Source organism: Barbus barbus, assembly GCF_936440315.1.
Source record: "Barbus barbus genome assembly, chromosome: 23".
Lineage (NCBI taxonomy): Eukaryota > Metazoa > Chordata > Actinopteri > Cypriniformes > Cyprinidae > Barbus > Barbus barbus.
Genome location: NC_136751.1, coordinates 22,864,656 through 23,153,013, shown reverse-complemented (window position 1 = coordinate 23,153,013; position 288,358 = coordinate 22,864,656). Strand labels below are relative to the sequence as shown.

Sequence of the window (288,358 nt, the reverse complement as noted above, 5' to 3'; positions counted from 1 at the left end):
TGGTTATTTTATCAGCTAATTCAGTGAAACTCACTTTTTTTATTGTCACTCAAGTTTCACTAAAAAAGTGACACTTTGGGGGGTCACAGTAAATTAAACCAGGTCATTTAAATATAGTGAAATGGTTGTTTGAGCATGCTCAGTGGGTTTCTTGTGGGCAGAGGAGTGGCAGGTGCTGTTATCTGTGCCTCGCAGAGCTGAAATGTGGTCACTCAAGTGTGGCCTCTTACTGGGGTCTCAGCTCTGATACTCATTTCATTAACACCCTGGTGTGTGTCCAATTAAGTCAAATTGTAATTTAATAAGTACTTGCATCCAAGTGATACCATTTGGCCAATGATGTAATTGCATAAGGCAGATTTCAGTTGTATCCCAATATCTGTGTTACATTGTAATCGTGTGTGTGTGTGTGCACACTTCAGCTTTGCAGCAGTGTGGATTGACTCATGTATATGTGAAAAGCCCACCTGGAGCTCCCACTGTGTTGTGAATATTTGACATAATTGTTAGGTGATGGCTTCACACTTCTGCTGTCAGACGGTTACATGAATTATTAAGACTACATGGAATATATCATAGATCCTTGGAAGACTCCCTGAAGGGAGAAAAAAGTAGAAACCCAGGACATTGGCTCTAAAATATTGTAGGTTTTGTTCACAAAAGCAAATGCCAACCCCCCCCCCCCCCCCCCCCCCCCCCCCCAGCTAATTTTTTTGGGATTGAGTATTAAGCATTATAATAATAATAAATCATTATTTCTGATTAGAAACACTCACATATATAACATTCATTAATTTAAAAAATCTAAATAACAATAATAATAATTGATGTAATGTTTATTTATTTATATTTACATACATACACACATACATATATACAGGTGCATCTCAGAAAATTAGAATATGGTGAAAAGTAAAAAAAAAAAATCTTGTAACTCATTTCAAAAAGTGAAACTTTCATACATTTTAGATTCATTACATGTAAAGTAAAACACTTCAAAAGTTTTTTGTTTTAATTTTGATGATTCGAGCTTATGCTGATGAAAGTAAAAAAAATCAGTATCTCAAAATATTAGAATATTTCCTAAGATCAATCAAAAAAAGGATTTGCAAAACAGAAAAGTTCAAGTTCTTTAAAGTATGTTCATTTATGCACTCAATACTTGCTCGGGGCTCCTTTAGCACAAATTCCAGGATCAGTGAGTTCTGGCGTGGAAGCGATCAGCCTGTGGCACTGCTGAGGCACTATTGAGCCTTCAGCTCGTCTGGATTTGTTGGATCGACAGTTTCTCATCTTTCTCTTGAAATTATCCCATAGATTCCATATGGGGTTCAGGTCAGGCATGTTGGCTGGCCAATCAAGCACAGTAATATCATGGTCAGCAAAGCACTTGTAGGCAGGTGCTAAAGTCCTGCTGGAAAAGGAAATCAGCATCTCCATAAAGCTTGTCAGCAGACACAATGGACCAACACCAGCAGACATCACGGCACACCAAATCATCACTGACTTCGTAAACTTCACACTGGACTTGAATTCTGTGCCTCTCCAGTCTTCCTCCAGACTCTGGGACCTTGATTTCCAAATGAAAAGCAAAATGGACTTTTATCTGAAAAGAGGACTTTGGACCACTGAGCACCAGTCCAGTTCTTTTTCTCCTTAGCCAAGGTAAGATGCTTCTGACGATGTTTCTGTTTCAGAAATGGCTTGGTAGCCCTTTTCCTGAAGATGTCTGAGCGTGGTGACTCTTGATGCACTGACTCCAGCTTCAGTTCACTCCTTGTGAAGCTCTCACAAGTGTTTGAATCGGCTTTGCTTGACAGAATTATCAAGTTTGCGGTCATCCCTGTTGCTTGTGCACATTTCCCTACCCAATTTCTTGCTTCCAGTCAACTTTGCATTTAATATGCTTTGATACAGCACTCCTTGAACAGCCACCCCTTTCAGTAATGACCCTCTGTGACTTACCCTCTCTGTGGAGGGTGTCAATTATCGTCTTCTGGACCATTGCCAAGTCAGCATTGTTCCCCATTATTGTGGTTTCAAAGAACAAGAGATACCCAGAATTTATACTGTATGGATGGTCATTTATTGAAACTCAAATGTAAATATTCAAATATTTTGAGATACTGATTTTTGACTTCCATTAACTGTAACCTCTAATCATCAAAATTAAAACAAAAAAACTTTTGAAGTGTTTTTCTTTACATGTAATGAATCTAAAATATATGAAAGTTTCACTAAATAAGTTACAAGAAAAAATGAACTTTTTCACCATATTCTAATTTTCTGAGATGCACCTGTACATATACATATACATATACGTACACGGGCATACACACACACACATTATTTATACAGACTATACATTATATGGATAATTGGTCATTGGTCAAAAAAATTATGTTCTGATTGAATGGAACTGAATAAAAATTATATTGAATATTTAATATTAATATATTTTCTGACCAATTTTATTGGGTTAGCTTGAATAAAAATGTGGTTATTTTATCGGCTTGTATTTTCATTCAATATCATTAAATTAAAAAGTCTCGCAAAATTATTTTATTTTATATAATAAAATAATAATTATTAAAAAGCATTTTCGGTTTTTGGCTAAGTGTTTGGCTTCCAGACTTTTTGCTTGCGGCCCAGAATTTTCATTTCTGTGCATCCCTAATATATATCTCTTTTTTTTTTTTTTTTCTTTCCTTTATGCATTTATAATTAACTTCAAACCGCAGATCTGACGGTCTGACTAAACTGAATTGAGTCTGATAATTGGATTTTTGTTGCCCTAGCAACCAGAAACCCCATAGCAACGCCTTGGCAACCACATCCTTGCACTTTTATATGCATTGCTCCACTCACATTTTCACATTTTTAAAGAGCCATTTCCCCTTTCACTCTGCACATATCCGTCTCACTTTACTTTGAGTCAGGAGTTCATACAGCTCATCCATTAGCGCAGGAAAGCTCTTTAGTTCTTTAGTGTCCGGCTGTGGCAGTGTCTGCTGGTTATTTGTGAGGTGCTTTTATAAATTCATGAGTTCATCTTTGACCCTCGGTTCTGGAGTCTGGTCTCAGCAGGGGCTTCGCTCTCACTGAATCGGCAGTGGATTCTGACAGGCGGGTCCCCTTCCCATCCCTCAATCACTCCATCCTTACTGGGCTCTGACAGAGCAGTCAATGGCACGTAACAAGGTGAAAACTCAGTAAGGAGATGGTCTTATAGAGCTTGAAACAGTGCCGCAGGGTCATCATCTCTAAGCTCTTCTTTTTGGAGAGTTCTTCAGCGAGTCTAAATCTCTTTCTCCTTCTGCACACTTTCATTTTGTTGCTGCCCTTTTGCTGCTCTTTCCCAAACCTGATCTCTATAATACCTTTGGCTCCTTCTCAATCCTTCACCACTCTAGCTGGGTGAATCTCATAAAACCTGTGCTTAAAATTCATGAAAATAATGTTGCAATGGAAAAAAATATTGATGGCCACAAAATAGACCTCATTTTCTTTGAGTTAAATATTTTTTCTTTTGATTTTGGGGTGAAATGTGACCCTGGACATGTTTTAATGAGATTCACCCCTCTAGCTTTTGCTTTAGTAGTGACTTTTTCCACTCATTAATGCTTTTAGGGACTGCTGCCTTGGTTATTTCTGATGCAAGATTTGTAATAAATGTCTGATCCCATCTATTTTAGTTTATGTTTGACTTAAAATACCGTTCAAGATTTGCTGTTTACGTTGCATGATCCACATAAGCTCACATCCACAATCAAGTTCACATTTCAAATGCTTTTTGCCAGCGGACTGGCACCTGTTATGGACAAATGTGACGCAGTCTGATACTTTGTGTACAACAGACAAGTCAGTGACTCCTGAATTCTCCCTCTTTTTCACTGTAGACATGACAGTTCTGGTGACAGTCCAGATGGATGATAGATGAGAGTGCCGGTTAGCCACCGCTTGCTCCCAGGGGCCCTCAATTCCACATGTTGCCTGTCTCATTTATATTATTAATGAGAGTTCACTTAGACCCCACACTGTAAAAAAAAAATCCTGTGAAACTTACGATTAAAAAAAAAAAACTGGCAGATGTGGTTGCCAGTAATTCACTGTAAAAAACTGCTAACCAAGTGGCATTAAAATAATGGAATATACATGAACTAAATAACATAAAATGTAACAAAACATTATATTATATATTTACAGCTTAATCAATGTGATGTATCAGACCAGGCATTTCTAGGAATGTCCTTGTACCGTATTTCAATGTAAATAACACAGTAGTTTATAGTTTCTACTTGTGAAAATCATACATTTGACAGTATTTACAGTACAATTCCATATAGTGTAATGTTTTTCACCTTAACAAATAGCTGTTTTTTACTGTGTTTTTATGTCCCTTTATACAAAAAATACAATTAAAAACTTTTTATTAGAATCCTCATCTTAACTTGGTGTAATGCAGTTTAGATCCTTAGTTAGCAGGAGGTTTCATCTGGGCTTTGTTCTGCCCTGTCCATGCGTATCATGCTGTGCTTTCTGGTTTTCAGTTCCCTCGTTGCCTCATTAAAAATGACCGGCATCAGATACAGCTCTCCGATGCCCACTCGAACCCCGGAGTTGAGTTCTGCCTTACGGTTAGCGCAGCTGCATATTTCTTCTAATGGATCCCCACTATTCTTCACTTCTTCCTTTTGCTTTCTCCAGTGACCTCAGATTCATTCCTTTGATTGCACTCTCTCATTCTGTCTCGCACTCTTGTTCTTTATCTTTATCTCTCTCTCTTGGCTTGTCTGTTTCTCATTTCCTCACTCGCTTTCTCTTTCTTATTTTCTTGCTTTCTCTCTCTCTCAAGGCCCATTAAAACTGGATCTGTATCATCCATCAAACTCGTGCAGACAGATTCCACCTATTTCATTAGGTAGGAGATAAAAGTGCCCACTGTTCTGTGCTACACTGAGCTATGTGAGGAGCAGACAACTTTGTTTGTCTACTAAAAAGTTTTATTTCATTTCTTTTTTTTTTTTTACTTTATACAAAATTGTCATATTTAAGGCAGCTACAAGAGATTTTAAGTTGAAGTAGGTGTACATTTTTTACAGTGCATATTTACATTATTAGACAAAACATTTGTGAGAGTGTAAAAACTGAATTTTAGAAGATTTTTTAAAGCCGACATGGCCAAAAGTGCCCATAGTTTAAGAAAAATACTTTCAACATCATTGCGGGGTCTTTGAGGACGTCATCCACACCCTCCTTTATACACTAAGTCATAAGCATCAAGCTAAAGTGTACATAATGGCCTTTAACCCTCTTGACCTTGTGGTGAGATGAAGATGACAGTAAAGCATCAACATTAAATATGAATGACACGGTTTGCTGAAATGCATTTGCTAACAAGAGTCAACGCCTGTAATGGGATGATGTTAAAAGTGCAAGTGTATTTATGTCTGTGTGTTTGGCATGGCTCTGTAGTTCTGTTCTGTCCATTTCTTTCTGTGTCTAGTGGGACAAATAGCTGACAGTGAGGGGATCGGAACTCCTACTGGCTGCACTGCACCATAATGTATATTCATTCAGAGAGACGCTCAAACTAAATAATTCATTCAAGTCCTGTGGCTATACATCCTGCTTTTTATTACACAGCTCTCTTGAATATTTGAGCCGTGGCATTGAGCGGTCAGATATTTTTGACTAATGGCTGCTAAGATGTATATCGCTGTTGCCCATGGTAACATGCCAGTGCTACTTTCATATCGCTTTTATCACTTTGCAGTCGGTTTCTTTGAAGAGTTACAGCAGCACAAATTAGAATAGGTAATTAGCGTAAATACCAGACTTTGAGGGACCTTGTGGCAAGTCTGTTGATATGCATATTTGGCTGAAAAGAAATATATAGGCCTACATGCAGTACTTTTCAGCAAATTTATTTACAGTGTAGTCTCAAATGATGATGAATTTAGATGAAAGGACAGTGGTGGAAATTTCATAGCTAATATGATCTGTACTATGAATATACAAAATTACACTTTTTGCATAATTTGGTCAGTTTACAGAAAATGTTCTGTTCAAAAGTTTTTTTGTTTGTTTGTTTTCTTTGCGCTTATCTCAAATTATCTCACGCATGCTCTTTACTGACAATGTTGACCCCATGATAAACAAGTACACACATTAATTTTGAAAGATGTACTAAGAGCAGAATTGCTGATCATGAGGAAAATGATTCCACAACTGAGGAACAGCAATTTGTGTCAAAATTGATTATACATAACTTTCACTCAGTAAATCTTGACGTTAATACTGTCTATCACCTTATTACATACAGACTAGTGCCCTCCAAAAGTATTGGAACAGTAAAGACAAAATTGCTCTGTTGGCTGTGGAGTCAAGACGTTTACAGATATGATTAAAAGATGAATATGAGACAAAAATACAGAATGTCACATTTTATTATTGGGTGATTCAACACAGATGTTTTGCCAGCTAAGAAGTTCAGCACTTTTAAAGTTTCATCCTATCTGATGTGAGCATAAGTATTGGAACAGTTGCCTCACAGGTCTTTCTAAGTGATCAGCTGTGTCCTGTTCCATTAATTCTTCAGATATTAAAAGCAGGGAATATGTTGTATCAGTTATATCCATTACTTCTGTATTCTGAATCTTGCATTCGATGATGACACACACAAACCAGGATGAAGATGAGGGAGCTGACTTTGAGAGAAAAGCAAGCAATTTGGATGCTAAAAGAAAGAGGAAGTCAATTAGAGCTATAGCAAAAACAAAGGGCATGGAGAAATCAAGAGTTTGGAAACCACCAGCGACACCAGCAACAAACAACTACCTGATCGGCTGAGAAAACAACAGTAGTTGATGACAGACAAATCATAAAAGCTGTGAAAATGAACCCTAAAAGACGTGTCTGTAAAATCACCAACAACTCCCAGAAAGCTGGGGTGATGCTCTGACAGTCTACTGTCCTCAGGAGACTTTTACACAGAATTACAGATGCTACACAGCAAGATGCAAACCTCTGACCAGCACCAAAAATAGAAAGGCAAGATTAGAGTTTGCAAAAAAGCTCAAAGGTGAGCCAGAAGAGTTTTGGAACTGTGTTTATGGACCGATGAGACCAAGATTAACCTTTATCTAAGTGATGGGAAAGCAAAAGTGTGGATAAAAAAAAGGGAACTGCAAATGATCCCAAGCATACAGCCTCATCTGTAAAGCATGGTGGAGGTGGTGTCATGGCATGGGCATGCATGGCTGTCTCTGGAACAGGCTCTCTCAACTTTACTGATTACTTAATGTATGATGACATTAGCAGAATGAATTTGGAAGGGTACAAAACCATCTTGCCTTCCAATATTCAAGAAAATGCCACCAGATTCATTGGGAAGTGCTTCATATTGCATCAGGACAATGACCCAAAACACCCTGCCAGTTCAGTCAAGGAATTTATAAGGGCAAAGAAATGGAAAGTCTTAGATTGCCCAAGTCAATCTCCAGATTTAAATCTGATTGAACATGAATTTCACCAGCTGAAGAGGAGAGTAAAGGCAGAAACTCCCCAAAACAAGCAACAATTGGGATTGGCTGCATTAAAGGCTGGGAAAAGTATTTCAAAGGATGAGACCAAGAGTCTGGTGATGTCTATCGGCCACAGACTCACTGCTGTGATTGTGTGCAAGGGATCTGCAAATAAATAATAGCTTTTAATCTTTTATATCTGCCTTATGTTCAACTGTCCCAATACTTATGCATCAATGAGTGTGATGAACTCTAAAAGTGCTGTTCTTTATATTTGGTAAAACATGTATTTTAACATGTTAAAACGACTAATAATAAAATGTGACATTCCGTAGTTTTGTCTCATATTCATCTTTTAATCATATTTGCAAATGTCTTGACTCCACAGCCAACAGAGCAATTTTGACTTTACTGTTCCAATACTTATGGAGAGCACTGTAGTTGACTAAAACTGAAACTAAAATTAAAGGCAATTTTTACTTGAAATAAAACAAACATTAATATAAAATGAATACTAAAAAAAAAAAATGTATTTCAGCTAGCTGTCAAGGCAAAATTTCTTGTTACTAAATAAGAAAATCATTCATTTATTTATTAAGAAATTATCATTTCTTAAACCTAAAACTGAAAAAAAAAAATACAAAATGACAAACAACAAAATTACTGAAACTTTAACTAAATGAAGTGAAAACAGAAAATGGAAAAATTAAAAATGAAAACGGATTCAAAATATTAACAATCTATAATAGTCACTGATCTATCGATAACAATGTATAGGAATTAATTACATGATTTCATCTGCTGTATTTAATGACAGAAGCACAGAGAATTATCAAGATAAATGCTAAAGGTTGTGTTAAAGTTTCCAAGACAGTTTTAATGTGACCAGAAATAATTTTATTTTTTTTATTAAAATCAACTCATTGAAGGCAAAGACAAAGTATATTTGAAGAACCGCACATTGATGAAGTGACAGATTCACCTTGCGGCATTATAATCCCACATGCTGCTTTAGTTGTTGATGAATTGTTCTGTTCTGACTTTGAAATGAGTTTCTAATCTCTCTCTCTCTCTCTCTCTCTCTCTCTCCCTTCACACCCACTCTCTCACCTCCATCTGTACATTGTCCGTTTTTGTCCTGATGGCACTGTTTTCCCCTTTCTCATTAACATTAACAGTTTCACACCCTTCCCTTTCACTGTGAATTATGTCATTGACTGAATTGTGCAGCACATCCCAGATCTCTGCAGTCTTTATGCAGTCATGGAGCGGCACAAACGGTTGCATTTTAATGGCAGGTAAATCTTGCATTGGCTCAGCCTCGTTGTTTGGGGAATCCCTCCTGCAGCGTCTGTTAGTGTGTGTGTGTGTGTGTGTGTGTGTGTGTTCTTTATGCTGTGTCCTTGACTCACCGTCAGTGTCTTGCGTAGTCTTATGTAACCTGTATCAGAGTTGCTTTTAGTGCTCTCCTCTCTCTCTCTCTCTCTCTCTCTCTCTCTCTCTCTCTCTCTCTCTCTCTCATCTAGCCTTTCTCTTCTTCCCCTGCATGCCTAATGCTGCCTCATAACTCTAGAATCCCTGATGAAATACTGGCCAGTGCTGACAAGCTGTCCGGTGTTTTTTTGCCCGGGTAATCACTGACAGTCCAAGAGGAAAGCAGTGAGGGTAAGATTTCATCATATACTGTAGCAGAGAGTCCATCACTTGACATTGATGTGGTAGTGGGGACGCTTGAGTTTAGAGTTACTTAATTACTTTTCAATGATCTTACACATTTCTTGCAGTGGACTGTGACCCACTTATTGGTTGACTTATTGAGTTCTATGTACCCTACTAATTAGAGCAAAACTACATATTAGACTAGTTCATCTAACCTGTTCAGATGCCTTTAAGTTGCGTTCACATGCACTGTTTCAAATTCAATCCTACATCTTTTTTCCAGTTCAATCAGAAATTGCTAATAAATTTCATAAAGTAAATAATTAAAGAGACTACAAATACTGAATTAAACCATTGTTTAAGTAAAAATACTGAAATAGAATTTCTTGTAAAACACTCCAATATACTTTATTTACTAAAACTAATTATTTTTTAAATGATTAGTTAACTTTGAAAATTATAATTGGTTGGGTCACAATCAGTAAAAATAGGGATGCATGGTTTTAAAATCCTGGCCTTATGCAACTAAACCTATAATTATTTCTGTGTTATGGCAGACAACCTAATAAAAATTCTATATTATCTTTCTAAAAAAAATAACTAAAATTACTTCTTTGTAAATGTAATCTACCATAACCATTTAACCATTAGCTGTGTTATTGTAATTAACTAAAACTAAGACCATAAATTAAAATATTTTCATTACTTGAAATTAAATAAATGTCAACTGAAATAAAATAATTTTAAAAATTCAGCATTTATCATTTTAAGCGAGTTTAAAAAGAAAAAATTACAAAAACACAACTAAATTTCTAAAACTTTAAGATGAAGACAGAAAATGTATTTAAAAATTTATTCAAAATATTAATACAAAATATAATTGTATTTTGCGGTATGAAACGGTACTAAAGTGGTACTAAAATAACACTGATCATTAGTATTTTAATGTTTATTAAATAATTAAAATATTGCATTTTATGTCTATGCAATGTCATGAAATTATTAGAAATGATTATTTAGGCAAGCATATCACACATAACCAATAGGGTACTTTGCTGTGCCTCACTAATTCACAGCCGAAGTCCTGAAGGTTATGATTGGTTAAACTCTTTGCTTTATAAACATCTGGGGGTTTGTTGTAAGCTCAGGGGTCGTGACTGTAGCTGTGCTGAGTAAAGTGATGGAGCTTCTGCATGAGCCCTCCTTCCTCGGCCACCTGCCCTCACCGCGTTTAGCAGGAAGATGACTGAATGCACAGGTAGACATGAAGAATTGCTTTGGCAAAGCGATCTCGATGCCTTTGCCTGAGGTTAGAGAATGGTCGAGAATGAACTCAAACAGAATAGTCAGTCTGAGAGAATGCTTTTACCCTTAAACACCTAATCTCTCCTTTCCCCTCTCATTTTATGGCCACTTAGATTTATCACCGAGAACGATTAAGATTTTGTAGGATAATCCAGACACCTGCACGTGCACACACACACACCAGCGTGAAGGTGATCTGGATGTCCATCAGTGGCAAAACACCTGGACAGAGGAGAAGTGTGATAAGGAGAGATAGACCAAAAAAAAATCAGTCCTCTGTTCAATAATGGCTTTAAATATTGACCAGTACACACCATCAACAAGGGAGCTGAGAGGAAGATAAGATGCTTTAAATTACTGATAATCCCTAGTGTACATGCTCTCTGATGAGGTAGTGAGGCCTTCTGATATACGGTTAGTTTACAACCAACAAAGCCTGAAATCTGGTGGATCATTCTATCTATTGTTCTATTGTTTGTTCGTTCTATCCCTCTATCTATTCATGTATGTATGTTATGTGTGTGTATCTATCCGTCCGTCCGTCCATAAGGATCGGTGAAAACCGGTGTAAGGATCCCCATCCGTCCATCCGTCCGTCCGTCCATCCGTCCCTCCATCCATCCATCCATCCCCTCTATATACAGTGTATATATGTATATACACACATTCAAACATACATAAATTAACTTTGATTTCTAATTTTGTTTTTATTTTCTCTGGTGGTTTAATTTGTGGAGGACCTGATTTGAAAAAGACCTTCAAGGCCTCTGTCCTAATTAATATTCATGAGTTATAACACTACCATTGAATGAGGTCTCAATCAGCTCAAACAACTCTTTTATTTCAAAACGAGTGCAGTATATTCTAGTTTTGTTCTGGGTGTTGCGATAGAGTTCCCTTGCTGAAGGTTATAGATCATATGGATCACAGAAGGTCACTCTGCAGTGCCGTGAATGACTAAGGTTAAATTAATCATTCGACTTTGTATTGTCAGGCATTCAAACCCCTAGTGACATCTCTCCAGCATCACCACACAGATGTTCGACCTCTAGATGCTGAAGTGTATTCCCAGCAAATGCTGTTCTAGTCACTCCCCTTGGGGTCAACTGCTTAATTACCCCTCCTGATCCCTTTCATAATTATCTGTTTTCATCTAATTTTAAGTAACTATTTAAGTAGAGTCTCAATCGATTACCTGTCTCCAACACAAAGTGTTAACTAGCCAAGGGCAAATCTTGAGGCGGCCCATCACACCATCATAGTTTTCTCAACCACCTTCTAACTATCTCTCAATGATGTATTGCTGTAAAGTTGCATCAGGGCTGTCAGAGCACCAAGGTTACCTGTAGGTTGTGGAGACGTTCAGGTCGAGGCGCTCCGAGTGGGACTTGTTCGGTGCCTGTTCCAGATGTTTCCTCAAATTCCCATCAAAACATTTGACAAATACAACACATGCATGTAAAAAAGCACTTTTTCTTGATAAACTGGTTCACTAATTAACCCACAAGGTTGCTAATTAATATTCAGTGAGCTCCAAATGGAGACTGGTCACACTTGGCAGGAAGTAAGCGCATGCTATGGGTACGCATGCATGAAATCCATTGCAAAGTGGTGTGCGTATCACTTTATTGCATGAATATTCATTGAGTGGATCAGCTCAGAGTAGTTTTGTCAGTCAAAAAGACACAGAATGAGAAGGTTCATTAGGACTCTCATACTGCTTATCATGGATAAACTGTGTGTGTGAGAGAGAGAGAAAGAACTGCGTAATGCAAATAGAACCGTCACACTTGACAGAAAATATGTTGAACGCATGCATACTAAGTAAGCATCAATGCAAAGTAGTATCACCGAATTGTATAAATATTCATGAAGTGCATCAGATTTTGGTAGTTGTGATTATGTCGGTCAAAAAGAAAATAGAACTGTACTGAATATTCGAAGCAAGAGGCGGAGTTAAGACTTCTGTAGGTTATAGATAGCTATATTTGAACATCAGCTTTATGAATTATTCAGCAGTTCTGGACATCTGTTCTTCAGCATGCCTTTAAGTTTAGTGTTCTCAAAACCCAGAAACCTACTGCAGCCACCATAGATAGTGTCCACACATGAGCAGAGAGATCGGAAAAATCCTTCCCAGCACATTAAAAATCTGTATACATAAAAATATTTTAAAAATATTTCTCTTATATTGCATTGACTGTTTATGGCAACACATAATTAAGCATTCCTGTCATACCAGAGGCATGTGCATCTGCAAATAAATATGCATGATCATGCATGAAAAATGAATTTGTGTATAAATAAACACTCATGGGATTCTGCAAAACTTCAACATGGCCTTGAATGGCTTTGAGGGTGCAGCTGATGGGCAGAGCCCTGAAAAATTACAGAGCCCATACAAGCATCTGCCATAGGGCCCTTGGCCTTCATCCAGGCATGAACACAACATGAGAAAGGGCTCATCACGTTGCAGACCTTGGGAACACAGCCACTGTGAGAGAAGCGGAAGAAATGGCTTATTTGGATGGGCCTCCTTATTAGTTGTCAGTCTCTTCAAAGGTTGTTCTGGCCTGATTTTTTTGGGGGGGGGGGATCTGAGATTGAAGTTGCAGTAGGAAGCTAAAACCTGTTATTGGCCTGACATCCTGATGTAGGTCAAGACTACAGATAGTGCTACAAGACACACAAAGGTTAAGGCACTCTTCCAACTTTGAGGTGCTATTGAGGTTAGTAATTGAAGTGTTTGATCTGTAGACATCTGAGAAGAAAAGGTTGTTCTCTATATCTTTCGTTTTGAAGTGTGACCGTTTCATTCTGAATGGCACTAGTGGAGAACAAGACGTTCTGGAGCATGATGGATTATAGCTCGCACATCAGCCTGGATGAAGGATGATGGCATTTTGTAAACTATTTCTAGGGTGTTCTGGGTGTTTGCTGGTCAAAAAAGCCCACTCCCTAGAATCGATGATACATGGTGCATTTTAATACTTAGCAATTTGTTCTGAAGGTGTGGGATTTATGAACTATGAATATATTTTTATGCATTTTGCTCCCAGATGAATAATGAAATTGTTAGAGCATTTTATTTAATGCTGCTTATTACAAATTAAGTGTCAGTGTTTGTCTTGGGCACCAAATGAATGTGCTGTGCATTTGTGTTTCGTTTGTAGCTGAATTTGCATAGTGTGTTTAGTGTCTAAATTTCAGAAACTGTTTCCAGAAAGCAACTGGTTTTATCCCTGTAAGGAGCTTTCAGTGATCTATCACCGATGTGCCTTGCAGCCTTAGAGTAAGACATTTAACCTCGGGTTGTTCTAGGATTAAATGCAGGGTCCCCAATTAATTAGTCAGCAGTTCTGCGTGTCACTTTCTGAATGGTTACATAATTACACCACCATTAAAATTTTAAAAGTTTGAAAGAAGTGTCTTTTGTTCACCAAGGCTGCATTTATTTGATCAAAAATACAGTAAAAACTAATATTGTGAAATATTGTAACAATTTAAAATCTTTTTTCTGTTTTAATATATTTTAAAATGTAATTTATTTCTGTGATGGCAAAGCTGAATATTCTGCAGCCAGTCTTTAGTGTCACATTATCCTTCAGAAATCATTCTAATATGCTGCTTTAGTGCACAAGAAATATTTCTTACTATGAATGTTGTAGAAACTGTATATGTATGTGTGTGTATATATATATATATATATATATATATATATATATATATATATATATATATATATATATATATATATATATATATATATATATATATATATATATACACGCACACATATTCAAACATACATAAATTAACTGATTTCTAATTTTGTTTTTATTTTCTCTGGTGGTTTAATTTGTGGAGGGCCTCTGTCCTAATTATTATTCATAATATTCATGAGTTATAACACTACCATTGAATGATGTCTCAATCAGCTAAAACAACTCTTTTATTTCAAAACGTTTTCCAGCATTGCTGATGGCTACCAGGAGTCATTTTTTTCTCTGCTGTGAGTGCAGCATATTCTAGTTTTGTTCTGGGTGTTGCGATCGAGTTCATATGCTGAAGGTTATAGATCACATGGATCACAGAAGGTCACTCTGCAGTGCCGTGAATGACTAAGGTTAAATTAATCATTCGACTTTGTATTGTCAGGCATTCAAACCCCTAGTGACATCTCTCCAGCATCACCACACAGATGTTCGACCTCTAGATGCTGAAGTGTATTCCCAGCAAATGCTGTTCTAGTCACTCCCCTTGGGGTCAACTGCTTAATTACCCCTCCTGATCCCTTACATAATTATCTGTTTTCATCTAATTTTAAGTAACTATTTAAGTAGAGTCTCAATCGATTGAGTTTCCAACACAAAGTGTTAACTAGCCAAGGGCAAATCTTGAGGCGGCCCATCACACCATCATAGTTTTCTCAACCACCTTCTAACTATCTCTCAATGATGTATTGCTGTAAAGTTGCATCAGGGCTGTCAGAGCACCAAGGTTACCTGTAGGTTGTGGAGACGTTCAGGTCGAGGCGTTCCGAGTGGGACTTGTTCGGTGCCTGTTCCAGATGTTTCCTCAAATTCCCATCAAAACATTTGACAAATACAACACATGCATGTAAAAAAGCACTTTTTCTTGATAAACTGCTTCACTAATTAACCCACAAGGGTTAAAATTAAAATTAAAAAACACAATTAAAATTTTTAAAGTTTGAAAGAAGTGTCTTTTGTTCACCAAGGCTGCATTTATTTGATCAAAAATACAGTAAAAACTAATATTGTGAAATACTGTAACAATTTAAAATCTGTTTTCTGTTTTAATATATTTTAAAATGTAATTTATTTCTGTGATGGCAAAGCTGTCACTAGTCTTTAGTGTCACATTATCTTTCAGAAATCATTCTAATATGCTGCTTTAGTGCACAAGAAATATTTCTTACTATGAATGTTGTAGAAACTGTGATGTTGTGTGTATGTTCTTGAATGAATAGAAAGTAAAAAAGCATTTATTTGAAATATATATTTTGTAACAATGTAAAACTATTTACATGTTTTTTTCTCCATTTAATGCAATTTATAATTTATCAATACTTAATAAAAGTATTGATTTATTTCCATAAAACATCATAACCCTAAACATTTGAACAGTAATATGTTAAATTGTAACAATTGTAATCTGACCTTAGCTGATGTGATTTCAATACCATTTCATCTTCTAATGAAAAAAAATATATATATTTTTTTTAATCATATTTGTACATATACCGAAATCTACTTTTATTACCACATATAGTGGTACCACAGTTAAGTTTGGACCAATATCACATGAATTCATGGAAACTATACTTTCATATTGACAAAAAAAATCTGTTCACGATTTTTCTTGTCCTTCCTAGTTTAGCACTTACCGTTTATGTGATTTCTGAGGCTTTTTCATTCCTGATCCTATCTGTTCTCCAAATTCAAGCCATGAGTTTTCTGATAATACGGTGCATTAATCACACAAACACACATCGAGACGTCTCGCCCATTGCTTTACCACACAGTCATGCAAATGTTTCCTGACAGCAGATGGCACGGCGGCCACACTACAGTGCCGGTGCCTGTCAGGTAGACGCATGCAAAAAATCAGAACACAAAACCTACTAAATGACAGCATGTGGTCTGCGGGCTCGCTGCCGCTGAACGCGACACTCCAGTCAGAGCTGTAACAAATAGGGCTATTATTTAGCTATCAATTCTTTGGAGCTGATGTCAGCTCATTTCAGGATCCTGTGCCATCAGTTTGGGCGAGAGACAGGTACTCGTTGATCATGTCAGGATGGTTCACATGGTTCGTGATCACTAATGTAGAGATGACCAATGTGACAAAGAAGCTGTCTTCCCTATCCTGTGTCTTATTTGTTTGTCTCTTCACTGATTCTTAAGAGACCGGACAAAACATGTACCACATTTGCCATTAATTTTCATTTTGCCATTTATTCTTTAAACATAATAGCTCTTTATACTGTATAAATGTACTAATTTATCTTATCAACATTTATTTGATCAAAATATTAGCCCTTTTTAAATTCATTCAGAAATAAAATGTAGGTTGCACTTTACTTGATGCCCTTTTATATAGCACATATTTAATGCATTAATTATGGTTTGTAATGCACCTTCCTTGTATGATTTCATGAATAATTGTAAGTTATAATACAATATAGTACTTACCTATTCGTTGTTTCACATTTAGAGAGTAAAAACACATTCCAAACAACTAATTTCAGATGTAACGAGGAATCTGATAATATTACAATGCTTTTTAACTTTAGTTACAAATATTTATGAAAAGATTCTACATTAAATACCCTTATAATGCATTATACATAAAGGCTTCAAAATATTTTAATGATTTCCATTTTTCTTAAGTTTATTATTTTGTGCTACAATCGGTGTACAGTACAGATTTTATACAAAGAAATATTTTTGTTTGTTTTTGAAAGAATATTATTGTGCTCACCAAGGCTGCACTTATTTGAGCAAAAATGCATTCAAAAACAGTGCAATTTTTATTACAATTTAATATATTTTATTTATTGATTTTATTTTATGGCAAATCTACATTGTCAGCAATCTTAAATGTTTCTTTTCCAAGAAAAACCCCAAAACTTACCCCAAACTTTTTATATATATCCATATGTGTATGGTTTCTTTTCTGCTGACTTGAGTACAGTTATTATTTTATACAAGTGCTTAATCCTCACTGCTGAATGTTTGGCTGTGTTCCCCTGGAGAGCCTGGTCATTTATTTCACAGCTCTCAGGAAAATTGTAAATGAAATGTTGAGTTGTCGTAAATGGGTTTCTTTATATAATGGAGATTTGCAGAAAGAGGCACACAGGTTTCAAAGCTCATTTAACTTTTCATATAGCGTGAGAGGCTTTGTGACATGCATACTAATGATAAAATGCTTCAAAGTTTCCATTTATTATTTTCTTGGGTAGTGTTATAGAGAATTGCTTAGAGATAACGCATTGTCTGTATATGAAATACTTTTATGATCCTTTTTTATCTGTCTTTGTCTCTCCTGCAGACTTGGACCTTCGGTATTTCTGGAGCTGGAGTTCTTTTGAGGACTATCTGATGTTCTGCTTTGCCTTCACGCTGCTGTGTGCTTTCATAACGTTCCTCTTTCTGGACTGGGTCCTATTTGTGGAGGCCCTGGGCTCTTTGGCTGTAATGTTTGAAGCCATGTTGGGACTGCCTCAGCTGCTGCAGAACTACAACAACCGCTCCACCCGAGGCATGAGGTAAACAAGACCCAAACTGTTATTGATCTTTTAATAAAATGTTTAATTTGGGCATTACATTACATCAAAATGTTACATTCAAAAACTTACCAAGCAGAAAATGCAATCCCAAAATTCATTGTAACAGGTTTAGTGTAAAATTCTGTTTGACTCTAAGGATGCAGAATATATGAGTACCATATAATTTATCAGCTGATATTAGAGGTAATTTATCACTATTGGTTATTTAATTGTTCATGCTCATTTCCCCTGTTTTTACATTTACATGTATATTAAGTGAGCATTAGATTACAGCAAACGTGAAGTTGTTCTTTAAAAACACTTTTCTTTAAAACAGCTCTGTCCCAAATGAATCTGAAAATAAATTAAATGATAAACATTTTTTGTAACGTGCATTAAAATGTTATGATGCTTAAAGAAATATTTCATCCAAAATTGAACATCAGGCCATAGAATAGATGAGTTTGTTTCTTCATCAGAACATATTTGGAGAAATTTATCAATACATCACTTTCTCACCAATGGATCCTCTGCAGTGAATGGGTGCCGTCAGAATGTCCAAAGTCCATAATCCATAAGTAAGCCACACAACCCTATTTTTGGGTGAATTATTCCTTTAACTGTAGCAACTGTAGCATTTAAAACAGCTGATTTTAGTTTTCAGTGTTTTATATTTAGTTTAATTAGACAAAAAATAGTATGTCCATATAGCATTCAAAATAAACAGCTTATGCCTAACAACCTCTAGTTTTTGCTCATTGCTGCCATAATGTGTGTTGCCTGTGCTATGACAGGTAGATGGTGAGAAGGTTAAATTCACACACGGTAATTGTTTGCAGGACATGCTTCACCCGAGACATCACTCATTAAAGGCACGTAATGATGATAATTAATTTTTGACAGCTAATGAGCTTGTTAATTGATGTTATAGCCCACTCTGCTCAAATCCGAAGACTCCTTGGTGAAACTAAGTTGACCTGACTGGTACTTTTTTTTTTTTTTTTAATTAAAAAAAGCCCAGAATGAGCACCAGAGAGAATTTAGAGTAAAGCTAATATCTTTAGCCTCAGGCTTCAGTCAGCATAATAATCACAGCTCAATATCAGCTCCACTTCAGCTGAAGCCAGCTCTTTTCCCCTCTTTTTATTTAAAAAAGAAAAAAAAGAAAAAGCTTCGTCTCATGGTGTGCTCCACAGAACTCGGTGTGACGCACGCTCCTGGCTCCCCTTTATGAGCCAAATTAAACATTGTGAGCACAGATTAGGCTGAGAGAGGGAAAATGGAAGCTAATGTAAATGGCATTTCTCCGGAAATCCATCTTTTTATGAACACAATGAATGTGTCACTGCCATAGCGTGTAGTGTGTAATGCCTTTGCCCTTGATGTGATTTCAGAGTGTCTGCAGGCATCGACGGCCCTCGATCGATCACTGCACTGACATCTGTGTTTCTTTGCACATGCGAGTGAATTTATTATTATTGCGAAGTCTTTGGAGACATGCTACAGAGTGTGTATTTAAAGCCATCCTTCAACATCTTAAGAGTGGAAAATATCTGTCACCAAGACAGCACTGCAGTGTTTGTGTGTATACAGTATATTGTGTTCATATATCTGCGTATAAATATGTAATGAACTTTTAAACCTGACAAGGCTCCACACAAACTTTTTGGGATTTTGTCTAAAATGATTAAATGTGCAGAAACTACTACAAACAATATAAAAAATATATATCTAATTCATTAATTCAGGTTCTGCATATTGCATTTGTGATCTGTCTGTGATTGAAGTTTCAGCATACAGACGTGTGAATGAGATTTGAGAGCTTCTTCATACTTCATACAAAGTTATTGTTTGAATACAGAAGTTTAATAAGTATTAGTATAATAAACAGATTTTAGAGACTACTTTATGGCATTTTGGGGAACTTGACAGCCCCTACCTAGTATGTTAATTATATGTAGGCCTAAATATAATTAATTTAGTACCATTCTGTTTTAATTGCTCCGTACCAAAAAGTATTGATTATAAAAGTTGAAATTATGTAAATATAATTCACAGACTAACTATTTTATCCAACATTTATATGTGCTAGGTAATTTTATGCTTATTGAAGCTTAGAATTAGCAACATGCTAATAGCTAACTGTTGAAATCAAATGTGGGTTAAGTGTTCACATGAGAAATGTTATTGTCAATGTAGAGCGTTACAAATTGCTTACTATGCTTTGGGAAATTAGCCTATCCATCTTTTTCTTGCCGTAAAAATGGGTGCGGCGGCCCTTTGTAAATTCTATGGGTTTAGCTTCCGGTCTAATATGCATCCAGCTATTTTTAGCTGTACAAAACAGTTTGTTTTGCTGCTTGATATTGAAAATTTGTGCGTCTTACGATATTATTTTAATGTATTATCTTGATTATGAAGACACTGGTTTCTAGTGCAAACAGTTTTACAGTTTACTGCACGTTGTTGTTATTCTCGTTATTTATCTATAATGACTAATGAACCGGAAGTCTCAACCATAGGCTTACTTCCACGTTGAAGAAAAAGGTGTATATGCTTTCACTGAATAGAAAAGACCAGTGGCAACATTTTTCAAACATCTGTATCAGTGAAGAAAAAGGCATACAGGTTTAGAATGAAATGATGGTGTGGACATGGTGAAAGAATTGTCATTTTAGGTTAATTACTTCTTCAATGCATGTTAAAATTTTAACAATATTGTCTTAAAATTCCAACTCAGCTTTTTGGAAAAATGTGCCTGTGGCCACATTTCTGCAATATTATATTTGCTCTAATAGTCCAGTAGGTGTTTCCAAAAGAGACAAAAGTTAAATATGTTTTATGTTGACTTAAAGGATTCTATCTCGTTTGAAAATAATGTACCATGTACACTAAACCTAACTTAGATAAAAACACATTTTCCAGAACAACCATACCATTTTAGCTTGCTTCTACAAGTCTTTTATCTTGACTCTTGTTTCACAGTACCCTTATCTGAGTATAGTGCTCTACCGGGTGTGCTACCGAGCAAGTTTGCTATGTCAGAAAAGCCATATATATGGATCTGGTTATGTTATACAAATGTCATTTTCAAACCATGCACTATGGTAAAAGTGTTTCAGGTCATTACATAGTATTGAGCAAGGAACCACTTAATTCTTTGTTAAAATTTTATCTGCTTCTCTAAACACTTTTGTGTGAAAAGTTTTTTTTGTATTTTACTGTTCATTCGATATGGAAACTGCAGTAAATTATATGTGCAGTAACATTTTTTAAATTTTGCAAAAATGTCAGTATAGGCACTTTTTTTTTGGTTGTAAAATGCCCTCTAGCTTTGCAGCTCACTAGGTTGTGGAGCAGAGCTTGTGTTTGTGTTGCTGTGCCCTTGTAGAGAGAGCTTTATGAGGTATTGTGATAGACTCTACATCAGTACCTCTACCAATGACACATGCAGTACTGTCTTTAACAAGAGCAACCATCCATACCCTCCTGCTGTCCTTAATACGGGCCAGTGAAGCTGGGAGGGTCCAACGCTGTGCCCTTGAGCCAGACATTTATTGAACCTGAAGGATTTAAATGGCCCATCTCCCCTTGCTATTCTCTGAAAGCTCCTATCTCTTTTTGACCTTCTTTCTCCTCGTTTGAACTTCTCGTTGATTCTGTGTCCACCTCTGCTGCTGTTTAAATTCATGTTGCTCTGGTGGAAACACAGATATAAGAACAGGATGAAGTGAGGAACAGCAGGGCTATGTGTGTCTTAGACTGTGACTGACATTAATGGACTGGGTATCCAGCAAAACGCTGACTCCTTTCTCCCATGAGACTTCACCCCATTTTTCAAGTTCTGAAAGGCCCTCAGAACTGAGACACACAAAGTGCTTTTTTTTAGTGTGTTCACATTTGTATTTTTACAGAAATTGATTCCTGATCTTTTTCATTTCAGATTTTTTACCCTGGGGGCTCTGTTGACACATGTGAGCAAAAGGAGCTCAACCTATTTTAGGTTTTTTGTCTTTTTTCTCACTCTGTCGTGTGTGTATCTGACAGCCACATTCAGTGTGAAATTATATTTCAAATGGCTATCGTCTTTCGCCTTGGTGTGGACTCTGATGGTTGTAATTATAGAGACTTAACGAACCAGCATACATGGAGTCTCACCCTGTGAACCCCTTTTTCTCCTACAGCATAGTCTCCAACACAGACTCGCACTCGTCCTCATTTTAAAACATCTTGTCTGATGCAAGCAAAGACCTTAGATGCAGGTTGTTGTAGTAAAGGGCCATTCACACCAAAACTGATGCTGATAACTATAACTATAAAGTTTTAATAATCATTCTAATAATTAGAATGTAATTCAATGACAATAAAGTAGTCCACACCACAATTAGAACAATAACAGAGGAATGTGATAGTTGAACTATTTATCATTGATAATGTAAATTGAACTTTTCTGATTTTCCAATACTCGCTTAGCTGCTCCAGTAATGTTAAAGATATGGTTTTAGACGTTGATTCGTCATAATGTGCTGTTTTAGCAAAATTGAATATGCAGATAAAGGTAAAACAGAAGAGCGTCCATAATTCAATACACAATTGTTTCAATAATGGCATCAGTGTTGGTTCAAGTCAATGGCAATATGAGTCTAAGGTAGATTATCAACAAAATGGTGTTGAAGTTTTAGGTAAACTGAGATTTTAGACTTTGATTTTACTTAAATTAAATGTTGCATCACAGTTGCACTTGTTACATGTCATTGCAACTTCTGCATTAGATCCAACAAATAACCTGCAGCATCTTTGTACTGTAAGATTGAAAAAGAAACATGAAGAGGCTTTTCCATGCATTTCTTTAATTCAGAATCACTAGATATAGTTTAGGTCTAATTGAATAAGTCCCAAATACTCAGATTGAACAGCAAGGATCACTGTGCTGTTGTTGTCTTTCACCTACTGTCTCCCACTTCTCCCAGTCCAGGCGCCTCTACAGGAGCTCTAAAATGTTAAAAAGTTAACAAAAAAAGTTGGAGCCACTCAGCTCTAATGTCGGCTGAATCCAGTTTCTGGGGTTTAGGCTCCATGCTAAGTCAAGAGCGTAGTTAGCATCAGGACCCTGCTGTGTTGATGAAGCTGAGTGCGCTGTAATCTGTCTCCCTAACAAGCAGAGACACGCAGTCAGATTGTCCCACGAGACCGAGCTTCGCCATGGGCCTCGCTGCTCACACAGAGCCCTGATCGGCCCTGATTACCCCTGGGAGTTTCACGCCCATACGAAACGTTTCCCGTATTTAGAAAAATAAGGAAGCAGCAGATATAACTTGGCTATACAGGGTATCTGGGGAAAGGAAAGTGTCCTTGCTAGCATAGATGCGGTTCTGATTTGTTGTGGCTGCTGTTATGACAACTGGTGGGAGCTATTTGTCTTTCTGTGGTCTGTTTGTGCATGCGAGCTACCTTATATTCGCTTCAAATGGTGCTCAGTGATACACCCAGGTGGCAAAAACTCATTTATCATAGCTAGCGAAGCAAAATCCATGAAAATGGACACAAGCAGAGTAAAAGAAATGCTTTATTAACCTAAAACAAGTCAACAAAACTGAGGGATGCCATTTCTTTTTCTTATTTGCCAACAAGCTATATTTTTAGAATGGAATACTAGAAAGTATACATTGTATTCTACATACTGTTGTTTTAAAAATTGAAATGTGAAACATTATGCAATGATAATCTTTATTTAAACTTTAAGCATTACATTGTTGTCTTAGACATCGTCTTTGAATAATAAATTTGGCAGTTACTTCGCATTTTTAATTTCAATATTGTATGTTTAATCCTGTTTTGTGCAAAGTGTTATAACTTAGTCCAATAAAATAATCAAGAAGGACATGTTTAAAAATCATTGTACTGTATACTGGTTGTATATTGTACATTTAATACTTGTTTTCTTGTATATATTTTAAATTCATTTATTACATTTCTTATCCTATTGGGATAATTTTCTCACCCCCTTTTTTCTTATTTTAAGCATTAAATATATATCTAAAAACAAGTCTTCTTATCTTTGCTTCGCAAGTAAATCTGTCTAGTTTTAGGATTTTTATTAGATAATTTTACTGCAAACCAAGTGTAAATACTGATTATGTAAATATGTTTTGCAGTGTACAAGTTTGGGGTCAGTAAAATGTTTTTGAAAGAAGTCTCTTAAGCTCACTAAGTCTATTATTTTTTTATTAAAAATATAGTAAAATTGTGGCATATTATTACAATTTAAAATAACTATTTTCTATTTTAATGTTTAAAAAAATTATTCCTGTGATGGCAAATCTTTATTTACCATATTTGCAATTTTTTCTTTTTATTTTATGTCTTTACATTTACTTTTGATCAATTTAATGCAACCTTGCAAAATAAAATTAATTAAAATAAAAAAATAAATTTCTTTAAAAAAAAAATCTTACTGACCCCAAGTTTTTGAATGGTAGTGTAGCTCAGTTATTCCCTGCATATATAAAATAAACATATTGTGTAGGGATGCACAATACTGAATAAAAGCCAATAACTGCAATCTGACGAGCTGAAATGAATTATTTCCATGTTATGGCCGATAACCGATAAAACGTGGATATTGCTAATCTAAACTAATTTTATTCACAAATGCACATAGTTCTGCTGTTGTTACTGTACATTCACACCGCATACCAATGACAATATGCACTCTTAAAAGAAAAATGCACTTTTTTGTGTTGCTGTCCCTTTAAATGAGCCTTTCATAATGGCAAGCGTTATCTAAATCTTATAAACAGACAAAAAAAATTTAAATAAATAACCAATATGGGCCGCTATATTGATAAATCAAAGAATTTTTCCATCGTGGCTGATAACTGATATGTTGTGAATATTTGAATTCTTCCCTAATTTGGTATTGAGAGTTCATGAAATAGTAGTATTCTGTTCTAACCATAGCCATTGACTTTCTGATACCTGAAAGTGATGTTTCACCTCAGCACATATTAACAAGGTATGTCTGGACACATTTCGATCTTTGAGTTGCTATCGCTTAGAGGCAGGCAAACATACAGAACTTTATCAGTAGTTGTTGCCGTCACAGTTGTTGGCTGTCATGTCTGGGTTAATTAGAGAAGAAAAAGCCATTGGAGTGGATCCCCACATGACCCAATGTGAGCTGAGGTGCGCCAGCATCCTGCACAGTCCCCATTGATCAGACTGAGTCGTGTGATTGAATTAGAGGAGCCGCTAGCAGCCACGGCTTGCCAGGACCAGTACCGCAACAGAATTATTCACATTCCCTCCAGGGCAAAGCACAGCGGAGGAGGGGGGTGAGGAACAAGAAAAATACAAGAGAGCAGAGTGTCGGCTTTCTGGAGGGAACGAAAGAGAAAGCAATCATTTTTTCTTGTTGACATGCCAGTTTGTATGACATTAGCATCGCTCTTAATGGGTTTTTGTATACAGAAGTAGAAATATATCACGGGGGATTTTATAATGTCCAAACGTACTGATTTAAAGGCCACTTGAACACTCTACTTCCATCCAAAGCACGTCGCAGCTGTGCTGAATGTATTTTCTGACTGTTTTGATTGGCTAAGCTTTGTTTGTGAGACAGTGATCTGTGTGAGCTTGTTTGGTTGCCATATGGTGGAGAAACGTAATTTGATTTGAGGCCTTTCTCCATCACTTATTCCTCTCTGAGGTTTTTCTGTGGTTTTTCTTTTTTTGTGCGTGTATGGTGGAGACTGATCTGTTTCAGGAAGTGTGTAAACTCTGTTTGTTTGAGCCGGATGGATCGATCTACATGCATATTTCATATTCTTTTTGTTGAGGATGGCCTGTCTTTTCTCTCACCGACCATTTGAATTCACCCGTCTTCAAATGTGCCAAAGTTTTGAAGAGCTTACTTTACCTTCAGCCCTTCAGTGGTTCATACAGTTGCTTTCCCTGACGGATTCTCAAGATTTTGTTTTCGCTTGTCTTTGTCTTTCCATAGATGAAGAGCGACTAGAAGCAGGACGAATTTCTGTTTCTTGTCAGTCCCTTTGTGGACATTTGTAGTGAGTGAGGGTCTTTATGAGAGAGTTCTGATGCCTCTTTCAGAGGCTACTTGCTGGTCACGGTTTATCGCTCCATTGATGTGAATTCAGTAGAAAGAAACCAGAGAGACTGTGAAGGAAGATGCCGGTGTGTCGATACATCTGTCTGGAGCAGATCTTCAGAATGTTGCCCCTTCTTAGATGTCTGTGCCAAATGTCAAAACTGAAATCCCATCAGAAGCCTGGTAGGCTTGTCTTGCGTCTTATATGTCTGGTGTCTCTAGCCTCGAGTAGACAGACCTTTTAACTATCGACATGAAGTCTGCTTCACCAGACCAACAGACCAGTTATACAAGAAGGGATTGTATCATTCTATCTATTGTTCTAACTACCATTCTGTTTGTCTGCTGGTCTATCTTTCGTTCTTTCTGTCATTCTATATATCATTGCAGCTATCATTCTATATGTCATCTGTCTATCTATCTGTCTGTCTGTCGTTCTATTTATCATTCTATCAATCTATCTAGATTTATCATTCATCAATCAATCAATCATTCTATTGTTTTATCACTCCCTTTATATCATTCCATCTATCTGTCTATTGTCTATTATTACATTTTTTGTTTTATTTTTCTATAACATTTCAGCTGTCTGTCTGTCTGTCTGTCTGTCTGTATATCTCTCTATATTGTGTGTAGTTGTTTATATATAACCATTTTAAAGTTCCTAAAAGTTTAATGTTTTGTTTCTGGCATTCTATGTTTTCTATTTTTCTGTTGTTCCATCATTCTATTATTCTGTCTATTGTTCTATCTCTATCTCTATCTCTATCTCTCTCTCTCTCTCTATCTCTATCTATCTCTCTATCTATCATTCTATAAATTCTATCTAATCTTTCATTCTGGCTGTTCTTTTATCTGGCATTATATAATTCCATGTATTGTTCTTTCTAGAGTTTTATCACTCAGCTGTTCTTTCTATCATTCTTCCTATTGTTCTATCATTCTGTCTATCAATTTTTGTTCTGTCAGCAGTTCTAATGTTTTTTTTCACAATTCTTTCATTTTCATTTTATCTATGTTCTATTGATCATTCAGTTTATCCTCCAGTCCTTCTTTGTGTTCTAACACTCTTTTCCTCATTCTATGTCTGTTCTTAACTTTTTATCTATTTATGATGGTAACATTCTACCACTCTATCATTCGTTTTGTTTATTGACCTGTCTGTCTGTCTTTTTTTTCATTTTGGCTACTATTAATCTTTCTTTCTGTCTGTGTGTCTGGAATCTCTTCTTTCTTTCTTTCTTTCTTTCTTTCTTTCTTTCTTTCTTTCTTTCTTTCTCTCTTTCTTTCTCTCTTTCTTCACTAGCTGCCTCTCTCTTTCCTCTCAGTGTAGAGATGAGTGTCAGGTTGAAGAGGATCAATTGAAGGCTTGTCAGGGTTGAGTGCAGGCTGTTCAGTGTGGACTGGGAGTGCTGTAACCGTGGCCTCAGTTCTGCTAATCAATGCAATAATCACTTCTACCTCTCTCACAGGCCCTGAAGCGCTGCTCGCTGTTTGCTGAGCATTTCTTTCATCTGCTGTCAATCCGCATAGGGCTCGGAGGGGAAAGGGAGCGAGAAAGGGCGTGTTTGTTTGAATTAATATTTGGGAACAATTGAAAGGGTTTGCGATCACTGGGCAGAAGATGGAGAACTATTAAGTGGTTTTCATTGTGGAGTCACTGTTACCATCGCTCTTGTACAGATGACCCACCCCCCTTTAATTACCTCATTAATGTTTCATCCCCATTAATGATGTTTGAATATGGTCTCTAGAGTAAACGAATGCAAAAGACGAATGAAGGAGGAGAGGAATGAGAGGCGTAACTTTGAGATCAGACATAGAGGACACATTTCCACTCAAAGCACATTAAGCAGGATGTTTTAATGGAGATTTCCACCCATGAAATGTTCCATTTTATGAAAAGTTTTTCAAATGGAAAGTATAACTTTCAGGAACCCCTATTGGCCTTTTCCAGTTCACTGTTACACCTCGTTCACCTCCATGACACTTTTTAGTTTGCTTGAAGCACCAACTATCAGCATTTTGTGGACAAAGCAAGGACTATGAAAATAAAGTGCCTTATCTATTTGATTTAGTAGGGCAGTGTCCATAACACGATATTTTACCACTGTAAAGTATCTGAGAGCCAGATAAATGATGATATTTCACACTTCTGTTAAAGAACATCGAATCTCCTGCCAGCAGATGTTCCTACAATCTTATTCGCAATCTTCCTGTGACACCAGAACAGTGCACAGACAGTGATAAGAAAGAACGTAATGCACAATAATCAATGTCATGTTGAAATAGGTGGGTTTGCAAGACAGCTAGCAAGAATGGACCATTTCATTACTGTAGATGTCTGCTTCTGCTGCCCCACGTTGTGTGAAAGACTCATTTCTCTTGTCGGGGCAATTGCCATGAGCACGAAAAGTCCAATGCTCATTCCTCTCTGTCTGTGACAGCGGATGTATAGACTGATCTCATCTTTAGACCTCCTTTTCCCTCTTTACAATTGAAAGAAATAAATGAACTCATTCAGCATAAATACCGCTGAGAATGCAGTGTCTCTCCTTGGCTGCTTCTTGGAAGTTTTTACAGCTAAACTTTTTAAAAAGGAACAAGGATTGACATTTACAAAAAAAATTTTTTTTTCTTTGATGATCCCCCAAGCATGCTGAAGATGGCTTGGTCCGTGTCCCAGGATGCACTGTTCCTCCCGTCTCTTAACCTCACAAGGTCAAATTGACATTTAAATGTAAATTTTCTGCATATAATGCATAAATGGATCTATTTGAGGAGTTCAGATGCAAAAGCCTCTAAGTGCCGTCTGAAATGTACTTCTAAAATGAGCATTTTTATCAGGCTCCTATATTTATGTTCAGTTATTTCACTTTAATTGCATAGAAAGGAACCTATACAATGCCATTAGAGTAAAATTACTGAACCTAAACATAGGAGCCTGATAAAAATGCTAATTTTAGATTAAAATTTCAGACGGCACTTACACTGTAAAAAAAAAAAAGTTTCAACTTAAAATAATTTGTTACCCCTCTGACTTAAATTGTTTTTGTTTAGTCAACTTGAAATTTTAAGATACTAAATTTTAAGAATGTTAATGTAAGGGACAACTGGAATATTTTAGTTGACTAAACTAAAAAAATTTAAATCCGCGGGGTAACAAATTATTTTAAGTTATTTTAAGTAACAAATTATTTTTTAAATTTTTTTACAGTGATTACAGAAGTTAGCTACAGCCCCCAAATTCGGCATTCAAGGAGTGCAGATATTTGCCCCAAACACAATGAAATATTTTACTTTTGTGAAACTTTGCTTGTTTTACTCTGGTTGAGTCTGCGTGCTGCTTGGTGACACACAATGTTTCATAAATAGGCTTCTTATCACTGTAAAAAGTGATAAGTTGACTTAACTTAAAAAAAATTGAGGAAACACGTTACCTTAAAATTATTAAGTAATTAATAATAAAAAAAAGTATAAGTTAAGTAAATTGTCAACTGTCACTTAACTTTTTTTTTTTTTCAATTATTACTTAAAAAAAATTGAGGAAACCCGTTGCCTTAAAATTATTAAGTCAGCATCACTTTTTACAGTGTACAGATTTTTGCATCTGAACTCTTCATTTATAGCTTCTATGAGCCATAATATACCTTAAGGATAGTTCACCCGAAAATTTAAATTACCCCATGATTTACTCACACTCAAGCCATCCTTGATGTATATTTTTTTTCTTTCAGACGAATACAATCAGAGATATATTAAAAATGTCCTGGCTCCTCCAAGCTTTATAATGGCAGTGAATGGGGGTCAAGATTTTGAAGCCCAAAAAATTGCATCCATCCATCATTAAACGAAGAGAGAGTGCCGTTCCAGCGGATGCTGTAGGACGTTGGCCTAAGCGTAAGTAACAAACGCGGAAGCGCAGAGGAGAGAGCAAAACAAAACACCAGTCTCAAACTAGAAGTACAAAACGAGGATTTGTAAAGAGAAATGTTGGAGGATTTCGATATACAGTGGTGGCCAAAATTATTCAAACATTTGACATACTTAAGAGGTTTCAGTTGTTTTTGTTGAATTGACGATTACGTTACACATAAAACAAACTATTGCCAGAACTACTTGCGATGGAAGGAATCTGCCGAAACTGAAAATGATTGACTGGCCCCTGAAAGTCCGGACCTCAACCCCATCAAGCAAATTTGGGGCGAGTTGGAAAATAAACTGGACAGATCTATCGTACATTCAAAGGAAAGCCTTTGGCTTGAATTGCAGAAGGCATGGAATAACATTAGTGTTGAAGTTCTCAGGAAATAGGCCCTATATTGACACTATGCCAGAGAGATGCGCAGCTGTAATTGCTGCAAAAGGTGGCCATACCAAATTTTAAAGCTAAAAGTTTAAAATACGACTCACTTCATCTGACATTTTTTTTTGTGCTCAGAGAAACCATCTGCATGGTTTTTTTTTTTTTTTTTAGATTTAAATATTGATGTTTTTCGTACACAAACGATTTCCATCGTTAACCCCCTGGAGCTGTGTGGAGTTTTTATAATGGATGGATGCACTTTTTTGGGCTTCAAAATCTTGACCCCCATTCACTGCCATTATAAAGCTTGGAAGAGTCAGGACATTTTTTAATATAACTCCGATTGTATTCGTCTGAAGGAAGAAAGTCATATACACCTAGGATTGCTTGAGGTGATTAAATCATGGGGTAATTTTCATTTTTGGGTGAATTATCCCTTTAAGTTTGATAATTGGAGTCTACCTGTTTCCTCACTCCTTCACAATTTTATAGAAATTTTATATAAATAATTGTGTCCTCTAAATTCAATTAAGTGTAGCTGAAAGCTGCACTCAATTGCACAAGACTTCAGAGACTTGTAAATGTGAGAGATATACAGATGTATGACATTGTACGATACATCAGTCTGATGTATTGGTGACGCCTTTAAAAGGTTTCAAATGAGGTTAATTTATCAGAGCTTTATAGCCGAGTGGGCTCTTTCCAATTGCTGAGAGACTATTCATATATATTTCTGAATGTTTCAATAAAATGTTCTATTTCTCTGTCTCTCTCCCTTTTTTTCAGCGTAAAGATGGTGCTTTTATGGACGGCTGGTGACATCTTTAAGACCACGTATTTCGTGATCAATGAAAGCCCCACCCAGTTCGTGATCTGTGGTGCGGTACAGATCTTAATTGACATTGCCATTCTGCTCCAGGTGGGCTACTACGGCCAGGACACCAGAATCAAACTGGGCTGAGATCACTACAATAATGATGGTGATCAACTCTCCTAAATAAGGACATTCTACGTGCTACTTACCTGCAAAACTACATGCTTTTACTTTTTATTTTTTTATACACATCAGGGTTTAAAAGTCTGAAACTGCTAGTGAAAATAGTTCTATTTTGTTTTTCTCTCATTTAATATAACTTTAATTTAATGTTTGTATTTAATCATATATTTATTTTTATTTTATCTAATGTTTTTATTAGAAAGTACATTATTAGCCTTACAATTTGAGTGAAAAGTTCTATTGAAAATGTTTCATTTGGTAAAGCAAAAAAAATTGTATATAGTTCACATGCTCCATGTCACAAATGAGTGGCTTAGAAGTTATCTAATATTTTGTATTTGATTGGTTGTAATGCTTCTTGGTTTTAATTCTATTTAAAATTCTAAAACTTAGATTTTGGATCCCAGATTTTCAGTGTGGTTTCCGATCTGTTGAACCCTGCTGAATATTAATTTATTTTTTTAAATTATTTTATTTATTTTTTCTTCTGCCCTTAAGTTATTTACGTTACACAAAAGCGTCAGCTAAATGAATAAATGTAAATTTATGTCTTACCAAACAGCAAGTTTTTCAAAGAAGAGTGAACTGGCCTTATATGCAATGGCTGGACATCCTTATACCTCTTGTACAGATTCACTACAACAGGACAAATGAATGCCCCTTCACTTTATTTTTACATTATTAGTATTTTTGCTATCTTTTGTGAGAGCCAATATGCTCTTAGTGCAATTGAAGTGCTGAGAAATGCATGTGCTAAATGCATCTGCCACAACCTGTATTCAAACTGCTAGCTCATTTGTTAACAATTTGTGGTCCTTTTTTTCATCTTAGAGCACTTAAATAATTGTTACTTGCATAATTGCACACAAAAATAATTTTTTTAAGTAGCAGATTAATGTTAGATTTTTAAACCTGAGACTGAGTCAAAACCAGTTGCTGATGAATGACTTTATTACCAAACTTTAATTACCAAACCATATCAGTGGAAATGCATGAGGGTATGCCATAAATATATAATGCACAACTGATTTATCATGTATTATTGCATTGCAAATGAGAAAAAAGACAGATTTGTTATCAAAGATCAATAGTCCCTTTTCAGCAAAGTAATTTCACTTTATACTATTACTGCCAGTGTTTTGTAAAATACATATTTTTTTCCAGAGTTTTTGATTTGGAAAAGTGGAATAATAATGTGTAATATTCCAATGAAAAAGCAGTGGAAGTTCATAGTAACCGCACAAAGCCAATGATGGACAGCTTTGAGCCACCTTGGGTTCATATTCTGCTATGTCCTTTAAGGATGACAATGAATAGCTCAACCAGTCATATATCGTCCATGTTTACCCATGCATGTCACACCAAGATGAAGGCCAGCCTGCCCACAAATATTGACATTTGGACTGTTTTTATGTCTAAGTTGATGGGACTGGTGAGAAAAAAGTGCAGTCACCTCAACTCAGATGCTTCTGCGGTTGATCAGATATGAGGAGACCTCATCATAAAATAGTTCCACTCTATTAAGTTACCATTCACACCAGCACTGAGTTATGTGCTGTTTATCACTGCAAAGAAAAGGTAACTATAACTTTAAATCCCACTATAGCACCAGGCTGCTCAGGGAGGACTACAGATGTGGCCTTAAAAAAAGTACTTTCAGATTCCATCTCAGTTTTGTCTCTCTTTCTACCTCCCTGCCCATGTTTAAACGTAGGGATTTCAACATGCCCATGGACTGTTTAAGCCTGTTGGCTCCCTTAGCATTAGTTGAGTGTCAAAGTTTAGCCGTTGGTTATTATAGATGGTCACAAAGCCTCAGCTGTTTACTCCCTGCATGGGCAGCTTTATTGGCTTTAGCTCTCATTGTGCTAAGACTTTGTGTGTGGTAAATATTTGTTCTGTTGTGCTGTTAACCGACATATCAACGTATCTGACCCCAGCAAAGGTCAAAACCACCAACAAATTTAGTCACAGGATGACTTTGTGTGAGCCCACTCTCTACCAAAAAAAAGAATACATTGTATTAATGATGTTCTATGCAATACATATGTTTGAATGTGGAAATAATTATGTACTTTTGTACATTTTAAGTTAATATTGATTGATCACGTACACTACTATTCAAAAGTTTGGGGTCCTTTTTGTTAGCTAATAATAAGCAATTGAGCACCAAATCAGCATACTGGAATGATTTCTGATCATGTGACACTGAAGACTAGAATAATGGCTGCTGAAAATTCATAATATTATTTATCCTACTATCCTCAAACTTTTGAATGGTTGTGTCCATGATTTTTTTTGTCCTGTCTCACACCAATAGACTCCCTAAGAGGAAAGATTTATTGATCAGAGGTTGTGCTTTCATAACTCAGGAGACTTAAACAGTAAAAACAGTAGGAACAGTAAAAATAGACACAAAGTAGACACTTGAAGTATATTTTTGAACAATGAAATGAATGTGGATATTTAGTTTTGTGAGATTTTCAGTTTATATTATTATTTCTCAGTTTCTCAGCACATTTGGAGTACAGTTGTTTTATGAAACTCTAGAGGAGACACTCGCAAAATTTTTAGAATCTAATATAATCATGGATGTGTTTCTGTTGTGTCTGTTTATGTTTCCAATTGTCAGTGTTTTGTTAGTTGCACATGACTGCTACAGTAAATAGCTTTGCCAAGCTTTGTAATTCTCTCATCATCAGTGAGGAAATCGCACTGATGAGCAAGATAACGCTCTATTATGTGTTTAATGTTGTGTGATAATGATCGTTTAATGTTGCCTTAATGGTCTGAACATTTTTGTCATTCAGGTCAAAAAGGTGCCTTGACAAACAAGTGACATGACAAACGATCTTAATTTGTCATAATTAATACAGCATTATGGACATAATTATTCATTTTTAGGATATTAGTGAGTATGGCATTATGTACTGTATGTGTGTGTGTGTGTATATATATATATATATATATATATATATATATATATATATATATATATATATATATATATATATAATATACTCACACACATTGTATGAAATATCCAAACAATACTCCAAACAATACTTTTGCCCTTATTTTTTTATTTTTGTGTCATTTTCATCCTCCTAGCCTGTTGTGTGAATACCAGATGAACCACTATGTCACCATGTTATGTAGAAATATCTGTATTGCTTGTTGAATGTTTTTTATTTTATTTGCTCAATTGTTTGTATTTGCAAAGCTTCAGCGACATACTTGATTTAATAACATCTGATGCATGATTGCACATTTGAAATTACATGTAAACTGCTTGTGTGACTGGTGTAGTGGGGTGTAAAATTGAAAAAACAAATTCCATCCTTTCCTGATTCTGTACTGAGCGTGTGTGACAGAAGACAGTGAATGACCATTACTGATAATAAAGACAGCTTCAGATGATCAGAAAGTCTTAAGCTTTTCTGTACTGCACGCTGACCAATCCTGAATTTGACAGTTTTGCATTTTACAGGGCTGCATGATCATTTGGTGTTCGCAGTGAAAGACTCTGTATGAAATATTCAAGGTTGTGGGGAAGACTGGATTATAGATGAGAGACTAAGACTGCAGAATACCTGTATCCCTCCTTTAATCGAAATCCCATACATTAATGATATGGTACAGGATGTCACATTGATGACTGCGGGAATCCTGGGTGTTCTTGGTCAGTCCTAGGAATGGGGGTGTTCAGGTGGGTGGTAGAGGAGCCTGATGCAGGGACAGGGAATGATGGATTGAGTTAGCCTACCGCATTTGCTTGTTTTTACAGTATCTCCTTCTGTAGACACAGTCCATTAAGACAATGAAAGCAAACGTGTCATGTCTCAAGGGCTTCAGCAGCACAATATAAAGCAATACTGACAGTCAACTATAAGTCAATTAGGTCAGATTTAACCCCAAAATCATCATTCATATGCATATATATACAGTATATATATTAGTGCTGTCAACTGATTAATCACAACAAATATAAAAGTTGTTGTTTACATAATGTGTATACTGTGTATATTTATTATGTATATATAAATACAAATACATGCATGTATATATTTAAGAAAACTTTTATGTTTATATATATTTATATATAATATACAAAATAAGAATATAAATATAAAAATGTATAAACGTGTAAATATTTAAAAAATATATACTGTATGTGTGTATTTATAAAAACATAATAAATATACACAGTACACAAGCATATATAATGTAAACAAAAACTTTTATTTTGGATGCGAGTAATCTTGATTAATCGTTTGACAGCACTAATGTATGTGTATATACATACATACATGCATATATATATATATATATATATATATATATATTGTGTGTATGTGTGTGTAGTATATAGATTCATTTTGTTTTATTATTATCAGTGTTTATACTGTTGATTTTTTATCAATTTAATGTGTCTTTAATTAAAACAAAATTTACTGCACCCTAAAACTTTCAATGGTTGTCACACTCTCTCAGGAGCAGGGAAATGCGGAGGCGAGGAACTTCATAAACTTAGAATTTTATTGATCAGAAACTCAGGGATCGCAGGAGACACAGATGAAGACGATCAGACCGGACACAGAGGCAGGGAAACACAGGGCTTAGGAACACAGGAGAAAACTAGATAATGACACACGGCTGGGGACTAATAAACTAATGAGAACAAACGAGGACAGGAACAGGAACTAACCAAATATGGGCACGAGAGGAGGGGGAAACAAGACACAGGACTGACAATGGTATTATATATTTATTATTATTACCATTAGGGGTGGTGATGGCGCAGTGGATAAGACACATGCCTTTGGTGTGAGAGACCCGGGTTCGAATCCACTGTGAGACACCAATGTGTCCTTGAGCAAGACACTTAACCCCTAGTTGCTCCAGAGGCGTGCGACCTCTGACATATATAGCAATTGTAAGTCGCTTTGGATAAAAGCGTCAGATAAATGTAAATGTATTATTGTATTATTATTTGTTTATTTTAATAATATTTATATAGGAAAATTATGCATGATTTTTTTTTAATTGGTACTGTATAATATTTCATATAATTAGAATAATTATTTTACTCAGATAATGCAATGCATATATCATGGTAATGAGCAACTGAGCTTAAACTGTCCTTAAAATAATTGTATTATTAAAAAAAAAAACAGTGGTCTTAAAAATGATTTTCTTTTATGCAAATATATAAATCATATAATTCAGTTTCTTTTTTTTTTCTTTTTTTTTTAATTTTGGGGTGAAATGTGACCTGTGCATTTTTTCATCAAGAGATTTACCACTTTCACCGGTGTTATGTCAAATGTGTGGTTGATTTCTCTGATATCTAATGACAAATGATTCTTGCTCAACCCTCTCGATGGACCATCTTATGTCATGCGGAACATCTTTGCCACGCTTTAAAGCTGTTCTTGAGATGTCCTGATAATTGCTTGTGTAGCGGTGGGTTGACCTGACGTAATATGACCTGACCTGAGTTATGGTACATTTCTCCTTTGCCTTCATATCGGTTTTCCCATTTATATACAGTTACGTGAGAGAAAAGACATTTGTGTCATCTGTGACACGATTGATGTTTGTATTAACTTCCTTATATAGACACAAAAACACGTGAAATGTTGCCAAGGGAGCAGTGCTTCAGCACTATATGTGTTACCTAACTATAGTGCAGGTGTCATATTTCACAGGACATAAGCTACTTTGATAAGGTCAACGTGCTGTACAATAATGCAATGCTTTTTAAGGTTCTTAAAGCATGCAGTATGTGTCTAGATTGAGCTGGTGGTGGTGATGTATTGTAGATGCTTTATGAAGTATGTGGGCAGGGGATATTTTGTTCCTAATTGCCCACCATCAGCTAATGGGGTTAAGGGGTCATGCTGTACTTTAGCTCTTCACTTGAGATACCATTACAGATATCATTACACATGTATGCACGTGACACGCGCCATAGCTCTGTAGGATGTTGCCTCAGACTGTCAGCTAATCGATAATCAATTGTCAGGGAATTCAAACACAGTTTGAAGATGAGGAATGCTTTTGAGTGTAGTCAGCCGTGATGAGCTAAACAAATGTGTAGCACTTTCACAAAATCAATGATGATTTGAATGATTTTATATTAGACTAAGATACAGAATGTATATACATTACTGGTCACAAATTTGGAAAAAAAAAAAATTATGTTTTGGAAAGAAGTCTCTTATTTGATCAAAATTATAGTAAACTGTGGCTTTTTACTAAGGGTTACAAAACATACATTACATTCTACATGCATGCATACATTTTTTCTTGTTTTGATATTTCCCAGTCTGTATTCTAGCATCACTCCCTGTTTTTTCATCAGTCTAACATGTAAATAACGTAAGGACCATCATTAGTACAATGACTTGAGCAGACTCTGGGGATGCTGCTTCGCTGTATGATGGAGTGGCTCTGTGATCCTGTTTGTTTTAAACGGTCATAAACACCTCTTTCAGTCTACCCGGGCTAAATTATTCAATCTGTTAGAGTAATGAGAAGGTCTCACGCACCAGAAGAGGTTGAAATATCTCCCTTGTCACTACGCTACACCTGACTGACTACTGCACAGTTCATCTCAACTGCAGGGAAAGGCTTTTATTTTATTTATTTATTTTTATTTTTGTTACCACAGCATCACACCTTTGTTCACATGATTTGAAAAGGTGTACCTTTTATATTTAGGAACAAAAAAAAAAAAAAAAAGCTAGCAGCTGTTTTTGCCATAAATTCAATGTAAAAAAAATATATAGTTGCAGCATTTCAGGTATTATGGGATGGCATTTTCATGTCTGCATTTATTTATTTTATTTGTTTATTTGTTTATTTATTTATTTTGACATTTTTGAATGAATTTCATAGCCACATATTTCATTAGGTTATTTTTTATTTTAAAATTAAGATGAAATTATAATAATATTTATAATAATAATATTTAAATATTATTTATTTTTCAATACTACTTCAAAGTTTGGATTCATAAGGAAAATATTTTTGACAGAGGTGCTAAAAAGTGTAAAAACGTTGATCAATAAATAATATCTCTCATTATGATCAATGTTGAAAACTTTTTTTTTTTTGTTGAAAAATATTTATTTGAAATATAAATATTTTTAAACATTATTAATCCCTGTCACTTGTGATCAATTTAATGCATCCTTTCTGAATGTGTATATATAAATATAATTTCATTGAAAGTGAAATTTGCCATAGCCATGTACTTCATTGTTATATTTTTTATTTTAAAATTAAAATGAAATTGTAATAATATAATTATAATAAATATAAAAAATAAAATATTATTTATTTTACACTACTAGTCAAAAGTATGGAATCCTTAAGATAAATGTTTTTGACAGAAATGCTAAAAACTGTAAAAACAGTGCTCAATAAATAATATTACTTATCAATGTTGAAAAGAACATCATTTATTTGAAATTTGCTTTCTGAATGTGTATATATAAATATAATTTATATATACACAATAAAAAATTTTAATTGTATTTTTCCTTATAATATTACTACTTTTTAACTGTAGAAAATGTAATTGTATTGTCCTATTAAATTAAATATAGCCTTATATAATATAAGGTATATAAAATATAATACAATATATTTGACCCTGTATTCTACAAAAACAGTTGAACAGTCCTGAAGCATTTTTTCTTTCTGTTTCTTTTAAAATTGCTAACATTTTTTATAGTGCTTTAGCCATGCTATTTATAATTTTTGCTTCCCTCTGGATTTTCCTTTCGTTCATTCTTTCTTTTTCTGTGTAAGGTCAGGCTGTCAGCTCACACAGCCTTGCAGACAAACTGCAGCACCGATGGTAGTCAACCAACGGACTCAGTCACTGCGGCTGATACTGAGCACTGCTATTGCATCCAAATGATTAGCAGAGTGGCTGTACTCGCGGACTTCCCTGAATGACTTCCACTGAATGCCCCCGGGCTCCTTTACCCGAGCAATTAGCCCTCAATCTGATTGAGGGCAGTCTCCATCTCAGCCGGAATCACTGTGCTACACCATATTTAAATCAATATCAGTTTCTCTCCCACCAATGCCAACTTTTTTCTCATTACTGGGGATTCAAATGAAACAATCACTAATCGGGCCATTTGGCAGTGGAACTATTTTCTGTTCAGGTTATTATGAGCCGTGTTAAATTATTACAGTAAGTTTATGGTGCGCACAACCTTTCCCTTACATTCCTCCATTTAATAACGGGGAATATCGATTTAGGGTTTTAGCATAATGATGGGGCATATATTACTATGACTGATATAGATCTTAACTGTCATTGTCTTCTCATCCATGCTATAGGCATACCGGACAAAATGTTTAACTGGGGAATTACAAAAAGTCATGCAAAAGCTTTGAAAATGGAGCGTAACTATGGTAGGAAGGCATCTGTGAGAGATTATGACTTATCACTTTTGTTTATGGCCACACCACTCCTCTTGCTTTTAAAGGGATAGTTCACTCTAAATGGAAGGTTCTGTCATCATTCATCTTCAAGATAGATATTTTGAAGATTTTCTTTGCTGCTCTTTGTGTGCTATAAGCTAAACTGAATGATCAACCATAATATATTTATTTTCTTTATGTATTTTTTACCAGCATCTATTTTTATAGATGTTGGTAATACTTTTAGCTTACATCTTTTCTGGGTAAGCGCGACCTCTCTTAACCTGCCATGAAGAGTGTTCAGAGAGCAGAGGAGACATTAGGAGTCACACTGACATGGTGTTTCCCAGCTCAGAAATGGCCCGTGTGTCTCTGTGTCCTTCCTCACATCACAGAAAATGAGATTTCAGGAACAGAACCAAGCACTCTATTACCAAACGGCTTCCAGGCAGGCTTATATAAAGACACAAACGAGTGCAGGGATTTTATTAAACCAATGATATTTCAGTCCAATCAGAGAAGTTGCCAGTGATTACAGCTTCTTGCACCGCTTCATTAAATAGAGCGTGAAATTAAGATTCAAGCATTTGAATAATGACTAACCTGTCTGCTATCTATCCATCCAACCTTGTTCTATCATTCTGTCTATCTATCTATCTATCTATCTATCTATCTATCTATCTATCTATCTATCTATCTATCTATCTATCTATCTATCTATCTATCTATCTATCTATCTATCTATCTATCTATCTATCTATCTATCTATCTATCTATCTATCTATCTATCGTTCTATCGTTCTATCTATCGTACTATCTATCTATCGTACTATCTATCTGTCTATCCATCCGTTCATTCTTCCATATCACTCTATCATTCTATCATGCTTTATCTTCTTTATCTTCTTCTATCATTCTTTATCTTCTTTATCATTCTATTATTCTTTATCTATCTATCTGTCTGTCTGTCCATCCGTCCATTTTTTTTTTAGATACAAATTTCAATTATATGAATTTCTTTTCATTTCAGTTCATTTTAGTTCTATTTCCTTACATTTATTAGAACTGAACCGCAGCCACACATTTATTGTTCTGATGTTGTGCGTATCCTCTCCATCTGAATGTTACAGCATTAATACAGTGTCCTTGAAGCCCCCTGCATTTGCCTGCATTGACACTGTGCTCATGTTATAGCCACAGCCTCTGGGAAATGCAAATATACGGAGTTCTGAGGCTAATCATTATTTCTATCCACATTTGCTGAGCTGTATCTCCTTATATCAACCACCTCTCTCACCTCTACCATGCCTGTTCCTTATGCCCCCTCAATTCAGATCCATCTCTTAGGTGAATAGCTGCCTGAATGTGTCCTTGCCACGCATTGCTATACATGGTGTCCCCCGGGCTGGACCCCTTTTGTTAGGCATGACTCTCATTCCATGGCAAGGTCCATCTCGTGGCCTGCTCCAACCACCTCCTCCCTGGCGATTATTCTTGCCCATTCCCTGGGCAGTAATCCCACACGGACTAATTAAACAGGGTCAAAACCATTACAGAACATAGTATGGGACCCTCCTTGTCACTGCTGAAGGTGACCATGAGCACCTCATGACGCAGGTAGCTTTGTTTAATTCCTTTGATGCTAGTGTACATTTCAGCAAGAAGATATAAAGTTACCAAATGTATAATCTTTTATATAGCACTTTTGTTCCTGTATATTTATTTATTTATATATATCTTATGAGGTGCTTTATCTTTCATTCTCTCCATAGCATTGATATTCACTGCTTCTCATGTTGCCGTCTCAGATAAAAATGGATTCACATTACATGGTATAGAATTCATCACTTTTGTTTCAGCAGGGCTCTTGTGCGACCTCAGACCTAAGGCCAGTGTTGGTGGTCTCTAAAACAAAATATATGCATCATTTAGCAGAAATAGATTAAAAGAAGCATGTAAAATGCTCAGAATATTCAGAACCCTTAAACAGGCCCTCAGTCGAAGCACTTTTCTCATTCAATGTAGTAATGAAAAGAAATGCAATCATGAGAAACCAAGACCGTTTCTACAAAATTAGGTTTCAATTAATTCCAACAAATCCAACTCTGGCAGGCATAGCAGAATTACTAGCTGGAAATGTGCATTTGAGGATTTGTCTGTTTCAAAACGATGGCTATTGCAGTGGTCTTCACTTCATTTAGACAGAAAGAAAAAAAACTATGAGCATAATTTCTTCATTTTATATATTTTTGCCCTTCTTATACTCTTCTCAGCTGACGTGTTCACCAGTCCAGGTAGGGTTTTATGCAAGCTAAAAGCCTGTTTTCCATTGACAGCCTTTCAGATGTAGCTGTACATGTCGACTGGTGCTGACTGCAAACTCCCATTGAGATGAATAGGAATGCTGCTAACAGATAGTTTTCGTCAGTTATTGTAGACCTCCTTGGGCCAGACAGGAGGGGAGAGTTCTTCGAAGAAGGTGAAAACCTTGCCAAGATTAAATGGATATTTAACCCCTTTTGCCCTACAGACATTGGAGCAGATCCCAACAGTTTTCAGAGGACTTACATTTGCTCATTTTCTATTCCATCAACAGGACACCTTATGAAAAATTCACTGAGTGGTTGATGCTAACTAGTTCACTCAGTGGACCTGACTTGTAGATTGTTCTTTAGGTCCAGACTTCTGCTTCTGCTGACATTGGATGAAATCTTTAGTGGTTTGTTCCCTCTTCCTCCTCTGTCTTTCTCCCTCCCTTTTTTATCTTAAATAATGAATGTCCTGTGTAAGAGAATCTGAGCTTGGGAAAGACTGAGATCATTGAAAAGGATCCTGAGCATTGTGGGTTAAGTTTCCGTGCAGTTTTAAGCACTGGTCAGGTCGGCAGACGAAAAATAACAATCTTTGGAGAGAGAAAGCGTGTTAAAGACGTCATCCTGCTCTGTAATATTGTGCTGAAATATTCAGAGCCTCATGTACGATGTAAGGGTTTTTGAAAGGTCTCTATATATGCTCACCAAAGCTGCATTTATTTGATAAAAAATACAGTAAAAACAGTTGTGAAAAATTATTACAATTTTAAAAAATCTATTTGAATATATTGTAATGTATTCCTATGATGAAAAGATTAATTTTCAGCAGCTGTTACTCGGCGTCTTTTTTAATGCATCATTGCGCAATAAAAGTATTATTTCTTTTTTAAATCTTACTGATCCCAAACTTTTAAACAGTAGTATGCATTATATTATATACTGTATGTACCTATGTCTATCTGTCATTTCTCTCTTCCTCCCTCACAGACAGTGTGATGGCACCACAGTGGGTTTTATTGCCCTGTTTAAAAACTGTTCTGTCAGGAAGTTACAGAGTTATTTACTACTTTGTAATTATGGACAGAGCAGTGGGACTTCAGTAATAGCAAAATTTTTTTATAAATGCCCAGAGATGATCATAAAAACCAGGAGCACTCTCCTCACTTCCTGAAATTGATCACGGGATGGGCGGCTTCTGTGTCTTCCACTTCCTCTCACCTGTCCCTGACCCTCTTCACAGTGCAGCGTCAACACTGAAAACGGATCAAACAAACCCAGTGATTTATCACAGGCTGACCTATGGTGACACTCAGGCTCTCCCACACCTAAGGGGAGATTGATGGGACCACCAACATAAAGCCTTTGAAGTTGTGACCTTTCAAAGTCCTATCTATGATTTGTCCTCTTTCTTTGGTTTTTATTAGCAGTGGGATGTGAGAAAGCGTTCGGACCCTCCGTTCTATACCTGAACAGTGCTGCGGTCGCTGTTGGTAACTGCTGAAAGATCACAAGTGAGTCCAATAGGTGGTCACTTATAACCAACCAAAGTAAGAAGTAACTGTATGCTAAATACTCCTATGGTATAATCTTCAGTCATTATCACAAAATAAACTCCAACAGGGTCTGGTATCGTCCCGAAGGGATCTATTTTGTTGTCTGAGTGTACATTATATGGATTATTCCATGGCCACTAATCAAATAATAAATGCAAGTGAATTATTGATTTAAACTGAAATCATGCTATTGTTTGAGAGGAAAGAGGCTGAGGATTAATATAAAGTCAGAAGATTATACAAATACATACATTTAATACAGAGGTCAATATACAATAATGTCTGACTGCTGAAACCAATCAGAGTCATGTATTTCTGAGAGCTGTGTAATAAAATTGTAATAGGTTCTTGGTATTTAAATTTAAGATTTGTATAGTTAACTATCAGTAAAAAAAAATCAAGATAAATTAGTTATTTTTTATTCATATAACACTACATAGAAGAGTAAAAGAATATAGAGTATAACCAACTGTTTTCATAAACCTTGTTTCTTTATATTTGTTGGTTATGTTGCTTTGTTTTGTGAATACCAATGAAGGGATTAATATGAGACCAGAAGGAAGAAAAGAAGAAAATTAGCTTTTGAAATGAAAGATCTCATTAAAAGGCCCCCATTTTTCTCTCTCTCTCTCTCTGTTTACTATTTTTTTCTCCATTTTCTCTCACACCTCCAAGATTTTCCATTTTTCGGATAGCCTCATGACAACAGCTGGATATTATGTGGTTTCTGACCATCCATATGTGTCTTTGTTTACACCCTTCAATATCCGTAGGCGAATCTACTCTTCTCACCATATGTGTTGCTCTCATTTCTGTCCACTATACATTGTCTCCCTGCTGTGACATTAAAATGGGCCAGCTTTACATTTGATATTGGTAATTATATTGAGAGTGGAGGTGAATGCACCATAACCATATCAGCAATGGATTAGGAAAAGCTCTCCAGTTCTGCCCTTTGAGACCCAGAGCGGTGGATTCAAGTTATTTTCCATTTACAGAGTTTACTTCATGAAACACTACCAGAACAGTTTCCATCCATAGAAACACAAAGACTGCTGTAAACGAGCCAATCAGAACAAAAAGGACTGCCTTCAGTGTCTTTGATTGTGATGTACAGCACAGTAACACATTTGAAGTAACTATTGGGTAATGATACTGCAGCATCCCACCTGATGGGAAAGCAGCATTTATTTGCTCAGACAGAATTTAATTCAATCATACAGTAGTGCTTTATCATTTACTTGTGTAGTGTGACTAGTGAAATGGGAGATCAAATGGTACTTTCTCTTTTCCTAATCTGCTGCATGGACAAAAAAAAATATTCTTTATGTTTTTAACTTACTATATATATATATACTATATATATAAAATTAAATAAAATAAAGAGCAGTAAATAGGTCTTTTGAGTTACTTTTCCATATTTAAATGGAATGGTAGCAGACTTTTGCTCTTTTTTATGAGCAAAGATATAACTGCTAGATTTGCATTTTGTAGGAAGTGCTAAATTTAACCTATATAATATTAATGAACCTAACTGTGGCCAAAAGGTGACACAAAATTAAAATACAATCCATCCTGAGAGATTTACTGACTTTAATGCGTTTAAATTCATCTTCTAATTTGGAATGTATGTCTGGAGCTTTAAAGGGATAGTTCACCTTTAAAAAGTGTACAATTGTGCCATCATTTTCTCATCATATTATCACTTGGTTACTGTTAGATCTGATTTCAGAGCAATATAGATTAGAATGAAAAGAGCAGAACTGGTTTCATTGAACAATGTTATCAACCAGCAATCAGAGTGAAAGAAATGTGGGTCTCTGTTCAATCAACAATCTGTACAATCAAGAATTAGTCATTTAGTTTGAAATTAATATATATATATATTTTGTAAATGTATTGTGTTTGTAATGTGATTTTTTTTTTTTTTAAATTCAAAGTGCATATTTTAATACACATATTATTAATGCGCATATTTCTCGGTGCATATATTTTATGACAGCATGTCCTCATCCACTTTCATTATATCAAATGACCAAGATATTGTTCAGAAAGTCACACTATGGATTCTACTTAGGAAATAAGTTGTGTGGAGCTTGTTTTGGCATGAGGGTAAGTAAATAATGGCAATTTTCTTTTCTGGATGAACTGTTCCTTTAACAAGTGTGTATGTGGGTGATTGTGTGAGATTAAAAGTAAAGGAGGCAAGAACGGCCCATGATGAAAGGAGAATAGGGAGGCTGACCTGTATTTGATTAGGAAGAATGCTGCTGAGTTCTGTTCCCTAGAGGTGTGTGTGTCTTTCTGTGTCTGTATCATCATTTCAATCTGCCCGCTACGCTCCAGAGTGAACCTCAAATACAAGACATTATCATTTACTGTCATCCTAAACACGTTTCACAACACAGCTATATTACATCAGCTAATCATAGATGAGATGTTTCGAAATGTTTACCAAGGATCGCTTTATGCTCACATAAGAGGCTTTATTTTAATTCGACACTAGTAGCATTTTAATCAGCTAGTTTTTTCCCCCCCGAATAAATATTTTTGCTTAATAAGAGAATCACCCAATTAGCAATTCTGGAATTGGTACCAATCTCTGAACCTTTCGAAGCTTTCAAAGATATAATGACTTGATAACATGCTTCATCTGTGTTCATTTTCAAGTTTTTTAATGTTTATTTCTACTTCTGATTTTTTTTTTTTACCCAAAAGAGAACAATGTTACTAGAATGGATAGCAGTCACAGTTCTAAAAAGTGCTTGCTTTTTAAGTGGTAAAATAGAGGAAAAACTTCAGAAATGTCTTTCTTCTTGGTTTTGATTAGGTATCTACCTCAAACTTACAAAAAAAAAGCTATGCCAGAGCATGAGGGTTAAAGACCTTGGTTTATGTTCATATTTTCTGTCGTAGGTGTATCTTGAAATATTTATCACAGGATTCATTTCAGCAGAGTCCATTACATTTCTAGTCAGAGCCAGCTGCTCCATATTCAGCAGGCAGGACTGGAGGCACTAATCCTTTCTCTCTTTATGATTAGACCTGCCATTCCTCTTCCATCCTATTTGATCACCAATGGTTGTACTGTACACTGCTGTCACAAGAGAACATGACTCAGGCCCAGCCAACGGCACATGTTTTTTAAATGAGGTCTGAAGCTTTGTCATGTACTTTAGAGGTCATTCATTAACCTTGCTCTGTTTGTCTTGAACTTGTCTCCCTTAGGCTATGGCAGTCCTGTGGCATTAAATGGATTGTATGTACCGGTGACAAAGGAACACAAAGGCGAACATTTTGTGAACTTATATGTGTGTTCACCATTTCCTCATTAAACCTTGTGTTCCAAACCTACTTCTTCCATGAAAAGCTTCTTCTCCTATGAAAAAAATATCCAAAGCACTCGTTTTTTATAATAGGTCTGAGGCAGTTTAGCGAATTAATTCATTTATTAATTAAGCACATGTACTGAAAGGTACTATATACAGACATTTTTGCAATGTTATTTTAGCTTTTTTTATATAATTGTATTTATATTCTGTTGTATTATTACAACTTTTCATTTTTAGTTTACTTTTAGTATTTTTTAAATGTTTTGTCATTTTTATTAGATTTTCTTTTAAATTTGATTTAGCTCAATTAATTTTATTTCAGTTAGACGCCAAGGCAAAATTTCTCATTGTCATTTAAGTTGTATTTATATTAAAATAAAAATACTAATATTGTATTTTATTTTACTTCACTTAATAACAATTTAAAATTGTATTTTTATTTAGCAATAACGACTCTGTGCTTAAAGCAGACACTTAAGCTTTTATTAACTGAAAATAGCAGAACTTGTTTTTATTTCTGTCATTTGTATATTATATTTTCCATGCAATGAAAACTTTTTTGAAGCTCGATAGATTTACTGTTTACATCAAATATTCTGGTAAACTTTTTTTGTTCCATGGAAGTAGAAATCATTCAGGTTTGAAATGGCATGAGAATGAGTCAACCATGACAAAATTAGATTTTTGGATGAAGAAACACTTTAAATATCATGGCTTTTTAATCAAAATGATCATAAAAAAACATCATAAAGCTAAAACATAAATCAGCTTATACTTACTCTGGCAGAACCAGCATTGCTCCTCGTGTTTGATGCTGTGGTGTGCTAACATACTGTCAATATTCCCACCGTATGCAGTGTATCGGAAAAGAAATGAGAAAGAGCTCTATTAACTCAGCTAGCTAGCAAATACTTCCTGACAAGAATATTGAATTCTGTTGCAGTGTAATGATTAATTGGACCAGGCAATGTAACAGCCCAGCATGTGTTTGCTTATCAGAGTTAGTTCTCCCCTGAAATTAAAATAGATCATTCCTGCCGGGTTTTAATTATTGAAAACTTATTTTTTCCCCCTTTTACTTGCCCTTAGGCATGGAGAGGTGTGGAGGAGAGAGGCTGACTGATTCAGTCTATTGGGGGTTTTGTTATGATGCATCAGTGGCTGCCTGGGGTGTAGAGGAACTTAATTTTAAAACTGGGATACATTGTAATGAGTTAATGATTCTTTGCAGGAATGGAGAGTCAATTTGGATGGCTGTCTGTGTGCTGTAGGGAGGCCAGATATAGCTGACTTATCTGTCCCAGGATTGCGTGGTCCCTAAATCCACAGGCACCAATATAGCCGCTGGGTGAGTGAGTTGCAAGGCAAAAATATGAGATTTCATGTACTGTGTATTTTGCTGGAAGTGGTTGTCTCCATGACTGCGCTCACATCCTGCTTGGTCTATTCTTCAACCTTTGCTATCATATCGACAGGTCAGGAAAAGTTAAGAGGCTCTGATTGGTATCCTCCTATCTTCAATGTCAACATGAAATCAATATTTACACTACTTTTCTTAACACATTTTCTTGGCTCATCGTGCACAATTCACAAGGAAAAGGTTGGTATTTGTAACTTTTTTTATTCAAAACAGATGAACATGAATCTGTCAATGTTTTATTCCGCTGATTGTTGTATGTATTGGGGCAGTTCGGAAAATGATATTTCCAGTGAGTTGGGCTTAAATGTTAATACTCTATTGCATTTGAAAATTATGTACCACCTAAACTCTACCTTAAACCTAACCAATAGAGATCACAAAAGCAAAAGTGACCCTGGACCACAAAACCAGTCTTAAGTCGCTGGGGTATATTTGTAGCAATAGCCAAAAATACATTGTATGGGTCAAAATTATACATTTTTCTTTTATGCCAAAAATCATTAGGATATTAAGTAAAGATCATGTTCCATGAAGATATTTTGTACATTTCCTACCGTAAATATATCAAAACTTAATTTTTGATTAGTAATATGCATTGCTAAGAACTTCATTTGGACAACTTTAAAGGCGATTTTCTCAATATTTTGATTTTTTTGCACCCTCAGATTCCAGATTTTCAAATAGTTGTATCTCAGCCAAATATGGTCCTATCCTAACAAACCATAAATTAATAGAAAGCCTATTTATCCAGCTTTCAGATGATGTGTAAATCTCAATTTCGGAAAATTGACACTTAAGACTGGTTTTGTGGTCCAGGGTTACAAATGTGAGATAAAAATCCATTTTCTGAAGCAACCGTGCCATTTTTGCTTTCTTACAAGCTTTTGTGCACTTTTTCCGTGATTTGTGTTTCACAGGATACACTTTATCATAATTCCAATGCTGTACCAGGTGAGCTACTGAGCAAGTTTGCTATATCAGAGAAGCCATACATATGGATCTGATTATGTAGCAACCACCAAAATGTATTAGTTTACAAATCATATGGTAAGAATGTTTTATGATCATAACATAGTATTGCACAAGGTACTACACACACAAAAATGTATTAACTGTTCAGTAACTGTTAATCTGCCCTTGAAATAATAATTAGTTTGAAAAGGAATAAAAGTTGTTGGTGTTTTACTTCCATTAGTGTTCATTTCAGCTGGACATCGCAGTGAAATATTTGTAATAGGAAAGTTTTTGCAATTTTGTGAAACTAAAGGCACATTTTTTCAGGTGGTCTGGTCTTTTGGTTAATGTTAACCAATATCTAAATATTTAGCCATTGTGGTTTTGTAGGAATTTTTGTAATAGAGGTCACTGCTGAAGATTTTAAGGGTGAACCTGACCTTCAAGCTCTGGGTTCTGGTGTTTTTTTAAGAGAGGAGAATTCCTCAGCGCCCAATTTTCATTCAATTTCTGATGGATAAAATCAAACCGCACTCCATATTTGTTCTTCACCCTGTTTCACTTGTAAATGTATCACATTACAAATGTTTAATGGGTTGGAAAAGCAGTTTTATGTTGACTTTAACAGGAGATGAGACATTGAAATCTTTCATTCTATAGAAAGAATGAAACACAGACAGAAAGAAAAGTTTTTTTTCCAGTGTTCTGATTTTATTCATGATGGACCGGGAAATGGAGCCGCGGTGTCTGTAAACTGATCAGAGATCAGGGAAGTGAGATGATCGGGTTGAGCTCTCAAGTTCTTATCCAGGTGTGTCATTACAGGTAACTTGAGCAGCAGGGTAAGGGGTGCTGATGTAAATAGACTCAATTAATGTGGAAATAAAACACTGCACGCACAGCAGAGACCACAGAAAGTCCCTCACTGTGAGACAGACGGTCCTGGCTGCAGTTATGGCAATGTCATGTGTCCTTGTCAACTATATCATTTGATGTTATTAACAAGAAGTGGACGCATCTAGAGTTGCATGTGAGAGTTAATTGATAGGCAGATGGATTGATTCTATAGAACATGAGGTTTGTTTGAAATGCTGATGGGGCACTTTTGGTACAGGAAAGGCTCATGCTTCACCCTGCGCAGATGATGAAGACCACGCTATTTTTGGCCCTCCTGTATGGGGATATCCGGTCTGTAGTTTGCTCTCTCACAAGCACACACACATGCACTAGACACACAGAGAGGTGGTGTGACTGAGGGAGTTCTACGTTCCTGGCTGTTCCCAAATTCCAATTTAAGCTCAAAGGGAGGTTTGATGTCTGCATAAAGGGATAGGTCCACTCATCCCGTCCTCCAGCATTAATGTTTAATACGGAACACCATGGAAGGCTTCAGACTGCATATCTCTCTCTTCAAAAATCTCCAGCGCTACTACTACCCCAAATTCCATATGACTGACATCTGCCGTCCTCCGGGAGAAATCTCATTTAACCTGCTTCCCTTGACTGCCTTCAGGATTTGATTACAAATTTTATGTAATGTTATGTAAATCATTCTAGATTAGGATTGCCATCCGAATGACAAAACAAAGCCTGGTTATGTCCAAACCAGCATTTCCTGCTCCATCATACCTAGTCAAAATCATGTCTTTGGTTGTATTGACTCAATTGGTTGGGAAGGGAATTAATCAAACACCTGTTATTGGGATTGAGAAAGTCTCACAGCTCTATAGCTCATTCTTCACCATGTTCTCTCTTTTCTTGGCAGGCCACCGATCTGCAGTAATCTAACTATTCACACATCTGCTTGAGGAGCAATTAGGTTGATCTCAACATTCACTGGATCAAACGGATGTCAGTGGGACACACCACTGCCCATCAGTTGCTGAAGCTGTTCCCCGTCCCGTCTCCCAGCACGATTCTCTCATCAATCTGACCCCATCTCGCTGTCCCTGGGGATTACAGTTTAATCCTCCAATTTATTCCTGTCCTTTTTCGCCTCAGTCTCACTTTCAAACAGTCTCTTTCTTCTCAAAAATGTTGTAGGTCCATTGCTTCAACCACTGTATCCTTAATGAGGCCACATGCTTGTGTGTATAAAGAGGGACAACACCACAAAAGGGTTTCATCTGGGAGACATCCAGGAATGTTATCCTGTGTCCTTTAACAAGGGGAGTCCACTAAGATATGACTGTCTTCAGGACTGTGAATTCAAGAAATGGCCTTGAAACCACATATAGAGTAGGGGTGGCACCAGTAATCAATTAAATCAATAACATCTGTAATGAAAATAATCAAAGACGAATTTCTATTTTGATTAGACTTTTGATAGGCAGATGAATCTGTCTGCCTATTAAAGTATTTAAAAAAGATTACGCATAAAAGAACACATTTACTTAAAATTGTGTTATATATCCATGCTTTTACATTTTGGACAAAAAAAAATCCAGAAAGCAAGTGATTAAAATTTAAATGTTGCTCTCATTGTTCATCTAAATTCATAAATTAACTATAAATCATACTTCGATGGAAGAAACATTTAACATTAATTTATAATCAAATCACACTTGTGTAAGTAAGTGTAAAGTTGTAAATAAAACAGTTATGTTTCACAAAAAATTTTATTTCAAAACTTCATACAGTATAAGCGTTCTACTTCAAAACTGTATGCGCAATTCAATGTGCTACTTGCAATTTCTTTGTAATTATATATGAATTTTATTAGCAACTGTGAAAATTGTGAAAATCCTATTATTTTTGTACAGTGTACAGAGTAATAAAAATGCACTGAAACTCAGTACAGCTTAATTATGTGGGCAAATAGGTAAATGTGTATAATTGAAGGGATACAAATAAAATGAGACAGTGAGGAGGGGGTGGCAGTGCATACTTGTGCAATCATTCATGGGTTTTATGTCTGTGGACCCTTGGCATCCAGTGATGGAGAGTGTGAGTGCACAATGCCAGCTGTCTCACTTTCTATTCATATGCCACCAGGACCAGTGCAAACTGCTTAGTTATTTTAGCATTTCCCTAGGCATGTGCAACCTAATGAGTACAGTATGCACACTTTGTACGCGTCTGTTTGTAAGCTTGGACTCCATAATAGTGCTGCCAGGTGAACAGCGTGTATGCAAATACTAAATCAAACTAATTTGGCTGTCCCCAGGTGTCTGCATTGTGTGCAGTGCATAAATATGGCAGTATGCATTTTACAGTTTGTGCAGGAAACACAGATATAGATGCACTTACCTGTAGATTTATGACTTGTCTTAATGGAACTATTGCAGTTGAAACAACCTCACGAGACAAATTTCCTGTTGGGAATGCAAACTGTTTTGCTTTATACTCTTCATATTCAGTTAATAAATTCTTGAAACCGCCATTGTGACCACAAAATGGGTTCAAATGGAAATTCAAGTGTCCATTGCGAGTGAAATAAATCATCACGCTTCAGTTGCGTTGACGCACAATGACGTGTACATCTCAAACTCGTTTAAAATAGGAGCAGGTAATAAAATAATCTGCTGTTTATAAGGTGTATTGTCGGGGTGCGAGCGCTACGTGACCAGTGTTTGCATGCAGAACATCCCTACGATGATTTAGACTTCGCTTTAAACTCAAGGCGCGAGAGGGGCGCGCAACCGACCGGCGTTCACTCACACATTCGCTCGGATCTATGCAGTGATAGTGACTCTAAGCGCGCGGGACAGCGATCATGTGTCAGCGGAGAATATTCGCCTTCTGATCATTTTACCGTTCCTGACGCAGGCATCGTGGAGAGAAAATGTCTCTGCTGAAGAAAGTGAGGACCGGAGTCGTGTCGAGGGGTGAGTTGGGAGTTTCTACTTTGATGCTCTTGTAGATTTCATTTAATAACTTATAAAATCATTAACGTATGTGTTGTTATATTTATTGCGTGTTTATCAACTTTTTGATAGACTGTCAGTTTCGCTTAGTTTTATTTGATGTCTGTTCTTTCGTGGATTGACTGAACACAGTCTAATAAATGTATTCAGAATGTTATTTGAACAGTTTTGTTCAGCCTATTGTAGCCTATTATTTAAACCCCATTAGTTAAATTCAGCAATATTTGAGCCTATTCTTATTATATTTTACCGTTTTATATTATATATAGCTATTTTAATAAATGTTTAAGTACATATTGGTGATACATGGCAGTGATGGGATAGAGATAAAGAATGTAATGATTCATTTAGTCGATTCTGATTCTTCTTAAACGATTCCGATTCCTTAACGGATCCACGAACGATTCTTTTGGTACTTTTGAGGAAGAAATATTTGGCTATAAAAAATGTAGTTTTGTGCTGGCTTAGGGACTGTGTTGACAAATGATCAGATCATTTCAGATTTCAACAGAACATGTGCATAGAGCAAGTCAGAGATAAATTGCATTCAGTTTTTGCAAAATGTTAGACTTTTTAGCAGCGGCATGAATACAATCCTATAAAATTGTTCCTAAATGTAGGCTATTGAATAAAAATACTTGCATGACTAATTGATATTCAGTAAGGGAGATAGATAAATTCAGTAACTGCCCTAACTGATTCAAAAGGGTTTCTGACTCTCCAAAATGAACTGGCGCTTTGTTTAGGAATAATATACTGTATAATATACTGAAATATTTGTGATTTAAAAGTTGCTTGCAAAAAGTTTGTCGGAATAAACATTTTTAAATGGTTGTCAATGCTCTAAGCAATCAGATGACAGACATTAACAATATGGAAATGTGTGTGTGTGTGTGTGTGTGTGTGTGTGTTTGGAACCCCCTCTGAGTTAAAGTTGCAGTACAATGATCTTTTAAATTTACTAATGTCGATAAATCACTCAGACATGCAGTGGATTTTAAATAAGCTTTTTAAAGGCAATAGGAGTGGCCCCTGACACTTCTTGCATATTGTCTGTTGTTGTAAAAGTATGCCCATTATTTCACCATTGTTTAGACACATTTGCAATTATTATGCATTGTCTGTTTGGTTCACATCCCTCCTAATTTACACCCTATTTTAACACCTGCTTATGTGTGATTATGAAGAATCTTGCTCCCCTCACTTTCTGCTCATCAGCCTGTACTGGAGAGAATGTTCTTGATAGAGTCACTGCCACTGGGCTGTTCAACACACTTCCCTCAATTAACTTTCCACACAGTAAAGCAAGCCTCGCTCCCGACGGGAATGCGCTTCTATTAATAAATAGTTTATCACTCTAGCTCCCACCTTAGCATAATGGAACACCTTGACAACAGTAAATTATTCAATCTCTATTAGAAGTTGTGGCATCTCTGGAGGTCTCTGCTAATACACCCAGCCACCAGAGAATGTGCCAAACGACAATGTCCTTCTACATTGAAATACTAAGAGCATATTATACAAGTTCCATGTCATTTTAACAAAGTTATAGTACTACACTGTAAAAAAAAAATTTTTTTTTTTTTTAAGGCAACCAGCTTCAGCAGATTTTTGCGTTTTCTCAACTTGTTGTTTTAAGTTTATACAACAAAAAGTTGAGAATCTCCTACAAAAATAAGTTGAGAGAACTCTGCTGAAGCTGGTTGCCTTAAAATTCTAAGTTGGCTCAACTTTTTTTTTTTTTTTTTTTTTTTTACACTGTATTGCAAATTTCATGGTTTTATAAAAACAACTGTTTAACCTATTTATATTTTGTTGTCTTTTTGTCTCCAACAGTGTTCAAATGATGTGGGATGTTTGGGTTTTCACTGAACTGTGCATGAGATCCTATGGGATCTACCTTCGATTAAACACCTCAATGCCCTAAACCCAAGTTATCAGGCTAACGCTAAGACAACCTGAGCTTCGCCCAACCATTTTGATTAACTTTCCTGTTCAGTGCCATCATGCCAATCATCAGCAACGCCAATCATGACTTCAGCAACCTCTCGGTCAGTGATGACAGCAGCTTGGACCACATTTTTACCGAGATCCCGGAGACTGAGACCATCAAGGGAGTGTATTATCAGCGCGCTCAGTTCATTCGCCGACCGGAAGATCTGCTTTCGGTGGACCACGGCCTGCAGGCCCTCATAAATGTGGGGGGAAACCGTTACACCTTCCCTTGGAGTACGTTGGAGCAGTTCCCCCTAACGCGTTTAGGACGTCTCAAACCCTGCAGCAGTCCCGAGGAGATCGCTTGTGTTTGTGACGATTACGATGAGACATGCCGTGAATTTTTCTTTGACCGTAGCCCCAGTGCGTTCCGTGTAATCCTCAACTTCCTGGCAGCAGGAAAACTACGTTTGTTACGTGAGATGTGTGCGCTCTCGCTGCATGAGGAGCTCAACTATTGGGGCGTAGAGATGGCCTACATGGAACGTTGCTGCAAGCGCAAGATGTACACTCGCATTGAGGAGGTCGCCGAGCTCGAGCGGTGGGAGGAGGAACGCCGTCAACACAGAATGCAGCTGCGCCCTCCTGCCGAGGAGACACGTTACCGAAAGTTCATGAACCGTTTGAGGGACATGGTGGAAAACCCTCAGTCGGGTTTGCCGGGAAAGGTGTTCGCCTGTTTGTCTGTGTTGATGGTGGCGGTGACAGTGATCAGCCTGTGCATCAGCACCATGCCGGACCTCAGAGAGGAAGAAAATAGGGTAAGTGCGTACAAAATGTCTCAACCTAATCAATCGGATGGTTCACCCAAAAAATGAAAAGCCATTGTGTCATTCCAAACCAGTATGACTTTTTTATTCCATCAAAGAAAGAAAGTCATACAGCTTTAGAACGACATGAGGGTGAGTAAATGGATTTTAAAGGGATAGTTCACCCAAAAAATTTAAATTCTGACATAATTTACTCGCCCTCATGTCATTCCAAACCCATAAGACTTTGGTTAAGCTTCGAAACTAAGATATTTTAATGAAGCTTGAGTGGTTTCAGTCTCCCCATTTCAGTCTCCCCATTAACCAAGACTTGGAAGATCAAGATCAAAGAACCAAAACTTAGAAGATTATGCCATAAAGGCGTTATAAAATGAATCCTTATGAAACGTGGGGTTTAAATTTTGTGAAGAGATACAATGGCTTTATATCCCTGTTGAAAAAAACAGCATATGCTGTTTAGGTATGTTTTGAAGCATGGCTGCTGGTTTGAGCTGGTTTAAGCTGGTTCTTAGCTGGTCATCATGAGCTAGTTTAAGCTGGTCATACGCTGGTCCTAAGCTGGTCCTGAGCAGGAGCTAGTTGCTTAGGACCAGCACATTACCAGCTTAAAGCAGCTCATGACCAGCTAAGAACCAGCTTAAACCAGTTCAAACCAGCAGTCATGCTTCAAAACATACCTAAACAGCATATGATGTTCAATAATGACAGAATTTTCTTTTTTGGCCGATCTAACCCTTTCTATATGATCTTAAAGATTTCTATGCTCTCAAATGCATTGATCCTCTCACATTGAGCCAACACACTGAAAATCGAGTGATTTATATGTAAATTCAGGTGTAACAATTCTCTCTTTGGTATTTCTGTTCATATTTACCTTTGAGTTCATTCCAGATGTAAGCTGAAAAAGCCCAACACATGTTCAACTGTTAAAGTAGACCCCCTTCTCCTCAGGTAGAATGTGAGCATGTCACAGGAGGTGTGTTTCCGGTCTTCAAGCAGACCTGTGCGTACTGTTCCTAGTGAGAAATAATGAATGCACCTCAGCAGGGCTCCCCAATGTCGGTAAATACCCAGAGAGTAATGAACTGGACCAGCAATGCCTCCACAATGTCAGCTAACACACACAGAGAATAATGAACCAGCTCCATAGAGACCTCTGGAATGTCAGCAGGCACACAGGGACGTCCGCTTGAGAAGGCTAGACCTTTTTGCTATTAAATGACTGCATTTTAATCGCACTTAGGCAGGCACCTCACACCACCCAAAGTGGAAGTGGTAGACCGCTGGCTGTAGCTTCATTTGCCTGAAGTTTCACTCCTCATATTTGTATCGGAATACTGTGTGTGCACGATTGGATGTGCTTGTGTTTATGTCAAGGTAAGACTCTGGCGGTGTCTAGGCAGTTATGCCAGCATGTAGCATCCAACAGGCAGAGTCCCGCTGGAAGCAGCAGGACTGTCATATTTAATTCGCACTGCCGGGCTGTTTGTCAATGTCAGCCGCACGGTAGAAAAGGAATGGCCTGAGCATGGAGTCATTCATCTCTGCTCATAAATGCGTGTGTGTGCACAGATAAGTGTGTGTGCATGTGTACATTGAGTGATAACAAGATGACCTCCTCTATCTCTCACAGCACTTTCAATTCTTTGTGTGTAGTCAAATGTGAAGATTTTTACAGATTGATGTTCCACAGTTTTGTATGTTTACAAGCATAAAACTTTTCTGTGAAGTTTTATGCCTCTATAAATTATATACAACACGATTTTAGCTCAGAGCTCAATATCAGATGCGGAAAGACAAGGCAGCAGATCTTGAATAAACAGGAAACACAAACAGAAGTGAGAAAGACGCTGTGAGAAAACTTGCAATGAGCTGATATAAAAATCAACAACCCATGGGCTTATCTCAACGCTTGATATCAGTGTGACCTAAACAGACCCTTATGCAGCAAGCATTTTAGCTCTAAATGAATCTATATGAAAGTACAGAGGCCTCAAAAAGTGTCTTGGCACTTGAGCAACCCGATAAATATGTATGAATGGTATTGCATTAGATGACAGCATATCAAACCAAGAAAATTTTTTGAAAAGTACACTTTTCTGAATGTTTCTTAAAACAAATTTTGTTATACTGTTTTGTAAAATAAAGACAAAAGGTATTTGAACACTTTCTAATAGACAAATGTTAGTGGAAAATGTCCATATTTAATGTGATGAACTACACCTGTGTGAACATGAGGGTAACTGACTTCATCCATACACTAAAATCACATTGAGGCTGAAATCGATCCAGAGAGGTTAACTATCTTGTGTTTGAGAGCAGGCTGTATTCTCTTAATCCCAAGCAGCATCTTTTTATTTATTGTGTAGATAACAATAAATACATTCTCGTCGGGTGATAAGATGACTTTTATCTGGATTCATATGCCCTAATGCCCGTTATCTTTGCGGAAGCTAGATAAGTCGGAAGCAGTGCTACTAGAAAGATATTATGGTTTCGCATGGGTGTACCTTCTGCAGTTTTGTAACAATTAATTATATATTATATCTAAAAAAAAATTAACTAACCTTTATTCTACTGGTTCTATGGATAAAGCATAAGCCAGTCAAGAAAATCTGAGCATCCATGGGATCTGTTCTATGGATCTGTGCTTCACTCTTTCCTATGGATCTTTACCTTTTTCCCCCTCTTGTCCTACAGTAGATTCACTCCAGCCCTGCTTTCTTAAATATGAATTTTTTAAATATGAAACTTTGCTTTTCTTATTTTGGTTTCCATTTCTGTCTGCTCTCTTATCTTTTCTCTGCTTTTTCTCACCTTTACTCTTGTTTACCACTCTCTGCCCCTTCCATCCCCCATGCTGTCTTCTGCTCTCTCTCCTTTTCTCCTCCCCTGGGCTGCAGGTGTAAATTTTGCTTTGTTTGAACTACAGCAGCAAGGACTCAGAGTTGAAGGTGTTTGTATGCCATGAGCATCCTGCAAACTCTCACTCAATTGCTGGTGACGCAAACACTTATTCACAATATCCTGTAAAAGTGAAGCTGTATCACTGATCATATTAAGCATAACAATTTACGTAAATGAAAATTTTGGGGTAAATTCATATATATTCACTTATATAGCTTATTCATAAAATAAGCTATATAAGTCAAGTTGGGCATTTACAACAGATTTGTTTTTGCGCTCAAAAATAACTCGATGGAGTAAAATAGGGAGGAACGGGAATTGTCTAACAAGCAAAATACAGCACACATGCTATTTAAATCACTGGCGCTAAAATTATTAATGTTAAAATAAATACATAATGAACTTCTTGTAGTTGTAGGATTGGCTATTGAGATGACTAGTCCATATGAACCAAAATTCCAGATTGATCTGCAGATAGCTGGTATTAGACTCCAGAAAAGGAATGGGCCTGTTCTGCCAAGACAATTATATTGCATGTTTGAATAGGCCTGAATTTAAAAATGTAGAGGAGAATAAGCGATTTAGTATGATGTCGTGAACTCAGTTTTTTTAATTTGGCTAAAAGTCTCCAGCCAATCCATCAAGCAAAGAGTAGATTTGTGTTTGCTACAAAAAGACAACACAATCAGTTTGATTTGATGGAAACCTTCTGAAAGAATTCGCTTGACCTGGCATTGTGCTTATCTCTACAGCAATCAAAATCTTTTATATTGCAGGTGTATTCACTTGATTACATGCATTAAGAGATAATGAACCGCCTTGCTTCTGAGCCACAAAGTTGAGCACATTATCTACATATGCTAGATGAAAGTGCTGAAAAAATGAACAGGTAAATTAATCATCCTGACTGCTGAAGCACATAGAGTGAGAGAATATTTAAAGAGCATTTTACAGCTCTGCATCACTTTCACATCTGTGACATTCATGAAACATGAAGCTGGTCTTTGAACATTTAGCCAGTGCTGCAGTTCAAACCAAAGCTGGTTTAATTTTCCTCTTGACCGATCATAGTCTCCACACACCCATCACTGACAGACTAGCTAACGCTCTACATGTTCTGTTCATGCTATGTTGGACAGAGTATTACAGAGGGCCAGATGGTGTCGGTACAGGTGCAGGACATGAGTGGTTTTGGTGTTGTGTTGCAGTTTTGCATTTTGGCTCTATGATTTGCCAGAAGGGGAGTTCCTGGAACAGGTGCTGATGCAGGGTTAGCAATGATCTCAGCTACTGTTCCTTGGCCTGGGTTCTTACAATAAGGCAGGAGAAGGTGAACAATCCACGGCGCAATCTGGACAATGTGCCGCAGGTTTCCTCTTGAGTGGGATGATAGCTACCAAAACCAGCATGATGAGGCCAAAGTGACAAAGTGAGAAAACGGAAAGGAAACACTAGATGAAGATTGGGTGCATTTGCACTGTGCACTTTCCATTAAAGCCATATTTTTTAACTGATTTAAATTAAGTAATAAAGTTTACAACAAAGCAGTTCCATGAACTACTTGGAACATGTAGGATTTTTTATTGTTGTTTTATCAACTTAGCATTTATTTGAAAGTTCTAAAACAGACCTGCATTATTAACATTGGTTTCCAAATATGCAGTGATAAGACAGTTTAAGACAGTGATGATTTATTTCAGTCTCTCAATGTTTTGCCTTCATGGCCCCCACCCCATTGTTCACAATGATATTCAAAGGCCCAATGACTTTTCCAGTTGTGATTTTACTGGATTATTATTAATATTTTTTTACTCAAACATTTAACCCAATAAAATATTATAGAGCTTGACTTTACAAGAAAAAAATATTCTTTATTAGGGCTGCCCTCTAATAGTCAACTAATCGTTAGACATCCAAACGCTCTCCTATCATTCATCGACCTCAAATATGGCTCATCATCTGAAATATGTAAGTATTCGCAACTTTATGTGGCTGCTCAATCTAATATTAAATTTGAGGAATGTGTGCTATTCAGTGTCTGTGCAGAGTGTGGAGTTGAACAATAGCACGCTCACTGAAGGACAGATGGGGACGCCGGTGTGGTCATTTGCTCTTAACATACTCCCTCATTTTTGGTCATACAGATAAGAGTAATACATCTTTCGAATCCGTAAAGACTCTACGTTTATTTGTGTGCACTCACAATACCGCGCTTTTGTAAAATAATGAAAGCAAACTTGATGCGCTTTCTGCCGTCTCGGTCTCTGTAAACTTGAGCACGAAACTCTGTGTATATATTTGCCTTACAGACATTAAAAATATATCTATATCGAGTGAAATGTCTACTTTCAAATGAAAACCAAATGTTCTCAGATTAAGTAATCCGTATGAAACTGTAGTAATTTTAGAACTATTAATTTAATTTTAGTTTCTGGAAATCGAGTCGTATCGATTTCATATTCGTATGATTAATGGATATTAATCAAAACGTCCAACTTATACCTTATTAACGATACCTCGTTAACGACTTGTCCAGCAAGCCTTAAAACCAGTATGTTTTAATAATTCAGATTATTCCCATGGCCACAGTAATACCGAATTGATTAGGTAATTTTAGCAATTAATACCGAATTGATTAGGTAATTTTCGGTGGTTGGTTGGCTTCTTTGTGACGTAATGACGCTCAAAGTTCTTCCTTGAGTTCCTTTCGCGTAGCTTCAGACTTTCAAGGGTTTCTTCAGAAGTTTGACTAAGTATTGATAGTTGTTCAATGCTCGGCCAGATGTTAATGGCTGGGAGTGCTTAACAGCGCGATCAGATGAGGAGCCGAAGTTTCAAACAACGCACGAGCAAACAGCAAGCAAAGCTGGGCGTCTGTCTTTAACGGGCTGATTTCAGTCCGCGCCTTTTGCTGTTTGATCCAATCACAAGTGTTTCTGTAGGGCGGAGCCCCGCCCCGCACGGCTCAGTTTTCCGTGCGTAAATGAAGAATATGTCCTAGCAGATCCCTAGAAGTGTTTTAATCATACATTATGATGAGAAAAGTCAACTTTCATCCACACCAAATTATTGCTGACGCAACTAGCTTTCATTCAAAATCAAACAACAGGTATTTAGCACACACAAAGTACATACCTTAATTCTATATACTACATGGGTTAATGCATCAATTAACATGCTACCTTCTAAATAATCACAACAAGTATATGAAAGACATAAGATACAACGTTAGTATGTATTGTCTATTGAGTATATTGTTTTAATAGAAATAGGAATAAAGGAATATCTGTTGGCAGAGAGTCAATAAAAGTTTGGGTATTCTTTGCACAAGAAAAAAAAAAACGCATTCCTTTGGAATGCAGGGAGGATGAAAGGGGGAGCTGTCCGGGGGTCATGAGTGTCCCGTTGGGCATGTATCTGTGAGACTTCAACGCCCAGTCTCATCATAAAAACGTCTTTCCTGGTTGATACAATCATTGAATTACATGTTAAGCAGTCAGGAGGTCGTGTCCAGATCCAGAGGTCTTTGTCTTGTTTCTGGTTGAATTATGTTTAAGTGATAAGAAAGCCACAGTAAAGTCCTGTTCTGCAATACGTCCAGATGCTCCCTCAAATTTATCCTGGTTTTTAGAGGTCTCCTGAGATAAGGAGATTTAGGGCAGGAAATCGGCCAGCCAGTCAAAGGCAGATGCTGGAAGTGGAAGTCTTGACTCCTGCTAAGGAATGTGCTGTCTTGAAATTATTTTGTGTGTGTGTGTGTGTTTCCTGCTCTACAAGGCATTACAAAACATTCATACAGGTGCATCCACTACTGCGGAGATGATGAGTCAGTGTCGCCGACTTCATCTCTGAAGCTGAAAACAAATAAAGCACTAGTTTATCAAATTATTAAAATGTTAATGCAGCCTCCTTACTGTTTTTCTCTGACACATTCATAATTATTACTTCTGCCGGTGTGCTGTGGCAAGCTGTATGCGTGTGCTTGAGCGCTTATAGGCTATGTAGGCAATTAAGGGGAAAGGGAACCATTCCCATACTCGGAATTTGTGTTCTGCATTTAACCCATCCAAGTGTACACACAGTAGTGAACATACACCCAGAGCAGTGGACAGCCAATGCTGCGGCGCCCGGGGAGCAGTTGGGGGTTCGGTGCCTTGCTCAAGGGTCTCACCTCAGTCGTGGTATTGAGGGTGGAAAGAGTGTTGGTTATTCACTCCCCCACCTACAATCCCTGCCGAGACTCGAAGCCACGACCTTCGGGTTACAAGTCCAACTCTCTATCCATTAGGCCACAACTGCCCCTAAAGGCTCATTATAACGATTTAAATGGTTTATTAATAAACATGCAATTAGTCGACTAATGCTTCAAATGAACGACTACTAGTTGACCAGAAAAATCTTTAGTCGAGGGCAGCCCTATTCTTTATAAAAAATGCCTGTGGACTTTTAAGATTTCATTAATTGACATGACTTTTCCAGGTTTAATAACCACACTTTTAAAATTAGTTTATTAAGATCACGGGAGTCCTTATTCTTCAATTAAAAAAAAAAAAAAAAAGTCATCTTTAGGCTCCCTGGAAGTTTTCTGAGGCCCCTTAATGGGCACCGGGCCCCCATCTGAGGACCACTGATTTGTTCTAAACCACATATGACTGACAGAAATTGGAAAGAGTTCAGTAAGTTATTGATAGAAAATATTTATACCCTCTTAACTATTTAAAAATTCATGACTTTGTGTCAGACCATGAATTAATTTGACTGTTTCATTAACAGAGGAGAGCCTTTCATAAGGTGCTTCACAAGAGCTCATTTGTTTGTAAATTAGAAAATGATTATGCTGTATGTATATATGCAACTAGTGAGAAAAACATAGTACTTTTTTAAATAATTAAATATGTATTGTCTATATATTATTTCAGGACCTATTCTTTCTGTTGCATTGCAATCAGTTCACACTGCAAGCTTACTTCTCAGCTAAAATCTAAATGTGTTTTGCCGTTGGGCAGGAAATTCAGCAGTGGAATAATGGTTAAGTGGGTTGGGGGTCGATTACTAATTCCATAGCTTTGATTGAGTTGAGTTTTAGTTGTTCCATTTTACAAGAATGCAGACTGCCTTTCTATTGTCAGATGTTGTCAAATGGACTGACGTTTTTTTGTAGATCTACATACTTTCATTTTGGTACATTTCATTTTGGTGTTCCAATATTGATGCAGGAGAAATTGGGAGGTGATTGCCCTCACATGCAGGTTACAGAATAGGTTTTTATATAACACACAACAGCAGGAGTTTCCAAGCCACAAAGTGCCAGTGTAGGTCAAAAGTGTTATTGCACCAGAATCACCTTTGTTAAAACTGGAACTGAGGTCCTGAACGAATTGACTTGCTTGAACTCCTTAAATGAGCAGCATGGCTTGAAAGAAAATATTACAAATGGGAGCTGTTCTTACGCCTGCCTACTGTTTAAAATTCTGAGCACCAACATCTTTTCAGTTCCAAGGTTACAGGGTTCAAAAAAGATACTCTGGAGTGTCTCACAGGTGTCCGTATAAACAAACACACACGTGGCTGCTCGTATACAGTAGTGCTTGTCTTTGTTGGTGATATAGTGAAGTGTTTACAAGCTCAGAGTAACCAGAAGGTTCCTGGTTTTAATCACCTGAGTCAGATTGGCAAGTCATTCAAACCCAGGTTGCTACAAGAGACCCAGACTGCATCATAATACAAAAAATTACCATTCAGAAAATGTAGTGTTTCGTTTTGCTTTTCTTTTAAATAATTTAATGGGCTTCTTGCTTTAAATTTAATACAATAGAAGAGAAGCCACAGGAAATGACAGTGAGAAGATGCATGGGATGCAGGGTGTGGTGCTGTAAGGCCATTAATGTATGTGGGCACGTCTGATCATTTTTCCTCTTGTGCTGCATACTCATTTTTGATTCAGCAGATGCAAGAGAAGTAAATGGAGAATGGTGTAAATAGTGCCATCCATCAGAAAATTTGTTCCACAAGTAGCTCCATCCCAGAGTTGAAGATGCATTTTTAATGCCCGCCTGCTTGTTATCTTCCCCTATAAGTTTCTTGAATTAAATTTGCAAGATGTACACAACTCATCTTGTGCGAGTCACACTTTGTGGGTACTTTTTCTCTCTCTCTCTTACTACATTCTTGTGCATAGAAATGCAAATACAAACAATACAAACACCTTTTTTTTGTTTTTTACGAAAACAGCCACAGTTTTTAATGAGTCTGATTAAACTGATGTCTCAACTTCATTAAGTTAAGCAGGAACTGTAAACTGTGGTGTTTAAGTCATTTCACCTATGCTTAATTGAACTGACTGGATCTCTCCAGGACATCACAGTTTTAAGTGTGTATTTTGCTGTATGCTTCAGGTATCTGTCCTGTTTGAAGATGAATCACCCTTGAAGTCTCAGTGCTGTGGAGGACTGTAACATGTTTTCTCCTAGGACTTACTTGTTTTAGCTTTATCCATTGTTCTTTGTGTCTCTCTGAGTTTTCTCCCCTGCTGTGGAGAAGCATGACATAATGCAACCAACTCAAAGGCCTGAATCATAGCCTATGCAAGTCCATGAATGCAGACTCTTCTAGCTATGTATGCTCAATTTTGTGTTGTTGTATGAAAATACATTCACAAAGTTGCCACAAAAAGCAGTATAGCAACATTAGCATGTAACATTTTTCATTTACTATCAGTTTTCTCTTTCTCATAATGTAAATTTAAATGGCATGAGGAGGTGAAATCCACTGATTTCTATTTCTGGAAAGTAGCGTTTAAACTACTTGGCTGCTATAATGCTTCAGTGAAAGAATTAGTACTTGGATTTGCCATTGTTCATTAAGGTCAAAGCATTTGATTTTTTAGAGGCATTCAAGAGTTTTTAGGGTCTAATATTGTGGGAGCATTGGTTTCAGATTTGCATGTCCATAATCGTCATGTGGGGCTGGTAAATCTGATGGTGGTTGGTAATTTTACATGTCAAATGTCCTCTTTGAATAGGTTAACTACAATAAATCACAGTGTGCACCAGGTGAATGATTTAATATTCAGTTAATTCAGCTTTTTATTTCAGATTAATTCATTTAAATGTCTTGACATTTTCTCACCTAGACATGATAAAATTATTTTTCTCTAGTTCGAGCTAATTCTCAGTTATGTACTCCATGTAACTTAATGAAATAAGAATACAAATGAAGATATGTTGACGAATATTAGTAATAAAACATTTTGGTGCCCATTGACTGATAATGTATTGACAACAACACTGACATTTCTCAAAATATCATCTTTTGTGTTCCACAGAAGATAGAAAGGTCAGTAGGCAAGAAAATATAGTCAAAACTTTCATTTTTGGGTGAAATATCCATTTAAGCATTGTATGTTTCTAACAAGCACCCATTTCCTTCCTGCTTTCTCCTTACAGACTAGCAGGATGAATAAATCTATCCGTTGACCTCTTGGTTATTTTTCCACTGAGATGTTTATGGGTTGGCTGTTAGGTATCCATGTCTGTTCAATGTCTCCTGGGTCCTGACTAAAAGCTAGAAATGCTTCTCTGAAAGGGAAGGAGAAGATGTTACAGTGCCATTTATACTTACGCCAGAAACATACTTGAATGCGTGGCCAACAGTGGAAGCAGACTGTCCCGTTGTACATACTTTCCATGCATTATGTTACTTTAATGGTAACAAGTAGATACCTCCAACAGGTAGCTAGCAATAAACATGTCACTTTGGTGTGAAAGTGAATGTTTTAAATGTGGCCAGCTGCATTTTTTTTTCTTTCAGCTGCAGCCGAGCAAAATTAACTGAGTGAGGGAACAAGACATTTATGAAAGTTAGAATGGTTGCTACAACTCTGATTTCTGTAGTCTGATGCAGAGAAGCTCTGGCAGATGGAGACCACAAAACTGCTGGTGCAGGATTACGGTAGTAAACCTTACTTGACAGGATTTGCAGTAACCTGCCATAAAGGACAGATCAAATTGACCGAGTGCAGCGTCCGTCTCTGGGGACGGGGGAAGGAGGACACTGAAGAGACTGAAAAGAATGAGAGCAATGCAGCTAGATGAAAGGTATGGGTGGGTGACCAATGCCTCCAAAGGTCATGTGGGTGCAGTCACAGGTATTTGCAAGCAGATCTGTTTTTGTGTCTGATATATGTGGGTGAGTCGATGTCTGATCTCTTTCAGCAGACAACTCTTTGCAGCCTTTCTCGACACACAAAGCTAATCACACTGAAGTTCAGTGGGAACTGAGACACACATTGAGTGTGAAAGGCACTCAAAATCTTCCCAATGCAGGGCACAGAATCGCAGACTCCAATCATAAAAATGGAATTTAGAGTGTGGAACGTAACGAGATTTGATACATTTGGATGAATAAATTTACACCATTTACTTTTTATAACAAATTATGATTTGGACTAGTGACTGAATATCAAATTGCAAAAAAAAAAAATTTTATTTACATACAAAATATCTACCACTAGTCTCATGGTGTTTTCACTACACATGACCTTTATCTCCAACATGACACAAGCATGTCACCATTACATTTGATAAAAACTTTAACCAGATACACAGAAACTGAAAGGTCTTCACTGCTACCCGCCAAAATAAAAGTTTGTTTGTATTTGAAGAAATGATGATGCATATAATATATGTTGTATATTAGAATGTACTTCTCAAAGAAATAATAATAATATTTATACAGTTTGAGTTTATTAGAGCATCGTTTTTAATGAATATCACAGTATGCATTGTGAAGCAATTTGTTTTCCGAAAATTATGTTAAAATTTCATAGTATTACATTGTAAAAGATTAATTAACTTATTTTTAATGACAAATTATAATTTGTTTGCTAATCATTCATTTGATTACTAACATTTTTTATAATAAATTTGTATTAAAGTATAACACAGAATCCAGAAAAAAATGGAAACAGGCAAAAAAATAAATAAAATAAAACCCTTCATATGACACTATTATTTTAAAATTGTTATTATTATTATTATTAAATTGTTAGTTTTATTAAAGTAATTGATTAGACATCCTTTTCCTTATTAAAGTTTAGTTAAGCTATTAAAACGGAATCCAGGAAAAATGCAGAATTTGGGAAAAATAAAACCGATTTCATAGTGCCTACCAACTCACACTCTCTTCTTCCATCCCTTCATTACTCTCCATTATAGGAGCATAAGGTGAGGAGAAGAGAACGGGTGGTTCTAGGTTAAAAATACAGAGTGCTTAGCAAGCGGGAGATGGAGAGGCAGGTGTTTAAGATTCTGAGATTGTCTCACTGTGTACTTTAACTAGTGCAGAGCTGAGCCGTACCATTCCACTCTGCGCTTTATACTTCAGGTCTCTGGGCTGGGATGGATAGAGACAGAGAAAGAGGGAGAAATGTCTTGCTGTTTGACAAATTATTATGCAGGAGGAAAAATTGAGTGGAGTGCATTTTGGAGGATTACACAGATTAAAGCATCAGGCTAAAACTGGATGTGTGTGTGTTGTTAGAAAGACTTAATGAGATAAAGAAAGACTTAAAAATAAGAAGTTAATGTAAATCTTGAAAGCAAAGTCATTTCAGACACAGAGCAAGCTTTGCGTTTTGATTAAAGATTATGAGGACAAATATTTTTCTTTGAAATAACATGTACTGATGCACAATAATATGATCGGTGATATGTATTAAGAAAATAGGTTTAGTAACTTCATAATGACTTCATTATCTCAGCTGTTTCTCCCAGACAGCAGTCTGATTAAATGAAGAACAAAAAATTATTTATGCTACTGTTAGACCTGCTGGACCTGAAAACTTAAAGCACTGTTTATTTCATTTATATCCTTTTTATATTTTTAATAGTCTTTTATTGTTTGTTTTTTGCATCTTTGTTCTCATTTTTAATAATAACAAAGATCAAATAAAATATATATAACTATAATGAAATGTATTGAAAAATTGTGTGTAATAATATTTTGGTCATATAACTCTTTTCAGGGCTCCTTCTGTCCTGGAAAACCTAGAAATAACAAAAAAATTCAAAAAGCATGAAATCTTGAAAGGTCACTGAAAAGTCATAGACATTTCTCTACTGAATATATCTTTTCCTAGTTATGAACTCACAAAAGACTGGGCTAGGAAAGTGTTTTCAAAAGAGAAATCTCACACTTCACCCTTAAGTCTCCTGACCTATAATTGTATTTTCTCTAGGAGTGTATATGAGTGTGTGTTTGTGTGTATGTATGTGTGTTTGTATTTTCCAGGGAGTAAAATGGAGGTTGGTTGCCTGAAAGACCAATACACGATTATATCTGATCATCTGTCATGTTCCTGTCTGTCTCTGCTCTGTGACTGTATTAGTGCACAGCAGACGGGTGAGGGTTTCTGGGTTACCACGATGTAGCACAGAGATCTTTCAATGTCCCAATCACTCCATCTCTGTCTCTGCATCTCTCTCAATCCCTGGCAATGACCTCAAGGTCATTTTGACATAAGCCTTCATCAGCACACACAACCTGGTAAATACCCAATATGACAGATTGAGCACGCTGTTACAGATTTTTTACTTACTTTATCCTTTATGTCTTTGAAACAACATTCAATCAGAATATTGAATAGAGAGCAGCCGGGGGAGGTGAGAGTACAGCGATTTAAATAAAAGCAATATGCTGACCTCGACAGTTTCCTGCCTGTGGTCTTTTTCTAGAAGCTCAGAATGACGTTGCATTTTTGACTCTGCGCCAGGAAATGTTCCACAACATTTATTTTGGCAAGAGAAAGTGAAAACGAGTGAGACAGGATGAATAATGGACTTATATTATGGAAGAGAGGTATGGAAAGAGAGACTGGTTAAGTCTGGGCTCATGTCTGATGTGTTAGAGCAAGAAGACACGATGAGCAGCAGTGGTGCGGTGGACAAGGCTTAATCACATTACATCACACTATACAGCTACTGCCCAACAGCATATTACACATCCATTTACCCCTGTTTTGTTGATTTTATGTTTTTTTGGCATCAGTCATTTCTCTTGCCTGTAAAAAAAAAGAGTTCTGAGAGAGTCCTCAGCATCATATTTTATCACTTGTTTGACAAAGTCACAAGCTCGAAAGCATCAAAGACAGGACATCAGTCTTAGAGCTTTCTGTAAGCTGTGTGATATCTGCTTTCCTCCAGCCTCACTTCAGTCTCTCTCTCTCTCTCTCTCTCTCTCTGTCTCTGTGCTTAAGTGCTTAAAATGATCTTGAATTTCCATGTGCAGATGTATACATATGTTACACACGCATGCTGTATATATACTGTTTAATAGTTTGGGGTAGGTAAGTTTGTTTACATGTTTTTAAAGGGGTTATGAACTGCCTTTGTTTTGTACTGTTCTCCGAGGTCGACTTGTAATGTTATTTTTTCACTTGTAATGTAAGATTTTTACATCAAAAAAACATAATTTAGAAGTAATAAGCTATTTTCTGTCCTGTTTTTAACCCCCCTCATCAGAACGCTCTGTTTGAATAGGCGTAGCAGATTGTAGACTGAAGTAAATGGTCACTGCTATGATTGGCTAATATTTGTATATATTTGACAGCATACATTTCTCATAGATAAACACTGCTATAATTTAGGTCAAAAATGCATAAATAACTCATACATATCAAACAATCTGTACGAAGAGACAAAGCAATAGTGACCATATAATAAAAACAGTTACTCACAGTTGTGTTGCGACATTACTGCCGGATCTAATATAGTCAGCACAGCATCATCTTTTAGTTTCAATCTTTTTGAAAATCCTGTGTCGAATTGTGTCTACGTGGTAATGTGAAGTGAACAAAGGATCAAATTCCCCCTGACGATGTCTGGATCTTCATTAAAAATAAAGTTAATTCACTCTTTCCTAACATTGGGATCTTAAGGAAATGCAAACACTGTTTTTCCACAACACTGCACAGCATCTTGTTGTCTTCAGAGCGATCTTTATTTTTTGGTTTCTGCGTAGACCTGCACGTTTGCCTCTCTCATAATCACTACATGCACAAATTGGTGGGCCTTGAATATAAGCTGTTTTTAGACAAAGGTTTGAGTTTTTAAACTTACAGGATGTTTCTCAGTTCATGACCCCTATAAGACGTTTTTGAAAGGTGTCTATATATATATATATATATATATACAGTGCCCTCTATGAGTATTGGAACAGTAAAGACAAAATTGCTCTGTTGGCTGTGGATTCAAGACATTTGGAAATATGATTAAAAGAGGAATATGAGACAAAACTACAGAATGTCACATTTTATTATTAGCCGTTTCAACACATACATGTTTTACCAAATAAAAAGAACAGCACTTTTAGAGTTCATCCCACTCATTGATGTGAGCATAAGTATTGGGACAGTTGAACATAAGGCAGATATAAAAGATTAAAAGCTATTATTTAGTTTCAGATCCCTTGCGCACAATCACAGCAGTGAGTCTGTGACCGATAGACATCACCAGACTCTTGGTCTCATCCTTTGAAAGACTTTTCCCAGCCTTTAATGCAGCCAATCCCAATTGTTGCTTGTTTTGGGGAGTTTCTGCCTTTACTCTCCTCTTCAGCTGGTGAAATTCATGTTCAATTGGATTTAAATCTGGAGATTGACTTGGGCAATCTAAGACTTTCCATTTCTTTGCCCTTATAAATTCCTTGACTGAACTGGCAGGGTGTTTTGGGTCATTGTCCTGATGCAATATGAAGCACTTCCCAATGTTTTCTTGAATATTGGTAGGCAAGATGGTTTTGTACCCTTCCAAATTCATTCTGCTACTGTCATCATACATTAAGTCATCAGTAAAGTTGAGAGGGCCTGTTCCAGGGGCAGACATGCATGTCCATGCCATGACACCACCTCCACCATGCTTTACAGATGAGGCTGTATGCTTGGGATCATTTACAGTTCCCTTTTTTCTCCACACTTTTGCTTTCCCATCACTTAGATAAAGGTTCATCTTTGTCTCATCGGTCCATAAACACAGTTCCAAAACTCTTCTGGCTCACCTTTGTGCTTTTTTGACAACTCTATTCTTGCCTTTCTATTTTTGGTGCTGGTCAGAGGTTTGCATCTTGCTGTGTAGCATCTGTAATTCTGTGTCAAAGTCTCCTGAGGACAGTAGATTGTCAGAGCATCACCCCAGCTTTCTGGAAGTTGTTGGTGATTTTATAGACATTGTCTTTTAGGGTTCATTTTCACAGCTTTTATGATTTGTCTGTCATCAACTACTGTTGTTTTCTCAGCCGATCAGGTAGTTGTTGGTTGCTGGTGTCGCTGGTGGTTTCCAAACTCTTGATTTCTCCATGCCCTTTATTTTTGCTATAGCTCTAATTGACTTCCTCTTTTCTTTTAGCATCCAAATTGCTTGCTTTTCTCTCAAAGTCAGCTCCCTCATCTTCATCCTGGTTTGTGTGTGTCTTCATCGAATGCAAGATTCAGAATACAGAAGTAATGGATATAACTGATACAACACATTCCCTGCTTTTAATATCTGAAGAATTAATGCAACAGGCCACAGCTGATCACTTAGAAAGACCTGTGAGGCAACTGTTCCAATACTTATGCTCACATCAGATAGAGGGATGAAACTCTAAAAGTGCTGAACGTCTTAGCTGGTAAAACATCTGTGTGTTAAATCACCCAATAATAAAATGTGATGTTCTGTAGTTTTGTCTCATATTCCTCTTTTAATCTTTTTTGTAAATGTCTTGACTCCACAGCCAACAGAGCAATTTTGTCTTTACTGTTCCAATACTTTTGGAGGGCACTGTATATATATATATATATATATATATATATATATATATATATATATATATACCCTTAGTGAACTTTTGCTAACAAGTTGCTCAGTTGGTGCAGTTTAATGAATCAGTTGTTGAAATGGTCTCATTGAATCAGTCTATGCTCTGTGCCACCTACCGGAAAATATTCTGTAGAAAACTGGGTTGTGCCCATATATCAATTTCTTTACAAAATTACATTGTAGGATTTTGTTTTACTTTTATTTATTTATTTTACTTTTTGTTTTGTTAGAATAAAAAGTGGACAAATACTATAAAGACATTTGGAAAAGAATCCTAGAATGTACCTGAAATTTGACAAATTTGATAAATGTGAAAGATGAGATTTGATTTATTTGATTTAAAAAACTTAACACATTCTGACAATTCGTCTTCAGTTCCTTCTCTATACCATTTAATATTCAATTATTCAGTTGCCCTGAGTATCACAAGACTTTGCCCAAGGCCCAACAGGGCTCTAAAATCTGAAATTGTAGAAACTTAGTTGCAAGTGTTTTCCACAACTTAATTTGAGTCTTTCTATAAAAGCTTGAATATTAGATGTTGAAAGTAATATACTTTTTGGTTTTACAGTATGCCTTCTGCTATATGTGCCATATTTATACATCTAGGGCTAGATTCCTGCTGCGGTTTCATTCCTCATGAATAATATTTTTTGATGAATATCTGATGCATTTCCATGAAAATATAAAAAGTAAAAATGTTTGGAGAACCGAGTTCAAATTGGAATTTTAAAAAACAGCTGACCCCAGGGGTTTGTTTCCTGTGTGTTTACATGTATAAAGCAGGATGCGCACTATAACAAGCTTTGAGTTCTGTACATGTATTTGGTGTTGTTTATCAGATCCTCTAGTAGTATACCGTCAGATGAAAGAATCTGTGTGTGTGTGTGTGTGTGTGTGTGTGTAGCACTCTTTCAATTATTCAACTCTCTGTCCAACCCCTCATCTCTTCCTGACATCCCCATTCCCGGGTCCCCATATCTCATTCACTAAGCAGCTCAGAGATCAGATTATCCCGACTGCATTTCGTTTTCAATACATCCATTTATGCATTCTCAGACCCTCCCTCTAGATTCAAACAGCCAGCAAGGCCGCCTAACATTCAATCAGAGACTCGTACCGGAAAGATGACTGTCAGTTCGTATAACCTGTTTAGTGCTAACAAAGACTGCGATGTCCTGGCAAGACTAGGATAGTAGTTCTGTGTTAGGTTGTTTATGTCTCAGTTATGCTCTGGGACTGTGGCAGTTGAGTTGAGCCAAACCTATTCCAACCATCCTATTGATTTTAATTTGTCATTATACTCTGCTATTCACCCAGAATGCATCTGAATCCCATATGCAAGTGCTGCTATTCAAGGCTGAATGGTTTGGTCACAAAATCATGCTCTGATTGTGCATTGAATTGCTAAGGCAAGTCACTTTAGTTGAATACTATAAAAAGTTTCAGATATCACAATACATTTCCCTAAATATGTAACTTCTCATCCTTCTGTTGCTTAGATATTAAGGCTGAAAAAAGCACACACAATTTTCAATTCTATTTTGATTGTTTGTGCAGCCCTATTGCCTATGTATGCTGATCTCAGAAGCCCTGATATCTTCATGGTAAACTGCTCATCAGCTCTGTAGGTGATTTCTAAAATGCATACAGGCTGTATAGATGCTGGGGCTTTGGTTGATTGGTTTTGGGCACAAAGGAGGGGGGGATGTCATTGACATTTCTAGTGGCAGCGCAGAGATAAGGTCACCCTAAGTGCATTAGCACTGAGAAATTGACAATCAGCCTGACGAGTTGCAAATTGTTATCCTTCTTTAACATGCATAATGTCTGCAACTGCAGTCACAACCACTTCACCCTGCCGCAGGGAGATGAGGAGCAAAAGTCAGAGAAATGAGATGAAAAGAAGGTGTTGGAGTAGAAGTAGGGAATGAGAATGACTGAGAACTGGGGAGAGTGACAGAAAGGGAGTGAGAAGGAAAGGGGACAGTGTACGAGGGGTAAATTGTGTGCTGAGCATTTAAAATGGCTGAATTTACAGCAGTGAATCACCTCAGAGCTGCTGCAGTTTGATAATACGTTCTCTCTAACTGCGAGTCTGTCGCTCCTGTGAAAGCTTGAGAATTTACAAAGGCTTTTCAGACTTTTCAGGCAAGAAAAAGCATGAATGAGTTTTGAAAGTTTTTTGAAAGATGTAAGTGTGGTAGAGTGAGGTTCTTACTGGAAGGCAGGGTGTTTGTAGAGTGAGGAGACCTGTCTGCACTATTTTAGTTTAATTCTTGATTCTGATTTTTTTCAAGGTCATGAGTTTCTACTGCATTGCAGTGTAGTAGTTCACAGTTTGTACTTGCAACTACATATTTATGGGTTGTTTTGTTTACAATAAAAAAGCAATACTAAAAAAAAATATTTAAGTGTCCTATAACCAAAATGCAGATTTTGAATTGTTTTATTTCTGTTCATCATTAGAGTACAACAATATAAAAAACATGCATTAGATAAATTGTATTATCCTATTTTATATTGCTACTTTTTTGGCTTTTAAATACTATGCTTAAAATGCTTTTGGCATTTATTACTTTTCCACAGGAAGCTAAAAAAAATGTCAAATTCAGTAAAAAAAAAAAAAAATAGTCAAACTAAGTATTGATCTCTACTAAAACAATGTCTTGAGGTAAACACATTATAAAGGCATGTACATGTGCTACACACGAAGTCCATCATCAATTATTCCTTACATTTCTTCTCTGAGGCTGTTTCATTGATCTTACCATACTGTTCTGAACATTTGCTGAGATGTAATCTTTTTTCTTTGACTGTTCACATTTGTGTTTATAAATGACACATACCTGTCAGCTGACCTTAAAGTACCTGTGAGTGAGCATGTACAGAAACAATAACGTCACACGTTTTACCAGTGTATATGCACATAACAACAAAACCGCTACATCTGCAAGGACCTTCAAGTAGCTGCAAATTGAACAGCTAATTTGCTAACATGGCATGACTGTGATACATTCCCTCGCGTTTTGCTTGAACTAATGCATCTCACCAAATATTAATTAAATCTGCTATCTCAGCATCTTTCCACTGATTCTGCTTGCTCCTCCTTCGGTTTTCAAGATCTTAGCAAGGCGCTTACTGGCACTGAATGATAACGACATTACAAAATGGTGTGACGATACTGTATGTATGCATGTGTTAACAGAAAGGGTGATTCAGATCTGGCTGCATCAGATATGTGTACTTTCAAGGATCACATTTACAGGCATGTCACATGAAGAGAAAATCAAATTTGGGTCACTTCCAGCATGTTGCTTGTATAGGGGAGTTTAATTCAGACATTTCAAGGTCAAAGTGGTCTGGTTTGTCTTTTCTGTTAGTCCTCCTTCCACCACCGCCTCAATTTGACCTCTGACTCTGGCTAATTAACTGATACAGCTTGACTTATTGGTTAGTGTGACTTGAATACTAAAGTAAACACTGAATTTTTCTGGAAAATGTAGTGGCTATCTGCCCTCTCCTTATCTTTGTAGTAATTTTAGATCTATTAATTTAATTTTAGTTTCTGGAAATCGAGTCGTATCGATTTCATATTCGTATGATTAATGGATATTAATCAAAACGTCCAATTTACACCTTATTAACGATACCTCATTAACGACTTGTCCAGCAAGCATTAAAACCAGTATGTTTTAACCATTCAGATTATTCCCGTGGCCACAGTAATACCGAATTGATTAGGTAATTTTTAGCATAAGTGTAAAGGATTAGCCCTTATTTTAATTTAGCTTTTAGGGAATCTATTCTTAAGATTCGATATTGATATTTACGTGATTAATCGATATTAATCAAAACGTCCAATACCTTGTTAATGATACCTCATTAACGACTTGTCCAGCAAGCGTTAACATCAGTACGTTATCTCTTAACAATTCAGTTTTATTCACGTGGCCACGATAATAACACAGAATTCATTAGGTAATTTTGAGCATAGGTAACGCAATCTTTGCCAAATAGTTTAAGTCTTGAAAATCACACAGCACCAGACAAAGATTCCTTTATAAAATCAAAGTTTATTTGCTACTCTACAACATTGCTAAGCTACAATAACACAAAACAGAATACGTACACACACAAACACACATACACGCTGCAGGCAATGAATTGTTTTGATTTGAAGAGAGTTTAAGGTTCTAATGCTCGTTTCCAAGAATGCTCTAACTTTAACCCAAGGGAAGTCACAAGCAAGGAACTTTACTATCTTTGCTCTTAAATTACTTCAACCAGTTTCCAGCAGAATTAAGGAGCTTTGTTTGATATTACTTGCTTTAAATTGAGTTTCCGTTGCTTTCCTGGTTGAGGGAACCCTGGGTGCGGATTGGCTGCTGATGTCGTCGTCGCGTGATGTCACGGGGAATGCCCTTTTGCAATTGGTTGGTTTCTCTATGGAGTGATGATGCTCTTAGGAAGTTTGTTTCAGTTCTTACGGCTTCAGATGTTAAAGTTTCTTTAGAAGTTTGACTAAGTCTTGATAGTTGTTCAATGCCTGGCCAGATGATAATGGCTGGGAGCGCTTAACAGCGCGATCAGAGCAGGAGCCGAAATTTCACCAGGTCAGCGCGCGAGCAAGCAAAAAGAGACACGCTCCAAAGTTGGGTGTCTGTCTTTATTGGCCTGATTTCAGTCTGCCCCTTTTGCTGTTTGATCCAATCACAAGTGTTTCTGTAGGGCCGAGCCCCGCCCCGCACGGCTCAGATTTCCGTGCGTAAATCCTTTGCTGAATTATTCCATAACATGAAGAGCATATCCTAGCAGATTCCTATAAGTGTTTTAATCATACATTATGATGAGAAAGGTCAATTTTCATCCACACCAAATTATTGCTGACGCAACTAGCTTTCATTCGAAATCAAACACCAAGTATTTTGCATACCCAAAGTACATATATCAATTTTATCTATTACGCGGTTAAGGCATAGATTAAACGATCCTAAATTCTAAATAATCACACCACGCATGTGAAACTAAACAATAGTGATCGGGAAAAATTAGACATCAAAAGATTACAACAATACCATAGGTTCCAATAACACAGCAAGCTTAATTTAATTTCATGAAATACAACCCGAATATATATTGTAAATAGATTGTATATATTGCTTTTGAGTATATTGCTTTAATAGCAGCAACAATTTGTTCTTTTTTGACATATTTAAGCAAAGATTTGAGTCTCTTGGGAATGTCACTTTCGTGGAGATCTGGTGTTTTGCTTAGCTCGGACGTCGGTTGTAAAACCGTCTCTCCTGGTTGATACAATCATTGAATTACATGTTAAGCAGTCAGGAGGTTGTGTCCAGATCCAGAGGTCTTTGTCCTGTTTCTGGTTGAATTATGCTTAAGTGATAAGAAACAACCGTGAAGTCCTGCTTTAAATACATTCCAGATTTTTCCACACATATATCCTTTGTTTTAGGGGTCTCGTGAGACGTTAAGGAGAGCAGAGCAGGATGCTTGGGCGCGGTGCTGATCGTTAATTAATTTTACGGCCACAGATAGTGAAAAGAGTCGTTGCTGAAGTCGTTGTTGCGTGATGTCACTGGGGATGCCCTCTTGCAATTGGTTGGTTTCTCTGTGACGTGATGACGCTCTTAGGAAGTCTGTTTAGAGTTCTTTCGGCTTCAGGTGTTAAAGTTTCTTTGGTCAGAACTTTGAAGGCATGTGTGGATCCTCGCCAGATGGTATATGGCTGAGAGCGCTTAACAGCGCGATCAGATGAGCAAGCACGCGAGCAAGCAGCAAGCAACCACACCGAAGTTGGGTGTCTGTCTTTATTGGGCTGATTTCAGTCTGCCCCTTTTTCTGTTTGATCCAATCACAAGTTTTTCTGTAGGGTGGATCCCCGCCCCGCACGGCTCAGTTTTCCGTGCGTAAATGAAGAATATATCCTAGCAGATCCCTATAAGTGTTTTAATCATACATTATGATGAGAAAAGTCAACTTTCATCCACACCAAATTATTGCTGACGCAACTAGCTTTCATTCAAAATCAAACAACAGGTATTTTGCATACACAAAGTACATACCTTAATTTTATATACTACATGGGTTAATGCATCAATTAACATGCTACCTTTTAAATAATCACACTAAGCGTATGAAAGTTATTATTTGTGAAAAGGCGCGTTTCTCTGCTGGGGAGAAACGGGAGGTCATGGGAATGTCACTCCGAATGGAGATCTGGTGATTTTCTTAGCTCGGACGTCTGTTGTAAAACCATCATCTTTGTTGATACCATCATTGAATTACTGCATTAAACGGTCAGGGGATATCATGGAGCTGGAGCCTTTCCAGATGCTACATGCTTTGTACTGTTGATTATGCGACTTTTATTTATGGTAAACCGGTCAGGAACAACATTGAAGGTTCTCTTCTAAATCCATTTCAGATGTTTCCTCAAATTTATCCTGGGTTTTAGAGGTCTCCTGAGATAAGGAGATTTAGGGCAGGAAATCGGCCAGCCAGTCAAATGCAGATGCTGGGAGTGGAAGTCTTAACTCCTGCTAAGGAATGTACTGTCTTGAAATTATTTTGTGTGTGTCCTGGTCTACTAGGCACTACATCTTATTTATTTACCTTCCCCTTTCTTGTATTACTAACCAACGTTTTACTCTCTGACATATTTTAAACCTCCCTTTCGCAGACATTTTTCTACTTTAACTTCTAATATGCTTAGCCTAATACATTGATTTTTAATTTAGATGCAAAGCGTTTTACTGAAAATAATTGAATTGAGAATTAAATTAGTTTCTCACTCTCTCTCCCTCCGCAGGGTGTGTGTTCCCAGAAATGCTACCACATGTTCATCGTCGAGACGATTTGTGTGGCCTGGTTCTCCCTAGAGTTTCTGCTACGGTTCATGCAGGCACACAGCAAGCTGGAGTTCCTCCGAGGACCCTTGAACATAATCGACGCCATGGCCATCCTTCCCTACTATGTGTCTCTGGTAGTGGATGAGAGCCCCGCCAATGAACATGAGCGACCCTCTGGAGGTAAGGGCTACCTGGACAAGCTTGGGTTGGTACTGCGTATCCTGCGTGCCCTTCGGATCCTGTATGTGATGCGGCTGGCCCGCCACTCTCTGGGCTTGCAGACGCTGGGGATGACGGTGCGGCGCAGCACGCGCGAGTTCGGCCTGCTGCTGCTCTTTCTCTGCGTAGCCGTGACGCTCTTTTCACCTCTGGTGCACCTGGCGGAAAGCGAGCTGACAGGAGTGCAGGATTTCAGCAGCATTCCCGCCTCTTACTGGTGGGCGATCATCTCCATGACTACAGTGGGTTATGGGGATATGGTACCTAGAAGCATACCTGGTCAGGTGGTGGCACTCAGCAGCATCCTGAGTGGGATCCTAATCATGGCCTTCCCAGCCACTTCCATCTTCCACATGTTTTCCCGCTCCTACCAAGAGCTGAAACAGGAGCACGACAGGCTCTTTAAAGAGGAGTGTGCGGCAGCCGCAGCGGCTACCGCAGGACCCGATGACGAGCAGGATGGAGGATGGGTGGCCTTTCCTCCTCCCAGACTAGTTCTTACTCCAGACACAGAGATGCCTGGCTCCCTTGAAGACCTTTCTCTTCTCGGGAATGGTGGAGAGACTTCCGGGAATAACAAGCACCCGTTACCAGCTGGAGCCTTTTAAGAGATGCACGCGCATTGTACTCTTCTCTAGATCAAATCTGTTCTTCCATGCCCTCATAATGAACCCTCTTGCAGTGTACAGGGTGAAGTTAAAGGGCCTTGAAGCTATTTTGTCTTCCATCAGCCACAAGCTGATCATGTCTCATTAAAGTACTAATTCCTTCATATTCACACTGTGGACTTGTAAGATTTAGCACTCCATGAAAAGCCATGCAATAGAAGTAAAAAATAAAGCTAGATAGTTTAACTTTAAAGCCTTGTTCCACACAGTTAGACATACAGCAGAGAAATGTAGGTTCCTCAAATTAACTGTCTACATTTTTTTTTAACAAATCCAAAGATATGCTTTTTTGTTGACTGTTTCAGGTTCAAGAATTGCTCTTCCAGATAATGTGCACTTGAAATGTCCTGCACCGGTTTGGGACAGACATGCTCTTGTACAGCTCCAAATAAAAACAGCAGTAAGCTCAATGTCCTGTCCTGTTTTTTTTAGGGTTCATAGAAGGATTTCCTAATCCTCTTCTTTGAAACGCTCAATCATTAGACAGTCACCCTGTACTCTTCTCTTCATTTTACGAAACAGCACTTATGTGCCCCTACCATCTGCCAGCTCTGACATGCAGCAGTTACAGAGTGATGAATCTGTGATTGTTTTAGTTTTATGTTTTAGCTAGAGTTGAGATTCAGCCATGCTGTGACCTCAACAAGGTCAACTTAGTTTTCGTCATCTTCTTCTTCCCCATAGGAGATTCTGTTGCCCCCAGGTGAAGAGCTTCTCTGTATAAGGTCAAAAAATTGTCCCACTGCCCAATGCTTGCAGGGTCCAGCTGGTGGGGGGAGAATCTTGATTAGGCTGGGGATTAAACATGCAATAAATTCATAGAGATAAAAAGTCCTTTCGGAGTCAGACTCTGTGACGGACTTTGCTTTGTCAACAAATCACAAATTTGCACCTTTATTCCAATTATTCAGTCATGTTGCATCGGAAGTTCCATAAATGGCCTTGATGCCACGCTGAAAGTCCCAGAAGACTGAGTCATGGATTGGAAAAAGGTACAGAGGAAACCAAGAGGCTTTGATGGACCAATCAAATTACATGCGTAGCTTTTCGCAAGATTAACCAGCTGGTTGAATCATTAAATGGACATCAGCTTGTTCTTGATGTAAAGGTTAAACCTATTTATCACTTTTTCTTTCATGATAGACACAAGCAGAGCCAGGTTCAGGTCTCAGATGGTCCAGGGGTGTCTCAGTCCACTAGTAAGTAACCTTATAGTCAACAATTTCTGTCAGAATCACTATATTATACTAGAAATGTCATCATACTCGTCAAAAAAAGGTGGATAAGAGTATACTTCATAAAGCCAACAAATGACACCATGCTATTCTCTACAGCAATGTTGTTGATAAATGCCAGCTATATTTAATGCACAACTGAAATTGTGTTGCAGTTCATTGAGTCATTGGCATCTCAATGTTTAATGCTTATATTCATGTTCACATTACACTGATTCTAAACTGTTATGTAACATAACCAGGAAGAGAAACCCACATTCTTATCCATTTTGATAGAACGTATTCTATTGCGGTAACAATTCATATGAACCTAATGACCATCTGCACCATTTAACAGCATTAAATGGTGGGAAGCTTCGTGAGATATGCCATCAGCTCAGCTATAAAAATCTTGTTGAAGGATGGCTTGAATGATGTATCATATGCCATTATTTATCAAGAAAAGCCATACCTATATGGCAAGTGTTTTCTGCTGGCATCAGTTATTGATGTAGAAAGAAGGGTTTAAGAGGCAATCTATCAGATCTTCTTGATGGAGAGATTGGTTCCTATTCGGTAGGTAAGTTGCTTTTTAGATTTCAAAGTATAGAAAACCTAATATTTAGTTCTCTCTTCAAGTCAACCTCTTTAGGTTGCAACCTAAGCAATAGGTCAATGTGTGTGTGTGTGTACCTACTTAACCATATTTTGGGGACAAATTTGTACCCAAAAGTGAGGTAAACCTGACAAAATCTCCAAAAACCTCCCTTTGGGGATGTCCTCATTTGTAAAACAGGTTTAAAAATAAACTAAACAAAGTTGTTTTTTTTTAATTGTAAAAATGCAGAAAGTCTCCTCTGAAGGCTAAGTTTAGGTGTAGGGTAGGTGTAGGGCAATAGCACATACAGTTTGTACAGTATAAAAACCATTATGCCTATGGAATGTCCCCATTTAGATAAAACGTGTGTGTGTGTTTTAATATTTCAGAGTTTATAGTGGTTGTTGAATGTTATGTGTTTGTGCCGAGTACAAAGCAGTCCATGGATGGATGGATGGATGGATGGCCATTGCAGTCTCTCTCATTCACCCATGACTTTTAAAGCTGATCATGGTCTTCATTTATCATCCAGGACTCAGAAGGCAAACATTCACATTTTGCACCAAAAAAAGAGTCACAATAGTTTTTCAGTACCATTTCTCAATCTTTTTCTGACCCCTAGAATTAAACAGGCTTATTTTTTGTTGCTGTCCCTTTAAGATGTCCATGTGCCCTTTTCACACGTGAAATCAGTAAAAGCACTTTTTATATACTTATACCCATCTTTCAATAGCAGCCACTTGGCAAATCCTGCTTTACATTGTGACATTTTACAAAACACTGAAATATAATGCATAAACTGTGAAGGTCAGGCTAGAATGATCAAAAACTGTACTTGTTTTTAATGGAAGGATATGCAAAAGCGGCAGCCTAGAACAGCACAATATTTGTCTAACTTTCCTTTTACCGATACCATTAGTTCTTATGGTGTTTAGAATGTTATCTTTTATGTTTCTTACTTTCTCCTCATTACTTGATCGTGACTGAGCAGCCCAGTTTATGAACGCTGAATTGACGTTATTGATGTGTAAATGTAGGTGGTGTCAGACATCAAGATGTTTTTGCAGCATAGTTTCATTAAATGCTGCTTTCCGCTTCTTAAAAGATCAAGGAACACTGTATTTCCTATTACATTATTCTTTAAACTGTTCATGATTGGCATGAGTTCTGCAGTGCTGTCTAGATGCTGCATTGTGATGTTGTCATCATATTATATTTCAGGCTCAAATGTGACTTTTTATCACTGCATTTATCTTTCTCTTGGCAGAGATACTAGAAGTGAACAGATGTTTGAGTTCTCAATATTCAGTTCAGTTTTGATGTGATATGTCAGTCACAATTGGGTACTGGCTTGTCAGTCGTTCTGTCTGGCTTGTTTTGTTTGTAAATGGATTTGATCTTGTGAACTTTGGCTGACTTTATAGTGACCTAGATATATAGCATACATTGAATTACCCAGAAACCACTGCCTAATCTCATCTCATGTTTTTAACATGAGCATTGCTTTTTTCAAATACACAGTCGGTAGTATAGATTAAAGAAAGAGTCTCTTGTGATGTAACAGTCCTAACCAGGCACGGTGAGATTAAGTGAAATCTTGCTCAAAGTGGTATAAAATCCTGCTGTATATCATCGTATTAAATATGTTTTGTTTGACTTGTCACATCCTGCAGCTTTCTGCTTTCACTGTGGACAGACAAATAGTTTGACGTTGTAAATGAATTGCATTGCTCCTAGCTACGACACAGTGTCATTCTTTCTCTCTTCTCTCTGTCATGATGGTAAGAGCCTCAATGGGCAGTAAGCTTCCCATTAATCTTAGCTGACAGCTTGACCATAGATGTACGGCAGCGTGGCGATGAAATTCTGGAAAGGGTCTCGTTTGGAAAGTTAAAGCTTTCCTCTTCTCTGTATCACATGAGCATCATCACTGCAGTAGTTCTAGTCTAGGTGGAGGTTTTATTGAACATTAGAGACCTTAGTGTCTTTGACAGACAGCTGTGATTGGAGCCATTCCTAGTATTTCTTTAAAGGCAAAGTTTTAAAAATGAATCAAAGGCTTTACGAGGAGGCATTTTCAGCATTTTTTTTTCCAGGCTTACTTCACAGTGAGTTTCCATGTATTATTTATACACCACACAAAGCTGAGCGAAAGAGTAGGAGGGACAGTTCAAGCACTCATTCATATGCAGAATTATTCGGGTTCATTTAAAGAGTGCCATGTTACGTGCTATCAGCTAATAAACTCGGATTAGATATTTCATCTGTTCCTTCTGGCTCATAAACATATCTCTTTCCTAGAATAAGTCTCATTCTCTGTTCAAAAAGAAAAAAGAACTGTAAACGTGTTTTGTTGGAACATTGTTCATCATCCTGAGAACCTAGAAGGTGGTGGAGTAAAACAATAAATATTAAGTGAGTTTCGATTACTATAGAATATAAATTCTGCTCATCTATCAGTTTTTAAAAACAAATGTCATGTTTACAATAATGCAATTACAGTGGAAGCCTATGGGCCTTCAACTTTATACTGTACACAAATAAAAAGGCTACCTGCAATGTGCTGTTTATATACTATTTATATAGAGGCTGAAGATGCTTTTTACATTTTCTTTCTTAGTCAGGTTTCTCAGGCTCTTAAGCAGGTGTTTGTGCATGATGGCTTTTATTCCTGCCGTCAAATGAGCCACTTGTGTAGCGGGTGTTCTGCTGATGTCTGCTTGATGTTCTGCTCAGGTACAAAGTGTCTTTTTGTGTCCCTCAGAAACCAACAACAAACTGTGTCGGATTCGGAACTGTAACAAGCCTTCCATCTTACAGACAAATTAATATAATGCAGTTGATGTTTTTAGTATTTTGTGGTAAAAAATTAGGCTTTGTCTCTTAAACTGTCATGAAAACGACTGCTTATACTGTGATATGTCTGCTATTAGGTGATGGCAACCAACATCTGTTTTTTCTACATTACTCCAAAGTGGTGTAGTTTGACATTTCAGTAAGAAACTTTGATTGAGATAGTCGATGAATAATGCTAAATACTAATTTGATAAGGTAAATGAAACAGAGAATAGTGACTTTATAATTACTGCAAAGTCATTTAACTGCATTGCAACATCATTAGCAAGATTTATATTTCATCTCCGGTGCTTGAAATGCCTAAAATGGGTGTTTTATGATATTGAATTTCTGTATATCATCCCATAAACAGATCGGATGTCAAAGGCTATATTCAGAGTGAAATAATAGATACTGCATACTGTGCAATACATACTCAAAGCTTTTTTGTAAATATGTGAAATGCATTATAAAATGTTAAACTAGTAGTACACTAGTTTCAAAATGTTTAATTCAGGATACCGGACTAGTACTGATCTAGTTATTTTATGGTTCTTAACCCAACTTTTGTGTAAAAATATTATAACTTTCTGACATCCAATCAAATAATGAGAAAGACGTTAAAAATCATACAGGTCGTTTGTTATTCTGGAAATGGAAGGTTAGGTGGAGTCCATTGCATTGTGTTCCATACATATATTCCTTGCAGTGTGCTCTGTTGTAAACTGCACATTTTAGTAAAAGTAGTTGGTCATGCATTTATTCATTTCATGCAGGTGTATTCTATATGCATACTGCAGAAATGTTAAGAGTCATACATTATGCCATTAGTAGCTGTTCTGGTTGTTGGAAGTGCTGTAATTGCTGTAATAATATAAACTTGTTCTGATGTTCTACAGAAGCTGATGATGCTGAAATCATACATGAACAAGAGAGATCAGAGAAACAGGTGGAGGGCCGAGATGAAGCAGGTATCTAGAGATAAGAAGGCTGTCTTTAAGGGCAGATAAAAGGGCAGGGTTAATCATCTCATCACCATGGGTAATTAGTTCCAACTTCTAACATCCTAGAACCAATCGATCAAAGCTCACTCTAAATAGCCCACAGACAGGGACGAGCTATTCTAGAGGCCATAGAGACCTGAATGATGTCATGTCAGGGAATGTAGAAATGTCCCTGAATCAGTTATGCGACTGTAATGTATTAATGGGCTTCATCAGACCTCACAAAGGATGGTGGTGAATCCATAAAATGTCCACAGACAAATGATTTCATTTATGATTTATGATCACCTTTCCCCAGGTCTGGGTTCTTAGACTCTGCACAAATTCTCAAACTACTTTTTATTTTCAGCAGGTACATTGGAGCAGAAGAACAGACAATCACACATAAAAGAAAGAATGGGAAAACCCAATGCTATCTCACAACCAGTTCGTACATATTTTACAAGGTGGCTAATTCCTACGAAATCATATGAATTTGTACGAGTGAGGTTATACGAATTTGTACGAATTATCCACATCATAGAATATGTACGAATTGGTGTGAAATTGGGCTGGAAAAACCCAAAAATTCTATATGGTCTCGCTATCTATCTGTCCTCATAATGTGTAGATGCATTCTGTACAATACAGATATACAGTATATAAAAAAATGTTTTACAGTTATCTTGTTAATCCATAAAATTTTAGTCACTAGTCTGATATCATAGTTGTAGAACTGGGTTTCATTTCCTTTCTCTCATCTCTCCTGTACAGCTCCAGCACAGATATCATCACTATATCATCAGTCTCACTCTGGATCACTGCCAGATGTTCGCTTGGCTAAAATCAAGAAATTGAATGCCACAAAAACATTCAAAAAAACTTGTCCACAGGGATCTCCATATGCCACAGAATCAGTCGAGGCACCAATTTGACTGCCCCATTTATCTTCAAACATAACGATGGTTGGAGAAAACAAAGTAGTCCAGTTGGATTGAAATTGTACCCCCTCCTCCCTCCTTCCTATATTAGATATACAGTGTAATTTGTGATCAATCCCAAGACAGGGAAAAACGGTAGAAGAAGACTTTGTGTCCTCTCAGCTGTGGCAGGACTAGATTGAGCCTTAATCATTCAAACTATCAGCACAGACTGTGAATAAGCCCCTGATGGGCCCTTCATTTCGTTTGATTGGAAATGCACAGAAAAACCATCATCTTGCGTTAGTTTCCCAGTGCATGCATATGTGCATGTGTGTGTGCACACGTCTACACTCTGACATTTTGATTGGCCGTATAGTAAAACATTTTTTTGACTAAATCTCTCTGTGCTCGTGTAAATTAGAATGCCTTGGGCTTTGAGTGCTATTCGTGACTCTGGGCAGATGGTGAGGTTGAACTCCTGAGTGATGAATCAAGGGTTCGAAATATAGATCAGTGCAACTCTCTGCAGGAGCTGTGGTAAAAAGATCACCCCTAAAATAACCTGTAGATTGGTGCTTGAACAAATATAAAACTTAAATTTAAAATATCAAACGTTTATGATCTACACTGTAAAAAATTAATAAATAACAAAAAATGTAATGGTAATTTTCTGTTAGGACATTAACCCTAAATCACAACCCAATGCAGTGCAAAATTCACAATTCAGGTAAAAATCTGTTAAAAAAATCAATATGAAAAATTCCTCCTTCTTAATACTGTACATGTTCACATCTGCGCAGTATTAAACTGTCTGTTTAAAGACACCTAAATGCCACTTTACATTTACATTTACATTTAGTCATTTAGCAGATGCTTTTATCCAAAGTGACTGACAAATTAGGACAACAGAAGCAATCAAAAACAACAAAAGAGTGCTGTGACAAGGCTCGCTTAACCGGTTAATCTAGTGTTAGGGATTTTTTTAAATAAAAACAAAACAAGTCAAAAGAATAGAAAAAGAATAGCGCATGCTAGTGGTAGAGGCTCGTTTTTTTATAATAAATAAAAAGAAAACTATAGATAGAATAGAAAAAGAATAGAGCATGCTAGTGGTAGAGGCTCGTTTTTTTATAATAAATAAAAAGAAAACTATAGATAGAATAGAAAAAGAATAGAGCATGCTAGTGGTAGAGGCTCGTTTTTTATAATAAATAAAAAGAAAACTATAGATAGAATAGATAAATAATAGAGAATACTAGTGGTAGAGGCTCGTTTTTTGTAAGAAAACAAGTTACAATAGAAAGTTCAATTGGATATTTTTTTTTTATCATATTAGTAATGCATTATTTTTTCCTACTTAATTTATTTTATTTCAGTTTCTACTTTTATCTTTTTTATTATTATTATTATACTTGCAGGTTTTGTCCTCCATAATTCATACAGAATAGCCTTGTCAAGCTTATTGTTTTACTGTATAATGTTTTGTGCATGTATGTTTTATACACTTCATAACTTTCTTCTATTAAACCTCTGAGATGTGCAGAAACCTTCTAGTTGTTGTTTATACTGTACAATGAAAATGTACCAGGCAAATTCAAGCCTGGAATTACACATTTTCAGACAAAACGTAAGCAACACACATGCAAATTAAACTCTTACATCACTCAACATACAGCCATAGTAAACCTCAGATATAATAACCCTTCTGTCTTCTGTCTCATTTACATAAACTCCACCTTTTCCTCATCATCTCGCTTAACCTGTGGAGTTTTGACATCATCACAGCAGACCAGAGGCTTAGTGCTACAACACACCTGATGGCTACAGGTAAAACTTCTTGCTTCCTCTACTGAATATATCACATTAGCACAGAGCTTTGTTCTGTCTTTAACTCTGTTATTTTTCCATCAGTGTGTAAGGATAAGGGGGGAAGGGATGTTTTTGGTGCTGTGACACCAAATCCTCTTGAGGTGCACAGATGGTCACTATGGACACCAAAACATAACCATGACTATAACAGGGGGCACTTGTGGTGTCACACCTTATACAGATGAAAACAACAGAATAGAATCAGTGTTAGTGGCGTAAACACATATGCAATACATAGTTGTTGTTTTTTTACCAAATACTCAACTGTCTTCAGATCTAGCTTCAGCCATTTTTATTATTATTATTGTTGTTGTTGTTGTTTTAGAAGATGTGAAGAGTATACCTTCTAAAGACTTTAAATTTAAGAACTGGGAATTGGGAACATGCTCAACAGAGATATATAAATGCATGTGAAAGTTCATTTACAGTAGATACAATTAAAATTCTCCTTTAAATTTAGCTTTCTTTTTGTTACTTCTATTTACATTCAATTCTAATTAGGAACTGAATTTAATTAGTTCATTTTGAAAGTGCACAAACCTGACATACTAATAATACTGAAATTATTTTGAAGATGCCAATATAGGCAAGGCAAGGCAAGGCAAGTTTATTTATATAGCACATTTCATACACAGTGGTAATTCAAAGTGCTTTACATAAAAGAAAGTGAAATAGACATTAAAATCAATAAAAACATGGAAATAAGAATAATAAAAACAAGGAATTTTAAAATGATATAGAAAATGATTTAAAATAAATTTAAAGAAAATGATTATACATAAAATGTATTGCAGTCAGTTCGGACATATAGCACAGTGCTCATTCAAATGCACAGTTAAACAGGTGAGTTTTGAGTCTTGATTTAAATGTAGCTAATGTTTTAGCACATCTGATCTCTTCTGGAAGCTGGTTCCAGCTGCGGGCCGCATAATAGCTAAAAGCAGACTCCCCTTGTTTTGTGTGAACCCTTGGTATTTCTAACTGACTCGATCCTAATGATCTGAGTGGTCTGTTTGGTTTATATTCAGTGAGCATATCAGCAATATATTTAGGTCCTAGGCCATTGAGTGACTTATAAACGAGTAAAAGTACTTTAAAATCAATCCTAAATGTAACTGGAAGCCAGTGTAAGGACCTGAGGACTGGTGTGATATGCTCAGATTTTCTGGTTCTAGTCAGAATCCTGGCAGCAGCGTTCTGGATGAGCTGCAGTTGTCTAATGGTCTTCTTGGGAAGGCCGGTGAGGAGACCATTACAGTAATCCACCCTGCTGGTGATAAAGGCATGAACAAGTTTCTCCAAGTCTTGATTGGAGACAAAACATCTAATTCTTGCAATATTTTTGAGATGATAGTATGCTGATTTAGTTATTGCTTTGACATGACTACTGAAACTAAGGTCTGTCTCCAGAATCATCCCAAGATTTCTGACTTGATTTTTCGTTGTTTGACCCCTAGAGTCAAGGTATGCATTCACCTTGAGAACTTCATCTTTGTTTCCAAATGCAATGACTTCAGTTTTCTCCTTGTTTAACTGAAGAAAGTTCTGGCACATCCAACTGTTAATTTCATCAATGCATTGGCAGAGGGAGTCAATGGGGCTGTAGTCATTTGGAGATAAGGCTAGGTAAATCTGAGTATCATCAGCATAGCTGTGATAGGCAATTTGGTTCTTCCTCATTATCTGACTTAGTGGGAGCATATACAGGTTAAACAAGAGCGGTGCAAGAATTGAGCCTTGTGGGACTCCACATGTCATGGCCGTCCACTTAGACTTATGCTCTCCTATACTCACATAATAACCTCTCCCTTCTAAGTATGACCTGAACCATTTGAGTGCCATCCCAGAAAGCCCGACCCAGTTTTCCAGTCTCTCTAAAAGTATGTTATGATCGACAGTGTCAAACGCAGCACTAAGATCTAGTAGTACCAGCACTGATATTTTGCCAGAATCAGAATTTACGCGAATATCATTTATTATCTTAATGAGTGCTGTCTCTGTGCTGTGATGCGCTCGGAAACCAGATTGAAAATTGTCCAGGTATCCATTTGAGTTTAAGTAGTAGTTCAGCTGATTAAAAACTACCTTTTCAATAATCTTACCTATGAAAGGAAGATTTGATATGGGTCTATAGTTGCTCAACATGGTGTTATCAAGATTGCGCTTTTTCAGAAGGGGCTTAACAACTGCAGTTTTGAGGGAGTTTGGAAAAGTCCCAGAAAGAAGTGAGGCATTCACCACTTCTAAGAGATCAGCTTCTAAACAGTTTAGCACATTTTTGAAAAAGGATGTGGGAAGTGTGTCAAGATAGCAGGTTGAAGATTTAAGGTGCTGTACTATTTCTTCCAAAATTTTGTTATCAATTTCTTTAAAAACACACATAGTCACTTCTTTTTGAAATTGCGGTCGAATCTGTGTGACCTCTGCATAACTTGAGGATGTGCCAATCGCCTTTCTGATATTATTGATCTTCTCAGAAAAGAAGGAAGCAAACTCATTGCATTTGCTGTCGGAGAGCATTTCACTGGGAATCTGACTTGGGGGGTTTGTCAGTCTCTCAACAGTCGCAAAAAGAGTGCGAGTGTTGTTTAAGTTACTGTTTATAAGGTTTGAAAAGAAAGTCTGTCTAGCTGTGGCTAGTTCCACATTGAAAGCATGAAGGCTGTCTTTATAGATGCTATAGTGAATTTCGAGTTTCGTCTTCCGCCACATCCGCTCAGCTTTTCTGCATTGTCTTTTCATGCTCTGAACTGCTGTTGATTTTCTCCAAATTGATTTCTGTTTCCCCGTCTTCTTGCTGACCTTTATCGGGGCAATATCATCAATAACATTCTTAATTTTTGAGTTAAATGACTCCAGGAGAAGATCAACAGAGTCTGCAGAAATGCTTTGTGTTAATGATATTGCCTCCATAAATAGCGCACTAGTGTTCTCGTTAATGCATCTCTTTCTGATAGAGACAGATCTAGATTCAGTGGTGACCGAGATCAATATATCAAAGAAAATACAGAAGTGATCAGATAGTGCTACATCCTTGATTACGATGTTTAGACCTCTACTGATGAGTAAATCTAGGGTGTGTCCACGATTGTGTGTGGGTCCGTGCACATGCTGACTCAGGTCAAAAGTGTTTAAAACAGTTATAATTTCTTTTGTAGTTTTGATTTCTGCATTATCTATGTGAATATTAAAATCCCCTGCAATAGCAAAACAGTCAAACTCTGAGGAAATCATTGATAACAGTTCAGTGAAATCATCAACAAAGGCTGGAGAATATTTTGGAGGCCTGTAAATAATGATAAACAGGGTGCGTGGAGCACCTTTCAGCACAATACCTAGGTATTCAAAAGATGAATACTGACCAAATGACATTTGCTTGCACTGATAAACATCTTTAAACAGAGCAGCTACACCTCCACCTCTCCTAACAGTCCTGCAGACACTTATAAAATTAAAGTTAGGAGGGGCTGTTTCATGAAGGACTGTTGCACTGCAGCTGTCTTCTAACCATGTTTCATTTAAAAACATAAAATCCAGGTTGTTTGTGGTTATTAAATCGTTGATCAGAAATGATTTATTTTTAAGTGAGCGAATGTTTAAAAATGCTAACTTGATGGAATTACATTTTGTCTCTACAGCAATCTTAGATTGATGCATTATAGGCCGCAGGTTAGATGGGATAGCCGTACGGCTTGAGAAGGTCTTAGACTTTCTATTGCTTAATAAAACAGAGATAGAGGAGGCTACAGGCACACTGGGTTCCCGCTTGTTCTGTAAACATTTGTGAATGTTGCTGTTATATATAGTATTATATATATAGTTTAAATTCACACAAAAAATAAAAATAAATAATAATAATAATAATAATAATAGAGTCTGTCTATCTAAACCAATTTTGCACTATTCTAAATCAGTAGTCTTAGCTGGAATAGACTTTTAAAGGGATAGTTCACCCAAAATAATAAATAAAAAATTGTCATCATTTACTCACCCTCATGTCATTCCAAAGAAGTATGAGTTTCTTGCTTATGGTGAACATAAAATAAGATATTTTGAAGAATGCTGGTAATCAAACAGTTGTTGGTCCCCATTGACTTCCATTTCTTTCCCTAGTCTGGAATAGAGCCATGCGCTGTTTTCTTCATCCCGCTCCCGCCCGCGCCCGCCGAATTTCTGACCATTACCGCCCGCTCCCGCAACGTGTGTGTTACACTCCCACCCGCTCCCGCAATATGTATGTCCACTCCCGCCCGCACCCGCAAAACTCTGAGAATTTATTCCCGCACGATAATAGAGATGCATTGATTTTGTGTCTTCTCCCGTCCCGCACGAAAAAAAAACGTATTGTATTGCTATTATTAAAGAGATTCATGTTTGTTGCTTTCCCTGACCTGCATGTATTCTGACGCACGGGTAGGGAAGATGAATATAGCCTGGGCTATCGGGGACATCTAAAACGCTTAGGCTACCGCGCGTTTCTTTAGACTTCAAGTACTTTGATTTTGTTGACAATGACATCATGTCGCTAGGCTACCTCCCGATCCCGCAGTGTTTTTTTTTTAGCCGCCCATTCCCGCCCGCAGCAAAGTTCAAACCGCCCGCTCCCGCGAGATTTGCGTTGGGTCCCGCGGGACCCGGCGGGTCCCAATCCCAATGCAGCCCTCTAGTCTGGAAGTCAATGGGGACCAACAACTGTTTGGTTCTTCAAAATTCTTAAAAATATCTTCTTTTGTGTTCTACATAAGAAAGAAAATTTAAATTTTTGGGTGAACTGTTCCTTTAAGTCTCAATTCACATTTTATAATAAGCTAATCCAAAAACAAAGAGAAATGTATTACTTGAAACAACCACACCACATTTTGATTTGCTTTGAAAAAAAACTGCATTCTGTCTTCATTCTGGAAGAATATGCTTTGTAACAGAAGCTTCAGAGATAGTAATCTAACAGCAATTTCGGTGGAATTGGGATTTAGATGATCTTCATGTTCCAATGAGATCCTGCGTGGATGGCTTCTCATCTTTTTGTGATACCCAGATTTTGTAATCAACAGCAAAGCCATCTGGGTAAATGCAGAGACACCTGTTCTTTTTGGGTGAAAGCCACTGAAGTGGAAGCACTGCCAGAAGAGAATGCCCTTCTAGCAATGACAATGTAAAAACATACAGTTCAACGTCATAACATGTTATTCCAACCCCACACTATGCATTTTATATTGCTCTGAACCATTTGGAGGCTTAATTCTTAACTTATCTTGTCCATGTTATCTAATTAGTGTCTTTTCACATTTTCATCATATCAGAGGGGTCCTGAACATAAAGACCTTATTATGATTAATGATCCACGGCTCAGCTAATGCTAACCTTCTGTTTAACACCTTGCAGGTCAGAGCACCCAAACAAAGATTAATCTAAAAGTTATTTAATCCCTGCTGTGATATCCAGTAACATGAAAATCAGTCTGATTAAGCTACTGTCAGTTTTTACTTTATGAGATGTGTCGAAATTCATGCCTGGAATGTGAAATCATTAAACAAGATGCCAAGGTCTGTTGGCCAAGGGTAGTCTGATGCATGTCCAGAAAGTAAAAGATCACAGATAATCAGGCACTGCACAATATTTGATAACTAACTAGCTGACAGTTGGTTGGGTATTAAAGTTCTTTTTAATTGGATTTCATCCAAGACTGGACCGGCAATTAGTCAGAGAACATTCAGCCTATGAAGCTTTAAACAGGACATGCAACATTTAACTTTACAGCTGATCATGTGAGCATAATGTATGTTATTTTAACCTTTAAGTGCTGTTTAACGAAAAAGATCAGTTTCTCTTGTTAGTTAGCTATGCTTCTGCCTCTATATTAAAGAAATACCATTCAAAAGTTTGGAACCAGTTAAAAATAATAATAATAATACCTCTTTTTGAGAAAGAGTGCATTAAATTGGTGTTACAAAAGTTTTATGTTTTTAAAAAATGCTGTTTTATGAACTTTCAGTGTATCAAATAGTCATTATGGTTTTCATAGAAATATTAAGCTGTTTTTAACATAAAAACAATAAATGTTTCTTAAGTATCAAATCAGCATATTAGAATGATTTCTGAAGGATCATGTGAGGACTGAAGTAACTGCTGCTATTTTACATAAGAATGATATTTTTAATCATCCTTATTTTTACCCAAATAAATGCAGCTTTGGTGAATAAAAATACTACTAATAACTGAATAGTATATATTTCTTGAAAGTGACTGCTTATGACATATTACTATGTCGTGCTTCTCATGAGTTGATGATTAAGTTGGTCTTTATCGCTCAAACAGAAGACAGTTGGACAGACGTATTGCAGTTTATTATGACCTTTCGGTTTCAGTAATATATCTGAGAATGTCTACATATATTTTATGACTTTCAATGCTGAAATCAGGTTTAGCTATGGCAGATGAAGACATTGTAAAGTAAAGAGAGGTAAACCGATAGTTATTTTATCTATGCATGATAAAACTTACATATATTCATAACTATTAATAACTATATTAATAGTGTCATACTAACTGACTTCTCATCTTTTTGTCCAATGTACTGCCACTCCAGGATTTTATATAAATGTATTATAATGTATGTGTCACATTAACATATTATTTAACATGCATGTTGTGAAACCAGTGTTCTTTTGGTTCTTCTGTTTGGGACCTGAACACGTCTGGTGTAGTTTTTACTATCCACTTCTTTTTTTAATGCAAACTTCATTTTAACATCTCTGTAATATTACTCACCATCTATTTCATAATGAATTGTGTATAAGTGCCTGTCCAGAAGCCAAAAATTACAGCTGAATGAATCTGAAGCAATTTTCATGCACGTTTGACAGTTTAACTTTCCTTTTAGGAAACACTTGCATAAAAAGGGAGAGGGAGAACATCAATTAAACAAGTTTTTTATTGGCCCCCGAGCTTATTTAATTTTCATTCCTTTTAATTTGTTTTTCAAAACACTTTGGTTTTTTTGCTCTAAGCAGTGAAGATCAAACATCAGAGGAAGCTTAAATGACCTCCACTAATCAATGAACTCTGAAAGCAGTGGCTGAGAGATGAGATTCAGGCTATTACTGAACTTCTTTTGCTTCTCAGGGTAAAGTACTGTTTATGCATCAATTTTAGTTGAAATAGAGTGTCAGTAGTTCAAGATTCCAGGTTTGCACCTTGATAGAAAAAAAAAATTCTGAATGTTTTTTCAAACTATTTTCGATGACCTTGGACGATGCTAATTTGAAACACAATTAGGCAGGATAACATGAGTATTGAACTTACAAACAGCATATAAAATTCTTTGGAGGTCAAAGGTTTACCCATAAACCCTCCATCTCATCTTCAAAATCCTACTATTATATACTAGGCACTTTGTGAGCTACTGGGTGAATGAAAAGGAATTATGTACCATACTGGAGTCTATCCAAAAGCCGGTGTCATTTCTTTTTCTTGGTCAGTTATAGTGCAGTTTTTACCCATTTCTTTTATATCTGATCCTTTGAAATTATTTTCATTGGTGTTGGCTAATGTATTCCGTTATAAATTACATGTTTGACTTGAATAAAAGCAGTTAATTTAGCTGCATCGTGCTATCACACGATGCACATTTCTAGCTTATCTAACAAAACATGTTTTAAGTGCTGAATGCACCAGAAGTCTCATCAATTTTATCATAAAGAAAGTTTAAAATGATATAAAGAAACTGTGTTTCTCTGTTCATTTGCTTGGTGAAATGTATTATAAGATATATTCAACCTAGCTGGGTTATAAAAGTGATTTTGCTGATAAAGTGATAAAATTCATTTCGCCACATCTTGTTATTATGCTCTAGAGAATGATGTGCTGTGCACATTACTGTGCAGAGTAATTCATTTACAAAACAGCTTATTTATGCTCAGGTCCAGAGATCATTCGAGCGATGGACCAGTGAGGCTCGGCCAGAGTAGTTGTGCAACTCCTGCAGTATAACAAGAGAACCCCTCTTACATGCTGTAATATAGAGGACTATCAGGAAATGCACCACCATTTTATTGGAAGTAAGAATTTTAATATTATATAATATAAAGTAATATTTGTTGATGAAAATACAGTAAAAAAAAATGTTTTATATTTTTGTAATACTATAATTTCTCCTTTCTTTTCCCAAATCTCTCCCTCTTATATGTGACCCTGGAGCACAAAATCAGTCATAAGTCGCTGGGGTATATTTGTAGCAATAGCCAACAATACATTGTATTGGGTCAAAATTATCGATTTTTCTTTTATGCCAAAAATCATTAGGATATTAAGTAAAGATCATATTCCATGAAGATATTTTGTAAGTTTCCTACCATAAATATATCAAAACTTCATTTTTTTATTAGTAATATGCATTGCTAAGAACTTCATTTGGACAACTTTAAAGGAGATTTTCTCAATATTTAGATTTGTTTGCACCCTCAGATTCCAGATTTTCAAATAGTTGTATCTCAGCTAAATATTGTTTCGAAAAATTTACCCTTATGACTGGTTTTGTGGTCCAGGGTCACATATGAAATAGCAGGTTACCTCCCACTTCCTACTTGTTCCCTGTGTTGACCTTTGTATGTCTGTTTACAGTAGCATGGATATGCAGCGTCACTGAAGATGAGCCAGGCAGGACATGGAAGTGGGAATGAGGAGTCTTTTCAGCCGGCAGACACCATGAGAGGTAAGATCATGTTTGTTTTGCAAATGTAATGACCCTGCAACCCTTTCATCTGTGATTAAATTCAGAATATAGATGCTTATTGTATTTTAAATGATTGGTTCATGACAAAATATATTATATGAAATAGCAAGGTGTTCCACTTGATTTTTTTGTTTTATATAATGTTTTTTTTTTTTTCACATTGAAAATATGTATTGATTAAATAGTTGTACTGTATTTTACACACAAAAGCATCCTAAAATTATCATGAATGGCTGTCCCCCTCTATCTATGGCAGTTAATATAGAAAATGTGCAAAATAACATATAAAAAAAATAATATGGCAAAATAAAACATATATATGATGGTTATTGAAATGGGTTTCTGTGTTGTCCTGCATGGCATTCCTAAGTTGCATGTTATGCGTGGGGGTGATATACAGGTCATCGTGTGTTTACCTGTCCTAATTGATAACTTGATGCTGTTAGCTCTTCACACCTATACATAAACACATGGGACATAAAACAGAACAGAGAAACATGTCAGCAGCTCTATGTGGATAATGAAAGAGACCACCATCAACTCCAGCTACGTGCAACTGACTGATTCAGCACTGACTGTTAACATTTGCTTCTGGCAGTAAAAATAACTAGTTTTCTCACTGTTTATCTGTGCTGGCCTTATACAGATGGCCAAGTGAAAACAAGTTTACAAGGTGTCCTAAATTCTTGTAGGGGTCTTGACATAGGTTATGCATTCATTCCCTCATAGATAAACACATGTGCAGACAGCATAAGTTCAGTGTTGTATAATATCTGATTACAGCTTGTAGTAGTTAATCATTCTTCAGCTGTTTTGACACTTAGAGATAATAATTGATGAATTATATCACTTTCGTCTCATGTGTTACTGAGCTCAGAGAACATCAGTGCTGACTAGGCAGTGTGGATTTATGCATTCCATTAATATAAAAATAGTCTGATGTATGCTGTATCTTGTTTTTAGATTGCAGATGATGCTTTGAATTTCTCTCCTGAGCTTCCAATGGAACTACAAAGGAAGAGCCGATCAGTTCAGCCTGCTGGTCCCCTGGATGGAGGCTATGGCTGGTTCATAGTGCTTTCCACCTTCCTTGTCTTTGGGCTGACATTCGGTGTAATCAAGTCCTTCGGTGTGTTCTTCATAGAAATCTGCCACCACTTCGCAACCACAGCGACTGCAAGCTCATGGATCACATCTATCTCTGTGGCAACTGTTCATTTTGGGGGTATGTGGCAATTTAAAGTTTCAACCAGCAGGGGGCTCCACTTACACACATTTGCCTTTTAAAGGAACACTCCACTTTTTTTGGAAATAGGCTCATTTTACAAGTCCCCTAGAGGGCTCATACCCTAAAAGTGGCAATTTTAACAAGCTATAAAAAAATGATCTTTCAGGTATTTTGAACTAAAACTTCACATACACACTCTAGGGATATCAGAGACTTATTTTACATCTTGTAAAAAGGAGCATAATAGGTCCCCTTTAAAGGAACAGTCCACTTTTTTTGGAAATAGGCTCATTTTACAAGTCCCCTAGAGTTAAACAGTTGAGTTTTACCATTTTGAATCCATTCAGCCGATCTCCGGGTCTGGCGGTAGCACTTTTAGCTTAGCTTAGCATAGATCATTGAATTGGATTAGACCATTAGCTTCTCGCTCAAAAATGATCAAAGAGATCAAAGAGCTATATCATAACTAGTTACCGAGCTGGGGACTACTTTCAGGCGCTGCGTAATATCATTGCGCCTGCTGCACCCATGATACGGCAACAAATTTCCTTGATTATTACACCGGAATTAGAGTATAGTTCCTAGCATATCGGCCTAGAAATTCGCAACTTTTCATTTTCTGTCGGTCTTAGTACACAATGTAACTGCAGGGGAGTCAAACTTTAAATAGGAAAATGATCGAAACTATTTGGTCAACTCTAACGGTCTAATCCGATTCACTGAGCTAAGCTAAGATAAAAGCACATTAGCTAAGCTAAGATAAAAGTGCTACCGCCAGACCCGGAGATCGCTGAATGGATTCAAAAATGGTAAAACTCAACTGTTTAACTCTAGGGGACTTGTAAAATGAGCCTATTTCCAAAAAAAGTGGAGTGTTCCTTTAAAGGGGACCCATTATGCTCCTTTTTACAAGATGTAAAATAAGTCTCTGATATCCCTAGAGTGTGTATGCGAAGTTTTAGCTCAAAATACCTGAAAGATCATTTTTTATAGCTTGTTAAAATTGCCACTTTTAGGGTATGAGCCCAAACACGATGTATTTGAGTATGTTGCTTTAATGCAAATGAGCTGGTGCTCCCGGAGAAGAGGGTGGAGCTTCAAGATCTTAAGCTCAGGCATTAACAGTGCTAGCCTTTGCAAATAACCATTCTGTTATCTTTACAGAAAACATACTCTGTTTAAAAGTCAGTCATCTGATTGTACTGTGCATAATAAATTTGCGTTTATGAATTACACAGACAGGGAGCACGCAGGATAAAAATAACAACATAGCTGGTATCATGGTGCATGGCATGCTATCACAAACTTTATAAGTCCCACTCATGATTATGAGCTCAACAAACTCAAGCGATCGACCCACATTACTATCAAATGCAACTTTTAACTACTACATTCCTATTCACGATCATTCATGAAGACAGCACCAATGAAAACAGACAGAGACAATGGTAGCTTTAGCATCATTAGCCTTAGAGAGTGCCAAGAAGCTCTTTCAGAAGGGCAATTTGAAAAACAAACAGGTGATACTTACTTTGTCTGGAGCTGACGTTTACGCACAAAGTGTTGGTATTGATCACTACACTTATTGGGGACTGTACCGATTTTTTTCCGGGACATTTCCTTAGACAATGAAACTTAACCACAGTGTCCTCAGCGGCTCAGATGGAGGGAGTCTATGGAGACTCCTATGTTCATTAGTGCATCCCAAAACACAACACTTGAAAAGCCTCTTTGGCGCTGACATTCTATATCTCCAGCAGCTACAGCAAGTAATCAGTAATGGCAGAGGCGGACCGCAGCTTCTCACTCAGGGCTGTGTCTATGCTTATAGGGCAGCTTCACAAATGGGCGGGACTTTTCCCCTCTGTGACGTGAACAGAGGGATAATCTGAAACTGCTCATTCTGAGAGACTGTTTATGATTTTTTTTAGATTATAAAAAAAATAGTGGGTGGATTTTTACCATTATAGGCTGGTTGTTTTCACACACTGCAGCCACACAACTGTATTCAAACATCTCATAAAAGTGATTTTAGCATAATAAGTCCCCTTTAATGTCATACATGGACATAACACTGACTGAGACTAAAATGATTATGAAAATATGATAGCGCTCGGTTGTCATACTTGATCATACAAGCTTGTTGTAATCTTTTAATATGTTCTCTTGTAAAATTCATTTTCTTATTTCTGAATTTAACAAATATTATATTAATATTATAATTTATTTAATCAAATAAAATATTAATATTATAATTCATTTAATATCATTAGAATATTTTAAAATGCATTATGTGCACTATAAGAATTATTTGCGCTAATGATATTTTGCGCAATGTTTGCACAAAATCTAAGCTGCAAAGACTTAATAAAATGAAGATGTAATTTGCTAAAAATGCTTGATTGTCATCGTAGCCTGTTCTTATTCATTATTAAGACTCATACTGACACAAGATCATTAATCTTTTAATATTTGTTAGAGACATACTCATGTTCTAGTATATTTATTTTCTTATTTATTAATCAGTTTATATATAGTATTATAGCATAATATATAAGTATTATTTGTTAATATACCCTATTTAATCTATTTGCACGAATTATATTTTTCACAATTTAATTTTAATACAAAATCAAAGCTGCAAACACTTTGGCTATAAATGAAACATTAGTAAAAATGCATGTAACACGTGATTTTCATCATTATCTGATCTTATTCATGATTAAGATGCACACAACCTCATTGTAATATTTTAATATTTGTTAGACGTTTATGTTCTCTCATCTTTTTTTTTTTTTTAACATGTATGAATAATTTCTATTACTAATATTGTTTGTTATTCAAATATTATTAGTTAATATTCATTGTTTAACCTAATGTTATTTTACACAGTTTTCACACAAAATCTAATCTGCAAACTACGAAGATGTGATTTGCTAGAAACACTTGAAAACTCTGTTGTCTGATTTTATTTGTGATTAAGATGCATGCCAACACACAAGCTCACTTTAATCTTGTAATATTTGTTAGAGACACGCTCATGTTCTCTGGCACCATCAGACTTTAAAACATTGTGTGGCTGAAGTAAATCTAACAGAGCAGGGGACTAGAAATATGAGTTTGTGTTTTACCCTCCATTTCTCTATCTTCCAGTATAATAGCATTACTGAGCTGATGGAGCACTTGGTTCCTGGTGGTACAGTATGTCATGACTATGTGCTTCGTATTTGTCTGTGATTCAGCCCCCGTAGGCTCCGCGCTGAGTGTGTACTTCGGCCATCGGCCAGTGGTCATGGTGGGGGGTCTGCTGAGCAGCATTGGGATGGTGGCTGGGTCATATGCCCAGGATCTGCTACAGCTGTACATCACTGTGGGGTTCCTTACAGGTAAGAGCGCAGCCAGCAGTGGAGCATATGGCTGTACTCACTTGCTACTGAACACACACACATTCATGTTTCCAGTGGTTCAATGAGGATTCACAACTTGAAAAGGTCATTAGCCATTTATAGTAGCTGTATGGGATCTTATTCATGAACCTCTCAGATTCAGGAACACAGCAGAGAATATGATGAAATGGTAGGGGCAAAGGAAAGAAAGAAAGAAAGAAAGAAAGAAAGAAAGAAAGAAAGAAAGAAAGAAAGAAAGAAAGAAAGAAAGAAAGAAAAAGAAAGAAAGAAAAAAATATATATATCATGCATCACAACATTAAAAATAATAAGAAATGTTTCTTGAAGGGTTAGTTCACCCAAAAATAAAAATTAGCCCGTGTTTTACTCACCCTCAAAGCACCCTTGGTGTATAAGACTTTCCTCTTTCTTCAAATCCATTTGGAGTTATATTAAAAATGATCCTGGCTCTTCCAAGCTTTAGAATGGGAGTAGGCGGCGTTTTTGTTCAATAGTCCAAAAGTTGTCAAATAAAGCACGAGTATCCGTAATAAAACGTGCCTCACACGACTCCGGGAGGGGGGGCTGAATAAAGGCCTCCTGTAGCAAATCGATGCATTTTATAAGAAAAATATCCATATTTAAAATGTTATAAATACTTTTTTCTCACTTCCGCTATCTGTAATAGGCCTTTATTCACCCCCCGGAGCCGTATGAGGCAGTTTTTGTTATAGATGCGCATGTTTTATTTGTCCTCTTTTGGACTGTTGAACAAAAACACCCACCTACTCCCATTCACACTGAATGACCTACGGCCTGTGGCTCTTACCTCTCTGGTGATGAAAGCTATGGAGAGGATCCCAAAACATCATATTATCAGAGCAACGGACATCCTGATAGATCCACTTAAGTTCGCATATCGTGCAGGAAGAGGTGTTGATGACGCAAAAACATTTATCATAGATGGTATTCACAAACATCTGGAGCACCCTAACACTTCAGTCAGACTTCTGTTTGCTGACTTTTCTTCAGCATTCAATACCTTGCAGCCTCACATTTTGGCCACTAAACTTTCCTCTCGCTTTCACCTGGATGACCAGCTAATTATGTGGATACTGGACTTTTTGACCAACAGGTCACAGAGAGTTCTGGTCAATAATACTTTTTCTGATGTTAGTTACACCTCAAATGGCTCCCCACAGGGCTGTGTGCTTTCACCCCTGCTTTTCATCCTGTACACCGACGATTGCAGATCCACTCTGCCTAACTGTTATGTGGTCAAATACATTCTTCTGTCTATGTTGTCGGGTCCACGGAATCACGGACCAGCTTTGCAGGAGTTTGTGGAGTGGTGTGACAGCTCACACCTGGAACTGAATGGATCTGGCTTCAGCAGTCACCACCTTTATTCACGGGAAGCCAGTGGAGTATAAATATTTGGGTACTCTCTTTGACCATCTGCTGAAATATCTCCTTAGGAAACTTAGTTCTTTTGGTGTCTGTAAATACATTCTGTTGGCTTTGTATTACTCTTTCATAGAGTATTGTCACATTCTCCATAACTTGTTGGTTTCAGTCTATTAGTCTCCAGAACAGGAACCGGCTTCAGAGTGTTGTCACAGTGTGCTCTAAGATTATTGGTTTGTCTGTTAGACCTCTTACACACATATATGATCAACAGACACTTAGGTTAGCAAGTAAGATTATTAAAGACCCTTCACATGTTCTTCACTCTGCATTTGAGTGGCTCCCCTCTTGAAGACGGCTGTGCTTCCCTGCCTGTAGAACTCAGAGAAGGAGGGCCACCTTTGTTCTTAAAGCCATTCTGCTCTTAAATTCTCAAATTAATATTCATTTTTCATTTTTTACAGACTCCCAACGAAATACTTTTTCTTCTTAATTTTTTAATATGTAGGACTTCTTTTTACTGTATAGAAACAAATTATCCTTGCTGCTATTTATTGTTATTTATTGTCATTATTATTGTTTACTATTATCATTGCAATAATATTGTGTATTTGTTTGAAATAGTGTTGTTTTTTCTTGAAGTGCTGCTCAATATGCTTTTGAATTGCCCCTTGGGGACAAATAAAGGTTTTTGAATTTAATTGAATTAAAGGTTGGAAGAGCTAGGATAATTTTTAATATAACTCCGACTGGATTCGAATGAAACAAAACAGTCATATACACCTAGGATGCCTTGAGGGTGTGTAAAACATGGGCTAATTTTCATTTTTAGGTGAACTAACCCTTTAAGCACAGAATCAACATATTAGAATGATTCACGTGACACTGAAGACTGGAGTAATAATGCTGAAAATTTTGTATTGCATCGCAGCAATAAATTACATATTAAAATATTTTCAAATAGATAAGTTATTTTAGATTGTAATATTTCACAATTTTATTTTACCATATTTTTAATCAAATAAATGCAGCCTTGGTGAGCATTAGAGACGTCTTTTTAAGAACAGTGAAATCATACCAACCCCAAACTTTTGAATCGGACATTAGTGTTACTATGTGGTCATAATGCATAATCTTGCAATACTGTTGTCCATTTAACTAGTGGCATTTCAGCAATGTTTTACCCTTGAAAAATTAATGACATGTCAGAGGAATAAATGCTTGCTCAGGTATATCCACCTGCTTTGCTCTCTGAATGTCCTTTTTGTTTCGTCCTCTGCAGGATTTGGCTATGCTCTGACCTGGACCCCTACTGTGACCATGCTGGGCTGGTACTTTGACAAGCGACGGCCAGTGGCCAACGCTCTGGCCAGCACAGGAGAGTGCATCCTCACCTTCATCCTCACCCCATCCTTCCAGTTCATGGTGGATCAGTATTCCTGGAGGGGAGCGATGCTGATCCTGGGAGCTCTGCAGCTCAACTTGTGTTTGTGCGGAGCTCTTCTGAGACCCCTCAACAGACACGTTCCTCCTAAAGAGCTTGTAGAGGAGAAAGAGCACGAGCTGGAGCTGTTATCTCAACCTCACATAGACTCTAGAATTTCAAATAATAGGTCAGACTCAAAAAAATCGGATCCACTGAAGGTCAAAATCATTCGTTATGTGGACTACACTCTTATCACTAACGCTCGTTTCATGGTCTACTCAATGTTTGGTGTCTTCGCTGCTCTTGGCTTCTTCGCTCCATCTCTCTTTCTGGTTCCGTATGCCCGCAGTCAAGGAGTGGAGGAGTACCAGGCAGCCGCTCTCATGTCCATTTCTGCGGTGCTGGACCTGTTAGGCCGGTTGTTATTCGGGTGGGTGGCTAATCTGCGGCTGGTCAAGACAGTCCATCAGCTGATCGTTACTGTGATTCTGTTGGGCATTGTTCTGCTTTTCTGCCCACTTGCAACCACATTCACCCAGCTAGCGCTGTTCAGTGCGGGTTATGGACTGGTGTTCGGAGCGACTGTGGCCATTCACATCACGGTACTCGCGGAAGTGGTGGGGGTGGAGAGGCTGGGAAGTGCTCTGGGCTTCTTCATGCTCATCCGCAGCAGCGGTGGCCTCCTTGGACCACCTTTAGCAGGTGAGATGTTTAAAATAAATTTGGTCATATATATATATATATATATATATATATATATATATATATATATATATATATATATATATGTATGTATGTATGTATGTATGTATATAATATATACATTTTAATCATTATTATATTATACACTAGTCAACATTTGAAGAAGATATAAACCTTTCATTAAAGTTGTCCTAAAAACCAAAATGCATTCTTGTCTTAGGAAAACTTTGATGAACTTTTTTGATCCACTTCAAATGTTGGCTACTGTATTGTATTATATTATATTATCCACAGATATAATAATTTTGATGTCGCTGCTTATTGTGTAATTACACACTTCACGAATTTGTGTGATTTATTTGTTCCTTTGTTTATTTGTTTGTGTGTAATTATGAAATCTACCACCAGGGGCTACATAGTTCAACATGCAATATTGTTACAAATAGCTTGCTGAGGTTACTCTATAGTCTGACATTGTACAGTAACAAGATGTAAAGCCCTTTATCAGTCATCCTAATGCATACCCTTTCCTCATCATATTTCTTTGATGAGGTTTCTCATTAATGCCTGACAGGATTCAATTCACAGAAATACTATGTTATCTTCCCATAAAGCATTGCCTATCAGAGAAATGCACTGGATTATTGTGTTCATTGCATGGATTATTGGTCACTGCATAAATGGCTTTTCCTGTTTCTATAGCAGGCCACGCTTTGACTGCCCTCACCAAATTTAAGCCATTTATTTGGTTTCATTGGCTGTAATTTTTCTGTACCCGCTGCTCAGTATGTAGAACACATCACAAACGGTAGTGTGGTAATGCATCAGCGGAGCTCTGCAAAAGTAGCCAATAAATCAACAAACAAACAACCAGCCAAGAACAACAATGTATATAGCTGTAATTGATTGCTAGACAATAAGCTCTGATAGGGAAACTTCAAATAGATAGTTCTGTAATGTTGAAATAATTACATTTTGCTCTTACCTAACACTTTTTCTCTCGAAAACATCTGCCAAAACATGGCACAAGTTGGAAGAATTTTCATCCCAAGCAGCCAAAAACCTCTCCCACACCAGAGGCAATTCAACACTAAATCATCCAGGAAAAACCTCATCTGTCCATTTAAAGGCATTGACTGACAAAACTGTATTCTGAAAGACTAATGTACTTAATATGAATCTCTTGGGGTTTTAGTCCATTAAATAGAGCACAGATTGATGTTTGGAAGGAGAGGAGAGCCTTTATTTTAGGCACCTCAGGTTAAGAGTGTAGTCTGCTGGACTTCATAACCGGAGGTGTAATTACACCATAAATTAGCTCTGCAGCAGTTTTTCTCACTGAGTTTTAATCGGGTTGGGAAACTCCTTTACTGTGGCATTATAAAAGTCATCTCAAATAATCACTGCGTCACTGACCTCACAGGTGCTTTAATTGATTGATCATTTAAAATAAATGTACAGGGAAATGTGCATTCAGATAGCAGCTTGGCCCGAAAACGTGAGGTGGGAAGATGCAAGAACAACTGCGGGCTAATTTGTGGTGCTTGGGTAAGCGTCACTGTTATGCACACGCAACCATCCAGAACATCCTATTGCAACTGCATACAAATGCCCTTGCAACCACCTACAACACCCTACAATTGTTGCAGCAAGTTTTGCATGCAAGCAGCACACTCTCATTTTTCTCAGATAATGTAATTATTTTAAGCTAATAACATTGTCATAATATTAAATATTACTTACCATATTTTATAACTGTTTAGAATATCTGACCACATAAGAGATTTGTGGTTTGTGGTTTTATTTTATAGATTTGTCAATTAGTAGTTTACCTAAAAAGGAAATTTTGCTGACACTTTACTCACCCTCAGGCCATCCAAGATGTAGATGAGTTTTGGAGAAATTCAGCATTATATCAGTTGCTCACCAATGGATCCTCTGCAGTGAATGGGTGCCGTCAGAATGAAAGTTCAAACAGCTGATAAAAACATCACAATGATCCACAAGTAATCCACATGCCACCTCTCCATCTATTAATATCTTGTGCAGTGAAAATATGTATGCTTGTAAGAAACAAATCCATCATTAAGGCATTTGAACTTTAATCCGTAAAATCTGACCAAAACTGAGTCCATAATGCTTCCTCCAGTGAAAAAGTCTTTCCCTTGTTGTCACCCCACATCAAAATATACTTGTTTAATACTGTCTTGGACTGTTTTTGCTTGTAAACGGTGCTTGATCTGTGCATATTTCTCTCCTGATTCAGACACAATGTCTTTTTCACTGGAGAAGCAATGTTAGGAATAGAGCAACATTTTAAAGTTAAAAACATCTTAATGATGGAAACACTCAGCTTTTCACTTCACAAGACATTAACTGATGGATTGGAGTTGGGTGGATTACTTGTGGATTATTGTGATGTTTTTATCAGCTGTTTCAGGTCTCATTCTGACGGCACCCATTCACTGCAGAGGATCCATTGGTAAGCAACTGATGTAATGCTGATTTTCTCCAAAACTCATCTACATCTTAGATAGCCTGAAGGTCAGTAAATATTCAGCAAATGTTTAACTATATTGTTTTAAGAGAAAATTCAATTTCAAGCTTAATTGGCTGTTATTAAATATGTTCTACTGTTTCTACAGGAATCTTCATAGACAAAATGAGTGACTATGGCGCTGGCTTTCTGATGGCGGGCGTGGCTCTTCTAGTCTCCGCCCTCTTTCTGCTTGTGTTACAGCAGATGAACAAAAAAGGGACAGAAAAGGGAAAAGACATCAACTTGGAGGACGGGAAAGGACATGAGAATCTGAAACACAGAAATTTCAATTTCAGAAAAAGTTAGTAAGAGGAGGCTCTAACATAATATTTAATGTGTCACCACATTAAATATTATGTGGTGACACATTATATATAAGCAGAGATTATAATTAGAGATGACTGTCATGAGTGAAAGGTGTAAACTGACAACATGCTGCTGACATGCACTGTCTGTCCATTCCTGAAGGAAACTCTCACTCTTGATCATGCTGAGTGAACAGACATTTCCCACCTAAATGAAGCATTTGATGGATTCTGGGAACTCTTCTTAGTGTAGTCCTACAGTGATGCCATTACAAGCAATATTTCATCAGATCTATTGCTCTGGAAAATGGGCAGTGACTTAATGGACTAATGGAAGCTGACTCAGTTTAGCTACAGCCAAAGATGATCACATGCAGTCAAGAACAATATCTGCTGCAATTTCTTGTATGACATTAAGAATGTATTTTAGTCAGTCTGTCCAAAATTACACAAATTTGGGTTTGAAACCCTTTTTTTTTTTTTTCAAAGTGCCATCCCCAGGTCTGGATGTCATCTAAATCCCACAGTTCTGAAAACATTCTCATTTATCGCCCTCCTAAGGTGAGAAAAGGGAAATGCAGGATGGATGGCTACAGTGAAACTGTTCTAAATTCACTTTTTTATACATACTTTCTGAAGGCACAGACTAAAAACACAGGCACATCCTGCTGAAGAAAACCACACGATAGATAGTAGTGTCTAGATCTTTCCTGTTTACACTGTGTGATGAAACGGTAACCGTCCAAAGCCAAACCATCTTTATAAGATATCAAAGCATATTTCTCATCTCTCGTCTCTTCACAATAATCTGTTCCCGACATCTGTACTTTGATGTGTTTTATGCATGCTGGTCTGTGTGTATAACAGATACATTGCTTTTCAAACAGGAAAAAATGAAAATAACAGAAATAAAATTCAATATTCTTGTTACTTCCCATGAATTTGAGAAAGCAAACATTATGCTAAACAATAAGAGCCTTCAATGGCATACAAATGAAAAATTCTTCATATTTTAGTCTGTTCACAAGCACAGTTTTGACTTTCCCTTATATTATCTTTTAACTTGTTGTCCTTTATTTTAAAATGCAAGTATTAAACTAAACACAAACACATGCACACAAGGAAACAGGCCATCACTGTATTGAGTTTTTAGTGTTATTTATATACTAGTATTTATTCATATTTGAGTCATTTTATAATGCGTTTTTTCCCTATTTTAAGTTTTCATATTTTTACTTAGCTTCAATTTATTTTTATTTCAGTTTTAGGAATTTTAGTATTTCAAATTCAACTTATATATATGTGTGTGTGTGTGTGTGTGTGTGTGTGTGTGAGAGAGAGTGTGAGTGTGTGTGTGTGTGTGTGTATATATATTTCCGCAGTTTTAGTTCTTATAATTTTATCTTTTATTATTATTTTATATTTGTTTTATGTCATTTTATTATAATTGACATTTTACTGTAAAATAAGTTATCGTTTCAAGCAGAAACTTAACATAGGCCATTACATATAGTTTTAGACACTTGATCCCATCAGTAAATCCCAAAGAGAAAATAAATAATGCTGTAATGAGAGAAAATAGGACTCACACTGGTTTCTTCTGACCTGAGCCATCCTTTCTTCTAAACACGGTTGAGGCGATGAGTCCTTTGAAGTCTGTAATTGGAAACAGTTGATGGAGTTAAGTGGATTAACAGATCCCAGATCCGTTTCTCCAGCTATATCTCCCTCCACCCGTAAAACCGTGCCTCTTAACTTTGACCTCGGTGTAGTCCAGGTTAGGCAGTAAGCCCAGAAACAGACGGTCAGAGTGATGCATGATGGCAACATTCAGTGAAGCCTCAAGATGAAAACTAAATTAGACTCAATCTAATAATAAAGACAAAAGGAAAACTACCTAAGAAATTGAACAGAAATGACAACAAACTGGAAATGTTTTTCCCTGAACAGAAAATACAAAGTGGCAGAACACCTGATTAATGTCACCAGCTCTTTTGAAAACTAGAAAACTACAATAGGAACAGACTATGTACAGACTCAGCAAACATAACCTTTCAATAGTGACAGGCAAACACAGACAGACCTAAGCTGCATTTCCCAAAAGCATCGTAACCAATTGTTTCTACAATCTACTTACAATACATTTAGGAAATGTAGCCTTGGATATTTTTGCACCAGAAAGGACAGGCTGTACTCTTTCTATGCAGACAATGGGGTAAAAACGTGTAAACCTAATCAAATCAACAAAATATCGAACCAAATGGTACCTCAACCAATAAAACCACACTTTATCTGGTTCCAAGGTTTTTAGCAGATTTAGAAATTTGGTATTCATTTTTGGGCAAATTATTCCTATAAGTGTAGCTTTCTGTTATTCATCCTTATAACCATTTAACCGTTTGATGTTTCATAAAAAGTTATATCAGTGCAATATGTATTATGAATGAAAAAGATGCACTATGCAGTGAGGCCAGACAAAGGAGACATGCTGCTTACGGAGAGAGTAAACTTCAAAGCAGCGAGGAATCAAACTTGGAGAAGAAAAATCTGGAAAGCTGGAGGGATTATACTGGATAAAACCCAAGAGGTGTAGTTCTTCTCCTTCACCTCTCTCTCACTCTCGCTTTCCCTCATTTTCTGCCCTGTTTTGGGTGGGCCTAATGGGGTCAAATGAGAAGGGTTGTCCTGAACAGGATTGATAGGAACAGCTGTGGAGAGGTTGGTATGAACCTATGAGAACTGTTACAGACTGCTGTGGCCCTAATATGGAAATTAAATTTTTGGTGTATTTATTTATTATTTATTTGGTGTATAAAATTTATTGTCTTTCTTTCCGGAGCACAGTAAGGTCAGCCCCCTATATTCTTTTGTCCACACATGAATCAAGAAAGCTTATTTCCACAATACACCAATTTTTATCAAGTTGTACAGATAATAAAAAGCAACAACCTTTCAAACATTGGCAATTTTCAGGATGAGCGTTTTTCTTACACATCAGACTGAATTTTACGGTCACATGGTTCACGCTTACTCAACAGATGCAGAGAAAGGTCTATATGACCATTATAAGAGGCTGTGTTCCTGGTCTGATCTTTGCAGATCATAGCTTCAGCAGGTTGGAGACTCATATCAGAGCTCCACAAAAATCTTAAAAATGATAGATCAAAGGAATCGGAGCAGCTGTGCATCAGATGACACGTGCATTCACTACATTTATTGCATTCCTGCCATACAGGTGTTTTTTATGCAGATTTTTTCACTAGCCATTCTTTCTTATATTTGTTATTAATTTGTCTTGGTAGTTTTATGAGTTAGTTTTATTATTGAGTGAAAAAAACAGAGCTGTGTAGGCCTACTCTAGTGAGTAATTACAAATTTAATATTTCAAAACACTTCTATCAATAGCCAACACTTCTATCAATAACAAAATTTTGGCATGCTGTTTACTGTTTAGCTTTTAGTGTTTATGTAGACTATTTCATTGTTACATTATATGAAATCATTTAAAATGGAAGTTAAAATTAAGTAATTCAGTAGCATTATAGCTTAAAGGTATAGTTCACCCAAAAATGAAAATTCTGTCATTAACTGTCATTTTATCATCCTCATGCCGTTTCAAACCCGTAAGACCCATAAAAACCATGTTGAATTGTTGAATGAAGTCGTTATTTTTGTTTTCTTTGCACACAAAATGTATTCTCGTAGCTTCATAAAATTACGGTTGAACCACTTACTACCTTTCTGGACCTTGAACATGTCTGTTGTGTTGCTGTCTATGCAGGGTCAGAAAGCTCTCGGATTTCATCAAAACTATCTTAATTTGTATTGTAAATGAATGAAAGTCATACAGGTTTGGAATGACATGAGGGTAAATAATGACAGAATTTTAATTTTTTGGGGTTATCTATCCTTAACTAACAAAAATAGTTTGAAAGAATTCATAAAAATAGGGCAAAAAAAAAATACACTTGAAACCCAGTTAACTCATTCTAAACTGTGCCAGTGATTGGACGAATGCAGCACATGTGTCCATAATGGCTGTAGCCTTGTACATCAAAACTGTACTATCAAGTTTTTCCTGAATGGACTTTTCAGTGGACTATAAAGGTAAGTCCACTCCCATATACGTGTTTTATGTCACCATTTGACTTTTTTCCCCTCAAACCCTGAAAAGACTGTTCATACAAAGAGCGGTGTTTCCGTGACTTAAAGCACATGAATATGAGACTCGCGAATGTCTGTATGTTAGCAGCAACAATCTAACACTGCAAACTATAGTCAGAATTGTTAGAGATTAAAGGGGTTCTATTATGCTCTTAGAAAGTTTTGATTTTGTTTTGGGGGTGCACTAGAACATACGCTCCTGCTTGGTGGTTCAAAAATTGCATTATTTTTCACATAATTTAAATGAATTACAATACCTTTCTCCCATAACTGCATTACAGATAAGTGCAATGGTAATATGTATTATGTTTATTGTTCTTTAATTCTAACATTATTGCAGTGAAACAGTTATACAGTTGAATTTATTTATACAATAGTCCCACAGACTTGCACTATTTGTGGCGGCATATATATGCAAATTAATTCTCTGTTGGAGCAGAGATATCCAGGTTTCCCAGGTAAGCATCGCTCCACTCCCAAACGCAGCTTTATCAGGGATTACATGCAAGATGAAATAAAAATTACACAAAATTTTCTGAAGATATGAAAACACCTGCACCGGATTTTGATTTTGAAACGTGCAGTGCTCAACCAAGCGTTCTCCCCACCAGCCAACCATTCGAATTTCCGTAGGCGGGATTTATTTTAATGATATTCTAATGGGCCGCTTTGTGATATCACAAACACCGGAAAACAATGGTGTAGTCCAAACAAGCCTTTCGTTGTAGTTCTTGAAATGGGATTTTTTTTAAACTAAATATCTCCCTTCAGAGAGGACTTTGAGATTTGTAACTTTGTAGATCTTTTTATGCCCAAACATACACACTACACACTGACTAAAATTCAAAAAGTGAAAAAAACATAATAGGACCCCTTTAAAGGATGCAATTACCTCTTTTAACAAGCTTCTAGTAACTTACTTTTACCCGGGGTTAAATTTAGAACGACTATAACCTAGGCTTTAGCACAGTGTGAAAAGCCCTATTTCTCCTGTTAAACCTTCCATAACACATTGCCTCATAAACTAAATCTACACACCATTTTGGATGTTTTAGTCAAATTACTGCTTTGTAACAAATGTAAATTTTGTAAATTGCATAAATACCTTACTATAATATCACTTAACTTGTAACTGTTTCATTCATTTTAATAGAAAACATATGAGATAAACAGACACATATTGTGATGCTATTACTTTTTTAATAAACAGATATATTTACCTATGGGATATAATGAAATTTCCTGAGTAATTTTTTTTCCAGTAAATATATAGCCTATTTCGTCTAAACCCTGAAATCTTCACAGGTGTCTTTGTCCAGTAAAAGTAGTGGTGTTAAAGGTTAAAATGGACTTGGCATTCCTTCGTTTTTTTCAGCCCCTGCAGCAGGGGTGCAGAAGGGTACAGAGTGTGGGGCTGGAGGCGGGATGTCCTACTTTAGGAGGGAACGTGAATTTTCAAAGACTAGTGGCCCCTTCCTCAGAATTCACCACATGCTTTCATTCTTTCTGCTTGTTCACCCGGTCTGTTTTATCCCATGCAAATGAGCACACACACTCACAGATTGCAGGGAAACCTCAGGATAATTGTGCTAGGAATAACTTTTTTCTTAAGGCACAAGCAAATATGTGAAATATGAGATTTTCTGGTTTTTTTTTTTTTTTTTTGCATTAGGCCTACTTCACATATGTATTTTTCCAGATGAAGACACAAGTTTGTCATAAAATTACTTGATAAAGATGCCTGGCCAAAGAAAGTGTAAGAAAATCTCATTCCGCTAACTTTGTCTTTCCGTCCTCCTCTTTCCCTCCCTCTCTTCTCATTCCCTCCCTCCCTCTCTCAGAGTAACCATGTGCTTTTCGTGTCAGTAGACACATTTAACCCTCTCCTCAGAATAACCGATGCATAGACAGCTGTCTCTTTTTCTATTTCTTTTTCTTTGACTTCTCCTCTCACTTTTTGTAGTGTTCTTGTATGTGTTTTTTCTGCAGCTTTTGTCCTCTTTATGGCTCTGGAAACTCTCCTGTAGAGGAATTTATGCAACAGCAACAGGATAGAGACACCTTAAGCACATACATGATGGAGGAAGCCACAACATAGGCACCTCCAACGGAACAACTTCAAAAGTCTGAGGATTGCTGGGAAAAAAGAAGAAGGACAGTCAGGCTGAAAAAGCGGGACCATGCCGGGCTGTCAGATCCGGACTGGGTTTGTGCCAGTTCTGCTGGTCTGTTTCTTTCTGCTGTTGGCATCTGGTTCAGGGAATGCACGCCTGATCAGGAAGAGGGGGCTCAACCATAAGGTAAGGATTCTGTGTGTGTGTGTGTGTGTGTGTGTGTGTGTGTGTGTGTGTGTGTGTGTGTGTGTGTGTGCGTTTGCGTGTGCGTGTGCACACAGAGGCCTCTTAGACTCAGCAAGGTTGCATTTATTTGATAAGCGGTCACTTTTTTAAATTAAAAACTATTTCTTTGAGTGGAAGAAATGTACACTACTGTTCAAAAGTGTGGAGTTGGTACCATTTTTAAATATTTTGGAAAGCAGCCTTTTATGCTCACCTAGGCTGCATGTATTTGATCGAAAATAAAGTATAATGGTAATATTGTGAAATCTTTTGTAATATTATACAAAATGTTTTTGCTGTCACTTTTGATCAATTTAATGAATGTTTGTTGAATATAAGTATTAATAAAAAAAATAACTAAAAAAAAAAACATTGAATTGTACCATCTTCTGCTATATTCATGTACTATAATATTTTGATCCTGGTACTACAGAGAATACCATTGCATTACCATGGTGCCATTTCACTTTTCTTTTTTTTTTTACATTTTCAAGATTTTATTTTCAGATTACTTACCATATACAGCAAATATGCTATAAAAAGAATTTAGCATGCACATATGCACTCTAATTTTATAACTGATGTACACTTGAGTAGGAAAAAAAACGTAATGAATACACTGTGTCTCTGTGACTCCAGTGGAGTTGCTGTGGTTACAGCTGAATACTCAGATGTATGTAGTGTGTGTGAGTGTGTGTGTGTGTGCGCAACAGAGGCAGAGGGATTTCAGGCGGGAAGTTTCTGGGCCTCTGCTCATTAGTCCTGATAAGCGTAGGTTTGATTGATAACAACAATTAACAAGGGATGGCAAGATGGAATTTGCACCGGATGGATATCCCTTCTCAACTGACTGAGTGTCATTCTGATTACAGCTCTACTGCAGAATTGGAGATTGATAAGATTTACAAACAAATCCATTCACACGGCACAGGAAATGGACCGTACCCAAAGTAACCTCTCTGATACATTATCATACGTACATCTATTTGGTTTTGTCTTTAAAAGTCCTTTCATACTCATTTTCAATTGATTAGTTTTTCTTTCAGTTTGACATTATGACAAGTAGCATCTGCTTCCTTCCCTAGCTGTCCTCTCTTTCTCACGCTCTCTTCTGAGTCATTGGTGTGAACTGATGATGCATGGATAGACACACAGTATAGTGCTGTTATAGCAATACATCATAATTAGGTTCACATTGAGGGTAATTGAGATCATTCCACTGATGTGACCTCTCTAAGAAAAATAGCAATAACAGGGGTCAGAGAAGTAGGTGAGCTGTGCCTCACTTTCAGCGTTTTGTAACAGTATTGTTGTGGGAGAGAGAAAGTGGGTTTGAGCCAGCATTCTGCTGAGCTGGATTTTCTGGGCGGGCCTGAAGCGGTCCAAAAGCCATCCTGGTCCAACTGGCTCCCAGCTCACTCGTGACTGCGAACCACGGACTGTTCATCCTTTCAAAGCATTTGTGTTTGGTAAAAATACTTGTGGCTGAGCATTTCAGGCTTTCATAAATACCTCAGAATCACAGTGCAATCAATCCATGAGGGTTTGCGTTGCTAAAGTATAAAGGTATGGTTATAAAGCTAAATATTTCTCATTGATCTTTGTATGGATAGTCGTCACAAAAAGCTTTTTTTCTGCAAAACATGTAAAGGCATGTGAGGGGTCATCTCAGCTCGGCTGTACCCACACAACCCCATCAATCTCTGAGCACAGTGATGACTAACAGGCCAAGGGAGAACGCTTTAAAAGCTGACAGTGATGATGACAGATGTGTTAGAGCTACTTGTCAACAACCTCCTGAAGTGATGTGAAGTGTCTGTCATCCTCTTTCAGGTTGTATTTGCTGATAGACTCTAAATTGAGACTGCAGAATCTGCTTTCATGGCAAGTTATTTCAATCTGGATAGTGTTAATGTTTTGAACCGTAAAGAACTTTAAGATATTAAACATTAATTTGCAGCTTGAAATGATTCAATTAACACCCTGAAACTTATCAGAAACTTCATCCAGTGTTAAAGAACCTAATTTAAAACTGTAGTTTACCAAGCTACAAGCTACTTACAAAAATGTACTACTTGGAAGCCATTTAGGGAGTCAATATCTTTATATATGTATTAGTATCTTATGAAATTAAATATTTTATATTCAGAGAAATATTTATGTGGCAGAAGAACGATCTAAATTTTTGTGACAGAAAACAAAAATGCATGAAATGTCTACATAAATAGTATAGATAAGTATTTATCCAATACTGTTCAAAACTTGGGGTCAGTATGTTTTTAAAAATATATCAAAATAGAAAGCAGTTATTTTAAATTGTAATTATACTTCATAATATAACAGTTGTCACTGTATTTTAAAAAAAAAAGAATAAATAAATGCTGTCTTGGTGAACATAAGTGAGTTCTTTCAAAAACATAAAATGATTTCCAATGTTAGGATCGGACAATATTTGGCCGAGATGCAACTATTTGAGGGTGCAAAAAAATCTAAATACTGAGAAAATCGCTATTAAAGATGTCCAAATGAAGTTCTTAGCAATGCAAATTACTAATCAAAAATTAAGTTTAGATATGTTTACAATAGGAAATGTACAAAATATCTTCATGGAATATGATCTTTACTTAATTTCCTAATGATTTTTGGCATAAAAGAAAAATCAATAATTTTGACCCATACAATGTATTTTTGGCTAAATGCTACAAATATACCCCAGCGACTTAAGACTGGTTTTGTGGTCCAAGGTCACATTTTCTTACAAAAAGAGATTTCAAATGAATCTGTGAATCATTTATTTGATCAAAAAATTGTTTATTTAAATTAACTGTACAAACAAACTGATTTACAAAAAATATTAAAACTTTCTAACATTACCTGTGAGACAGAGCGGATGGGGAGAGTTCTGTAAAACTTCGGGTGTGATAAAATATGACTAAAAGTACGAATTTTTATCAAAAGTTACAGTATAAGTTCTTAGGGAAGCATTTGACTATTGTGGCGTTTCAACTTTAGCTAATATCCAACATGAGATCAGGATAAAGCAGTTGAACAGCAGTCATGTGTTCTGTTGCAGAGAGAGTTCAACAGTAATCCTAGTCAGCTGAGGAGACCATGTTTAACAACACATAAAAATAGCACATTTATTTTGTAATGTTTAGATAAAATATGTGAATGTTTCATTAAAGACGTATTTCTAAAGATTGAATTTGTGTCTGATTGACACTACATGATGCACATTACCATTAATTTAAGGGGAAGGAAAATAATGTTTCTAACAAATATAGTTTGCTAAAACCTCATGGCATGTCAATATTGAGGTAGCTCGAAACAAAGGGGCTGCTACATTTCAAAGGGGCTGCTACATTTCACATTAGGGGTTACCGTAATTTATCAATGGTTTATCAGGAAAACAGGTGAAACACTGAAACGAGTGACCTTCACCCTGCCCCTCATCAAGCTTTCTGTTCCCATCTTTAGATCTGTCAATCATCTACAAGTCTCGTCCTACTCGCTGCAATCATTTAAGACTGAGCCAAGCCACCGAAGCACCTAAGAAGCTGTAAAATACCCAGAACTCAACAGGAAATGAACATGCAGACGTCTAGACTTAAATCACAGCTCACTGGTGGAACTTGGAGAGAGAGAGAGAGAGGAAAGGGGGCTATTTAGTTTTCCTCTCATAATTATCTTAATGATTGCTTGGAAGACCACACTACAGAGTGCTAAGTATGTCAACATGTATTTAGTTGAAATCTTATTATCCATACTAATAGGGGCCTCAAGTCAGTGAACCTGAAGGATGTAGAGCAGTAACAGGGTGGAGCATTAAATGGGAAATGAAGGATATTTTGGGACTCCTTGGAGGGTGATGGAGTGTAATTTTACAGTTCTTATCGTCTTAGTTAACTGTGCAGCCATTTTTCACCAAACATGAAAGAAAATCTAGTATATTTTGGGTCCACACTCTGTATAGATCTCTTTTACAGCATGTTGTTTACATGTGTGTGAAAACACAGTAAAAACAGTTCCTGTGCTGTTAATAGAAGTATCAGTATTGTTGCCTGATCAACAATCAGAGGACTGGAACAAACTTTTACATAAGCTACCGATATCTTCTATGAAGAAAGAGAGGATCTAGGAGACATAAGCAGAACGTCATATACAGCGCAGCATCAGGGGACTTATTCCAGACAGGAAAAGCACACTACCACTTCTTCTCTGCCTCATCCAGAGACACTTGGGAAAATATAATCTGTATGTTAGATAAGTAAAGGCAGACTGATCTTAACAGTCACTGATATTTTATGGTCAGCACTGGTAAAACAGTATGCTGAATTACTGTCATGATGATGGCAGTCATAAATAATAAAATATTGATCTAAACTTCATGAGTTACAGACCATAGTCTGACAGACCATTGTTGTTATGCAACAGATACTTTCATGAAGGTATCAAAGAAAGACAGGTTTATATATATGACCTTGGACCACAAAACCAGTAATAAGGGTCAGTTTATTGAAATTGAGATGTATGCATGAACTGAATAAATAAGCTTTCCGTTGATGTATGGTTTGTTAGAATAGACACTTGGCCGAGATGCAACTATTTGAATATCTGGAATCTGAGGGTGCAAATAAATCAAAATATTGAGAAAATCACCTTTAAAGTTGTCCAAATGAAGTCCTTAGCAATGCATATTACTAATCAAAAATTAAGTTTATATATATATATTAGTAGGAAATCTACAAAATATCTTCATACATCAAATCAGCATATTACAATGATTTCTGAAGGACCATGTGACATTATAGACTGGAGTAATGAAGCTTTTCCATCACAGGAATAAATTACATTTTAAAATATATTAAAATAGAAAACAATTATTTTGAATTGTAATAATATTTCACAATATCACTGTTCTTTTCTGTATTTTTGATCAAATAAATGCAGCCTTTGTGTGAGCAAAAGAGACTTATTTCAAAAATCTTTCTAACTTCACTTTTGGTAAGATTTTAGTAACTTTTAAGTGGTAGTGTATATATTAAATGATAACTGTATTTAATTTGTCTTGTACATTGTAAAAAGACACTAAAATTGAATCTATCCTAACTGCAAAAACAACCACAATGGGCTTATGCCAGATATTTGCTTTTATTTTAACAGTTTGTTCGAAAGCAAAGCTCCAGACTTGCCAAGTGAACATGCTGAGTTTTTAAGATACATGCAGTTCACAAACCCATATTTTAATTAGTAAACAAAATCACAGCCACATTTCGACTTGGGCCCTAATAAAAGGCTCTGTGGAGAAGAATGAAGTGCTGAATACCAGCTGATGTGTGTCTGCATTCTAAACAGCTCTGGTCTGGAGTTTCTGCAGCAGTTTCGTATACACTTGGCCAGGGTAGCAAGAGAACTGATGAGCTTAAGCAGTGTTGAAATGCAAAAAGAAAAGCAAGGCCGAGAGAATGGAGGAGGTCTCTCAGAACAAAATGCACCCCTAAACAGTACCTCTGGTGCAAACTGAAACCTGGCTCAGGCAGATCTATGAGCCCATTGAAGAACCCATGGGAGGAAGAAAACTCGAGTAGAAAGGCCCAGACTTGGATGAAAAGCCTTTTTTTTCTAACCCAGCATCTTTGTGAGAGGTATTATGTTCCTGAACGGTGTACTCATTATATTAACAGTGCAAAATCAGAAAAAACGGTGTCACAGGCTATTATGGACACAAAATATCATCCATGGGAACTGTATGTCAGACAGACCTTCCAACTTGAAACCAATGCTACGTAATTGATTAGGCTGATCGTTTTGTACAGGTTTTTTTGTTTGTTTTTGTTTTCTTAGTGGAAGCTTTAAAATAATATATATAACACACAAACCAGTGGACAAATGTTTTCTCTTATGCTTACCAAATCAGCATCATAGAATGATTTCTGAAGAATCATGTGACACTGAAGACTGCAGTAATAATGCTGAAAATTCAGTTTTGCATCACAGGAATAATTAACATTTTAAATATGTTCAGAGAGGAAAATTGTAATCATTTGTCACAATATTATTATTCTTCTTTCAAAAACATAAAAAAAATTGTGATAATATACCGTTACATATGTTATCTATCAATCTCTCAGGACTATGAGTACCCCAACCATCCTCAGACCGCTCAGCACCAGAAGAACGACCGCTGTCCTCCGCCACCGCAGATGCTGCCCGAGCGAGCCTGTGAGGTGCCGGGCTGCCGGTCCGATTCTGAGTGTGAGAGACACAAACGGTGCTGTTACAACGGCTGCATCTACGCCTGCCTGGAGTCAGTGCAACCTCCACCCGGTGAGAAAACACACCATGATCTGCTCTGAAATCAATATAAGCAACAGACACACATATCCGTTTTAGCAATACTACAAGGCACAGTGCTAATGGATTTTAAAATGAATTGATCCTCTCGTGAGGTGTGAGTTACTCAGCTGGATGTGTATACAGTGAATCATGAGTACATTTAGCCATACTGATATTGTGTATTGATTTCTTATTGCTCAGTGCTGGACTGGTTGGTGCAGCCCAAGCCGCGGTGGTTAGGAGGGAACGGTTGGCTTTTAGATGGACCAGAAGAAGTTCTGCAGGGTAGGTATCGATTAATCAATGACTGAATACTGACTCACCATTAAATGTTGTTTGGAGCAATAATATAAACCCTTAATAGACCTTAGTCATGGTAGACGCCATATTGACTTTTCCACAAATGAAAACAAGGCTTTGAGGGATAGACTTACAGCAGGGGTGCCCAACCCTGTTCCTGGATGATTGACTATCCTGAAAAGTTTAGCTCCAACTCTAGTCAAACACACCTGAAGCAACTAATTAAGGTCTTCAGGGTCGGGTGAAAATTAAAGGCAGGTGTGTTTGATAAGAGTTGGAGCTAAACTTTGCAGGACAGTCGATTGCCAGGAACAGGGTTGGGCACCCCTGACTTACAGTTTCACAATGGCATGTGCTGTGTAAAGGTCCTAGATCACATGGAACAGCTTTCAAAGCTGTTTTCTGGAGTTTTGTGTAATGAAAGTCTTCAATACAGTTAATAGAATTGGTATGTTCAATCCATTGAACAGACTGTACTTCTATACCTCAGTGTTGTTGTCATTCCCATCAAAAATTCAACTTGGAGCTACCCCAACTACCCTGAGGCTTGTTCATATCCAAAAATCTATCAAAAATAAGCAATTATCTTGAAATTATTATGCATTTAATCTCTGCAGTCAGCAGTCTAAATTAGCACTGAGGATGTTTATAATAGGTAGCATTGGCACGCTGACACTTCATGACAATGCTGATTGGCTGATGGCACCACAAGAACGTGCACAGTCACAGGCTCTTTATTAGTAACTATCCTGCAAGGTTTGCCTGGGCTGCGTTCAGCCCCTGAAAAAACGGTGCAAAACGTTTATTAAACGGAAACGGTGATGCGTTGAACATCCTGTTCTGATGACGCAAGTGTTGCAACTATGGCAGCTGAGAAGGCCATTCTGTTTGTTCTTTTTGAAGAATTTTCAGAGCCTGATAAAATCGGTATAAATACATTTTTAACACTGCAAAATACGCTCGATGTTACGCCTTGCTGTCCAGAATAAAAGAGAACATCCCAATCGAGTGAAGGGATTTGTGGAAACGGTGTTTCCTAATTATTGTGATCCAACATTTGCCTCGCATTTCAGGTGAAGGATAATCCACTTCTTACCTCCGAGACTGTGTTATGATCTATATGACCTTATTATTTTTATTGTGAGTATTAGGCTATCATTATTGCTGATCACTGTTGTTGTGCTATGATATTGTAATATTTACCATTATATAATCAGAGGAGCATAGAAAAGTTTATGAAAGTGTCACTCCACAATACAATAGCAAAATATATGCATAGTATTTTTGTTACATGAATCAGTGTCTAGCACACCTTCCTGAGGAAAGGATATGGACCAGAAGACATTGCAATTCCTACATATTTAGACATATTAAGTTCCAGCTCTATACTTGTGCTCTTATTTCAGTTATTTTGCCTTTAATGAAAATAAACATGTGCAAACAATATACTTGCTCTTGTGAATTTATTTAGATGTTAATTACATTTACTTACAAATTCATCATCATTATGTTGATATGCTATGTTACTATAAAACTCTTACGACAAACTTGTCTTCTAATATCTTCAATTGTTGCACACCGAGCTGCAGCGGACACATATTAAATGACTTCACTTGGACCTATAGTGTGATCTGTCTCTTTAATACTGCGTGGTTTATATACACGTTGCTGCTGATTGGGCTGACATTTTTGACACACCCACCAAACAAGAGAAAACGTATCTCAAACACCGTTGCACACCGTTTCCAGGAAACATGTCGTTCAACCCGGAAACCGGAGCAAAACGTTTGAACGTGAGAAGTTGGAACGACATCCCACATCTGGCAGCAAAACGTATCTTTCTTCATAGACAGTAGGTTAAAAGTAGCCACATATCCTGACAAATCACAAATATTTCATTATATTAATGTACAAAAGTTTGCCAAACTGGGGTTTGTGCAATCCTGGGGATTGTGAGGGAACTGCAGGAGGTTTCATGAAAAGCAAATCATTACTTAAATCATAAAAATATAATGTTTCATCAAAGGAAATAGAAACAATCAAAATAAAACTATATATATATAAGTAAAGTATTTTATAATATATATTTTATTTGATTATCTGCATGTTGTGACCATTAGCCTCCAACAGAGAAATCTGAACAGCTCTTCAGAAACTGACTGTTAATTATTTAAATGTTGTTAAATTATTTAAATATTAACATTTCAAATCTGAGGGGTCAAGGGGGTTCAGCTGAATAATTGTTCATATATATATATATATATATATATATATATATATATATATATATATATATATTTTTTTTTTTTTTTTTTTTTTTTAATAGTGGGTGCAGGGCACTATAATTAATTTATGCAAATGAGGATAGCAAGATAAAGTAAACATATTATACACAAAAATATTCTAATATTTTTTATATTAAATATTATACACTAAATAAATTCTTCTTTAATTTCTAATGCGACCTTTTTACACACCAGACTGAACAAAATTAAGCATTGCTTGGTAATTGGTTGACCTAAATTGGTATTATCTAATAGTGTAGTTAAATTTAACAACTGACAGCTATTCAGCCTAATTCATTACATACCTTTCTATCAAAGCTATCTGACATTATCAAGATGAAATTGTTCCAACACAGTTTATCTCTGAGTTCTTGTCATATTTTATTACCGTTTTCTAAACTACAGTGAATAAACTGTGATAATGTGAGAAATGTTGCAGGTGTCTGAATAAATTTTGGTTTGATTGTATAGCACCTGGAGAAAACTATCCAGAATGGTCTAACTGGCCTGTGCTGACCAGCACAACCTTGACCCCTCACTATTGTTACTTAAAGGGATAGTTTACCCAAAAATGAAAATTCTGTCATTAATTACTCACCCTCTTGTCATTCCAAACACGTAAGGCCTTCATTCATCTTTGAAACACAAGTTAAGATATTTTTGATGACATCTGAGAGCTTTGTGACCCTGCATAGACAGCAAACACAACTGCCGCATTCAAGGCCCAGAAAGGTAGTAAGGACGTCGTTAAATTAGTCCACCACTGCCATCTGTAGTTGGTTTAGCTTACTATTATTACTAAATCAAGTATGGAAAAACAAGGATTACATGAACACTTTCCCTGCATTAAAACATTCTGGTGCTCAAACCAATAAATTATATTGTATATCAGAACACACTGGTAGCTTGCTTGAACATAGATGCACATAGTGGAACAAACCAGTAACTTACTTGCTGTCTTTATGTGTAGCTGAGGCCTGCAGCACCACAGAGGATGGAGATGAGCCTTTGCTCTGCCCAACTGGTTACGAGTGCCACATCATCAACCCGGGAAACCCCTCAGCTGGTATCCCAAACCGAGGCCAGTGCATCAAACAGCGTGGAAACTCAGGTCTGAAGGGGCTCCTTCATCCAAACTTTCATTCATACATCCATCATGCCATCCACTCACACGTTATGCATTGTGTAGGTTATATAGTATGGTGGTTATAAACATTGTTTCAGAAAACATCTAAGCAAGATTACATTCACACATTCAACAGTACATTGCATAATTAATATTTGAATAAAAATATTCAACACATTTAACTGTTCTCCCTCTAGATGGACGTAGCCTGAGACACAAGTCCTTCAAAGATTACAAGGATTATTTAGGTTAGTACGACCACCAATTTATTTTGTGTTTCAGCTGTAGGAAAGGGAAGAATAAAAGCAGCCGTTATTAATAGAATGACAATGAATTTAATCTTTATTCTTCAGCAGGTAACTCCAACAATGCTGTGAGCTATGAGAAACATCAGCACAAGCATTTGGGCTGAGACAGGTGAGTTGAGTTTCATCGCTGAATCCCAACTTTTTGGTGATTTAATGTATTAAAAGAGGCACCTTTTTCTCATTTAGGTTTGATTTTGGAGGACTGAAGTAACCAGTAACCGCTGACCCTTATACCTGAACCCCAACCATCAAATCCAACAGAACTGCACAAGCCTTTCTCTTCAGCTTAAATCAGAGATCGGTTCAAATCTGGTGCTTTTTTTCTTAGGTGCTTAAAGTGGAGTGACAGAAATGCAAAGCTAAAATTTCCTACCTCTTATAAAAGCCAAAAACAGACCACAGAAAGTATCAAAGAACTGTGTCTTCTACATATGCTTACTTTGGGTAAAAAGCAGAATTAAATATATGTGAGTTGTGTAAAAGGAAGATATTTTGTGTGTTTTTTTCTGCTGCTAAGTCTGAACTTTTTTTTCACTTTATACACCAAAAATAGATAGTAAATGTATGCTAACTGCTCTCAGTTACTATGTGGATTTAAGAAATGCCCCATAAAGACTTAAATTCCATGCCACACAATTATGCTTCTCTGAAACCTTGTGTTTTATGTCATGTGTTTAGGTGCTTGCCTCAACTAGCTCACCATAACCAGGCAACAGTTAAATTCCAGCTGTGCTCTATCACCTAAAGCAATTTGTTTTTCATATGGTGCTCCAATCAATAACTGTGGTGGTTGTTGTTGTTTAATCATTGTGCCGGTTTTACTCTACCGCTCTCTGATAAGCTATACGAGTCTGATGAGTGAGACAAACCACAATACAGCTTTCAGTAAAACAAAACATTTGAAACTGGTGCTGCATATACAGCCGAGCCTTGTAATTCCAAATAAAACATTTGATAAAATATATCTGTGTCATGTTCATGTGTATATCCATGGTACTGCTATGTTTGATCTTAGAAACCTTAAAGAAATCTCCTTTAAATTTATTAACAGATTTCAATTATCAAGCAAATCATTATTTATAGAAATGTATAAATAGGATCTTCTCTCATAAAATCACTTTTATTCAGTTATTTTGTTGTCATACATTTATTAATTAAAATATTTAGCATTCAAGGCCTTTCTCTCTTTTATGGGAAGTACCTTTAAACTTCACTGGTTCATGAAGAAGATTTAGGCTACTTTTATTTTTGACAAAAGTTCACATTCATAAATTTGTTAAAGAATTTAAGGTTTTGTTGACTTAAGCCAAAATCCCTTTGAAAAGTTTTTGCTCTGTACATGGACAGTTTGGGAGCTATAGAGATATAAAGACCTTTAATGCTGAGTATTTGCGTACTAATATTTTGACTTTTATATTATACCTCCCAGGCACGTTTTGTTGATCTATTTTATTAATTTATTTATTTTATTGTAGTTATTTTTTTTACCCTTATTTTCACTGTAAGTTAAGTGGTTTAAATACGTTATACATACGGATTGTTAAAACATATATTGTTATACATTACACAATTTAACAAGAAGTGAATAAAGTTAACGATTCTATATCTTTACACTCACACACTTTGATTCTAATTCTAAACCCTATTTATGTAATTAAATTAATGAACTAATATAATATCGAAACAATATCTATTATAATGTTTCCCTGAGTCCCAATGTGCATACTATCCACCCTATTTGCCCTAAATTGTATTGAAAAATGACTAATATCACATAGAATTTAGGATGGATAGTATGCACACTGGGACGCAGGCTAAGTTTTATGTGTAAGACCTTTATTTTGAAATTCGGTTTTGTAAATAGAAGCTTCCGTTCCGGGTCAAGGGTAACCAACGTGGTGTGTCTTGGAGCTCAGCGTGTGCGCTACTTCTGAGTGGTAAAACATCTGAAAGAGAACAATAAATAGGAAAAGAAGGTAAGGAAAGAGATTGTCGTTTTAAGTATGAGCCACCTAAATCAGTAACGTTAGTTAACCTTAAGTTAAATACTTAAGAAAGACATTTTCAGAGACAAGCCAAAACATGAGGCGCTTAGTCAAACCGTATTCAATTTAAATAAAAATAAGCAAATTATGATGTATACACCGTTACATTTGCAGTTTTTACATTTAGGCTCCTCGTGTCGTTCAGGATGTCTGTAGTGGCCAGTAACGTTACGCACTGATTGAACTATTTGATCAAAATAGCAGACTCTTCTTTGATTAAAACAATGTTCGCATGATTCTAGAGATCTCAGATCAGCGATGGGGGAGTTTAAAGTTCACCGGGTTCGGTTCTTTGGCTACATGCCGTCGGGAATAAGAGCCTTGGCTTTCAATCGAGATACTGAAAGGATGGCAGTGGCGAGGATGGACGGATCAGTGGAGGTTTTCCACTGTTCAGACAGATTTTTCCAAGAAAAGGTACGTTCAGTCATATTTATCAAATTGATGCTCATAAAACAGCTCTGTCTTAGTATTGAGGACCAGAGCTACATTGATCAACTGTTTTTTTTAACCAGCAGACAGTTTGTTAAAGATGCTTAATTGCATTCCCTGTGTCCACAGATCATCCCTGGCAGAGAGCAGTGTGGGATTGAAGGTCTGTCCTGGGTTGGGGAGCGTCTGTTCAGTGCAGGACTAAACGGTGGAATAACTGAGTATGACCTGACAAACCAGAAAGTGAAATACACCATAGATGCATATGGAGGGCCAATCTGGGCTATTACAGGCAATCAGCAGGGAACACACTTAGCGGTATGTTTACTATGTGTACAGTAACAAAAATCAGCCACAGTTAATGTATGAATGTCATTGCATTAGATAGTAAAAACAAATTTTTATTTTAAGGTAAGATAATGCAAACAAACACTTGTGAAAAAGACGTATGCATAATTGTATTGAATGTGCACTTGTAGTGTACTTCAAATCTAAAAATTATATGTAAAAAAGCTTTACTTATTATTATTATTATTATTATTATTATTATTTACTTGATTATTTTATAGCATTATAATTAAAGTAATATAAATAAAATGCCACTTAATGGTGTTTAAAGAGTACATTTTTGTACTTTGTTTCTCTTATTAATCACTCTTATTTATCACTCTTCAAGTTCAACTGTTGCATTTAAAATCTATTTAAATTACATTTTCATTTAATTGTAAATAAATATTTTTGATCCCCTGCTGATTTTGTACGTTTGCCCACTGACAAAGAAATGAACAGTCTGTAATTTTAATGGTAGGTTTATTTGAACTGTGAGAGACAGAATAACAACAACAAAAATCCACTCCAGGACCTTAATGTGCTTCTTCTTGAGCCACTCCTTTGTTGCCTTGCCCGTGTGTTTTGGGTCGTTGTCATGCTGGAATACCCATCCACGACCCATTTTCAATACCCTGGTTGGCTTCAAGACTGATCATTTCTTTGTCAGTGGGCAAACGTACAAAATCAGCAGGGGATCAAATAATGTTTTCTCCCACTGTAAGTACATTCTTGTTAATTATATTCCAGTCCAGACTGTTTAAATGTGTGCTTAAGAAAAAGAAGCTTGCTCAGTTTTTGTGTTTTTACCATTTGTAGGTTGGTTGTGAAGATGGAACTGTGAAACTGTTTGAGGTGAATGAAGACCAAATACAGTTTGAGAGGAATCTGGATAGGCAAAAAAGTAAGATTGCGGTCATATTTGAAGCTTTAAGATGAATGTCATGATTTGTTATTGTATTTAAAAAAAAAACTTTAAAAAAAAAATGAACATCTGATTACCTGTTCCATAGGCCGCATCATCTCTCTGTCCTGGCACCCATCAGGCTCCAAAATAGCAGCTGGAATGATGGATATGATCCAGATATTTAATGTAGAGACAGGTAAACGGCGTCATTCCTCCAGAATGTATTACTGTAGTCAGTTAAGTAGAGTTAGTAGTAGAACTGGAAAATATTTATGTAATCAAGTGTTTAATATGTTTTCTAGGCCACTCTATACACAGGATGCTGGCTGACAGAGGGGTCGGGATATCCCGCAGTAAGGAGTGTGTGGTGTGGAGTGTGGTCTACCTCTCGAATGGTACAATCATCAGTGGAGACTCTGTGGGAATGGTCAAATTGTGGGATGATAAAACTGGTACACTAATCATAAGCCATGATGTCACAAAATGCGATGTGCTGGCATTATCAGTCTCTCAGGTGAGAAAAATGCTGCGGGTTTGCGAGCAAATGTTACCGTTTCATGTTTATGACTTTATTCACTACTGCTCAACTTTGGGGTCAAGATATTTTTTAAGGTTTTTGAAAGAAAGGCTGAATTTATTTGATCAAAAATACTCTTAAAAAATGTGAAATATTATTACAGTTTATACAATTTTCTTTTTTTAATATACTTTAAATGTAATGTATTTTCTGTGATGGCAAAGCTGAATTCTCAGCAGACATTACTTCAGTTTTCAGTGTCACGTGATCCTTCAGAAATCATTTTAAAATGCTGATTTAGTACTCTAGAAACATTTCTTAAAATTGTCAATGTTAAAATAGTTGTGCTGCTAAATAGTTTTGTGGAAACCGTTACTTTTTTTTTTTTTTTTTTTTTAAGGAATCTTTGATCAATAACATGTTTAAAAACAGAAATAGGAATGCTTTTTAATATTAAAAACATTTACTGCCAACGATTAATGTGTCCTTGTTGAATAAAATGAATTCCCCAAACTTTTGAATGGTAGTGTATGTGCGTTTTCCAAACCTGAATTCTTTCTCTTAATAGAATACAAGACATACTTTAAGAATACGAACAGGATAACATCTTATCTTATTGTACGTCTTGAATGACAGAATGAGGACAGCCTTGTTGCCGGGACATCAGAAGGATCTGTGGTACAGTTCCAGTTCATCTCTATGGTTTTGGGAAAGGATGACAAAGAATGGGTCAGAACCAGAACATTTAAGAACCACACGCATGACATCAGAGCTGTGGCGGAGATCACAACGGCTGTGGTTTCAGGAGGTGAGTTTATTCTTAGACGATTCAAACAGCTGCCTCCATCACACACATCATATGACTGAAGTATTTTTATTCAAAATAGTTTAAAAGAGCATTCTCGTCTCAGGTATGGATGCACAGCTGGTCGTGAAACCTTTATTTGACAAGATCGAAGTGAGGTCAGTGGCCTCGGCTTTGAGGAAAATTCACTTTCCACATGTGAGTATTGTGAAATTGTGACTTTCACACAGACAGCATGTTTGTAATTGATTCTTAATGGGAGGGACTTTTTGTGCTCTGTTGCATTGCAGAGGAGGCTGGTGTCCTGTGCGAGGAAGTCAGGCCTGATGCTTTTCCAGTACCCTGGTCATCTGGAGCTCTGGAGACTGGGAGAGAGTGAAGGAAAAGGTGAGGATGATATTCAGTGTGATCCTTGATCTAGAATACCGGTTAAATGTTTGGAAACTCCTAATAATTTTTTTACAATTAGTATTTTAGAAAAATAGTAAAGTAATTAAAAGCTATGAAATGGCATAAGTGGAAATAAAGAAATTAAACTGCTATTTAAACCAGGGCTGTCCAAACTTGGTCCTGAAGGGCCGGTGTCCAGTTTAACTCAAACCCTAACTAAACACACCTGAAGCAGCTAATCAAGCTCTTACTAGGCACACTAGAAACTTCCATGCAGGTGTGTTGAGGCAAGTTGGAGCTAAACTCTGCAGGACACTGGCCCTCCAGGACCGAGTTTGGACAGCCCTGATTTAAACCTTTTGGGTTATTAAGGTTTTCTTTTTTTCTGAGAGAAGTAATACTTTTATTCAGCAAATGCGCAATAAATTTATCAAAACGGACAGTTATTTATTATTATTACAAGACAATTATAATGATGCAAAAGATTTATTTCAAATAAATGCTGTTCTTTTGAAAAGAATCCTGAAAAATGTGTATTATAAAAAAATAAAATAACTGTTTTCGACAATTCTCATCATAATAAATGTTTCTTAAACACCAAATCAGCATATTAGAATGATTTCTGAAGGGTCATATGATACTGAAGATTGGAGTTATTCAGCTTTGCCATCAGAGGAACAAATGGCTTTTTATAATATATTAAAATAGAACATTTTATTTTAATAATATTTCACATTATTACTGTTTTTGCTGTAATTTTATCAAATAAAAGCAGCCTTTGTTCATTTTTAGCTTTGTCTTCATGACATTCATTCTGGAATGCTTTTATACAACATTCCCATACTGCACATTTTTATTTTTATTATGTTTATTAAAACATTCATGTTGGAATGTTTTATAAAACTAATATCAAGCAGAAAAACATAAGCCTTTGAGAAAATATTTAAAATAATGAGAAACAAGTTTAGTCAAGTGTCTTGTCTTAGATTCTTAGACTTTTGACTGAAAACGCATAATTTCTCGTGTTGACTTTTGTATGAAATGTCAATTTCTTTTGTGTTGTTAACTGTTGGTCTTGTGTTGTCAGGCATACCAGGAAACAGTCTATTTGTAAAAAGAAATCCAGAGAAGCTGCTTCATTTGAAAGTGAAGGTACAGTGCTTGTTTTGAAAATTGTCATTTTAAACATAAAAATCGATTAAAATAATTTCACAAAATACCTATATCGTCATCTGTAAAACTTAATGCCGACTGTGGTGAGAGTTGTGACATCCATAGTGCTGCTGAAATGAATGAAGTGATTGAGCTGTGATGTTTATCTGTAGGGTGAGGATCATATTCGCTGCAGTGCCGTGTCTCCCTGTGGAGAATGGATTGTGTACTCCACAGCCAGCAGTCTACGGCTCTACAGGCTACACTGCAACAATAACAACGTTAGCATCACCAAGGTACTGTAGATTTCCACAGAGCTGCATGAAAACACATTACATGCTTTTGAAGCATGCTAAAGAAATGCATAGATTTTCATTGAATTTTGAGGAACCTGATGACCTCAGATAAAGGCTCCACGAAAACTGATTAAATAGTAGACCAACATTGTTTTTTTTTTTTCTCTTGTTTCAGATATCCAAACTTCCAAAGGTACTCAGCTCAGCCAATCAGCTTTGCTTCTCCTCAGACTCCTCCCATTTGTTTTCTGCCTCCACACAGTCATCAGTGTACTTAGTTTCTCTCAGCCAAGCAGGATGCAAGTTTGTGGGCACCCTTAAACCTAAGTCAGGTGAGAGGACTGTAGGGTTTTGGTGTGAAAATGTTAGTTTTATGATTAATACTTTTTCCAAGGATGCATTAAGTTAATTAAAAATGCCAGTAAAGGCCTTTCAGTGTTTCCCACAGCCTTACACTCTATTTGTGGCGGCAATCCCCTGCCCCTATATATATATATATATATATATATATATATATATATATATATATATATTATGCAAATTAATTCTCTGCCAGCAGGAGGTGCTTTTAGAGGGCAAGAAATAGAGGTTTCCCCAGTAACACAAAGCAGAACTTCTCTCACAAACGCTGCTTTATCAGGCATTACATGCAATAAAATCGAAAATTTTCTGAAGACAGTCACCTTTTTTCTGCAGTGATATAAACACCCGCGCCAGATTTTGATTTTTAAACGTGCAGTGCTCATGTTTATTCAACAAAATCAAAACCTTTTGGAAAATCTACTTGTGGCTGTCATTTTTGATATTGTGGCGGTCTGCCACAAATAAGTCAATATATGGGTAACACTGCATTTACATGTAATGTTGCAAAAGATTTATATTTCAAATAAATGCTGTTTGTTTTACTTTTCATGAACCTGAAAAATAAAAAAAGAATCACAGTTTCCAAAAATATTAAGCAACATGACTTTTCATAAACTGGAGTAATGATATTAAAATAGAAAACTGTTATTTTAAATTGCAGTAGCATTTCACTTTATTACTATTTTACTGTATTTTGATCAAATAAATACAAAAGTATAAGAGAGTTCTTCCAAAAATCGTTTGTCGTCCTCCAGGTTCCCATCAGGCCATTCACTTATTAGCTGCCAGTGAGGATGGCAAATGGTTGGCCTCTGCAAACAGTGACCACGAGGTTCACGTCTACAACCTGCAGACACAGAAGGTGTGTTATATGACCACAGTGTTTGTATAACCTTATAGAAACATTTGAAAGAAGATGGATGGTTAACAATGACCTCATACGTTTCAGGCTCATTGCACAGTTCCTGTATACAGTTCTGCTGTCACCGCCATGGGCATTCACCCAACAACAAACTGTCTGTTCATGATGTATGCAGATCAACAGGTAATCACTGAGCTTTCAGGACAATCTCCATTGAATAGCGTAAGGGTGACGAAGTAGGTTTGATTGTATTTCTTAGTCTCATGTGTTCTTGTTCACCACAGATGTGCGAGTATTCCATAGAGCAGAAACAGTACACGGATTGGTGCAGAATGGTGCAGAGGAAGGGCCTTCATCGCCTCTGGGTGGAAAGAGACACCCCGTGTCTCAATGTGATGTTCAATCCACAGAATCCGTCTCATGTTATCCTGCATGATACGTACATGCTCTGCATCATTGACCAAAGCCTGGTGAGACAGATGCTGGTTTACATGCTTAAGAGCCTAATATTTCTAATGTTGGTAGCTAATTATTTTTTTTTTAATGCATTTAATTTAATTAATTTATTTTATGTTTGTTCGTTTTCTAGCCACTGCCTGATGACAGAACTCAGTTCTACAATCAGCTGACTCTCAAGAGCCTCCCAGAGGAGCAGAGGAAATCTCACAGCCATGCTTTTAAAATCTGCAAGACCTTCAAGGTGCGTGTGAGCCACATACACTTATTTATTTCTAAAATTCTGGATGAAATGTTTATTATACTACTCCTCTTTTTTTAGGATATCCTGTGTATTGAGCTGATGTCGGATCAGTCTCTGGTGGTGGTTGAGCGCCCTCTAGCAGAGATCGCCACTCAGCTACCTGCACCCATCAAACTAAAGAAATTTGCCACATAAGGATAAACCTTTCTATCTGTATGTGTGTGTGGCCTCAGTGAGGAAGTGTTTTTATTAAGAGACTGCAAATTGTTCCCTGTTTCCGCTAATGTAAAAACTGCTGTGACCGTATTAAAAATAAGTATTTACTGTACCTGCTGTGTTGGTCTTTTGTCTAGATAAGTTTGATATCTTGAGGTATGTTTTTCTGATGTTGTTCTTAACAAGAAAGTTAATAAAACAAGAAGATTTAGTAATTAAAATAAAGCTGAAATGAAAAGAGAAAAACTTACTGACACTGAAAAGTTTAATTACTTAAAACAAATCTAATAAACATTAAAGTTAGATGAAGATAAATATTTAAAAATTCAAAATGACAAAAGCACATAAAAAAAAAAGATTTGCTTTGAAAAAGATGGCAATATGACGGTACTAAATTGTTAACATTTATATAACGTATTTATTGCGTTATAACGATACATAATATGGTATTTCAAAGATTCAATAACGGGAAAAATAGCAAAGACGGATATAAGCAATTCAATCATTCTTTTATATTTCTGTTGCAATTATTTAATGTTTCTGAATATTTCCCTTATTGTTACGTTTATTATATTATCAATATGAAGGTCTTTTTTTTTTTTTTTTTGCTCACAGCAAATACCTCAAGCGTCAGTTCAAAGCAAGGACTATGAAATGTCAAACAACGCTATAAAATAGGTTGTATTTTCTTTGTTTATTTAAACGGAGGATTTCATCTTTTATTTTGAAAGCGCAGTAATTACGTCACTAGCGGTTGTTGCGGATGGGATTGTTTTGGCAGGATGGCCGCTCCCGTCAGGGACAGCAGTCAGAGACCGCTGCAGAATGCCATGAGACTTGTAAAAGAGGCCATTCAGCTGGAGACCGGCAACAGACACAAGGTACTGATGTTTGAATCTTTACACCTGCCCTGTTTAGTCCTGATAAGGTCATATTTAGCACCCCAATGATTCCCCCACAAAACTGCGACTCTGGTCGAAATGTGAATTTATTCAATAAAAGTCCTGATAAAATCATATCGACGGTCATGTGGAGTGTTTACCCTTTGGTGTAATTTCCCTAATCGAGTGTGTTTAAAGATTCATCAGGGCTAGTTTGAGTTTATGTTGTGAAAACTTCAACATACCTCTAAATAAAAATCTTCCTGCCACCCGCTATGATTATTTATTTCCTTTTATAGGAGGCGTACTGTGAATATTTGAGAAGTATCAACTACATCTCTCATGCTCTGCTTGAAGATGTCACATCTAAACGTAAGTTAATCATACTTAAGAAATTATTTCAACCTTTCTATTCAAATGTGATGTGTGCTTTCAGGGTTATTTCACAATGCTGTTTATTTCCTCTGCCTGAGTCATTGTCATGTGATGTAAACTGGCTTCCTTTTTTAAGAGAGAACTTTTAGGGAAGAGGTTGTATGTGGTAATGTGTCACGAATTTGTGTGCTTCATCATGACATCAAAGTTAAGACACAGGGTATCAAATGTATCTTATCTTCTGTAGATTGCATGAAATGATTATTAAAGCCCTATTAAGATAAGGCAAAATCTCACCTTTGTTCATGATTAACTTTTCAGGCTTATGTACAGACTGGTTGATTAGGCAGGAGTAACTCCACTGTCAGATTGTACCTTTCTGTTTTTATGCATTTCTTCCTGCAGAGGAGGGAGCGATGGAGTCAGTGGAATTGGAGAAGATGGTGAAACTAGTTGAGCAATGTTTAGAAAGGGTTAAATCGTGCATCATAAGAAAGCACGAGTCCACAACACCTGTCATTTCCTCCACTCCTCTGTCCGCTTCCCAACAGACCAACTTTCCAGCTATTAATGTGACAAATCATCCCAAAATGACTGGTGAGCCTTTATTTTCTTTATTCATGTTTTTCAATAAGGGTGTCTATGAAGTTGCTACTTGTATGTATTATACATATAGACATTTCTTTAAAAATATTCTGCCATTCAAAAGTTTGGAATAATGAAGGATTTTTTTTAATGGTTTGAATAAAGTCACTTATCCTCACCAAGAAAAACCGTAATATTGTGAAAGATTATTTAAATTTAAAATAATAGTTTTTTTAGTTTAATTTTGAAATGTAGTTTAGTCTTGTGATGACAAAGCTGAATTTTCAGCAGTCGTCAGTGTCACAAGATCATTCAGAAATCATTCTAATTAATTATTAATAATTGGAGCTTATTTATAATGGTTCTTCTTATTATCAGTGTTGGAAACAATTTTTATTGCTTAATATTTTTATGGAAACCATGATGCATTTTTTTCAGGATTCTCTGATAAACGGCATTTATTTGAAGTAGAAATCATTTGTAACATTGTAAATGTTTTACTTTCAGTTTTTAACTATTATTAATGTATTAAATTATGAATATATTATTAATTGATTATTTAATTATTAATAAGTAGTGCTGTCAAACGATGAATCGCGATTTATCGCATCCAAAATAAAAGTTTTTGTTTACATAATATATATGTGTGTACTGTGTATATTTATTATGTATATATAAATACACATACAGTATATAGTTTGGAAATATTTACATGCATATACATTTATATTCTTATATTTTATATAAATATATTTAATATATAAAGACAACATAATTTATTAAATATATACTGTATGTGTGAGTATTTATATATACATAATAAATAAACAGTACACACAGATATATGTAAACAAAAACTTTTATTTTGGATGTGATTAATCGCGATTAATCGTTTGACAGCATTATTAATTAGTTAATTTAATTATATTATAAATTAAATTATTAATTATTAACTTTTTTTTTTTTTTTTCACATCTTAAACTTTTTAATGGTAGTGTATCTCAGTTTACACAAAACTCCTCTTTCTGTAGAAACACCTAATGCAGCTGCATTGCTTTCTGAGACCCAAAGTAAAGAGCAGCTCACCAGACATCGCAGAGTCCTCTCTGAGGGAGGGAGGACTGGCTCCCCCTTCCTGCCACCTGAAGTCTTCCAGAAGCTTCAGTCAGTGGAATCACAAGACAACAGAAAGTAAGGCTGTGAGATATTGAGGGTTTCATAACCGCTGTGTATACATAACAGCGGAATGTGGGGGAACCTACATAATTATGAGTACAGAGTCCAAATATCTATCGATCTGGTTCCAAAAGATATAGTATGACATGCAAAGTTGTTGTTGTTACAAAGACATACAAGATAACAAACAAAAACAAGATAACTATAAATATTACTATTATATAGTTCTATAAATAATGTATAATATAAATAATATATAAATATGTCTCACCGTCTCAGAGCTAACAAGATAGGAATAGCCTCTGTTAAATACTTGAAAACTGAAGGTTTCATTTTTAATGGATATTATTCAAATAAAGTTAAGAAAGCAAAAAGCAATAATGTCAACAAGTTTGTTTTTATTTGGATGATGCCTCCGTAAGAAAAAGAGACCATAAAATAAATAAAAAACTGCAAGCTTTTGCTTTAAAATTTAAATAACTGTTGTAAATCATTTATTATAAAAAAAAATTGAGAGATCTAGTCCAGAACCTTTAATATTTGGTTGTTCATCACTGTATTTTTTTTTTTTCTAAATAATGGTTCACATGTCACCCCACGTTTCACACAATTACTTACTTGCACTTCCACTGAACACTGACCCCAAAAATTGATCTTTCAAGGCTATCAGTTTTGTGATAGAGATCTACTCTGCATCCATATGAAGGAAGTTAATAGGACATCGTGTTCTTCTAGTCTCACTGTCCCTAATGCACTCTATGTACATAATAAGAAGTTTTGTATGTGTATAACAGGGAATTAACGCCTATTGAAGAAGCATCACGTCTCAATCAGAAGCTTAAGGCTAATTATGAGGCTCGGCTGGCAAGACTTACCCCTGGTCAGGCCACACAAAAAACCTCATTGGTAAGTCTGGAAAAAAAATAGTGTGCTTATCTATGCTTACTTTAGGAAATTAATAAACAAGTACACACATGCATGCATATAGAAAATGGAAGCCCTAAAAAAACTTAAGGTTCTTTAGTCTGTTTCATTAGCATTCTGCTGTACTCTTCTGTACTCAAATTATGAAGAAAAAAGTATTTGCAAGAGGAAACAAAAGCCAATAAAAATATTTCACTTTGTGGTTATTTCCACCTTGTGTTTCAGAGCTTTCATAATATGTATAAAATTGTATGTGTGTGGAAAATCCGTTAACAAACTTTTTTCAAACGCACGTGATCTGTTACCTTATTGCGCGCATGCGTAGAACACATCTTTCGCCACACCACCTGTTTTAAATGGCTTTGCGCGCTTCACTAAACTCACATGTCCATGTGGTGCGACCGCTGCGACGCATGCTGTGGTTTGGGGAGCCAGTCAGGGATCAGAGCGATAGATTGACGAAGACGATCCATGTTTAATAATTTGAGGTCGCTAGCGCAACTTCTATAGTAGTTTTAATGAGCAATATCGCATTGACTTGTACGGTAAGCTCTTTCGTTTAAGTTTTGGTGGCGGGTCAAACTTAATGTTGCTCGGCGGGACACAAACAGTGTGTGCTGTCCAGTTTTCAAGAATGAACCGGAGACGCAGAGAAATGCCAATGGATATCCGTTTATACTGGAAAAAAATCAAGACATTCTGGAAGGTTCGTTTTGACTATATATTAAAATCGGTTTTATCGGCATACTTGGTATGCTGAAAATGTTTCCATTAATTACAATTAATCTTTGCCATCTGAAAATCCTTTGCTTAATATGATGCAGTGTATTAAAGTATTTGAAGTTTGTAAGTGATAATGTCATGCTGTGATATGGCCCATCTAATTTGCTTTAACTAGTTCTGCAGTATGCATGCTGCTTTTTAACTTCATATTAATTCATACACGACTTCTTGAATGTTTGACTTTTAGGTCATTTGACACTATTTGATTATTTTAAATTGGTTAGGCAAAAAGTGAGATTTACATTCAGAGAAGAACTGGTTAGTTTAAGTAATTTAGTTTGGGTGGATGTTTTCTGAATATTTAGTGTGGTGTCAGTTTATTAACGTTATGTGTTTAAAAATATATGTGCTATATCATGTAACTTTCTTCAGTCTTTTTTTTTTTTTTCTTTTTTTTTTCTTCCAATGAGTAAATGGTAATAAAGTTGAAACTGAAATATTTGTATAACACTGGTCTTTTTTTTTTATTATTATTATAGACCCTCTCTCTCCAGAGGCAGATGATGGAGAATCTGATTATAGCCAAAGCCAGGCAAGATGCAGTATCCTTACTAGACCCTTGAGCTGTTTCTTTTGTTAAGATCTGGTTTCAGATTTTACACCTAAGTGCATTGCATTAAGATTCTGTTTCAGAATCAGCCTGGAATTGGACAGGTGTTAAAATGTTGTTGTTTGTGAATCTGGTAGCCATCAATAATTTCTGTCAATTACTTGTGCCGTTGTTGAGGTTATTACATAAGCTTATCAAATGGCTTTTGATGTCTGTTTTAAGTTCATCGATGTTTGACCTTTGAGATGCTTTCGTCACGAGTGCCTGGGGGGGGGGGGGAGTTTAGGGTTGGAAGGTCAATGCCTCTGTGACCTGTTTCTGTGATCTCTTTCTCTGCAAATCAGAGGCGTCTATTGTTCAAACTCTTGATGCTCCTTTTAAGTTTTATTTTCAAGTTTCATTAAATCATCTTATTTGCATTTTTTTTAAGTGTTTAATGTAGCTTAATTGAAATCTGATTAATTCTTTTCAAAATCTCCAATTTCAACAATTTATTAAAAGCTTTAAATTTTAAGCGTGTTGGATGAATATTTTATCAATGTGCTGTGAACAAGGTTTGTCTTCTGCTCATAGCTTTTTCTGAGTGTGGTAATTTTTCAAAAGTTTGTGAGTTTTCCTGAGCTCATGCAGCTTCAAAGAAAAATGGAGGAAAGGAGACTCAGGCTGCAGGAAGAAGCCAACAGGTCAGACTTTTTGACCCATAGGCCATATAAAGCTGCTTTGCTAATGTTGTATTATATGAGTGTTGCCTGTTTCATATTTGTGTTGTGCATGACGTAATACCTTGTACTATCAAAGGAATTATGCAAATACATTTAAGCTGCATAATGCTTGCCTTTTTTTTTTTTATATTATTGTTAAATTTGGACTCATGTAATTGTGTGTTTTTGCAGGAGGTTTGCGAGCTGTGGGACCGTGACAAACGAGGAACAAGAGCAGCGGGCTCTGTACGCAAATGTGCTTGAATATGAGCAAGATCATGTAAGTTTATGTATAGTGTAGCTTTTTAAACTATATCTTTGTATATTTCTGCAACTGCGAATGTAACAGGTAAACCTACACTATTGTTCAAAAGTTTAGGTTTGGTAATTTTTTTTTTTGTTTGTACAGTAATAAAATGTTATTTTTACAGTTTAAAATGACTTCTCTATTTTACTATTTTTGAAAACTTATATATTTTAATTTCCCCCTGTGATGGCAAAGCTGAATTTTCTTCAGTTTCACATGATCCTTCCCAAATCATTCTAAAATGCTGATTTGGTGTTTAAGAAATATTTATCATAATCATCATAGTAAACTTTTTTTTTTTTTCTCTCCAAGATTTTGATGAACAGCATTTATTTAAAACAGAAATCATTTGTAACCCTATGAATGTCTTTACTGATGGTTTTGATCAGTGTAATGCATCCTTGCTGAATAAGCCTTAATTTCTTCCTTTTTTTTTTTTTTTTTTTTTTTTTTTTTTTTTTTTTTTTAAGTCATACTGATTGAACATTAGTGTATGTGCACAAATATATAAATAATGATTTCATTGGTTTAATCATAGGAATGGCCAAAAATATGGAAAGATAATCTGAAAAAGAATCCAAATGATCCAGCCCTGGTTTCAGGTCTCATGTCATGTCTTCTCAGGTAAGTTAATGCTGTCAGATCATCTGTAAGCATAAAAGCGTTTCTTCTGTATCTTATGTCATCTGGTTCTTTTCTTTTCCAATCCCAGCTACCCAGACCATCCAGTCATGAAGTTGCTGAAGAGGCTGCAGTATCGGGTGTATAACAGACTGTATCCTATAGTGAGCCAGTGTGTTCCTCTGAGCACAACGCCTGGTCGCTCACTGCCCTTAAAGCCCTCCCGCAGCGCCCAAAGCCTGCTCCTGTCCGACAGTTTTATCTCTCCGCAGCAGAGCCCGCTCAAATCTGCCATGACACACAGCTTATCTGATGCCTCCATCTCCCTTTCCCTATCCCACGACCTCAACGCCAATGACACAAAGTCTGAGATTAACCTGGACGAGTCCTCAACTCTGGTCTCCACAGATAGGGAGAACTCTTTTGAGGATCTAGAGAAGTTTCTTACTCAGCTGGACTGGGTTCCTTCTCACAGTGGTGATGATACAGATGCTGATGTGACCTTTGACACAACACACATAGACCTCAAATATCATGTTAATCATCTTGAGGAGCGTGCTTTGAAGGAACACTTGAAGGCCATCGTCAAAGACATCCACAATTCTATCGGTAAATAAGTGTTTGTTCTTGTGTGAATGAGATCTTAGTTGTGACTCTAGATATGTGAAACATGTGAGTTCAGCATTTTTAGAAATCCCCTGTTATAGCCAGTGGGATCTGTATGGTTGTATCATGTGTTCGCACTGCATTAGGGTGTAAACAACGCCTGAGCATCATAATCCACCATAAACATGTTTGTAAAAAGGTCCTTTTATGAAATGGACTAGTTGGCTGATTGTCTGTGGTAAATGGATTTATCTTTGTGTGAAACAGATCGCCTGCTGTCTCTGTGTCTTCTCTCTTTTGAATGTCTCAACACTGCGAATTCTAAGGACCAATGTGTGGCGAGTATAGAGGAAGTCTTCTTCACCCCTATTTGGCGCCCTCTCTTGGCACTTTTTAGGTAAGCCACAAAATAATAGTGGGAGGGTTGAGGTTCACATGTGTGTTTATGTATGATTTTGAAAAGTCTCACCAAATCTGATTTACTTGATTAAATACAGTAATATTGTGAAGTCCTATAACAATTTAAAATAACTTTTTTTTTAAATATATATATTTTAGAATGTAATTAATTCCTGTGATGGCAAAGCTGAATTTTCAGCAGCCATTACTCCAGTGTCACATTATCCTTTAGAAACCATTCTAATATGGTGATTTGGTGCTCAGGAAACATTGCTTTTAAATAAATCAATAAACAGTTGTGCTGCTTAATGGTTTTTGTGGAAATGAATAGCTAAATAGCATTTATTTGAAAAAGAATCTGATGTAACATTATAAATGCCTTTACAGTAACTTTTGATCAGTTTAATGCAAGAATTAGGTTAATCCCCAGTTGCACATTTGTATTTAATAGATTTTAACTTGTGAAGTAAATACAATATTTTGATTGAATAATACAAAGAAATGTACATTTGTTCCTTATTCAAAAAATAGAATATTCACGTTAATTCTTTGAATGGCAGAGTTCATGTTGAATCATATGAATTGTCTAGACACTGAGCAGTAGATGGCACTATTAATCTACAATTCAGTAGTCTCAACTCAACTAGTCAATTTGTAACATATGCACTATTTTTTAGTTAGAGCATGGCTGAAAATAACCACTGTCCCTTACAACTGCTCACAAAAAGCTCTTAGTCATCAAAGCACTTTCATAGATGCTGTATGGTTTAGCAAATTGCATATAAATGTCTTGGGGGTTTTTTTGTGATGCTTTAGGAAGGTGCATCAAGAACGGGAGCTGGCTGTTGAGAGCAGCATGCATCTTCATCGTAATATTTCACCTCGCGATGTTGGTGTTCCTTCTAAATTGTTCCCAAGAGACCCAGCTGTGCTGCATGGTTCCTATCCATATGAGTCAGCGGTGCAGGAGCTGAAGCTTCTGTGTAGTGGCTATTGTCCTCAGAAGAAACTGGATTGTATTGGTAAGATCATAATTTAAAACCACAAACCCAATGTGTTCAATGTGTCACTTTAGGGCCTGTTTACACCTTGTCACTTCAAGCGTTTTCTCTGATCGGATGGCTATGCCCTCCAAAATGTTTTCGAGACTGCTGCAAATGAAACTGAAAGTAAGTTGTAGATGCTCAACACAATCATTTTCATTAAAATTAGTGAGACTAAATTATCTTACGAGTGCTGATGTTCTCCCCTGTTGTGGTCTTTGATCTTGAATGATCTGATGACGAATACAATGCAGCCCGTGTTTTCGTTAACATGAACTGTTAACTTTGCAGTTCGGATTTTTGCAGAGACATGTGGCCAAGTGTAAATGGAACAGTTTTAACAAATCCGATGGAGAGTCGATCACTAAAAACGCATTAAGGTGTAAACGGTACCTTGGTGTCCAAACGGAATTGCAAAAATAAAATGTTTTCAAAAGGGTTTACCAAACACGCTTTTTTTTTTTTTTTTTTTTTTTTTTTTAAGTGAAATCAGCCTACAAATCGCTCACTTATAGCTGTCTCTATATATTAAGCTTGGATAAGAGAAAGAATTGTAAGATTTTAGAAAATAATTTCTGCCACCTACAAATCATGCTTTGATAATCATAATTATGAATTTAGAATTTATTCATAATTGACTAAGTTTTATAAGAAAAAAATGGAAAATAAAATATTATAGTCAAATTGACATACTAAGTCATATTTATTAGATGTACAGGTGAAAGTGCTATCATTTGACCCATCTCATCATTGAAATTGTGACAGTGAAAATTTAGATTTTTAATAATTGATAAATGCAAAGTTAAGATGAAGATAAAGCATAGTTTTGACAGTTGAAATTTAAGATGTCATAATTATGACCTCACATTTTGAACTTGGTTATAATAATGACTTGTGTCATAGTTCAACTTATAATTATGAGAAAGCTGGAACTGATATACTTAGTCATACTTATGAGAAAGTTATGACTAATTATGACTTGATCTTATATTTTTTAATTGTGTCATGATTTATTACTTCATAAAATAATGCTCTGGTATTTTTTTGTGTGTGTGAAAGAAATGTGGTTCCAACCTTTTGGATGTTGTTTGAAAATGTATTCCTTTTCTACCCCTAAGGGTGCATATTGGTCTTTGTTGCATATTAATCTTAAAGGGGTAGTTCGCCCAAAACTGACAATTCTGTCATCAATTACTCGCCCTCATGTCGTTCCAAATTTATAAGACCTTCGTTCATCTTCGGAACACAAATGAAGGTATTTTGGATTAAATCCGAGAGCTTCCAGACCCTCCCTAGACAGCAATGAGTTGAGTAAGTAATGACAGAATTTTCATTTTTGCATGAACTATCCCTTTAAGAGTGCTTATCAATGCTAATATGTACCCTTACGTTTTGAACATACACCTATGTCCTGTCACACACTTTTTAAAAAAATTGTATTGTTTTTTGATTGCCGTTGTTTTTTCATTGCAGTGAGAACTCTACGGATCATCTGTGGCTGTGCTGAAGAGTACCGCCTCCTGCAAGAAAATGATCCTCCACCCAAATCAGCAGCAATGTGAGTATGCACAAGTCTAAACATAAAAACGATTGTTCCTGTGAAGCTCCATCCTTTTTGCGGTCCTTTCAGAAGTACAACGAGTCATAAAGGAACTTTATGTTGCAGTTCCGAGTCCTTCTAGAACAATCTCCTGCTTGTCCGCTAGCCTTGTGTCAGACTTCATCAGACCTCACAGAGGCCAAAGCTCAGCAGGGGTTCCATCTTGACCCTATGGCCCCTGCGGGGTGCTCGGAGCGGACTTCCTCTATAAGTGGGTCACCCTGTCTGGAGCAGACTTTGGCCTTGATGCACTTTGAGAGAGTCTGAGAGTGTAGAACTGCTTAGCTCAAGTCAAATTGATCCAGTAATGTTAACCAAAAGTGAGACTTATCTATTGAAGATAGAGACTTGCTGCTCCGCTTATGTTCTAGTTCATTAAATGTTCACACTGCTTCTGGCTAGCTCTTCTAATTTGTAAAACTCCTGAATTCTGGATTTACAGCATGAACGGCTGTGTTCCACCACAGTAAAATCCCGATGACATGCATTTTCTTAAATATGTGGGTTCACTCAGGTTTATCGGAGTGAATGTACTTGGCTAAGATTCCCTGTGGTAATTCTCCCACAGACCTCAGCGCCTGCTCCACTCTTTTGGAAAACATCTTAAATTTCCTCCCATCTCAGCAGTGATCTTGACGGTTAAAGTGCGAGCTCACGCTAGCGTTCTGCACTTGGAGATTATGTGGGCCGTTCTGATCTCTGTATCCTTTTGGCCCTGCCACACCTATCAAAACAAGCTGCTTGTTCAATTTTCTCTTGATTTTGTGCTTCATTCTAGGAAGCAAGAGTAGAATGAACACTTGCGTCATATCTACATGTCTCTTTGCATCAGTTGGCAGAGCGGTGGCTCACTGGTGACGCACATGCTCAGCAGTTTGGTGCCCCATGACTGATGAAAGAACATTTAGCTGAGGTGAAATGTGTAGAAATGTATCAACTGGTGCAGATTGTTATACTATTCAGTATATGGGTGGTGACTTGATTTTAAAAATCAGGGGCAAAGCAGGCTGTGTTGCAGACAGAAACTTCCAGTGCAGACAGTCTTGTCGCTAGTGTCGCGTTTGAATCAATCATATTTGTATATAGGACTGCTCAACTATGGCAAAAATCACATTTACATTTAATCATTTACATTACATTTAGTCATTTAACAGACTCTTTTATCCAAAGTGACTTACAAATGAGGACAAAAGCAGTCAAAACCAACAAAAGAGCAATAAAATATAAATGCTCGGTTAGTCTAATGAAGTACACATTTTTTTTTTTATATAATAAATAGAGAACGCTAGGATTAGAGGGTGTTTTTTTTTTTTTATTTTTTTTTTTTTTTTTTTTTTTTAACTAGAATATTAAAACCATCGAGAGTGCCAATGTTAGAGGGTCTTTTTATAATAGAAGAGTAGTAGAATAAAATTCAAATAGAGAATGCAATTGTTAGAAGGTCAAGGTTTTTTTGGGGGTTTTTTTATAAAACAAAAAGTAGAAATTATTTTGGTCAGTATTGAAATCATTATTTAACACACTTTGTGTCTGGTGGTATGATCAATCTTTTTTTGTAATGAGTCATAGGTTTCAGTGAAATTTCATAGTTACTGGTACCAGTTTTTATACTTCAGCAAAACAAATTGGTTAATGCAAGTAAAAAAAATTATTGAATACAATAAGGCTACATTTCTACAACGATTACTGATTGGCTGATTTTGACATTAAGTTTGGATTTAAGGAGTAACAAAAGTGCACTGCTGTGAAGGAAGGTGTGTAAGCATGAATGAGGCGCAATTGTTTACCTCAATGATCTTGTTTTAATTGTTGGAAGCCAAAATTGAAATCGAAAAGAAAAATCTATGAATCGCAAATCCTAAAATTTGTTTAATTAATTTAATAATAGTAATTGTTGTTGTTTAAAATGACTGATTTTTTTTTTAAATATTTATTAATTTGTTCTTAATTTAAATATGTGACTCTGGACCACAGAACCAGTCTTAAGGCGCTGGGGTATATTTGTTATTACATTAGCAATAGCCAAAAATACATATGGGTCAAAATTATTGATTTATCTTTTATGTCAAAAATCATTAGGACATTAAGTAAAGATCATGTTCCATGAAGATTTTTTGTAAATTTCCTACGGTAAATGTATCAACTTAATTTTTGATTAGTAATATGTGTTGCTAGGAAGTTCATTTGGACAACTTTAAAGGCTTTTTTTTTTTTTTTTTTATACACCCTCAGATTCCAGATTTTCAAATATTTTTATTATGACTTTGCAATTAGATGATTTGGTCATACTGGCCATCCCTAATTTTCGTGTGTATTCTTACCAGAACAATGTACAGTTGCTTTCCAAATCCAACGGTTTTGGTTCGTTAGGGTTATTTGGGTGTTTTCAGTCCTGTGCTTGAACTTTGGTTTAAAAATGATTGTGCTATAAAGGCATCAGCGATCCGAAAGGAAATGTGTCATTGTGAGACTTGTCCTGATTTTGCCCTGGTAGCACAGCCAAGGCGCATTCTGCCTTTGTTTTGCTTTTAAGTTTGTGTTTGGTTGTGAGGGAGAATGAATGTCCTCATGCATGCATGAACATGAACAATTTAGCTATTCTCACCCTTTTTCTCGGTTGTTCTGTTCCATTCTCTCCTCTCTCACTCGCTCACTTTCTTCTCCTCCTTTCTGGGTTACATTCACGTGCACTTAAATTTATATTGATGTTTCCTTCTGCACAGCAGTCATTTCCTCTGTCTGTCCAACTTTGTATTATTCCTTTGTCTTTTCTCTAGAGGGGGCATATTGGTCTATAATACATCGTTTTTTTTTTCTTTTCTTACAAAGCTCATGCATTTGCAAATTTTTTTTTTTTTGCTGCAACATTTCATTACCGTCATCATCCCTTCAAGTTCACATTGTTAAACTCAGTCAAATTTGGACTTTCCCTTGCTGGAAAAAAAGCTTTTCCTCATATGCTCAGATTTTGCCATAATTTGACAAACAGGCTTGAACACGCTAACTGCCGCGTCATCCCAGCACGCCATGTGTGAGCGTTATTTTGATAGCAGCAGAAACTGTGTTGGAACAGAGATGATGATGGTATGCAGAGCTATTCTCACCTGTATGAAACAAATCAGGTGTCTTGCAGGAAAGGGGACACCCAGCTATTTTCTCATGCAAACGTCCCTCCAACGCACGAATCATGGGGTTTATCTGTTCTTCCTGAGGATAGCTTATCATACCAATTAATTGGATTTGTTTGTTCATTTTTTAAAAGTTTTCCCATTTTGTCTTTCTCAGAGGTGCCGATGACCTGTTGCCCATCCTGGCGTTCGTGGTTTTACGCAGTGAAACTCCTCAGCTGGTGTCTGAATGTGCCGCATTGGAAGAGTTCATTCACGAGGGGTACGTCTTCAATATAAAGTGCTTTGTAATTTCTATTCTCTACTAGTATGAACTGAAAATGAGCCGTTGGAAATTGTGTAGAATTGTGTGAGAAGGCCCACACTTTTCTGTATTCTACTGTGCATATGCCTCCCACCAGGCCATGTCTTGTGACATTCTTTGGTAAAGTCATTCTCTTTTTACATTTAGACGTTATAAAGAATGAAGTGACCATTAGCATGTGATATCAGTGGCAAATAACCTCAGAAGGGTCAGTGGCAAAATATATATATATTTTTTAATGCTTTTAAAAGAAGTCTCTTATGCTCATGAAGACTACATTTATTTGATGCAGCCATTACTTTAGAGTTACATGATCTTTCAGAAATAATTCTAACATGCTGATTTGGAATTTAAGAAACGTTACTTATAAATGTTGTGCCGCTTATGATACTTTTGTATAGTAGTTTGTGTACCCAGTTCTTAGCTTTAGACTTGGCATGAAACTATCAAATAAACAAGCAAACACAAAAATTGTAAAAGGTTGTCCAATAGATACCAATATGGCTGAGAGTTAAATGTTATTGTTATAATGGGTTAAAGATCTGCAATTCAGCCTGACTAAATATTATGCAATAGAAAATGGCTCATCTCAGACAGCCTCTAAAACCCATTGACAGTCTGTCAAATTTTTGGCATCAGTTGTTGAAAATGTTGGGGTAGAAGATGCTGGAAATTTGGCTTGTCATATTTTAAGTGCCAGGCTCACTGTCATTTGGGCATGTGTCAAGTATCGACAGAACACGACCTCACTTGTTTCCAATAATCGAAATGTCATCTATTGCCTCGGATTTTGTGCATAAATATGTCAGCTTGAAAAATACCCTCCAGTCTAAACATGTTGGAATAAACCCATAAGCAAATATTACAGTTCTTATTGGTGATCCAAGTTCAACCTTGATGCCATCTTTCATGTTTGTTTTTTTTGAGCAGAGGATGTCACAACAGCAAGATCTCAGTTAATTTAGGTGACCGCTTGACCTGTTTCCTGAGCGGCGTTATGGGTATTCATGTCACCCCTCCTGTGCTGTACTCTTGCGTGCCTACTCAGACCACAGCCCTGAGCTCTGTTTATCAGTATAAAACTAGACATTTTTACAGGCTGGTTAGATTGGCACTTAACAAGGAATGTTGGGGATATTCTAGTTTGGGTTTTTCTCTCCCTATAAAAATACAAATAAAATCTCTTTAGATGTTTATGCTGCTCGGTGGCTTGGAACTGTGGGTGGAAATCTCTGCAGCGTGTGAGGAAAGTTGTGATAGGAAGTGTACTCATTCTCAGGCACAGTTAACAGCTTTCCTTTCATTTGGACTATATACATATGACTTAGGCTGATTTAAAGGGGTAGTTTTTGTCATTATTCATTTAGTTCTAGACTTGCTGTTATTTGACACTGAACACAAATATGGTGTTGAACTATTATTTTTTTTCCACCAACTGTTCATAGTGGCAGGATTCAAAAGCTACTTAAAAGAATGGTCCGTCTCTTAGTCCATCTGAGATCTAAAAGTTTCTTCATCTCAAACAGAAATTTAGCATTGCTCACCAGTCCTCTGCAGTGAATGGGTGCTGTCAGATTGAGAGTTCAAACCACTGATAAAAACATCACAATAAATCCACAAGTGAACCACATGTCTGCAGTCCATCAATTAATGTCTTGTGAAGTGAAAAGCTGCGTATCCAAGACATTTTCAACTTCAAACCATTGCTGCTGACTAAAATATGACTGATGAAATTATGGATAATCTCATCTAAATCTGGAGAGAGATCTGATCAGGCATGCAGCAGAAGCAACAGTTTAAAGTTAAAACACCTTAATGTATATGTTTCTTTCAAGTGAACAGCTTTTCACTTCAAGATGTTAACTGATGGAGTCTTGTGGGTTATTGTAATGTTTTCATTCTGACGGCACCCATTCACTGCACTGGTGAGCAAGTGATATAATGCTGAATTTCTCCAAATCTGATCTGATAAGCAAACAAACTCATCTACATTTTGCATGTCCTGAGCACATGCAAAATTTTTTTTTTTTTTTTTTTTTTTTTTTTTTTTAGGTGAACTTGCTTTGTCATATGAGAGATTTTTGTTCTTTATACAAACCTGAGCCTTTTATTGATAATCTGCACCTCAAGCAGGTCTCAAATCAGATATGACTTTATGGCACGGGTTTAAAACGACTTGAGGGTGCAAAATGATGATTTATATATTTGAGCGAACTTTAATGAATGGAAAGATTTGTTTTTGGTTTCTCCCTTACTTTCTCTTCTCTCATCACATTCCCTAACATGTTACACACTGGCTCTTGGCTTCAGCTTGATCTCGTGTCTTAGTCTCATTAGCAGATGGGTTCACTTGAAGTTGACCCTCAGTGGAAGAGATCTTGTTTTCCCTTGTGAGCAGGAGCACTAATGAAGTGTTTATGTCTACAGGTATCTGATTGGAGAAGAAGGGTATTGCCTGACGTCATTGCAGAGCACGCTGACCTACGTTGAGTCATTGCTTTTGGGTGGGGCTCCACCCCCAGCTGCCAAACCCACCTGACGTAGGTAAAGCCAATCATATTCCAAGTTTATCCTCTCTGATACACACCAACTCAAAACCAAGTCGGCTACCTACATGCAGGTTACATAGATTAACATCCCAATTCATAATTATGAAATCTATCTTTCTTTCTCTCTTTTTCTCTCTTCCATTTATTCAAAGGCTGTTCTTTTCAACTTCCTATTTATCTGACAATAACAACACAACTGTTTTTGTAAAAATATTTAGCAGCATTTTTTTGGTGATTGTGAAATGTTTCTTGAGCACCAAACTAGCATATTATATTTTTCTGAATTAATGTTAATATCTGAAGGACCATGTGACACTGAAGAGTGGAGTAATGGCTGCTAAAAATTCAGTTTTGCTTTAACAGGATTAATTTGCATTAATCTATTGAAATAGTTATTTTAAACTGTAATATTTTACAATATGGTTTTAGCTATTTGTGATCAAATAAATGCAGACTTGGTGAGCATAAGACTTTTTTTCAAAAAACATTTTACTCTTACTGACCTCAAATTTTTGAATGTTGTTGTTATTATTAATGATCATTTATTGCCTTAATGCATTTGTGCCCTTCAAATGTTCTCTTTCATTTGAGTAAGGACTTGGTCATATGGTGGGTCAGGAAAAGATCTAACTAAAGCACTAACTCTATCAGACAATGTTATTCCGCCTCATCAGAACTCCCTGTGGCAGTTATCCCATTTTATCCAAACGTTTAACTTTGCAGAGCGCAGTGTCTGTACAGCTGTCACTTGCGCTACGGCGTTCCATGTTGAAATCCATTCCTTAAATGAAACAAAATAGAATGGGAGGAGCTGGGCAGTATCCCTGGATCATAGCCAGATGTGTTGCTCGTACCTTGATGGATAAATTTCACTGACCTTGCTGAACTTTGAACTTCACTTCTTGAAGTTAAATGTTGCGGTTTGTTTTTGCCCACAGGGTGAAGTTTCTATTTATGGTCGCGTTACTAAACTAATGATAGTCTACGGTGGCTTAAGTTCTAATTAGATTACCCAATGGAGACCATTAAACATGGCAAAATGTCAAACAAACTTCCAGCCTCTGCCTGAGTGATGGAGAACACTTTCTTTTGCTTCTGCTTCTCTAACAGTCTCTCCTCTTAAAGTAGCTGGCTACCTTACACAGTTCTTGTTCATCCAGTTTAATTAGAGCCGTTTGTGTTTTGGTTCTAGGTGCCTAGGCCGACGGAAAGATCTCATTGTGTTTGACAGTCCTCAGGAGTTGGTGTATCTCGTCTGCTCAGCCTGCTCAAGTCCCAAATCAGGCCAGACTTCAGTTCTATTCAGATCTTCCTCACCTACTGCTTTTGAAGGGACTGGAGAAGGTTATTCGCTGTGTTTGGGCGCTACAGGGCAGGTTCATCTGAATAGAAGTAAGCTCAGTATTGTAGCCAAAGCAAAAAATATATATTTATGAGACCGAATTGGATGAAATGAGCCAGAATGTTAGGAAAGGTTAGTTAAAATGTTTAAATTAATGCAAATGTGAATATATTCTAATCCCATTTACTTTTTTTTTTGGTCAATCTATTTCTCAGAGAATTTTATTAATGGAAATGAAAGATTAAAGCACTACTAGCATTTGTCATCATGTAACACCCTATTTATTAAACAATATAGAAAGAGACACTAATTGAGTTTTTGTATTTTAGCTCAGAATTTTAGCCAATTTGAGCTTAACTGGGTAGGAACTAATGGAGAAAAATTGTCAAGTTCTGTTATACATTTATACTCTGAGCTGTGCATTTCTCTTGCAAGTAAATATACCACTTAGCAGACAGGCATCGTGTTGTTAAGCAGTATAGGTTTTATCTCTTTCTTTTTTAAATATCTTAATTTGTTAATGAATTGCTTTTCACTCTAACAGTCAAATTAGTGAAATCAATGTGAAAAAAAAAAAAAAAGTTTGGATGCGCAAGAAACTTTAATGCTGCTGAACCATCTATCTTCAGTTACTGAGGCATAATAAAATAATTTGTATGAGCAAATGCATTGTATATATTTGTTTTGTCTGAGCAGAATGTGAGTGTTTTGCTAGAGATCTGTAATGTGAATGTAGCCTGAATCTCTTCATACCCGATCGTTAAGATTGGGTCATGGGCATGGTTTGAAAGTGCATGGCATGTGAATTTTCTAACAATAAAGACATATGTAACCCTTTGTGGTGTTTTTCTTTTATTTTCTGAATTCCATGCTGGGTCAAAACCTTTTAATCGATTGGTTAAAATTCAAAGGGCGAGGAAATTGCAGGGAGAAGCGATTGCTCAGAGGGAGGCAGAGTTCCCTGATGGGCAGATGGCTGGATTGTTCCGAAAGTTTGCGGGCCGAAGGAGAAAACATGCCACTCTGAATCAGGAGGCTTAACCTCTGTCCTAGAAAACCCTCTGTGTGGATGACGATTACTCTAATGGCTTCACTGTGTGACTTTGTCTATGGGCAGCCTTTTAAATATCTTCCAGTCCACTTGTCTTGTCCCTCTACATAAATGCCCCAATTCCTGTCTGCGCTTTGGAGCTGGCACCCTAAATAACCTGTTACAAGCCTTGGGGTTAAACATCAAAATACAGCAAGAGTGGTTACGGAAAGTTTGCAAACCCTGATCTGTATGCATTAATTTGATCCATAGAAATGGATGATGATAGAACTGTGCAAAATTGCATATAAAAGCCAGTTGGTTGCTCATCATAACCTATTCACTCTCACTTCTTGTGAGGTTTTGCATCCCTGATAGTTTCTTAGTTTCTCTTTTTAACTGTTCATAAAATTGAAAAGAATTCACCCAAAAATGAAAATATTCATTAACTCAACCTCATGTTGTTCAAAATATCTGTTTTGTGTTCCACTGAAGAAAAACAAATGCTGTTTGGCATGACATGAGAGTGAATAAATGATGATAGTTTTAATTTTGCGGTGAACTATCCCTTTAAGTATGAGTTCGGAGTTTGAAAATATTGATGAGAAACTGTCTTTTTGGCACTCAAAGTGTACCGTCTCACGAAAAGGGACATCATTGTTTGCTTAAGTGGGTTTTGTTTTCCATTTTTCAATTCCCAAACTATTTTTGAAATAAGAAATCCAAGCCAGATTTTAATGAAATCCAGGCGACTGAAGTCATATCACACCCTAGGCTTTGTGGCTCAGGTCACGTTGGTTACTTCAAAGAAACTAGGAGTCTGGGAGATTTTCTTTTTTATTATTATTTTAATTTCCTCAGACACACAATATAAATGCGCCCATGAATTGTTTTCACTCAGACAAGTACTAAACCGAGTAACAGAGACAGCATTTGGTGATGTGAACAGAATTTTTGGTCTGTACTTCAGATTTAAAGGGATAGTTTACCCACCTTTACGTCATTCCCAACCTATAAGGTTTTCCTTCAAGAATAATGTAAATCATACATGTTTGGAATGACATGAAGCAAACTATCTCTTTTATAAGCTGATGCAAAGCAAAACCACAGCCTTCTCACCTCCTTTCCTTTCTTCACTGAATCCAGATTCTTAATAGCAAATTTAAGTTCATATCGCTAAAGCGTTTATGCAAATATCATGATAACGGCAAACAAACACAAAAATGTCCTACCGTTTGAAGGCCAGCCCTTTCTAAACCCCTTGCCCCCTTCACACGCTTATTATGGGCCACACGGCTGGGAATAATTGGAGCCGCGAAAGCAACAGCCAGATAAATTTTGAGTGAACGAGGGCAAGGAGTCACGCTACGGGGATGCAAGTGTGCCAACAACCTGCCATGTTTTTTCATTTCTCTAACCGCGGAAAAAAACAAGTTTGTTCTTACATCCGTTCTCACACGTGTCTCTCTTCTTCAATGTCAAGCTTACATATCTGGGGCTGCGTTTACGCTCAGCTGCATTCCAAGGCATCTGTGCCATTCCACTGCTTATTATATTGATTTGTTTTGAGCACAATGAGTATTTCAAGGCTATGACTGTACTATGACAAAGCTGGGGATTTTCAATACAGAAATGTTTTGTTGACATGCAATAAAACAATACACGCAAACTAATAGGATAAAGTGAATACAGAGGAAAATCCTATGGGCCTTGCTTACAGATTGCCCTCCAAGATAACAGTTTTTAGATCGGCAGGACAGCTCACGGGGAAGACTGTGTGGGACGTGTTGCGGCGCTCTATCAGCGTAGCCACGGCTTCCCCTAAATCCAAGTGGTTCAGGTACCCGGGGGCCATTCGGTCTGGGGCCGCCACACCCGTATTGATTTTCACCTGATGGGAGATTATTAAGACAGGCATCATATGGGGAAATATTTTAATGACAATTAAGCACATCTACAGTAAGTGAGCTTGTCATGGCCGGAATATAACCTCATGAGCTTGTGGTTGTGTTGAGGAGAGTTTGATGAGACACACCTGGTTGAGTTTACATGGCACCTCTAGGTACTCCTCACGCAGAACCTGACAGAATGCCAGAGAGCTGGCTGCCCCTATGGTCAGGAATCCTGTGCCCGGCATGAGCAACTTCTCTCCAGCTCCTCCTGAATAACACAGAACGCATCTGGATAAGCAGGGGGAATCATTTACTTTTTATTGCCACGTCAGCCTGCATAATGGTTTGTGGATTGAGAAAATTTTTCATTTTAAACGTTTTTGCAATCTAAATCTGGTTCTTACAGAAATTGCTCTCAGAAAATATATGTATATGTATATGTGACCCTGGACCACAAAACCAGTTTTAAGTCGCTGGGGTATATTTGTAGCAATAGCCAACAATACATTGTATGGGTCAAAATTATTAGAACATTAAATAAAGATCGTATTCCATGAAGATATTTTCTAAATTTCCTACCTTAAATATATCAAAACTTAATTTTTGATTTGTAATATGCATTGCTAAGAACTTTATTTGGACAAATATAAAGGTGATTTTCTCAATATTTAGATTTTCTATTTTTTTTGCACCCTCAGATTCCAAATTTTCAAATAGTTGTATCTCTATAAAAAATATAAAAAAAAGTCCATTGGAAAGGCTCCATCATGGAGGATAAACATTCTTCAGGTTTCAAAAGTTTTTATTCCTTATTTCTTTAATTTTATTTATTTTTTTATTTTTTTTGCAGTGATGGCAAACAGCTGTCAAAAGAACCTTAGTGTAAAGACAATTGTAATAACCTGACTAAACTTTTTCCACTATAACAAACCTGTTGTGCAATAGAAGGTTTCCATGGATGGTAAATCTCCTTCACTGAACCATAAAGAACCTTTATTTTTAAGATTATATGCATTGTTGTTTTGAATTTGCTGAGTGATGAATGCGGACTCAAGTAGATTTGTTAATGCTCATTTATATGCACATATAACTACATAACTTTAACTAAATATATGTTTTGGTAGGCAAATAGTGATGTACCTGTGATGAACGTGTAGGTGCAGTTAGGATCATCTCTCACCAGGGGAAAGAACGCTTTCCAAGACACAAAGGTGCTGAAAAGCAGAGTCTCAATAACCTGTTGATCAGAGACGAAGAGTTTTGAGCAATCAAATGATGACGGATCATTTGGAGAAGCAGACCCAAGGATGAAAGCGGACTTAGAAAGCAAAATGGGGATGGTGAAATGTTGTGCGTCATATAAGCAAGTATAAAGAATCGCTGAAAGGGATCAATATTGGGGTTAATATTGTAGAGGGGTTTCAAGGATAAAAGCAGCTCTCTCACCCAGTGCAGTTCTTTGAGGGGTTGGGTGTGAGGTGGACCACCCTGCCACCAGCTGAACCCCAGAGAGGACACCACATCTGTGATCTTACCCACAGACTTGAGCAAGGCCTGTTTCACCTCCTCTACACCTTCTTCTGAGCCTGATAGATTAGGAGAGTATTGCATCAATACAAAATCAATAAGACCCCAAAATGTCTAGAGTTGCAAAGATAAAAGATAAAAAAAATTACAAAAGATACTTACCAGCATTCCCTACTAAAGTGGTCAGGTTACTTTTTGTGCTAGGTGAAACAAACCCCTTGAGTTTCTCCAACTTGCTGCTGTCTCTAGAGATCACTGCAACCTTGAAACCTAAAAATGTGTTTGCATGAACACATGCAATGCAGAACTTTCAAAATACGTTTATGCAAAGACATCTATTTTTATCATTTAAAGTACAAAAAAGAAAAGGTTTAATCTATTTAGAATTAAATTACGGAATCAAACTTGAGATCTGAATTTAAATCATCTAATAGTGGTGAATAAATAATTGTTTTCCTAATCATAACTGCACTGAATCTAATTTTAAACAAAGCAATATATTCAGAAAATCAGAGCTGGGCACTTGAGGGCGTTTTCTCATTTTCTTAATAATAATAATAATAATAAATACTTACTGTTGCTATAAATAATTATAAACAATATTTCAGATGATTATATAAAAATAATGCTTGCTATTATATATTAAGTGTAAATACTTAGTATTCTCTTACCTCTGTCCAGGAGAGCTTTCACTATCCCGGAGCCGACAGTTCCTGCTCCACCGAGCGCTAAAACCACCCTGTCCCCGTTTGACATCGCGCACACAACCGCTGCAGCAGTGCAGACGTCTGAGATTGATTATGTTTTATGGACTTCATGTCTCCTGCTGCTCAAGCTCTTTAAATCGAACCGCAGAAAGAAGACCACGCCCCCTTTCGAATGACACGCCCGCCTAATTATGCATTCGTTTATCCTTTATCATAAATTACAGTTTCAAAAAAACAATTTTTCAGGAAAATAAATGTTGCAACTGAAAAAAAAATAATCTTATAATGTAGTGAATAACAATAATATAATCTTGTCAATAGGAATAGTTCTAATAATAAAGTTTGATACAAGGGTCAGAAATGATATTACCAACAGTTTATATCATATATTATAGCGCCCTCTTGTGAATTATTACTGGTACATACACTAAATTGAACAATCATTGCAAGTTGTATAAACTGCGAAAACGTGTAAATAATTTTAGCTATATTAATTAATTATTTTTAATATTTTATATAATTATCACTTTTTATGAAAAATGCAAATTTACACCGTTTTATGTATTTATATACACATATATTTACTCGTTTAATTGTTATTTATTTATTTAGTTTCTAAAGTTTGACGACACTGAAACCCTAAACATCTTCACGTGAGCCGAATACGGAAGTGATGTCAAAAAAGTTTCTCCACAGGGAAACAGCGACGTTCTTTGTGTTGGACGTTGATCGTTGATCAGGTAACAAAATTGAGTTTATTTAGTTAATTCGTTACAGTTTAAAGTGAACGACGTTATCATGTACGTTATCGTACGATGTCAAGAGCTTTGTTGAATTAAATTTAATGAGTCAGTTGGGAAAAATATCAGTGCGGTACAAGATTCACAATCTTTAAACATTTAGCGTAGTTTATGCTATTTATTGTTCCACAATGTGCTATACATTAACTATAATCTAAAAATCTATATTTAATAACTACCGAATTTTGTAAAACGGTAGTTTTAGATAATCTGACTGAACTGTGACTCAGACTCTTATATTTATTATAACAGCATTCTAGATGGCTTTTGATAGTCTAAATTTCCACATATAATCAATTACTACTCAGATTGAATTGAATTTGATATGGATATATCATCTCTAGATGACATTTTTATATAGTTTTTAGTTCTCTTCACTCGACTATCCACGTTAATGACGTAACGCAAAATATAAACTTTCTTGTTTTTGTATATCGCTTGTGATTATTGTCATGTTTAATGATTATAATTTGGTTGTCAATTAATAAACTTACAATATTGTTTCTTCTAGGATGAATTCTGCTCATAGAAAGACAACGGATGGCCTCATCAATAGGTACCAGACTAACTTGGAGAGACGAATTGAGAAGAAGGATCGAAGTATGGTATGCAGGGATGAGGATTTTTGTAAGGAAGTCGAGAGGCTCCTTCACAATGCCAGTGCCCAGAAGATACACAATCTACATGGATTAGATTCACTGGCTGTGATGGAAAAATCTCTCCATGCATTTCCCTCTAAAACTGGCCAAATGGGGCTTGAGAAACTTTCCAAGGCCTTTGAAGTGTTGGAGCTCGCAGCATTAAACCTCTACATCTACCCCTGGAGAAGAGAGTACAGATTGGTGAAGGTATGTGCAAATACTGGTGCTCCACCTACAGAGCTAGATTTTTAACAGCCTCAATGACATTTTATTTGTATTTGCTACCTTAAAATAATCTCTTTCTCCTCACCAGATGTTTTCAGGTATGTTCACTCATTTGATCAAACCTGCACTAACACTTCAGCAGGCTAAAGACCTGTTTGGTTTGCTTGGATACCGAGCTTTAAGTCCTAATGAAGAAGAGTTGGCACTGAACTCCAAACTAGTTCCTGCTGAGTTTTTACTCAGTCTTGCATGTGGTTTCTTCACTGCACGGATGGAGTGCCAGCTGCTACTTTCGGCCTTGAGCTCTGTGGACAGAGGTGTGGAGTGGGTTCTACAGCTAATCAAGGAGAGGCAGGCAGGCCACAGTCTTCAGGTAGCATTAGAGAACACCAAGAGAAAGTCAGATGTTGCCAGTGTTTCAGATGCCATCCTGACACGCGGCATGGACGCTGAGCTGGATCTGTACACAGAGAAGGCAGATGTTTCTCACGTGACGTCCATTTCTGAATCTCCTCCTGATTCTTCTTATATGCAACCAACAGAGAAGCCTTTAAGCAAGACTTTACAGAGCGAGCCCTCGCAGTCAAACACGGGGAATGAGTATGCAAGGCAGGGAAAATCACTCATCGATCCAGGTGCAATGGAAAGCATTGCTGAAGATCAAATTGAAGGTGATTCCCAGAGACAAGCAGCAGCAAAATTGTTATGCAAGTGTATCACTCCAGATCAGTTATATATTTACGAGTGTGAGAATTGCAAAGATCTGCACAGTTCAGTGTGTTCTCATTATAGAGAGTGCACAACTAAAGGACATACTTTAGCACTATGCTCAAACAAAGCTGAAGAGCTTTATTCAACACACAACCAGATTAGATTGGCCAAGGAAAAATCAAAAGATTCCTTGAAAACACATTGTTGTGTGGATGGTTCTACTTCTGATTCATTTTTGGTGTGCTATAAGTGCCAGTTTATCCATGACCACAACTGTAATATTATTAAAATGTGCAATTTAACACAACACAACGTGCAACCAACAGGAAAATTACAGCCCCCTCAAGGAGAAAAAGCAAATGCCCAAAAGAGCCACGAATGTCTTCCTGCTGCACATCATTGGCAGTACTCGCAGGAAACGGGAGATTCAGAAACACCAATACCGTATCATGATTGCTGGAAGGGTGACCAAACTTTGCCTGAAACTGTATGCCTCACTTGTAAAGTCTTTCATTTCTCTGGGTGTCCTGATCGATGGCTGTGCTTTCAAAAACACGACGCACAAAATGTTGAAACATACTGCGTCACTTGTTTAAGTTTTGACCTTAGAACCTTGCAGGTATGCAGGTATTGTGGTGTCGTGTATTGCACACTTTGTTGCTATAAATATACCATGATGTGTAGGTGTGGAAAGTCTTTCCTCAGACCTTCCCCTGTTTAAAAACAACTGTCAGTGTTGACCATGTCTGGTTGATGACACTGCTTTTAATCTCCAAATTAAGCCTGTTATTATTTTGCTAATTGCACAATAAGTCTGAAATACTGGGTAATAGAAACATGACAATCCTTTACACTTTTGATATTAGCAATGTCTTTATATGATATTAAGAGCCAAATATGACAAGAAAGTAACAAAGTTCACTGTAGAGTTGACTATCTCTTACTAATCTATACATCATACAGTAACATGGCTCGTGACTGTTTGTTATTGGTGTGATGTGTTCTGGAAAATTATGGCTTTGGGTCTTAGCAACAACTAGAGTGATATACTGCCATATAATTATTAATGTACACATTTGTTATTATGATTGTTTAATGGAATTAATATAAAAATAAAGGATCTAAAGGAGAACTTTGCTTGTAATTAATTCAAATTAAATTCTAAATATTACTATTACAAATAGTGACCATATGTACTCTCATATTTATTATATATGTCCTTCTAAACTGCCTAAAATGTCCAGGTTTTGGCTTTCTTCTCCTTTTAATGTGCTCTCTACAGGAACATATGTACATATATTTGCATTGCTTTGTTCTCTGTAGATCCCACCTTCTCACGTGCCATGATTGGTCAGTTATGTACAATGCCTGCACACTAATGGTCAGAATACTTTTCAGTCATTACCATCAGAAAGTGTGAAAACAATAGGAAAACAAAGCCAAATCCTGAACAGTTTAAACAATTTAGAAAGAGTTTAGGAAAAAAGCCTATATTACAAAAAATGTTCTACTATTGCAGATGAAGTTGTTGTTGTTATTTCCATATGCTATCTGCAAAGGCAAAGGCAAAGTCTAATCTAGCTTGCTTGTAAATGCCCAATGTGAGAAATCATTCCTGGGTGTGAAATGTGATTAAATGCTTGTTGCTTAGATAACACAAGAGTAAAAAGAACATCCATTTTCTCTGAATTCCAAAGGTAAGGTTGCAATGAAGTTCCCAAAGCTTTATTCATTATACTCTTCCCATTTTACATTGATGAAGGTTTTACTGTCCATGAGATCAATGTATAACACTCCATTAAGATGATCCATTTCATGCTGCAATATTCTGGCCGGCCATCCACTCGCTTGCCAGCTGACAGGCTCCGCTTTCTCATTAAGACCTTTAGAAAGAAGAAAAACATCTGTTTAGATTTAATACTTTAAGAACATCAGAGAGTAAATCCACAACGGTCTTAAGTCAAGGTGTGAGTACATGTTGAGTCTTTTTTTTTTTTTTTGACATTTTATTGCACTTTTACCTGAGACTTCTACAGACACATAGCGTGGAACAGATGCTGAAAACCCACAGATGCTTTCACAGGCCTCTTGGAAGATGACAGTGCGTCCATCTAGTACACGTAACTGTGGGTTTACAAAAATCATAAGAGGCACTGCCACCAGACCCCGAGCTTCAATAGAAGCTATTGAGCTGTCCTCCAGCATTTTCTTTGGATACTCCAAGGCTAATATTTGTAGAGGAACACCAATCTGGGGTGCGCTCAGGCCAACACACTCAAGCTTCCTCATCACCTTGACCAGGGTCTTTATGACCTTCTGCACTTCTGGGCCCTGAATGGCTCCGGGTTCCACCGCCGCTGCCCGTGAACGTAACACAGGATCTCCAACCTGACACACATGATTGTATGGAGGCGCTGGTGCACCTTTGACTTTCCTTGTCATGTACTGTAAGTAGGAGCGCATCTTGATGTTGGTAGAATGAGTACGTGGGGATGCGGTACATGTGAATGGTGACCAGGGCAAAAGAATCCTACCTGGTTTTGAAAGTGCATAATTTGTCTGACTTTTTAAGATACAATGTGAAAATGTCCTGCAGTGATTGAACATGACTGACTGAAAAGCTTCTCTCTTGTCACCTGGGGGTGAGAAAAAAAAGTCACGTCAACAAATACAAAAGAATTATCAATGCAATAAACCTGCATGCGGTTTTATTTTGGCATGTTAAGCTGAATGCACATTTAAATTTACAAACATATAAATAAGCAGTGCATTATTAAAAAGTAGCTATTAAACAGAAGGAGTGAAATAAATGATCAAATGTGAGCTCTACATATTTATTGACATTAACATTTTTCCAATTACATGATAAAACAATGATTTTAACAAACAAACAGCACTCTAATAATTCCTTATGCTAATAAATAATTAGAATTTCACCTGCAAATGTCAAAAAGCAGTTAGAAGCATTGAGGACAGACTATTCCGGAAAACGTTACTGACACCGACGACGTTGTATTTTCTTTAAAATAAAAGTCTCTGGGTGAAAATAAAATTGTGGAATTATTTAATTATAATGTGATTTATTATAAAGCAGCTGAGACACCTAGATTCATATCTGGAAACGGTTTAAGCTGAAACAACACTGACAAAAAAAATGTAATCGAAGTCTTTTATTTTAGTTAGATTTTTCTTTAATGTTTACAACTTCCTGTTTCGTTCAGTTTCAAAAGTCACGTGATATCGTCAGCGTGAGGATTGTTAAAAGGACACTCCTCCGGTCATATAAAGGCATTAATCAGCGATCTACGTTTTCAATCAAACAAATCTTACCCTTAACAGAACCTTTTATGGAGAGAAAAAAAAAAATATATATATATATAAATATATATATATACGTTTTTTCCTCATAAGTAATTACTCATGTTGCATGATGGTAGAAGTATAATTTAACAGTATAGGCGTCGTCTTATTTATGCAATTCTATGCTGACAGTTATTTTTAGTTTATGTATGGTTCAGGAAATGTATTTCATCTTAACGTTTGTATTTGTTATTCATAAATGAAAGTGAAATTAAATGGGAGCAGTAGGCGATCACGTGTTTGCATTGTTGGAGTAGGAAGAGCGATATCCAGAGTAACGTTACGTGCTACATCCGTGATTAGATGAACATGGCGCAGGGGAAACAGGCCATCGGTGGACTGTAAACAAAGGGGAATTTTGGGATAACATCGACATCGTACCATGCACGTGTGAAATGGTCTCAATCTCGATATACTGGACCACTTGTTCTGCTTCATTGATGACTACGAGGCGACAGATTGAGTGCAACACATCCAATTGCATTCATAAACATTTCTATAGGACTTCAAACCCCTGAGCATTCAGTGTTTGGATATTTAAACAAAAAAGCCTTGTTTTATTGTGGATGGCATCCTTGTACGACCAAATGGCTGCAACTGGAAAAGTCAAACAGACTAAAGATCTGCCCAAAGGCGTTGAGAGGTTAAAAGAGGAGCACAGAAAGGTCAAGAGTAACGTTTAATTTATATACCACCAATGCATTCCTGCAGATATCAAAGCGTAATGTCCATGCACGTGATTAATCATCAGCATCGATTAATTTGTCGTATGTTTATGTTTTTGCAGAATAGTCGCAGTATTACGCGTTTCGTTCTCTGGAAAGCTAGTTAGCTAGCTGATTGCAAACAGTTATTTTGCTTTGGTGTATGTGTATTTCTGACACGTTGCAATAAATTGCATGTACATATTTATAAGCAATGTATCTAAGTAATGTTAACAGTAAATTATTCATGCATAGTAGCCAGAAATCGATCTATGTTCCAGCACGTGTCGTCCACGCTGCCAAAATGCACACAGCAAGCAAAAGCTTCCAGTACTGTTACAGTAGGTAGTTTAAATGAAGTGAAATGACTCTGTGAAGGTAAGGGTTAAATGACCTATTTATATTTCCATGGTATTTTAAGTGATGTGAATAGGTGAAATGCAAACAAACAGCGTATTTTACCTATGTGTTGACATTGGAGGATAAACCTCAGCTGGCCACATATGAAAGATACATTTGTACTGCTTTATTTAAAGTCAATAAGACTGTAAGAGTTTTGTTTAGAAGATCTGGAAAGTTCTGTTTTGCACTGCCCCCAGCAACACGTCTTTAAGAAGAGAGAAAATTAGAAAAACAAAATGCATGTCTGTGCATGCTGTTAGACATGCTTTGCTGTTTTATTGGTGGGTGAATCTCTTAAAGAACATATATGGCTCCTATTGCATCTCAATATATAATTTTGGCCACCACTACATACACACACACACACACACACATATATATATATATATATATATATATATATATATATGTATGTATGTGTGTGTGAAAGGGAGTTTGAAAAAACAATACAGGGTATGCAATGTATAATAGAGGGTAATTATTATAAAATGAAGTGCAAATAAGACTAATGTACCTAAAAAGGGTTTAATTTTGTGCAATAGTACTTATTATCTGAGCCTACTACAGACACTTTTTGACATTGCCATAAATATGTGTTACAGGGTACCTTGTCTCAATATCTCATGAGAAACTTTCTGGACTATTGTTCACTCTCTCTATAATGGCCAATTCACATTACCAGAATAATACAGATAGTTTAGCAGTGGTTTTCACTGGTTGTCTGTGGCATTTTGGGAATCTCAGTGGTTATGAAATGACAAATTGTGTCTGTTTCCACAACAGGTGGTGAAAGATTGCAGAAGTCAAATTGAGCACTGGTGGGTGTCCTCGTGCAATTTAACAAGTCTCGTCTCAGACATGCATAACGTTATCAATGTATCATGTCAGTGTTTCTCAGGCTGTGACTATTCATTGATGCATGTTAGCTTGTCATTGGTTGTTGAAGGTTTAAATTTGGAATGGAAATGCTATTTATACTGTGAATCACTGTATAGATGTTGATGGCTATGACAAGATTTGACAGGCTTTTGTTATATTCCTTCTCAGTATTTTAAAAAGATTGTCAGTAGGTAGAACAAAAATAGAACTTGTATGTCAACAAACCAACAATTTCCTTTTAAGTGAATTATTTTTCTCTTGACTGTCAGGAAAAAAGTGGAAAATGACTATGAATCTCTTCAAGATCGCCTCAAGACTTTGCCTGACAAGTTGTCTTATGATATTACGGTATGGTGACGCTTTTCAATTACTGACACACCTAAATCTCCACATCTAGATACACTAACATTTTCTATGCCTGAGCAACAAAATATTTAATTATCATCAGAGTATTATTCACACTGTTTTAGGCCGTTGTAAAACCTGTTTACATCAAGGATGATAACTATAATCATAAAGTTTTAATAATCATTGTTATCCTATGAGAATAGGAAAGTTCACACTGCAACTAGAATGATAGTGACAGAGGAACAGTATAGTTGGATTTAATTAAGCAATTGTTTCTAGCTGATGAACAATAAAAACTTTAACAGCCAATCAGAGCTCAAGCATTTAAAGTGACAGGCAACATAATTGCAGTGTTAATATGGTGTGAACAGGCCTTTACTTGTCAGATTTGAAAATGGTGAAAGTGACGCTATTACTTTAAGCCCTGATTATTTGGATGTTTTTTTTTACATGATAGGTACCACTTGGTCCCTTGGCTTTCATGCCGGGAAAGCTAGTTCACACTAATGAGTTAACAGTGCTCCTCGGGGATAACTGGTTTGTAAATTGTTCTGCAAAACAAGCTGATGCTCTTGTGGAACACAGAAAGAAACGTGAGTTAATTTGTTTCTACTAATATTTTCCATTGGCCAATTTTGAATAATCCATACAGCTTGACCTGATTTTCCAGATGTCAAAAATACGCTAGATGACTTACAGAAAGCGATGAAGAACTTTCAGAACAAAGCCGACTTTACAGATGATCTTGAAAAATTGACTGGTGTAAGTGTCCTAACCATTACCTCATTACTGTGTGACATTATATGGAAACCTTATACTGACGTTTTCTTCTCTGAAAGAAACAATCATATCCACTTTTTTTAAACAGGATACTGGAGATTTTGTTGACATTAGAGAAGAGGTTATAAATGAGAAAGTAGTTACCAAAGGTAATTCTAGTTTTTCAGTTTAGCTTTCATGTTATCAGGTTGTTTTGTCTTCTCTTGATCATTTACCTCCTATTGTGCTTACACAGGAAAATGTCGTTTGGCCCACAAACCCCACTCTAATCCTAAACAGGAGTATTTGTTGGAGCTGGAAGAAGACAATGAGAAGAAAGAAGGCGATGAAGAGAGAACAACAGGGGTGCTGTCAGAGGAGGAGCTGTGGGCTAAACTTGATGAACTAGAACATGAGGAGGAACTTCAGGACGAGAGATACCGGTAAAATATTTAATTTCCACAAAAATATTAAGCAGCACAACTGTTTTTAACATTGATAATCCTAAGAAATATATTTTGAGCACTAAATCAGCATGATTTGTGAAGGATCGTGTGACACTGAAGATTGAAGTAATGGCTGATGATAATTCAAACTGTTTTAATGTAATTTATTCATGTCATGGTAAAGATGATAATTCATCTTTACCATGACAGGAATAAATTACATTAAAACAGTTATTTTAAATTGTAATAATATTTCACACTTTTCACTGCATTTTTAAATCAAGTAAATGCAGCCTGGGTGAGCATAAGAGACTTCTTTCAAAAACAGTAAAAATTAAACTGGAAATCAACCCCAGATAACCCAATTATAGAATTTTTTCTATAATTAAAGAAATTCGGTAATCTTTTCAATCAGTAATCTTTTTTTATCTAATCTAATTTTATCCGGTAATCACAAATCTCAAAGTAAGGTCATGGGAATTTATTGATCTAAAAGTGTAGAAACCCTGTTTGTCATACCACATATGCATACATTTCTAGGTAAATTGAAAATGCAGTTAAACATACAGAAAAAGTAGCTGTTGCACAAACGTTTTAATAGTATGCTTATAGATTTGGTCTACCCCCCCCCCCCCCTCCCCCTCCCCCCTGTTAAACTAGATTGGACAGCACAGACACTAATGGAGAAGACACCACTTCCTCCTCAGAGGAAGAGAAGGAAGCAGATGGTGGCAGCAGTGACCAGGTTTATGGCCATCAGAAGGAAAATGGCTGGGTACCGTCATCTATCACAATTCAGATGAACGGCACTAATGGCTTGCACCCTGAGGATGAGGAGGAGGAGGAAGATTGTGATGAGGAAGCAGGCAATGGTCTTCCAACTATCTACTTTTTTCATACTGCGGAATTCAAAAAGGTTAGTCAAGTGCTACATAACCCTTTTAGCTAAAAGATTTCGATTTCAAATAAATGCTTATATATAATTATAAATATTTAAGAATCTTAAAAAAATGTATTGTTTTACACAAAAATATTAAGCAGCACAACTGTTTTCAACATTAATAGTAAGAAATGTTTCTTGGGCTGCAAATCAGTATAGAATGATTTCTGATGGAGCATGTGACACTGAAGACTGGAGTAATGACTGCTCAAAATTCAGTGTTATTACAGCGATAAATTGCATTTTTAAAAATAAGAAAGGAGAAAATAATTTTAATAATTTTAATAATAATTTTAATTTAAATATTTTAAATTGTAACGATATTTCACAGTATTACCTGAATTTTTTATGAAAAAAAAAACCTAAGAGGCACACACAAAAAAAATACTGATCCCAGACTTTTGAACAGTAGTATATATTAACTTTCTATTTTTTTGCATTGAATTACTTTGTCCTGTCTGTCTTTCTTTCCATCTTCCCTTTTCCCTGTGAAGGTCAGGATAAATACAGGCAAGAACACCACTCTAAAATTCAGCGAAAAAAATGAACAAAAGGCGCAAGCCAAGCAAAAAAAGAAAAGTGGCAAAAGCAACGGCCATTCTCCTCATGAAAGTTACAAGATCACAAGCCCAACAGACATTTATAGGTAATAGCCTAATGGGAAACATCATTCATCTACTTTTATTGATGTATTACACTGTTTGTTTTTATCGGTTCAGTTTCAACGGTGTTTGTTTGTAGGGTGTTTGTGGACTTGGTGAATGGAGAGCCAATACCACGCAAGTCCATTTTGAAGTCCCGCAGCCGCGAGAACAGCGTGTGCAGTGACACCAGCGAGAGCAGCACAGCTGACTTCGAAGAGCGCCGTGGTGCTTTTGGACGCTCGTGGAGCCATGATGACGCCACACACAGTGATACCAGCGATGGCATTACAGAGGAGGAAAGCCCCACTGGAACGAGCCCCCGCACTAACGGACGCTTTGAGGTACAGACGTCTAGTTGATGTTTGTTAAAGTCAACATGAAATGGAAATTCACCCAAATCTATTTTCTAATTGTATGTTAATAGGGCTGAACCAGAAATTCGATTATTCGAATATTCGTTGGGTGGGTTGGCATTCGATCTTCAATTTTGAGATTCGAATATCCTTTTTTTTTTTTTTTTACACCTGGCATCCCCCGCGAAACGGTTCTCAACTTGTCCGCCTGGCTGAACATCTGCACCAGCCAATGAAAGACGTTCGTGCTGACCTATAGCATATATGAGCCCGCTTATATTATGAGCGCGCTTGCTGCACATCTACATTTGAAATAATGAACTTAAGCGCGCAAAAGACGCGACATGTGAACGGACCCTCTGCTATCACAAAACCGAATGCGATGCATGCGTTTTCTTTCTGTCAACTGTCCCGAGATGCGAGCGAAAGTCTTGGGTCAGCGTGCTGTAGCTCTTGTAGTGCAGACGAGATGCGCCGATATGAAGCCGCTTTGAGACCACAACGAGAGTGAAAGAGAGAAGACGCGGTCCAGCTGAATCACTCACGCTGTTTTCAAATGACTGATTTAATCTGATATTTTGTGTGGATTTATTTATTCATCTAACCTACATGCTATATTTAATAAATGTTTGCAAGATTTTCCCTCATTATAAACTCGAAAGCTGCGGGAATGAGTAAAACTATGCGATATGCCTACACACAAATTCAGGACCTGATTAAATATATATTCTATTATACAGAGATTAAAAATATATATGTAAAATAAAATTCCATGACTTTTACTAAACTTTTCCAGGTCTAGAAATGGCTGTTCGCTTCCGGCTCGCTCTGTTAGTTTATTAAAAGATTATTAATTATGAACGTGTCGCATGTCCATATTGCACCAAAATGCAACACTGCACTCCCTTGGGTCCGCAGCAACACACCTGCCGCGTGTGAAGTCATTGGATGAACGTTTCTCGACACAATAAAAATGCAAACAGGCAGACAGACGCACAGAGATTCCTGCCTTTATTAGAGAGAAGAATATGTTCAGCCCCTCCCTCCGAAGCTTCGAATATTCGGTGTTGATTCCTATGGAAGCTTCGAAGCTCAAAAAATGGTATTCGGACCAGCCCTATATGTTAATGATCTTATTGTGAATGATATTTTCAATCTGTAGTGCAATGTGATTTTAAAAAACACATTTTCTTCAAAAACTGTAAACTTTGTTTATATCTTGTGACAAAGTATGGTCCCACTTGACTTAATATTAAGTGGCCTTAACTACTATGTACTTGCATTTAAATTAATCATTTGATACAATATACTTGTTGTGTATGCACGTTTTTACAATGTACTTATATTTAAAAATACCTGCATGTAATTGCATCTGTAATTAATTTCTGTAATTACATATATTATAATTGCACTTTTGACCCATCCCTTACACCTTAACCGATATGAACACAATAAGTACATTGCACTTATTTTTTGATGCAAGTACATAGTTAAGGCCACCTAATTAAACATTTAGTGGGACTGAAAGTATTTTTATTTCCTTCTCAGTCCAGAAATTATATGAAATGTAATATTTTTTAATATCTTTCTCAGATAACAATATTCTCATTAAATACTTAAATGTCTTTTGTGTTTTAGGCTTTTACAGGCACAGTGATTGAAAAGGATCCCCTGCCTTGCTCCATCCCACACCTGACCATCGCTCCTCCTGCCTTACCCACGATTCCTGAGAGGAAGCTGGAGGAGGTGGGCCCCGAAGCTCCTCAAGAGCCACCCAAGAGGATGTCCAAGTTTAAAGCTACACGGTTACATCAGAAATGAGAGTTCATCTCATCAGCACACAACTTCTGAATTAACAGTAACACTTATTGACTGACTTTCTCACTAGCTGTCCTCTGTCCTCTATACTATACTGTCATCTATCTGTCTGTTTTTTTTTTGTTTGTTTTGTGACATGCCATGTACCCTCGACATTTTATTTCCTCTTTAAGTAATTAATAGAGATTATAAATGATTTCCCTAAAGTAGGCTTTTTTTAAAAAAAAAAGCCAGATGGTTTGTTTAAAAGGATAGTTCACCAGAAAATGAAAACTGTCATTTATTCACCTCACCTCTTTTCGTGTCTTTTCTTTTTTTGGAACACAAAGGAAGCTATTTTGACGGATGTTGGAAATTGTTGTTCCACAGAAGAAAGACATACAGGTTTGAATTGTCATGAGGTTGATTAGATGATGACAGGATTTTCTTTTTTGTGAGAGCTATACCTTTAAATTATGAAGAAGTTGCACATGTTGGTATCTTTTGTGTGTATTAGTTTAGATAAATAATAGTTAAAAATAGAATGGGAAAATTAAAATGCTAAAAAATGTTTTCAAAACAAGCAAAATAGTAGTGACATCATGACTACTGTCATTGTTGTGATTTCTTTTGGAAAATGCTGTTTATTCATGATATTTTTGTGCAACTTTGACCTATGTTGGTCATGAAATAGCTGCCAATTTCTGTCAGCTTAAAAAAAAAAAAAAAAAAAATATTTTTTTTCCTTCTGAGCTTGGTCTCTGACTCTCCCTTATCTCGTTTTGTATCTTGTTTTGTATTGTTTACAGAGTTTTGGCTTTGTACATCAGCTTTTTTGTGAAATCTGGGAAAAGGAAAAACACAAATAAATGATTTTGACTGTACAAGTGTTTTAACTGGTTATTGTTACCTTTTTCGTTTGGGTTCAGTTCTACACGGGATGTAAATTTGTGCATTCATTTCTGGGCGATGAAGCAATTCCTTTGTCATCGTGGTGTTGTTCAATCAGAACCATTAGAGGGCGCTAAAGCCTTTTACTTTTTTATCTTAAATAAACCAAAGCAAAAACCAGCTGCTGTCTATTAAAAAAAAAAAAGAGCTGAATCTAGGCCTCCAACTGTTAAGTAAATGTTACCAAAACTAATTTTAGGCTCGTCAGATTTGGTGTTTCTACATGAGCATTTTTTTTAAATGTTATAAAATAGGTTTATAAAATATTTAGAATTATTAAATTATTTTCAATATAGATTGTGGTCCAACATACATATTGCAGGCTGTCTTTGAGTTGTTAACTTAATTGAAGGCCATGTTAGATTATATAGATGTGTTGAATGATGCGATATGTCACAAATTAATCGCGGGCACATATCTACAGTTATGTACAATGTTCGCAATGTGACATTCAGTAAAAGCAGTTCAGCCTTCTTGGAAACAAGTGTGTAAGAATAATCCAAAAACAAGATGACTCGGAGTGCTCCATTATTACTTCTGGCATTTAAAGGCAAGAATTGAGTACTTCTGAGGAGGACTGCCTCCATCAATGCCTTTGTTTGCACCGGTATCAGTCACTTGTGTTTGACTGCAGACTTATCCATCAGCACATTGACATTTGGATGTGGACAGGTTCTGAGTCAGCAGCTGGGCTGAACGCAGCTTAGTGCATTCAATTCATTTCTGTCTAGAAGGACTGAATGATCAACTCGAATCAAATTTTTTCAAGCATGATCTTCATGCTTCAAATGGCTAGGAGTTGATTTCTGATGTTATTTACTGATATTTTACTGATTTCTGATATTTATTTATGATGTTAGGGCTGCTGTGAAAGTCATGAGATATTTCACACAGAAACAGCGGGTGTTAAAGGGATAGTTCACCCTAAAATGAAAACTCTGTCATCAATTACTCACCCTCATGTCATTCCAAACCCGTAAGACCTTCGAAACACAAATTAAGATATATTTGATGAAATCCGAGAGCTTTCTGACCCTGCATAGATAGCAATGTAATTGAAATGTTCCCAGGTCCAGAAAGTAAGTTTTACAAAGCCACGAGAATACTTTTTGTGCTCAAAGAAAACAAAAATAATGACTTTATTCAACAATTCTTCTCCTCAAAATCACGTATTCCGCCATTATCATAAGCATAAATAAATAAAACACAAGCAATTGAGGGTAAGACATTTAACCATCAATTACAGTATGAAAATTAAATTAATTGCAAATTGAAATCGTTCTACTTGCTTTCTTATTTGTTTACAATAAAATGTGACTCTGGACCACAAAACCAGTCTTAAGTCGCTGGGGTATATTTGTAGCAATAGCCAACAATACATTGTATGGGTCAAAATCATTAGGATATTAGGTAAAGATCATGTTCCATGAAGATATTTTGTAAATTTCCTACCGTAAATATATAAAACTTAAATTTTGATTAGTAATATGCATTGCTAAAGACTTCATTTGGACAACTTTAAAGGCGATTCTCTTAATATTTTGATTTTTTTGCAAAAATTTACAAAGAAAATTAAGTTTATAATGAAACAAGCATTGTTTTTAGTGGAGTCAGATTCATAATGTCCTAAAATAATGTTTGAAAGTTATGTATACGTCTTGATGGATATTATCATTAATAAATGAGCCAATATTTTTCCAGAGTTGTTCAGTATAATGAAAAGTCCAGAATAAATGAAAGACTGTTTCTGTGTGAAATTGGCCAAATGGACATCTTATATCAATATTAGTCTTAAATGAGAAGCAGAATTGTTGAATGAAGTCATTATTTTTGTTTTCTTTGCGCACAAAAAGTATTCTTGCAGTTTTGTAAAATTCAGGTTGAACCAGTTGTGTTGCTGTCTATGCAGGGTCAGAAAACTCTCGGATTTCACCAAAAAATAGCTTAATTTGCATTCCGAAGATGAACGTAGGTCTTACAGATTTGGAACAACATGAGGGTGAGTAAATAATGACAGAATTTTCGGTTCACCATTCACATCCATTTTACTGAAAGGAGAAGCATGAACATTCGACTAGGCTACTCGTCTCATTTTGTGTTGCACAGAGGATATGCAGTCAAACAAGTCTGGCTCAACATTAGGGTGAGTAATGATGATGACAAAATGTTCATTTAGGAAATTCTCATTCATGAGTCAGTGTTTTCAGATTATTTTGTGTGTCAGTAAATAATAAAATGTAGAGCCACTGTGGTGCCTTCTATTTTATGCCACTGTCTCAAGGGCTTGGGGCATCTGTGTTACTGAAACTGTCACCGATAAGGATCGCACTAATAATCGCTTCTGGGCCCATAGGCTCTATAATGTCCAGCTTGTCTCTCATGCTGATCCACCGTTTTAGGGGTCAGAGTCTCTCCGAAGCCATTTAGTTCAGTCTGGATGTGTCATCGTTAGACTCCGCTATACCAAACCATAATGCCTCAGAGTGGCCATTTCACCCCATAATTGAAACATCTGATACTCATCTCAAAGCAACAGTTATTAAAGGCAATTACACACCAATTAGTTGTATAGTTAACACATCTAATGGTGCCAGATGGGGAGTATCAATTTTAACTCGAATGACAAACCTGCCCTGGATTTTGCTCGGGTGCAATTAGCAGCAGTATGCATGAAGCTGAAAAGAGGGAGATGTTTTTTTATTTCATGCTTGCGATGGATCCTTGTTCCTTATATTACTATGCATGTTTTCCATCTTGGTCTAATTGTATAGCCTATTTCAAATCTCTGTGAGGAAATTGTTAAGCAATTACATTCATTTTGGAGATATGCAATGAAAGTGTTCCACTATGCATGTGTTTGACTGGTAAAACAATAGATCACCACAGGCAGCTGTGTTACCTCCCTTGTTTCCATGGCAATGTTGCTGATTGACAGTTGCCCTGACAACTCCATTCAGCCACCACCTGCTAGCTGTCAATCAGACCTGCCATCCTGGGGCTATTGACAGAGCTGTCAGCCTGTGTGAGACGTGCCTGTCAAAGCTTCCAAACACTTGTGGTGGCAGGGAAACATCTTTTTCCTCCATTCACATTGTCTTCTCTTGCCGCCTTCTTAAAAGTCAGATTTGGGCAGAGCCATATCCTCTTAAATTTACATTCACATTTATATGCCTGGCACACAGGTGGGTGTTTTTATTTTATTTATTTTTTTGTCAAAGTGAGAAATAATATTTAATAATGGAGGACATTCAAACTTGTTATTGCTACTTGTATTTGCGTTTCAGTTTTGTTTGAATGCTCATTTTCAGTAATGTTAGAATGGAGATGCTTGGGTTAATAGTTGACTCAAATATGTAGTTTTCAATGTATTCCTGTAACAACAGTTATTTTAGGCTACATAGATTATACTACATGTAATGGTCATAAGCTAGGACTGTAGAAAAATCTTTACTGCTGTTCTCATTAAAGTAGTAACAGTCAAAATTACTGGCAAACTCTTCTCTCCTAGCAATGAATTTGAACCACTTCACCAAAAAACAAAAACAAAAAATGCTACATCTGAAAGATTCCTTTACGAATTGCACTGAACTAGCCCGAGCGGTTTTGGAACAGAAAACCCTTGTACACACAATATTAAAATATGTATAAACTATAAAGTGCATAATATAGTCTTTGAGTAAAGGACGAGTCCCAACTCCACCACAGATTTATCAGCCAATCAATTTTTTTAATTGTTACCTGGTGGGCGTTTTCCTGTCGAGACCTTCACACAATCACACATTCAATAATGTGCATAATTAGAGAGAAGATTGCGAGGGAATTTATAAGAACTTGTTGAACAGGAAAGAAGTCATTTCTATTTATTTTTACTTCAAATAATAACTAGTAAGTGATTTCTTGCACTTGAATAATTTGTTGGTTGCTTACTGTGGGTTTACTGATGTTTATAGGCTGTGTTAGTTTCCTAGACGTTTTTGAAATCGCAGTACCGTCTTTGGTGTAGAAACTAAAACATCTTTTGGCTGAAACTAAAATGTAGGATGTCCATACAGGACCAACAGTTCAGGCATTATCTAGGTGTTTTAAAACATTCCCTCTTTCTTCCGTCCATGTTTGTAAGTGTCATCAGCCCAGCAGAGCTTTGCTCACACCTGACAGATGACAAGCCCCAGCTCGGAGGCTGACGCTGCAATCAAAGTTCTGTCACACCTGTCAATATCCCGCTGTCATAGCAACACTTCCTGTAAATGATGATGTGAGAGGTGGTGGGTTGGGGGCTAGCTTTGCATAAACAGTCACCCCCACCTCCAGATGAAACGTGGGGTTTGTTCCCCAGGTTTAATAACTTCATAGCTAACAACGTATATTTTCTTCAGACTTTTCTTCATTCAGAACAATGATAGATGTTGTATGTACTCTGTTTTCATAATGCAGAGGATATTGATCTTTTTGCAAAACCTTAAAGGTCCCATGGCATGCAAATTTCACTTTATGAGGTTTTTTTTAGCATTAATATGAGTTCCCCTAGCCTGACTATGGTCCCCCAGTGGCTAGAAATGGCGATAGGTGTAAACCGAGCCCTGGATATCCTGCTTCGCCTTTGAGAAAATGAAAGCTCAGATGGCCCGATCTGGAATCTTCCCCTTATGTCGTCATACGGTGAAAGGTTACGTCCCCTTTCTCTGCTTTGCCCGCCCATGAGAAAATGAGCTACGACCGTGCGAGGAGAGCAAGACATCATGGCTTGCAAACGAGGGGGGGGGGGGGGGTTAGTTTGTTTGGTTTGCTTGGTTTGTTAGTATGTACCCGTTATGGGAAAAAAGCCGCCTAAAGGGTCTGAAAGTTACTAAATATTGTGCTAAAGTCGCGCTCGTGTGTGTGAGACGCGGGGGCTGATGGCAGCGGGGGTGGATATTATTGCGGCCCGCCCAGGTAAAGTCTATGTGTGGGAAACACTGACCGTATCCAGACACAATATTTTAAACTAACCATTCGGAGACGTCCTGCTGTAGCCGCTGAGTTGCAACTTCTTAATCTGGTGCTTCTCCATCCGGATCAGATTCTGGGTCAAACTGAAAAGCTTGAAGGACTGCGTGTCTACGAGCCATTGCAATACATGCACTGTCAACATTAGCGCATGGTACAGTGGCCGCAAGCTGCAGGCCACACCCACCCTCCACCTTGCCCCGCCTCTCTCCTCATCACTAGCATTTAAAGCTACAGACACAGAAATGGCTTGTCCTAAGGAAAGCTAATTTTGGGACTGGCTCATAGTGGCTGAAATTCTGCACCAAGGTTGAATTTCGGGAACGAGACTTCAGATACAGTACTAGGGACCACTTAGGCCTATATAAAAGCATCCACAAAACAGCATGTCATGGGACCTTTAAACTTTAAGTGCTTATTGGGTCCACACAGCATACTACTTATGCTTTTGTTTGGGGTTTTTAATAGCTCAAAATATAGGCTAGTCAGCCTCAAAATTTCAGCATGTTCCAGATCTTTTGACAAAACTAAAAAAATGTTAAGTAAAGTTTGCGTTCTCAGAGAACCCAGATACTATGTAAATAAATGGAATGACCTTTCACATGCTAAAATTTTCAAACCTATATAGGCTAGTGGTTCTCATCCATTTTGACTCCAGGGACCCCCACTGCCTACAGTGCTAAAGTGCTAAAGCAAGACTTTGAGAGAAAAGCAAGCAATTTGGATGCTAAAAGAAAAGAGGAAGTCAATTAGAGCTATAGCAAAAACAAAGGGCATGGAGAAATCAAGAGTTTGGAAACCACCAGCAACCAACAATTACCTGATCGGCTGAGAAAACAACAGTAGTTGATGACAGAATGTCACAGAACAACCCTGTGATCATGAATGAACTGTATGCACCATATCTGGCGCACACACATACACTGCATGCAGCATTAACATAGTCTGTTTGCCGGCACTGATATCATGTATACACGGACCTGTATAATGTCTGTGAGTGTTTGTATGTATTATGTGTTTAAGATATGTGAGGGTACGATGTGTATTTTGTTCATTAGGTGTAGTGGATATATGCACAACGTGTTGGGTAACATTAGCCGCTACATTGTTCATTAATTTTCATTATAACTAACTACAATACATGTTTGATTTAAAGTAATTTATTTAAGGTTAGGTTACACAGTATAACAAATATAACTTACCTGCTTGTAATACACCAGGGGCCAAACCTGAATTGTTGTAAACCCAAAGCATTTAAGCATGGTGGACGCACCATCTGCATGGGAGAAACCATTTTGGGTATGATGTCACTGGGGGGGGGTCCAATGTACCTAAAACAAGGTTAACATTTGTTCATCCATAGGTTGTATTTTTATATTGTGATTTGTGAAACGTATACTTGAATAGATGCTGTTTTATGTGCATAATGTGATCAGAAGTGCATATGTAAGGAAGTAAACGTACCTGTAGATTGGTACATCCCGGGGTGTGGCCTAGACTATAAAATGGCTGCCGGAGTTGTACATGTGGGTCACCACTCGTCGTGGTCGAGGGTCAGGTCGGTTTGTGTGGAGGGAGTAAGCAATAGAAGCTTGTGCGTAGAAGTTTGTTAATCGAACTACGCAACTGTTGTTGTGGTGGCTAAAGTCCAACAAAGAGACTTGTAAATACTGTTTTTGTTTTGCTGTGAGATCTACACTATCTGTAGAATAAATTCACCTCCACTGGAATTTCCTGTCGCCGTGGTCTTATTATGCCTCCGACCGCAAGTGCAATCTTTAACACAGACAAATCATAAAAGCTGTGAAAATGAATCCTAAAAGACGTGTCTGTAAAATCACCAACTACTTCCAGAAAGCTGGGGTGATGCTCTGACAATCTACTGTCCTCATGCAGGAGACTTTGACACAGAATTACAGATGCTACACAGCAAGATGCAAACCTCTGACCAGCACCAAAAATAGAAAGGCAAGATTAGAGTTTGCAAAAAAGCACAAAGGTGAGCAAAGAGTTTTGGAACTGTGCTTATGGACCGATGAGACAAAGATGAACCTTTATCTAAGTGATGGGAAAGCAAAAGTGTGGAGAAAAAAAGGGAACTGCAAATAATCCTAAGCATACAGCCTCATCTGTAAAGCATGGTGGAGGTGGTGTCATGGCATGGGCATGCATGGCTGTCTCTGGAACAGGCTCTCTCAACTTTACTGATGACTTAATGTATGATTATAGTAGCAGAATGAATTTGGAAGGGTACAAAACCATCTTGCCTACCAATATTCAAGAAAATTCCACCAGATTCATTGGGAAGTGCTTCATATTACATCTGGACAATGACCCAAAACACCCTGCCAGTTCAGTCAAGGAATTTATAAGGGCAAATAAATGGAAAGTCTTAGATTGCCCAAGTCAATCTCCAGATTTAAATCTGATTGAACATGAATTTCACCAGCTGAAGAGGAGAGTAAAGGCTGAAACTCCCCAAAACAAGCAACAATTGGAATTGGCTGCATTAACAGCTGGGAAAAGTCTTTCAAAGGATGAGACCAAGAGTCTGGTGATGTCTATGGGTCACAGACTCACTGCTGTGATTGTGTGCAAGGGATCTGCAACTAAATAATAGCTTTTAATCTTTTATATCTGCCTTATGTTCAACTGTCCCAATACTTATGCTCACATCAATGAGTGGGATGAATTCTAAAAGTGCTGTTCTTTATATTTGGTGAAACATGTATGTGTTGAAACGGCTAATAATAAAATGTGACATTCTGTAGTTTTGTCTCATATTCATCTTGACTCCATAGCCAACAGAGCAATTTTGTCTTTACTGTTTCAATACTTATGGAGGGTACTGCATATATATATATATATATACATATACATATACATATATATATATATATAGGTATCGCTTTTTATTTTAATTTTTTTAAAAAATTTTTCCTTTATATGTTTACTATTGAAATGTTGTATGCATTTGTCAATTTTATTTAATTTCTGTATTTTCTTAAATGGGTGTGTATAGAGTATTTACAGTGTTAACTTTTAGCTTTAGTTACTTTTTTCTTATTTATAAGTCGCTTTGGATAAAAGCATCTGCTAAATGACTAAAAGTAAAGTAAGTAAAGTATATATATCTATATCTATATCTATATATATATATATATATATATATATATATATATATAAAATTTAGTTTCGACCTGATAAAATACTTGACATAGTTTGACATAATTAGAAAAAGTATATTCATTATAGAAATTCCTATGGAAAGTTTTAGCAATTTACATTAGTCTTATTTACATAAATTTACTTTCCAGGTCTAGAAATCACTAGATTGGACTTCCTTATATATCCATGATTTTCAAGAAAACAGTTGATAAAAGTTTTGAATTAAAAAAAATATATATCTTGTTTTGTCTTATTTTAAACATTTTAAGTCATCTTAAGGCCCTCTTGGAAGAGTGTTGAGGCCCTCTAATGGGCCCTGGCCCCTTGGTTGAGAACTGGTTTACTTTTGAGATTTCTTTATTATTATTATTATTATTAATATTAATTTATTCATTTTTTTAAGTGTGATTATGCACCCAGTCAAATTTCTCTTAAACAGAAGCATAGTTACTTTAATGGATGCCAATCCCATTTCTAAAAAGTGCATGTCTATTCATTAAGAAGCTTCAATAATGTGACCTATAATGGCTTTTGCAGAACTTGACAGGAAAATAAGATGTTATATAAAATTTTGTTATTATTGTTTTTACTCTTTTACTCTAAACATGACAACAATAAAGTTCATCTCAACAGAACATGAGGATGAAATCAAACAGCCTATTAAAGTATGCTCAGAAAATTGACATATGCAATTTAATGACTGTCTTCCGTTTTGTTATCACATTTGAAATCCCATGATTGGGTCAGTGGAGGGGAGGAAGGTTCTATTAAATCTGTCTGGATGAGGCATTTGCAGTTTTAAAGCGTTTACAATATCCTGGCCATATTTCAAAGCCTATCATCGCCTTCAGATTAAAGCTGACGCTGATGTCTGCCAGCTCACATTAATCAGAAGAGTGTCACAATGGGTTTTGCAACAGTTAGAGTCAATGTTAATGATGTCTGCATTTCATGTTTCCTCTGCAGTGGATTATTAATCATGATCTATGATATTTGCTGTCGAACTGTTGTCTAATCATCCAAAGAGTTTACGTTCCCCCCCCCCCCCCCCCCCAAATCTTTAGACAAGTTTGATTCCTGCCACGCAACAGTCCAGTGAATAGAAATGTCTCCTGTGCATTTACATGACGTGAAATCAGAAGGGACAGGCTCGTCATTGTCACAGGGTCAAGTCAGATCACATTGGCAGAGTCAAGCATGTTGCGCTTGCTGCTTGTGTTTGTTTATTTCAGGATACATTTGTTGTAGTAACTATAGCTGGCTTGTGAAGCAACAACAAATGAGATAAAATGCATTTTCAGATAGTTACACTATACCATATACATTATAATAAACAAAAAATGTAAAGTGATGAGAAGAATTTTACTATGTTCATTTGCATAGCAACATTTAATCTTACCTTCTATAAGTATACATGATAATTTACACTAGCAACTACAGTAGACAAAAATTTCTGCCCTATATTTCTCTATATTTTTGTATTTTTATCAGATTACAAATTATTACATTTATAAATATTGGAATGTTGTACTAAATAGGTTGTTTTTGAGTTTGTGTTTTTGAAATAGGTAAGTGAATACATCAAAGTATTACACAGCTGTATGAATTCTGTGGAAAATAGACAATAATAGGAAATGGTAAGACTATTCTTATTGATTATTTCTATGAGTCATATCATTATAGAAATGATTTTTTTCCAATAGTTTTAAATAAGATTTTACTGTATTTTAAGGCAAGTTTAAGTTGAAATAAGCTGGTTTTTATGATAGGTAATACATTTCATGCATTTTCCACATTTATGTTATATCCATGCACAAATCTGAGAAGGTATTTTATTCAGATTTGCAATACTGTTTTATTCATATGGACATAAATGCTATTTAATCAAACTAATGTGTTCTGGTCATTTTGACCCATACATGGTTTTCTTTTTCTTGAAAATGCTAGTTAATGTTAGGCTATCACTCAGAATTCATTCAGAATGAATCTCAGATTTGGTGATAATGACCGGGAACACCAAATAAAGGATTTTCAGCACAGTAAGTGGTTAATTTGTATAGCATTCTAGCCATTTGTAAATGCACAATTAGTTATTATCTATAACTACAGATGTTTTCCTTTGTGAATTCTTTCTTAGGTAAAACATAATATCCTGAAACCAATTTGATGGACAGACTTGACACCTCTTTCTTACAGCTCATGTTATTATTGGGGCATTTCTTCATGAGGGAAGGACTCACCCTGCCAAGCACACAGGCTGATGTTCACAGCTTTGACAAGATTCTGCACCTCTTTGATGTCTGTATGCGAAGATGTACATGCGTGTGTGTTCTCCAACACGTTATCACATCTCTGTCATTCTTCTGTGTTCGACTGACATGTTGAAGGTATGGGACAGCAGCTTGAGGGACTGGGGGTGGGTTTGTGTTCATGTTTATGCTGTCTGAATCATATTAGAAGGCTACAATGAAAATATAACTTATATGATTGATTGGATGAAGTAATTATCAGGCACACCCAGAGCTGGGTAGATTATTTACAAATTGTAATCCTTTACCGACTCCAAATTACATGACAAAAACTGTAGTCAGTAACGTAATCCATTACATTACACATTTTAGGTCATATAATCAGATTACTTTTAAATTACTTTTGACCTAACTCGTTTATCACATTGATTTAAACAGGATAATCCTGTACCGTAATGATGTAAACGTAAAGTTAAAATAAATCATTTTAAAATAACAATCAAAATAATTCACTCAAACAAGAGATATATTTTTTGTTTACCTGCATGCCATATGACCATTAACCAATGTCAGAGAACTGTGAACATGCAAATGTGATATTTAATTATTATTATTAATGATATTTCGTCATTTGAACAATCAGTAAGTTGTTAAAAAGAGTAGGCTATAATGTGAATGCATTCACCGTAGCTACCACGCCTGTCCCTCACACAGCCTTGTGTTCGTTCTTGTCAAAAAATTAAATGTGGCATCCTGACAAAGGTGTGACCAGAGCTGGGTAGTAACTGATTACATGCAATCTGGATTACGTAATCAGATTCCAAAAATTAAGCACTTGTAATTATTCATATTTTATTGATTCTCTCTAATTCCTCTTTTATCTTTTAAATTTTCCTTTGTGAAATAGTCTACCGCTTCAGAAAGTCTTCCAGTTTTGTGGACATTCACACATAGACTATAGTCATTAGTCAGGTGGAGATACAGCATTTGACCAGTGGATTTACAAAAATCATTTCAGGTTTAAGAAGTGTTTCAACATTGCATCAACTACTGAAGAACACATTCAATTTTATTTGAATTATCACTGTAGCACTAACCATGTATTATTATGTATTATTGAAAGGTTTTTGTCTTTCAAACTCATTAAAATGCTCAAAATCTCATTATTTCTTATTTGCAGGCATTCAAAACTTTTTGTCATCTGAACCTCTTTCACCTAATATATTTACTTTAAAGGGGTGGTATCATTCTGAAAATTGAGATCTAGGATGTTTATATAGTTAAATAGTTTATATAGTCCGTTTACATAGAACATTTTCCCATTCCATTTCGCCACTTTTCCATTGTTTTCATCAAGGCATTCTAAAAATGCGGTGCTCAACTTTTAACCAATAAATTCAATTTTGGGAGAAAAAAAATTACACAACACGTTTTTGGGTTGAAAAGGACGTGAAATGAGGAAAAACGCCTCAACATCGCCTGTGGAATTGAAAAACATTCTCTGTGAACGGCCCTAAAGTCCATCCCTCAATATGGCGTCTAACCTGACTCAGGGCACACTGTTCATTCTTGTGCAGACAGATTTAAATAGCACTAATAGGCTAGTGTGAAGCTAGACTATATAGTATTAAATAATTATTTTACTAGATTAGACCTTGATGTTACATCCGATTTTCTGAGATAAATCAACAATCCTTGACTCTGGGAAATGAACTTAATGTGTTTATTTGTTCTTTTAATTTTATTTTTATCCATTACTTTCTTAATTAGGATAGAAAATGGCTGAGTTGGCCATTAAATGCAGTAGCACATGGCTGGTATCTGCTGCTCTGCAATGCAGATCAGAGCTGGCATTGACGTTGAATGAGAGGTGGCCAACCAAACATGATCATGACAGTCAAACAGAAAGGCCAGACAAGCAGACAGATGTCTGATCAGTGATTTTCAAAACACTGTATTTCAACTCCCTCAATGTGTGAATAAAGAGGACAGGAAGTGGCAGTTTGGCAGCTCCAACCAGGAGTGTCACACTGAATCGTGTCCCCTGCCATCTCCGGACGGCTAGCGCGGCCCAGGAGGTCGCGTGAAGCGCTCAGCTCATGCATTTCTGGAACATGGCATCTAAACGGCACCTATGCATACGGCTGAGACATGCAGAGAGGGACGATGGACAGGGACGAGACCATTACCACTTTTCGAATGAGCCTTGACAGAACATGAGTGGATGCCTTGTCAGATCATTCTGAATACACAATGTCAGAAGTCATGCCACCATGTCAGACAACTCTGGCGGTGGTAGAGAGCTAGCATGCTACAATGTTCGGCTTCTTTCTGAAATCTTGACATGTCTGAGATTTCTGCTCAAAATGAGGTCATTTCAAGTGTAACAAGATAGACAAAAAAGCATTTGTTTGAGACTACTAGTGCATATGCTTCCATTTTATATTATTTTTACATTTAAACAATGTATTTTTTAAAAAACAAATCCATACATAAATGGAGAATGAAAAAGAAAGTAAATTTAACCAAAATCTGATATGCTGAAAGATAATAAAAATATTGTAAGATCCAAAAAGTCTACTAGTGAAAATGCTTATATTTTCGGTTATTTTAAATAATGCAAATAAGAATCCTAAATATTTCTTGTGTTATTATTTTCATTTTCATTTATTTTTTAATCTTTATTTATTTATTTTAATTCCACATTTTTATTTTGTCTCCATTGTATATACTGACTACTGCAGAAGTAATTTTGACTAGAAATACTGGATGCAGGACACATAAGGAATTTTAGATGTTCTGGGAATTTTTAATTCATAATATTTGATATTGTTTTTGTTTTTTTGGCATATTTCAGTAAGGTTCAGTAGGGTGGCACATCCAAGGGTCACATATTAATAGAAAGATTCTTGTTTCTAAATTCTGTCAAGAGAGGTAGGGAATAAAAAAAGAAACTGAAAACTAAAACTAGTTCTCAGTGAGATATCCAGCTCAGTTCTCTTGGGGGTTGTTTGGTACACTCTAGTGTATAAAAATGAAATATATGCTCTTATTTATACCCCCAACAGATCTTGTTTTAGACCTTCCTTTTCTTGCAAATGTAGCTAGATCAGCCAGCGTGTTCCTCTCAAGCGTTTTACTTGGTCAGCACTTCTCTCCTAGTCAGAAATGTTGCTTAAGGTATCACTTAAGGTGTTGGAAAACAGGATCAAACGGATTGATACACAGCTGTTGACATGCTATTTGAGCATGTAGCTCACTATAATTGGTCGTGTCATCATGCATTAAATTAACAATGTATGGTGTAATGCCCTGAAACGAGTGTCTTTTGCAAATCTGTCAGATATCATGGCAAAATGGTCTTGACAGCTGTCTGGGGAAATGCTAGTGAATAGCAATTTAGCTGCTCGAAATATTCCCTGTCCAGCTGTTAAATATTTTGGACATGCAACAACTTCCTTCAGTTAGTTTATTGGGCCGATGTAAGTGGATGTAATGCACCATAGTTCTTCATACTGCTTAGTTTTTAACTCACAACTAAATCAGCATCACATTTAAATAATTTTTAAAACATTTAAGCATAAACATTGTCCAACTTGATTTAAACTGACTGTACTTCAGCAGTATGACAATTTTCTCATTCTTTAAGAAAAGGAAAATGACCTTAACCCGTACCCTTGTGCTGAGAATAATTCAGTATGTGTGGACTCTGTGGGCAGCTGCCTCGATTCTGTCCCATGAGTGCTCTGGAGCTGTCATAAACTGTCATGTCAACTCAGGTCTGGTCACAATATGAACTGACACACAAGTAGCGGGTGAACATGATTTCCAAGAGGCCATGATGAGATGAAGATTGTGCTAGCTCAGCGATCAATTTATTTTGAGGTTAAGCATGAATATGTTCTTAGCAACACTGCAAATTACACCAGAACAGAGATTTGCTTTACAAGTTGCATGTTGAGATGTTTATGAAAATGTATGTTTGATATATCAGTTTTTTCAGGTACTGGCCTATATGCTATAGTTTTTAGAACAGCTGACTTCAGACAAGATGTCAGAGAAGAAATAAGGATGACGCCAGTACAGTCTGTACAGCGTTTCACATCAAAATCAAGCTACCGTTTTCACGTCAACTTTTTTTGGATTGGCACATGTGTCAGAATTCCTGTTCAAACTTGTCTGATCAGGTTGAAGCTTATTGCACTGTCAAACGTAGCTCTCTTCTCATTAGTCTGGGCCTCTTCCCATCAGTGCATGCGCTCAAATTAGATTGACATCCAAACTGTTCAGATATACAAAGCAATTTAGATGATATTCATTAGAGCGGTGACATAGGCTGATGTGACTCTGACAGGGAGCACTTCTCTCTTTCTCTCTTTCTTATTTTATTACCACTGAGGCGTGACTACCCCCACTGAAGCCGCCATACCAAAGGAACAAAACAAAAAGACACTACAATGTCAATTTAATTCTGCCAATACTTGTTGGGAAACAAGCTAAGATGGCAAAGACTGCAGATATTGCACTTGGCATGGCAAGAGTTAAAAGATATGTACTAAAGAGGAAGTAACTGCAGCGCAATGGGGAGATTTATTTATTTAAAAAATATATACAATTTTTACATTTAAAGAAAGCCTTCATCCAACTATGACCAGTCAGGCATAAGGATGCAGTATTGGGGGAAAAAAAGAGTTTTGAATGACTAATAAAAACAATGGTTTTGAATGTCTTATTAGAAATCTGATATGAGGTTCAAATTATGCAGTTTAAAAACATTAAACGTGAAGTCAAGGATTTGAAAAAAAAAAAGACAAATAGGCTGTTTTTTTCTAATTGCATTTTTCTTTAAAAGGATTACTGATTTTTTTTTTTTTACATTTACATATATAGATGACATGCCTCATTCAATGTATTAACATTCAACAAAAATTATGTAAATAAAAACAGTCAAAAATGTCTGGTTAAATAGTCTGATTAACAAATCTGGCAAGAATAAAAATGAACAGGTGATACAAATATTTGGAGAAAACAAAAACATCTGTAAAAAAGCCAATTTATATCAACAAAAATGTTAAAGACTTAAGTATTATATACAGTTCTTTAGTTATACATGTATAAATAAATCAGATTCCTTATGCACAAACAAACTAAGTATTAGGATCGGCAAAAATTCAAGAAAAAAAAAAAAAAAAAAAAAAGCGAGCCATATTTTGCATAACGAAACATCTATGTACAAATGTACATTCTTCTCCCATCAGAACAGAAACTTCCCCCAAAAAGCTGTTCATCATGAGCATTCAAAAATGTTCATAACTTTTAAGACATTTTTTTTATACAATAGATTTCTTATACTGTTTATCTACTTGGTAAAACTGGTGGTAGCCAATTTTACCATTACAGTTAATTACCATTACAATATTCATGATCACAAAAGCTTAGCCTACAAGGCCAACTGTTAATGCAACAATATATGAGTAACTGTGTATGAATCTTTACATTAGGATCCTACTGTCTGTTCTCAAATTAAGAGTACAATAAATATCCTGGCATACCGTGTTAACTGTATTGTTTTATAAGATATTTGTATATTACAGCGCTGGCACCGGTGGCAATTGCTCCTGACATCCTCTAGCTGGCAGTACAGCAGGAATCACAGGTTTTATGGGGGGACTCTTAGAATGCTTTGTATTCCTCCGGTTCAGATCCTTAGAAGTACGTTTTGCCAAGTCTTTCATTTTAAACCCAAGGTGTGACTCAAGGTGACAGATGTATGTAGAACGAACTTGGAACTGTGTTGCACATTCACTACAGTTGAAAACCGGGTGTCCTGAGTCAACGTTCTTTATGAACTTTGTTCTGCCTGTTCGTCTAAGCTGATATTTCACATTGGCCAGCCAGTGGCTGATGGTTGTCATAGATAAACCTGTTATATGTGATATGGCCATCCTTTCCTGGGAACTCAAGTCTGATATCACATACTTTCCATCAGCTGTCTGCCTGAGGCAGGATGCAAACTGAGCCTGCAAAATCAGCAACTGCTGGGGTTTCCAGTGCGATTGCCTACCTTTACGTTTATGCACCATGGATGTATCCTCTGCCTCATCTGAAGTATGAGAACCCTCGATTTCTGACTGCTCTGGTTTACATAAAAGCGTTGGGGACTTCAAAACTAGAGAGTCTGAGAGATTGCGCAGCATGTCTGATATGTCAGAGAGGGCATTTTCACACAAAGGACTCGCTGGCGTTAAGATTTTGGAACTAGTTGATTCACTCACAGATACACCAGACACAGAGGAACACAAAGCTTTGCCTGGTAGAGCAGCAGCTCTGAGACACTGTTCACTTTTGCCTTTGGACAAGTCTATTGGTTGGTCTCCGCAAATTTCATGGCAGTCAGAATGCAACTGGCTAAGTTTCGCCGAGTGTCCAGATGGACCGGCAAGAGCGGCCCTTTCAGCCATGCTGTTGCTCATCTTGAGAAGCATGCTCATAGGGTCCTGGACAGGCCTTACCGGTTTGGCAGCTTTACCCAGATGAAGGTTCATAACAGACTGAAGGGCACTTAGAGGACTGACAGAGGGTTGTTTTGGCTCAGGGTGGGCAGAGAGTAGACCAGCATCCTCATACAGATCTGAAGTGGGGCGAGTTCTGTAACCTTGTGTGTACTTCTGAATTTCCCTTTCGTTTGTGTTACCCTCAGAGACATTGCTCATAGGTGTAAACGTGCTCTCATGACTTGGAGATTTTGACATTAGCGGTTTCCCTTTAGAATTCAGCAGTTGCCGATGTGGGGATCCTTGCCCATTCAAGTCATTAAATTGTCTGTCTACTTCAGCAGCATTTTCTGTTACTTTCTTTTCCAGTTTGTCCACCTCCTGGACATTAACTGTGGTAGAGGAAGGTCTTGGTGGAGTGCTTGGAGGGATCAAATGACTTTTGTCTATGGACTGGCCTTCCTGACTACTGGTTGATTGTTTTAAAGAAGAAATATAGCTTGAGTTGTTTATACCAGGTTTCAGTTGGTTTCGTAACTGATAAGCTGCATGAATGCTCTGGTAACCGCCCCAACTCGGGGCACCCCTCTGTGCTTTGTTAATAGCCGATGTAACTGTATTCTCCAGTGATTTTAGAATATCAAAATCCATTTTTGGACTCTCTTTTAGATCATCTTCAGTTAGGTAATCAGACTTAGATGATGTGCAGAATTTCTGCTTAGAATCATTTATATTTGCAGACTCCTTGCAATCACTGTCTTTCTGAGAAGTCATTTCTTGTGTCTTGTTTTTGTCCCCAGTTGCTACAGATGGGAGGTACGGTGACTCCAAGATTCCTGTGGCTAAGAGAGGGGAAGAACATGGTGTACCTGACTGAGACTTCTCAGACTTACTTTTGGGATGAGGAGGCTTGTCTGTCTTTTTCAATGTTTGGGTGACTTTGACAAAGTGGCCGGTCAACATCATATGAGCACTCAACTGCTGCAGAGTGTCATGTGAAATCCCACACTCCATACATTTGAGGTTCTGAGACTTGAACTGCACACCACGGCTTGTCTTCTGATCAATCAAGTCATCTTTGTTGGTTTGTTCAGAATACATCTGAAAGATATCACTGGCCTGCCCTCTGTTGGGACTTCTTGTCTGTTCTGTGGTGTGCAAAGATTTTGCAACATCCAGCTCCACTGGAACCCTCTTCCTGAACGAAGACACAACTTTAGCAGCAATTGCTGTTCTTGGCTCTCTCAGAGGAACCTTCTGGTAATGCTTAGTCTTTATCATGTGCACGCTGAGGTCTTGCAAGGATTCAAAAGAGTGCCCACAGTACATACAGCGTAGGACTTTCTGGGCATCTTCCTTTCCCTCCATCTCCAAAAGAGATCGCTTACGGGGCTTGGACCATGACTTGGCACCCTTACTTGCGCTTTCAAGGTTGTCATCACGGTAGTGGTCCGTTTCGTTCATGTGAACTGTGAGATCAAGCAGCGTGTCATATGATGCACTGCAGCTTTTGCAGTGGAACTTGCTAGCACCAGTAAAGATGGATCCATAGAGTTTAGTATTTTGGCGGTAGAGCTGGACAGTGGAGAAAATACTTGGTTCAAGTGCAGCAGGTTGTTTCTGAGAGACCTGTTGGAGTGTCTTTGCGATAGCAGACTGATGCCAGTCATAGCTGTTGCGTCCAGGACTGCTGTTGCTACTACTGCTACCACTGCTACTGGCAGGTTGTTCATCTGCATGCGGCTGAGAGGAATTCAAGCTCAAAAAGGACCAGTAGGGGTTATTAAGGAAGCTTTTGTAAATAGCCTTCATCTGTTCTAGACTGTCTGTAATACATTCGGAGTCCTCAGAATGGTCTTTTAGAAAGTCTGTTGTGACCTCCTCATTTTTGATCGGGGTGCTGTCAGCATCTGACGTGGGATCACTAGATTCGCTTATGTGAGATTCACTGTCAACATCATGACCTGACAGCTCAGCAGTAGGGGAATCTTGTTCATCCTCTGGGTTATTGAAGTCTTCTCCCAAATCACTTTCACCCTGTTGTTTCTTCTTGGTCACTGAGCAATCGCTTCCAGTGCCTTCGGTCTGTATGGTGTTCTCCTTAACATTCTCTGAATCATAGGCTAGTGGGAGAAAAAGAGAAAAAAAATATATTAAATTAATGCCACATAAGTTGAAATGAATGAAGTAAACACACAAAACAATCATTTAACCCAATGATATTCTTCTAGAAATTAAAATGAATGGGCAACATCCCACAAGATGTTGAACTGCAACACAGGCAAATCATCCTGGGAAAAGTATTCCTCCACCCTGGCCAACAAAAGTCAAAGTGCAAATTTGAATTGCAATTCTGTATCCTGTTGTCTCCCTCAGTTCAAATGCAAATCAAATTCAAGAATTGAATTAGTATCTAAAAAGGTATTAATTCAATTCTGAATGGCACATAAGCGCTGGAGCATCCACAAACAAATAACAGAGGACCAAGAAATAACCTTTATTTCTTCTAGAACTGAGATTTTAAACTAGTGTGGTATAGTGTAGTCAAGTGAACATCCAAATATTTTTATATAATTGTTTGCTGTTGAGCACATAATCAGGTTATTCAAATGTGTGACATGTCAAATATTTAGGAATAATAATTGACCAACACCTGTCTTTTAAAAAACAAGTAAGAAGGGTTATAAATAATGTGAAATTCAATTTAAATAATTTTAAAAACATCAGGCATCAACTGTCTCAATCAGCTGCACTACTTTTTCTTTTGATTCGTCCTCATTTGTCATATTGTATAACAACCTGGTCACAGGCAGGTGCGACCACACTTAAGCCTGTGTACTCTCTTTATAAACAAATTTGGAAAGTGCTAGACCAAAAAAACCAAGGGATTACCATTATTGTACTATTTTGAAAAAGTTTAATTTTTAAAATTTTGATAATTTTGTATTTTACAGTGATGTATGCCTGATGTACAAAATTATCCATAATCTTGCCCCCCCTCTTCTTAGGGGATGCCTGGCCCATAACGGCAGTGCCGGTAGGACAAGAGCATCTGCTAGGGGAGATTTAGTACCGCAGTATAGAAAAACCGCCTTTGGTCAAACAGCGTTCTCGGTTAGAGTAGTGAGGTTATGGAATTCTTTACCTACAAACATTCAAAGCATTGACAGATACACAGTTTTTAAAACTAATCTTAAGCATTGGATACTATCAGAACAAATTTGCAACCACTAATGACTGTGTTGTAAGTCTTGTGTTTTTTTTTTTTTTATATGTATATTGTTTTTCACTTTTGTGGATATATGTATTTTGATGTTCTATGTGGTGCATATGTAATATTATATGTTATTTAATTTGTTTACCTGCCCAATGACAGCAGATGTAAATTAGCTATTAGCTAACTCTGGTGCAATTACTTTTAATTGTGCATTGTCTCTGTAAAAATAAACAAAGTAAAGAGGTTGCACCTGCTGCCATTCAGCCCACCTCTCCACATGTCCACATTTCGACCCACCTGTGCACATATGAAGAGACAAATAGATAGAGGGAAAAGGTGGACAGATAGATTGAGAGGTTAAGGGGAATGACATAAGATGGCAGCACATAAGCCACCTGTCACTTTGAATCCCACCTGACGACTGTTCACCTTGGACAGGTGACGTGTTGTGAGAAAGGTGTCTGCTCGAGCACCTCCAGATGACAGATCCAAGGGGACACGGTCGCCCTTCTCTCTGCCAGCTGCCCTCACACCCTCAAAAGAGCCCATCCACCACCATCCTCTGGGACTGACGATCCTGTCTCCTGACAGCCTGTCCCCTGCTAGTTTGACACTGTCACTCTGACTCCGTAAGTGGAACAAATGCCCCCTTGAAAGCCATACCAACCCCCCGTCTCTGTTCCACTCTATTCACTCTTGTTTGTGTGCGCATTTGTGATTATGTTGCTCATGTCAAAAGAAAAACGCTTGACATGTTAGATGTTTGGAAATACAGCAGGCCTTGAATTACAAGCTAACATGGTGTGCCGCCACGTGTGATTCAAGTGCACTGTGGCACGCTAATGGTCTCTCTTCCTTTCGCACTCTTACAAGATCCACCACAGTCCTGACAAGAGTGTTAAAGCACAAATAGCTCTCATTTCAAATGATAATACACAATCTCACAAACCTGCGCTTCTCTCATTTAGCCTCTGACTGGCTGTCAGCCAAGCGGCCCGCAGGATGGGGGCTCTAAAGGATAACTGGCAGGTGAAGGCCAGTCTTATCCCCTCTGTAGATTTGGATTGTCACTAGGTATCCATTACTTGCCAATCTCCTCTGATCGTGCCCGACAGCCTTGATCAAAAGATGTCATTTGAACGGCCTGATTTGGCATGAACTCCAAAGCAGCTCGAAAAGAGGGTGAACCAGGTGTAACTACAATGACATGATCATTTTCCTGCACTCTCATATCCCTGAGACAATTACGGTGACACACTGAGGGTCCACAATGGCAAATTGCGCATTTCTTGCACAAATGCCAAGGACTACAAGACTGTAACTTTTTTTGGTAAAAAAAACAGATATCATAACCCTGAGGTGAATCAGAATAAGTCCGCTTTAACCCACTGACTTTGTTAGTGTACACAAGCCTGCCCTCATACAAAACTTAGAGGCTGGAAAAGTTCAGAATATACTCTTAACATAACCTAAGAAACCATATACTCTCACAAATGTGTGTGTGTGTGTGTATCAAGACCCACGCCCACTAAATTTGAACACAATCTTTAACCTTGAATGATTTATAATCCATCTCAGGAGGCACCTACCATAACCAATTATTCTCAAAAGGCTTGATTGACAGCCTGGTGATTTATTAAGCTAATAAAATGTGATGTGTGCAATGAGTTCTAGCAGATCAAAAATCCAGGAGACTTTAGTGGCACTCGCCTTGTTTGATTTATGTAACCATTACATTTGTCTCCATATGATCAGTCATTATTCCCCTCCACCTTACAGACAAAAACAGCACCAATGACATTTGAACTGGAACATCCAAGTTCTATATGCAATAACCTTTGGTTAATGTGAGTGCATAATTGCTTACTCTAAGACTGTACATGATTACTGTTAAAAGTAGGCATATTTTGTTAATTCCATCTAATGTGATCCCCTAAACTGTCTAGATCATCTAATTTTTACATCAGAGGTTGATCTTGACGTCATTGTATTTAATGCCATACACAGGTCTTGTTAGGCAACTCTGCAATAACACCCAATAAGATGATCTCAATTTAAACAAATATTTCTGTCCGTAAATACTGTAGCTTTTCATCCTCAGAGCTCACGACTCACTCAAAACCTCATAGTGAGATACAGATTGAGGCTAACTGTGAGAATTGTTCTTGCTTGAGGCCATGCTAATGTGCAACACATTACACTTTGATCAAAATAAAGCAGCATTCAGGCAACATGTTGAGATGCCCTCCATGCCAAAAATAGCGTGTTCTGTGCTGCAAATGAAGCAAAGAAATGTGTAAATTTTTTAGTTAATCAAAGTGGGCAGTCAAATCAAGACAGAACAAGAACTGTGGGCACATAATGTTGTCCTGGGTCTTGCCCTTTCTGTAGTGTTTCTCTTTCTCTGCTGGAGAAACTTAAAACTGACCATTTACAGTAAATGTGGGAAGGCAAACAGTCTCTGCTGACTGGAATTCCACCGACCACAAACGTTCTTTCAGGGGAGATATCTCTCTAATTATCACTCTGTGTGCCTTTGATTCCTTTTCCCCCTTGACAACAGTGTGTCTGATGTGCCTCAGCTGCCAAGAGTGATTGGCAACAATTCTATGTGTATCTAAGCCAGCAGCTGCTGAGATGATGGCCCAGCATCAAAGAACTCAGTGAGACTCATAATTCTACTCTGCAGGGACAAGGTGGGGGAGGTTGGGGGCAAAAAACAACATAAAAAAAATCCCCCAGACTGTCACCCACCCACCCCCAACCTTTCAAGCAAGGCTTTGTCCCCGAGTTACCCTCCTTTAATAAGCTTCCGATAACTAGGAATTGAGTTGACTGAGAATACTGGAAAGGTTCGTTGGGAATGCAATACCGAACTCTTACCAATCTTATCCGGCAATGACCACCCGGTGGACAGCTGGTGTCTCGTAACAAACACAGTGAGAAAGCAAAGCTATCCATCATAGAGAGGACATCTAAGACCCTGTGCTCTGTCTATGCCTCTCTAACTCTCAGGTTACAGGCTTACACAGCCGTCCAAATAATATTCACTGTGATAAATGGTCCTCTAAGCCGCCTACCTCTCATTAATCTCTTTCTTTAAAGGAGCATCCATCATGCAGCAGGGCTAGAGCTGTGGGAGAGAACGCTAGAGTTCATTTACAGGCCAGCTGAGCTTGAGTGATGCATGTCATTTTAAGCTCGGACGGGAATGCGCAGACGTGAACACGTACAAATGTCCAGATACGAGAATACCCGCACATGAAGGCGGATGCACGCATAGACGTGCATTCTTGACAAAGTCAATGATTGGCAGACTGATTTAAAATGTGGTTTGGTAAAAGAAAATATTTGAAATGCGTAATGCAAGACTTTCCCACCTTTCGTTAAAGTAGAAATTATCATGCATTAAGCTGAATTAGAACTCATTTGTTGTTTCACTTGCTGAACATGTAATATATCTCAGTCTGTCATCAGCTGAGGTCTCTACCCAAACAGGGCTTTCAATGACTTAATGACTTAACAGCTTAACTCAGCAGTGCGACAATTTATAAAAATTTTCTCGCCTGTGTCACTTTCTTTTAGTCTAACGACAAACCCTATACAGCACCGCCTCGTTTCTCTTTTAAACATTTGACCTGTTTCTCTGGCTTCCCAACTTTCTCCCCAGCCTTTTCTGTCTAATTCTCAAAAATATTTCTTCTTTCTTCCCTCCCTCGGCGTCTCGGAAAGCCTGCGTGATAGATGACATGTGTCAGGATGCCAGAAGTAAAGGGTGGCAGCGTGATTAACGGCTCTGTTGAAAGGGTAATTGACGGTTTGGCATTGTGCTGATCTTCTCCACCAGGGTTTGGTTTCTGGACCGCTGAGGACCAGACTGACTCATTTTTCTAAAATGGACCGCAAGCTAAAAGCCACCTCCCATGAGAAAAGAGATGGATTCTTGTCTTCTTAACAGAAGATTGATGTCTTCATTGTCACAGCAAAGTAACATTCATATAAGTTTACAACCACAATAGAGTGCTAGTTCAAATGAGAGTTCGGACAGTAGGTCAATGTGATGTTTTTGTGGGGGGCATATAGTGAAATAATGAGCGATACAACTGTCATGATCACAATTATGAAAAAAATAAATCTCATTAAAAACAATTGTGGTGTATCTTACTATTATTTCTTAGAAAAATACAAAATGACTATTTCAAAAAACATTTATCTGTGAGACCTTTGCCGTTTTAAAATTATGATGCAAGACTTTCACAACTTTGTGTCAAGGTCAATAAGTCTCAGGAAAATCACAATTGCATATATTTTAATGACAAACCATGGATGCTCTTAAACCACTGACTAGTAAAATAAATCTAAATCCACTAGTTAGCTATGACTTCCAAAGTGTGCCATGGTGATGATCCATTTAAACTGAAAAATGTAAACTGTCCATCACAACTAAAGCATCAATACCAGTTATGAACACATTCAAGTTATGAACACACCATCTGTGTGCATATGTGAAATGTGTACGCAGCAATGTGTAAGATTACTTTAATCTTTTGTCTCAGCCGCTGCATAAATCAATGGGGTTCTAGCAGTTTTGAAGCTGTTGGCAGTGATTACAGGCATGCCTGGCTGGAGAGGTATGTTGATACTGGTTGGGATTAGGGAATGGTGGGCCTCTATGGTTTCCTGCCCTTTCATCACCGCCACCATCAAGCCCAGCTCCTGCGTCACATCCACGCATGACTGATAGCCGCTTGTCCGGATGACCTGCCTCGCACCTTAGATCTGACAGCGACTGATTTTACCCTTAGAAAGAGGGAAAAGGCAGGACCTGGAGTCGCGCCCAAAAGAGCCTGAGAACCGAGAAGCTTTTTGGACAGGGTGGCCCATGGGATTTGCGGAGGCGTGTCCGATTAACTCACATTATCAACCCACACACAGACGGAGAGAGATCTAACTAACAGAGTTGAAGGAAGCAAAGTACAACTCTCAAAATAGATTTGATGTCTAATCTGTCATTCCAAATATGGCTCAAAGAGAGATGAAAACATTCATTTCAGAAGGACTGTAGGTGTTTCCACATGTTTGTCTTCTCATAACAGTTCGGAATCATCTAGATTCCAGACTGGCACCAAAAAGCTCATTTGTCACATAAAGGTGCTAAATTGGGTTATGGCAATAGGAAAGGCCAGCAGGAGTGGCTAATATCAACTTGATTACATCAAGGGAGCACAAACCTAATATGACTTGGTGACAGACGCATAGCTTGTCAACTCCACTCACTGCACCTGTCAGGAATCAATCAAGTTTACAGCTAATTAGGTGTGCTCAAATTAAGCAAAGCAAAATGTTTATTTTTACAGAGCTGTGCAAACCTTCAGGGCAAGAGGGAGAGAGTGATTGGGAAAGAGTACATAACTCTAATTAAGATTTCACCAACAAGACTGCTATTGAGTGTTAAGTCACCTACAGAGAAAACAATGCATCAGAATCAATAAGATAAAAGTAACAGTCCTGCTTCCAGTGGCTCAGTATGTGACTAAATGTGTTCATACCTGTAAACCGTAAACTCACACTTGTAAACCACACGGTCACCACTCTGCACAGCGCCTATGAGTGAAGTTTGGAGGAGCATACTGATGAAATAAAAGCCCAGGCAAGCTTATGGGAAAAAGAAGTAGAGCACTCACATGGCCTTGCTCTGATTGACCATTAAAGCCTTTGATGGATGAGGCTGTCACAAGGATAACAATTAAATCCAACATGAGACAAAGCTGTTCTGACAGGCCAGTCTAACAGAGCAAGCCATACCCCTCCATTAAACTCCACATCATCTCTGCCTCAAACACACACACACACACACAAACAGTGAAGGCTATATAATAATGGCTTTGTATCTCTGTTTCAAAGAGCTCTGCTATAAATATAAAAATGCCCAAGAACTCCTCCTTTTTTTAAATAATAGGATAGGATCTATTCTATTAAGCAGACAGATAATGTTTTAGTTTACATTAAGGCAGTTTCAGTGGTTCCCACCTCTTCAGAGAAGTTAAAATAGACTGAAATGGTTTCTTGTATCCCATGTATGTGTTGATGTTTCATAAGGACATAAGGTCTGAGCTGATAAAAACACACATTTAACAAAAAAAACATAAAAATCTGGTTCAAAATGGTTTCACACAGTTTTTTTTTTTTTAATAATTCATTATTTTATATTTGTTATATTTTTAGCCTAATTTTATATCATGCATTTTGAGTTACAAATGTCAAGTTTCATGAGGGTTGGTCTATTTGTTGGTCTGTTGTACAAACAACAAGCCTTTTCATAAAAAAAAAATAACTTAATGACCTTGATATACAGATGAGGGTCTAAATGGGTTCTTTCTAGTTTATGGTTTTCTTGTCACATGACAACAAAATGGCTTCCTGACTATTTGTTATGCCACAAAGTTTTTCAAATATTAATACTTAAAAGCTGCTTCGCCCTTAAAGAAAAGAAGAAAGAAAGAATAGTAATCAAAAACATGATTGTCAAATTACTTATAACAAGACCACTCTCTTAATGGATTTCTGCCTTAAGGATATTTTTTCTTTCCTTTCTTTTTTTTTTTACAATATTCAGACAGTTACACCACTTAGACCATTTTGAATTGTCTTGAAGCCACAAAAATGCCATCAAAATGACTTTTAATTAAATATTAAATGCATGGTCGTTGTTCAAAAGCTATTCAAGTATCTTTGTACGAATCGAATTGGACTGACAAAAAGTATCCAGTAACATGACAAAACCTATGACTTAAACTAGAATCGAGAAAATGAGTTATACGCGAAAATAAAATCCATACAGTTAAACACGATTATACATAGATATTGTTCTTTATGGTAGTTTGTAAATGCAAGGCAGTAAACCAAATGTAGCCTATAACGGTTTCAACAGACAAAAAAAAAAAAAAACTCAAGAGGACAGATGTACAAGATGAAATCAGTTCAAATAAACTTACCTGCCGCTCGTTTGGGCGCCTGCTGTTTTCTCCTCGGCATACTTGCGCGACGATTGAGTGACTATTAACGCAACCTGAAACGATATTCAACAATATATGCTCCCAACCAGACGTGTCACCATTTAACAACAGCACGGCGCAGTCACAAAAGCTACGACACTTCGCATTAGGCATAGGAGAAGCCAGGCGCTCCGTGTTCAGCGGTAGTCTTTGTTTAAAGCCAGTCTGCCGGAGTGATGAGGAACACTGCGCGGCAGGACAGGAACACCTAGCCGCTCGCTTCGAGTTCGTCAAGTCACTCAAAAGTCCGCGGCAACTGATTCTTCAGAGCGCAGAAAGTAAGGGGCGTTCACACGTCTGGCGGTGTTCAAAACAGCAAGACGCAACGCAACGGAATGGCACGGAACGCGAGGGTTTTAAATCGAAATTAGAGAAGTTAATAGAATTTACGCGCTAAAGCTGATGGCGCAAGACAGTGAAATAAAAGAGAGACGCGATCGACGCAGCGATTAAAGTGTGGATTGACAAAAAAATACAACAATAGCTGACAAAACGCGTGCTATGCTCCTATCGGTGACTCCCACGCACATATAATGCCCAAAATCCAGTCTAGATAGGCTGCTCGTAAGGTTTTGAGACACTACCAATATGTCCCTTAAGAGCGCATTAACAACACCGCTTACACTGAGGAAGGATGTAGCTTAACCCTTTAATGGACACACCCAGAAAAAACAATGGAGTTTTTTGGGAACAGTAATAACAACCTTTTAGCATATATCAAATGGTTGATATGTCAATTAATGGTTCATTTTTTTATTATTATGCATTGACTAAAGTAATTTTCATCAAAATAAGACTTTTTATCATCATTACACTATGAATAAAAACTACTCTCGATTTGAAACCCAAAAAAAAAGTAGGCTAAGAGATTGATTGGTGTGTAAAAAATAAATAAAATATATATATCACTGTTACAGATTTGAAAGTGCACTTTTGCCATGATTGGATATCTGAAATGTTTAGATAAGCAGAGGTTTGCTAAAATCATAAAACAGAAGAAAACATCATGCTTTTGCTATGTATAAGGAAACCCCTGAAAGTAAATTATATCAAAATGATTTCCTTTTTGTAAAAAATCTAAAAAAATAAAATTATTCCACATGTTACCGGAGTATGTTAACATACAAAAAAGTATATTCTTCAAAGCTGCACTGATAACTAGTCAGTCTGTGCTTTACATAGCCTGTTGCACCAGATGATGCACCATTATTCAACTGGATTTCATAACTCTTTATAAAAGTGTTTAAAGGGTTAATTATCCTTTCCTAGTTATAATTTCAGATGTAAATTAACTAATATTCTCCCCTTGTCAATTCCTAAAAGATCTTGTAAAAAATAATTTATTCAATAATAAATGCAAACAGTAATGTATCTGTGATATTTATCTCAGATATTTATAAATGTCAAAAAAATGATTTATTATTTATTGGTGTTCTGACCTATAATAGTCCTACATTTAGGACTTGAAAGGTATTATAAAGTGTCTAAGACAATTGTGATTGAGATTTTGTGTATAAGGTTAAATACTACTATACTCATACTTACCTAAGAGTGACACATAATTATCTGTATTACTTCATATGTAATAGTGTTTATCACACATTTCTTTCAATGTTTTTTTAGGGGAAAAAAATGAAAAGACAAATCTGAATCATTAACGTCTTTTGAATATTTTAATGTGACAGACTTGTTTGCAAAAATCAAACAATGAGCAATGAAATTATGCAATGAAGCTACAGGAATTAATTTTTTTGTTTCTCAATGTTTTGCTATTCTAAGCCACTTAAGGACAAATTCTACTGAAAACTAATATAGTATATATTAAGAATGTTGTGCATGTATTTCCTGTAAACAGTCTCTTGAGTAATCAAAACTGCATGGTCAAAACAAGCTTCTTTTACAAATTAGCACTGTCTGAGGATGTCTTTTTAAGTACTGTAAAGTCATTCAGATGTGGGGTCAGAGTTCTGACCATGCCATTAAAACGCAGGCAGAGACATAGTGCTCTCATTTAACTGCTCGGCTGCATCATATATCATCCCACTGCCACAGAGCTGCATTAGAGAGGATCTTTGATTTTTACTTTTAGAGCAACATAAATCAAATGCAAGGCAAGGTCTGCCAGTGACATCCTTGTATTGGTCCTCACTGAATGGGATGGAGAGGGTTTGTTGATTGAGGAACAAACGGATATGTTGTACAAAACACAACACAGTTGCAAACAAGCAAAAGAAAATAGTGTATAATCAATCGAAATCGGTTTGTTATTATGAAATGTAATGGTTGTTGTAAATGCAGCAAATGTTATTTCATTGCTCATTGTTTGATTTCTGGAAATACGTCTGTTACTTGAAGTTTATTCTGTTTAGCACTTTAAAATACTCAAAAGGACGTAACTAAATATGTCTTCTCATTTTTGTGCTTGTGCAACGATGTCAGGGCAAACATTAAGGAGGCAACTGTCTCATTACCCAGACCGCTTTGGTCTTCCCACCTCAGAGCAATCTTGTCAAGCAGCATCTGAAACTAGAAGGGACATCTGCCAGCAGGACACCCACCCTCCCTACAGCTCACAGGAGGGTGTATTTGAGCCACATGTCCATCAGTCCTGTTGTGAAGATTTCATTTTATCTCATCCTGCCCGCTTTCCGCCACTGTTTTGAGAGGTGCTGTCCTCCACTTTGATCTATGATGAACAGATGACCTTTTTCCCAAGTCAGGTGTCTGACTCTGTAACATCATGTTCTAACAGTGTGTCAAAACAGCATGGCTCACCTTCTCCAACTCCGGTTATTTGTCTCGGATAGACTCACAAATCTGTTTTGAAGAGATCTATGGTGAGGTGAATGCGTTGGGGATGGCAGCACCTGGGTGTATTATAAATGTTAAAAAACAGAGAGAAAGCGATGATGTTGATTAAAACAAACTGGTGAAAGTATCTGCAAATACTGCTTTTAACAATTCATTCTGACTCAGTATTGATCAGGCAGAGAGATTACAAGCCTTTCCTCTAGGAAGTGTTGATCACTCCTTAATCAATGACACAATCAGGTCGTTTATTCTTAACCCTGCAATAATTCAGTGTAATTGAAGTAGGCTGTAAAATGAAACAAGAATTGCCTCCAATACAACAACCTGCATTTCATTGGGAACATAATTGTGTGGCCAATTTATGCAACAGGGAAGACTGCATGGTCTAGTTGTCACAAAGATTCTATATTAGTTGGTTTCATAACACCTAGTTCATAAATTCCTTCCCTGCATTTGAATAATATTTGGGTAATTCTATACTAAAATATAATATTTTTGCTATAGTTGATGCCTAAAAATAAACATGATAAAATCACACTACCCCACATTAAAAAAAAAAAAAACAGATAAATGATTTTATCCAACAGGTCATATTGCACATATATTAGGGCAAGTTGTCACATGTGTTCAATTGTTTTGTACGTTATATGTTGTTTTGGCCTTTTATATTATTTTAGTGTTTATATTTTGCTGAAAACTCATTAAATGCCCAACAATTAGATAATTGGCCAGTTCTCTTTGTGACAACTTACCCCATAATGAGACAACCAAGTGCTTTTATCTTCACTGCAGAACACAAGATTTAAAGGGCGAGGTTGGATCCAGATCCAACTCCTCCCACCTTACATATACCTAAATCTACCCGTCTCCACCCCCTGATCCCTAAACCCACCCATCTCCACCCCTAAACCTACTATCTCCACCCCTAGATGTGGATCCAACCCCGCCCCCTGGATCTTTGTTTTGCAGTGAGGGGCTACTGACCATCTGGGCGAATGATTCTGAACGCGGTAAAAGAACACTTATAAAACGGATAGTTCCGGTCCTTGATTCTGATTGGTTGAGCCACTTTCGAAGCTGTTGTAAATTATTCTATAAACATACACCTCTTTGCATCTGTGTGTCGCTCGGCAACCACTTTGTTGTAACCACAACCATTTCTGAGGAACTACATTGTTTGGTGGATAATATTTTTAGAATAATATAGAAACATATTTTTATTAATAGCGTTACATTTTCTTTGCTTTGTTTTATTTTGTGAAACCTTGCTACATATATGGAATAACCGTTTTATAAAAGCAATAAGCCCCGTGAAGCCGTGGTTTACAGTGAATTTATATTAACTAAGGGGGTTTTAGGCACTCCGCGGACAACGCGTTATAGCTGTTATAAATTCACTGTAAACCTTGGCTTCTTGTGGCTTATTGCGGCTTATTGGCTTATATAACATGGTTGGAACAGTACGGTTACAAAGAATTCTTGGCCTGTATTTCTTGACATGGTTAGCTACAGTAAACCGTGCTAGTGGATAAATAAATGTAAATTAAAATAGTTTGCAGCTAGTTGGGGAACTTCTACCTTTTTCTATGATGTTATTTTCCAACATAGCGTGCCATCCTCCCTCCAATATTTACCTACAGTATCATGCCGTCGCAAACTCGTGCGTCACTGAGTTTACGTACATTCTCAACCTAGCAACACATTGGGAAAAGACCACTGACCTGGATCGACACGGAACGGCATGGTTTCCCCATGGGAACTGTTCGACCAAATATTGGAACTTTTTTGTCTTTTGCAGGCAATAACTCTTTTGGACCTTTTTGGAAGCCAATGATTTAAGGTCCGTTCACAACAATAACCATTAGCATTAACACAATAACATTCTGTGTATTATAAGCAGTGTTGGGGGTAACGCATAGTAACGCGAGTTACGTAATAATATTACTTTTTTCAAGTAACTAGTAAAGTAACGCATTACTTTTTAATTTACAAGAAAATATCTGAGTTACTTTTTCAAAAAAGTAACGCCAGTTACTTTTGTCCCATTTATTGACTGACGTACAGTGCGCTGTGTCATGCTGTTACTGTAGTTCTAGACTAAATGTGAATGTGCATTAATTCATTTCACTCGCAAAAAAAGATTTAGTATTCATCAAAATGAATTAAAACAAATGCAGAGATTAATATAGAATATGATCCAGTTCAACCATACTAAGCAGCAAAAATGACTTTAGATAAACTAACAATTGTGCTTCGTTGTTTTTTTTTATTGCTGAAGAGTGTTGAACCTTCTTCTCCTGCATTCTACTGCACAGACGTGAATTCACTCTTCCTTCAGCAAAAGTGTAATGAGGTCTATTCATTACACTTTTTAGTGTGAAAGGGCTTTTACATTTGCTATGATTAGAACTTCTTGTATTAAAAACAAGCCCTGCTCATATTTAAAAAGTAACGCAAAAGTAACGTAACGCATTACTTTCCATAAAAAGTAACTAAGTAACGTAATTAGTTACTTTTTTAGGGAGTAACACAATATTATAACGCATTACTTTTAAAAGTAACTTTCCCCAACACTGATTATAAGCGGTGTTTCAGTTTTGTCTGTCACTTTAAAAGCTGGATGCTGACAGATTGTCAATGTTTTGTAATGTTGACTGTGCTATAAATTCGTAAGATTTTAAAAACTATATCGTTTTCGTCCATGGTCAAGAAAATAAACCTAGCCTGAGAAATATTCACTAAATATTCAGCATGAAATATTCTATATAACGGTGACAACTTGCCCCAGTCTCCACTATTAAAAGACATTTCATTTTCACTGAGAAATGTTTCCTTAATATGACCAGACCACATTCACATTTCCACTAATCCAACTTCCTCTCCAGGATGACAGCAGAGGCACGGTCATAGGCCGCTCTGAATAGATAATTAAGTCTTGATCTTAAAATATAAATGTACAGATGGGGCTTATGGTAAAAATGGAAATTTTTCACCTTTAACCACCATTAGTTTGACAGTGATGCAGTTTCCCCTCAGCGCGAGAATACAGTGGGCCCAGTTCAGTCAGGTGAGAGGTGACAGGGCCGTATGGTGGATCTCCTGCCAGTGACAGGCTGTCATTTGGAGATCTGTGCCATGTGGCTGTCTCTCAGCCTGTCTTTGAGCTGAAGGATGACCCCTCCTGCTCACTGGGGCTTCACCGGCCATGCCATTCCTGTCTCTCAGCTTACACGTCTGACAGGAGACATGACGTCCGAGACACATCGACTCCATCTTCAGGTAGGCCTGTCCTGCGTTTTCTGTGATAGTTCAGAGAGGGAGAGAAAATGAGAGAAAGTGTATGTGTGTCTCATTCTTCCAGTAACTACAAAAGAGCTATGGCATTATGCTTTAGAAATTTGCATACTGAAAGGTATTGTGTGTCTTTCAAACCAGTCTGAAGATTGAGTGAAGGCTCAAGGTTGAGTGTTTTGATTGAGGTGAAAGGTGTACTTATTAAGATTTGCAGGATATTTTTTACCAAAAATCCATCATTGGTGACATAAATGCATTTTTGCAATTAAGTATCCTTGCTGATGGAGTAATTAAAGTTGATTTGTGGCTATTGGACAGGCCAACATATGTATCAATTCTTCAACAACAAATACATCACAAACATAATTTTCCTCACACACTGTTTAGTAAATCCTAAAAAAACATATTCAAGGACATGCATGCACCTCATTATATGATTATGTGTAATGTACACAAGCATACATTAGATAATCGTGTATTGGGTCTGTCAGTATAATGTAACATAATAAAGGACAGGAAAGATTCAAGTTACCGTTTACTGCACATCTTCAAATAATACCCATCTCAAACTCAATCTACCCACCCAGCTCTTGAGAACTTCCCGAGAGCTTTCTGACCTGCTGCATCACAGTCTGCTATGACAGCTGCGCATCCTCAGACCGGAAAGCCCTTCAGCGGGTAGTCAAAACTGCCCAGCGCGTCACTGAACTCGGCTACTGGCCATTGAAGACCTGAACAACCATCGCTGCCGGCAAAGAGCTCTCCAGATCATCAGGGATTCCATTCACTGCAGCTACAGTCTGTTTTCTTCCCTGCCATCTGGAAGCCACATAGACGCATACAAACACGGACCATCAGGCTAAAGAACATTTTCATCCCTTAAGGTGTTGCATAAACTAAACTCTGATCTCTCTTTCACCGTCATCTAACTTAGTCTAACAAATCCTCAAACCCAATACCAAACCACAAAACACTGATGCTTAATTTTACTATTAACACACACACACACACACACACACACATAATACTGCACATAGATAAATCTTCATCCCACATTTTAACTCTAGTTGAAAGTTACAAGTAAAGGAATAACAATAAGTTGTTTGTTGCAAAAAAAAATATTGCTAAATGCTTCTGAAATTGAATTAATCATTTTAGAGACAAACGTGGATCCGTTTTGCTTTGCATATGGCCCTAGAGCAACAGCAATGAAAAAACATAGAGGAAGTGCTCTTCGTTATCTGTCTCTCAAATGAAGTGCTTTTTAAACTATGTTCTAGACTATATTCATTGACGAATGACACAAAAGCAAATGGGTTAAGAAGGATAACAAGAAACAGGAAAATAATATATATATATATACACACACACATACACACACACACACATGATGAATTAAAAATTAATGAGACAAATTTTTAATCATCATGAACAAAATTAATGCAGAGTGAGACAGTCAAACAGGGTGTCTTTTTTTTTAAGATGTAAGCACATTGTCCTCCCCTGCTGCAATATCAGAGTAGCTGGACATATTTGCATGCTCAGCGCTGTGTGTCTGCAGTAATTCATCATTGGTCTCTGAGGTATTGAAAGCATCAGCATCCGTCAGCAAGCTTATGTCAATGGCTGTTTTTAAAAGAACAAAAGAATTATTTCTCATTAGTAGAGCACTTATTTTTAAATAGCCTGTGTTATGTGTCTCCAAAAATATCCCCAACTGCAATGGAGAAAAAAAGCCATACCTAATGGCCTGTAAGATCACAATATTGACAAAATAATTAGAAAAATAATCAATAGCCAAACTGCAGCGAAACCGTGGAATGAGATTATAGTCTATGTCCAGTGTAGCATAAAAACGCTACAACAGATGTGCTCTAAACCCCTATTAATAATCAAAGATTTATAGAAATAAATACACTGATGCCAATGTCCAGCTGGTGTATTACACACTTCTAACTTACACTACCATATATGATCTAAAACCTTAATAATCAATTATAAATATTAGAAAATTAGTGTAATAATATGTTTATATCTAAAATGCATGTTCTAATAGGATTTTATATATATATATATATATATATATATATATATATATGACAAATATATCTGCTCTAAAATCTTTCTAAAAATCACAGAATTTATATAGGCTACTAGCACAATGACACTGATTTTATTGGTAAAAGACTGTTCAAATACTACAGTAAAAACCTATTAATTGGTTAACGGTAAGTTCCTGTTCTATATATGGTGAAAAACTGTATTGGACATTACATGTAGTTTTATGTTATATACAGATTTTGGAAGTGAGAAAGAACATAATTTACAGTGAATAATTGTAAATTGATATTCCCAGAATTGCCTGCACTACATTTCACATTTGATGTTTTTTTTTTTAATTGAAATAACTGTTTCTTTTTAGTTTTCTCATCAGTTGTGTACATTAGGGTTGTATGTTACATCTAATGTCTTTATATGAATGTTTATTGCATTATTTTAGTTTCATGTGTGTTACCATGATGGTGTTTAGTGTTTGTGTGAATGACACTGTGCACCTACTGTTAGTATTTAAATGTTGCTTGTGATGAGCCTTGGTTTGTCATGTGACTCTCATCACATCTGCTTTTGGTGGTTATCAGTAAATTACAATGGTACAAAACAGATTTCAGTACTTCAATAGGTTGTTATATTAACACTATATCAGTTGATGAAATCAAGGTTTTTACATGTAAATTTAAGTTATATATCCATTAAACCTAAAATGTTGCTACCGTATTTTTAATGGTAAAATTTTGGCAACCACAGCTGCTAATTTTTTACCGTAATTTTACAGATTACTTTTACAATGTAATTCCAGTTATTCCAGCTCTAAAACTGTAAAACCAAATGTTCACAAACGTTCTTGAGGTACGCCTAGGTCGTCGCAGCTGCCTTTTTTGGTGCCAAAGGAGCAGTTAGCTAACTTTCAACTTTTGTTTTCGGCAAAAGACTATTTATTTGCTGTACATTTGTAATGTACAAATCAATACTTCTGTTTTGCTGATGAAGAATAATTTTCCTGATAGACAGCGAGCCAGCAATTTTCACTATAGTCAAACGATTTTGTTTGCGCGTTTAGCTATTGATTTTAGCGACTCTAACTTAATCTAACTTTAGTTACTGAAATGTTGTGGGGCGGTTGAAAAGTACATTTACTTAAAAAAAACTAAACATAATTGGCATCCTGGATAATCACAGCACTTTTCTAAAACCCTAATTTTCCCATTTAGTTAATCATATAGGCTAGCTAAAGATAAAATCTCATCCCAAAAGTCCAGTATTGCAGATAAAGGGGAAAAAACAAAGCTGTTACCCAAGTGTCCCTGTGCGTAAGTGCTCTCTGTCCCTCTCTGAACACCTCCCTATCCTCCAGATCAGATCGCATTGCTCAAGATGTGTTTATTTCTGCTGCGCTGTCTTGTTTGCAACGTGGCTCCATCAGTATACAGTCATGTCTCGCATTTGCAGCGGAGGAGCGTGGATAGGCAGACGAGCGCGTCTGTCAGTGAAAATGACACGCGTGCCACTTTGCTGCGCGACTGACAGCGGGATGCGCACCAGTGTCACATCCCTGTATGTGTAGCCCGGAGCGGAGTGTGGGGGTCCCGTCCATCAGAAAGGGGGGGATGACGGAGACGGGGATGTGATGAGTGAGTGAGTGAATGAGTGACTGGAGCCGAGGCTTTTGCCTCTCCTCATTCTCACGATCTCCAGCTGCCACATCAAACGCCTCCTTCAGCCCACGTCCGGCTCTTTATCCCATCAATTAGATTTAATCGCAAGGATGGGTCACATAAACCCCACACGCGGGTAATCTCGGGCCCTGCTGAACAAAAGATCAAAAGAGCCATCAGGAGCTGTAAAAGAGTAAATGAGAACACACACCTACCATACTTGGGCCAGTTCTGAGCATAAAAAGTGCATTACTAGTAAATATAGGCAACTACCCTGACAACAAAATACTGTAGTATCATAGTAAAGTATGTATCAGATAGTAGGCTATTTAATTCATATGTGCCATATACAGCATTGACACTTTATTTTACAGTGTCTTTGTTACAAGTTACATGTTCTTCCTGTAGTAATAACAGAATAATATACATAATTAGATGCAGTAACCCAAAACCAAACCCTAATCCTAATAAAACCCTAATTTCCTAATATATATACTATGGTACTGTATGTATAATTTTATGATATATTCAATACCCCTTATTAAAACTTAATCGTGGTTTTTACTACAAAAAACAAAACAAAACATGGTTATGGTAAGCACAAATTAGCCGTGGTTTTCCTACACCAATTATAATTTAACCATTGTATTTGTAGTAAAACTGTGGTTATAAAATTGGTAATCAATACGCCAAAAACCATGGTTACTACACTTTTACTACAGTAAAACAATGGTTAATTTTTGTATGCGACTATGGTATTATAGCGTTTATAGATTGTGTCAAGGCAGCTTCATAGTAATAAACAGAAAATAATGTTAATGTACATAAATTATGAAACAAATTCAATTTCAGCTGTAAAACAGCTCTACAGAAGATAATCTGATTGTCATAGTGATATTCAGTTGTATTTACATTGTATTCCATAACATGATGCTCCATGAAAGGAAACCATAGTATTACCATGATACTGTATATAAGAAACATGGTAATAGTATGTTACTTTGAAATATACCATAGTATTGTATGACTGACATATTCATATGCAACATAAATAAAGCAACTTATACCACCTGCTGGACATTTCTAAAATAGAACGGTAAATATACTCTTATGACACCTCTAAATTCATCCACAAGTATTCATTCAGCAAGAACAAATCAATTCTCTGGTCTAGTACAACTGATGTGCTTTATTTGGCAGTTTACAGCATGTGCGGTGATTCGATTGTGTGGTCCATCTGAGACTGAGCTGCGGTATAAGCAGTTTTCTGCAGCTTTTCAGTTGCGAACAAGACTTTGGCTTTTTACAATAGTTACACGTGGGAAAAGAAATGTCTCAAAAACATCACAGTTACATAAAAGTAACATGAAGAACATAGTCATTACAAACAGCAACTCCAAAAAGGAACAACCGGTATGTTAATACACATTTTAAAATTACATTCTCATCCTTCAGGCCACAATTTGTCCATCATAATATGCCTGTCAAAGAGATTCTGGCGAATATAACTACAACAATAAAAGAGTCCATATGCACTCAACATTTAACATTGACACTGGCTTTCTAGTTGTTCGATGCCAGATTTTAACACTGAATTAAAAAAAAAATCACCATTTTATATTTTCACATAATATATTGTTCCTCTTCATTTGGAGAGTCTGTAGCAATAGACTTGGCAGGAGAAGCGGTACTAAACTATCGCAAAATCCTTGGTGCTGATCTGTCATTGCAGGCCGCTTTTCTAAGACGCACTCCTCTACGGATGGTCTTCAATATGTCGTCTCCGTCCTGCTCATGCCCTTGATCTTGCTGGTGGCCCTGGCTAGCCTGCGGGTCCATGGGAAATGGGAACTGACCTTCACCGAGAGCGTGAGCATTCGCGACCAGCTCTCCAATCTTCTCCACCAGACTATGGCGATTGGCGGCAAGCATCTGCTCTTCTTCTGAAGTGAATCCCGCAGCTCCAGTTTGCTGGGCATAGACACTTCCGCCACCAGCTCCCCACGTTGGCAGACTCATTCGCTTGGGAGAAGCTTTGTAGTCCAGAATTTCCAACGATTCGTCATTGTACAGGTTTTCCTCACTTCCATTGTGCTCAGGAGGAGGGCTGGGGAATCCAGGTGAGTCTGGGACGGTCGGGGTCTTTACAGGAACAATAGGTGGTCGTATAGGGATCGGACCCACACTGGATGGAGTGCGTCTCACGTTTGTTTTAGATGAAGGGGTTCTACGAATGGTGGCTGTTCCTGAGGCTATGACACTACTTCCTCCTCCTTTTCCATTGGTTGTTGGGGCTCCCTGGGCAGCCAGTGCTCCATGCAGCCCTGCGGTGCTGGCGGGCCGCTTGGTCTGGATCATACGGCGGTAGTTCTGAGCCAGATTGCTATGGCGAGGGACGGTGCAGGACTTGTCGAAGTCTGTCTGTGCGTCGTTATCATCATCGCCATACATGGAATAACAATCGTATTCAGATCCTGCAAAGAAAAAAATTAGAAGAGAAGAGATTACTCAACTCTATCGGCCTTCATGCAGTGGATTGTATTTGTGTGTGTTTTAGGTCTCTTATTAAAATGGTAACAGTTTTAATAAATGTGGTTGTATTTAAAAACAGTGAGATTCCTATTTAGGCAGCATTTTAAGGCATCACAATCACACTCCCAACCCAACAACTGTTCCAGAAGATAAGATACCTTGTTTTGGTGAGATTCTAAGGCAGCAGTTCATCTATCTATTCCATAATGCATTAAGATAATCTTAGCAAATTAAGCAACAGAAAATTCAGAAATATTTTTATAATTAAAAAAAAAATTGCTTCCAATTTATTATTTGAAAATGTAATTTATTTCAATGTTGGTAAAGCTGAATATTAAGCAGCAATTACTCCAGTCTTCAATATCACATGATTCTTCAGAAATCATTCTAATATTCTAATAATATTTTCTTCAAAATTTAGCTCAAAATAACAGCATTTATAATGTTATGGAAATCTTTTGTAACATTATATATTTTTTTGCTGTTACTTTTGATCCATTTAATGCATCCTTGCTGAATAAAAGTATTAATTTCTTTCAAATAATAATAATACATATTCTTACTAATCCCAAACTTTCAAAAAGTAGTGTACTTATAGTTAATTCCTACTGAAACTGTTAAATGTACTGTTTTTAAATAGTTATTTTATCTTTAATGATAACATTATTTGTGTATTATGCATTTTATGTTTATTATAGCATCATTTCATGTTGAGTCCACCATTTGTATCCAGTGAGGGGTATTATTTGTAAGCTGTATGGAGTTTGTATAGCAATCCAATCACTTCTGTTGTTTAGTTTTTGAAAAAGAGCCTGCTGGCAATCTTTGTGTGTGTGAATATGTATTTTTCTCTGAATGAAATAGACAAGTGTTGAAAATGTTGTACGTAATGTACACCTGTATTTAAAGTGTTTATGTTTGTGTGTGTATATTACCCTGTGAAGGGATAGTGTCCTCTGAACATGATGGCGTCGTGTTCTGTGTGCTGTATCCACTGGAGTACTGTAGAGAGTCACAGCTGCTCTTCTGCTGCTGTTCTGTACTAAGCCCACGAGTCAGAACCATAGCCAGCTCACTAGCAGCGGATAACATCGGCTTACCATGCTAAGAGAAAAAGAGAGAAATAATAGATATGTACACTACCAGTCAAAAATCTGGTTTAATTAAGTTTTTTTCCTTATGATCTGCAAAAATACAGTAAAAACAGTAATACTGTACAATTGAACTGTTTTCTTTTTTAATACATTTTAAGATGTCATTTATTCCTGTGATGGTAATACAAATTTTTCAGAATCATTACTCCAGTCTACATTGAAATATTGAAAACGATTGCTTAATATTTTTAACAATATTTCTAATATGTAAAATAAGTATTTTTTTTTTATTATTTTTAATAACTGATCATAACTAAGCACCAAATCAGCAAACTTGTATGATTTCCGAAGGATCATGTGACACTGAAGACTGGAGTAATGACTGCTGAAAATTCAGCTTTAACATCACGGGAATAAATTATATTAAAATTGCATTCAATTAAATTGTAATAATATTTTACAATATTACATTTTTTTCTGTATTTTTAATTAAATGAGTGTTGCCCTGGTTTTAAAACCATTTTTAAAAAATCTGAATTATTCCAAACCTTTGACTGGTAGTGTTTATAATCTTAATTATTAAAAACAAATAAAATGATTAAATGCTAAAATGTTATGTTAAAAATCAATTCTCAATACCTTTGCAGTAAGGTCTTTAGAATTCATCCTAGCTAGCCTATAAGGATCCTCAGGGTGAATTATTCCACTAGAGGGCTCTGCAGCCTCAGTCCTGCGCTGCCCGGTTACAGCCATCTGCTCATAGTGACCTGCCTTTGACCAGTCCTGCTGCAAGAGGAAATAGTTTTTTTTTAAGGTATGGAAATTTAGCTAGAATAGGACAGGACCTGCTTATTTAGTAGATGTTTATTTTAATAAATAAAAAAACAAAACAAAAACAGCAAACTTGAGGATGTTGGTTAATAGTGAAAAGCGGATGATAAAGAAATTAAATGGGATGAGATAAAAACAAACAAATTATAACTAATAATGTTTTATAACAGAAGATAATAAAGCAAATAAAGGCTGACCGAATGGTCAAAATGAAAAACAAACCTTCCAGTAAGAAATCTTTGATGTGGGTGAAGGGGAGTTTGATCCTGGGGATTGATTATAGGAAGGGTACGCAGGAAGTATGTAAGAGTGAGGCCTGATGGAGTCATTAAAACAGTGAGCAGGGCGAAAGGTAGCAAAGGATGAGCCGAACTGTGGAAACGGAATGACAGGATGGCCCAATCAAATACAGAAAACATCACACAAGCTTCAGTGAATACCCCACACCAAATAACAGTATAATAATATACAAAAACCATTTAAATCAACCCATAAATTAACATATATATACTATATATAAGATTACCCTCGGAATTCTACTTAGCAATGGGACAAAACTATCCACTAAATGTAATTTTATTTAAATCAAAGAAATATGATAACTTAAGTGCAAATTATGAGAAAGAAAGAAATGATGACAACAGAATTCTGTCGATTTAACAAAAAAATGTAACAGAGCTCAATCATGAAAGATTAAGATGTTGGGGTGAAGAGATTAATTATTCAAATAATTTATTAATGACATTTCCTGACTGAAATTAATACTCACTATTGTGGGAGAGCCGCACTCACTGACTGACTGACAGGTTTCTGAAGCCTCTGAGGATGCAGAACTGGATGACTTCTGTTTACCAAAGATAGTTAAAGATAGGTCAGTGAAATGGATGTGGAAATAAGCATTAAATGAACCAGACAGAAACAAAACAGCAGATGAACTGGTAAAGACCTGGCTAGTAATGTCAGATGGCATGGGGGAGGGAGGTTTGGAGTGTACATTGGCATCTTGAGAGACAAATCCAGAATCATGAGAGGACACGCTGCTCAGGCGATGGGCACCACCTGGTGGCAGATGCACCAAACTGAGAGGAACACAAGGAAATCAATCATTAGTGTTACTCTCAAAACTAACAAATAACCAAATGAGGATATCCAAACTCAACCCAGAATTGTTGAGACTACATATGGCTTAATAATATCATTATAAAATAATAGTAACTTAGAAATGAAGCAAAATCTTGATTTATGAGTCAAGCACCTGCAAAGGCTGCTCTTCCTAGATCCAACACTACTAGGAGAAGAAGGTGGAGTCTGGTAGGACCAGTTATAGTCAGACCCCTTAAGATCCAAAATCACCTAGTGGAATAAAAGACAAAATATATTTTTATTATTACAATTTGTGTGTATGTTTGTTAAATGATTTTCATATAAAGGGAAAGGGGAAAAGGGAAGTGGTGGGTGGCCAAGTATGGTGACCCATACTTGGAATTTGTGCTCTGCATTTAACCCATCCAAGTGTACACACAGTAGTGAACATACACCCAGAGCAGTGCTGCGGCGCCCGGGGAGCAGTTGGGGGTTCGGTGCCTTGCTCAAGGGTCCTGAGACTCGAACCCACGACCTTCGGGTTACAAGTCCAACTCTCTATCCATTAGGCCACGACTGCCCCTCTATATATGTGTTTAAGTACCTGTTCACTGGCCTCTGGCAGTTTATGTGGGTCAGTGGTCAACACGGTGAGGTCTTCAATAATGGCCTGGAGGTGAGTGGCCTCTCCTAGCATGGCAATTTCACCGATCTGAGGAAAGAGGTTAATGCCACTTTATTGTAAATTGCAGCAAGCACTCCTCTCTTTCATTGAAATACATACATAGGGGCATGTTGTCACTGGATGTTTGCTTTTTTTCATAAATACATAAAATGGATATTTTTAATTCAATAAATTTTACAAGTAAATACATTTTTATTATATATTATCTAGAAGAACTTCAAGAACTTCAGAGCCCTTCATTCTCACCACTACAGGCTGCAGGAAGCTGATGAAGGTGCAGTAGCGCCCCCTTTCCTCCAGGAGGGCTCGGCGCACAGCCTGCTTCTCAGTCTCCTCCATCAGAAGGTACATGTCACTCACATCCTGCATGGCACTGTCCAGCTGTGGCTGCAGTCCTCCTCGACCTGAGACGAAGAGAAAGAGATATACCATGAGAGGCAATAAAGCAGTGTGTGGATAAACAATCCACGAAAGGAAAATTACACTACTCTTCAAAATTTGGGGAAAGTAAGATTTTATTCAGCAAGGATACTTTAAATTGATCAAAAGTGACAGTAAAATCCTTTTTTGTTACCAAAAATAAAGGCTGTTCTTTTGAACTTTCTATTCATCATAAAATCCTGAAACAAATTGTACCATGATTTCCATAAAACATTAAACAGCATAACTGTTTTCAGCATCGATAATAATGTTTCTAGAGCACCAAATCTTCATGTTAGAATGATTTATGAAGGATCATGTGACACTGAAGACTGGAGAACGACTGCATCACAGGAATAAATTACATTTTTGATCAAATAAAGCCTTGGTGAGCATTAGATCATTCTTTTAAAAAAATTATTAAATCTTACAGACCCCAAACTTTTGAGCTTTTAGTGTATGCTGAGATGCACTGAAAATGCATATTTTAGCACTTTTAACACATTAAATGTTTGATGTAGATGTGAACACAAATGTCCCATGGGTCAGCACAAGCAAAGACAGATTAGGGTGGATAATGTCAACACAGCAACCAGGCATTGTCTGGCTTCATGCAAGGAAACCTTCATGAAAAATGAAAGAAATAAATGACAAAGAGTTGATGCTATGAAACTAAACACACTGCAAATATTGCATGATTGTGCGCTATGATTTCACAACACAGATGCTTATTATGTCTGATGGAAACAGTGACAATGAGATGAGCACGCTTTGCGAACAATGGAACTTTGTGTTTGAAAAGGACACTAAAACATTCTCATTAAAACACACGCAAAGTGCCTCGGATGAAATGAAATCAATGTTAGTCATGCTAAATGTGATGAACTATGATGGAACTGCCTGAATACATACCTGGTAGTTCTACAGTTTATAAGCAGAAGCCAAGCCAATCACAGTATGAAAGACAGAGAGAAAAACAGCATTGCCATGAAGAAATTGCAAAGGTGTGAGGGAATGCAATCGCAAGCGAATCTGTTGCCTCACAACATTTATGATACATTGCACTAATGTAATTGTACATTTTCCCCCTCAACATTCTTCAAAATACCTTCTTTTATGTTCCACAGAAGAAAATAATTCATACAGGTTTGAAACAACATGAGAGTGAGTAAATAATGACAGAATATTCATTTTTAGATGAACTATCCCTATCAAACGCAATGGAAGCATTCCTCCACTAGATGGGGGTACAGTTTACCGATCACCATCATCTGATTTAATAGGGTTACCGTGACCTTTTGAACCAACTCTTGAACTCTATAATCTGTCTTTGACCGAATTATTCTTGACATCAGAAAAAGTAAGCATGCAAGAGAAGGGGTTGAGTTAGAAAAGATCCCAGCACGGCACAATTTCACAAATAATTTAACATACCAAATGCAGTAATACTCTGGAAATAATGCACAGAGAGGGTGTGAGCGAAGGGGGAAATCATTGGCCTGACAGAGAGAATAAGACCACCAACCTTTTCTGGCTTTCTTCTGCAGCTTTATTGTGTCAGATGATTTCTTCTTGATCTCCTGCCTAGAGCGCTTGTACTCTGGTGAACAGAAGGAAGGTGTAAATTCACAGATGTTATAGTGTACTGAGTATAACCAGGTTTGCTTATCGACAACTGTGATGAGTCAGTCCCACCTTTGGCATGGTCTTTATCAAGCAGGGCAGCTGTTTTCTTCCACTCTTCTATCTTGTCTTGGAGTGGGGCGATCATTTTTTCCATTAGAGCACTGAGTATAAATTAAAAATGGCAAAAAATGAAACAATAGAGATAATACAGTATTTAAAATGGTCATCCAACATCACATTGTAATTTAAAGAAGAACAAAAAAATGAAACAGACAGAACTCTATGATTATATTGGAAATATATATGATTTATGATTATACTAAAGGTCAAATTTTGGAATATTAATTTTTTTTAATGCTCTTATGCTCAAGGATGCATTTATTTGATAAAAAATACAGCAAACAAAAAAATAATATTGTGAAATAATATTACAATTTAGAATGATGGGTTTAATAGTTTAAAATGAAATTTATTTCTGTTATGGCAAAGCATAATTTGGTGCTAAATTATTACTAATGGTTCATATTTATTTTCAGTGCTGAAAATAGTTTTTGCTGCTTAATATTTTTGCAGAAACCATGAAACATTTTTTTCAGGATTCTTGATGAATTGAAAGTTCAAACGAACAGCATTTATTTGAAATAGAATAACTGACCCAACATTTGAATGGTACTGTATCAAGCAAAAGCTGTTGCTAATAAATACATATCTCTTGAGCATCAGCATATTAGAATGATGAATAACACTGAACACTAGAGTAATGCCTGCTGAATTTCAGCTTTGCCATCATAGAAACAAATTATATATTAAAGCATTTTAAAACAGAAAACAGTTTTTTAAAATTGTAATAATATTTTGAAACATTATTGTTTTAGTGTATTTTATTAATAAATAAATGCAGCCTTGATGAGCATAAGATACTTATTTCAAACATAAAATATGTCAGGTACTCAAAAATTTGACCCGTGGTGTGTACACACACATATACAGTATGTACAAAAATATGGAAATGAGCAGTGTGACGATTTTCTTCTTTTGTGTTCCACAGAATAAAGAAAATCATATGAGTAGTTTGGAATGAAATGAGGGTGAGTACGAGATGAGAAAATGTTCATGTTTGGGTAAACTATTCCTTTAAGGTCAGCATTTGAAATCTGTGAGCGGTGAGCTAATTTGGTCTCTCTGAAGACAACACATTAAAGCCTTAGAGCAGGCTGATTGATCCATGAATGTTTGCTTATCACCGCAGTGGAAAATCAATGCCTGGCACAGACATCAAATCCTGTCTGTGCCGTCTGACTGGCGGGGTGCAAGGCATGAAAGTAATCACGCCATGGATGGGTCGATCACTCACTTGGTGAAGTGGCGTAGTTTGGCCTCAATGCTGCGGTGTCGCATGCACATCCGGGTCAAAGCAGAGCCAATATCCCTGGTGGCACCTGACAACAAGACAAATGAATGTTAAATAAAGAAATAAATATGAAATAAGAACATTTTGAGTGCAGATAGTCAATATTTTAGAAAACATTAGACAAATTTGGCCACATATAGATTTTGATCGCACATATAAAAATGGCCACAAGGTGGCAAACTAATCAGAAACACAAAAGCAGGCCCATTAAAGGAAAAGTATGTGCTTACTCGGTGAAAATACTAAATAATTGCACTGTATTCACAGGAGACAGAACTTCAAAGACCACAAATAGAATACTTCCCAAATTGGGAATGGCTCTGATCCATCAAGAAGTGTTTACTCGCTTGATGACCTTGAACACAATTACTTAGTGGTGTTAACTTTCCTCTCCAGCCAAGTGTAATTAAAAAGGGGTCTTAAGCTATAAAGCCTAGCCTGCCTGGCCCTTAACACAGCCAGCTCAGCCAAGATTTTCCCCAATCTCACAGCCAGATCCGATGAGATTGAACTCGGTTGGTATGAGGGCCAGTAGGTTACACAGGCTAGAAGGGCCAAAGTCTCCACTTACAGAGTTCAAGGGGCCAGTGGATTTAAGGGAACATCTGACTGATTATAATAACCAGGATGGGAAATGTAAAGAACTACACAATTCTGGTCATTTGTTAGGGGACTGGACTACAGACTTGTGGTAACTTTGAATAAGCATTGCAGTAAACTCTATCAGAGTATTTTAGTGCAGTATTTCATTCGCAATGGTCAAAGAATGCGAGAACCATCAATGGAACCAAACATCAAATATCTAGAAAAAAACTAAACATGAAAACTGCCTGTCAACAAGCTTTTAAAAGAGATGAATTATGTCATAGGCCTAGTGTTTTTGTACATCAAATATAAATTTGTGTGTGTGCAATAAGAAATAGGAGCAGCCCAGAAGAACAGCACTCCATCTCTCCATCCAGCCAGGTCCAAAGGGAAAAGGAGGGAACCCGGTAAAGGGATATCCCTCCATTCTTCCACTCTGTATCTGCCTTTCCTGTCTGCTCATGTTTCCTAAACCCCATTATTACAGGAGAGAATGGGAGAGGCCGGCAATAACCTGCGCTCCTATAACCACAGAAACACACACAAACACACACGGCTACTGAAGCACCAGACCTGAAAACCTTCAAAACAAGCAGGCTCCTACATGAGAGTTCATTGCAATAAGAGGCACGTCAGTTCATTTGAGACTTCAGATATGAGTAAAATACAAAGATTTGAAGATTTTTGAAGTTCTTCAAACCAGTGTTGTTATTTTAGTATTCCTATTATAGATTTTGTTAATATTTTGAATTAGATGTTATTTTTTTATATTTTAATTTTCATTTCAGTTCATTTTTTTTTTGTATCCCCTCAAAATAACTAAAACCGCTGGCCACAAAATTGAGTACACCCCGAAGTGAAAATGTCACTTAGGGTGAGATTCACAGGTTGCCATTGGACGACATCACGGAGCTGGTGGATGTTAGAGACCTTGTGCTCCTCCACCTTCCGTTTGAGGATGCCCCACAGATGCTCGATAGGGTTTAGGTATGGAGACATGCTTGGCTCTGCTTCAGTATGTCACAGTACATTTTGGCATTTGTGGTTCCCTCAATGAACTGTAGCTCCCCAGTGCTGGCAGAACTCATGCAGCCCCAGACCATGGCACTCCCACAACCATGCTTGACTGTAGGCAAGACACACTTGTCTTTGTACTCCTCACCTAGTTGCCGCCACACACGCTTGACACCATCTAAACCAAATAAGTTTATCTTGGTCTCATCAGACCACAGGACATGGTTCCAGTAATCCATGTCCTTAGTCTGCTTGTCTTCAGCAAACTGTTTGCAGGCTTTCTTTCTTTCTTGTTTTCATCTTTAGAAGAGGCTTCCTTCCGGGACGACAGCCATGCAGACCAATTTGATGCAGCGTGCGGCGTATGATCTGAGCACTGACAGGCTGACCCCCCACCCCTTCAACCTCTGCAGCAATGCTGGCAGCACTCATATGGCTATTTCCCAAACACAACCTCTGGATATGACGCTGAGCACGTGCACTCAACTTCTTTGGTCGACCACGGCGAGGCCTGTTCTGAGTGAAACCTGTCCTGTTAAACCGCTGTATGGTCTTGGCCACCGTGCTGCAGCTCAGTTTCAGGGTCTTGGCAATCTTCTTATGGCCTACGCCATCTTTATGTAGAGCAACAAATCTTTTTTTCAGATCCTCAGCGAGTTCTTTGCCATGAGGTGCCATGTTGAACTTCCAGTGACCAGTATGAGAGAGTGAGAGCGATAACACCAAATTTAACACACCTGCTCCCCATTCACACCTGAGACCTTGTAACACTAATGAGTCACTTGACACCAGGGAGAGAAAATGGCTAATTGGGCCCAATTTGGACATTTTCACTTAGGGGTGTACTCACTTTTGTGGCCAGCGGTTTAGACATTAATGGCTGTGTGTTGAGTTATTTTGAGGGGACAGCAAATGTACACTGTTATACAAGCTGTACACTCACTACTTTACATTGTAGCAAAGTGTCATTTCTTCAGTGTTGTCAAATTAAAAGATATAATAAAATATTTACAAAAATGTGAGGGATGAACTCACTTCTGTGATATACTGTATGTGTATATATATGTATATATACTGTATGCTTTAAATGAAATTCTATTTGATATATGTCACATTTATTTATGCATTTTCAATCAAATCAGCACTATAAAAAGCACAAGTGCCCAAATGACAAGTTGTTTTACTTCTTTCAAAGTGGAGTTTTCACAGTTTGTCCCATTCGGTGGGACACTGACAGATTGAACGGTGGCCAAACCAGGTGACAGTTAGAGGAAAGGAAGGTTAAAGATCAGCCATCTGAATCCTTGGTCTAAAGGGCTGTAGTCAGGAAATGATATTGCAAAAAGAAAAAAGAAAATTCCCTGTGTACCATTTGGCTCAGACCCACAGGTCCATCCCATAGTGTCTGTCTGAGAGAAAGGCCCACTGTCAGTACACAGCGTGCTTGTCCAAAAGCATGCACGACTCACATCCTATTCTCAAAGGTCTTTGGCAAGGCAAATCAAGTTCAACGCTACTGGTGTTGAGACATAACAGAGCTGTTCCTGAGTTGATCTGTGCACTCACACAATCCATTTGCATGGCTCAGTGCAAAGTTCACAGCTGCACTTTCGCTCAAAAGCGAAGGCTTTTTTATCTCAAAAACAGACCTTCTCGACGTCATTGCTACAGTCGAGATGATATGCTACACAAACACACTCACACACCTGCCAGCATCCTCTTCCCTTCCCTTGAGGGATCAGCTGACATCTCCATCCTGAAAGCGTTCACAGACTTCCTGTATCAAGGAGTCCCCTGGCCTACCACCCTGACCAGACACTCGCAACTCCCACAGCCTTCCTTCACATTACATGACGCAGAGGCTTCAGATGCTCCATTCAGCCAAACTCTCACTGCCTCCAACACCTGCCCACGACTGGGAAGCTATTTAGTAGATCTGTGAACCCTTGAGGAACTGCACATGTGCTCAACAGCCGATAAAATGGATAGTGCACCTAAATATGATCATTTTATCATTGCCATTTACTCAACCTCATGTTGTTCCAAACCTGTATGACTTTCTTTCTATAAAGGAACACAAAAGAAGAGATTTTCATCCATACAATGGAAGTAAATCACAACAAAACTTTCACTTTGAACCTGATCTTGGTGACCTCAGTTAAGAATGAAAATTGTTCTAGATGACGTTGAGCAACTAGCATAACTATAATGTTAATTGTTCACAATAACACCAGGAATGTGCATTATGAAAGGGAATAGAGTCAAATTTGAATCCATGTTCACTTTAAAAATAAAAGCTCACTGCATTACTGTAATCGTTTTGTAATTAAAAATGGTGGGAGATGAGAAAAATATTTGGTTCTAGCCACCTTGACAAAGAAACTAAATGTGACCTTAACATTATTTCAATCAAAACATCTGATAAAGGAACAGCCTTCGCATCCATCTGAAGGGAGAAGCAGTTTCCATGGGTCTCTGACTCAGATGTGCACTTTCGCTATCTGAATGCATATGTGTGCAGGTGCAGAAGTAGTTGGCAGACACTCTTAAAAGATCTTGTGAATGGCCGACACTGCAACAGTTTGATTTTTCTCTGAAAAGACTTTTATTTCCCACTAATGTCACTTGAGCAATGCTATAATGCTATTTACTCTGGAAATTTTTTTTTTGACTTTGAACCAACTTAAAAAAAATACTGTAATTTGTTACAGCCAATTTTATTTGTTTTTCTTTGGTTGAAACCTTACATTTTGATTTACTATGAATTGAAAATATTTATTTTCCCAAAGACAAAAACATGCACACAAAAATAAAAAGATTTATTATAAAGACCATACTTATCTTCTTTAGATATAAGCCAAAATATTACTTATTGTAAGTCAGTGTCATTTCTTATAACTTAATTTCACCATAAAAAACGATTAGCTATAATATGAAAGTAGATTTTTTTTTTACTTAAAATGACACCAAAACATTTGTTAGTCTGTTTAGTGTTTAATTAATTTAGCTTACTTACTTAAAGTGTGAAAGTCATTAATGTTTATTCTGTTGTCTTTTTAATTTAAAATATTTATCATATTTTCTGCAAGTACTATAGAATCACCAATAATTAATAAAACCCACAATAATTTCTGCAGTCAGTAAAGCTAGCCCATAAATATTCTACACATCATCTACAACTAAAAAATACTATTTAAACAAAATTTGTATTATTTTCTGTTGGCAAAAAAGTGTAATTTGCTTTTAGACAACCAGTTTAAACCAGAAGCCATGATTTTCTATTAGACCAATATAAAAACACACTTTGAATAACAAGTTTGTTCTTTTTCAGTTTTAGCAAACTCACATTTGGTCCGGCTCCATTCTGACTCTCCAATCAAGTCTTGATGGATAAAAAGTCTTGCCCTCTGAATATCTTTCACTTGGAAATGCACCAAATTAGAAAAGTACAGTGGGTTACAAATGAGGATACACTTTATATTTAATAAATGTGACCCTGGAGCACAAAACCAGTCTTAAGACGCTGGGTATAGTTGTAGCAATAGCCAAAAATACATTGTATGGGTCAAAATGATCGATTTTTCTTTTATGCCAAAAATCATTCAAGTAAAGATCATGTTCCATGAAGATATTTTGTCAATTTCCTACCCTAAATATATTAAAACTTAATTTTTGACTAGTAATATGCATTGCTAAGAACTTAATTTGGACAACTTTAAAGGCAATTCTCTCAGTATTTTGATTTTATTGCACCCTCAGATTCCAGATATTCAAATAGTAGCATCTCGGCCAAATATTGTCCTATCCTAACAATGGAAAGCATATTTACTCAGCTTTCAGATGATGTATAAATCTCAATTTTGAAAAATTGACCCTTATGACTTGTTTTGTGGTCCAGGCCAGGGTCACAAATATCTCTTTGGGGCAACTATAGTGTGGGATCGAAGAAAACATGAAGCGCTGAGATACTCGATTCTTCATGTAAACACTTCCACGCAACCTCAAACATAAATGCATATGAGTAAAAACAAAAACATCCACTGCTCTTTCCCTCTTCTCACGTTTGTAGCTACAAACAACGTTTTTGCTGAAGAAAGCCTCCCTGAAGAACATTTCTGAGGGTTACATAATGATCTAATCAACCAGCAGACTAATAAACAGAAGGACTCAATGTCAAAGACGCTCTCACATATTCAGTGTCTAGCACGAGTTACATGAAACAACAGACAGAGACAGAGACAGGAAGACCAGCGACAGCAAAACTGAGTTTGACCCCCTGCCTTCCCTCTATCTGTTCTCAATTACTCCAGACTTCCCAGGACTCTCTCTGGCATGAGGAGGGGACATTAAGGACGCCCATGTGTGTACGGCTTAGTGTGAGTGTGTACATATGTGTTTACAGCCTCTAAGACTTCCTGTATGGGGGACAGAGCATTACTGCTAAAAATACTCTGCAGTCCTCCTCACCAGATGAGCTTCAAATTATAGCTTCAGCAAAAACACACTCACATATTTGACTAAAACAGACATAATAGTGACCCCTCTTCTCTGTTCATCTGTCTCTCTATTAAGGGTGACAGTATTTCAGTCAGGCGTGAGTTCAAGATAACATCACCACTTTTCCCTGTCTGCTGTTCGTCATCATCTTTTCCTTTACACCATTGATTCCCAGCCAGAGTTGTGTTCCTGAGGTACTTCGGAGGGTACTGGAACACAATTTGATTTTGAACCTAATGGTAATGAGCATCAGAAAACATTCTAATATGCTGATTTGGTGCTCAGGAAACACTTATTATTATTATTGTGGAAAACTGTTTAATTATTTTGTGGAAAGGGATTTTTTATGTATTTGATATTTTTTTTTTTTTATGTCAATTCTCTTTTCATTAGGATGTAGAACATAGTGCTCTGTGCTTTTAATACTTTATACTGTTTTAAAGCATCTGCTCTTGGCTTCAACAGCTGAACTTAACTGATTCCACACTAAATGATGATTCTGGAAGATTCTAAATGCACTCCAGGTTTCCTCTCTATTGTGAATAATATTTGTGGTAAAGACTGTTATAAGAGGCACTCAAGGATATAAAATGTGTGCTTGCTTTTACTAAAGACAAATAATGAAAGACAGAGGTTAGCTTAACAGCTGTTGGTTCTTCAATTTGTATAAATTTAATGGAATAATTCGCCCATGACACCATGTTGCAAAACCTTGGTACTGGCACGTTACATGTCCAAAAACAAAATCCATGGTAAGCCATTGATAAATATCCAAAAAAACTGATGTTGCCATGGTACATGTTCAAAAACATGTCAGTTTCATGCGACCATGTCCAAAATCCACAGTTCGTATTGTTACCGAATTATGCAAACCTGAGGTTCAGAATCCATTTTTATGCTCTCTAGTAATATGTACACAGTATTATTTTATTATATACTATATAGGCCTATATAGCCATAGAATAAATCTACAGTATACAACATAAATGTAGCAACTCTAATGTAAGCAAAGGTAATGGCCACATATATATAACCTTCCTAAATGCTTAATAAATCAGTTGGGAGTTGTTTGGTGACCCACAGACCTGATAAAAAGGTAAGTTAACAGAAAAGGGTGAAATGTAGCAAGTGTGAATCTGACGGTATAATCTCTAGTGCCAAGTTAGGCAAATTCTTGCCCATGCCCCACACTCCAGATGGCTGGCACGGATACATGCCATCTGCCAGTCCAGAGCTGCAGGGAAGATTAGCAGCCCACTGCGTCCCACTGACACACACTCGCACTAACATGCACAAACTCATTCTGTGTGTCAGAACAAGGTAAAGAGGATTACACATCTCTGCCTCGCCACTGCAAGCCAGGCGAAATCGCTTCCAAGCTCCTTCCATGTATAGACATAAGCACTCATACAGTATACATACGCTGAGAAGAGCCTGTCATCAGTGTGGATGGAAAACACGCACATACAGACCCAAGAGCCATCATTAAAACACACCTCACCCCGATCCCATGACAGAGAGGTTTGTGACCATCTCCCATGGCACATCTCTCACAACATAAGAAATTACCCGCGGGACTAACTATACACTTACACAACTAAATCACTATGGGGTGGTGCAATGCATAGTGCAAGGCTGACATCATATAAACACGTTGACTTAGATGTGTTAATAAAGATATAGATGAACAAAGCATGTATCATTACATTTGACTTGTGTTCCAGTAAACATCCCTCCTCTAACATTCATAACTGGAAGTGAATGTAAGCAAATGCTGCTATTTTTAGAGGCCAGACGTCCAAATGCAAGTCAAACACAGACATCAAACACTTCCACGCCTGTCTAACACGTGCACTAATAGACTGCCCACATCTGCGCTATAAAAACGCTGACCATGACGCCATGACTATAAAGATCACAAACAAGTCAGACTGCTGGAATCATCATTTGCAATCAATTGCTATCAAAGGAAGGGAGTCATAATAGAAGGGAAAGGTATAAGAAAGAGGGAGAGAGAGAAAGAGAGAGAGAGAGAGAGAGAGAGAGAGAGAGAGAGAAGCTATGAAATTTCCTTTCATATTAACGTTCCCTGTATTGATATTCTCAAGCCTACTAACACTTAACTTAAACTGAACTTTCCTTGACAAATACTTCAATCCTTTGAAAGTAGTGAAAAATAAGTTTCTCCACTGAGATGAAACTCGATGAAACCTTAATAGTGATCAAAACATTCAGGCAATTCATTCAAGATGAATCATGAACTGGTTTACCTTCATAATGTTCAATCAAAGCATTGATTAATCTTAATTAATGGTCATTTCTATAGTGATACATACACTGTCACTTAAAGGTGTATAAATATTATTATTAATATTAATATTATTAATATTAATATAACTAATATATTATGAACAATGAAAAATATTTTATTTCTAATTATTCTAATTTAATGTATTATTATTATTGTTATAACATTTATATAATCTATTAAAATATAATATAATATATACTAAAATAACATTACTATAGATTTTAAAATGCTGTAATTATTATATTATATTATAATTGATTTTAAAATGCTATAATTTTTTATGAACATGAAAAAATTCTTCGTATTTATTAGTTCAGGATTCCTAATGCATTTATTGTATAAATTTACTGTAAAGTGTTAACTTTTCACTTATATTTTAAATGGTATAAATTAACATAAACACTAAAGTATTATGAAAAACATGAATTAGCAATGAACAACAGTATATTCATATTTCTATTATAATTTAATCTAACATGATTTATATTATTAAATTAACTATAAAATTATCAATTTGATTTGTTTTATATTATATTATATAATATAGAAATTAATATTTTTTTATTAACATGAACCCATTGTTGTTGATTGTTTTTTTCAGGACACCTGAAGATTTACAAACAAAGTCAATCTTATTGTAAAGTGATAGCAATTCACTTATATTCAAATACTTTAAATGCTTTAAAGGCCACTGAAAGGCTGTGTTTGTTAGTTGATGTGACTGTCCGGACTGTGTGCGATTATGGGCCTGCTGACTGGGGTGATGGGGGGAAGAATGTGTGTCACTGGAAGCTGAATCCATCTGATGTCAGTGTTTTAGTGAGATCTCCAGCTGTGTCAGTGCCCCCGGCCTGTCCCTAATTCAAAGACAACGCATGCCTACTGTTGCTGACACTTAATACCAGGGATTATATGCTGCCCTCTCATTGGTGTAGAGTAGATATCATTTCAGTGTGGTGCTACTGGAAACCAAAAAACAAGGGCATCACAAAAAAAAAAAATGTATAAAAGTAAGAATCTGGTAATGAATTCTGTTCTCATTACCCAAAGTTCGGTGTGTATTGTAATTACTTGAAACTTTTATATCGAGGTAAAGTCATAAACAACAGCCAGACAAGGTCAGAGGTGAAAATGCTCCAGTGACAGCCATCCACTAAAAGTATTGACAGTTCACTGAACTAATTTATGGCAGTGCTGTATGTTTGGAGTCCGGAGCAGAACAAAGCGCTCCCGCAGGACAAATGGAATCAGTCTGGTTCACTGGCATCTGGTAATGATCCTGAACCAGGCAGAAGGGTGACGGTGGATAGGTGGCTGTGTTTTTCGGTTAATGACTTTGCATTAGCCTTTACTAGACTCATACAAAACGAAACGTGATATACAGTAATCTGTCTCTATAGACTCTACTCCATATCTCTAAATTTCTTATCACTGCAAGTGTGCTGATATTAGTGTTGGGGGTAATGCATTATAAGTAATGCAAGGTACGTAATCAGATTACGAAGTAAACAGTAAAGCAATGCATTACTTTTACAATTACAATGAAATATCTGAGATACTTTTTCAAATAAGTAACTCAAGTTACTTTTTTTCCCCTTTATTCACTGACATCTCTCCTGTCCCCATGTTGAGAGAAACTGGGAGTGAGGTGCAGAGGCAGAGGCACTTTCTTCAGAACGAGGCTTATTTATTTCACTTTTGATGTGAAAGGGCCTTTATAATTTCCAAGAATATAACTTTTGGGATTTTTGGTATTAAATAAACAAATAAGCAAGCCAAGCCCAACCCAGGTTATGCAAGATAAAAAATTTATTCTGGCCAAAATGTTTTTTTTTTTTTAAAAAAGGTAAATATGTGTGGCTTAAGGAAATTAAGTTAAAATTGTTAAACACTTTTGAATGCCAAATTTGTACTTTAAAAGGGTAAGAAAATACATTATTGTATTTTTATAAAATATATTTTAGGCAACATATTTTAGTTGTGGCAGCAAACATTCTGGCAATATATATATATATATATATATATATATATATATATATATAAAGAACGGGGTAGGTGGCATAACTTTTTTATTCAACTATTTAAATATATATTAAATATATATATATATAAATGCATTCATCACAGCCCTGATTAAGCCTGTCTAACAAGCACAAACCAGTATCAAAGTTCATAAACTGATGGGTCAAATAAACTATTCCATCATAATTTCTCCCCCACACTAAGCAGATATTTAAAACTAGAGCTTTTTATGTCTGTCTGGTCTCTATGAGTTATATGTAGTTCCTGTGCAAGTGCTGTAACCTTGCAGATTTTGGTAGCCAATAGCAACCGGTCCCTTTGTCTACTGTGGCTGGTCGCCGCTTATACATACAAACCCACGCACACTACATGGGATATAAAGATCCAGTGCATTCAGCACTTGTGTACATATGGTGCAATTTACAAGATAGATACAAATGAGTAATTCAGCTCTAGGCCGACAGCTATGCCTGACCCACATCCTTTAACCGTGTTGATGAAGACTAGATTTGTTCGGCCTTGTCTGGTCCCTGCAGGCAGTAACTAGAGGATTTTAATGGCACAGGAAGGTTTCGGTTTCAGAGATTCAATAGCAGTCAGCTAGAAGCAGAAACTCAAAGTGACCTTTCTGATGTATTCATATGAAAGAATTGAATTGAATTTAACAAAATTTAAATCGCAAAACGGCTTAGTCCACAGAGGCTGTGATTTAATTAAATAAATATATGTGCTTTGTGTTTTAGAGTAAAGCGCAACACTGTGTGTCTTCACGTGAGCAACTCATGATCTGTCGGTGTTTGAAGCATCCCAGAGCGTCTCAGTTTGCAGTAAATGCTGCTCCACACAAACTCCATCTCAAGTTTGGGTCGATTTAACATTGGTGTTTGGAAATGCAACGTATGCCAACCATCTTTCTATACTTGTAATAAGAAGCACTTATCAAAAGAGAAGCCGGGCTTCCTGCGGTTTTAAAAATGAAATGTTTGAAAATGAAAAAAATAAGATAAGTATAAATTTTTCTATTATATGTGTAATCATTTTATATTTGTAATTTTGCATAAATATTTATATTATAATTTTACAGTTGAAATTATTATTATATTATTTTTCTGAAATACTCATTTTTGTATTTAACATTTTAATATTTTGTATTTTTAGTTAGTAGTAGTAATAATAATAATTATTATTATTTTTATTCTTTTTTATGACGTTATAGCCATATTGATTTATAATCACAACAATTTGGCCAAAACATGCAGCCCTTCAAACAAGCAGCAAACCTGGAATTTTATTATCGCATTTTAAATCGCAATTAGAATTTAGCAGAAAAATCACATTTTCTTCCCCAAATCATGCAGCCTCAACTTCCTTCCGATGTTATATATAGGGATTAAACTGTGAAATTTGACTAAATGCAAAAGTTTATTATAGTCACCCAAAACAGTCAACAACCTGCAACTCAACAACTGTTGATCATCGTGATCTCAACATTTTAAATGTACCTCTCGTGTTGGTTGCCATGTCTGCCACCTTCTGAAAAGCATCAAGAAACGCTGAGACCGCCAACACTGTGGTTCTGTGAGGGAGTAAACAGCAAAACATTTATAGTCATCAGCGCCAGTGCTGATTAGGAACAGAGACAGAACTGCTGAAAATCAATCTGATTGACATCTTGAGAATGCAGATTAAGGCCCTGTCCCGAATGAAGCGCTTGATAGGAACTTGAAGTGAATTTAATGCTGTAAAGTCCATAAGACCTGAGGGTGTCTCATTTGTCATTTTATGATTCAGAAGAGTGCTTATTGTCCATTTTGTCAATCCCACACTAGAGCAGACTATTACCCAACAGCCCATGCTGCAAAATGTAGACTGCACAGGTGGATCGCATGGGTTGAGGGTCCATTTGGAACAGGGCCTAAGGTGAGTATCAATATCTCTGAAAAGATGAAAGAAATAACTAATAAAAGACGTCTGAAGTGTTAAATTACCTTAGTTGGGAGTGTAGTTTCGTGGCCTTTGCAACGAAGTCTTCCCACACTGGGTATGAGTACTACAGGAATTAAGAGACATATGAGAGAGTTAGTAAGGACATAAACCTCAACACATAACTGCACACATGTACTACAAAACACAGACACATTCAGAACTCATAGAGAGCAAAGCACTTCAGATGAGGACCAGATGTCTCGCTGAATACAAACGGTCATGACACACTTCCATCTGTTTTGGAAGAACATTCTCTACAGGAACACCAGCAAAAATTTTGTCCAGGTGTGCTGACCCTGTCTGTCATCATGACTTCATAAGTTGTTGAAATGACCAGCATATGTTGTTCCCCAACATAGGATGCTAGTGTCTTCCCAATAGGCTTCTGAAACATCGTTCCAAACCTGCATGGCTTACTTTCTTCTTTGAAACATAATTGAAGATATTTTATCCCAGTGTTTTTTTGTCCATATAATCAGCATCAGTCAATGAGCTCCAAAACTGTTTGGTTACCAACATTCTTTAGAATATATAAGTCAGGGATCTCCAACCCTGCAGATTTCAGTTCCAACCCTGCTCCAACACACCTGTCTGAAACTTAACAAGTAGCCTTGAAGACCTTGATTAGCTGGTTCAGGTGTGTTTGATTGGGGTTGGAGCTGAAATCTGTAGGACGGTAGCTCTCCAGGAGCAGCGTTGGAGACCCTTGATCTAAGTCATACAGGTTTGGAACGACATGAGGGTGGGTAAATGATGACAAACGTTCCATTTTTGGGTGTACTATCACTTTAACAAGCTTAACCAGAAACATTTCCTTGGTCAAGAAGAAACTTTGTAAACAACATTAAGAATTTTCATTCCAAAATAATTATTTATTATCACACCCCAAGATGCATCATATACAAAACAACTGAAAAACAGATCATCATAGGCTTTCACATTGGATCAATTCAAGAGAAAGTCTGTCTTTAATAAAGTGAAATTTCCAGGGACAGGAGAGAAGAATCTTTTTAAAATTGTGCTGACATTTCTTTTTAAGAAACTGGAGAATGTTGTTATTGCATGGGTCTCTGATGACCATGAGCAAATGATCTTTCATTCAGAGGTTAAGACGTTTATCTGTTTGGAAATCCTTTATCTCTATACACATTTGTGTTAAAAAATTGGTCAAAAACTGCTGAATAAGTGCATTCTGACATCGAGTCTGCTGACACAAACACTAAATAGGGACACACAAGGCATGTGGTAGGGAAACTTAATATATCTACAGTAAACAGTTGTTTCTTATTATTTCATAAAATAAATAAATGCAAGGGTGTCTGATTATTTTGTTTGTTGATGCTGGAATCTAGGGGTTTTTCTTTGTTTTGAAGAAAACTCAATTTTGCCCCGCAGTGGCTTATGCAGGATAATCCATAAACATATGACTAGAGTATCAAAAAAGCATAGGTCCACACAGAAATATATTACCATTCAAAAGTTTAGGGTCTACAAGTCCCTAATGCTCATCAAGGCTGCATTTATTTGATCAAAAATAAAAACTGTAAATTTGTGAAATTAACAATTACGTAACTGTTTTTATTTAATATATTTTACAAAGTCATTTATTCCCATGCTGAATTTTTAACAGTCTGTCTTCAGTGTCACATGATCCTTCAGATATCATCAAGAAACATTTCTTATTATTATCAATGTTGAAAAATAGTTGTTCTGCTTAATGTTTCTATGCAAACTGTTAAACACCAGAAAAAAACACTGAACAACAACATAATTTACTTAATGTAAAAGTCTTTACAGTTGTTTTTGATCCATTTAAAGTGTCTGACTCCAAACTTATGAGGGGTACTGTACACAAATCATACAATAATAAAAACGAGCTCTTCTAAACAGTCAAAGCCTGGTATATTTAAACCCCACAGGTGGTTAATTAGCTTTCAAGTAACAAGGACAAGAAGGACACGAGGAGATTGAGACTGAAACAGATGAACAAAGAAGGTTGTTGCAGGTTAAGAACAGTCTGCAGATGCTGAGATCATTTCACTTATTGGCCGTATTGTTCCATCATCACAGTTTTAAACATTTAATATATCTGATCTTCTTTAAAATATAAATATAAAATATATTGAATCAGATCGTATCGAATTGGTATCACTATTAGTTAGGTAGAAACTAGGATAAAAACAGGTCTTTCCTGCAAAACATTAAAATATCATTAAAATGTCTTGCTTTTTGTTTAAAAAACGAAACTTTCTGGTATTATGATTGGAATCAGTGACAAAGCTCAGATAAGACTTTGAAGAAAAGCCAGATTTTGTGGTTATATCCTAGGCTCCATGCTGGTTTGTGGCAGTAGTGCAGTCCTTGTGTCCAATAAACACATTAAGCAAAATAACAAAAAGTTATGACATTTCAACCCAAGAATGAAACTGTGACCTTAAAGATGTTTGTCATATTAGCCCTTGAGTTTATCTGTAGTCATTACGGCTATCACAGTTAAAAGCTTGCAAACACCATTGCTGAAAAATAAATTCAAAATGCTATTAAAGTTTTTGTACAGACAGAATTTTTGGTTGCACTTTATTTTACGGTACGTGTACTTACATGTATTTACAGTGTACTTACTCAAGAAAGTACTGGTAATATAAGGTAACTACATGGGGTAGGGTTAGGTTTAGGAGAAGGTTCAGGGTAAGCGGCCTATGTTTGTGTGTTTTATTTCATATTATTCTAGCAAAAATAGCTGTCCTAAACCTTTGGCCACAGCTGTTAACTCTTTTATAGATCTTGGTCTGCCAAGTCAAATCACAGAGTAGAGAAATTCTATGCACATTTTTGAAGAGGAGTTTGCCCTACCTACGCACATCATCTCTGACATTACGACACTCTCCGGCTTCACCCTCTTTACGAGTGTTGATATGCTGCATGTCAAACAAGCTGAACGTTGCTAGGGTTGGTTCCGAGCCAAGTCTGGAGCCGTTCACAATATATGAACTCCAGATCTGGCATCTGGCCACTGAACTTCACTCAAACGCCAACTTTCAGCAATAACATTCACTACTGGAGCCGCATGAGAACATGGAAACCATTTATGGAACAGTACGTGCAACCACAGGGTTCTGCTCCAGCAACGCAACAGGCTGGAAAGCTCTCCAAAAAAATCCCAAATAGCTGTAGGAAAAGCAGATCCTATCTGAGAGATGGCCATGAGAGTTTTAAATGTTACAGGAGGTCAGACTGAATTCATCAAGATCAGACCTTGGATCTTTCATCAACAACAACATCCTTCATCCTGAATATTTAACCATTTTTAAGAAGAGTGTTTTTGATGACATTACACAATATCTCATTCTGGATTCTGGCTTTTTTAGTATTTTTTCTTAAATATATGTGGGTAAAGAAAATGCAAATAAATAAATAAGAATAAATGGTGCAAATAAAGATATCAAATATTTGCATGCCAGGTAATAATATACCTTATTGATTTTAGTAAGGCTATACTATACAAAATAGCCACTGTGATATTAAATCAATCAATCCCCAGATTTAGTTTAATTTTAATTTTCTCTTCTGTCAAAAATAAATGTCACCCTTATGACTTATGCTTTCCTAAATGCATGAATACCAATAGTTTACATATTGTATTCTATACAAACAGCTATTTAAAAGCTGTATTTGATTCTTTTTACTTCACTAAGATCAAAACAAGGCTTTGAGCAAGTGAGAGTTTAGTTAAGCTCCACATTTAAGCTCACTCTAATGCATTTCTGTCTCTTTATGAGCCATGCATAATGCCGGCACATTAACATTGCTTTCAAAATCATCAATATGATAGAGGGTCAGGCTGAGAGATATTCTGACTTGAATCTAACATAGAGGTAAATGTCTTTTGCTCATTGGACAACTAATAGCTAGGCAGACTTTTAGTGCACCATTTTCAAATTTGTAAATGGCGAGGACTAAGTAAAATTAATTGGGTTAAAATGGGATTATATGGTTTATGTAAAAATCAAACTACACATGAGCCTCTCTAAACATGCAATAACAGACAGACAGTAGTAGGGGTAGTAAATGTCTTTGACTATCAAAACATAATTTTATATTTCTATTTAAGCCTGGAAAAGTGGGTGGTGCCCATGCTTCATATAAAAACTATTTTGGATTGAAAAAAAAAATAGAATTTTGAACATTTCTAAACCACTAACAGATCTATATTCAATGGAAAAAAATATTTTCTCTCATTTTACTCATGTATTAGTCTTATGTTTATAAAATGCACAGAAAAATGCTTTAACATATAACACGTTTTACTAACATCTACAAAAGGGTCCAGTTCTCATTCCACAACAAAGCCCTCCATGCTGAGACCCCCATGCCATTAATCAATCACAGCATCAGTGGTGCAGGCAGCTGGACCCCTGATGAACACAAAGGCAGTAAAACACAACCATCTTTTTTGCTAAATATCTGCATCATCTGGTACCTTCATGTCGTTGACGATCGCCTGAAACAATCCACCCAGAGCGCCGCACTCCTTCTCCACATTCTCCATCATGTCACCAAGCCCTTGATTGTTATTATGCTCTCAATGAATTAACAAAACAGATTCAATGTTCTGATCCAAATAAGCTGATTTCGTCTTCAGGAATTGAGATGAAAGTGGTCCATTACATCCTAATACAGACCTCTTGTTGCTTCGGATGCAAATGGGAGCAACATGCAGCAGATGTCGGCAAAAAGAAACAACAATTGAGGCTGTCGGGTGGCTCTGTGCCCGTTATCCAGGGAATGATGGCTGGGGTCAAAAGATCTGATTCTCCCCTCGCAACCCCCGGTTTAGGATACAGAGGACGGTTTGAGTATCATACTAACAAGCTGTGCTGTCAAATCCGCGTGGACGAGAGGTTTCAGCTTAAACTGTGTCGCCGTAACAGCGATTTTTGGATGAAATAAGGAGTCGAGTGATGCAGCGAAAGACGGACGTGATATTCGATCCACCAGGTTGGTGGGCGGGATCTTAGGGGCTGGGGGCGGGGCTTAAGGGTAGACATATGGCATGTTGATGTGTGTGTGTGTGTGTGTGTGTGTGTATAGGGAGAGGACAATTGAATGGTGGACCTTTAAAGTAGTTTTAACGTGTCTTTGTTTGTCAGGGACAAAGTTAACAGCACAGCTGCCACTGCAAGCCATTAAATGGACAGTGCACTTTTTAACCCTTTAACGGTCACGACAAAAAATATATTAAAAAATATATAAAACTGTTTTTACAGCACCTTGCACAATTCTAACTTTTAATAATTATTATAAATAATAACAGAAACAACAACAATAATAATAATAATAAAAGTTCCTCTGCTTTTGCAAGACACTTTTTTAAATCCATTTTATACCATTTTAATCAGTGTTTTATTTAAATGGTCCTGTGTTTCACTTAAATAGTCCCGTAGGTATTTATGTATGAATGTATAAATAAATAAATAAATATTCAGTTTAGTCTCTCAATTAATGTGAGCTCACAAAAACTGCATGTATAATAATTATACAATATTAGAGAAAATGTTTTTTAAATATGTTTTAAAAATATAATAGGCCTATTATCAAGATAAACTGGTCACCCCATTTTCTGTTTTATTAATAATATATGCACGCTGGTCTGTTGTCCCAAACATTGCTAAACCTTTTTGAAGTCATAACTTGCACATTAAACTTTCATTTAATATGCATTGATGTAATTCTGAGAGAAATTATGATGGGTGTGGGAACTTTTGGAAGTAAAACTGCAACATGAAAACAGCAAATCAGCTAAATGCACTCTATTTCAAATGGTTTTAAAAAATGTTCTAAGCAGAGAAAGCAGCACATTTTGCAATTCTAATGGAATTCCTAAACAGGGCACTGTGATCTAAGTCTATTGAGCAAAGTGTGTGTCCTAAACCTTGACCTTGCTGCTGGACACTGTCCCTCGAGAGCTAAATGAGCAAAGAGACCACAATGATTCATTACATCCCTCTCTTGCACAGCATATCATATATCTATCTGCTTTTGCCCTGTCATCTGCACAAGCATATCTCCTACATACTGTTACCATATGCAGGTACATGGCTATTTGAGCATAAAATTCTAATTTACCTTCACTCCCCAAATTCTGGAAAGGATGTTATGTAAGTACTTATAGTTATATAACCTTGCGGTTGAGAAATAGGAGGAGAGGTCCCATATCAAATAAACACTTTCTGACTTTGAGCCACTGTTTTCCATCACAGTTTCTACAAAAGCACTTAATGCAGGATACACGAACCAGATAGTTTACAATTAGCATGACCACAGAATGCAGCAGGATATGATTGCGGCATGATTGGTTTATACAAATTTCAAAAGTAAATTTCCAAAATGTAACTTTCATTTAAAATATGATACGATTTTCCTGTCTATTTTTTATGTACTATTAGTAACTAGCAAGCAAGTTATGTTGTTTATATAATGTTATAATATATTGTTTATATAATCTTTCTTTAGCATTAAAGTTAAAGGTTAGATAGATGGTTAGATATAGAGAGAGAGAGAGAGAGAGAGAGAGAGAGAGAGAGAGACAGATAGATAGATAGATAGATAGATAGATAGATAGATAGATAGATAGATAGATAGATAGATAGATAGATAGATAGATAGATAGATAGATGATAGATAGATAGATAGATAGATAGATAGATAGATAGATAGATAGATAGATAGATAGATAGATAGATAGATAGATACAGAGAGAGAGAGAGCGAGAGAGCGAGAGAGAGAGAGATAGATAGATAGATAGATAGATAGATAGATAGATAGATAGATAGATAGATAGATAGATAGATAGATAGATAGATAGATAGATAGATAGATAGATAGATAGATAGATAGATAGTCTTTTGTAATTATACATGTCTTTGCTGTCACTTATGATCAATTTAATTTAAACTTGCTGAATAAAGTATTTATTTAAAACAACCTTACTGACCCCAAACCTTAAAACAGTATTGGGTGTCTAAAGGCTTTAAATAAAACATTATTTTGAGTTTAGTGTTCATTTTTATATTCATTCATGGTTGGATATTCATCTTTTGGCTTTTGATTTTAGTTCAACAATCCACAAATACAAAAATACAAAATAATAATAAACAAGAACTTGCCATATACTGCAAGTAGCAGCATTTATGTCATCTAAAACTGAATGCCAGCAATAACAAAGTACTCTCCTGACAAATGAACAAATAGTGAACCATTGAAAAGCTGTTTTGATATACACTTAATATATGAGCCAACTGCATATAACTGACCACAGTGAAACCGCGACCACAATTTCCTGGAGTACTGCTAAAGAAATCTAAAAGCCCCCCAGAAGTTTTCCAACGGAGGAGGATGTTGCTGTGTTCTTCTTACATCACTTACAACCAGGAACATTCTGTTCTTTAAAACAGCTGAATTCCTCCAAAAAGATAAAGTCAGGGAACCACCTCTGACCTTCACAGTATGTAGGCAGCCGTAAAACTTAGAACTTTGACAGGTTGGTTGCGCCAGAATGGGAGCTGGATATTTTTCAGTCAAGTGCAGTCTTGTACATGATGGCTCTCTAGGGCCTTTTGGATGATACAACACCTAAAGACCATCAGAGAACACTCACATTCTGCACTAAATCTTTTCTGAAAACAGTCCTGATGCATTATAATCTGCGATATGAGCGCTCTCACCCTTTCTTTATTATCCTTCATCAACAGAATTATGATGTGGAATAAAAACAAGTACGAACTTCTTAAGGTCACACACATATGTTTTGGGTACCAGTTATTTTTATGAGCATGGTGATACTTAAAATACCATTCTAACCATAGTCTGTCTGCTGACTGGATGAGAACCATCTGTGGTTACCGTCACGTTCATTCCTTCAGGCCCCTCGCTGTCCCTGCAGAGTCGATGGCTTGCAGGGATTCCGGGTCCTTGATCCATGCTGGGGCCTTTACTGAGAACATTTGAGCCAGTGGAATTTCCTCTTGCGCAGCCCGCTAAGCCAAAGGATTCCTCAAGATCATCTAAACAGTGAGGAGGCACGTGCATCTCCCTGTGCTTGTGAAAGAAACAGAGAAAGTAAACAGTAAAATATGCAGAGAGCATGAAGCAGGAGAGTGAGATAGACAGTGCAACCAAGACTGCTTATGAGAGGAAGATTATTAAATGCAGAAATACTTAAAAATCTACTTGATTATTCAAAAGTTTGGGGTCAGTCAGATTTTAAAAAGCATAAAAAAATAAAAAGATTTTACTAAGTAGGATATATTAAATTTCTTGAAAGTGACAGGAAAGACATTCATAATGTTACAAAAATATATATATTTTAAACTCTATAAACAGATTAATATAGCTGTGAAGAATATAAACGTATTTAAATGATAAAAAAACTGCATATCATTCTTCATTTTTTTATTTATTGAAAACATGCCTTATTTTATTTTGACTGTAGTTCATGCATTTAAAACATTTTGAATCTACTTTCCAAGAGCAAATACATATATTGCTGTTTATATTGAATATTTTCAGGTAGTTTGACTGATACTTCTGTTCAAACAGTTCAAATCTTTGGGGTTACTATGATTTTTTTTATTTTTTTTAAAGAAGTTAATACTTGTATTCAGCAAGGATAAAATAAGTTGAGCAAAATTGACAGTAAAAACATATAAAAAGATTTCTGTTTCAAATAAATGTGTTGATCTTTCTGTTCAAAGAATCCTGGGAAAAAAAATGTATCATGGTTCACAAAAAAAATTTCTTGTGCACCAAATCACCAAATAATTGTGATATTTTTTTCACTATATTTTTTATCAAATAAATGCGGCCTTGGTGAGCTTTGGAAACTTCAAGTATATGCTGAGAAAAGCAAGCTAAAGTCACTTATACAATAGTTCTAAACTATGCGAACATAAGCAAACAATGAAATATTATACTTATTCAAGAGTGTTGCACAAGACAGGATGTTTGACAGGGACAGCCAACCATAGTTTATTCACAGGACATAGAGTTCTCAGTTTAAAGAGTTATCTGCGTGAAATTGCATACTGTATATACAGTATAAACACAGTAGCCTCAGTAAGTATTTGGACACTTTAGTCACTTAAAATGTCTAAATGTCATTCCATTAGATATAAAATATCACTATCATACAAATGATGCTCTTCATTGCAATTTGGCATTACATCATTTACTCACCAATGGATCTTCTGTAGCGAATGAGTGACTTAAGCTCTAAATAAATATGTTGGTGAATTTTCATGAGAGAGACAACAGAGAATGGACTTTTTCACTGGAGGAAGTGTTATTCTGAATTATGGACTGGTATTTTGGCCAGAAGCGAAGGTTTAAAGTTAATACACCTTAATAATGGATTTGTTTCTTACAAACATGCAGGTTTTTGCTTCACAACATTAATAGATGGACTGGAGTTATTGATGTTTTTATCAGCTATTTGGACTCTCATTCTGACGGCACCCATTCACTTCAGAGGACCAATTGATGAGCAAGTGATGCAATGCTAAATTTCTTTAAATCTGCTTCAATGAAGAAACTCATCTACATGTTGGATGGCCTCACTGTTAAAAAAATAAAAATAAGCTGAGCCAACTTTCATACAATACAACTGGATTTTTGAGTTCTCTCAACTTATTTTTGTAGGAGATTCTCAACTTTTTGTTGTATAAACTTAAAAACTTCTGAAGAAACTCAAAAACCTGCTGAAGTTGGTTGCCTTCAAATTTTAAGTTGGCTCAACTTTTTTTTTTTAAACTGCTGACACTGAGAACATTTTCAGCAAATTAACATTTTTGGGAGAACTAGTCCTTTAAAACCTTTTGCACAAAATTTGGTGTTAGATTTAACAGTGCATACATCTTGAAACAGCTTTAAACTTAAGTGACATTTTACAGACACCTTTGTGGTGCAACCACTATTTCTAACAAACAGAAAGATATTTGCGTCAACAAATCAGAGAAGTTCTTTAAATAAAACAGCGAGAGAAGAAAATTTGCTGGCTTTGCTTGCCATCTTTCTCTCTTCCTCTTTCAATCTGTGTCATTACATCTGGCTGCCAAGAAGTAAGCAGGACGAAAAATGTATTTTCCCCCTCCTCTGTTTTCCTTCGGGCAGAACACTCTCTGACCACATGAACCACACAAGGACTCTAAACAGAAGCCAAAAAAGGCCAGGTATCAAAGACAGACTACAGGAACAGAGAAGGACTCTCATGGGAAAGGAAACTGTGTCCCTAAACTAGAAGTTCAAAGGTCAACTGAGCGCTTAGCGCTAAAAAGACTGTAATTCTTCATAGGAAACTATGGCACAGTATTGGCATTTAGCAGCAATGCTCACTACTTAATCAACTGCATTAGAGAAACTTTAATAAAATCTGAGCCTGGGATCTAAAGTCTAAATGGAGCTTCTAGTGTAATAATGCAGCTAAAAGGTTTAACTGTGAAATGTTATTAAAGACAGTGCAAAGAAAGTGTACATGTCGCCCTCTGTTGGACATCATGAGAAATTGAGTTCAGTTGACTTCAAAATAAATTGGAAGTGTCATGGAAATACCTTGGAACACACGACACACAAATTATCAATTGTCTTTTAATCCTACTTTTTGTCTTCTTCTGTAAACCTGAATTAAAAATATACAACAAACATGTAATGCAATTAATTAAAAACATGCTAATTGTACATTATTTTCCTTTGCATAAAAACATGATTTTTCTGGACTCTGCATTTGTGACTGTGGCCAGGTTATAAAACTGTATTAAAAGGTCAAATTAATACTTTTGCACATACTGAAGTATTTGGCTGTGGGGTTTGGCAAAGACCTGAAAAGTTTTTTTTTTCTATTTCAGGATTAAATGTAAACCATATAAAACATACAGATATTTATACAGCAGTATGTCAGTGAAATTATCTCCAATGTAATTGTGTCAGCATTAATGCTGGCTAGAGATGTGCTTTGATTGAAAACAATACTACTAATAAAAAATGAAGGTGCTACAATCACATAGCTGAAAAGATTTATACTCAAATTTTCAACTCAATATATTGCAGAATGGTGCTGGTCTGCCAATAGTGCCAAACATTAGCACACAACAGGCTGATTAGCTAAAACTAAAAATACACTCATAAAAATAGTTCAAAGTCTATATATGACATGGTAAAAAGAAAATGTAAAGCCTTGGAGATGTACAAATAAGCACTCTCAGAGAGCTGTCTCTTTAGATTCTGCCACCGCTGGTGCTGGATGGAAGGTCAGAATTTCAGTGAAGGTGAGTTCTGGGGTCAAAGAGGCAATAGAAGGAACAGAAAAGAGAAAAAAAATGGTTATTTCTTAACTCTCTAAACTATACTACATATAATAGTAAAATACTAACTAAGTAATGGAACGGTTCATCCAAAAATGGTGCCATCAGAATAAGAGCTCAAACAGCTGATAAAAACATCACAATAATCCACAAGTAATTCACTATTAACGTCTCGTGAAGTTAACAGCTGCGTGTTTGTAAGAAATAAATCCATCATTAAGATGTTTCAACTTTAATCCGTCGGATCTGGGCAAAATAGGAGTTCATAATCCATAATAACACCAGTGGGAAAAAGTCCATCCCCTGCTGTCCTCTCACATCAAAATCCACCAACATATTTGCTGAGAACTGTTTTCACTTGTGCTTGATCTGTGCATATTTCTCTTCTGATTCAGACAAAACAATTGCTTTAAATGGGAAATGCAGTATTATGGACAGAGGACTTATGTTATTATTCTTATGAAATGTTTTTTACAAACAGACTTTTCACAAGACGTTAATTGTTGGACTAAAGTCGTGTGTATTACTTGTGGATTATTGTAATGTTTTTATCAGCTGTTTGGACTCTCATTCTGACGGCACCCATTCACTGCAGAGGATCCATTGGTGAGCAAGTGATGTAATGCTAAATTTCTCCCCAACTGTTCCAATGAAGAAACAATGAATTTAAAGTAATTTAAACCTACTTTTCCACTGGTCCACTGACTGCTCTGCCTCATCCAGAGAATGATCATACGGTGGGGCCTCGGTCTCCTCCTCTGGTTCACGAAACTCAGAGAAGAAAGGAAGAGCCAGTCCCTCTGCCGCTGTTATTCTACTTTCAGGGTCCAGGAGCAGCATGCTGTCTAACACATGAATCGCTGAGAGGGAAATCAGTTAATGACAAACAATTATGTGACATTCAAACTTGTCTTCATCAAATCCATTCATGAAAGATGTGCTTAGATCAAACAGTAGTCCATGCATTCCTTGGGAAAGAAACTCATCAAGGTCATGGTATACCCTGAATGCAATAAAAGTTGCTTTGAATAAAACATCGGTCAAAGTTGATAAAAAGCTATGGACATTTTATTTATGACATTAATATTTTAGCTTAAAAAGTGTTATGTATGTGTTTCTTTCTTTATAGTTGATAAAATTATATATTTTTTTTAAATGGTGGTTGTGATGGTTGAATGAATTTTTAAAAGAACAAATATTCAATGCAATCTCAGTATGATGTAATTAAAACTGAATGCATATTAAATGAAAATAAATGAATAGAAATAATAAAACTATAAGCAAAATTCTTTATAAATACTTTCACATGGAGTAGTCAGAATTATGATATGTCCACTATATAATATATGATATCCCTGATTAAAAATTTGAAAAATACACATTAATCTCCTTTTTGCATTGAGCAAGACAGAAATGCTCTTACCTTGTGGGTTAACATTTGGTAACAATGTTCGAAGATCTTTTTTTCTAAGTTTTGGTAGCTTTTCTATGTAGTGTCTAGCCTAGAAAAAAGTGGTTTAGATTTTCACATCTCATACAATATCTGGTGAGAGGTCTGCAAACTAGTCTTAGTATGAAAATTTTACTGAAACACACATCTTCAGACTGTAGTTTGGCTGTGAACTCTTTTGTGGGCGTCCCTGTAATCTTCATGATCTCCATCAGCTGATCCAGGTCTGGTGGAAAATGGTCAAGGATTCAAATATACTGGGGATGAGACTTAGGGAAGTAATCACCTCATCAAAAATACAAAGACAAAAATTCTCCTAAATTTGTACATAAAAACCACAGCTTTTCTGCGAGGAAGGATACGGTCATTTCCTTTGAACAGTGGTTTCCCCAGCAGCATCTCTGCCATGATGCATCCGACTGACCAGATGTCCACTGATGGGAAACATTTAATCAAATACAAACATGTCTCTGTATTATCATTAGTTTGAATAGCAATTGTGCTATATCTCATTAATCAGGAATTTCTATTACCTTTATGAAAGCAATACAATAGACTAACACTGATCTTTATTTAGTGTTAACATATGCTTTTAATCACAGTATAGATAGTATGGATAAATATATTAAGATTAGTGCATGCAACATGGTACTAACCGGTCTGTGTGTAATGCATCCAGCTAAGAATGACCTCAGGTGCTCTGTACCAACGTGTCACAACATAGCCCGTCATTTCACTGTCTGCTTGTCGTGCTAGACCAAAATCCAGGATCTTTAATATAAGACACCAGGCTTTATCTTGACAAGAGGCATACAGCATGAATATGCAAATACCACTTCACACATGCACATGGTGGCATACCTTAAGCTCACACTCCTCATTTATTGCCAGATTGCCAGGTTTAAGATCCTGCAGATTTTAACAGATGAAGTCAGTGGTTTTGCAGTGAGAAATACATGTGTGTTTAAGACTAAAACCACCTCACTCACCCTGTGAATGATTCCTGCAGCATGGATATACTGTGAACACAAAGAGATTTATTGCAATATATTTGAGAGCAAGTAAGTATTACTAAGAACTTACAATACTCACTTTGAGGCCGCTCAACATCTGGCAGACCAGATACTGGACCCTGTCCTCTGACAGTCTCTCCATTTTCATTAACTTTCCTAGATCAGTACCCATGAAAGGCATGACCAAGTAACTGTGCAAAAGACAGGGAGAATCACATGATTATCATGCATCCAAGAATCACTATATCAAAAACAATCACAGTCAAAGCACTTGTAAAATACTCACAAGTCATGGAATCTGTCTAGAGAAAGGTCTGCAGTGAAAACATCCAGGAGTCCAATAACCTGTAACGGTTCAACCAGTGATTTTTTAAATACAGCACAGCATGAAGCCTGCAAATCCATTCATTTATGACAGGGCAGATGAGAAACTCTCATCGTGGAGTGTCAATTTTTGATGTCTTACATTATCATGTTTCATGTGTTTGAGTAGCCTGAGCTCCCGATAAGCTCTTTTGGCAAACAGGTCAGACTGGAAGGGACGATGGAGTTTCTTGATGGCCACCTTTGCCCCTGTCCTCCGGTCAAATGCATAGCTGAGGAATAAATCACCAGTTGTAAATGCAAGCATGCATTTAAAACTAGAGTACATAAATATACATTTTATTGCCATTGAGTTCTATGGGCCATTTTAACAGCTATTGTATAAACCGCACTAATATCTATTTTAACGTTACTAATGCTTTTTTTAACCTAGGAAGCAATCAAATAATAACTAATAAAATAATAAAGTCACTGTAACTATGCTTTAGATACTATTCCATTTCTAAGTAATATTTATTCAATCTTTCCTTCAACTACACTTAAGTACTAGGACAACTAGAATAGATAACTATTAAAAGGTTACAAGTAAAACTGCAATAGGTAAAAGCAACAACTGGAAAACATACAACATTCAAGAATGAATTGCTGAGATCTGAAACAGACTCCATAGAATTAGATGGCAATAAAATGTGTTACCAGTAAAATTGAAATTACTTGTCACTGGCTATTGGAATAGGGACTAGTAGCAAATAAATAAATACTATTAAGTACACAAATTGCAAACTAGTGTACATAAATACAGTAGAATATACAACAAAAGAAGAAAATTCTAAGCTCAAATAATTATTTTTAAAAGCAGTAATGTGCCTTTTAATGATACATAATATTAATTTTTTTCTTAAGTGATGTAATTTAATTATATGAAGGGTTGGCCTGAGGACGAGTGGTTTAGAGATAGTAAATGGTAATAACCTACAGTATAATTTCAAAGGGGATTTTCTAATGACATATTAAGGTGTGGGATGTATCTCAATAGTGGTATATTACTCTGGGCCTTTTAAATCAAGTATGGAAAGTTAAGGACATGCAATAAACCATCATCACCTGACCCCAGGCAGTGTTCGTCAACAGCTGCCATCTTACAATTATTAACCTCGTAGTAATGCAATGAGCTGTAGCTACACAACGTAGTTTTGCATGCACTGGATTTCTCTCTTTTTTTTCTTTGTTTATCTTAAATATCTCTATAAAGACGCAGTGAGAAAACATATAACTTTAGTCTTACTCTCAAATACACTATATAACTGAATTTCTATCAAACCACTTCTGGGCATCTAATCAAAGTAATCTTTCACTTGTGCTTGACTACCTCCGTCCACATCATTTGTTTTGAATAGACGCTGGATACATGGATCTGCTACAATGACAATGCATTACGTGTTTTTAAAATGTAAAGCACGACTCTTTCCAGGAAGTACAGAAAATTAAGAGTACACTCACCATACTGTACCATATGCCCCCGTCCCCACCTGTTTCAGATCTCTGTATCTCTCCGGCACCTCCCAAAGACTTTTATTCACCTCCTGGCGATAATAGCCAGGTCTTGATCGGGCTGACATATTGGTAAATACCTCTTTAAATGTGCCACCTCGAGTCGCGCAGCCGTGATTTTCAGGTTTACCTGAACACTGATCACAGAATCTACCTGTGCGCGTTCATAGACTGTGCGCCCGCGTAACCGCTCCCTCTGCAGCGTGGCGGTGTGTATGGCAAGCCGCTTTAACATAAAGCTGTTATGTAAACCTAAGTAGTAACACCTATTTTAATGTTACTAAAATTTTCAAAATATGTTAGCAAGTAACCAAATAGTGACCTATCTTTTCCAGTGCCACTAGTAACTATTCTAACTATGTAACTATGATTCAAGTAGAGATTAGTATTCAGTCTGTCCCAGAAAAGAGTGTGTCCTAGCAGCAGCCTGTAGCACCATGACATACTGGGTCAGATCCAATACGTAGTGGATGTTTTACGCGCATGCGCAGTATTTAATGCGCATGCGCAAAGTGGGGCTGTCATTAAAGCTAGTATTAAATGTAAATTAAACTATAATTAAGAGGTGTTTCACAGGCTTACACAAATTATAGTATACTGTGATTTTAAACCAGTAGTGCAGGCTATTGAAACCTTTTTTAAGCGAGGATGGGGCAGTTTTAAATGAACAAGTTTATTTTTTATTAGTTTGATTCGTTTTGGAAATACAAATCTACTAATTACAATTTTGTTTGTTCTTTATGAAAAAAATGGTTCTATTGTCTTTTTTTTCCAATATAGTTCTGTCAATAATTCGTTCATGAATCAAATATTATTTTCGTTCTCACTCTCTGTGCTATAGGCCTACGTGAAAGAGTTTAAAAGTTATAGGCCTGCTAAAATATGCGGACATCATTTTTTATACCGTATAAAAAGAAGAAAAACAATCCTGTCAGTCAGGGTTCCGTTAAGCCAATAGACCCGTTATCCCGGGTTATACCAGGTTTTTACAGTCAATCCTATGTCCTACAAATAAATACACACGGTCGGGGACAAGATAACAAAGATGACAATTTCTATTTTTTGTGTTATTCATATACAAGTTAAATCCCTGGAGATAGATCTAATGGCTAAAGACATACCATCCATTCCATTACGAGAGCTCTCTCTCTTTCAAGATTCAAATAGCTTTATTGGCATGGTGAAAGAAATCTTTACATTGCCAAAGCTTTAATAACACTATACAATAAAAATAAATAAATAATAATAAAATAATAATGAACAAAAAAAATATATAGAAGTGCCTCTAGGCATATAGTGAGTGTGTTGGTAGTTTTGTCCCGCTGGAGGCTCTTTCGTAATGACAGGACCTCACATACCTGGCGGCCAGGTTTGAGCTTGCTGGGCTTTGTCCTAGCAGGTATGGGAGTTTGTCCATGTTTGGTTTCTGATGGAAGTCTTTGTGGTGAGTTGTGAACTGGTGATAGAAAGTGTCCCTAATTTGTGCATATTTAGGGCAGGATGTCAGGAAGTGTAGTTCTGTTTCCACTTGATTTCCTGTGCAGTGGGAACACAGCCGGTCTTCTTTTGGTAGCCAGGTCTGTCTGTGTCTGCCGGTCTCTATGGTGAGATTGTGTTGACGGAGTCTGTACATGTTCAGGACTTTTCTCAGTTTAGGGTCACTCACTGTACTCAGGTATCCTGCCAATTCATATTCTCTATTTAGGGCCAAATAGCACTCCAATTTACTTTGTTGGGCTGTTGCGTCTCTCCAATGTTTTAGGTATTTTTCTTTTTGTGTTTTAATTATTTGGTTTGGTCTGGCTACGTTTTTATTCTCAGTCAGACATGTTGTGGTTTGTGTAGTCAGCTCTAAGACCAATTGGCTGGGGGCGTTTCTTTCTGGTGTCAGCTCTTGGTAGTTCAGGGCTTTGTGATGGAGGGTCTGTTTATCACTATGTTTTAGGTTGGCATGGAATTTAATGGCCCTTTTTTGAATTGTGATTATAAGTGGGTATAATCCTAATTCTGCTCTGCAGACATTATTTGGGGTTTTGCGCTGTACTCGGAACAAAACTTTGCATAGTTCGGTTTGCAGAGTCTCTGTTGGGTGTTTGTCCCATTTAGTGAACTCTTGGTTTGTGAGTGGGCCCCAGACTTCACACCCGTAGAGTGCGATGGGTTCTATTACTGATTTGATTATTTTTATCCAGATTCTGATTGGGATGTCAATTTTGATATTTCTCTTAATAGCCAGTCACCGCACCGGTGTGATACTGTACTTATGAATCACAGATTCTAGCCTACGTCTAGGAATATATGACCCAAATAAGAATGTTCACCAGATATTGTCATACAAACAGTAAGTAACAAGTCTGCCCCTTTTGTTCTGATCAACTGAGGAAAAAGCATTACAATAAATCGCGCTACTATGGTGATTAAATCTAACGACCGTTTATCTCATATTACATCATACCGTGCTAATTATTATTAGTTATACTTCTGTTTTATACTTTTTCTCAAATTGTTAGCATTAACAATCTCAGCATTATGTGACTATGTACAGTATGTAGCGTTACATGTAGATTTAAATTTCTGTACAGTCTAATCTCTAATTGTCATAAAAACTCTAATTTTATATAAAGAAATTCTTTTAACCCAAAAAGCAAATTATTCTTCTTTAGAACTGGTTCTCTTTAAAATACAAAACTTGTGTAATCCCACGTATCTGTAATTAGATGCACATTTAAAACTGGAATATAATCTAATTTCAGTCACTTGTGTTTCATAAACACAAAAACCTTTTTGGATTACAGTATGCCATAAAAATGTTAAGTTTAATAATTCTAGCTGCTGAAAATGCTATAAACGATCCACCACTTACAGGATCCTCACATGCAATATAGCCTACTAGCCGGGACCAAAAAAAGTTACGGACTGCAGCTTTAAGTACTATGACAACTGGAATAGATAGTAATTATTTAAATAGTTACAAGTAAAACTGGTATGAACAACAAATGAAAAACATACTAAAGAATAACATTCAGAGTATGTGACGTGACATGTGGCCAAGTATGGTTACCCATGCATACTCGGAATTTGTGCTCTGTGTTTAACCCATCCAAAGTGCACACACACATCAGTGAACACACACACACCCCCGGAGCAGTGGGCAGCCATTTATGCTGTGGCGCCCGGGGAGCAGTTGGGGGCTCAAGGGCACCTCAGTCGTGGTATTGAGGGTGGAGAGAGTGCTGTACATTCACTCCCCCCACCTACAATTCCTGCCGGACCTGAGACTCGAACCCGCAATCTACGAGTCCGACTCTCTAACCATTAGGCCACGACTGCCTAGTATGTTTACACAATGATTATCCTATCAGAAACTGAAAAGGTTTCCTCTGTTTTTAAAAGGTTTCACATACAGATAACGTTGTCAAATGTTGTTAAAACAAACTCCGTTCACACAGATGCACAAAAACAACTAAAAATGGTGTATGTGTGCCAGGTCAGTAGTTGGTGATGTCAGTTTGTAAAGAAACTCTATTTGACTAGTAGCAAAGTAATTATACTATTATGTAATGAATATGCAATATATACTGGATGCTAATGGTATAAGTACTATTAATTAAATAAGTATTAGTGCCATATATTAAATATACAACACTTTAGAATAGGGGACACCTATTCACTATTTACGAGTTTTCCCTCAATAAATTCCTAATTTGCTGTTTATTAATAGTTAGTAAGGCAGTTGTTACTTTTAGGTGTGGGGTTGGATTAAGGGATCTAAAATATGGCCATGCAGAATAAGGCACTGATATGTGTTTTATAAGTACTAATAAACAGCTAATATGCTAGTAATATGCATGCAAATAACCAGCTAGTTAATAATAGTGCTGTCAAACGACGATTAAACCCATCCAAAATAGAAGTTTTTGTTTACATAATATATGCGTGTACTGTGTATATTTATTATGTATATATAAATACACACACATGCATGTATATATTTCAGAAAAATATGTTATGTTTATGTATTAAATATATTTATATATAATATAAATCATATGAATATATACATATATTTTCAAAATATATACTGTGTATATATTTATATGTACATAATGAGAACTGTGAGAACTGATCCTTAAAATAAAGTGTTACAAGTCGGTTTAATAAATGTCAAAACAGCTTTCCATACATGAGTTGCCCAAGAACATGATCGTCCTTCAGTGAATGTGAGAACTGGTGCATGTTTGTTCTTCTACAGCCTTGAAAAACATTAAAACGAGGGCTTTGGGAGTACCATGGATTTTGGTCTTTTACAATATGAAGAAAGAAGAATGCTTGTTCCCCTGTTATATGCAATACATTACAGGGATATTTTTTCTCGGCTGCAAGTATTTGACACTGTTGAAATCTGCCTTAATATTTTTAGGTACACATCTGAACCTGTGTTAACATGTTACCTAAGTATTGGGCCTCAGGCTCAGACATTCCTCCCTAAATGAAAACAATGGAAGCTGCTTCCCCACACACTCTCACTGAAAAGGTCCCAAATGTCTTTTACAAATTCAAAACCTCATCTTCAGAGAAATAATCCTAGTTTACAAAATTAGAACACAGACATGCTATTTGTTATGTTTATTAAATTAGTACTTCCTTAGAAATATTGCATATTCATAAATAATGTCTGAAAATTTCTTCACAGTTGTTGAAACTATGCTGAAAGACATTCAAATTCTGATGGCATTTCAAGAATGGACACAAAGCATACAAAAACACAGTACTCCCTCTGTTGGCTGCAAAATTAAAATGTAAAATGATTTATGCATGTTCCAATTACACTTTAAAAATGAATTGGTGAAGCGGTGTGGTATGGAAACTTAAAGCACTTAAAACTTTCTGTCTAATTACTATTTACAAGTAAATGTAGTTGCTGATTAATAGACTATTTCAGCTACACATGGACTGTGTGTTAAATCAATTATACGTACTTATAACTACATGATTTAAAGTGAGAACTTTTAGGTAATCGATTACATCTGTTTGTGCGTTTAGGCTTTGGAGCTTGGTTGATCAAGAGCTTGTGCGTTTCACTTGAAACTAACAGTCATTTTATATAAAGGCATAACTTCCATCTTTCAGACTGAGACCTGTCATGGTTAGACTGGTTGTCTAAGTCATCATTTGCAACCAGTCAAATATACAGCGATAAACGTGCTGGATTTTCATTTAGCCCACAACACATTATCTTACTGCATTTTTTTGAACTGGTGGACAGGAGTTTAATGCCTCATTTAATACCTTCAATGACACCTAACCAGCTTCTGCAGGATTATTCCTCTTAAATGAGCAGGTTAGTTGTCATGAAGGTTTTATGATGATCAGGTGACACAGATCTCATTGGCCCACATTGGGGGCTTGCTGTCATATGGGACAAGTACTCGAGCCTCTGCTCCTGAAGTATTCCCTTCTTCTCCGGTCTCATCTCTTTCTCCTGAATCCGCCACTCCTCCTCTTCCCACCCAACCTGGCTTTTCAAGATCTTCCTGCACAGAGAACGGCTTTTCCAACACTTTCAGAACTCTCCGTACCTAATGGATTTGAGAAGACGACAAAGTCTTAAATGCCGAGTTTTAAGATTATGGACTTTCTGCCATAAAATAACATCACAAGAGAAATTATAAAGATCATAAAAAAAAAAAAAAAATGAACATGAAACATCATAACATTTATAACAACCGTTCAATAATAACATAACTTTAAAAAAAAAAAAAATTATGTCTCTTATGCTGACCAAAAATTGTATTAAAATTTAAAACAACTGTTTTACATTTTGATATATTTTAAAATAAAATTCAGCAGCCATTATTCCAGTCTTCAGTGTCAAGTGATCGTTTCATTATTTTCAAAAAGGTTGTGCTGCTCAATACTTTTGTAAAAACTGTGGTACATTTTTTCATTTTTCTCTGATTAATATGGAGGTAAGATTTATTTAAAAAAATATTTATTTCATTTATTTAAAATAGAATTTTGTGTAAAAGTCTTGTAAAACTGTCACTGTTGATCAACTGAATGTGTCCTTGCTGAATAAAGAATAAATTCTTAAAAAAAAAAAAAAAGCTTACTGACTCCAAACTTTTGAATGATAGTGACAAATGCTAGTAATAGCCCCACCTCTGAGAAGTCACCATTTTCAGCTGCCTCTATTGCATTCTGGGCGATGTAGTTTCTGAGTACCACATATGGGTTGTTGTTGTTCATCACATGTATTCTCTCCTTCTGCAGATCTGTCACATCAACCCCTGACTCACACTCACGAGCAAGCCGCTGCCTTGGGAATTGGATTGAAAATATATGCAAAAGTACATAGTAGCAAAAAACATTAATAAAATAATTCAAAGTGTCCTTTCTGTACCTGTATTTTCTGATCCAGCAGGACCAGTCTTCAGTCTGTTTGGCCCTTAGTTGTTCTGCATTGGTGTCCATCAGCTCCTTCAATCTTGAGAGCCTTTCCAGCTGCCGCGCGACCGTCTTCCTGTCTGAAATCATCTGGAACAGTGCAGGGTTACTCTGAGCCATGGACAGCAGCATTGCAAGTTCACTATATTGAAGGAAAGAAAAGATCACTGAACAGAAATATGCAAATAAAGATATTTGACCATTTCTTTTCCATTTAAAACCATATTATTTTACTTAAACTATAATAGGATTTATTAATATTTTCAAATTCACTTTTATTTTTATATTTTTTCAGTCTTCACGTTACACTTTTTGTTCACAGTTTACATTTTGCTAATTTTATGTGCTTTTGTTATTTAGTGATTTAGTTTTTATTCTTTTAAATTATTTCTATGTCTAGTTTTTTTCATTTATGTCATTTGGTTGTCAAGGCTACAATTTAGAAGTCAAACATTCTATATTTATATTTTATTTTAGTATTTTAGTTTATTTTAATTTCAATTAACAAATACTTTAAAAGATATTGTAAAAGAATGTAATACTTTTAGCTAATAATAACAACAATGATTATTTTAGGCAAATTTGAAGGCCTGCCCAATACATTTTGCTCTCGACAGCAGTCCAAAAATCTACTCCCATCTCAAAGTAGACAGTAGGAACTGTGTGACATTTAGTCAGTGGGTGGTAAACTGATTTTTTTTTAAGAGCGAGAAAAAAGTTCATCTGGGCTTTCTACATAGTAAACTATGCACAACTTTGATCATTATACACCATTAATACATTTTTTGCTGTCAATGTTTCTAAATATATAGACTACTATTCAAAGGTCTGAGGTCAGTTTTTTTTTTTATTTAAACAAAATGAATATAATTTTTCAGCAAGGATGCATTAAACTGATCAAAGGTGATAGTAAAATTAAGCACCAATACCGTTTTCAGCATTGATAATCATAATAAATGTTTCTTGAGCACCAAATAAGAATATTACAATGATTTCTGAAGTATCATGCGACACTGAAGACTGGAGTAATGATTCAAATTCAGCTTTGCCATCACAGGAATAAATTACATTTTAAAATATAGTAAAATATAATTTTACATTGTAATAAGTGTCGCAATATAACGGTTCTTATTGTATTTTTGATTTTTTTTAAAAAGCAGCCTTGGTGAGCATTAGAGATGTGTTTTAAAAACATTTACAATTCTTTCTGTCCATAAAATTCTGAATGGTAGTGTACATGAGAATATTCACAGAGGTGTTACCGTGGATCCATGGTGGGTCTGTTTGCAGCTTTGAGCTCCTCTAGAGAGGCACACTGCTGCAGGATAAGCTCTGCGGCTTGTTTTATAGCCTCACTTTCATCTTCCCCCTCCTGCTGTGTTGGGCAGGAAATCTGACTCAAGCTGCGGAAAGTGTTGGTGAAATCTGCGCCTATGAGGAGGAAAAGGTAGAGAGAAATCAGAGGTATAATCATCTACCATCTGAGAGAATAAGCATCTATTGTCCTGCAATTATCACCGTTTTCTAACACATCAAGACTGACGTTTTACAGAACCATGAGAAACACAATAGCTCCAGGATGATTGTTACACTATCTTCATACCTGTGTTGTGCATGGTCTGCATAAATTCTGTGATGAGCATCTCGTCCTCTGGTTCCTCTATCCTCAGCAGACCCAGTTTCTTCCTCATGTTGCTCAGATAGAAGCCATTGTAAAGAGGCAGATACTCATCCAGCACCTGTTCGGCCCTGTCCGGAGGTAGATCAGGTACCAGGGCATCAGCGAGCCGAGCTAAATTCCAGCGGCAGATGGCTGGCTGGGCTTGGTAAGAATATCGCCCTGAAGTATCGGAGGCATTACAGATGAAATCTGGATCAAAACTAGAAGAACAAAAAAGGAAATTAATGTTCATGAATGATTGTTCATTAATGCAAATGACTGCTGAATAGTCGGAATAACATTTGAGGTTTATGTCAGACTTTACCGGTCCATGAAGCCGAAAGGCCCATAGTCCAAAGTCAGGCCCAGGATGCTCATGTTATCAGTATTGAGGACTCCATGACAGAAACCCACACACTGCCACTGAGCCACCAGCCTCGCTGTTCGTAAAGTCACCTAGTAATAAAATAAATTGGTAAAACTTTATTTTAAGGTGTCCTTGTTACATGTACTTAATATTATAATAACAATAAATTATGCATAATTACATGCAAGTAACCCCAAATCAAACCCCAACTCTAACCCTAACCATATAGTAAATAGATGTAGTTAATTAATATTACTCAGTACTTAAGTGAATAATTACACTGTAACAAGGACACCTTAAAATAAAGTGTAACCAAAAAATGACATTCAAGTGCACATAGAAAAGCACAATAAAGATGCAGTTACTAATCAAAAGGAATATTACAAATCAAACAAGTATTCAGAACAAGTGCACACATCTGTTCCCATTATATCCTGTCAAAACTGCAATAAATAAATATTTAGTAGAAAATGCAATAAGAATTTAAATATTGTGTATTTTCCCTCATTAGTAAGTCACAAATAAATTTAAATGTACAATAGTATAAGAAAATGTAATTTTTATTTATATTAGCTAATTTAATCACTGCACAGTGCTAATGTGCTCTAATATAGTCTTAGTGGATAAGAAGCTAAATCTGATGATAGTAGCCTGCCAAAGTCACTCTGGTAAATAAGGTCATTGAGGATAAGATGATGATTGAATACCAACAAGCAACTGCAGGAACTAAAAATAAAAAAAAATGGTCTGGTGTTTCAATGGATCAATACCACAGCTGTAGCACTGATATTATTAAAAGCAATGAATAGATCTCAGTCTACCTCTCTGAAGAAAGCAGTATTCCTCTCAATGCGGTCTGAGTGATTCTGATGGATCTCTGGGTAGAAGGTCTCAATTACATAATCCAACATTTGGGTTCTGATCTCATCGTGGCCATAGCTGGGACCTTGGCGGCCAGTGAACTCATCAGCTCGTTTGAAGATCTCAAATGATCCAAACCTACATCAAGGGTCAGGTCAACACATTAACATCTAGAACAATGACAGCAAGCCCTTAAAGACCTTTTCAAGTGACATTATTTCACTGATAGATATAAAAACTGAAGTACAAATCAAGGTCAAAAAGAGATAGTTGAGACTTGTTGTTAATGTTAGCTAAAACTACTTTTTTTCAGTCATTTAATTAAAAAAGTAAAACTGAAAAGTAAGCTGAAATTAAATAAAACATGAATATTTGATGAAAAACCTTAAATGACAATTAGAAAATTTTCTTTGAATACTAACTAAAAATAAGTTGAAGAACTAAAATTACTCAATATAAATATTTAAAATATATATATAAAAATAACAAAAGCCCATAAAATTGCTCAAACTTAAAAATATTAAAAATAGAAAAACTAAACTAAATAAATGCATAAATATTAATAAATACTATAATAGTACATAAATAATACTAAACTAACACTTATAGGAACAAAAAACAACATAAGGCTACCTAATAAAGCTGGGAGCAATGCGTGACACCACAGAGCATCTTTCCATGTGTGGATTGCCATCATAGTAGATATCCCTCATGACTCGTGAATCTGACGTCACAACCGATCCTGCTCTCGTGGTCGGGACACCCAAGGCAAAAACTGCCTCACTACACAGGAACTCACGTATGCTGGAGCGCAAAACCTTTCGCCCATCTGCCTGCCTAAAAAACACAAAGGACAAAAATTGGACAAAGATCTTAAGGAAATAAAAGAAAAGTGGAATTGGCATCTCCAGAATGATCATTTTAAATGCGAGCAATAAATGAGAATAGCACAACATGATGTGGCACATAACATGTAGCAGTGAAAATGCAGTAGCAGGCCTGTTACCTAGAGTATGGTGTCAGTCCAGCACCCTTCACCTGGATCTCCCAGCGTCCAGTGGGATTCTCATGCAGTAACTCAGGGCTCTGATCCACCGGGGCTTTCACTTCTCCCAGATAACATGCAGCTCCATCCCCAAGCTGGCCTGCAAACTGTCCAAACTGGTGTCCGCAGTAGCAGTGGGCAGCAGGCTCTGATCCTGGCATCACTTTAGACCCACTGAGATACTCTGGGCCCAGTGGATCCTCCAGAACCTCATTAGCATCAAGACCCAGCAGTGCCAGAGCTGGACCTGAGACTGTCACAAACTTTGGGTTCTTCAGAGGGGTGGGTTGGACTCTAGAGAAGCAGGCCCCCCGGACCTGTCGGACCCCTGGTTCGGTAGACGGGTCCAGTGGAAGTTTTTTAAGAGCAACATTGTCAAACTCCAGTCGTTCAAGACAACAGCGGCCTGTGTTTATGCCCATGTCGTCCATCCCAGCATGTGATAGCGATCTACGCAAAATAAAACCGGAACATGAGATATAAAGCCGCGCTAAACGCCATCCAGCGGAAGCCATTCACATCGCACTTATGTCTAACAAAGCTTGTTATTTAAGGAGACTAGGAAAAAGTGACAGTCATCCTTACGTAACTGCAAAGAAAGAACCACCAAGCTGTTCTCGTCTGCCCACGGAAATCTGGTCCGTCGTTGTTTTTGTTCCCCCTAGAAACAAACACACAGGTTTCGAACAGACATTTACTCAGTCCCCATTTACTTTAACCGAAAAGTGAATATATATATATAGCATTTAGCTTTGACTATATTCACAAAATAGAATGGCCATGTAGATGTAATTTAAATAAATGTGCAAACCATGCTTCTGAATGTTGAGGAAAAGCACCAAATCAATTACTGGTGATGATACTTCACTGATATAACTTAGCTGTGAAACAATATGTCGTTATCATACATTAATCTTCTGGAAGTCCGAACAAAAACATTTCATACCTGGAAGACTTGGGAAATGTCATCTCATTGCTGTTTTTGTTTATTTGTGAATTTAAACCAGTGATTCCCAAACGTTTTTGTCAGCCAAACTCCTTTGAAAAATATTTACTTGGAATATAACTTACCTGATGAAAAACAAACAAACAAACAAACAAACAAACAAAAACAGCTAAAACCCGCCTAAGCTTGAAAAGTGGGTGGAGGGATGTAGGCTAATTGCTTTACACACTGAGGAAGGCTTAGTATTCAAGTATTAAAATTATTTTTATTAGACATTTTCATGATTTAATTATTTTTTTTTATCAATTCAAAAACCCACTTAAATTTTTGCATTAAGACTAGTGGTAATCCTTGTGTAATAGGCTATAATGTAATGTTTAATTGATTTTAAGAAATTGACATAAAAATGGATTATAATTTCTTTGCTTTTTTATATCAATATGGTACGTTTATTAGTAAGTTTAAAATAAATTAGACCAAAAAGTATCTAAAAATTTGTCAGAATAGATTACCTAAAATGAGTAACCTAGATTACGCTACTAAATACAATTTTCATCATGTAATCTAGTCAGTCACGGACTACAATTTCTAAGTGATCTACCCAGCAGTGTGAGTATATGCACACTTTATGCATTAAAGTACTTACTGAAGATATGAAAGACAAATATAACAGGTTGGAAAATTTATTTAAGATTTTAATATATGAGACATATTTGAGTATTAGCTTCTTGAAAATGAAGGGCAAAAATTATAGCACTAACAAAAGTGTGACCATTTATTCCCCTTTTCCACAGTTAACAATGGTTAGAAAAAAAAGCCATTGGAGCAGTAAAGCTAAAGGATGCACAAAGAGATGCCTCAAATACTCCTGACAATGTCTTTTCTCACCCAACAAGTGCAGCAGATTTAGATGATCAAAAAGTAAAACTGCATGAAGTTAACAGGAAGACAGAGTTTTAGTTTTCAGGAAGACAGCGACAGAACTAGACTACTGGGTCACTGGATCAGTATTAAAAAACATTGTATTAAACGAATCAGTCAACCTGGGGTGCGTTTCCCAAAAACAACAATGGTCACAATGATGCTTTTGGGAAACGCACCCGTTTAATAAGTTTTCAACCACCTTGATCCATTACGATCAAATATAAATGCAGGAACTGTTATAATCATTAAGCACCATGGCACTGACAAATATCTCGGAATGCTAATATATATTTTAAACCATTACAATATGTTGTAAAAATTCTAATTAAATAATCCCAACAAGCCATCTACACAAGGAATCATGCAGATACATCCATATAGTCATTTCCTTCTCCAGCATACCTGTAAATGCACAAGGCATGCATGCAAAGCTTTAATCACATCTTAATTTGAGCCCCACAATAGTTCAAAACAGAGCATTTCCCATTCAGCATCTAAACATTTAAAAGAACAACAGAAGGCATTAGCATTCCCCACAACACTCAAATGTTATGTGCTTCAGATGTGCCTGTGACCTAGATGCCACATTTAAAATGGATTTCAGTCACCCTATAAGACCACTATAAGACAGTTGTAAAAAGCTACATGGAAAAACAAAGTCAAGATATGAAGAAGCAGTTCCAGTAGTATAAGGCTTTAAGCACACAGACAGCAGAAACACTCCCACCTTTCCATCCATATAAAACAAGATTCCCAAATTGTGCCCTGATGGCCCATGCTATTGTTTTTTTTTTTTTTTTCTTGTCAACTTTACCTTCTTTAATGGTTCTCTACACTTACAGTTTCAAGTCATTTTGATGGTCACATGTGATGCATGATTTGAGTTAGTGGTGAATTATGATTAAGAAAGATTAAACAGAAAAAGATCACATATGTTAGAGTATAACCATACTGTAAGCATAAACATTAAGTTTGTTTCCAGTTTAGTGAAATTAACCTTTAGGCAACTCAGCTTCTATGAATAGTAGCAAAAGAGAGTAATGAAAATACTTTATTTCAGGGGAAAAGCTGATAATTTCATTAAATTAATTTGATCTCTTATCTTACAACAAAATATTGCATAAAAACAATGCAGCTTGTCTAATTAATTGCATAATTCACTAATTCCAGAAACTTCCCATTAGCATGAACCAGTTATGAAACTGTGTGAGAGAAACGGAGGACTCCAGATTTAACAGTACCCATTTATTATGACCATATGGAGCAAGAGCAAAACACCCTGACCAGTCTCTGTTCCTTTCAGCCCTTTCCAGGTCATGTGGTAGGAGGCACTTGATAGCTAGCATGGGCAAAGTTTATGTTGGGCTTATCAGGTAACTAGAAAAACCAAGCAACCATGCTTCCCTCCCATTACTGGATGTGACTTGAATCTCTTAAACACCATGTGCGGTTGTTTCAGTTCCACTCATTTCAAGTCTTTTTATCAGAAACATACAAATTCAATCAGTGAAACCAACAATACTTTGGTCGTAATAATTTCCCCGATGTACATTATGTGTATTTATCATCAAATTATACTTAGTTTCAATCAAACCTGAGTAATGCTTTTCTTCACAAATGGTCCTATTGCGCAATTCAGGTTTTAAAAATTAATTCTGGGATACTGTTCAATTAATAAAAAAGGTGGCTTTATCATTCATTCTTAATGAACTACAGATTAGGTTGCAGATTAAAATGTTGACTCTCAGGGAATAACAATACTGGACTGCTGAACACCACCTGCTGGGAGACAAAATGCATCAACCATTTACAGGAGCCAACCAAGAGTAAATCACAGCAAAATAAAACTTCAGTTGAATGATTAGGTGGGAAATCCCGCTGCAGCTAATTTCCTAGTAGGTCATACTATGAGAATGAGGAAAACGGGAAAGAAAGCATGGTCCGATTTCTTTGGCAGTACAGCTCTGTGTCCACAGAGTGGATGGACAGAGGGTTGAGGAGGTAGAGAGCTAGTCAAAAGCTTCCACCCATATTGTTTATTTCATATGGGATGGAGACGATGTTCCTAATGGATTTTTTACGATTCCTCTAAATTTCACCCAACCACCATCCTGTAGTTAAGGCTATTGGTGTTCAGTGTGACATCCTGATCTCACTGCTGAAAAGTCTGTGCCGATAAAAGAAGGGTCAAACGGAAGGTGTTCGTATATTTTCAAGCAACGATTGGACTGTCGGTAAGGCTGTCGGTAAGGAGAGTAACACCCTCCCCACACCCTTGCTGGCACGGAAGCAGGCATAACCCAGAAGCCCCCACATGGCTCCTTTCAACACGTTGCGTACTACCCAGCCAAAGCGAGATGGTGGAGCCACGCTAAAAGGAAAAGAAAAAGATTTTTGGCATGATATATCTGGTACTATTAGATACCAAAGTACATGCAGCTGTGTCGGTACGTACCTCATTATCTCATGAATATTGAGCTCTTCATCCCAGTTCCTCTCAATACCAGGAACATGACCCATCCCGACCACTCCGACCACCACAGCAGGCACTTCTGCAGAAAAAAAAAAAGGAAGCGTCTAAACACTGAACACTGTGAGTCTTCCAAAGTCAAGGTGTAACAGAAGTACTTTCTGAAGTTTCATTTAGCGGTAACACTTTAGAATAAGGTTCCATTTATTAACATTAATGTATTAACTAACATGAACAATTAATTTATTACACTATTTATTAAACTTTGTTAATGTTAGTTAATGAAAATACAGTTGTTCATTGTTTACTCATGTTAGTTCACACTACATTAATGTTAACAAACACAACTTGTGATTTTAATAATGCATCAGTAAATGCTGAAATTAACATTAAGATTAATAAATGCTGTAGAAGTATTGTTCATTCTTAGTTCATGTTTACTAATGTTGCACAGCAATTACAACTGGATACTTTCTTACTGAGGTGAGGTATGAGAGCAGGCATATTTTTGTCTGTTCTTACACAGAATTTTGAGCAGGCACAGAGCAATCTTGACTCATACTACATACTGTTTGTAAAAGATATTTATTAATCAAAATATGAATTAAGTATAATCACTGTGAATAAAGCCCTTTGTGTATGAAGTTGTTCTACTATTAGTATTAAAAAAGCCCTCTAACACTAGCTTTCTCTGTTCTTTTTCAATTCTATCTACTTGTTTTCTTTTCATGCATTATAAAAAAAGACTCTCCAACACTAGTGTTTCCTATTCTTTCTACTATTCTAAATTCAATATTCTAAAAAAAAAAAAAAAAAACACCTTGCTACATGTACTGCGCCTTAGGCTAACCAAGACTTGTCATAGAATTTGCATATTATTGCTCTTTTGTTGGTTTTAATTGCTTCTATTGTCCTCATTTGTAAGTCGCTTTGGATAAAAGCGTCTAATAAATAAATATAAATGTAACATTTTATTTCAGCAATAATAAAAAGTGATTCTAATTATTTTTGTTTAGGTTTTAGTTAAAGCTACAGACCACAGTCCACCCAAACTGGAAAATTCTGTCATAATTTACTCATCCTCGTGTCTTCCCAAACTTCCCAACTTAAAAGAAGATATGCTGGCAACCAAACATGGACAAAAATACAATGGAAGTCAATGTGAACCGAAATGGTTTGGTTAGCAACATTATGTATTCCAAGAAAAAAAAAAAAAAAAAAGTCATGACATGAGGGTGAGTAAATTACATAATTATCATTTTTGGGTGAACTACCCCTTTATATTAAACACACTGCGCATATCAGAATAGGTATTTTTAAATTCAAGAAATTTCCCTACTTCAAAACAGTATCACTATCACTTCACAGCAGAGCAGTGGAAAAGACTGCGGCATGCAGTACTTACTCTCAGCATTAGAAGGCGCCTCCACACAGCACGCTGCTTGTCTAAGTGTGTGTGTGAGGTAGATGTCTCGTTCTACAACAATAGTGCGGTGGAGGGCTGGAAACTCGCCAATCATTTCTGACATGGTCTGCTCCAGAAGATCCTTTTGTTTACACTTTTCAACATCCTCCTTGCTGATAAGAGCAAAAACACATACCAAAATCAGATTCATGTAAATTTCAACCATACAAGAACATGTCCAGGCCATATTTTAGCCAGGGTAAGAAATAAACCGGTTTAGAATCCTGTATTTAGGACCAATGCTTGAACAACAATTATTGTTTTCAAACTAATGGTCCTAAATAAAGGCTTCATTAAGCTTGTTGGAATTTCATGCTTAATTTAAGGCATGAAACCTCACCGCCCCAATTCTCATTAATGTAATGTAAGAAAAAAACCCTCATCATTAGTGCAAGGCTTTACTACAAACAATCTAAAGAACTGTAATACATGATTTATTTTGTGATGTACTTATACACCATAGTAGAATTTGCTGCACTGCCTTTATGCAGACTTTAAAAAAAAACTTAACTATAAAATATGAAGGTTTTCAATCAATTCAATTAGTTTTTATGTTTTTTTAAATATTGAATAAACAATAAATGTTAAATAACATTAAATCACAAACAACTGTATGCCCTCAAATAAAATAAAGACGTTACTGTGACAGAAGAAATCAGTGCCTTCAGAACTTTTATATATTTATTATACGTTAAATTATTATGTGGTTTATTTCTTACCACTGAACATAAGCTTATTGCTTCTAGCCCACAGCTATCCATTTTGCAAAACTTTTTATGTACCCATGCAGACTTGCATATTTGGCCGTCGTTCTTGCCTCATTTTTAAGACACCATATGAAGTTATAGATTCTAAGAAACTTCTTAAAAACATCAAGGAGTGATAAATGTGCATATAAAGACAAAGTGGTGTAGACTTGTACCTGATGGGGTCAGAGAGGAAGCACAGGCCCCAGGCCAGACGAGCCTTCTGCCACAGGCTGAGAGCAGCTATTGCACGCTTAAAGGTTACTGGAATGGGCCGATCCCCAAGATGAAATTTACAGAAGGGCACTTTTCCTGCCTGCATTGGGTAAAACAGTAGGAAATGCATATTTTATTTATGCAGATCAGTCTTTTCTGTGACATGCACTGTGGTGTCCACAGGTTTCATGTTTCGAGACTATGTGCATTTATTGTTCTTTGATAATTGGTGACATCTGCTGGGAGTCAGAAGCGAGTGCATGAGTTACAGTGCATGTCAGGACCATGAGGACTGCATAAGTGAGCGAGAACATGTGCAATCACACTGACCTCCTTAAAGGCTTCTCTAAACTCTCCTCCGGGGGCCATGCCCAGCTGTTCTGTAATGTGAGCCGAGACTTTGAGCAGCAATATCTGCATGAGGCCAGACATCACTCCATTCTGACATGAGAAATGAGAAAAAACAGAGGGTAGAAATGAGATTAGACTAGTAACATGTCGATAAATTAATGCAAAGGAATGTGTTTGACCATACTACAGCTATGTCATGGCTGACCTGTTTAATGGCCTGCTGGACCTTCTCAAAGTTAATGTCTTTAGCCTCTTTTAGCAGCGTTTTCTCATCCATCTTAAGCATGGACACTCTATACTGGCATAGCTCCACCACCACCACATCTGGCTGAACCGCTCGGATCGTCTGAAACAGAGTGCACAGTATCAAAACAGCATTTGATCAATCAGTAGACCAGATGTTAGTCCATAAAAAGAGAAAGTAAGTTCTTACAGTGGCAACATCCTTCTTGCTGCTGTCGCTGAAGTGGGCAGTACCAACCAGGTACACAATACTGCCCTCAGGTGTGGTGAGACGAGTCACGGTGTCCGGCAGATCTGGCTCCGTCTGTCGGCGCTGGGTACGCACTTGCCACAACACTTCCACTGCCTCAGAGTCCGCTAAATAGACAAAAAATATTTTCAAGATCAAAACAAATATTATTTATCTCAAGAAAATAAGAGGTGGAGCAAGAAGACTTCTTATTATATACACGTTATAGTCACAGTAGAGGCATAGCTACCAGAAAATATTTTTAGAGAACTAGTTTCAGCACTGAAAATCAGAAATGGAAATGGAAAATGAGTCGCAAACAAAACTATGTAAATAGTTTTCTTTCCATATGAAATCAATCAAAAGAAAACGTTGCATTTAAACCAGACAGCAATGGAAAGAGCAGTCATGTGATCTGCTTTTCAAGCACTACTGAAGCACAAACATACGAAGGATGAGCTTTAGAAAAAATATATATGTTTTGAACCTTTGTGGTGGTGTGGCATTTGGAAAAAGATGAAAACTTGAAATAGTTAAATTGGCTTAATTTTCTAACTTAGATGAACTAAACTCGTTAGTTTAGCACTTAAACGTGCACTGGACCAATGCTATTACTGTTAACAAAAGCTAAACTGAAAAAACATTTAAACAAAACTTGGGGGGGGGGGGGAACTAAAAACATAAGTGGGAAAATAGAAACTAAAATAAATTGACTCTAGAAAGTTTTTGAAACATGGCATATTATTAAAGTTTCACAACCATCCTGCATTAAAAATGAAAATGCCACAAGACAGCAATAATACTAGATGGTGCTGATACACTTAATATGGTTAATTAACATTTTAATTATACCAGTTAGCAAAGTTGGTAGCTCTAAAATACTATAACTTAATTAACATTTTAATTATACCAGTTAGCAAAGTTGGTAGCTCTAAAATACTATAACTTAATTAACATTTTAATTATACCAGTTAGCAAAGTTGGTAGCTCTAAAATACTATAACTTAATTAACATTTTAATTATACCAGTTAGCACAAAGTTGGTAGCTCTAAAATACTATAACTAAAAACGAAATGAAATTAGAAAAATTAGGAAAAACTACCAATTAAACCAAACCTGAAAAGACAAATTTCATTAATATTTATTCATATTAGTTAATTAATAAAACATTCAAAATTCTAATAACCCTGCACTGAACAATGAAAGTTTTGAAATGATACTATGACACCTTTGCCAATAAGATTCATTTTGAGGACTACATACACAGCACCATTTCTTACAAAATCATATAAAAGAATTTGTAAACTTTAAATCAGAGATTACTTACAGAGTCCAAGAGGAAATGGAGGTTGTGTATCATCTTCTGCTTGGCCAACGGAGTCATCCTAAAAACAAAAATGATTATAATCTACATATTTCTTTACATGAACATTCTGAAAATGTACACAAAACAGGTGCGAACAAGCACTGCGAAGGTTGAGCGAATGATATCTTGAGCAGTTTAAAGCTTCAGTAAAACAATGAATGCTGTGCATATTTCTTTATCGTGGGAAAAGCCCACCTAAACAAACAAAAGATGATTTTCCAATACTTTCAATACCCACAAGAAGGCAATAAAGAGACTTTATGTACACTAAACAAGAATGAAAGTGAATGAAAAGCACAGGAAAGTGAATCACTGAACCACAACAGATGCCATTTCAATTTAGCGGCACGTGTTCATGATCTTTAAGAGTTATAGAAAAAAATCCATCACGATGAAATTAAATCAGTTAATAAATACTTCTAGTTCTCATCCTGCCAAAGACAAAACAAAACATACAAGCTCTTAATTCTATACCTCTGAGTTGTTGTCCTGATCCATTGTGCGCTGTTCAGTAAAACCTCAACCTGAAATAAAAGATCATACGAGTCAGACACAAAAACAACCCACATAATATGACTCCACCAAATGGCACTGAGACATTCAACAGATTTGAAGAGTTTTGGAAGGCTGTGTACTGGCCTGTTGGAAATATACACTAAACCAGACACTGTTTAATTAAAGGATTTCAACTCTTCTGACTTGTGCAGTTGGGTTGGTTGAGTAAAGTGAGTCATCAGACTTGATTATCAGCCTGCCATCTTGCCTTGTGCAATTACACCACGTATACTTTTCGAACTGCTGTGATTCCAGCACAACAGGATTAGTTTTTGTTTTAATGAGGGTTCAGATCTGATAACAGTCTTTTTAAGCTGCACAACAAAGCGTTTTATGTTGACCATGTAACAGATCTAATCATACAGAAGGCAACCTGCTGTCATCAGACCACCTGGTTAGCACACCAAACTCAATTCAGACAGCTTACAGTTTCTAGCTTTTAAAATGCTTTTGCAAGAAGTTAAATTTCATAGAAAAGCCGAGCGCATTTTAAACTGAAGTTATAAACAGTCAGTCCAAACAGAAGGCAAAACTAAACCGCAAACTCTGATGGACTAGCTGCAATCTCAGCCACCACTTCGAAAAAGCAGCAAATATAGAAATATCCCTTACATTTGACTTGGCAGACAGCTTGCCCACTCTTCCCACGAAAGTAACGAATCGGATCGGACAGTCAGTTGTAGTGAGGGTCGGATGATTCTTGACAAGGTAGTTCGGCTACAGGCTAACTGCGCACACATCCACGCAGCTGTTAGCTGATGCTATGCTAATAAAAGCTAACCCCCTTTAAAAACTTTAAAGAAGTAACCAACGATAAGTTACTTATTTTGGCACGCCGTGGCGATTATAATATTGCCTTTTATCATAGAGATATTTAAAGAATACTAAAACTACCACCTTGATTGTAGTTTATTTGCTAGCTTCGGCAAAAATGAAATGATTAAAGTTAGAGCTACAGTCAGTCAGCTGCTTGCGTGAAGTGACTCTGAAGCGCCGCCCGTTATTGCAATGCTTTCTGGGTAATGTAGTATATAGGATGATAGCGACAGAGGCCGTGTAAACAGATGATTTTAAAGGTTTATACTTAAAGTAGGAAGTATAATTTAAATATCACCCCGCTAATCTGTTTTAAAAGGAACTATTGTAATGCAAATTGTATCTTTTGTAAGTTTCATATGCTTAGCTACATTGTAACAAAAAAGTTACAAAGTAGGCCTCGATGTAACATTACTTTATCTCATGTCTGTGCTTTCTGAAACAAAAGGTGGTTAAAATCTGCAAAAAGTTGAAAAAACCTGAAGTAGATCATTTATCTTACGTTTAAAACAATTACACTGGTGTTTATTATAGTAACTGAGGACAAAGTTTGAAAAAAAAAAGTGAATTGTTTATTATGGTAACTACAATTCATTAACCTGGTGATGGCCGCCGTCAAACAATGACCAAGCCCAAATGCAAAAAAAAAAAAATGATTCATAGCCAAGGTGTTTCTTTTTGGCCAAAAAGCATGGCTGCTCCTCTGAATTCTGTTAACAGAGCTTATGTAGGACTGTTACAGAGACAGGTGGGATTTCTCATCATACTTGTTTCAGTGTTTTTGTGAGGTAGTAAGCATTTTATGCATGATATAAAAATTGCTTACAGCATCTTACAACATTGTGAACTTTATACACCTTTTTCTGAGGTTCACCTATAACAGAAATATCTCATCAAACATACACATTAGAGAGAGGCTAAAAAAAGATAAAGGGCTGACCTATACAAGACAGACTAGGTGATTCTAACTCACGTAAATGATGTAACATGCAGTATACAACTCGTGATAATCTAACATTTTCTCTTTTTTAGCATAGATTAATTTATTTCTCTAAGCAGGTTACTTGGTTGAAATGCTGCAATTCCATAAATATACACATATTAAACACAAACATTTGTGGCACAAAAATAGAAAAAAAAAAATGAAATGGTGCTACAAAACAAATATTAATTTACAGTGTTTCCTCTAAATGCAAGAACAAAACAAATAAGGTAACATGGCCATGAACTACCTTGTCTAACCCCATTTTAACATGTTGGATCAAAGACTGAATGCCATTAAGATTTTCAAGTTTGAGATTAGCACCCATAATACCATCAAATTATATTCACATCTAAAAAAAATTCAAGCCTGGAAAATCAGGTGTGGTTCCTTCCCCTCTAATGGTACTGTCATTCATGATCTGTGTTCCCTGTATCACACTATCATAATCAAAATATTGCACTTGGATGCATGATATGTGCTAGAAAAACAGTGAGCTGCAGCAGCTATCTCTAATATCAATCTCATGCCTTGTGGTTAGAGGTGCTCTTGCATTCTAAATGTGCGCTTCTTGTATTCACTCACAATCATATAAGTGTATTTTGGCAGGGCATTTGTTATACTTCACCACAAAATGCATAAGTGAATATCAAAGGTTTTAACTAGGATTTACAAAGGTGGAATAACACACAAACTGTTTCTGATGGTGATTTAGGTATCAAAAGCATGTTTTATGAATCCTCTTTAGTTTGAAAATGTCCAGCTGAAGAAGCTGAAATCTTTCCGTCTCAACTCTGTCTGTTCAAAAAAACTGGTATAAGGATCCATATTTCTTTTGACGGACGATCCAGAGTTGAATGTCTTTAAGCACTTGACCCAAAGACCCAGTGTGTTACAGTCTCATTAAATAAGTGCACCAGAGGTGTGTGGATGAACATGCCATTTGACGTGGTTTTTTTTTTTTTTTTTTTTTTTTTAAGAATGCCTAAAATCTCTCATATTAGCAGTTTTCTTATGTACACCATCCTCAGTATATACATTCCTAATGTGCATATTATTGCGACAATAAGACATGAGGTTGCATATTTTAAGAATACATGTATTGCATTGGATACCTCAAGACATCTATATGAAACAGACGTTGATTGCAAAAAAAAAAAAAAAACACCAGACCATGTGGACATTGATGATACAGGAACAAATGGTGCTTTGTGCAAAATTCTGATGTGCCTTGCCTTCATTTGGAATGTCATAGGGAACTCAACCCACAAGGTGAGGACCAAAGTCATGGGTGATTTTATTTCCCCTCAAACTACACACGTCCGAGTATGTGGATGTAAGGCTGGGAGATGATTTTGAAAGGTGCACTTAATATTAAATATTAATAGTGTTTTAAATAATACACCAGTAACTGAAAACTCCAGCTTAACATAAATAAAAATAATTAAGTGCACCTTTAAGCGTATAAAATATGTTAAACATTGGCTTCCCCAATGTCCCATAATCTTCATATCTGAAAATGAAGTATTCTGAGCTCCACCCTTAATGGCATAACCATTAATATAACCCTAAAACGGTCATATTCCTTTGTGCTTCACATTCATATTGTAAGTGCTTTTGCATTTGTGTGTGAGTGTTTTGCAGGTGTTTATCTGCATTTTCCTTCAACACTCTCCAGCAGCAATCAACTCGCCCGGCCTGGCTAGTCTGTCCCTTCTGTTTTGCTCCTCCTCGTCCTCATACAAGGTGTGATGGATGCTCAGCAGTGGGTGTGAGGGGTTTCGACTAAAAGGCCCGGGCCGGCTCTCAGGCTCCATCCCCTGGTTGAGAGGATCTTCAACCTTTGGGAAGTCTGGAGGAGGCACGCTGGACGTTCCACCATTCATATATGTTGCTGTGGAGAGGGTGGCTGTGGAGAAGGCAGCGGTGGTGGACAGTGGAGGAGACTCTTTCTTTTCTAAGGGAACAAAAAGGTGATATAGAATTATCAGTAATACAAATGTAAACCAATACATATTGTTTTATGTCTGATATTAAAATACAATTGTCTAAATAAATAATAATAAAAAACACCAAAGCAAACCAAAACTAAAATCCATTAGCCTACAAGTCAATTTATGCATCACAATATTTTAATGTACAAAGTAAAACTGGATAATTTCACTTTAAGATTTGCTAAAGATTTAACAGCACATGCAAGTGTTATTAAATTATTACCGTTTTTCACTTTTCTTGAAATAAGCTTACGTGGGTGAGTTAAATGAGGTAAAAATAGGAAAAATATAAAAATAGGGGAAAATTGGATATTGAATGTGCAACTGAGTATTGCAGGAAGGAGTCCTAAAACCCTAATCTTAAAACCATTTTTGCACTTCCAGTTCCATTATGCCAAAATCAGTGTGATTTTTGGAATGCCTGAAATAAGGCCTGCGGTTAACAAAAGCTATTTTAGCAAGATATTTTCATGTTTTATGCTATGGCATAAAATACACCAGTAATACCTCTTCGTGATTTTTTAAGCTTTTATGTGTCTTGAAAAAGGCAAGAAGTCTAATAAGTGGGACTACAGAGACTGAATACCTCTGAGACATTCAGACGTCATCACACCAAACAGGAAAACTCATCTACTAACTAGTCTGCTTTTACAGCCCCATTATGTTGATACTCACGCTCTTGCTATAACTATTCTAATTCAAACTTTCCAACTTGTAAATTTTAAATAAAGATTTGAAAGTTGTAGGACACTTAATAACATTGGTGACATTTAAGTCATGCAACCACGGTGTAGTTTATTTATAGCCTAACTTTGGCTTTTTACTTCTGGTGGCTGCATTTACACTTCAAAATTCATAAAAGTTGTATTCATTTGTTAAGATTACCTTAATGAACAAAATATGTAAGAATCATAAGCTTTTGTTGGTCACAGAGCTTGTTTTCTGCAATAATCCTAAAGAAAATGAAACAATCCTATTGGCTTTTTGTCAAGGGAAATTCCAGGTTGACCTACAAAAATACACCATTCCTGCAGCAACACCAATATGGTACCAAAAATATATTGTGCATCCCTAGAGACAATCCAAGCATACCAGTAAGAGAAGATGAGACATGTACAACTGTATGTGGACCCTCAATATACACATTACTGAGAGAGTGCTCAACAACAGGGGGTGGCTCAGCATTGACCGTTTCAGTTTTCGCTTTCTGGATGGTTAGCATGTAAGGATGAACATCCAGCGAGAGGTTAAGTGTGTGTTTCTTCTCTATATTATTTGTTTCTGCAGCTGAAAAATAAAATTAGGAACATTATCAGTGAAGGATATTAATGACATTTGCTATACTAAACAAAACCAGGTTTTCCTATACCAGTACCTTTGTTAGTAGGAGGATGTTGTGTGCTCTTGCTGTCCAGAAGTGGAGCAATAATGCTATCTGGTACATTCTTCCTTCGGACTGGTTTAGGTTTCTCTGCTTTTATGCTGTTATCCAGTCTGTTTAGAGTTAAGGGCTCCTTCATAAAAACAAAGAACTATGAGGTACATTTCACAAACACCAAGTATGCTACTCATCAACTAAATATGAACGAGAACGTCTTACCTTAAAAGGCTGTGGCAGAGGGTTAGATGAGGGGATCCACTTCATCCTCTTACGCGGTCTTTTGATTACTAAGGGCTCTCCTCCCAATTCCCCCACACCAATCACTGAGGGGTCCATACTGGGGTCGACAGTCTGGATCCCAGAGTCTCTCATAGTTGGAGTGGCGTCGTGGTTGGATTGAGCCAACGCTGCCAGCAGCTGCCGCACCACATTATCATACATGAGGTCACTCTCGTTGGTGATAAAGTCCAGTCTGTTGAGAGACTTAATGTGGTCTCTGTTCTCATTGCAGAACATGGCCAGAATGTTAATGTCACAAAACTGTGACTTCTGCCAGCGGCGGCGTGTTTTAATGCCAACCTTGTACAGCTTGTCGAAGACAAAATTTGACTTGCGCACTACAAACAAATGCAGCAAGTTCACAAGGATAATGAGGTTCATAGTACACAGCAAAGAGATATCCACTGCGGCCATAATGCGTTGGAGCTGCACAGCTGGTAGCTTGCAGTTAACATTTAGCCGCAGTTCAGGGATGCTGCTAGTGTCTGGCGGCTCACCAAGCGCGCAAGTGAACTCGTTCTGCCTCTGACGGGCGTAGTAGGTGCTCAGGTACGTTATGGGTATTGAGCTAAGGCAGATGATGGCTAAATGTCGTGCCAGATACAGCTTAGCCAGAAAGTTACTCTGCCCGCGGCGCTCAAGATACTTCTCAAACAGGTTCTGCTCGGGGCTCTTCTCCTTCTCTGCGTTCTCGATGATCTCCCGGCGCTCACGTTCCGTAATCCCCGGCCCCTTGGACTGGATCTGCTTCTCAATCTTGGGCGCCCTGCCTTCGGCTGCCCTGTGGTAGCAGTTGTCGATCTCTTGAAGGAGGAAGTTGAGTTCGGAGGTGAGCCGAGTGGAGGCCAGGAACTCCCATCCCAGGGCAGGTATGTACATGATGCCTGCGAAGGCCATCAGTGCGTAGGGCAGAAACTTGTGCTCGAACAGGGAAGGCCGAAGCTGGGGGTCGATCCCAGGCACTGCATCTAGAAGCTCTGTCCAGCAGTAGCCTCTGGCATACAGAGCCTGGTCGCGTGTGAAGTTGTGTGGGGTATAGCAATATATAGATTCCTCTAAAAAAGAAGGAAAAATCCCACTTCACACAATATTTAGGATTTCTAAACAGCAATCAATTAGATGCCACTTGTGTTCATACTAAGAATGACACATATAACTATAATGTTTGAATAATCTAATTATAAGAGAATGGCAAAGTTCACGCCACAACTATAATGATAATGACACAGAGGAATGACAGGGTTGGAATCACTTTCAGAGCTATTTTTTCCAGCTTATGAATAATTAAACATTGACAACTAGAATTCAAGCTGAAGCACTAAAATGACTATAATTACTATTAATAAAACCTAAAATTGAACTGAAATAAAAATTAATAGTAGTTGATTTTACAAAAATAACAAAAACATATGACAAAATAACTAAAAATGTAACTAAAATGAAAGTGAAAACTGAAAATATAAAAATAAAGGCTAGCTAAAAATAACAAAAATAATATAGTAAATAAATAATACTAAAATGACACATAAATTACACTAATATACTTATTTTTAGACTTATAGTTATTATTCTTGATGTTAACAGGAGAGATTTTAATTTCATCAATTAAAAAATTACTTTTGTCGACAGCGCATTTCAGTCAAAATCAACTTAAGGAACATGATATGATACAATATTGACTACATTTGAAGGATATTCTCATCAAAAGATGAAAACTGCAACTAAAACTGTGAAAAAATGAACACTGGATATTACAACTGTCTCTATATAAAATCTGGCATTTGGTGTACCCAGCAGGGATTTGTTTCTAGTAACGAGCTGTGATCAGGTTGGAATGGGTTTAATACATAGTATAAGACAGCACAGGCCAATAATGATGAATCAGTGATAAAACAAATGCTACATTTGTCTGTGCCAGTTGGACAAAGATAGAGGTAATTCTTTCACAGCCGCTGTAACTCCTATAGATGCCTCCGCCTTATTCTAGGTCTCGGTGGATTACACTCCTGCACGGAATCAATCATTTTAAGAAAGATATTGTGGTCATAAGCTTTAGTTTAATAAAGCATATACATGTATGTTATATTTGGTGTGTCTAGATGGGAATAAAATCTTTATGGATACAGGCTCTACTTTTTCTTTCAGTTTCAGATTGATTCAAATTATTATTCTTGCAATTCATCCTAAACAGCCTTAGCCATTCCTGATAACAGGTATTCCTATTATAGAAAAAAACTGCAATGTGGTATCTCTCAAATGGAATGGAAAGGCAGTATAGCTGCAATTTCAAAGGCGTTCCAACTATGACTTTCGTAAGCATAAATGTTAGTGTATCTCCAACAGTCCATTCAGATTTAAGCTATACTGCATGTTTCTGCCCAGCAGGGTTCTTAATGTTCAGTCACAGCCAGTTGGTGCTGCTATGCAGTAACACTGACTCAGCGTTTAGAGTAAACCCCCTCCTACCACCACAACCACTCTTTATCTCTCTCTCTCTTTTCTTACTTAATCACCCCACAATCTCTCTGGCAAAAATCATTTAACCCCTCCTTTGCTGGATAGCAGTGGACAGCAGGAATATAGAAAGTCCCATAGAGCGGTTAATAATGGCTCAACTTAATAAAACTTAAACCTGGCACTCTATCAGTAGTGCAATTCATGTTGTGTAATATTTCTGATTTAAAATTTTATGCCATGTCATCAATTTTTCATATGTGTAAAGGGTGTTTTCTCTAAGCATGTTTTTACATCCACACATTTTTATGAAAAGTTTAGAATTTTGCATAAAAAATTACTGAATGGAAAAATCAAGATGATGAATGTGAATATGCATATTAAAAACATTTAGGCCACTGTTATTTTAGTATAAGTGAGATTAGTTTTTATTTTTATATTTTGTTTTCATTTTAATTGTAGTTTAAGTTTTAGTAATTTGTGTTGTGTTTTTTGTTTTTTTCATAATTTGTTTTAATTGTCTATATTGTTTTTAATCAATTTTTATTTCAGTTCTAGTTTTAGTTATTTTAGTACCATTTTAGTATCAAATAAAACAAAATGAAAATGAGAAACGATGATGAAAGTTTTATATTTTAAATATATTTATATTTTTTAATTTCATTTTTTTTATGGTTTTAATATTATCTTAAATTTTAGTTTTAGTTAACTATAATCCTGATCTATTTGAGGTAGATAATGTTTTTAATTGGTAAGGAGCACACAAATGAATGGAAATGCATGTACCAAATAAATTCCTAGATGTGCATCAGAAAGTCACGTGACTGAATATTTTAATCAGATTTTTGGTTACTATCACCATGTCGCTGTTTATTTGCATAAAGTTGAGCTCTCCTATTCCTTACGTCCTCTGAAATCATCACCTCTTATTAAAAATGAATGGCATTCAAAACTCTTTCTCACTGCTAACTGTAAGGTGTTCATTTGTCCATATAATGCTGCATAACGCCACTAACCTGCAAAGTTCCTTGTGAAAACTAATGTGACCAGGAGTATAGGGATGATGACAGTTCCTATTGTGACGACCCGGTCGAATGGCAACTCTAGTTTGAGCTGCACAATGAGACCCGCCAGCGCACCGCCCTTCTCATCCTGTGTGGAACCCGGCAGGATCAACTCCTTCAGCTTCTCACCCGCAAGCAGAGCCGTGGCCATGTCCAAGTTCTGCTCGAAGATGTTCTGCATTCGGCACCAGCAGCCCGCTCGCCACTAACCTCACAACACTCCTGATGGGACTTGAGGCTCCTCCTCCTTCTCTCCCAACCCGTCAGCCACTGGATTGGCTGAGGGCTTTTCCCTGCAACAAAATAATGAGTTATATGTAAGAGGTGTTGGCTTGAAGGATGAAAGTGGATCTTCTAAGAGTCACAAAGGAAGCTTTGTGGTCAGCCTGAGTTGATGGGTTATTGATGGCTGATCTTGTCAGAGGTAGACTGACGAGAGGAAAATCAGAGTTGATTTGTTGCTTATATTGACAGCTGGGATGAATTTCTCATCATATCTATTCCACTTCTGCAAAAACCTGTAAATGAACAAGAGAGTTAACAGGTACAGATTATCAAGAAAAAGAAAAACTACTGTAATCTGTCAAAGTAAATTGCATTTGATTCTGCATGTTCAGGCTCTATGAAAGTGCAGGTTCCTTTAATTCAGTAACTAGTGGAGTGTGCCTATCTGCAGAGATCCTTTGAAAGTGTGCACTAGTGACAAGGACAAAAAATACAATGACATCCTACTAGACGCTTAATCATTCAAGAAGTCCAGATTAGAGTGCAAAGATAGTACACTGTTGTTCTTTAACTCGTTAGAAAGTTTTACGGCATTATTTCTGAACTACATGGAAGCTTGATATGTTGCAGAGTGTCTTTGCCCACGGTATAAAAACACAGACAAGAAAATAGCTGTCGTACATTTCGAAAATCGATATATCTCGCTTTGAGCTTAAGAAATCAATAAGGAGCAGCTTTCTAACAAATGGAAAGAACAAAAATGGCAGGAACCCCACATTTGTAAGTTAACTTTGTTTTTGTGATGGAGTATATCAGTTTTTCAAGATGTTTTATGGTAATCTTTAATATACACTATAATGTCTTTATCGTCAGAGCTGTGCCATAGTGCGTAATGAATTGTTCTGACATAAAAATTTGGTGTGTTTGTGATTGACTTTTTTTGGTTTTAATTATGTAAATAAAAAATATTAATACAGGTTTTTATTAACATATTTAATAAATGCAAAAATCAATTTAAATATCTAAATTTGTTTTGATTTTTTACAAATAAATAAATGTTTAATTACATTTAATATATATTCGCAACCTGTAACATAAATGCAGGGTTAAATATCTTTGGGTAATATTATATTTCATTGGACAAATCTAGCTGACTCCATCTGCATTTAAGTTTTTAAAAAAAGTTTTATATTTTCTTTTCTTCAAGTTTGTTGAAAAATCTGAAACCATGCACCTGGTTGAGTATCATATGTTATATAATATGTGACCCTGTACCACAAAATCAGTCTTTAGTCGCTGGGGTATATTTGTAGCAATAGCCAAAAATACATTGTATGCATCAAAATGATAGATTTTTATTTTATGCCAAAAATCATTAGGATATTACTTAAAGATCATGTTCCATGAAGATATTTTGTAAATTTCTTACAATAAATATATCAAACTTCGTTTTTGATTAGTAATATGCATTGCTAAGAACTTGATTTGGACAACTTTAAAGGCGATTTTCTCAATATTTAGTTTTTTTTTGCACCCTTAGATTCCAAATTTTCCAATAGTTGTATCTCGGCCAAATATTGTCCAATCATAACAAAGCCATACATCAATGGAAAGCTCAATTATTCAGCTTTCAGATGTATAAATCTCAATTTTGAAAATTGGTTTTGTGGTCCTGGGTCACATATAGATATTGAGGTCAATATTACGATTCGTGGTTGACCGATACATGGTTTTCAATTTTTCGCTCTTAAATTATTACAGTTGGTGTTCCCAATCTTGAATACAATATGTGCTGATATAAGAAACTATTCTAATAAAAATTGCTTATGTTAGGCATAGGGTTAGCTTGTATTTGTCACTTTGGCCTAGTTAGAGACAGTTTAGTTCCTCACTAGAAAAAAGACTCCTAGAAAACTCCTTTCACAGCAGGTTTGATAAAACTCTCAAACAAGTTGACAGTGATTAGAAATGTGTCATGCAAACTTAATGCAACAGCATGCAATAGCATCTTTTAACGCAAAACATTCTTAGATATAATCTAGCTTTATCGACGATGCTGTAAAGACACTATCCGACATATTGACGTTCTGACAGTGAATGTTTAGGAGCATTAAAGGTCATGCGCTGCACATCACTTACGCTCAGTCGAGGAGCTGTCCATCACTGGATCATCTGGCTAGGATGACACATAGCGGCTTCAGACAGAAATATGATCAAATATATGATACTACATGAGAGGACTGGGTTGCATTGACTCTCATCTTCATGATGTCGCATACCTGTCAGATTACTCGATTATACTGAGGAACACGCAGAGCCTGAATCCTATGCTCAAATCATCAACACCAGGAAAGATCTCCTCACATCGTCCAACAGATCCCCCCCAAAAAAACAAAGGACGCGGATGCTGTGACTTGTGCTTTAGTGTTTAGCATCCCCGGCGTCTGAAGAGTTAATCTGCAGTGCGGGCGAGCTGTTTCAGCGTGTATCCGGGCACACACACCGGTTTGTTCCGCCTCTCGCCATCCCTCTCACCCTCCCCTGACAAACCTCACACACTTCTCCGGTTTATACCATCATCTTCACACAGACCTTCAAGGAGATAGGGCCTACATTGTCGTCGCTTGTGAGACGTTATAATGTATTGCTAGTGAGCTTAAACGCAAGCGATACAAAGGCGACATTATGAAATCATAAAGATATTAGATTCAACTTTCCCGCCGTATGGTTACTGCTGTCCTTTATTTACTGTATATTCGGTTTTATCATCATTGTGCTGTATGTTGTTGTGCATTAAAAATACAGTATTTCTTGCACAAGATTCTATTCTGTTCTATTTATCTTATGTAGGCTATATTTTTTAATGTTACTATAGGGTGACTGGAATCTGTAAAGATGTTTAGGTTACAGTGCAGCTTTTTTTTTTTTGTCATATTATAGGCTACTTTTTATTTTATAGCAAAATATACAGCTGTGCTAATTAATTTATTAATTCACCCAAAAAATGAAAATTCTGTCATCATTTACTCACTATCACTGTCCATACAATTTAAGGTCACCAAAATGGTTTGGTTGTCAGCATTCTTCAAAATTAGTTCGTGAGGGTGAATAAATGACAGAATTTTCACTATTGGATGAACTATCCCTCTAACTGTGTTCATCTATTCAATGTACATATATTTCATACTGTACATACACATATATATGAAGAGTTCAGATGCAAAAGCCTCTAAGTGCTGTCTGAAATTTTCATCTAAAATTAGTAGGCTATTTTTCTTTGTATTAGTATTGCCACTGAAGTGAAATTACTGAACCTACAGATAGAAGCCTGATAAAAATGCTCATTTTAGAAGAAATTTCAAATGGCACTTTTGCATCTGAATTCTTCATATATACATATATTTTATATTTTGCTGTATGTAAGACATAGACTGCTGCATTTGGTCTAAAACATGAGCACACATGAGCTGAGCTGTTGGACCACTTTCTGGAATAAGTAATTCACATTTCACATAAACAATCTTTAAAATTTTATTGATCTACAGTAACATCACAAGTTGCATATATTTATACAAAAATAAAATCTAACAAAGTAAAAATGGTTGCATGCAGCAAGGCACTGAACAGTAATATGGTCCATTAAAGTGTGTTAGAATTATTGAAAGCATCATATATTAGGTCCCCTAATGTTCCAACTTCTGGCATGTGGGTTTTCTAGATAATGCATTACAAGTGCTGTAGATTGTACATGCATGGTGTGTTCACCGTTTATTTGCATATAAATTTGCTCAGCCATTCGCTCATCACATATGAGTTTAATTTCAGCTGGTATGGTAGGCTATATTCATGATTGTGACACAAGTTTAAGGATCTTTACAAAAGACTTTCAAAACCAACCACACATTTTGACTTGTTGGTACTTTTCATGACTAAATTATCATTCAGTAATATCTTTGACAGACATAGATTCTAACGTTCAAAAGTCTGGGGTCAGTATGACTTAAAAATATTTTTGAAAGAACTCTCATACTCAGCAAAGCTGCATTTATTTGATTAAAAATACAGTAAAAACAGCGATATTATGAAATGTTATTACAGTTTAAAATAACAGTTTTGTATTTTAATATATTTTGAAATTTAATGTATTCCTGTGATGACAAAACACTCTTCAGTGTCACATGATCGTAAAGAAATCATTCTAATATGCTGATTTGGTGCTCAAGAAACATTTCTTATTATTATCAATGTTGCAAACAGTTGTGCTGCTTAATATTTTTGTAAATATTTTTAACAATGTGAAAGTCTTTGTTTCACGTTTGATAAATAAAAGTATTAATTTCTTAATTTAAAAAAAAAAGTTTAATATCTTTGCCCCAAAATTTTGAACGGTAGTGTACTGTTCATTAATATGACTGGTCAGCTGACAACTGTGACAAAAGTTTCATAATGATTATTTTCCAACTGACATTATCATACTCCTTATTTGTACCTTCACTTTCTTTCTCTCGGTTTTTTTTTTCCTTCTGTTGGCTGTATCTTTGATCACTGGGCCATTTGGACCACCACTGCTTTCCATGCTTTCTCTCTGTCAAAATCCCTTAGTGTGCCATTTAACGTTTGTTGCTGTAAGAAAAGAATGAGATGATAGAAAAGAAATGACCCAATATCCAACTTGATGTCTTCCTTTGTTAATCACAACATCCTCCATGTGAGGCGAAACAGCTCTGCCATTCCACTGTGACTGTCTTTCATGCTACATTTGGCACTCTACAGTACAGTTTTTCATTTATTAGTCTCTCATGGCTAACATCTTGTGCACAGTCATACAAAACACACAATACACCACACTTCTTGTACTCTTAAATTGACTTGTCAGTCATTTCATAGGGTGTAGGCTTGTGTTTTTTACCTCAGAGTGTTTTTTGTGTAGTGTGTCCCATTCAGTGCGCAGCTGGCTCTTGTAGGAAGCACACTTTACTATGGTGGCTAATGTTAGTACCGCCTGCACCAGCAGCAGCCCCATCAGGACAAGCAGCAGTATGTCATACGACTGCTGCACGCACAGCATACATTCACAAAATTAATACGTTTTGAACATCCTTCAAGATGGGTTTAAAGGTAAAAATGTGGGGAGAGTTCACCTAATAATGAAAAATGTCGTTCAAAACATGTATGAAGTTATTTTTGTTCTTTGGAAGTGATTCAGCAGTGTTGCAATAGTTAACTAAAAGAAAATAGTTCTTGGTATTTGAAATAAAGCTGAAATAAAATGTAAATATTAGATGATAAATTAAAATTAATTAAATAAAATGAAAATTAGAAATTGCCTTGGCAACTAATTGAAATAAAGTACTATAAAGTACTAAAATTATCAAATAAATTAATGCTAAATAGAAAATAAAAATGACAAAAGCACATACCAATATTACTAAAACTTTGAAAAAAAGCTAATTAAAAACAACACAAATTCAATTCATGCACCTCGCAATGACTACAAAAAGATGAAACAATATTATGAAAGCAAAAAGTCTTGTGAAACCATACAATAGCTTTAATTATGAAACAGATACAATTTCAGCTGCAAAGCAGATCCAAAAAGACAATATAGTCATTATTCAGCTCAGTATAGTTTTATATGCTATAATTGTATTTATTAATATTTTGTTAATTTTTTTATATATATTATTGTTTCTTTATTTCAGTAGGCTTAATTTCTGTACTTCAACATATTTATATAAAATATTTAAATTTCTATCATTTCGTTTAAGCTTCAGTGTCTAACTTTTCGTTTCAGTTTTTTTAAGTTTAAGTTTTTCATTAAAGGGTTACTCCACCCCAAAATGAAAATTTTGTCATTAATCACTTACCCCCATGTCGTTCCAAACCCGTAAAAGCTTTGTTCGTCTTCAGAACACAATTTAAGATATTTTAGATGAAAACCGGGAGGCTTGTGACTGTCCTATTGACTGCCAAGTAAGTAACACTGTCAAGGCCCAAAAAAGTATGAAAAAACAAACATAGAAGACGTATCCTTGCGTTGCGGCTGAAACAGAAGAGCATACGCAGTTTGCGTCCAGCGGATAATCTCTAAAATGGCGCTAAAGAAAATTCTATAAAATTTTCATTTTGGGGTGGAGTAATCCTTTAATATTAATATTTTAGTTCAGCTTTATTTAAATGTCTGAAATTGTTTTTTAATATTTTTATCTTTGGTTAACAATAACAACACTGCATAAGAAAATTCTAATTTTTGGGTGTGCGATCCCTTTAAGGGGTCAAAAAAGGTCAGAATCTGACATATTGGAACTAATTTGATTTGATTGGTGTGGCGCACAGAAATTTCTCACCTTTGCTAATGGCACTTCATACAGAAAGATCTCAATAAAATTAATCACGCTGTTGGACAAAAATCCAGAAGCTGAGAAAAGCAGTGGAGAGGTCACACTACTTATAGCAATCAGCATTTCCACCTACAGCAGTCAAATCAAGAGGTGGAAAGAAAGAGAAAAAAAGAAGGCGAGAGACAGTCTTTAGAGAGAATCACTCTATAGAGAAGGCAGGCAGACAGCTAAATGAATGAGACTGCTAAATGTCCTCTAGGGACGTTCGATTGCACTACTTTATTGCTGGAGAGACCCTGATGGTGACTCACCAGACTCTTGCTGGGATATTCTGCCACCACATGGCTGGCAATGGCACTGGGGAAACACTGCAGAGGTATCACACACAAACAATGATAGTTAATCACTCTGAAAAATTTACAATCTGAATTGGACTGATATAATAAACTGAACTCACAGCTACCAGAATCCAGAAGAAAGTGACAGAAAGATATGGCTCTGGAAGGAGAGCACCCAAATTCAGAGCAATAATTCCTCCAAATACAGCAGAGATGCCCACTATTACCTCAATTACCTGCACCAGAGAAAGAGCGGCAGATCTACAGTGAAAATCGTGCTAATATACAGTGCACACACACACAAACAGACAATCTCATTTGTAGGCAACTCACGGCGTAGGCCTTGAGAAGACGAGTGGGGAACGAAGCTGGGGTCACAACCACAGGGCCATCAGACACTGGCTGGAGGAATGAGATGGATGATATCAAAGAGGAAGAGAAAAAGAGCAGAGATACATGAGCACAGGGGAGAGCATATAAAATGTAAATCATATAAGCTAGAGACAAATACATATAGTCATAGATATATCACACGGTGATAAAATCCTGCTGGCTGGGACTCAGCATAAAAGGATTTTGCAATTATTTTGCAAATTGAAATAAATCTGAAATAAACTAAAATATTAATATTAGATAGAAAACGGCAAGATATTACAGGCAAAAAATGTACCAGTTAAATGAAAAATCTCAATTTCCACAAAACACTCAAAATTCATTATGAAAGATCTAAGATAATTATTTGTTAAAATATATATTTATTTCCTGATTGATTACACAATTTGTGTAAACACATGCCAAAATAATTGTAATATTGCAGGAAGTACATTAGATACTCTCTCTCTCTCACACACACACACACACACACACACACACCTTTGCATGACAGCAGCAGTCGTCCACTGAGCGTGCTGACAGGATAACAGTACCGGCCGTGAGCACTTCCAGCACAATAAGCAGGAGCAGGTTAAAGTTAATCTTTAAGATGACAGACAGCAGTAACTGTTTTAATAGTATAGATGTATTACATGCACATTATAGCTTAGTGTCTGAGCATTGTAATAAGTTTAAGCACGCAGTGCATTTACTTATAAATGACCATAGTACTTCTATCAGGTCCTTTAAAATTCTATATGCTTTTCTATTGTCATATTATATAATACACTAGACTAGACTATTTAATTTTGATGTTACCACATGAAGGACATTTTTAGGGTCACTGACAAACTATTAGGCTATTAGAGTTGTGATGTCCTCACATTGATGGCTGAGGGACTAATGGCGAGTTTACATCCGAACCACACCAGACACGTTGTTGTCACAGCAAAGGATGACACATAAACCATTTGAAAGTCTGAAACCTGTAAACATAATGTAGGTTATGTATTTGTAATATATTTGTATTTTTTACTTTAGCTTTTTAAAAGCTAGTTTATTTGAATACAGTTGAGCTACTGAACTACTATAATTAAACACCACCAGTTTTAGTTAGATACTTTCCATGACTAAACTACTAGACACAGTTGATTTCTCTGTATTTATTGAAAAATATCCTTTCACTTACTGCAACTTGTCTGTTCTTGGCAATGGCGAAGCTCACCACTGCAGCTGGTATACTCTATAAACCAGAAGCAAAATATATGAGTGTGAAACTGACCAGTGGCCTCATTCATGAGCATTGTTCCTTCAGGACAAACTCTCACCGATCCAGCAGTACAACGCAGGTAGTCCATTGCAACTGGAAACACATTACCCATGTAGAGGGAGAAAGTTGCCGCTATCAGCAAGCTGCTCTGGGGGTCAAATACAGATGAACACACTCAGACACACAGAAAATCAGTGTGTTGAATGAATAATTTGACCAAAAAATGAAAACTGTCTCACCCCTCTGTCATCCAAGATGTAGATTAGTTTGAATGTAGCATTAAATGTAGCATTACATCTCTTGCTCACCAATGGATCCTCTGGAGTGAATGGGTGCCGTCAGAATGAGAGATCAAAACATCAAAATAATCCACAAGTAATCCATCAATTAATGTTTTATGAAGTAAAAAGCTGCATGCAAGAAACAAATAAGCAAATAAATGAAGGTAGAACTGTTGCTTCTGGCTGAAATACCAATCCATAATCCATAACAACACTCCCTCCAGTGAAAAAATCAATCTCCTGTTGTCCTCTCACATCAAAATGAACTGTTTTGGATTGTTTTCACTCATAAATGTGCTTGATCTATGCATATTTCTCTGCTGATTTTCAATATTATGGACAAAGGACTCATATTTTAGGCATAAGCAACCGTTTGAAGTTAAAAACATGCATTTGTTTCTTACAAACATGCAGCTTTACACTTCACAAGACATTAATTGATGGACTGCAGTCATGTGGAATACTTGTGATTATTGTGATGTTTTTATCAACTGTTTGAACTCTCATTATAACGGAACCCATTCACTGCAGAGGATCCATTGGTGAGCAAATAATGCAATGCTAAATTTATCTAAACCTGTTCTGATAAAGAAACAAACTCCTCTACATCATGGATGGCCTGAGAGTGAGTACATTTTTAGTAAATTTTCATTTTGGGCTGAACTAGTCTTTTAAATCTCTTAGCTACAGGAATGAAAATCTGCTGAGCCAAAGCTGTTACCCCTATAACGACACTGTAAAGCCAGACTCTGTAGCTAAAGCAGGGATGTAATGGCCCAGGCTGATCCAACTGCAGGTCACTGGCCCTGACATCCACCGTGTAGCTGTCTCTCTCCAACCTCTCCCGCTCCAGATGCCGACTCAGCGTTCCTACCCCACTCTTTCGCTCCAGGGTGGACATCTGGGCATAGCTGAACACTTCCTGAGGTGATGCCTCCTCTCGTTGCATCCTGATATCCATGACCCCTAGAGATCCAATCCATATAAATTACATATATTGACTAGGCGAGGAAACAAAAAAATGCACCGAATGCAAACATTTAGAGAAGGAGGTAAAGAATATGGCTTATGCACTATTGACAGATTGCCATATGATCCTTTTAATGACACTTAAACTTAACTCAGTTCCCCAAGGCATGTAAATGGAATTTATACCGGTTACTTTTTTCAGAGCAGTTAAAGGTCATTCAATCATAAACATATCTTGTGAATTCCCAGGGAATGCATAAACTGATAAAATGTACTTTGCATGCAACACTTTGGATAAAAGCACCTGTCAAATACATCAATGTAACAGTGTTAAAATATGTTAATAATTTATCACTGTTAAATAGCAAATCTAATTTTTTTTATACAGTATATTGTGTTGTGCTTAACAGTATCGGTCAGAAATTTTAATATCATACATAGTCTTAACAGTTTTACCAAAATTATCTAATGATAACAACATGTTTATACTTTCCCCAATATTTTGCTAACATAAAAAGTGCCAGACTGAAGATTTACATTGTGTCTTGCTTCATTTAATAAATTTACATAAAAATGTCCTTATTTAGGCACAGCTGAGAAAACATATGGACCATAAAACAATGGCTATACAGTGACATAACCACAACCCTCTGTGTTTTACACTCAAGCTTTTTTTTTTTTTACAATTTAGAAAGAGAAGGGGCTTGAAGGTGTGCTAAAAACATCATTTTCTTCCTTACACTGATAAAATCATACAAGACCTATGAGCTCCCAGTGCTACATTTCACTAATAACTACCAATATCTCGGTTTCCAGGGGGGAAAAAAGTATAATTTTTGTCAACAATAAAGAAATAAAATGCAATCAAACTGCTCCCTCTTGAAAACCCACACGCACAATGAATATAAAGCACTTTCACTGTATTACGTAAACAGCCACGGGAACACAGAGCAATAAAGAGGATGCAGTGTGGGGATAATGCATGAAGGCAATGATTCATAAAAAAGTTTGAAACACACCAACCCCTCCCTCAACCTCTTCTCCTCAACTTCATTCTGAGCCTCACTTCCTTTCCTCTGTTCATTCATCTTATCTCTCCAGCCCTCTTTATCTTAATCTATGCTTCCCACTCACCTGCCTCCAGCTTCGAGACACCGTTTATTTCAGCTTGGCCCACCTGTTCCCCTATTCCTGAGGAAGTCTAAGGTTTTAGTTGTACTTTATCTTTGTCTTCTTCCTCTTGTTCCTCTCCTCTCTCCTCTCTCTCACTCTGTCCCCTCCACTCCAAGTCAATAAAAAACTTTTGGAACGCTTCAAAGCCTGGAACAGAAAGTTGAGAGTGTTGCCCTGCCAGCCAGTTTTAGCCAGTGAATGCAAATGGAGCGGAGAGATGGGGCTCAGATCAGGGGCTGCTGAGACCAGAGCCTCTTACTGCTTTGTTCAACTCAATGAGAGAACTCACACATAAATCAACACCCCCTCGCTGCCATACACACACAAAAACACACACAGAAAGAATGCACGCAACCTAGAATGAGTTTTCCCATGTACACATAATCAGACACCCACAAATGTTTCTTTTCTTCATGCATGTGATTACATTCCAAACCAAAGTTTGGACTAATTAAGTATTTTTTTTGTGTGTGTGTGTTTTTGAAAGAAGTCTCTTATGCTCAGCAAGGCTGCATTTATTTTCAGAAAGTAATATTGTGAAATATTATTACAATCTAAAATAACTGTTTTCATTTGTAAGATATTTTAAAATTTGTTTTATTTCTGTGTTGGCAAAGCAGAATTTTCAGCAGCTTTTGTCTTCAGCGTAACATGATTCTTCAGAAATCATTCTAATATGATGATTTGAATATTTCTTAATATTATTATCAATGCTGAAAACAGCTGTGCTGCTTAATGTTTTTGGAAAAACCATGATACATTTTTTTTCAGGATTATTTGATGAAATAGACATTTCAAAAGAATAGCATTTATTTGAAACAGAAAACATTTTTTTGATCCATTCAAAACTTTTATTCAAAATGCAGATTAAAAGTATTAATCATACTTACCCAAAACATTTGAATGGTAGTGTATTACAGTTTACACAAAAATATTAAGCAGAAAAACAGTTTTCAGCATTGATAATAATAATACAAAATATTACCAAATCACCATATTAGAATGATTTCTGAAAAATCATGTTACACTGAAGACTGGAGTAATGACTGCTGAAAATTGAGCTTTGCCATCACAAGAAAAGTAATTTCAATATGTATTAAAATAGAAAACTTATTTTAAATTGTAATAATATCTCACATTATTATTTAGTGTACTTGTTATCAAATAAATGAAGCTTTGATAAGCATAAGAGACTTATTTCAAAAACATATAAAAAATCTTAACTATCAAAAAGGTTTAAACTGATACACACAAGAGTTCTGGTTGCATAACATGTTCAAAGCTGTGCAGTCCTGCACTTCGCTCCTGACTCCTCCCACCTGGGCCTCCGTTTTACTGGGGTGGAAAAAACAAACCAGAGATTTGGGATGTCCCACAGGGCTTCTGAAGTTTGTAACCAGTGGGTTCATAAACAGGGTCTTTAATCCTAGCACGTTTCAGAAGATTCAAGCATTTTATCACACGTCTTTGAAGTGATTGAATCCAATCCATTTCCTATCAGAATCATAAATGCAACTGTGTGGATTACCATATATTGGACTATAGGTATAAAAGAGATAAATAAGAAGCGGGTGAGCGTATGTGTAAAACTGCTCACGGCAGTATAATTCGTCCACATCAATGCTACTGTTCAAAAGTGTCCTTGAAAGCCAGTATCCATGGATACCTTTTAAACAGCCCCCTTCTACTGGCTGGCCACCACACTTCACTGCCCTCTGAATATGCCCCACACAAAGATCACATGCTCATGTGGACACGTACACACACACTCGAGGCATGCCAAGCCACTGAAATCTCTGCAGATGCATTATTGATTCACTATAGCTCAGCTTTCAATAATCATTTTAGGGGTTTATGAGGCAAAGAGAAAAAGTCTAAAATTTGTGAACAGTAGCAAAGAGAAACTTAAATGTTTCTTTTTATTTTCACCTAAATCATGAAGAAAATCTCTTTATAGGGTCCTGATGGGAACGCTCACACACCACAAATGCCCAGTGGTCCTGTCAAACAGTAATAGTTCTGGCTATCCTGAAACATACATTCATTGTGGGGTTTTGGGATATGCATTTAAAGACATAAACTAAAGGTCAATAAATGTTACTTTATAAATTTTTTTTTAAAATCTGGTACTGGATGCTGAAAGAAGCACACATATAAAAAGTTTCACCCTTTCACAGGAATGAATTGCACTTTAAAAAAATTTTAAAATCAGTACACTCACATGAGATGACGATTGGGTGAGCGTGATTTCACCAATTACAACATGTACCTGGATCAACATCTTGTTGATCCTGGAATAACATTCCAATCAACCAATCAGAATTAAGAGATAACTTTTCAGGAAATATCTGTTTTAGGCTTACAATCAGGGTTAGGTGC

The 288,358-nt window shown here is 36.6% G+C and overlaps 17 protein-coding genes across 28 annotated transcripts in view; 8 read left to right on the top strand and 9 right to left on the bottom strand.

Annotated features, from left to right (window-relative positions):
- Positions 1-31,749, top strand: part of LOC306843127 (solute carrier family 66 member 2-like) — a 40,284-nt gene extending 8,535 nt beyond the window's left edge. The window contains exons 4-5 of one of the 2 annotated variants that reach the window (XM_079374413.1): positions 17,571-17,787; positions 30,987-31,749. In XM_079374413.1, the coding sequence (XP_079230539.1) occupies positions 17,571-17,787; positions 30,987-31,161 (392 nt within the window). In that variant the 3' untranslated portion in view covers positions 31,162-31,749. Of the gene's footprint in view, positions 1-17,570; positions 17,788-19,181; positions 19,322-30,986 lie in introns of those variants that run through there. The other variant, XM_079374414.1, reaches the window with a different exon arrangement.
- A 21,121-nt stretch (positions 31,750-52,870) lies between these two features.
- LOC306842602 (voltage-gated potassium channel regulatory subunit KCNG4-like) lies at positions 52,871-80,774 on the top strand. Its single transcript, XM_079373557.1, has 3 exons — positions 52,871-53,043; positions 54,919-55,838; positions 79,440-80,774. The coding sequence occupies exons 2-3, from the start codon at positions 55,089-55,091 to the stop codon at positions 80,304-80,306; spliced, it is 1,617 nt and encodes a 538-aa protein (XP_079229683.1). The 5' UTR covers positions 52,871-53,043; positions 54,919-55,088; the 3' UTR covers positions 80,307-80,774.
- A 15,969-nt stretch (positions 80,775-96,743) lies between these two features.
- On the top strand, positions 96,744-108,574 carry LOC306842590 (monocarboxylate transporter 13). The gene is made up of 6 exons (XM_079373539.1): positions 96,744-96,845; positions 97,408-97,498; positions 98,483-98,744; positions 101,990-102,133; positions 104,823-105,668; positions 108,314-108,574. Exons 3-6 carry the CDS (start codon positions 98,522-98,524, stop codon positions 108,511-108,513), a joined length of 1,413 nt encoding a protein of 470 aa, XP_079229665.1. The 5' UTR covers positions 96,744-96,845; positions 97,408-97,498; positions 98,483-98,521; the 3' UTR covers positions 108,514-108,574.
- A 5,772-nt stretch (positions 108,575-114,346) lies between these two features.
- Positions 114,347-126,326, top strand: LOC306842815 (WAP four-disulfide core domain protein 1-like). 4 transcript variants are annotated; one of them, XM_079373903.1, is made up of 8 exons: positions 114,347-114,432; positions 114,666-114,976; positions 121,147-121,342; positions 121,553-121,636; positions 124,907-125,047; positions 125,260-125,310; positions 125,416-125,479; positions 125,557-126,326. In XM_079373903.1, exons 2-7 carry the CDS (start codon positions 114,857-114,859, stop codon positions 125,472-125,474), a joined length of 651 nt encoding a protein of 216 aa, XP_079230029.1. In that variant the 5' UTR covers positions 114,347-114,432; positions 114,666-114,856; the 3' UTR covers positions 125,475-125,479; positions 125,557-126,326. The 4 variants fall into 4 exon arrangements, with proteins under 4 accessions (XP_079230029.1, XP_079230028.1, XP_079230031.1 ...); XM_079373902.1 differs by lacking the exon at positions 114,347-114,432 and having other exon boundaries at positions 114,516-114,976; XM_079373904.1 differs by lacking the exon at positions 114,347-114,432 and having other exon boundaries at positions 114,747-114,976; positions 125,419-125,479.
- Positions 126,327-127,242: 916 nt separating this feature from the next.
- On the top strand, positions 127,243-134,494 carry LOC306842789 (U3 small nucleolar RNA-associated protein 4 homolog). Its single transcript, XM_079373854.1, has 17 exons — positions 127,243-127,346; positions 127,658-127,832; positions 127,977-128,165; positions 128,994-129,078; positions 129,188-129,277; positions 129,384-129,595; positions 130,235-130,406; positions 130,510-130,601; positions 130,694-130,790; positions 131,881-131,945; positions 132,119-132,241; positions 132,417-132,573; positions 133,360-133,466; positions 133,554-133,649; positions 133,751-133,936; positions 134,056-134,166; positions 134,245-134,494. The coding sequence occupies exons 2-17, from the start codon at positions 127,674-127,676 to the stop codon at positions 134,359-134,361; spliced, it is 2,058 nt and encodes a 685-aa protein (XP_079229980.1). The 5' UTR covers positions 127,243-127,346; positions 127,658-127,673; the 3' UTR covers positions 134,362-134,494.
- Positions 134,495-135,114: 620 nt separating this feature from the next.
- Positions 135,115-153,093, top strand: LOC306843243 (VPS9 domain-containing protein 1-like). 2 transcript variants are annotated; one of them, XM_079374603.1, is made up of 16 exons: positions 135,115-135,263; positions 135,563-135,635; positions 136,044-136,235; positions 137,255-137,414; positions 138,194-138,305; positions 139,586-139,648; positions 140,287-140,339; positions 140,550-140,637; positions 141,203-141,288; positions 141,377-141,894; positions 142,159-142,288; positions 143,107-143,312; positions 144,807-144,891; positions 148,219-148,323; positions 150,793-150,905; positions 152,107-153,093. In XM_079374603.1, exons 1-15 carry the CDS (start codon positions 135,165-135,167, stop codon positions 150,902-150,904), a joined length of 2,082 nt encoding a protein of 693 aa, XP_079230729.1. In that variant the 5' UTR covers positions 135,115-135,164; the 3' UTR covers position 150,905; positions 152,107-153,093. The 2 variants fall into 2 exon arrangements, with proteins under 2 accessions (XP_079230729.1, XP_079230728.1); XM_079374602.1 differs by having other exon boundaries at positions 150,793-150,909.
- On the bottom strand, positions 152,454-157,560 carry LOC306843244 (peroxisomal trans-2-enoyl-CoA reductase-like). The gene is made up of 6 exons (XM_079374604.1): positions 157,377-157,560; positions 156,868-156,975; positions 156,625-156,764; positions 156,319-156,415; positions 155,322-155,446; positions 152,454-155,177 (listed from the first exon to the last, which is right to left on the bottom strand). Exons 1-6 carry the CDS (start codon positions 157,459-157,461, stop codon positions 155,001-155,003), a joined length of 732 nt encoding a protein of 243 aa, XP_079230730.1. The 5' UTR covers positions 157,462-157,560; the 3' UTR covers positions 152,454-155,000.
- Positions 157,561-158,084: 524 nt separating this feature from the next.
- LOC306843261 (uncharacterized protein) lies at positions 158,085-161,442 on the top strand. Of its 2 annotated transcripts, XM_079374631.1 has the most exons (4): positions 158,085-158,152; positions 158,724-159,060; positions 159,167-159,749; positions 160,116-160,919. In XM_079374631.1, the coding sequence occupies exons 2-4, from the start codon at positions 158,725-158,727 to the stop codon at positions 160,508-160,510; spliced, it is 1,314 nt and encodes a 437-aa protein (XP_079230757.1). In that variant the 5' UTR covers positions 158,085-158,152; position 158,724; the 3' UTR covers positions 160,511-160,919. The 2 variants fall into 2 exon arrangements, with proteins under 2 accessions (XP_079230757.1, XP_079230756.1); XM_079374630.1 differs by having other exon boundaries at positions 159,167-161,442.
- Positions 160,640-177,638, bottom strand: LOC306843262 (peptide deformylase, mitochondrial-like). 2 transcript variants are annotated; one of them, XM_079374633.1, is made up of 3 exons: positions 162,727-162,798; positions 161,811-162,425; positions 160,640-161,672 (listed from the first exon to the last, which is right to left on the bottom strand). In XM_079374633.1, exons 2-3 carry the CDS (start codon positions 162,394-162,396, stop codon positions 161,515-161,517), a joined length of 744 nt encoding a protein of 247 aa, XP_079230759.1. In that variant the 5' UTR covers positions 162,397-162,425; positions 162,727-162,798; the 3' UTR covers positions 160,640-161,514. The 2 variants fall into 2 exon arrangements, with proteins under 2 accessions (XP_079230759.1, XP_079230758.1); XM_079374632.1 differs by lacking the exon at positions 162,727-162,798 and adding an exon at positions 177,561-177,638 and having other exon boundaries at positions 161,476-161,672.
- LOC306843312 (unconventional prefoldin RPB5 interactor-like) lies at positions 163,373-171,304 on the top strand. 2 transcript variants are annotated; one of them, XM_079374706.1, is made up of 11 exons: positions 163,373-163,814; positions 165,039-165,073; positions 165,404-165,482; positions 165,940-166,075; positions 166,153-166,244; positions 166,351-166,411; positions 166,498-166,684; positions 167,348-167,603; positions 168,122-168,273; positions 168,369-168,612; positions 170,263-171,304. In XM_079374706.1, exons 1-11 carry the CDS (start codon positions 163,716-163,718, stop codon positions 170,443-170,445), a joined length of 1,524 nt encoding a protein of 507 aa, XP_079230832.1. In that variant the 5' UTR covers positions 163,373-163,715; the 3' UTR covers positions 170,446-171,304. The 2 variants fall into 2 exon arrangements, with proteins under 2 accessions (XP_079230832.1, XP_079230833.1); XM_079374707.1 differs by lacking the exon at positions 163,373-163,814 and adding an exon at positions 164,164-164,231.
- Positions 177,639-186,604: 8,966 nt separating the features above from the next.
- Positions 186,605-199,167, bottom strand: LOC306843078 (teashirt homolog 3-like). The gene is made up of 2 exons (XM_079374332.1): positions 198,482-199,167; positions 186,605-190,392 (listed from the first exon to the last, which is right to left on the bottom strand). The coding sequence occupies exons 1-2, from the start codon at positions 198,519-198,521 to the stop codon at positions 187,364-187,366; spliced, it is 3,069 nt and encodes a 1,022-aa protein (XP_079230458.1). The 5' UTR covers positions 198,522-199,167; the 3' UTR covers positions 186,605-187,363.
- A 10,357-nt stretch (positions 199,168-209,524) lies between these two features.
- LOC306842821 (protein MTSS 2-like) lies at positions 209,525-235,464 on the bottom strand. Of its 2 annotated transcripts, XM_079373911.1 has the most exons (15): positions 234,937-235,464; positions 230,459-230,520; positions 229,973-230,046; positions 217,985-218,069; positions 216,700-216,791; positions 216,530-216,604; positions 214,831-214,988; positions 214,504-214,611; positions 214,072-214,169; positions 213,763-213,895; positions 213,586-213,660; positions 213,039-213,188; positions 212,625-212,771; positions 211,827-211,995; positions 209,526-210,833 (listed from the first exon to the last, which is right to left on the bottom strand). In XM_079373911.1, the coding sequence occupies exons 1-15, from the start codon at positions 235,006-235,008 to the stop codon at positions 210,055-210,057; spliced, it is 2,277 nt and encodes a 758-aa protein (XP_079230037.1). In that variant the 5' UTR covers positions 235,009-235,464; the 3' UTR covers positions 209,526-210,054. The 2 variants fall into 2 exon arrangements, with proteins under 2 accessions (XP_079230038.1, XP_079230037.1); XM_079373912.1 differs by lacking the exon at positions 213,039-213,188 and having other exon boundaries at positions 209,525-210,833.
- A 3,452-nt stretch (positions 235,465-238,916) lies between these two features.
- LOC306842831 (mitogen-activated protein kinase 12) lies at positions 238,917-246,616 on the bottom strand. Its single transcript, XM_079373925.1, has 12 exons — positions 246,098-246,616; positions 244,740-244,869; positions 244,560-244,618; positions 244,353-244,464; positions 244,250-244,279; positions 244,122-244,169; positions 243,917-244,031; positions 243,623-243,694; positions 243,407-243,486; positions 243,234-243,312; positions 242,497-242,670; positions 238,917-241,781 (listed from the first exon to the last, which is right to left on the bottom strand). The coding sequence occupies exons 1-12, from the start codon at positions 246,214-246,216 to the stop codon at positions 241,708-241,710; spliced, it is 1,092 nt and encodes a 363-aa protein (XP_079230051.1). The 5' UTR covers positions 246,217-246,616; the 3' UTR covers positions 238,917-241,707.
- Positions 246,617-250,759: 4,143 nt separating this feature from the next.
- LOC306842822 (protein adenylyltransferase SelO-1, mitochondrial-like) lies at positions 250,760-257,191 on the bottom strand. Of its 3 annotated transcripts, none has more exons than XM_079373914.1 (10): positions 257,114-257,191; positions 256,490-256,978; positions 256,117-256,320; positions 255,444-255,621; positions 254,581-254,711; positions 254,199-254,476; positions 253,858-254,026; positions 252,552-252,737; positions 252,311-252,467; positions 250,760-251,727 (listed from the first exon to the last, which is right to left on the bottom strand). In XM_079373914.1, exons 2-10 carry the CDS (start codon positions 256,957-256,959, stop codon positions 251,518-251,520), a joined length of 1,983 nt encoding a protein of 660 aa, XP_079230040.1. In that variant the 5' UTR covers positions 256,960-256,978; positions 257,114-257,191; the 3' UTR covers positions 250,760-251,517. The 3 variants fall into 3 exon arrangements, with proteins under 3 accessions (XP_079230040.1, XP_079230041.1, XP_079230039.1); XM_079373915.1 differs by having other exon boundaries at positions 257,119-257,164; XM_079373913.1 differs by having other exon boundaries at positions 256,490-257,146.
- Positions 257,192-258,523: 1,332 nt separating this feature from the next.
- LOC306842830 (traB domain-containing protein-like) lies at positions 258,524-267,047 on the bottom strand. The gene is made up of 10 exons (XM_079373924.1): positions 266,653-267,047; positions 265,960-266,009; positions 265,447-265,504; positions 264,080-264,246; positions 263,852-263,992; positions 263,626-263,736; positions 263,256-263,395; positions 262,274-262,446; positions 260,854-260,950; positions 258,524-260,769 (listed from the first exon to the last, which is right to left on the bottom strand). The coding sequence occupies exons 2-10, from the start codon at positions 265,981-265,983 to the stop codon at positions 260,586-260,588; spliced, it is 1,095 nt and encodes a 364-aa protein (XP_079230050.1). The 5' UTR covers positions 265,984-266,009; positions 266,653-267,047; the 3' UTR covers positions 258,524-260,585.
- Positions 267,048-268,815: 1,768 nt separating this feature from the next.
- Positions 268,816-275,528, bottom strand: LOC306842823 (pannexin-2-like). Its single transcript, XM_079373916.1, has 5 exons — positions 274,963-275,528; positions 271,433-272,547; positions 271,208-271,346; positions 270,925-271,119; positions 268,816-269,795 (listed from the first exon to the last, which is right to left on the bottom strand). Exons 1-5 carry the CDS (start codon positions 275,189-275,191, stop codon positions 269,503-269,505), a joined length of 1,971 nt encoding a protein of 656 aa, XP_079230042.1. The 5' UTR covers positions 275,192-275,528; the 3' UTR covers positions 268,816-269,502.
- A 3,224-nt stretch (positions 275,529-278,752) lies between these two features.
- LOC306842828 (membrane protein MLC1-like) lies at positions 278,753-286,175 on the bottom strand. The gene is made up of 12 exons (XM_079373922.1): positions 285,941-286,175; positions 284,559-284,803; positions 283,615-283,704; positions 283,476-283,529; positions 283,171-283,272; positions 282,788-282,889; positions 282,248-282,316; positions 282,034-282,150; positions 281,888-281,944; positions 281,583-281,705; positions 280,145-280,288; positions 278,753-279,858 (listed from the first exon to the last, which is right to left on the bottom strand). The coding sequence occupies exons 2-12, from the start codon at positions 284,796-284,798 to the stop codon at positions 279,778-279,780; spliced, it is 1,179 nt and encodes a 392-aa protein (XP_079230048.1). The 5' UTR covers positions 284,799-284,803; positions 285,941-286,175; the 3' UTR covers positions 278,753-279,777.
- Positions 286,176-288,358: the final 2,183 nt, after the last annotated feature.

Bases quoted from the DNA above. Each gene is read 5' to 3' on its own strand.
- LOC306842828 (XM_079373922.1), bottom strand. From the start codon at position 284,798: ATGGATATCAGGATGCAACGAGAGGAGGCATCACCTCAGGAAGTGTTC. The intron at 282,317-282,787 runs GTGTGTGTGTGT...TCATTCCTCCAG, and splicing joins ACTGCTGCTGTCATGCAAAG to CCAGTGTCTGATGGCCCTGT. The intron at 281,706-281,887 runs GTGAGTCACCAT...TGACTGCTGTAG, and splicing joins AATATCCCAGCAAGAGTCTG to GTGGAAATGCTGATTGCTAT.
- LOC306842789 (XM_079373854.1), top strand. From the start codon at position 127,674: ATGGGGGAGTTTAAAGTTCACCGGGTTCGGTTCTTTGGCTACATGCCG. The intron at 127,833-127,976 runs GTACGTTCAGTC...CTGTGTCCACAG, and splicing joins ACAGATTTTTCCAAGAAAAG to ATCATCCCTGGCAGAGAGCA. The intron at 133,650-133,750 runs GTAATCACTGAG...TGTTCACCACAG, and splicing joins TGATGTATGCAGATCAACAG to ATGTGCGAGTATTCCATAGA.
- LOC306843261 (XM_079374630.1), top strand. From the start codon at position 158,725: ATGAATTCTGCTCATAGAAAGACAACGGATGGCCTCATCAATAGGTAC. The intron at 159,061-159,166 runs GTATGTGCAAAT...TCTCCTCACCAG, and splicing joins GAGAGTACAGATTGGTGAAG to ATGTTTTCAGGTATGTTCAC.
- LOC306843312 (XM_079374706.1), top strand. From the start codon at position 163,716: ATGGCATCCTTGTACGACCAAATGGCTGCAACTGGAAAAGTCAAACAG. The intron at 166,412-166,497 runs GTAATTCTAGTT...GTGCTTACACAG, and splicing joins TGAGAAAGTAGTTACCAAAG to GAAAATGTCGTTTGGCCCAC. The intron at 168,613-170,262 runs GTACAGACGTCT...TTTGTGTTTTAG, and splicing joins GCACTAACGGACGCTTTGAG to GCTTTTACAGGCACAGTGAT.
- LOC306842815 (XM_079373903.1), top strand. From the start codon at position 114,857: ATGCCGGGCTGTCAGATCCGGACTGGGTTTGTGCCAGTTCTGCTGGTC. The intron at 114,977-121,146 runs GTAAGGATTCTG...TCAATCTCTCAG, and splicing joins AGAGGGGGCTCAACCATAAG to GACTATGAGTACCCCAACCA. The intron at 121,343-121,552 runs GTGAGAAAACAC...CTTATTGCTCAG, and splicing joins GTCAGTGCAACCTCCACCCG to TGCTGGACTGGTTGGTGCAG.
- LOC306842823 (XM_079373916.1), bottom strand. From the start codon at position 275,191: ATGCAGAACATCTTCGAGCAGAACTTGGACATGGCCACGGCTCTGCTT. The intron at 272,548-274,962 runs GTTAGTGGCGTT...CTTCTTTTTTAG, and splicing joins TTTCACAAGGAACTTTGCAG to AGGAATCTATATATTGCTAT. The intron at 271,120-271,207 runs GTACTGGTATAG...TTTATTTTTCAG, and splicing joins ACATCCTCCTACTAACAAAG to CTGCAGAAACAAATAATATA.
- LOC306842602 (XM_079373557.1), top strand. From the start codon at position 55,089: ATGCCAATCATCAGCAACGCCAATCATGACTTCAGCAACCTCTCGGTC. The intron at 55,839-79,439 runs GTAAGTGCGTAC...CTCCCTCCGCAG, and splicing joins TCAGAGAGGAAGAAAATAGG to GGTGTGTGTTCCCAGAAATG.
- LOC306842831 (XM_079373925.1), bottom strand. From the start codon at position 246,216: ATGTCAGCCCGATCAAGACCTGGCTATTATCGCCAGGAGGTGAATAAA. The intron at 244,280-244,352 runs GTGAGTATTGTA...TTGTGTTCACAG, and splicing joins AGATGTTGAGCGGCCTCAAA to TATATCCATGCTGCAGGAAT. The intron at 243,313-243,406 runs GTGTGTTTCAGT...ACTTTTTTCTAG, and splicing joins CCAAACTACAGTCTGAAGAT to GCTAGACACTACATAGAAAA.
- LOC306842822 (XM_079373913.1), bottom strand. From the start codon at position 257,043: ATGGCTTCCGCTGGATGGCGTTTAGCGCGGCTTTATATCTCATGTTCC. The intron at 254,712-255,443 runs GTAGACTGAGAT...TTTTATTACTAG, and splicing joins ATACTGCTTTCTTCAGAGAG to GTGACTTTACGAACAGCGAG. The intron at 252,468-252,551 runs GTACAGAAAGGA...CCAATTCCCAAG, and splicing joins TGCTGGATCAGAAAATACAG to GCAGCGGCTTGCTCGTGAGT.
- LOC306843244 (XM_079374604.1), bottom strand. From the start codon at position 157,461: ATGTCAAACGGGGACAGGGTGGTTTTAGCGCTCGGTGGAGCAGGAACT. The intron at 156,765-156,867 runs GTAAGTATCTTT...CTAATCTATCAG, and splicing joins CACTTTAGTAGGGAATGCTG to GCTCAGAAGAAGGTGTAGAG. The intron at 155,178-155,321 runs GTGTGTCTCATC...ATCTCCCATCAG, and splicing joins TGCCATGTAAACTCAACCAG to GTGAAAATCAATACGGGTGT.
- LOC306843243 (XM_079374603.1), top strand. From the start codon at position 135,165: ATGGCCGCTCCCGTCAGGGACAGCAGTCAGAGACCGCTGCAGAATGCC. The intron at 139,649-140,286 runs GTATCCTTACTA...GAGCTCATGCAG, and splicing joins CCAAAGCCAGGCAAGATGCA to CTTCAAAGAAAAATGGAGGA. The intron at 142,289-143,106 runs GTAAGCCACAAA...GTGATGCTTTAG, and splicing joins CCTCTCTTGGCACTTTTTAG to GAAGGTGCATCAAGAACGGG.
- LOC306842821 (XM_079373911.1), bottom strand. From the start codon at position 235,008: ATGATGGAGAATGTGGAGAAGGAGTGCGGCGCTCTGGGTGGATTGTTT. The intron at 218,070-229,972 runs GTACATTTAAAA...TCTTGTTGTCAG, and splicing joins CATGGCAACCAACACGAGAG to GTGCCACCAGGGATATTGGC. The intron at 214,989-216,529 runs GTTGGTGGTCTT...TCTTCGTCTCAG, and splicing joins GCAGAAGAAAGCCAGAAAAG to GTCGAGGAGGACTGCAGCCA.
- LOC306843078 (XM_079374332.1), bottom strand. From the start codon at position 198,521: ATGCCGAGGAGAAAACAGCAGGCGCCCAAACGAGCGGCAG. The intron at 190,393-198,481 runs GTAAGTTTATTT...TTCTCCCACTAG, and splicing joins GGCGCCCAAACGAGCGGCAG to CCTATGATTCAGAGAATGTT.
- LOC306842590 (XM_079373539.1), top strand. From the start codon at position 98,522: ATGGAACTACAAAGGAAGAGCCGATCAGTTCAGCCTGCTGGTCCCCTG. The intron at 102,134-104,822 runs GTAAGAGCGCAG...CGTCCTCTGCAG, and splicing joins CACTGTGGGGTTCCTTACAG to GATTTGGCTATGCTCTGACC. The intron at 105,669-108,313 runs GTGAGATGTTTA...CTGTTTCTACAG, and splicing joins CCTTGGACCACCTTTAGCAG to GAATCTTCATAGACAAAATG.
- LOC306843262 (XM_079374632.1), bottom strand. From the start codon at position 177,612: ATGCTTTGGGTTTACAACAATTCAGGTTTGGCCCCTGGTGTATTACAA. The intron at 162,426-177,560 runs GTAAGTTATATT...TCTCACCCCCAG, and splicing joins CCCTGGTGTATTACAAGCAG to GTGACAAGAGAGAAGCTTTT. The intron at 161,673-161,810 runs GTAAAAGTGCAA...TTCTTTCTAAAG, and splicing joins TGTGTCTGTAGAAGTCTCAG to GTCTTAATGAGAAAGCGGAG.
- LOC306842830 (XM_079373924.1), bottom strand. From the start codon at position 265,983: ATGGATCAGGACAACAACTCAGAG. The intron at 263,396-263,625 runs GTCAGTGTGATT...TACCCAATGCAG, and splicing joins TTAGAGAAGCCTTTAAGGAG to GCAGGAAAAGTGCCCTTCTG. The intron at 262,447-263,255 runs GTACAAGTCTAC...TGCTCTTATCAG, and splicing joins TTCCTCTCTGACCCCATCAG to CAAGGAGGATGTTGAAAAGT.